We start from the raw sequence: 244,266 nt of genomic DNA, 5'->3' as shown, positions 1-244,266 counted from the left end.
TCAGATATAATAATATACTTTTTATGGTAAACGAATCTCGGTAAGATTTTGTTACATGTCGTGATATAATAATATTTTAGGAGAAGGTGGAATGAGAGAGAGAGAGAGAGAGAGAGAGAGAGAGAGAGAGAGAGAGAGAGAGAGAGAGAGAGAGAGAGAGAGAGAGAGAAAGAGAGAGAGAGAGAGAAAGAGAGAGAGAGAGAGAGCATGGCCAGAGTAAGTAAAATAGAGTGTGAAAAAGAAATTGAAGTAACATCACATCCTTATATTACATTTGTAGCATGAATTTTTACTTATGTCGTATAATTCACGAAAACAATTGAGAAACTGAAATAAAGGAAGGAACATAGAATGTTAATACCAGTTAATATTTCTTTGAAATTGATTAATTTTCTATTTCTATTTGTACAAACACTTCTTTTTAAATATTGAGCACACCGTGCACAAGTTTTTTTATAGTGGTCCGTTCGAATTAGAATAGAACAAAAATATCTACGAAATGTTCTTGTACAGATTTTCATTATCATTTGCGAGGTGCCTAGCAAAATGGATTGTCATGCAATTCAAGATCCGCCTATAAATTTTCCGATCTGAATGACTTGCCTGGGTTTCTATGACTGCCCTTTGCGCTTCCATCCCCAACTTTCAAATACCAATTAATCTTTGTCAATTGTTTCTTTTGCAAATAATAAATTATTGTTTTATTCGAACAAATAACTTTCTGCGACGTTATTTGTTGCTTCTTTTAGAATTGTGTGGTGATAAGTGACCGTTAGTCGATGATTATTCAGAAATCGTGAGAGTGAGTAGAAATACTTTGATTGAATATAAAAGATATATTTTTTGCATTGTATAAATTCACTTTTTTCCACATCCTATATGTATTTGTTAAATTTAAACAATGTTTGTAAATCCCAGGCCCTGAAAATGATCTCAATAAAGATCGAAACGTTGGCACGATAAAGAAAATGTTTTTATAAAACCTACATCATACCAGACCGCGTCTCACGATTTCTGAATAATCTTCCTTTAGAATATAATTTTTTAGAGGCCGTTTAAAACTGCTGTAGCATTTGAAATAGAGTGATATTAATGTTTTGTATTACTGTAGCTGTTAATTTTTTTTTTTTTCGACCGGCATTGCATTGACACTGAACAGCTGTTTTAATGGCGTCACACACTCTAATATATCCAATGTCGCGAATACTTCTGAAGAGTTAATGATGACATTACTTTATTAACTGAACCTTAAGATAAACTGCATTTTTTTTTTTTTGTTATCGTATATTAAGGGGAGAAGGCAGATTCAATTTTATTTACATTTGTATGAGTAAAAATTAATTCAATTTCCGTTTTAAGAATGTTGACATGAGTCACAATCATATTTGATTACATGTACAGGATAATATAGTTGATTGTATTATATAGCTTAATAGTAACTTGGTGGTACTTATCTTCCATAATTAGCAGTCTTCCTGGAAAAACAAGGATCGGTCTTGCAATTAATTTATTACGTTTGGCTTTCCTGCCTTGTGGCCTGTTCCGAATCCTGTTTAAGAATTAAAGATGTTGAAAGTTAAAAAGATAAAAATAAATATGATAAAAAGATATTAATTTTGGTTTTTATGTATAAGACGCTCCAGAATTATTAAAAGAAAATCTGTATAATTAAGATGAGACAGGCTGAGTCGAAATATATACATAAAATACCGGTTATAATAATTGTTCTACATTAAAAAACAAACTACTAAACAGATAGAAATTAGATAAAAAGAACTATGCAAAAAATTGATATAAAAATAAAATAAAATTAGTAATTGTTACCATCAAATAAATATCGTATAAATTAAGTTAACAATTAAACTAATTCATAAAATCCTTTCAAATACTTATTGTTTCTTTGTAAAGTAAATTTAAAACCAGCAGTACAATTTGTGAAAATTTTCAGAAAATTTACGTTAAAGAACACGAACGTTTTAAATGTAAACCATCACTGACAAACGTTTTTTAAAAATCAAATCGAACAAATTTTTAAAAAGCTATTGACATTTTTAAATGTATTGTGTTGAAAAATGTAATGTATCTTTGTTGCCCTTTGTCAGCAGAGAAACGGCATGGCATTTGGCTTCTAATTGAAAATGTTATTCTTAATTTTTGTAATAACAGTATCATTTTTAAACTTTACAAAAAACTCACTTTTAATTTACTGATTCCCAAGCAACAAATTTGCACAAATCATGGTACTTCTTTCCGTTGAAACAGCACTTTTTTCTATTGAACTTACACTTAAAATAGTGTTAACTAACTAGGTATTATTGTACTTACCTTTAAATAAATTGAAATAAAAAATCATTGTCCATATAAAATTGTAAAAATACTGTTATTTCAGGCCTCTTTGATAAAGGAGACAAAGATCCCTGAAACGTTGGTAAACAAACAAGGAAAAAATAGCAAACCGTTGTTTTAAACGACTGTGACCTAATCCCACACCAACAATCACTAAAATATTTCGGTCATATAATTAACAGTAACAAGTTAATATTATTTATTTCGTAAGTAAATATACATTTCTAGTAAACCTTTTGCTATTTTAAAATAGGTTTCATTCTCACAAATAAAAATATATATACCTATATAGCGCTACTAAAAAAAATTCTAATTTGTCCTATGTTTAACCAATTTTTTACGAAGAAATCTCTTTCCAGTGATGTAAAAATCATAGAGGCTTTTCAAAAAGTTTTTACTTATCGTGCGATGGAGATATTTTATGAACTTTACAATTTTTTCAAAAACAGGAGGTTCTGAAGTTCTCATATTCTCATCAAAGGATAGATTAATATATTACAACAACCAAAAAAAGATAACCATTTTTATTCATAAATTTTATGTTGTGTATATGAACGTTTTTTGTCAAAGTACAATTTTGGATGTCGATCAGGGTTGTGATAATAGTAAAGAAATAACAAAATTATGGAATTAAAACCTTTTATTTTGTTATTTTTCAAAAGCCCTTAATTACATTGTCCTTTAGTAAAAACTATAATAATTTCTAATAAATTGTAATGCAATTTTATAACAAAAATGCTAAGGAAAATAATACTACCAATTGGGCAATATACCTATTCATTTTTTGAGCTGTTTATCTTTAACGTTATATTAATTAAAACATACTTATATTAATTGAAACTTAAATTAATAAAAACATTAATTTTTCAAAATCCCTTAATTAAATTTCCCGTCAGTAAAAAACATAATAATTTCTAATACATATTAATGCAATTTATAAAATAAAATAAAATAAAAATACTAAGGGAAGTAAATACTACAAAATTGGCAATATCCGTATTATATATTCGCCTTCTTCAGGGAACTACATACGGTTTTTATTGTTATTTGTTTCCTCGTAATTGTTTAAAATTTTAAAAATAATTCTTCTACCAAAACAGTACTCCGAAAATAATTGGAAATTGTTAATTACTAAAGCGTTTTGTAATAACCTGTTTATAAAAAAACTACTTTTATACAATTAAGATCTTTGAATAGCGAGTCTATGTTGACTGCAGATCTTTTATCTATTTTATTTTTTATTTTCATAATTTTTAAGGGAACAATGTAATAATTGTAGGAGTATATGGTAATCTTGTTCAATAAAAATGGTGTTTATCAAATTTTGTATGCTGAAGACGGCGAAATACATACGCCGAAAGCTTGGCTAACATCATAACAGTTTTTCCATTTGACCACACCCCTTTTCAAAACTGATCAAAAATGAATAGCGATATTGCCAGTTTTGTAGTATTTAATTCCCTTAGTATTTTTATTATATTTTATTTTATAATGTGTAGAGATTAGTGACCGTTAATCGATAGTTATTCAGATATCGTGAGATGCGGTCGGGTGTGATGTGGGTTTAAGAAAAACATTTTCTTTATCGTGCCAACGTTTCGATCTTTTATTGAGATCATCTTCAGGGCCTGGGATTTACAAACAATGTTTACATTTAACATGTTTGAATATAAAATATATTTTGCATTGTATAAATTCACTTTTCCACATCCTAAATGTATTTGTCAAATGTAAACATTGTTTGTAAATCCCAGGCCCTGAAGATGATCTCAATAAAGATCGAAACGTTGGCACGATAAAGAAAATGTTTTTCTAAAACCCACATCACACCCGACCGCATCTCACGATATCTGAATAACTATTTATTTTATAAATTGCATTAAAATATATTAAAAATTGTTATGTTTTTTACTGAAGGAAAATTTAATTAGGGATTTTGAAAAATAACCAATAGAGATAGAATAAATGGTTATTAATATTTGAATCTATTACTAAATTATATTCTGGTTTCAGAGAATTTTCTTTCGTTCCATCATCATTAAAAAAATTTATTAAAACTCATGAATTTCTGATCTCCTCTAATTTGATTTAAATTAATATAAGTATGTGTGGTGATTAGTAACTGTTAGTCGATGATTATTCGGAAATCGTGAGATGCGGTCTGGTGTGATGTAGGTTTCAGAAAAATATTTTCTTTACCGTGCCAACGTTTCGACCTTTATTGAGATCATTTTCAGGGCCAGGGATTTACAAGCATTGTTTAAATTTAACAAATGCGTGTAAGATGTGGAAAAAAGTGAATTTATACAATGCAAAAAATATATTTTTTATATTCAATCAAAGTATTTCTACTCACGCAAAGTGTTTGTTTTCTGCGTAATTGTGCCATTCTTGCGTGTTGTGTTGAGAGTGCCAGTGAAACATAAAAAAACAATATTTCACTGGCAAAATTTATTAGAAATTATTATGTTTTTTTATTAAAGGACAATGTAATTAAAGGCTTTTGAAAAATAACAAAATGGACATAATTTTTTATCGGACACTGTTTTTTAAACAATTAATTCCGTGTATAATGCCCTCTGTTAGCTAAAACCTCTGTGCACTTGTTAAGCTGTTAATAAGGTTGTCACAATCTTACTCCATAGATGTTGCAACGCTTCACTCAGTTGTTGCAGGTCAACTGGCTGTGACTGGTATTCGAAAAGCCTTCTCTGCATCGCATTTCATGTGCTCAATAGCATTGAGGTTTGGTGACTATGGGGGAAGGGGCAGATGAGAAATTACCAGGTTTTCTAAGCAATGATGAACAACTCTGCCTCTATTAGGTCTGGCATTGTCATCCAGAAATCGAAAATCCCTGCCACGAGACCCCTGGTTTGAGTGATATATTCCTCCATAATGTCTGTCACATAACGGACTGCGGTGTGGTTGCCTTATACAATAGGGAGTCCAATTCGTCCTCCAGTGTAAACCCATCTCAGACCATTGCACTGCCTCCTCCATCTACACTAAAGTGAGCACGAACTGGGGCATTGTACGCATCCCCTGTTCTCAGTAGACTCTTCCTGCTATTATTATTATCCTTGCTGATTTTCAAAGGGCAATATTCCACTGCCATTTCAAATTTCCTCTTTCAGCGATTTCCTTCTAATTTCTAATTACCGAGAAAATATTCTAGATTAACGCTATGTATGTCAATCAGATACAATTTTGGATTATATGCAGTGTGTCAAGCCACGCTAGCGGTTCTCGATTCGAATGACAGTATAACCCATGGCTTTTTAATAGAGAATAATAAAAAAAAATTGTTAAGTGGTTTGACCCCTTGTCCGCTACATTTAACAGAAGTTAAGCCTTCTTGTTTGACAGGAATTACATTTTACTTTTTTTACAAGGTCTACTTAGTAGTTTGACCCCCTGAACTATTCAACTTAGAAAAAGGTATAGCCGTATTTTATTAGTGTAAGCTCTTCTTCAAAACATTGCAATAATTACATTTTTTCAACTTATTAAAAGTAATCAAATGAAATTCTAGTTTTTTTTTTTTTTTTTTTTTTTGGAAATTGGTAACCTACATTTTCATTTGCGATTAATTTGATTTTATAAAAAATGGGTTAAACTATTTGAAAAATCGGAAAAAGTTTGAAATTTCCAAAATAACACGTTAAATTTGATACTCCAAAAAATCATTGTTTTTACTACAAAAATGAATTTTTCTTAAGTTTTCTATTTGGATTTTCTTCAAATATATTTTAAAGAATATTTTACGGCCTTAACAAACTTGAAGTAAGTCAAATATCCGATAAGTCCAATAATATGAACATTTATTATTTCAAATAAATGTTTATGGCACAAGAAAACCAGCGGTGAAAATATTAAGTCCCTGTACACTTTTACAAACCTAAAAAAATGCATTTATTTGTATTTGTTTATTTTTATTTAACCCATGCACTTACCAAACTCAACGAAGTGACAATATTGTAAAATTTATGCAAATTTATATTGCCACAAAGGTGGAGATACAATATTATTTCTCGGTAGATGATCGGTACTTCTCGCAGGTTGTCAAGTTGCGTTAGTTCATCTGGAAAATCGAATTTGACCAATATTGAACTTTGAACTTAAACCTGTTTTTTTTTTTAGTTTACTAATTAAACATCATAACAGAACAAATTGGAAGGAAAGGGCGATTAAACAATAGAATCCTTTTCAACCTTGACAGAAAGACGACAAAAACTTTGTTTTTACTTTCACCACTATTAAGAGGTAAAAACAATAATTATTGTTATTTACCAACGGAAGGATATAAACCGATTACGTACATGGGAAAGTTATGTGACCAGAAAAAGCTAAAAAAGCACTTGTTGCGCGTCAGGAAGTTCGTCCGTTTAACTCGACGATATTTCTGGATTGTTTTAAATACGGGAATAAATCGACATGAAGAAATATTCGGTCGTGAATTGTTCTTTTGTTTATGTACGGGTTAAACGTAACAAAGAAGTAATGTGAAAAACAATCAATAAGTTGCGAAAGAGTCGTGACATTCGCCACTCCTCTTTACATAAAATGCATACAGACAAATAATATTTTTACCAGTTTAAAGACAAGAAAATGCGTTTCGACGAAAGGCGATAAGCGATTTAAAAAAATACCTTTTGTGCAATTTAAGTAAACATAATAATCGAAGTGCAAACATAGCTACACTATAGAGGGGCACATTGTGCTAATTGGAAGTGCAAAGAGCATTAAAAAGTATTCAAAACTGTTTTCTTTATTAGCAAAGGTAAAAATGTCGTTATTTTCAGCATATTCATCGTTCAAAACCATTCCCGTTATTTCTTCTTTTAGTATATATATGCATACACTCACAGACAAACAGGCACCTGTATTTTGTTGTATATTTAAAACTACATAAAGTTTCACTGCTTTATTAATAACAACACACTTATTTTAATATGAGCCAAACTAAATGAGATCAGAAATTCACGAGTTATAAAAAGTTAATGTTTTATTTTTTTTAAACTAGAGTTGTGTTAAAATTTAACTTTAACTTTTCTATTAACAAAATCCAAAACAGGTCTGACAGGCCAAAGATAAGCAAACCAAAATGAACTCTAAAGGCATCTTTTTCTTACAGTTCATTGCAATTATTGTTTTTGATATTTATCAATCTGCACTAACATTCCACTATTACTAATAATACTACATTAAGTATAACAAATACAAACAGACAAGCATACATTTCCATACCATTTATTCAAGGCCTATCACATATATTAAACACATTTCTCTCGTCCGATAACTTCAAAATAGCTTTCAAAAATTATAAAACAATCCAAACACTTTTTTCCAAAGTTAAAGATCCCACACCAATAACAAATAAATCTGACGTAATCTACAAGGTCAACTGTTTAAATTGTCCGGCAACTTACATCGATCTTACATCCCAATATCTGGATAAGAGAGTAAAGCTACATATCTATGATTGCAAAAAACCTAAGCAAAATCCTACAGCACTCGCTACCCAACACTTTTTTACCAACACAATTTTGACTTCAAAAATCCAAAAATATTACATACAGAACAAAACAAATATAAACGTAATTTCTTAGAAATGGTTTATATCAACAGAGATAAACACAGCATCAATTACAGAACAGATACATGTAAACTCAGTCGCAGCTACGCCAATATCATTAATCAAATTCAATACAGATAACATACCTATATCATCACATTACATTCCACACATCAAATACTTTTCATATAGTCTAATTTTCCAACAATTTAGCTTTCCTTTTCCTATTTATCCCCTTTCTATATAATCCTGAAAGGATAATCTGGCCGAACTATTACCAACACATTGTTCCCATTTCTCGGCTTTTTTCACTTCAAAGAAGCCGACGCCTTACACAAAATTGTCTTTTATATACCGACTTCCTTCCCCACCCCTTCAAAACCAAACATATATAAACATAAAACAGCAAAATCTCACTGGCACTTCAACACGACACGCAAGGATGGCACAATTACACAGAAGACAAACACTTTGAGTGAGTAGAAATACTTTGTTTAAATATAAAATATATTTTGCATTGTATAAATTCACTTTTCCATATCCTAAATGTATTTGTAAAATGTAAACATTGTTTGTAAATCTCAGGCCCTGAAGATCTCAATAAAAGATCGAAACGTTGGCACGATAAAGAAAATGTTTTTCTGAAACCTACATCACACCCGACCGCAACTCACGATATCTGAGTAACTATCGATTAACGGTCACTAATCTCTACACACAATCTGCACTAAGTTACATTGGGGTGATAAGATCTTTTTTAGAGGTCATATGGAGCAAAAATATCTTTTTGAATGTGGCGAGCTTTTGGTCGTTTATTAATTTTTGTTCAATTTAAATAAACAGGCCTTGATGATGGAATAAACCACCGAAGGCTCGACACAGCCCAAAAATTGTAGATCTTATCACCCAAGCATTACAACTATCTTCAATACGGTAACAAGTAACTATCATCTAGAAATATATATACACTTATTGAAACTAAAATGTAGAAGCTATTTATTGGAAGTACTTTAAAGAGACGACAGTTTTCTCAAATTAATAAGGGCTATTGCCACTGCGCAGTCACTGTTGCTGGACATGAACATGAACACACATGAAATCTCTCGGACACCACGTCTTTAGCAGACGAGAATGGTTTGAGGGATTTCGTCGGGATACGAATTTTCAATTTAATATTTTTCGTAGCTTCACTAGTTTTCGTGGTCCGCTTGACCAATTAATATCTTCCAATTAATTAAGATAAAAAAGTGAGTGTCACGAGCAGGATTTGAACCCACGATCTTCTGCTAGATACGCCGCTACTCTACCACTTGAGCTATCGTGACTTCGAACCGCCCGGGCATTAACTTCTCATCTCAACCCCACCTTCGAACTTTCCCTCCTTTTTGCCATTTTTCAAATGCCGTTGTTGCGATTTTTAACGTTCTTTCTTTGGCATAGCACCTTTAATAGAAGGAATGTATGATTTGTATTCGGGGTGGAAACGGAGGAAAATCCCAGTTTCAATTAAGTCGGCCTAGAATGAGCCGGAAAGGTCGGATGTACTAAAAGTCAACAACCGTGGACAAAGGGCATCTTGTTCGGGCGCAAAATATCATTAAGGAAAGGTCCGGTCTTCCCTTTTCATGACTTCCGTATTCGAAGATAAAATGCTATCGATCGGAATAGACTTTTCTCTCTCTCTCCCTCTCAATCTTTCTCTTTTAAAACACGCTTCACCAGATTTTCTATGCCACGAATTAAAACTTGTTCAGAAGACGGCGATTTAATGAAGTCACAAGGCCTGAAGTTAATCGAAAGTCTTATTGTGAAATTACGCTGGGTGGTCTGCGAGTCGATGAACTGTTGACGGTAGTTTGATCAAAATTGATCGTCTCGGGTCCGTTTATTCTCGCTGTAGGACTAGTTGCTAGTCGGCTTAACGCAATTTTTAAACTGTACACTGCAGTATAGCGGGTCCAGACGAACCAAGGATAATCAATCGAGGTTAATTTACAAATGTCTTTTTTTAAATCAGAATTTATTTTGTTGTTTATTACAGACACTATACCCTGTACACAAAATAAAGCACTAAGATAAGTTTAAAAAAATCTACACTGTTTTGATAATATGTGTAACAAAATCCCAGGATTAATATTTTTTAACTCTAAAAGTTTGTACAATTCAACAAGTTTCTCCCTCGACATATTACAATATGATGATGAACAATTTTGACTTTGTAATAAGTAAGAAGAAGGTGGATATTTTGAATCTTGGCCTAAGTTCATTAGTGCGTATTGAAATTTAAACTAAATATATCTCTAAGTATTTTTTTTAAAGTATAGATTTCAGAAAAAAACATGGTTTTTTGAATATATAATATTTTAAGGGTTTTGCGAGAAATTATCAATTAAAGCTTTAAATGGATATTTTGAATCTTGGCGTAAGTTCATTAGTGCGCATTGAAATTTAAACTAAATAGATGTCTAAGTATTTTTTTTTTAAATTATAGATTTCAGAAAAAAAAACATGGTTTTTTGAATATAATATTTTAAGGGCTTTGCGAGAAATTATCAATTAAAGCTTTAAATTAATTAACCATAAACAAGACATTTAAATAATTATTCATCATTATTGTTAAAGATATTTGCTTTACGGTTGTAATACCGCTGTTGTAAATTACAAATAAAAATAAAAATAATGAATTAATGATGATTTATTTTGATTTATATGAACTGATAATTGCCAATTTATCCGGTTGTCCGTCTTGTTTCATTGTCCTGCCCACAAAGAAAGGCGAAATGAGGAAGCCTACTTCGTAAAAGGATGAAGAAAAGTAAACAAATCGTATCTCACTGCATATTATTGGTTAATAATTTGTTTGCCGTATAAAGCAAACAGAATATAAATTGAGTTCAAATAAGCAAAGTTACAACAGCGTCGACGCCCTTGGCAATAAATCTGCAAGTTAAAAATTCAAACGGGTGTTAGAATTTTAATTAATAACAGCGAGTTGGAAGGCCACCAGAAAAATTGACTCTCAGCACCAAAATGGTTTATATTCGTTGACGATTTATTACCTCGATATCTCGTCGTGACAAGTGGTCATTTGGTTTTAAGGCAAATTGAGACATTTAAAAATGTCAAATAAACGCGAGATGTCGCGCGATGAAAATAAAAGATATACTTCCGAATAAGATTAGTACAGATCCTTTTTTACATACTAAAACACCTATAAACTTTAAACTTCAACACACTCATTGTACATAAATACAAGCAGAAGTCAGAGAGCATAAATGATTTCTTAAAATTCCAGGGGAACACTATTGGTTTTGGAGACACCACAAAAATTTGGTAATTGGCCAAATGAAACGATAAGTGGGCGGAAAAGATGAAGGGTCTCTCCCTCCGCCTCCTCTCAAAATTGACCTCTGAAGATAAAAATAAATGCATATCTCGTAATGAATGAACTAGTGACGTGATATTTGTATATTCAGGAAACAACTTTCTGGATGTTTAACTGACCCTGTTTGAAAAGTGACTTAGTATTGATTTTGTTTATTTCATATTTAAGGATGGCAGTGCCAGAAGATTATTTTCAATACCTATACAACAGAATATATGTTGTGCTGAAAAACCTGTTGCAAAACCATATGACTAAATGTCGAAAGCAGTCTGCTAACAGAATAATATGGGTATGACCATTCAATTTCCCACATGTAAAAAAGTGGCATAAAATGGAAGAACATCAATCATGTTGCCCAGATAGAGTAGAAATTGATACGTTCATATACTCTGCGTCACAGCCTACATCCGCTGGTTCGGAACCAGCAAATGTAAAAATTTCGCCTTCTGGAGGAGTTGAACATTAGGAAACATACCATATAGTAACGTTTGTATTATACAGTATCACAAATTTAGCGCGAGATATACTCGTTCTTATAAAAATAAAAGGAGTTACAAAATCAGAAAGAAAAGCTCACAAGTATCATGGGAGGATTAGGTACAATCAAGAAGAAGTAGTTTTCACCCACTTTATCTATAAAAGATGACAGAAAATAGCTCCTAAATGAGATTACCATTTTGTCACTGTGTTGTTAGTCTTATTGAAATGCTTGTTATTAGACTAAGCTATGACAGTTAGGACTAAGTCCATACCATCTTTATATTAAAAATCATTAAATCATGTATATTGTTACGGTCTTTAGCTTGTGGCCGTTGTTTTGTTTTCAAGGAAGCTTAGCTTTCTTTCTCCGGAGCTTTTCTACGACGTCGCCTCGCCGATCGCTCAGGTCTGAGGGTTGGCACAGCGTTGCCTTTGGTTGGCGCAGCCTACGAATTATCTTGTCCCCTCGTAGTGATTTAAAGAGAAATAACAGAGAGGTCCAATATTCGCGTGGTACTTTACAATTTAACGGAGGTGTGAGACATGCAGCTTACAGATTGTTTTACGAATGAACCTTAACAGAACCTTCATGAACGGACCTTAACGGTTTTAATGGGATTTCTGGCTTAACATATATATTGTCATTACTTAATAGATATTCAGGAAACATCAGACGTAGCAAAATCATCAGTTTTTTTTTAAACGAGACGAGAAATAGATAGGCAAATTTAGTCATAAAAAATGCTCCAAAATAATTACGGTATTAAAACGAGAAAAGCTTCTTAAGGAAGTCCTACAGACCTATAAGCTTCCTCTTGTTAATCTTCAACAATGTTGAGCGATTAATATTGTCTTATCTCTATCTTCCGATCTCTTGATCCGAATCACCCCTTCCAATGGATGTCTACAAGTCCAATGGATGTTTTTTATTCACTCTATTCTTTATCCTATATCTTTTATCCGACTTCGGTCGTTTCCAATCTTTGCGTTTCGGCCAGCCAGGCGAGTATGTGTTTCTCGCTATCTTCATTGGCGACTACATCTACTCATCATACCGCTACAGGGGGAAGTCTCACGATTTTAATTTGTAGCTTGGTTTTCTCATATCAACCTGTCTGGCAGATGACTCTAACAGATAAAACAATCAAGAATGATATGAAACAAGGAAACTACACCCTACACGCCTCAAGAGAAAATTTTATAATATTCTTTAATAGTTGATTATAAACAAACAACAACAAGTCAGTGTGACGAATGGTTTCTTCCAGTAAACTTACGGTGACAATTGGCAATAGGTGAAAAGTAAAGAAATTCCTCTGTTTTCGTTGTCAAAGTTAAATGTTATTGTCCGAAAAAGGGAGCGCGGGCTAAAAGGGCCAGAAAAGGGAGAGTTGTTTGTGTAAATACGTTAACTTAGGGAAAACACTTTCTTCTTCTGGCTCGTCGAAAGCCCCCTATGTGTCATCCCGTCTTGTATCGGTCGTGATTGAAATTGATGTTGATACCCCTTAGATATTCCGGACAGAAAACAAAGTATCCTAAGAATTTTATTGCTCTCCCTGCTCAATGGTGTACACAGATGAAATGACACTTCAAATTTTTCGCCTTTGTGATCACAAAAGTATTGTAAATTTGAAAATCAAATGAGGCGTTACAAGCCATCCTTTCGATTGAAACTGTATTCGCATTAATAAATAATCGTATCAAACTTTGTGTACAAACAATGTTTTACATTTATTTTATATACGTAGAAAAAAACAAAATGACTCATGTATTAACATAATATCAGCTTTTTAGAAAGGTTAAGTCGTGATTTATAATTGTCAGTGATGATACATGCTTCTTTGATGGGTAATTCTTAATTCTTTCCAAGTTAGACAGGATTATAATATATATTACAGAATTAATCAGTATTATATTCAAAACATTATCCCCTTGCGTATTATTTTTAAAACAATTATACGTGGAAAAACAATATTCAAATTATTTTCGTTTAGCGTTGGTTGATTTCATCATTTGTGTGTTTCCTTATTTTATCGCTGATTTTTGTCTGGCGAAAACTGTACCATCTCTAGAGTAAGTGGAAGAATAGAAAAACAGTGCAAGCCAAATTGAATTTAAAATAAAAATCGTTCTGTTAATACGGCAACATAATTCCTTCTCATATTTGCTTGCACCTTAATGATTGCATAATTAACTGACAGTTTTAAGTAATTATACATTTAATTTAATGTCTTAGTTGAGATTAAAAAGCAAGTGTCATGAGCGGGATTCGAACTCAAGACGTTCAGCTTAACAAGCTAGCCTAGACACAACGCATTTTCATATCAACAGTTTAATTTGAACTGACCACAACCCTAACCCACGAGACTATTATTGAGTAATCGCTGGTCGATCGCATAGAAGATACAATTAGATTCAGCAGGGTACAAATATGCACTTCTACAGAGACATCAAAAGTATAATTAAAAGAATTATTACGGTCAATTATGACTACTAAATACGTATATAACTGGCATTTTTGGAGCAGACGGACGGACGTTATGGAAAATATGGTGGATGTGGTAGCACATCCTATTCAAGCTATAGATGGTTTTGACGGGTGACTAAATTGTGTAAGGTCTGGTATTATACCAGTTGAACACGACAACTTTTCGATTGATCAGTTGTCATATTTTCTCACGAAGTAGTCTTCAGAAAAGTTCACAGTACAAAATTATCCTGAAATCCCACAAAACATAGAACTGGTTCATCCCTTAAACTCGATGAAGTATAACGCGATTTAGTATACTTTTAGTGTAAACAATCCATTTTGCATCAAAAGTTATGATTCGTTTAAAAAATGGATGATCTTGATTATAGATGATACAAATAATAGTGTCATTTGAGGAGCGAATCGGAGAAGTTGTGGCTCCAACTTTTTCATCCTCATACCTCTGGAACCCATTTATCTCCAATAATGCAACGAAAAGTCATTTCATGTGTTACATGTTTATGTACGACAATAATTTTTTCCTGGCTTGCAAGGTATTTTTACCTTTTCGGAAATGAAAAATTTAAATGAGCCCAAAATGTGTTTTGCAAAGGAAAAGATAGAAACTAGAAACTAGAAAATAGTCTAACAAAATTTTCGAGAAAACAGCCTTAATATATCAGTCATTGCAACATAAAATGACAATCTAGCTTCAAAAGTGACTTTATGTAATTATTTCTGTTGAAAGAAATTATAATTTTTTTACATTATTTATCGATATTTGTCATCGATGGTTGATCTATTCTAACTCGTTAAGTCTGCCAAAAGTGATCTTAATTACTTTAGCTTAGCTAATCTAAAATAACTTTAACCACAACTGAAGATTAACCTTACCCCCACGATAGCTTTTTACCTTACTATACTAACCCGCTCCTTCTCCCAATATTACCTATACTTTTGCTTAACTACGTAACCATAATCCTACCCCACTTGTCCTAACCCATCCCATGAGAGCCCAAAAGGTGTCCATCTTAATAATAACCTTTCCGTTCCCTTCTACTCTTACTCTACCTATCCAAACACGCTCTTTACACTAATTCTACTCCGAAATTTGCTTAACTTACTAACTTAACTTCCCTAGCCCAAACTAAGTTAACAATACTCTCTCCCAGTTAACGCAAAATCAATGCACCAGTCACGCCAAAATTCCCAAAACATAGCCATGTAATTTTTTTAAATTATTTTACTATTCGGACGCCCCGATACAATATAAATGATAATTTCATGTATAATTTTGACATAGATGTGTGGGGCTGGATATACAAGTACTTTTTGTGTTACCATTTTCACGACATTGTTTTAGTTTATCATTGGTTAGGCAAAGTTCGACTGAGTTAGGGTTGAGGCCAGGTTAAGTTAGATATCTACGATTCAATATTTTTCCGTGAAGCGGAGGATATATGCGAATATTTAAATTGTATTGCGTTCTGTCAAGATGGGTTACATTGATACATTGATGTTATAGCAATGTAAAAATACTGCTGCTTTATTTTGATATTTTTGTAGAATTTAGTCTTTTAGTTTTATAAAATGTTTTACCTTTGTAATGTATAATTCTAAAAGTATTGAGTGTACCTAAACATTTTTAAAATGTTTAAAATATTAACAAATATGTATTCATTTATAATCTATTAATATAATTTTTGTGTAATTGTTTCTGTCTCTCTTTTTTTCCATTTCTCTCTTTCTCTCTCTCTCTCTCTCTCTCTCTCTCTCTCTCTCTCTCTCTCTCTCTCTCTTTCTTTCTTTCTTTCTTTCTTTCGCTCTCTCCCCCTGGAATGTTAACTTTTATTATTTTAACAAATAAATATTCATTAATATTACTAGGAAATTTGTTAAAGGCGTTAAGTTTGTTCTCCAATTTTTCCAATATCGTAATTTACATTTGTAATTACAACTTCGTTTTAATTTTAACATTTATAACAAGTTGCTTGTCGGTCTCGGCGATTGACTCGCTTTTAATCGGCAATTACATCCGCTATAAAACGGCCAAGATCAAAAGCAAAGAATGTACAGACCCAATGATCGATTCTGTCTCTGATTTATAGTGGGCGATGCTCTCTTATTTACATTTCACCGCTATATTAGTTCTTGCATGTAAACCAATCTAAAAAATAATATCTGAAAACTTGAATTTATAAAGATTTTAAAAATTGTATTTGTATTATATTTTATGTAATGTATTATGTTTATAAATTCTGTATGGCTTAGCAATGTTTAAGAAAGCAGCTTTAATTTAAGCAATTAACGTACAGTCTAAAGAGAATATTTTATTCAAATACCTCTTTTGAAAAGATCAACACTAACACGCCGGCCAATGAATGATGACAAATTTATATTAATTAATCCTATTTTCAATAAAACTTCTACCATTTCTTTATGTCTCAATCTATGCATCCCGAAATCTACGCATGGTGACCAATCTGCCTAACACAAGGTTTCTTTCGAGACAATTTTCACTACCTGCGATATAATATCACGCTGAAATTTTAAAGAGCGTCTAGGATTGTTAGACAAAAAGCCTTGGGTATGAATATTCACATCCTCGTAGTTGAAACACCTCCGTTTAAAAATAAATAAATAAAAAACGTGCAGACATACAATCGTTAACTACGCATGGATCAGCGTGCGGAGAGAAGCAATGTCCTGCGATTCTGCGCGATTCACTTTCTAGAAATTTTGGTAGCAGTGTATTCTTCTGTGAATACAATTGTAAAACAAAAATACTACCATAAAAATTTAGAACAATGTGTGATGATTAGTGACCGTTAATCGATAATTATTCAGAAATCGCGAGATGCGGTCTGGTGTGATGTAGGTTTCAGAAAAACATTTTCTTTATCGTGCCAACGTTTCGATCTTTTATTGAGATCTTCAGGGCCTGAGATTTACAAACAATGTTTACATTTTACAAATACATTTAGGATATGGAAAAGTGAATTTATACAATGCAAAATATATTTTATATTTAAACAAAGTATTTCTACTCACTCAAAGTGTTTGTCTTCTGTGTAATTGTGCCATTCATGCGTATCGTGTTGAGAGTGCCCAGTGTTTGTAAATGTCAGGCCCTGTAGATGATCTCAATAAAGATCGAAACGTTGGCACGTTAAAAAAAATGTTTTTCTGAAACCTACATCACACCAGACCGCATCTCACGATTTCTGAATAATTTAAAACAATGATTTTTCATGATGGTTGAAAATTAAATTTTTTTACAATTTTTCACCAAATGTGCGTCAGTGACATGGTCAAGGCATTGACACGGCGACTCATCGGTACAACCCTCAACCCGTAATAACACAACCTTACAAATGGGCACGATGGGGATTCAAATAACCTCGTAATTGAAACCCCCCCTGTTAAAAAATAAATAAATAAAAATGTGCATTCATGCAGACGTTAACTATGCACGGTTCAGCGTGTGGAGACAAGCAATGCCGTACGAATCCTCGATGTGTGCTTCCTGAATCACAGATCACTTTGTTTTTCACGCAATTTGGAAGAGTTTTTTCTTAGTTTTTGTCTATAACTACAAAATGAACTTTAAAACAATTTTAATTAAAAATTTGTGACTACCCAGTTCTCAGCACGCCAAATTCTTTGCATTTTGCGATTACGAAAAAATAAATATAATTTAATAAATAATTTTTTTTTTAATTTAAAATAAAATTAAAGCTTACCAAATTTGCTCCCTTGAAGGAGATCTTCTTCCACTTTTTTGCCCAATTGGCAATTTAATTATTTGTCATTTTAATTTACAATAATTTGAAAGGGCAGAAAAATTCTTAACAATTTCATCTATTACCTCCGACTCACAGGGCGCTCCGGATGTGGTGCATTAAAGAGCAATTCAGCCTCGAGAAAATTTCGTTCCGCTTTTCCCAACAGCAGAATCATCTCCACTTTTCTTGTAATGTACGAGACAATTTTACGATATACTCAGTAAATCGCACAAAATAAAAAATAAACTTCAGTTATTCAGATATCGTGAGATGCGGTCGGGTGTGAGCAGGTACCTACACCACACCCGACCGCATCTCACGATATCGATTAACGGTCACTAATCTCTACACATAAACTTCAGTGTTATTGGTTTCTTAGATAAGTGTTAACTGTGCAATATTTTTTGGGGAGATTCAAAACCTTAAAGTATCAACAAAACATTGTTATGTACATTACACGTTTTAAGTACATCCAGAGAGCCCTGTTAGTCGATATTATCTGGCAAGATTGACGTGAAGTTTTGAAACATGAGACACGATGAATTTACTAACAATTGAAATAATATATAAATAAATAAATTGGGTATTGGTCGCAGAAGTTGGAAATTTTGTTTTTCTGAAACAGTTCGTATTTAGTTGCTTTACCTTGATATTTCATCCAAATTAAAAACCGTTTACACCGATGACTTCGGCATCTTAAATCTTGGTGAGAATCCTGCCATTGAGAGCTAGGCTAATATTTTTCCGCCGTTCACCGTCTGTGAGTCGGTGAACTTACGCTGAACCGGCACTGGGTCTTGACTCGTAGTAGAGTAGTTCAACAAACCCGCGAGCGAAGACGGACCCAGTAAATGACCCAGTGCCGGTTCAGTATGAAAACATATAACGTTTCGTAGCTTGGGTTTTTCTTAAAAACACCACAATAAAAAAAATTATAGGGAAGAAAAATAAGTTAAACACATATGATCATATTTATTACCTTCGGCTAAATACGCCGCTGCTCTACCACTTGATCTTCTTTCATTTTGCTTATTACATCCAAGTATACTTCACCAAATTTCTCCGTGGCCATTTCATTCAATCAATAGATTACACGGCATTTAAAAAATGGCAAAAAAGAGTGAAAATTTAAAAGGTGGGGTTGAGATGGGAAGTCGGTGTCCGAGTGGATCGAAGTCACGATAGCTCAAATGGGTTCGAATCCCGCTCGTGACACTGACTTTTTATCTCAACCAAAATCTTAATTAATTGAAAAGAATTTATTTGGTCAATCGGACCATGAAACCTAATAGATATTTATTAACGTTTTTATTTATTTATTTAAATCTGAAAATCTTCTGGAAGAACAGGGTGTTTTGTTTCTAATTACCTTACACATTATCGATTTTTCATATATAATTATAATATTGAAGGGTGAAGGCTTATTATTTTTATTTATTATTGTATCGAAACTACATTATTTGTATATATGTATGTTTATGTAAAAAATACAAATTTGTACTTTTTAATTTTGCTGTAGTGATTGTAATTTATGCACACTAATTTTAAATATTCCTCGGGAAAGGAATGCAAAGTTTTTTCATTCGTCTTACAATAAAATTTTACAATTTTATAATCTATTATTGTAAGCAGATGAAAAAAGCAAACTTTTTTTCAACTGACTACGCCAGGACCCTAAGGGAATGTTATTTATTGCCTTTTGGCATATATTTTTCCAATATTTTAATTGCGCTGTAAAAAGTTTTTTAGTTTGACGAATCGGCTTTTTAGGACACGGATACGATTTATTCGTCCGATCCCCATTAGACACGGAGATTAAAAGAGAAACAAAAGGGCCGTGGTTTAGGTTCTGCATGAACGGAGCCACGCCTCGACCCAACGGCACACGTGGCCAGCGTCACTCCTCGTTGAACCCTGGTTCAATTGTACATCCAAAAATAAATAAGAACTAATCTCTTAGTCGATATCTAATAGAATCTTTAATAGAAAGAGGGGAAGTTAAGTGCAGAACGTTACTTATTATGGCATGGAGCGCGGTGAACTGACACTCCAGTTAGGCGCGAAAGCATGAAAATCAACATCCCAGATATTTTTTATCGAAACTCAAACGAATTTTGCATTTGGACAACATAACATAAAATCATGAATTATAATTATTCGGAGCTCGTGAAATGCGGTCTGGTTTGACGTAGGTTTTAGAAAAACATTTTCTTTATCATGCGAACGTTTCGATCTTTATTGAGATCATCTTCAGGGCCTGGGATTTATTAACATTGTTTAAATTTTACAATCATATGTAGGATGTGAAAAAAGAAAAAAAAAGGATTTATACAATGCTAGAAAATTTTAGATTAATAGAAAAAGGAAAAAATGAATTTATACAATTCTAGAAAATTTTAGATTAAACGAAAAAGAAAAAAATTGAAATTATACAATGCTAGAAAATTTTAGAATAAAAAAATTGAATTTATATAATACTAGAAAATTTTCGATTTAAAAAAATGATTTTATACAGTGCTAGAAACTTTAGATTAAAAGAAAAAGAAAAAATGAATTCATACAATGCTAGAAAATTTTAGATTAAAAAAAGGATTTATACAATGCTAGAAAATTTTATCTATCTAAAATATTTTTTCTATTTAAAAGTTTCTAGCATTGTATAAATTCAATTTTTTTAATTTAAAATTTTCTAGCATTGTATAAATCCTTTTTGTTCTTTTTTCACATCTTACATATAATTGTATAATTTAAACAATGTTTTTTCAATCCCAGGCCCTGAAGATGATCTCAATAAAGATCGAAACGTTGGTATAATAAAGAAAATGTTTTTCTAAAATCTACGTCACACCAGACCGCATCTCACAATGCTAGAAACTTTTAGATAGAAAAAATATTTTAGATAGATAAAATTTTCTAGCATTGTATAAATACTTTTTTTTAATCTAAAATTTTCTAGCATTGTATAAATTAATTTTTTTCTTTTTCTTTTAATCTAAAGTTTCTAGCACTGTATAAAATCATTTTTTTTTAATCGAAAATTTTCTAGCATTGTATAAATTCAATTTTTTCTTTTTCTTTTAATCTAAAATTTTCTAGAATTGTATAAATTCATTTTTTTCTTTTTCTATTAATCTAAAATTTTCTAGCATTGTATAAGTCCTTTTTTTTCACGTCCTACATATAATTGTATCATTTAAACAATGTTTATAAATCCCAGGCCCTGAAGATGATCTCAATAAAGATCGAAACGTTGGTATAATAAAGAAAATGTTTTTCTAAAATCTACGTCCCACCAGACCGCATCTCACGATCCCCAAATAATCATTGACTAACGCTCACTAAACACCACACATGAATTATAATGTATACCAAAAAATTTAAAAGTAAAATAATTTTCGTTTACCTATTATTAACTTGAACTCTTGGGTAGATCCCGAAGTACATTCAAATTATAGGCAATTTGTGATTGAATAAAATAGTGAATGGAAAAACAAACAAATTAATTGATCGAGAAACATTATGACTGATTGCAATACGAATCAAAAAGTGTTAGAAGGACATAAATAATAGTTGGCTTTCCTTTTATCAACAGCGTTGAGTTCATATAAATCCCCGGTTCTCTTTATGCCTGTAGTCAGATATAATTGTCACTGTTTTACGACAGTTTACGATCGAAACTATTGAAATGACGTGATAAAATATCATCTTAAAAAAAATTTAACATTAAACACGTTCAAAATGCTGCAAATGAACCTCTGGGAAAAACAATAGCATTTATTATATCCCGATAAATAATTTTTTTTAAAGAACTTTAGTCCTATATTAAGTTAAGCGACGGAAATAGGGAGCCATACTTACCCTTTGGTAAATGAGAGACTTAAGGAAATAATTCCATTTATTTATATGTCCATCAATCTACTTATCCATATATATATATATTGCTGTCTCTCACGCTCACTCTCTCTCTCTCTCTCTCTCTCTCTCTCTCTCTCTCTCTCTCTCTTTCTCTTTCTCTCACTCTCTCTTTCTATCTTTATCCTTCTATCTATCTCTCTCTCGTCTCTCAAACACACTCTCTCTCGCTCTCTGTTTTCGGAGTATATTTTCTGTCTAGATGACACTCAGCTAAGACTTCTACACAGAAAACACACACTTTGGGCCTTGAAGATGATCTCAATAAAGATCGAAACATTGGCACGATAAAGAAAATGTTTTTCTAAACCTACATCACACAAGACCGTATCTCACGATCTCCAAATAATCGTATTCTATATTAATAAAGATGTGTCACTAAATACTACATGTTTGTACACGAGGCGTATAGGCTACTATAATAAAATAAAAATTAAGAAATGTAAAGAAAAAGTAGGAAGGTAAAAATGTAAACAAGCGGACAGATTTCAAAACAAGCAACTTACCACCGATAAAGAGGTTAGGCCAGTTAATAAGGACAATTAGATAGGAAAGAGTATATGTGGAGAGAAAATAAATAATAATTGGTTCATATAAGTATTTTTTTACACTCATGGAAATGTAAGTAAGGACAAAAATAAGTTTATATACAACAGGACCTTAGGTGGATAAAGTCAAAATCATATATATAAAGATATGTTAGATGATTAATGGATATTTAGCTAAAACCTAAACACTAACAGTATGGAAAACAAATATATGTAACTGAAATATTCGAAAAAGATTAAACATTGATCATTATTTTTTAGAAAAAAGTTCAAAAAGAAGGCAGGCATGAGATTATTTTTAACAACGTTTTCAAGTGAATTAAGTAATTCATCACGATTAGAACTAATTTTCTTCTGTGTGAACAAATATTTAGAGGGCACCTACTATCATCTAATCGATCGTTCGTAAGGATCTACTTTAAACATTCTTTTATAAAAAATGAGTCACGAAAAATAAGCTAAATGATCCGTAAGTCTAAACGTTCGTTTAGCTAGTGAATTACAGCCACTGCGATTTGTCCCTAAAGTTCTTTTTTCGACAGTTGCAAAGCATTTGACCTAAATTTCTTATTCTTCAATTATTATGACAACCTGAGGATAAAGGTAGGTTTGGACATTTAACCTCTTGAGAAGCCCCTACCGTTTCAAAGGAAAAGTTACCGTTTGGAGTAAACGATCCTCAGTACGTGACTCACGACCCTGAGGTTCATTACAAAAATCCCGGTTAAATCTGTTAAAATATGCACAGTTTAACAATCCTTAGTTAACAGACTTTTAATAAATTTCATCTCCCTGGTCCGTCTGTACTCGTTGTTTCTCTACTGTCAGAAGCATATAATGTAACAAAAACTCGTCTTGTCATTTCATCTATTAAATTTATAAAACTATTTTAAAATGCCTTCAAAAAATTTAAAAACTACTCTTCTAAACGTCAAAAAGTTTCATTGAGTCTTAACTTGACCTTTTACCTGTAGTTGTAGAATTTAATTCCGTATATTTAGAAGAAAAAAATTGAAGATAATTTTTTTAAATAAAAGTTGTAAAGATTGATGTTGTTCATTTTACTAAAAATAGATTATTTTCTATAATACGTAAGATAATTAATATCATTAATTTATAATATAACCACAACTTGACATTACATTTTTTTTAACTTTTATCTTATAATACATTGTTTTGCTTCACAAATAGTAAGCGATTATTCATAAAAGTTTTAGGTACTTATTTTCAAATAATTGATGCTTTAAGATAAAACTGCGTTAATTCATGCACTAAACCAAATCCACAATAAATGGACCGAACGGGACTACAGCTTCCAGAAAACATTCTTCAGTGTACATTACTGAAGTTAGATCCATTCTGTAAATAAGTTCGTAACAAGCATGAACTTTGATTCCACCCCATACATAACTGTCTTTGAAATGACTCACGCATGACACATGAAGCAAAGCGAAGAGAGCGAAAAGCTTCTCATCTGATTGCCACATACCACCCGACACTCATCTGTGAAGAGAACAGCCTCCCATTGTTCAAGTGTCCAAGCTGGTTTGCGAACAGTCGCCTTTCTACTCGATGCCTCTCCAATAATAGAAAACCTGATGCAGAACTTTTAGAGAATAGGCTATTACCACCAACCTTATCATGACTGCTTTGAAACTAACCCTTACCTAGGGACATTTTGGAGTTGACTTCCTAATTAAGCCTTAAATGACAGTGCCGCAGTGAAGTAGAGCAATAAAACGTCTCTTCAACGACCACTACCTTCTCTTCAATCGAAACTAACGGTGTTCCTAAACTGCTGTAGACTATCGTGGATCATACAGCGCGGTCTACCCAGGAGGACTGCGGTTAAGTAACCGTTGCTACACGCTCGCTCAGGGTAGACCGTTTCGACGTAAATCCATGCTTTTAAGAAAAAAAAATTCTTCAAACAAAACAAAATTAAAAATCAATTAACTCACTCGATAATTTGCTCTGAAGAGGATGAAATTGCACGCTTTTCTTTATTTTAATGAAACGAGTGTTAAACGAATAGTAACCTTCTATAAAGGAAAATAAGAAGTTATAAATTTCACTAATTTTCGTAGTCCGTTTGACCAATTAATAACTTTCAATTAATTAAGGTTTTTAGTTGAGATAAAAAGTCAGTGTCACGAACGGGATTCGAACCCACGACCTTCGACTAGGTACGCTGTTACTCTACCACTTGAGCTATCGTGACTTCGATCCACCCAGACACTAACTTCCCATCTCAACCCCACCTTTTGAATTTTTCCTTTTTCCCATTTTTCAAATGTCGTGTAATCTATTTGATTCTCGGTGACAAATGAAATGGCCACGGAGAGCTTTAGTGAAGATATACTTCATTTTAATTCATTAAATTCACTATTTTTCGTGGTCCGCTTGACGAATTATAACTTTCAATTAAATAAGGTTTTTAGTTGAAATACACGGCATTTAAAAAATGGCAAAAAGGAGGAAAAAATCAAACGGTGGGGTTGAGATAGGAAGTTAGTGTCCGAGTGGATCGAGGTCACGATAGCTCAAATGGTAGAGCACCGGCGTATCGGTGCGGTCGTGGGTTCGAATCCCGCTCGTGACACTGACTTTTTTATCTCAACTAAAAACCTTAATTAATTGAAAGAAGTTATTAATGTTGCGTTTACATTTTAAATCAATTATTTATACCTTGTTATTATTGAAAACAAAAAATAAGTAGAAGTGTCCGGGAAAATATATCTATAAATCAAACTGCTTAACAATTAAAATACTTTTCTCTTATACAAATGATGAAAAACTAAAATGTAGTAGTGTGAACAAATTTTGTTGATGATCTACCGTTGTAATGACCCCCTAACAAGGACGACAGTTAGACAGAGGACCTACAAATTCACGCTATCTTTCAGCAAGACGTCAGATTTTTGTCAAATTTTTTTTTTAAGCATTCATAAAGAAACAACACCGGTGTTTTGGAAAACTAGGCAAGAGATAAAATTAAATCAATTAAACACAACAAATCCGCAACAGCAAGATAGATCTGGAGTGTTTCGTTTTGGCCGACGACCACAATGCATCTATCGCCGGACCAATGCGCAACGTTATTATTAAAAATTAGGTTGCTAGTTTTATCTAGAAGCGCAGAACTTCATTCAATTAAATACTAAATTTGACCAATTTAAAAAAATGTAATCAGGTTAATATTTCTCTTAATTTACCAAAACGATAATTTCTTGAAATTAGGGTCTTAAAAGCTAATTAAGGCATATATTGCACAGCACAGGTAGAGAAAAGAAAATTAAAGATTAAAAACTTTAAAGGCTTACCGAAGATGCTTAATATTGTAATTTTATGTTGACTTATAAGAATAGGTATAGTGAAAATTTATAAAATCTAGAGAAAAACCTAACTGTAACTTTAAATTGTTGAACTGTTAAATTTTTTTCCATTGTCTATTTTATAAAAAAATCGTACTAAATTAAACAGTGTCTTTATAATTATTATTTTATTTCCGCTAAACTATAAATATTAAATTGTCATTATAGATCACTACGTTTTACTATTCACTCACATAACTCTATAAAAATAATAGGATTTACAAGAATTAATGATGCAACGATCCTAGATGTCGTCATATCGAATTTTCTATCTTTTCTTTAAAGGCATTAAAACAAATTACTAGTTTTCTTTATTTTATAAATTCCCTTGAAAGGCTTCGAAAAAACCTCTATTTACCGCTAAAGTCAGCAGAAAAGTAGAGAAACACCATAAATATCAGCTAAAGCCTTCATTCATATTCGTTGCAAAATTGACTGTTACGTTAAGGATTTTTTCCAGAATACTAAAATAAAATTCTTATTTAGTCGTAATAGTCGTAAGCATATTTAAAATAGTTCTATTAACGCATTCGGTTAGGATTGTTTCAAAGAAGACGAATGGTTAAACTTATCTGACCTCGTTTAAATCTAGCTTATGCAGTACATTCTTTCTTCTTTTTTTAATTGTACTTATAGAACTGGAACTAACAGATTAAAAGTTAATTACAATATTAATAATAATTATTATAGAAAATATTAACAAGCTAATTTCTTTGGCTAACAATCAATTTATGAATTATGGCTGTCGGAAAGAGCTTTGGCTTACTTCTTTCAATTTATAATTCATTGTTTATACATTTAAATGCAACAATTAACAAAAATTCTAGGTAATTTGTCTATTTCGTAATAATTAGTATGAAAAATAAATTAAATGCTAAAATTTAGAGTAGTTTAGATTTGTTGCTTCACTATACTGCGAATTTATTGCTTTGCAGAAAGAATATATCAAGAAAATATAATGCTAACAATATCTGTTAGGTAGATACTACTGTTGAATAAAATTATTAAAGAAGTTGGGTAAATAATAATATAAGATAAATTAATTAACATCCCAAACATTACCTACTCATATAAATTTGTTCATTAGGTTTCAATTTTTAACAATATTAATTTAAACGCATAATATTACATCATTAAATAGATTTAATTTCCGTACTTTAATTTGTCAGTAATTTAGGAAAATAGAAAATGCATTAATTGAGCCATTAATAAGTTTGACATGAATGATTTTAAAAATTAAATATAGCTGTAGCGGCTTTTGTACAGTTTTTATGTGTGATAAATTGAATAATATAAAAGTAATTGAGTTTAAAAATGGTTCTATTAACGCAAGCAAATTTAGTTGGAGATCCGGAACGGAACTTTTTGGAGTTGGCATTGGCACGGGGAAACGTTATTTGTTGAACAGTGGATCCAACTCTATAAAATTTTATAGCCGTCCATATCCGATTGACCTACAAAGTCCTGGAACACGTTCAGAAGATGGCGTTTTCAATTTTAATTTATAACTAGACAGTAGTTATATTTAAAAATCGAACGAACAAAAACAATTTATACTGATTTTTTTACTTTGTATCTGTTATTTAATTTATTTAGATCCGCCTCAGTATAATAATTATACACAATTAGCAGTTTTAATTTCTATTGTGGGAATGTAATTTATTAGCGTGAATGAAAGGGCTTATTCCCAATTACTACAAGGAATATCGAATACTCTGGGGTAGTATGAATGAATTTTTGAATGTAATTTATTAATCTTTATGAAAGGTATTCGTTGAGATAAAAAAGTCAATGGCACGAGCGGGATTTGAACCCACGAACTTTGGCTAAATACGCCGCTGCTCTACCACTTGAGCTATCGTGAATTCGATCCACTCGGACACCAACCTCCCATCTCAACCACACCTTTTGAATGTTCCCTCCTTTTTCCCATTTTTCAAATGTATAATCATAATGTGTAATCAATTTGATTCTCGGCGACAAATGAAATGGCCACGGAGAGCTTTAGTGAAGTATACTTCATTTTAAACTTATTAAATTCACTAGTTTCGTGGTCCGCTTGACCAATTAATATCTTACAATTAATCTTACATTGAAAAATGGCAAAAAGGAGGGGAGAGCAGTGGCGTATAAAGCCGAAGATCGTGGGTTCGAATCCCGCTCGTGCCATTGACTTTTTTATCTCAACTGAAAACCTTAATTAATTGTAAGATATTAATTGGTCAAGCGGACCACGAAACTAGTGAATTGTGAATATTCATTCGTAGCCATGTTTTTAGCAGATATAGCTAAGAGTAGTGCGTTATGCTTATTGCTTATTTTATCCTGAACTTTTGTAGTATCATCTTTGTCGATCGTCCCCATGGTATATACTCAGTTGTTCGTTTTTTATTAGCTTATTTACATCTACTCCAAGTTCTCAGGGATTAATAGCTTATTTCAGCTTTCAGATCTTAAGCTTAAGAGCATAATTTTAATTGTGTTAAAATAATTTTTCTAATTTCAGATAACCCATAGAGCACTCCTACCATCTCCTTTGACGCCGTGTCTTCAGCGATGAACATATAAGAAGGTACAAATTAATTATTTTTCTGTCGCTTAACTAATGTTATAATATAAATATATAAAATAGTAGCAATTTGTCTAAGCATACTATTATTTTAACAATCTACAGGGTTATGACGGTTAAATGAATGAAGGAGGACTGTTTTCAGGTGAATAATGATAAAACGTTTTGATGTTATTAAATAAAAACTGCGCATAACAGGCCAATTAACCTTGAATTCAGTAATATAAGACCTATCCTATAATTACAAGGATATATATTTCAATATAATTGTGTAATGAAAACAGAAATTTTAAAATTACCAGGAATGCAGCAATTTCGCCCAAGGAGTAAAACTTGATTAACCGATATAGGAAACGTCATTACGAGGGATCGTTTATCTTTTACTGCTCCCTTCTTATAATTAATATAAACAACCGGGGCCTTATTATTTGAATCGTTACAATCCGTAATCAGTATACTTTAGACTTGAATCTATTATGCAGCCGGCCGTCATTCCTGTTTCTTTTTTTTCTTTTTTTCCCAACGGGCCCTTTCCTTTTTGTGAAGACACGTGATTCCTATATAGTTGTTCTTTCTCTTTCCTGGGCACCCACCTATCTGATAATAATATTATAAAAGGCGCTGATGCAATCTCTAAGTGCTGATGTTTAGGCCTCTTTTATCTCGTGATACGCATCTTTAACACTTAAGGATTTTTTTACGGATTTTTTTCTGGATTAAAGAGGTACACGCGTGCTAGCAGTGCATCTAGCTTCTTTTTTTCTTTTTTTTTTACTAAAGACTAAACGAAGGGATTTGATATGTTTATTAGTAGGCTAAGCTATTTTTAATGCGGAAGAAATCTTAATTCCTCACTTCGACACTTTTGTGATTCTTGCTTTCTCAGTCTTCATTTGTTATCTAAAAGATCTTAAGTACATCCGACAGTAGGCCAACCAAACAGAATCCTTAAGTAATTAATGTTTATTTTATCAACAGTCGCTTAGAATAAAAAGAAAACACTGGATTTCTTGTTGAAGGTGGTCTCCCCTTAGTAAAACTAAATAAATATTCCATTTATTTATTTGTTTTTGTTTATTATTTCAAGTATGTTAAGTGCATTGAAATTAAAATTCATTACATTTTTCAATTATTTTACTTACCTGTACGATCAAAAATAACCAAACTTGATCCAGTGCCATTGCTGCAAATCAAATTGTAAACATTTTTATTTATTGTATATTTTATTTGCTTGATATTAATGCCCTCTACTGGGCGACCAATTGATTCGGGACCTTAGGATATTGACACATTTCGTTTTAGGCGAAATTTTATATTTTGGACTTCTGAACCTTATTTGGTTTTCATTGATCAATTTTGCAAGATTTTTATTTAGAAATCGTGAGATGCGGTCTGGTGGTTTCAGGTTTCAGAAAAACATTTTCTTTATCGTGCCAACGTTTCGATCTTTATTCAGATCTTCTTCAGGGCTCAAAGTGTTTGTCTTCTGTGTAATTGTGCCATTCTTGCGTGTCGTGTCGAGAGTTGCAAGATTTCTTCAATTTTATAATTTTTTAGCGAGATTTCCTCCTGTAGTGAGCTGGTTGATAAACCTGTAGCCAATCTTAGGATAGAACTGTATCAATTTATTTTCGGTTAACTAACAATTAAGTTTTTTTATGTCAATATTCATTATGGATTTATTATTTTCTCGGCCGTTTTTTTGTTTTATATTGTATGAGATCATGTTACTGTACCAAACCTGTGACCCACTGAAGATGGCGAAATGCCTCCACGCGCCTGACAGGCCAATCGGCCAATTGAACGTTTCTCTTCTTTTTTTAAAGGACATCCACCTACGAGCCACAATTTTATATAAGCATTATTGAAATATGCAACATCCTACAATTTTATGATGTATTCAAAAAAAGAATTTCTAAAATAATTTTGGACTTTTATTTTATTTTTTTTATTAAAGTTCGCTTTTGTCTAAATGTGGCCGAGTTCTTACTGTACCAAACCTGTGACACACTGAAAATGGCGAAATGCCAATCGGCCAATTGAACGTTTCCCTTCTTTTTAAAGGACATGCACCTACGAGCCACAATTTTATATATTTTTGAAATATGCAACATCCTACAATTTTATGAAGTATTCAAAAAAAAGAATTACAAAAATAATTTTGGACTTTTTATTTTATTTTTTTATTATTATTATTATTTTTTATTAAAGTTCGCGTTTGTCTAAATGTGGCCGAGTTCTTACTGTACCAAACCTGTGACACACTGAAGATGGCGAAATGCCTACGCGCGCCTGACAGGCCAATCGGCCAATTGAACGTTTCCCTTCTTTTTAAAGGACATGCACCTACGAGCCACAATTTTATATATTTTTGAAATAAGCAACATCCTACAATTTTATGAAGTATTTAAAAAAAAAGAATTACTAAAATAATTTTGGGCTCTTTTTATTTTATTTTTTTATTATTACTTTTTTTTATTAAAGTTCGTTTTTGTCCAAATGTGGCCGAGTTTGATTTATTTCGCAACACGATAAAATTAAATTTTTAATTGATGTTTTAACGTTGTATACAAAACGGTCAGGTATGTTTTAGGTTTTTAAAATACACATATTTTTTAAATCAGATCTATGTTTATTACTTATCTAACAGTATGAACTATTTTTTAAGGTCATATCAACCCTCGGGGTTTGGTGCTTTTGCGAAAAAAAAAATTTTAAAGTATGTCCGTAATGTATGTATGAATCAATAACGTGAATTTGAAATAACTTAACTTCATTGATTGTGTCATTGTGGCATAACAAAACATTTAGGTTTTTTTAATTCATTTGTTTTAAGAGCATTTAATGTAACATTCATAAAATATCAGAACGTTTCTAAGTTTTAAAAAGTGGGAGTCGATGAACTGTGAACAGTAGCTAGGTCTCTGAAAGTTAAACGTGTTTCTTCTCGTTGTCTAATGATATGATTTCGCCCTTATTTTTCTAACTGAGTGGCATAAAGTTTGAACATGTTCAAAAATCCCAAAAGCAAAAATATCCTCCTTTTCAACAATTGTAACAACTAATTAAGGTTTTTAGTTGAGATGAAAAAAAGCTAATGGCACGAGAGGGATTCGAACCCACGACCTTCGGCTAGATACGCCGCTGCTCTACCACCTGAGCTATCGTGACCTCGGACATCAACTCCCCATTTCAACCCCACCTTATGAGTTTTCCTCCTTTTGCCATTTTTCAAATGTCGTGTAATCGGCTTGGATTCTCGACGACAATTGAAATGGCGACGGAGAGCTTTAGTGAAGTGTACTTCATTTTAAAACATTAATTCACTACTTTCGTGGTCCGTTTGACCAATTAATACATGTCAATTATGTAAGGTTTTTAGTTGAGATGAAAAAAAGCTAATGGCACGAGAGGGATTCGTACCCACGACCTTCGGCTAGATACGCCGCTGCTCTACCACCTGGTTCGAATCCCTCTCGTGCCATTAGCTTTTTTCATCTCAACTAAAAACCTTAATTAATTGACATGTATTAATTGGTCAAGCGGACCACGAAAGTAGTGAATTAATTGTAACAACATTGAATTTGGAAAAATTCTAGAGGGGTTATGATTTTTTAAGTAGAACATTAAACATCAGAGATCAAAACATTGCCCCCCAGCGGAATCAGCCTAAAAAAAATATTTTTTATCGCGATAAAAATTATTATTTAATGCTTTTACATCGTGTTTTAAACTAATCCGATTTTTTTAAACGACTTTGTTTTTTAGCGTACTAGTAGCGCATTTTGGTTTTTGTAACTTTTCATATACCTTACCTCATTTAGTACAATCCTGAATATTGTTCATTTATCTTTGATTTTAAAAAATCTAATGATATATAATAATCTTGAAATACAAATACAAAAAACAATATTTTAAATAATTATGAATTTACGTAAAAAGATGATCAAGTATGAGGCAAATTAGACAGAAAACACTTAGTACCTTAGTCGAGTTTTCGAGGAATATATTACCTTCATCGGGACTATAAAACTATATATCAATGTGTGGTGATTAGTGACCGTTAATCGATAATTATTCAGAAATCGTGAGATGCGTTCTGGTGTGATGTAGGTTTCAGAAAAACATTTTCCTTTATCGTGCCAACGTTTCGATCTTTATTGAGATCATCTTCAGGGCTCAAAGTTTGTTTTCCGTGTAAATGTCCTTCTTCATGAGTGGCACTCTCAACACGACAGACAAGAATGACACATCTACACGGAAAACACTTTGAGCCCTGAAGATGATCTCAATAAAGATCGAAACGTTGGCACGATAAAGGAAAATGTTTTTCTGAAACCTTCATCACACCAGACCGCATCTCACGATTTCTGAATAACTATATATCAATATTAATTATAAAAGTTATAAAAATATGTTCCATTTACAAGACTAGGTATTATTAAACTATGATTCAATAACCATAAAAAATGATCTAATTATTTTACAACTGCATAAAAAATGCAATAAGCAAAAATTACGTTATTTTCAATAATACACATATACATATGCACATACACAATATTTTATGCACGTTTGCATGTCTGGCGCGACTAATTTGAACGGCCACCATCCAGTGAAAGTGCCTATAATTGGCCATTTTGGCGTGAAGTCAACAGCAGTCCCTAGAGTTGCCGAAGTTACAAAATCAGTTTGTCGCGCTTCAGTCTTCTATGGGGGTTTGAAGGAAGGGTTGATATGGACAGGAAGCAAATTAATTGGTGATCATGAGAGGATAGTTTAGAATGAAATTTATTCTAGTGGATGTTGGCCTGGTTTGGGACGTAGGGTACGTTGAGATCGGACTGGATAGTATAATTGGTGATGTAGAATGAAGCATCAGCTGTTGTATTGAAGGATTTGGGAATATAGGGATTGGATTTGGTTAAGATTGTCAAATAGTCTCTTCCGCATTTTCTATCTAAGGTTACAGTCAATTCGGTTTGGTCGTGTGTGTCATAGGTGCCGATTAAAGTCCAATATATGGTAAACTATTTTCTGGAGGAATTGGGGTGCCGTATAAATAGGAAGGTAGAAGGGTTTTAAGTTTAAATCTGAAACCTATTTACATTGTTGATTGTTTACCTTGATTCTCCACTTTCGAAGCCATGGTTCAAGCATATGAAGAGGGGATTGGAAGTTGTGGAAATAACAGGATCGATGTTTGTGGGAGGATTGCCGTGTCATCAGCGTATGTGAGGGTTACGTTGTAGGAATGTAATAGAAGACCATCTATAAACAAGTAAAGGGAGCAAGGCCAAAATAGGAAAAGTAGAAAAGGAAGAATTGCCTTGTGTTACTTTGAAGTATCGGCTTATAAGGAAGGATTTGAGGATAACGTAGTATGTAAATGGAAGGATTAACTTCCTCAACAAGCCCTCGTCCCATACCCGAAAGACAAAATAATTTTTTTTTTTTTAAATTTGAAATTAATGAACTATAGTTTAACAGTATAGTTTAATTGTCAACTTAGTCATGTTAAATATATTAAAATTTGATTGAATAATTACAAAATAAAATATTTTTTTCAATTTTATTTTGCAATTATTGAACCATAGTTTTTTAGCACAGTTCATTAGTAATCCTAGTCATGTAAATTGAACCTATTTTTATACCTTTTTTAAATATTAATGTATAGTTTCATAGTCTTGATGTTTTCCTCATAAAGCTCAACGATGGAACGGCATTTTTTGGCGATTCTACACTCTAAAATTTCATACATGCATGATAATGAAAATTTTCCGTTTTTTAATATTTTTGTTTCGCCGTTCTACTTGCTTTAATCAACTATGTGAATATTTCATTTTATAGCATTTTTTATTAGGTGGCCATACAAATATAGTAAAAGCTGACAAAATCAATTTATCAATAACCAAAAAATTTCTAAAAATCAAATATTTTTCAAGTAAACTAGGACATGATTTTTTTCGTGAAGCAAATATGAAATTCCGTTTTAGCACCTTTAGAGACCCCTAAATAAAAATTTTTGTTTGAATTTAAATTTATTGCTTTTTTACCCCAATTTTTTGGCGATTTTTGAGAAGTCGTTATCATAATATCTGGTTAAAACGTCTATAATTCAAAATCGATTTAATATTTTTGTTTCGCCGATCTACTTGCTTTAATCAACTATGTGAATATCTCATTTTGCAGCATTTTTTATTTAGGTTTCCATAAAAATATAGTAAAAGCTGTCAAAATCAGTTTATCAATAACCAACAAATTTCTAAAAATCAAATATTTTTCAAGTAAACTAGGGCATGATTTTTTTCGTGAAGTAAATATGAAATTCCGTTTTAGCACCTTCAGAGACCCCTAAATAAAAATTTTTGTTTGAATTTAAATTGATTGCTTTTTTACCCCAAGTTTTTTCGATTTTTGAGAAGTCATTATCATAATATCTGGTTAAAACGTCTATAATTCAAAATTGATTTAATATTTTTGTTTCGCCGATCTACTTGCTTTAATCAACTATGTGAATATCTCATTTTGCAGCATTTTATTTAGGTTGCCATAAGAATATAGTAAAAGCTGTCAAAATCAATTTATCAATAACGAAAAACTTTCTAAACATCATATATTTTTCAAGTAAACTAGGACATAATTTTTTTCGTGCAACTAATATGAAATTCCGTTTTAGCACCTTTAGAGACCCCTAAATATAATTTTTTGTTTCAATTTAAATTTATTGCTTTTTTTACCCCAATTTTTTGGCGATTTTTGAGAAGTTATCACAATATCTGACTAAAACGTCTATAATTCAAAATCGATTTAATATTTTTGTTTCGCCGTTCTACTTGCCTTAATCAACTATGTGAATATCTCATTTTACAGTATTTTTTATTTAGGTTTCCATAAAAATATAGTAAAAGCTGTCAAAATCAGTTTATCAATAACCAACAAATTTCTCAAAATCAAATATTTTTCAAGTAAACTAGGTCATGGTTTTTTTCGTGAAACTAATATGAAATTCCGTTTTAGCACCTTTAGAGACCGCTAAATATAATTTTTTGTTGGAATTTAAATTTACTGCTTTTTTACCCCAATTTTTTCGATTTTTGAGAATTCGAGAAATCGTTATCAGAATATTTGATTAAAACGTTTATAATCAAAAACGACTGTAAGGATTTTCTTACGTCAAATATACCATTTGAAAGAAGAGAAACTTTTTCACAACCTTCCTAAATAAGATTTTTTTAATGCAAATCATAGTCGCATTTTAATGTTTGATACAGTTATAAAATGCTCTTGAATATTTCTTTAAAATGAATTATCAACCGTGAAAATCGGTCTCCTAGGTTTTGAGAAAAATGATATTAGAGCCTGCACTAGGAATGTCAGGAGAAGGTCGGAAGGAAAATTTGAATTAAATTTTTTTTTATCAAACCAGGGCCTATTAACAAGAAGTGGCGAAAGTGTCCGGTATTTTGGCATGTAGAATCACCAAAAAAATTTTGGTTCAAATCCGTGGCACATCAAACCTGGTCGCCCCTTGTGTTTTTTCTGTCTTATTGGCCTCAGCTCTGATCATCTTTTCTATATAAATTCATAGTGTGGAAGATGATAGATAAAAAACTACCATCGGAGATTATTTTAAATAATTATATAAATTTTTTTTATTACTTTAGCTTTTAGGGTTCCTTGTAATTAATGCTCGGGCTCATGTAAAATATTTTCCGACCTAGTTTCATAAGTTTCACTGAAATCTGTGATCCGACGAACGTAGCCTCCCATTGTCGATTGTTTTTCGTCTATAGTAACCGCAACAAAAAGGAAAAAGGTTATCAGGATTGTAAAAAATTTCCATGGTTGAGTTTTATCTCTGAGGAATTCCATGCTATATTTTTACTACTCTTGTGGGTGCGATTGTGAAGGAATGCGCTAGTCATATGTATTTAAAATTCATTCGCATTTTACAGTTAATTGCATCTCAAATAGTTCGCAAGTGCCGTCATTCGCTATAAAAGAAAGTCTTTGGCTTTCGGCCAGGCCGCGTCCTCCGTCCATCCCGGCCTTTTTGGATAAGAATCTAATTTTTTCCCTTATCACAGGACCACCGTGCGCCGTAGCCCCCGAGCTCTCTACTTACGTCAGGAGCTTCGTTTATATCGAGATCGAATTTTTTCTCTTTGGGCACCAGCCCGGTAAAAAAAAGCCGAAATATTTGTTTGTCTAAGTAGGCCGGGATTAACGTTATCTTGTACTGTAGAGGAGTCAACCTATAATTTGGGCGATTATTTCTTGAAGGGAATAAATTCCTATTTGATCTTAACTGGCAATATACACTTTTTTTAAGAAGCTAAATGAGTAGAGCAAATCCTTGAAGAAGTGGTTAACTGGAGGATTATTACTGATCTAAATCGCTTTGGCGATTCTCGCTATGCTAACATATTACAACCACCTGTAATTATGGCGTTGAAATGCAATCAGGTGTAACGTAACTACCTGAATTAACAGTTATAATAGTACCATTTAACTTCATTGCTCATTTTAGAAGCCATAAACATTCACATTTTTCTTATTTAAAACTGAAACGCTTTTGAAAACGATATGTCTCTTTTCGCAGCATCAATAACTTACCTAATCCTCAATATATGTTTTTTAACATTTCTAAATTATAATTAATTAATTTTTCTTCAATATAAGATTTATAGATTATTTGGCGATCGAGAAATGCTGTCTGGTGTGACGCAGGTTTTAGAAAAACATTTTCTTAATCGTGCCAACGTTTCTATCTTTGTTGAGATCATCTTCAGCGCCTAGGATTTTTAAACATTGTTTAAATTTTACAAATACATGAAGGATGTTAAAAAAATATAAAAAAATAAATTAATAAAAAATATAAAAATAAAATAAATTAAAAATAAATAAATTGAATAAATTCATTTTTTTTCACATCCTATATGTATTTGTAAAATTTAAACAATGTTTATAACTTCCAGGCTCTGAAGATGATCTCAATAAAGATCAAAACGTTCGCAAGATAAAGAAAATGTTTTTCTAAAACTACGTCACACCAGACAGCATTTCTCGATCGCCAAATAATCTATAAATCTTATAATAAATAATCATTAATTAAAATCATTAATAACGGTTACTAAACACCACACATAAGCTTTACTACTACTGCTAATAATAATAATAGTAAAAGAAAAAATATATAGTAGAAACGTTGACAATTTATACTCCTTAATCGTAAACTATGATTAGGGAAGTATTTATCAATGGACCACATTAAACACTAAATACTGCTCCATTCAGAATAATTATTTCTTGGTATTTTCCTTTTGGTTTGACTAATTTCAAATAACTTTAAATAATCAGGAATTTCCTGTAAAACTCGATTAGATTCTGCAAGAGGTTCTGTCTGTAGTTGATAAGATTCATTCAATTCAATTTTTTAAACGAAATTATATAAAACAAGGTTATAATACTTTACATCAGTTTCATCATCACTGTTTATCTGCTTATTTTCGCTGTTCTTTGCATTTCACCATCTTTAAATAATACGAGGTGATAAACTGCAAACTGTAAGAATGAAAATGAATGAATGAAATAAAACCCTCGTCACCACTGTTATCATGATGATCGAAATTCGGAGTTGAATAATTCGTATGAAACTTTTAAAATATATATTTAGTGTTTTTCTATCGAATCGAAAATTTGTATTGTAAATACAACTTGTACAGGGTGAATTGGACTTCTCTTACTTTATATATATGTATATTTTTTTTTTGGGGGGGGGGACTTTTCGGAAAATTTTTGTCTAGTTTCTCCTGAGCTAAAATAGATTAAAATTTTTAATCTCCAGGGTACGGACGGAGCGTAACCACTTCAAATAGAAAAAAACTCATCAATTTGAGTTTTGAAAGTTTTTTTGACGCTGAATTCAACGGTGCAAGTGGTTTTTAATTTGGACCAATCGTTCTCAAATTATTCACGAATTTTTTTTTTCGAAAAAACGAAGTCTTCTCCAACTCCTTCAAACAAGAACCAATTTATTTTGTATGCTCTATTGCATTTTGTCAGCCATGTACGTGAACGTACTTAGTACATTATAACATAAGACATGCAGACATTCTCGAAAATTTTACATTTGACAGCTACTAATAGCTTATCACATTCCATTCTATGTTGTTCGACTGGTCATATCGTACTTGATAAATCGAAAATTTCAGGTTCAATTAGAAAAAAAATTACCATCAGATAAAAAAAAGTTACTGGTGTACTCCAGACTCAATCATTGTGCTGGTTCCTGTGGATGAATTTTAGTGGAGCTACGAATTTTTAAGTAAAAAAAGTAGTATATTAACCAATATTTTGACGTACAATTCCACTCAAAAAACTTCTATTTTTTGTTTGTGGTGAAAATTTATATTCAAGGGTGTTAAAGAGTGGTTAAAATCAATCGGAATTGTTTTTATCAAAAAATATGTTTTTTGACCTACTTTACTTATTTTTATGACCCCTTGTATAGTCTAATCCCATTTAACGCATATTTTTTCTTTTCCTAGACTTAAGAAAATCTACTGTTATATAATGATTTTGAAATATAGATACAAGAAAGGCAAAAAACATTTTTTTAATATGTGTAAATTACTTTAAATTATTTTTTTCTAGTCTCCTAAGGTCAATTGGTAAGAATGCACTCTTGTCTACTAATTTTCAACCTACTACACCAAAAAATAGTTTCATTGAAATTGGTGTACCCATGTTCAAGTAACTATTATTTTTGTACTAACCCTCGCGCCGCATTAATTTGCAGAGTTTGCAAAATAAAATCTAAAATTTACTATCCACGGATACTAATATACACTAATACACTAATGACACTAATATGGCCTATAAAAAAGCTATATTAAAACCCTAACATGGTAGCAAACGTTTTGTTTTATTACAATTAATTAAGGTTTTTAGTTGAGATAAAAATGTCAATTGCACGAGCGGGATTCGAACCCACGATCTTCGGCTAGATACGCCGCTGCTCTACCACTTGAGCTATCGTGACCTCGATCCACCCGGACACTAACTTCCCATCTCAACCCCACCTTTTTGAATTTTCCCTCCTTTTTGGTCAAGCGGACCACGAAATTAGTGAATTTAAGTTTTGTTTTATGTTGGATTTATTTTTTTCTGTTTTTACAAACATACATAAACCATTAATTTTATAATTTTAACCTTTATCTGTATATAAGTGAGATATAAAGACTAGCAAACCTATGTATCACTGGGGCAATGAGAACAACCCCTACAAATGTTAAACCCACTTCCACTGGAAATATTTATACAAGGGGAGGCTAGGAAAAGCTCACTTAGGCTCCAGAAACAATTAAATTGGATAGGAACTAAACAATTCGGGCATACAACCTAATTAACAAAATCGGACACCCATTCTTAAAAATAGGCTGAGTATATAATCCCTACAACATTCTGTAAAGTCTCAACGAACTATAAAGCAGAAGAATCCAGAAGAGCATGAGGTTCAATGTTTGGTATACAGATGGCTCCACAACAAACGAAGGGACCGGATCGGGCATTTTCTGTACAAGCCCAAAACATAAGCAATCAAACTCATTAGGGAAGTACACTTCGGTCTTTCAAGCAGAAATGCCCTGGAAAATCTTAAAAATGCCAATATAACCTTTTACACTGGCAAACAATATCCTCGAAAGATCTGATAGCCAAGCAGCCATTAAAGCAATAGCATGTAAAAGAATCACATCAAAATTAGTCAGTGAATGCATCCAAAATCAACAAAACGTGGGTAAACACAACAGCCTGATGATATCTTGGGTGCCAGGGCAAGGGGAATTTTGGGTAACGAGAAAGCAGACAGATTGGCCAGAGGAGGATCTGCATAGGCCCCGAACCTATTCTTGGGATAACAAAAACAAATAAGTATAGAATCCTCCATCGCAGAATGGATCCAAACAAAACAAAAGGAGAAGTGGATAAACTCTAGCACCAAGACTGGCAAAATCACTGCTGCAATTGGAGAGGACTAAACCCAGAGGAGTGGTATTAGTTACTGGTGTCTGAGAAAACATCTACACAACATGGACATATATAATGATGATCTGCAGATTATAATTCAACTTTGAAAAAAAATCAATGTTCTGGCTACTAAAACGCTTATTTCATGAACGTTTACAGGTTTAATATTGATCGCATTTTATTGGAAATTTAACATAGTTTCAATGGTATCAACGGATTTGTCCAAAACCGTTTAGTTTTGGAGTTATCATTGTTTATTTGAAGTAAGGTCGTGAAATCTTAAAAAATCAGAAAAAGTGGAATAACTCCGAAACTGCTGAGATTCGGACCATAGTAAGTTAGGACTTTTTGGCTCCATTTTGAATGTTGAATCTACTGGCAAAGTTTGTACCGCGAGTAAGCCGAACACCCTGTGAAGATTGTTAAGTATTTCAGTTAGTACGTTGGTTTACCTAGTCAAACAATTTGGCATTCGACTAAATAACAAATTCTCTTCTAATTGACGTCAAACTATAAATATTAGCCAGTTCAAAACATTATTTTTGAAGCCCGTTAAAATGAATTGAATGCACGTCCTTGAAAAGTTGGTCATTTCATATTAATGGAAGATTGGAAACTAAATATAATTATTACTAATAATAATGTATATTAATTAGCATTATTTGCTCAGTTATATATGTAATACATATATTCCAATAAGTTACATACATTCCAGTAACGTGCAATAAATGAATGTCACACACATAAAGCGGAAATGCACGTTTAAACAGCGAGAATAAACGGACTGCTGTCAACTCGCAGACATAAAGAAGATCGTTCAACATTCAAAGCAACTCAATTAATTTGTCACTGGTCTAAAAGAACATCAAATGATGTAAAGGGTTTCATGTGGAATACAAGTACAAGAATGTTTCTGTCGAAATTTTATTTTAACTAGCAAATCGTTAAATAATCTCGATGAATTAACTCATTTATTTATTTGTGCTTGCTGCCGGCATGGTTGGGCGTCGGCCAAAGCAATCATTTCAATCTCATCTTTATTAAGCTGGAAGGTGGAAAACCTCATCCATCTTCCCAGAAGATTGTTTGCCCAAAACTCGCCATGACCGCGCTATCTTTCGGTTTCGTCAAATATCTTTTAATCCCGGGATTAATCATTGAACTGGTTAGAAATTGTAAATAACGCGTACTAAATTCAAATTTCATTTTTTTTATTTATAGTGCACGTATAGTACAACCACGTTCAATTAGTTAGCATGTAACATTGAGAAGTAAAATATATAAAATTAATCAAACAAGAGGAGAGAAACTACAAATTGACAGTACTCCAATGAATCTATAACATTTTTTATTTACTTAAGACTATCACTGTCACTGTCATTCCATCAGGACAACGATGTGAACGACGATAGATCGGGTTAATATAAGCCCTTTCATTCAAACTAATAAATTACATTCCCACTATCTCAGAGTACTCAATATTCCTTGGTGTAATTTGGGAGGAAACCTCCCACTCACGCTAATAAATTACATTCACACACCAGACCGTGGCCACCGTCTCGGCGAGAAACGTTCGAATGAATATCTGGATGAATGTTTTTCTATTTGAGAATTTATGTTTGTTGGAACGGTTTTATTAAACTTGCGGTAACTCGAGCGAATATATCGAGTACTCTCTGGTAGTGTAATTGAATGTGTGAACGTAATTTATTAACGCGAATGATAGGATTTATCCCCAATTACCCCGAGGAATATCGAGGTTCAGTGTGGTAGTGTGAACGAAGTCTGGTGTGTGAATGTAATTTATTAGCGTGAATGGCAGGGTTCCTCCCAAATTACACCGAGGAATACCGACTACTCTGAGATGGTGTTTATGTAATTTATTAGTGTGAATGAAAAGGTTTATATTTCCAATTACCCCGAGGAATATGGACGTTCACATGGAGAAACTAGTCTAGCCCTCCATAGTACATCAACACCAAAGAGATACCGACGTCCATTCAGATCAAGTGGTTAGGACTGTACCTAGACAGCAGACTGACATGGAATTTCCCTACAAGACATAAGATACAACAACTCACAAGATTAGGACAACTACGAAGACTTCTAGTACCAAATCTGCCTTGACGTCAAAGCTAGACTAACCTACAACGACCACTTTAGATATACGGAGTAAAAATTGTGGTTTTTCTGCCAAGCCATCCAACATCCAACGTGTCCAATCCTTCCAATCAAGTCCTCAGACAAATGTTCAAAGTTCCTTATTATGTCACTAACCTCTCTATCCACAACGACCTCAACATTCCTTTTGTCAATGAACTGATCCGTCCCGATCTCAAAAGTTTCACACCATTCCATCGATCCTAATCTTAATGCCCGATTCTCTCTACACATTCTCATCCCGAGAACGCGTCACGTCGCATGGTCCTAAGAGCTCCTTGCCCCTTAATCCCTCATTCAGAGTGCCATCATTGGCTGGTTTCTCATGTCATGCGACTTCCAGGTATAGCGCTGGCATTAGTATTAATGTTGTAACCGTGAAAAAACAACAAACATTTGTAATATGTACGAATATGTATAGGGTACCTATAAATTAATTTTAAATGGTTATTCGGAGATCGTGAGATGCGGTCTGGTGTGACGTAGGTTTTAGAAAAACATTTTCTTTATCGTGGCAATGTTTCGATCTTTATTGAGATCATCTTCAGGGCCTGGGATTTATAAACATTGTTTTATTATACAAATACATGTAGGATGTGAAAAAATGAATTTATATAATGCTAAAACATTTTAGATTAAATAAATAAATAAAATGAATTTATACAATGCTAAAAAATTTTGGAATTAAACAAATTCAATTTGTACAATGCTAGAAAATTTTAGATTATAACAAATGGATTTATAGAATGCTAGAAAATTGTTTGATATCAAAAGATTTTCTAGCATTGTATAAATCCATTTTCTAAAATTTTACGTTAAAAAATATGAATTTATACAATGCTAGAAAATTTTAGATTAAAAAAATTGAATTTATACAATGCTAGAAAATTTTAGATTAAAATAAATGGATTTATACAATGCTAGAAAATTGTTTGACATCAAAAGATTTTCTAGCATTGTATAAATCCATTTTCTAAAATTTTAGATTAAAAAAATGAATTTATACAATGCTAGAAAATTTTAGACTTAAAAAATGGAAATAATGGAACAAATGGATCAATTTTTTAAAAATCTAAAATTTTCTAGTATTGTATAAATTCATTTTTTTATCTAAAATTTTCTAGCATTGTATAAATTCATTTTCTTTCCACATACTACATGCATTTGTAAAATTTAAACAATGTTTATAAGTCCCAGGCCCTGAAGATGATCTCAATAAAGATCGAAACGTTGGCACGATAAAGAAAATGTTTTTCTAAAACCTACATCTCACGATCTCCGAATAATCATTGACTGACGGTCACTAAACACGACACATTAATTTTAATTTTTTTTTTTATAAAAAGGCCATAAAAATAAATGAAAATCAGGATTTGCAAGTATTTTACATGGTTTTATATTCTTTCTAAATCTAAACTCGGATTAAAATAGTTATTTTGAATGGTGATGGCATTTTTTTGGATTTTTGTTATTTCATTACTATTTTTGGCTTGTTTATAGGAAGTATATTTATATTCACACTAATAATGGTTTATATTTTTTGACACGTTTTGCCACTACCATTACCATTATTTTATGGAAAATGTGCCAAAACCTTTTCGAAGCAATACAAAATTATAAAAATATAATAAAACTACTGAAAAGAAGGGGAATAAAGAAAATAATTTTCTTGGATGTCTTCCCTTTCTTTCCAATTTTCCTCTTCTTTATTCTATGCATTTCAGTTCTTAACTTTTAACCTCTTTTATGTGAGAATTACAGTTATGAAGACGACTATTGGGCATTTCCCAAGTGGAAGTTACTTAATGGAGATAGCCAGTGTAGAAAAGATTTATATCAAGCTGTAAATAAATTCGTGCGCCGCTATCACCTACTCCTGTGTTTATTTGAGTATTCTTATATGTCACTCGTTTGTATCTTGATAGCGAGAATATCTAAACAGATTGTTGTCGTCGTTTATCGTTAAGTTAATACAACGAACTTGCTTCATGGCAATAAAACGATAAATAACGAGGGTTTTTGTTTTAAATGTTTAGGCCGAAAGAAAGAAAAAATCCTACAGGAAAAGCCAGAAAGCACTGTAAAACTCATCGAAAAAAAATTCAATCGGCTTTGATATGAGCCCTAAACATAGATCCTAATAATTTTTACCTTTAAAGTTTAAAACATTACGACATCGGCCTGAAAATAAATTGTCTACCCAATCACTAAAAATAAAAAAACACAAATTAAATCGAACTTTTAAAAATCGAAATTTCAAAAATTTAACATATGGACAAGCCAAAGAAAACATGCTTTCAAGTCTATAACACGGTAGGACAAAGAGTGACAAGACAAGGACACCAAGGGGAAAAGCTCTTCACACCAAAGCCACTACAGAACGACACAATACAGTAAGACAGATAAACGCCATTTTTACAGAACGGTTTATGACGTGATTGCTTCTTGCTTTTATTTTTGTTTTGTTTTTATTGCAGATGAATGAACTACATTTGAAACCGAGGGAAATAAAGGTGGAAAGTCTTTTAAACCTCTGTGATATTTGTAATGCTAGTACCACAGTTTTAAAACGTTTTCGATCTTTAGAATCACTCTAAGGGTGGTTTGAGCAAAAGTAAAGACATAAATTATTTGTTTTACTCTTGTTCAAATGTCAGGATCAATTCTTCTTAAGTGAAAAATAACTCAACTCAAAAGAATATGTGATGCATTTTCATTATATTATTATTATTTAAAATAATTCGACATTAAGCATATACATTGATAAAATTAACAAGCATTTACTAAACTTCTCAACTAATATTGATGTTAATGATCAAAGATATAGTTACAACCGTTTTTAACTTAAACTAATATAGTATTATGGATATTTGGTATTATGCTTTATCTTTTTTTAAGCTAAATAATCTTTAGTTTGGTCGTTTTTCAACATTTTGAAATGTGTATCCTCACTGGTTTGGTAAGTCAGATACTCGGCTTTGCACCAACTTCAGCAGATCTGTGACACATATGTGTGTTGAACCAAACCAGCAAAGATAGACCAATATGATCAGAAACGACCGAACTACAGCTTCATCCTGCTGGAGACACCATGAAGAATCTCACAATGTAAATAATCTTTTGCAGCCTAAAAAGTCTACTGAGTTTGATTATGATGAACTCAATCGAAAACTTACAAGAAAAAGGGTTCTGGACCAAGTGGCCGACATGATAGAGTCTGAAACATGTCCCACAGAGCGTGATTCCACATCTAATTTGTATCGTGTTCTTGTCAAAAAGTTAAAAGTCAAAATAGCGGAACTGGAAGAAGACCCGAGAGTGTGTGAAATCGCCGCCAAAAAATTGGCAAGATGGGTTGAAGGGATGATGAAAGAAGCCTACGGTGTTCAGAAGTTGAAAAATCTGAGTTGGGCGACCAGATCTGGATTCAGCTCACAGCAGAGTGTCAGAAAATCTGTTTCTGCCCATAGCATCAAAACACTAGATGCAACGGGAGAGGGTCATAAGCCGAAAGAAGTAGTGATTGAGAAAGTGCCGATAGACAGGCCTTTATCGTTTGAAAGAACTGGGCAGATTTACTCGGCTAAGCTTGGTGGAAGGAGAGTCTATGTGGAAGAAGTCAAAGATGGAAACAGACTGAAAGCCTTGGTGAGTAGAGAAAAACCAAATATTAAAAATCCAATGGTGAAAGAATGGTCGACTTGGATGGTTGACCTTGCTTCGAAGACCAAAGATTGGGTGAAAAGGATTGAAGATTCAAAGAACGATGAGGTATCAAGCATAGGCAGTGTTAGCGTTGCAGAAAACTGGAACTATTTAATGGAAGATACAAAAACCGACTCGGTCGCCTGGAGGAAAAGAAAACTCAATCCAACAATAAGTGATTCGTCATCATTAAAATACTTGGGAGGGACATCCACTGAAAGTATTTGGAGTAGAAGAGACAAAATGGATTTATCCACTGGGCACTCGAGAACCAGATCTCCAGTCATATCCACTCATTCGTCTAGCAACGTGCAAAGAAATTCTACAGTTGTGTACTCAAATTCTAGACCTCAATCACCAATGCTAAACCAACACACAAGACCTAAATCACCCATACTATCCTCGCATTCGAAGCCAAGGATACCTAATTTATATTCACACTCTATACCATTCTACATGCAGGAACAGATACATTCACTTACAGAATCATCACACCATGCACTACAAATGTCTCGTACAAACCTTAACTACGACATGCCTAGATCACCACCAGAAACATCACTTGATAGATATAAGTCTACTACTAGGTATTCAAGCGACAGGCAAAAGTCATCTACTGATGCGGCATATGAAAAATCAAAGTCTCGTAGCAGTTTCAGGCTAAGGTCACCTACAGGGTCCATACATGAAAAATCAAGATCACACTCTAAGATTGTGAATGACAGACCTAGGTCACCTTCCTCATACGATACTGCACATAGGAACATAATTTTCAACCTCCCTGCACCACCAAAAATGGATCAGGTCAGAAAACACTATTAAATAAACAACCCTCAACACATAACTTACGCGCTTAAGAAGTCTTTTTCTTTTGGTTTGATTAAAAGATTAAACATTGTCACTGTTAATTGTTGTCATTCATTCTCTAATTGTAAAAAAAAAAAGCAAGAAGCTAGGTGTTATAAAACTAAATAATTCCTTTTTAGTAATAACCGTAAATAAAATACCTTTTTTATTTATTTAATTAGTAGCCTAAACAGATTAGCACATATTACAAATATGACCACAGTACATTCTTTCTACTAACACTGCACTCAGAGAAAACCTGAAAAACCAGCCAGTGGGCACTCAGTGTGAGAGATTAAGAGGCAACAAGGTCTTAAGGCCATAGTTGATAAGGTGATGTGGTGTATTCTAGGGATAGGAATGTATAGACCGGGCTTAAGCTGTAAGGTTAGGATGGATCGAGAAGTTAGTGTGAAACTTTTGGAATTGAGACCGGATTAGTTCATTGACAAAAATGAAAGTTGATATTATTTAATTGGAACTATTGGATGCTTGGCTGTTGGCAGAACCCCACAGTTCCACTTCATACACCCAAAGTGGTCTCATTAAAGTCTTCATTAGATTAGTTTAGTTTTGACCATCAAGATGATAAGTCAATTCTGCTGTCTGGGTATAGTCTAAGTATTTGACTTGAACGGAAGTCTGTATCTCTTTGTTGAAAAACATAATATCTAAGCAAATCTAGATTATTCTTTCTGATAATGATGCTTTTTCTAACTCACGAACATAGGTGATGGTAACCTAAAAAAGTACAAAATATAGATAATTTAAAGTACTCAGTAATTTATTTAAAACATTGTTTCCAACTGTACTTTAAATAAGGCAATAAGAAAAATCTTGAAATAATGGATAGGATGTGGTTTTTTAAAAAGTAAAACAACATAGTTTCTTTTATTTATTTATTTTTATATTAGTTGTGTTGGACAACTATTTTGAAAAGTCTATTATTCTGAATGGCATTTACATCATTTACACTATTAAACTATTTATACTGTAATAAACACATTACTTTTAATACATGGGTTTGGTTAAAATTTGATATATTTTATGGCTAAATATGTTCACCTGATGCAAAGCAAATAAGTTTTTCCAGTGATGTTTTGTGTATGGGCACATAAAACTACATTACATGAAATCTCACTCTTTATATTAATGGTGTCTCAAAACTTAGAACATTTCTGGGTAAAGATTACTGCAATATGACTAATTCTTTTAATAACTATTACAGAAAGTGTAATTTTATCTTTACTGATCATTTTGTTCTGCTTATCCTCACTGGGTTGATCTGTCAAGACACATTTTGGCATTTCACAGTGTTATGATAGAACACTGAAGATGGCGAAATGCTGAAAATGTCTGACCGAACAAACCAAATTACAGTTTCATCACCTCACAGGACAGAAAAATTTCACAACTTTCAAAATAGTAAAGTTGTTTTTTAATTAATTAATTATTTTTTTATTAAAAGAATCATATGTACAAACTAAAATGTGTGATTTTTTAACTGAAATTAATGGGTTTTTTTTAATTAAACAAATAAATTATATTAAAATGTAAGTTAAAATGTTTTCAATTGACACTTACTGAAGGTCGGGTGAAAATATCTGACACATTTTGTACCTTTGGTTCACAATCATTTTCTAATTTTATGCCTAATTCAACATCTTGCCTACTGTTTTGTACTATTTTTTCATCAGTGAGTGACTCTTCATTCTCTTCTTTTACTTCACTTTCAATTTTAGGCTCAGTTTTTATTTTACAGTCTTGTTCTTCTTCTAGGCCATGTAAATTTTTATCATATTTTGACTCCGTTTCAATATGGTCAACTTCCTCTTTCTTGGCATTAATAGATCTCCGCCGCTTTTTTGAGGATTCCCCGTTTTCATTTTTCCTCTTGATGGAGGGAAACTTTTCTTTATAGATTTTCTTCATTTTTGCTAACTCATCCGTTGGTACAGTCCATTCGATGACATCCTCTGATTTTGTCGGGTCTTGACTCAATTTATATTCGGGAATTTCTAAACCAAAATGATCGAGAAGCTTCTCCATTATTTGATCTACATACGTATGAATTATCATATCTGCTTTCTTGTCCTGAAATAAGTTTTTGTGTATTTTATTGTCAACAAAGCTATAAAAGGAAATATATTTTTTGTAACAAAAAAATAACATTTACATGTTTTGTAGGTTGTAAATTACAAATGACTAATTTCCCATTTTGCTTTTTACAACTTAATGGCAAATTCCCACTAGGTACAATCTGAAGAGTTGTCCCAAGACAAATAGACAAATCTGCAACACTGCACTCTGCATTAAATCATTTACTCCCAAAATTTAAAATGGAAACAAAAATCTAAATACCAAGAATGGTAATCTGCCATTTCCAAATCTTTTTCTGGGAGGTTGTGCTCCCAATCAAGAATGGTGTCATACGTTTTCCCTCTACATCGCCTCCCGTTGACCTTTGTGGACAAACAGGGTCGATTTAAATTTTTCTTACCGACTGATGTTGTAGCAGATTTAAGAACAAATTGTCTGAAAATTTTCATTAATTGTTATTAACATTTTTTGCCTTTTTATTTTGCTCATTTTATTAAACTACCTCTTGCATGTACCACACTCTTCGACAAACATGTTACCATGAAGTTCAGCTAAATATTTTCTACTAAGTCCAGATTTTAAATGTAGACCATCTATATTTTGGCTGATTATATAATGTATTTTACCTAAGAAAATTCATTTCATTATACACAAAATTTTGTGTTTATCCTAATATTTACCTTCTTGAAAAAGTTTGAGTAATGCCATGTGAGTCTTTGTTGGTACAGCATCGTCAAAAGAAATATTTAATGTGGGCTTTTCTCCTTTTTCCTCCAGTGTCCAGACACCATTTGGACCTCTAAAATTGGAATTTATTGTAAATAAATAAAAATTTGGAGAAATAATAGCTTACCTAAAATCCGGTATGCCTGCTGATGTGCTGATTCCCGCCCCTGTATGGACGACGACATGTTTAGCATTTTCAATCCAACTTGCCAGCTCCTTCACTTTTTCAGCAACTACATCTTCAGTGTCAAATATCTGCAAATTTCACCATCAAATTGAAATCCCATCAAAATTATTAACAAATATATCATTATTCATTTTTTCTTCATTCATTAAGATTATTTAATGTAAAATAACATAACAGTAATGTCTTTAATGACAAGTAATGCATATTTTTTTTTAAATTTAACCCAGCTTTGTCTTAAATTCTATATATAGATGGCAGATTACAGAATCATCACACTATGCACTGCATAATTTCGATATAAACCTTCTTTTCTACAACAAGCCTAGAGTACCACCAGAAAATTGATACCATTAATTCCTCTACGTGGTATTCAAGCGACAAGCTAAAGTCACCTAGTGCGTGAGCATATGAAAAATCAAAGATTGTAGCGGTTTTAAGCTAAGGTTACCTACACAATACAAAAAAAAAAAATACAAAAAAATTAAGCACACATCATAAGATTAGAACAACATACCTACTGGAATATACTGCATGTAGAAAAATAATTTTCAACCTCCCTACAGTAAGAAAAAAATGAGATAGGTCAGAAAACACCATTAAACAAATAACCACCAACATAAACCAATTTATATGCTTGTAAACACCTCCACCTCATAGCTTGTTCGTAATTAGAATATCCCAGGATGATACCATTCCTGAGTTCCAGAACTCATATCGCATATAAAGCAAGATTTTACCTCAATCACGTATGGTTTAATTAATGTGTTGGTTTTGTGAAATTTTATCCATCCTTGTATCGTTCTAGAACGACATCAGGTCTGACAAGCAATGTGCTGGCTTTTCACCTGTTTTAGTTTTTATGTATCAAAAATTGATTTTTTGAAAATAATAATAATATAGCATTTAATGATGCATTGTGGGAGATAATTAAGAGAAAATTTCAAGACCAATGTTGTCAGTGATAAATCGTTTGGCCTCAGCGCTCTCTGAAAGGCGAAAGCTTAGATTTGACAGGCAGACCAGATGCAGGTCATATCAAGTGTAGGCCAGCTTCGGAAAGTCTGCACCTTTTGACGAAATGTTTCTCCTATGGCCAAAAAACTTTTTTATCAATGCCAAACAAAATAACATACTAATCCCATCCATAGCTTCAGTCAATCTATTATATAAATAAATTTATGAACTTCAGCCACACAAGATATTTTTCTAAATTGAAGGCATTAGAATAATAAAAGTCCTGAAAATAGAATAACTTTTTTTCAATTTGTATAAAATTTAAATAAGCTGTACCAATGTGTTGAATAAATTCAGATATAATTATTACAAGATACACACTTCTTTGAGGCCGAGCTTCCCTTTGTTCTCGTAGGGCGAGAGCCCTTCTGCGTAAGAGCAGGACATCTCTAACAGTATCAAACCAGACTCGAAGAAAATATAAACAAACAAAATAATCAAAACATTTCCTGCAAAGAGATCCTGGAGGTTATTAGAAAATTAAGACCAAAACACAACTAAAATAGATTGAAAATGATCAATAACTTTATGTGCACAAAAGTTGATTTTTTTTAAATAGTATAACATTTAATTATGCATTGTGGGAGATAATTAAGAGAAAATTTGAAGACCAATGCTGTCAGTGATAAATTACTTGGCCTCAGCGCTCTCTGAAAGGCGAAAGCTAAGATTTGACAAGCACGTGTCCTGAACCGCTCTGAGTAACCTTCGTTCCAAAGCATCTATAGCGTATATTTATGATTATGAGGTTTACTGTCAGTTAGCATCTTCACTCGATGAATTGAAAGTTATAATTACAAAAATGACTCATTTTAAAAAGACTAACGTGAAAATCTTCGCCAAACCGTCTCAGAAAGTCACTCCAGATACTGTTTACTGGAAACAACTCGGTGTATGTATAATCTTTACCGTTTAAAATATAAATTACGTGTTTATTTTTTAAATTACAGGTGCCAGTTCATTTGAAAGAATTCGGCCCAATAAACAGCATAGATTTCTCACCTGTAGAGCCGTACTATTTTGCTGTGACCTGTTCTGCTAGGGTAAGTTATAACTAGGGAGATTCAAAAGTCTGGTTTTTATCATTTTATTTTTTAAACATATTTGTGACACACAGACACCTGGTTTTGGGCTAAAGTCTGCGCAGGTACTCCGCAGAGAATGGTTACTCGATATGTCCCACATAATAGAGGCGTGTCATGCCTTGGCTCCATACAGAGAGCATGTAGGTTTAAGAATGGTTCTTGAGCACAGCAGTTGGTTACTGGGCCTCCATTTTTTAGAGGACGTGGGGTATTTTACTGTATGAAGTTATATTCTAAGTGTTTTGTTTTAATACATGTATTTATTAGTGTGAGTGGTGAGGAGTGATGGTGAAATTTAGCGTCACCATCACCCCTCTAACAGAGTATGTACTAGTCTTTATGCGGATGGTGGCATCGGTTCGTTATGTAATGTTAACTCCTGCAGGAGTAATCCTCCAAGCTCGGTTATGGGAAAACATCTCCTGCCACTCCCGGGGTGCTTGGGTGTCTTTGGCCATCCGTCTGCTCTGCATGCCACTTATGATGAAGCTATTAGGGCAATCATGATCCTTGGTTGTGTCCCCAATTTAAAAAAATCTATGGAAATTTGTAAAAACCAATTCAGGAAAATTAATTAATAAATTAGAAGTTAAAAAAAAAAAACCGACAGTGGCAACTATATAACAATTGCCCTATTAACTTCTAACGTAGATAATATTAAAAATCGATCTCTTATTGATACATCTGTTTTTAAAACCAGTAGAGAAACTTTGCCTTTTTTAAGTTTTTCTAATCGTCTATGCTCCTGGCTTAATTTAACAGAAGTAGGGACATAGTTTGTTTTATTATATATTTGTCCTATTTTGGTCGATCTATTATTTCAGCTGTAATTTAATATAAGAGCAAGAATCCACTTAATTTTGTTCAGCTCCATTAAACTGGGAGTAATTCAATTGTGTTCCTGAGGCGATTTTTTATCGGTCTATTTTTAAATTTCTTAGGAAAAAATTGCTTGTGTTCACTTACCTTTAATCTTTTAGGAATAATACAATAAATGTAAACGCCAGAGATATTTGTTTACGAACCTTTACTTATCAATAAACAAACAAAAAATACACAGACTTTTAAATCACTTAGTATTTTTTAGTGGTTGAAAACCTATATAGCTTTGTGAAATATTTTACAGGTTCAAATCTACAATCCGATCACAAAATTGGTGCATAAAAACTTGAGCCGTTTCAGGGAGAATGCTTATGGTGGAAAGTTCAGATCCGATGGGCAGCTTTTGTGTGCAGGAAGTGAAGAACAGCTTGTTAAACTCTTTGATGTCCATTCCAAATCGTTACTAAGGATATTCAGAGGCCATACAGCGTAAGAAATCTTTTAAATTATAATTTTTTTTTTAAATAAGAAGAAAATATCCTTTGTAGAGCTGTGAGAAGGTGTAATTTTACCTCTGATCGGACCCACATTGTAAGTTTCTCCGATGATAAAACTGTCAGGGTTTGGGACATCCCATGTGAGGAGCAGATTTTCCAGTGTGATGCTCACGATGTAATTATCAGCAAATTTAACATAAAAACTGTTAACCTCAACTTTACATTTTGTTACAGGATTATGTCCGTGCCGGTGCGGTTTCGCCCGTATCACCAACTGTCTTATTGTCCGGTTCTTATGATAAAAAATTGAGGATGTTCGACACTAGGACAAAAAGTGAACCAGTTTTTACTGTAGATCACGGGTATCCTGTTGAAAGTGTAATATTCTTGCCTTCTGGTGGAATATTTATTTCTGCTGGTGATTACATTTTTTTTTTTTTTTTTTTTTTTTTTTTTTTTTTTTTTTTTTTTTTTTTTTTTTTTAATATTAATATTGGCTGATTTTGGCTTGCTTTTTAGCTAGCCAGAAACATAATGTTTATTTATTATTTCCAATGAATTGAAAAATGGCAAAAAGGAAGGAAAATTCAAAAAGGTGGGGTTGAGATGGGAAGTTAGTTATCAAGCCGAGGGTCGTGGGTTCGAATCCCGCTCGTGACACTGACTTTTTTATCTCAACTTAAAACCTTAAATAATTGAATGATATTAATTGGTCAAGCGGACCACGAAAAATAGTGAATATAATGAATTATTTCTATTCTTGAAAGTTAATGTTGTTCATAAATAATCTAATTAAAAGATTTATACGGAGGTCGCTGCTTAATCTGTTACTATTGGGCATGGATAAAATTCAATGGAGTAAGGGAAACCTGAGAGATCAAAGGGGAATTTTTCTTTTAACATATGTTATTTCATCACAGGTATCAATTTATATAGTACAGTTGACTCTTGTTAATTGGAAATTTGGTAATTCGAATTTCTTGATAATACGAACTCCTCAGCAGGTGACTTCGGTAAATCGAAAAAAATCTGTGCGTTTTGATACACTCGGTACGAAAAATGTTTTGTAACGGGGAGAAAAAGCATGCCATTAATCGAAATGGTGCCTCTTCCCATCTTCATAATTTGCACTTTTTCTTTGTTATATTCCTCTAAATTTCCATGTATTGTTCACTTCTTTACAGGCTAAAGTTTCTTTGAATTTTCTCTAGTTTGTTTTGTTCTGCAGTCAGTGTTTTGTCAATGCGTTCTCAGCACTGGTCACTTCGGAAAATCATTTAATCAAAGGATGCCGGCCACATTGACATAAAAACCACTTCACTTTTTTTTTCAATGTTCAATTTTACAGTAGATCTATCTCCACTTTTTCATTATCTTTACTTTGTTTTGTACATGTACAATTAAGTAATAACTTGAAAAAATAGATATCAACCCTTAACAATTTTTTTCTTTCCTCGATAATTCCAATTATTTTTGTGGCCCCTTACGTACCCTTAATTATCAAGGGTCGACTGTGGGTACTTGCAGAAGTCAAAATCACTTAATCATTGAAGAAGTCAGTGATATACACTTTTTAAGAAAGCACTCTTATTAAATTAATTTCCTGACCTGAGGAATGGATTCATAATATTGTGCCAACAGTTTTATTATGAGTTATTGATCAATCCTCTCGATCTCTTTTTTACAACAGGCCATCATGAATTAAACACAAATAACTGCTTAATGATCACAGATAGGAATATAAAATAGCTAATTGTTCGAAAAAGAAAAGATGAGCAAGTACGCCTACACACGTCCTACTTCTTCCAAGAATGTGGCATATAAATTAAACTGCATATTGTAAATTAGTAGAAAACAATTCAATTTGTATAAACTATTATACTTTGGAATAGAATTCCAAGGCAAAACCAAGGAGGGGTCGAGCGAGGGTAGGATTACATGAAAATGAGTGCGATGTGCGTATAAATAAAATAAAATTTATAAAATAAAGAAATAGACAGGCTAATTAGCTACATATAAGAAATTATTATAATTTCAAAGCCCCCTTGGAAGGAAATCTCCCTGTTCCTAATTTTCTTGCAATAGATTAAACTAAAGACAACAATGAATATTCCGGTAAAAAACAGACAGCACCCATAATTTTCAATAGAATAGCCAAAAAAAAATAAAGTAACTGGCACATTATATTCAATTAAGAACAATATTTCTCAATTTTAATTTATTTGCTAGGGGGAACTGAGTTAAGAGTTTGGGATGCACTTGCTGGCGGTCGTCTTCTTGCTCGTGTCTCCCAGCATCATAAGACAATCACCAGTTTATGCCTTGCCTCCAACAATACAAGACTTCTCTCCGGCTCGTTGGACAGGCATGTGAAAATATATGATGTTTCAACTTACAAAGTAGTCCACAATCTTGACTATTCTAATGCTATACTCAGTCTCGGAGTCAGCGTAAGTGTTAAAAAAATTAATATCGAGACGAAACATTAATTATATTTCTTTAAGGCGAATGACGAGGTACTTGCTGTTGGGACTGTTGACGGTATCGTTTCTGTTCAAAGAAAAGAAATAAATAACACAGAACCTTTAGAAAGGAGGAAAAAAGAAGGAAGAAAATCGTATCGATATGCTGCTGACAAGAGTACAACTGCAGTCAATGTAGACAGTGTTGTACCTTTAGATAAAAAATACGGACAATCCAAACATGACGCTTTCCTTAGAAAATTTCAGTATAGCAAGGCCCTTGATTCTGTTCTTGTGCCTTTTGTCGTCCACAAAAATCCACATATCACAGTATCTGTCTTTCAAGAATTGATAAGGTACATGGTTAAAAGATATTTTTTATAATAGAGGTTTTGACTTAAAATTTAAAATTTCAGGAGGAAAGGTCTTCACAGTGCTATAGCAGGGAAGGAAGGAAAGTCTCTATTAGTGGTACTTCGCTTCCTTTTGAAATATTTAGGCGATTACAGATTCTTCCGTGTTCTGATTGATGTTTTTAATGTCATCTTAGGTACAAAAATGTTCCACTCTCAATTTAATAAAATTAAAAATAAGAAGAAAAGACAAACGTATATATTTCTGTTTAGATGTATTTGAAGAGAAGCTAGAAAATCTTTCGCCCGAGGTTATAGAATTATTCAAGAGGCTTCACTCCAGAATAAAAGAAGAAGAGGCCCTCACAAGAGAAATGCTCGGCCTTAGCGGTGTCATTAAAATGTTCTTGTCGGCATCTACATCAAACGAAGTTCAACAAACGCCATTACCTGCAATAGCGCCTTCTCAATCTGCACAGCAGAATTTTGTTGTGAATATTGCTTAACATTAACAAATTAGTTTGTTTTGACAGAGCAAACAAAATTTGAAAAATTGGTTATTGATTTTTTAACCAAATATTGTAAAATAACAAACTTGTATATAAAAATTGTAAAATACAGTTTTATTATATGTGATTTCCCTTTTATTTATCCACTTTATCTTTATAGTTACCACTAGTGTACAAATGTATACATATGCACATGCTTTTGGCAATGTAGGGTTCAACCTATCTGACCCACTGCTGAACTTAAGTCCCAGCAGCTGTCAGTAACTAGGTCATTTCAGCTATCAGTTTTTAACTCTAACTCCACTCACTTTTAAATATATTCTTTCCTGTTTACCTACACTTTCACTCAATTATGGTGTTATTCCTCCATCACATATTACAGAACTAATTTAATTGAGGGTCTAAGGGGCATTTAATCTTACATGATGCATTCACACTAATAAGTACATTCACTTTCAATGTACACTAAGAAACACAAGGTGACATATCTATAAAGTAACCACCCATTTATCTCTAAAAATTGGGACAGGAAATCCTAATAAATAATTATATTTCATTCAAGGCCTGGCCAGCAATGCCCTCGTCCAAGGGGGCCGTGGTAGCCGAGTGGTTAAGGCGTCAGACTCTCGGTTAGTAGATCCTGCGGTCGTGGGTTCGATCCCCACCAACACCTCTGCACTTTTTGTTCTGACGCCTAAACTAAGAGGACCAGTAACCGCAATTTAAAGAAATTGACACGGCAGTCATCAATGGAAGGTCTAGAGCGGGATAGAATCTCAGTGACCCTGAATTTGGTCCCAACCCACTTCAAAAATGAGTTTCTTCAATGGAAGAACACCGGGGGCTCAAATTCACACTTGTGTTGTGAGCCCCCAAAAATGGAGCCAGGGATAAAGTACAATAACTGTACAGGTGCAGTGCTCAGGAGGGAACTCCTCCAGTTCCTGGTATCCATTGTTAAAAAAAAAAAAATGCCTTCGTCCACGTTTACACCCAAGGTTCTCTAAGTGAGTTTGCTGAGGTCAGGTACGCGACCAAGTCAGCAAGGACCTGCAATTCATGATCACAGACACTGCCTCGTGAGCAAGGACCCTGATCCCTCCCAAAGTGATACCAATCCTAGTTGAGCCAATGTGTAAGACAGGCAGGCCTCTATTGACAGAGAGGAGACAAAATCTGAAAAGGAGGTTAAGTTTTCATCAGAAGACAGCCTAAAACCCAGTCCAACAATGTTCCTCCTTATAGAAATGAATGGTGGAGTGAGTGCGGTGTTCAATCCTTTTTAAAAAGATAGTTCCTACTCACAGTAAGTTGTTTTGCAACAATCCGGATTTCAACCTGATGATGAGCTAAGGGCTCAAAATCCGGTTTGTTGCAAAACAACTTACTGGGAGTAGGAACTATCTTTTTAAAAAGGATGATCCTCCTTCCCTTGAAGACCAGAGACATCACTTAAACTAGAGCATTTATTCAATTAAGCTCGTTTTAAGACCACTCTACCTCAGATTATACAATATAAATCTTTTTACTATTTTTCATGGTCATATAGGGTAAAGTTTATAATTAACATTGCATTTAGTTTTAGCAAAATATATTTCATTACTTAACAATTAATTATTTTATATTATTTTCATTTCAAAAAGATAAAAATACAGGGTACACTTTACAATTCATGTTATGCTAGAGCATCCAATGATTCCTGAATTTGCTCCAGAGATTTAAAAAGTTCCATGAGACTAGTTTCATTAGCATCGACTGTTATGCTCGACGGGCCTTGAGGATCTTTGAGTTTAAACTGTAAGATTGCTTTCGGTGTAAATTTCTCTTTTTCATTGTGCGAAGCAATTTCTATGTTCACAAGCCAGCTCACATCTTCTAGCTGAAATCAGTCCATCTTTTAGTAACATTTTGATTATACAAAAATAAAAAGATCGACCTTTCTCGAGTATATTGATTTTTGTTTGAGCTTGAGGTACAATTTTTTCGAATTAGTCTTAAGAACGGTAACAAAAACGAGAGCTTTTTCCTCGTCCAGTCTCAACGAGTTTATAAGGCCAGCGTGAAGGATATCAGGTGATGGTAAACTATAAACAGCCTAGAATAAAACCGAGTTTAGTTAAAACTCCTGGATTTTTTTTCTGACATTACCTGATTCAATATAATTATAGAAGTATAAATAAGAAGTTCCAACTCCTTCCTGTCTAATGACAAACTTGCGAGGAGTTTCTCTTCTTCCTCGTCAGTGAACGGTTTGTACGAGTCCTGATTGATCAACATTTCCTGGACAACCCGTTGCAAAAGGAGCTGGTACTTTTTACTGTCTACGTTGTTTATTATTTCTACACCCTGCTGAATACTGACAAAAGGAAAATATATAAATAATAAAATGAAAATATATAATAAAATTGGTTGTATTTTGTACTTGGGAGTTAGGCTGATCCATGATTTGCCCTCATCCATTTTGTATAGTGTATGACTTTATCTAAATCGTTGATATTTTACAAATTGAAAAACAAATTAATTGTAAATTCCTAAGACTACATTTTATAAAAAATACATTTTTTCCTATAGCATTGACATTAGATAATAAATAGTAAATGCTGGTTATTAAAACTGAAGTTTATGCTTTAAAATATAGACATATTCAAGCAGTAGCAGAGCCTCGAGTGGTGGGTGCTGTAAGCATACAAAAAGGTCAGCATTTATTCACATTCAAATTTATTAATGGACAGGCAATCTTTTCACAATATTGAGAAAATAGACTAATAATAATAATAATAACATTAATATTAAAATACTGGTTGATTCGCTACTTGCAGGACAAAGTTGGTTAGATGGCTTCATACTTCAAATGCAACATATAAGTTCATATTCTCAACCTTTTCGCTGATACTCAACATTTTATGTTTTTCCAACTATCTACGGTTTTCGTCATAAATCTACTCGTAGCTCTTGAACTATTCATTTTTGAGGAAATAACAAAAAAGCATTGAAAATAAAAATATAATAGAGAAGTTTTAAAACACAACTTTATCCTAATTCAAAAGCACAATAAAAGAAAAATTCAACGTAAAAATCAAACAAAACACAAAAACATTTATTAATGGATAGGCAACCTTTTTACAATATTGAAAAATAGACTAATAATAATAATAACATTAATAATAAAATACAGGTTGATTCGCTACTTGTAGGACAAAGTTGGTCAAATGGCCTCATACTTCAAATGCAACATATAAGTTCATATTCTCAACCTTTTCGCTGATACTCAACATTTTATGTTTTTTCAACTATCTATGGTTTTCGTCATAAATCTACTCGTAGCTCTTGAACTATTCATTTTTGAGGAAACAAAAAAAAGCATTGAAAATAAAAATATAATAGAGAAGGTGTGGTGATTAGTGACCGTTAATCGGTACTTATTTAGAAATCGTGAGATGCGGTCTGGTGTGATGTAGGTTTCAGAAAAACATTTTGTTTATCGTGCCAACGTTTCGATCTTTATTGAGATCATCTTCAGGGCCTTGTGTTGCCTGCATTTCAGCAAAAAAGTTCTCTGATTGAGAGCCGACGCGAGTGAAGAACATCGCCAACAATGAGAAGAAACTCGCATCGGCTCTCAATCAGAGAACTTTTTTGCTGAAATGCAGGCAACACAAGGCCCTGAAGATGATCTCAATAAAGATCGAAACGTTGGCACGATAAACAAAATGTTTTTCTGAAACCTACATCACACCAGACCGCATCTCACGATTTCTAAATAAATAATAGAGAAGTTTTAAAACACAACTTTGTCTTAATACAAAAGCAAAATGTAAGAAAAATTCAACGTAAAAATCAAACAAACACATGAAAAAATTTATTAATGGACAATCTACTCGTAGCTCTTGAATTATTCATTTTTTAGGAAATAAAAAAAAATGAATATAAAAATATAATAGAGAAGTTTTAAACACAACTTTATCCTAATACAAAAGCACAATAAAAGAAAAATTCAACGTAAAAATCAAACAAACACATAAAAAAATTTATTAATGGACAATCTACTCGTAGCTCTTGAATTATTCATTTTTTATGAAATAAAAAAAAATTGAATATAAAAATATAATAGAGAAGTTTTAAACACAACTTTATCCTAATACAAAAGCACAATAAAAGAAAAATTCAACATAAAAATCAAACAAAACACATAAAGAAGAGACAATAACATGCATAGCCCGTGTTTTATGTGTTTTGTTTGATTTTTTTATGTTGAATTTTTTTGTTCTGCTTTTTATTAGGTTAAAGTTGCGTTTTAAAACTTGTGTATTGTTGTAGGTACTTTTTTTAATTTATTCCATTATTGATCAACTTTGATTATACTCTTGTTTGAGATACACTTACAAAAAATTCCACCCAATTGACTTTTTTCTCGATAAAAGAAAATTCTGCCCTTAATTCGTCTCATTGTTTTTACCAATAAATATTTGTTTATGCTATGTTTTAAATTGGGAATATCAATTAGAGGTAAACTCACTTAATCCTTAATCCAAAACAAGGATGAAGGATTTTTAAACTGTTTATTCAGTCTCATTTGAATTCTGAAGCAATAAAGTGTTTAGTTTTCATTTTTGTTTTCTTAATTTCAATTTTGTATACTTAAAAATGCCACTTAGTGCTGAGGATGTTGCGCGTGGTGTGGCGCTTATTGATGATGGACGTTCCATCAGGTATGCGTCTATTGCCATCGGAATTCCTTACGAAACACTGCGAGACGCAGTTAAACGTTTTCGAGAAACTGAGTCCTATCATAAAAGGCCCGGTTCTAGGGTCCGGACGCCTTAGGGTAACAGAACCACAGGATGACCGTTTTTTGACTTTGAGGATTTTTCAAAACCGGAACCTTACTGTTGTTCAATCAATTCGTCAGCTCCAGGAAGTTCGAGAGTCCAAATTTCTGAACACACTGCTCGAAGAAAATTAAATCAGCATGGACGGGTAGCTTTTCGCCCAGTAAGAGGACCAGAACACACAGAGTTAGTTGCACGCTCGCATTTGCTCGAGAACACAGCCATTAATCTTTGGACGATTGTCTCTGCTGTACTTTTTACTGATGAGTGTAGATTTGCTCTACGATCTCCATATGGGCGTGAAAGAATATGGAGAAGGCGAAATGAAAGGTACGAAGCTTGTAATTTTCCCCAGAGCCAACCTTTTCAACGTTGCTCAGTGATGGTGTGGGCGGGAATTCAATGGAGAATCGCACAGAGTTCGTTGTTTGGGGGGGTCTTTGACGGCCACTCGCTATGTGGATGAAATTTTTGAATCCAAATAATTGAAGGGAAAACACGCGAATACGAATATTACAGTCTGTAGAAATACGTGACGGCAAGTTAACGTTGATTTTTCTGCTCTACTCGACGTGTTAGAATAGGTCAACTATTACGCATTAAATTGAAACTGATTGATGCAATTTAGCTTTGCAACTGCTTTTCTACTTTCTTTAAATTTCAGCCGACAATTTCTTAACTGACAAACGCGGGGGCGGTGCGTCCTTTTTGCATTATTGCACGTTACGAACGTGGACCGTCGGGCCAGTCACTCGTCGTCTTTTGCCTTCAACAGAGCACTTCTCGAGTGTTTCATTCTATTCGTTCTTTCTTACATCTAATATTTTATCTCTTTCATATTGAAAATTAAAGAGATATTCAAATATGTGGAGGAGAAAAGAAGGCTGCGTAGTACTGATTTGGTTGTTGCGGCTCGGGGATTTGGCTGTCATCGCTTCTGAGGAAAAAGGTGATCATTCAATAACCAAATTTGCTTTGCTTTGACTAAGAAAATAACCAGCAGTGGATATTTTGGGCTTTGTATTTAAAAGTACCTTCTCGACAATATTTTCAAATAGTAGGGAATTTTTCAGGTTGGCATTTAAACCAGTCGTCAGAAGCGAGGAAAAACGAAGACGTGTGCATGGATAAAGACTGCGTTATAGCAGGTCAGTTGTCAGAATTTGTCTACTTTGTTGCTAATTTCAATTAATTAATATTTTTATGTAAGTTCACTAATTTCGTGGTCAGCTTGACCAATTAATATAGTACAATTAATTAAGGTTTTTAGTTGAGATAAAAAAGTCAATGGCACGAGCGGGATTCGAACCCACGCTCTTCGACTAGATACGCCGCTGCTCTACCACTTGAGCTATCGTGACCTCGATCTACTCGGACACCAACTTCCTATCTCAACCCCACCTTTTGAGTTTTCCCTCCTTTTTGCCATTATATTAATTGGTCAAGCGGACCACGAAATTAGTGAATTTAATAAGTTTAAAATGAAGTATACTTCACTAAAGCTCTCCGTGGCCATTTCATTTGTCGCCGAGAATCCAATCCGATTACACGACATTTGAAAAATGGCAAAAAGGAAGGAAAACTCAAAAGGTGGGGTTGAGATAGGAAGTTGGCGACCGAGTGGATCGAGGTCACGATAGCTCAAGTGGTAGAGCAGCGGCGTATCTAGCCGAAGATCGTGGGTTCGAATCCCGCTCGTGCCATTGACTTTTTTATCTCAACTAGAAACCTTAATTAGTTGTTTTTATGTAAGGTTTGGTTGAAATGAAAAAGTTAGTGAGCGGGATTCGAACTCACGACCTTCGGCTCAATACGCCGCTGCTCCAACCACTTGAGCTATCATGACTTCGATCCACTTCATATGTCGCCGAGAATCGAATCCTGATTACACGACATTTGAAAAATGACAAAAAGAAGGGAAAATTCGAAAGGTTGTAGGTTGAGATGGGAAGTGGTGTTCGAGTGGATTGAAGTCACGATAGCTCAAGTGGTAGAGCAGCGGCGTACTGAGCCGAAGATCTGGGTCCCGCTCGTGACACTAACTTTTTCATATCAACCGAACCTTTCATAAAAAGATTAATTAATTGAAAGAAGTAATTTGGTCAATCAGACCACTAAATATAATGGATTTGTTGCTAATACTCGATCTTAATAAAAGGTTACCACTTGCTAAGCAGTATTAACAGAAGCGTAGATCCCTGCGATAACTTTTACCAGTACGCCTGCGGCCGGTTTTTGAAAAACGGTAGTCCTAACAACGAACGAGTCGACGTATTCGTCACACTGGACAAGAACGTCGGATTCCAGATAAGAGACATGTTGAAAGAGAGGTCGACCCCAGGTGAGATCGAGCCGGTCCGCCTCGCCAAGCGATATTACAATCTCTGCATGGACGAGAGTAAACGAAACAAGTATGAAACTGTGAAAAAACATAAAATGAATAATTTATTTGTTGAACAGGAAAGATAGAGAGAGACGGCTACGAACCGCTCCTAAAAGTGTTTAAGGAAGTCGGTGGTTGGCCGGTCCTGGAAGACGAGTGGGACGCCAACGGCTCCTGGTCATGGCTGGACACGATTTATAAATTTAGGGAAATAGGCATCGATGTAAACTACCTGATCAACCTGGAATTCCAAACCGTGAACACTAGTTCTACAGTATTTACCATCACAATCAATCCGGCGGTATTGGGACTCAGCCAAGATACCCTGTTAAAAGGACTAAACGATACCACGGTGGAAAAATACTACAACTACATGGTGGACGTCGCCGTCCTCCTCAACGGCAACCGGACACGAGCCCGGCAAGAGCTCCTGCACTCCTTGAATTTCGAGATCGAGCTAGCCAAGGTAATGTAGATTCATCCAAATGTGACAAAATGAGAAAAATTAATTGGATTGTCCAGCTTTCCCACGATATAGAAAAAGTCGAAACTAAGTTCGGCAGTTTAAAGAAGGAATTCCCGTCTATCCCGCTGAAGGCGTACGTTTCGAATATTTTAAAAGAATATGTCTCGGATGAAGACCGCGTTACGGTTTTCGTGCCCAAATATTTGAATGGTCTGGAGAAAATTATGCAGACAACACCAAAGAGGTCGGTGCAAATGTAGCCCACTTACGATTAATCCATGTCATGCATTTTCTTTCTTTTTTTTAAGGGTTGTCGCGAATTATCTAGTTTGGCGAGCGACTCTAATGGCGACCACTTTCCTCCCTAAACAATTTAGGGATCTCCACCATGAATTTTCTGGGGAAAATCTCAAAGGCAGGTGGGCGGAATGTGTCGAATTGGTAAGCAAAAGCGCACGGCTGATCGTCTACTACATGTACGTACAACGGTACGTGGATAACTCGACCAAATGGGAGGTGGTAGATTTGGTCGGCAGGATGAAAAAAGAGATCTATTCAGGCATCAAGGACCTCGAATGGATGGACGATGATACAAAGTAAACTTTTCGTAAAAACCAGTTCAACAAAACTGTGAAACTAAATTTGATTATTATTGTATCGTATATTAGAGATGCAGCTTTGAAAAAAATTGAAGACATCCTGCCCTACATCGGCTATAACGATGATCTGTTCGATGTGAATAAGTTAATCGAATATCATAAACAGGTATTTGAAATTGAAGTAAACTGTTTTTTAATTGTGTGAAATTATCAAGTATTAGGACAGAATTAGAATAACTCCAACCTCATGCCAATATTTCGTTTATTGTACAAACATACAGTAAAAATCGTTTATAAGAACATCAAAGGGAACGTCTGGACTTGTTTCTTAAGCCCGATAGTTGCTATATCCGATAATCAATTTTTTCTGGTTAATTATTGATCAATCTTTTGAAAGTTCAAGGCTCTTTCAGTCATTCCTCTGGAACTACTTTTAAGGGGTTGAAATTAGCAATCCCATTTACTAACAAGTTAAAAAAGTTAAGCTCCCCAATATAGCTTCAATATACACAGCCGAGAGTATGGCTATACTTGAAGCGTTGAGATATATTCAAACACTACCAGACCAAGAAACTGTCATAATCTCCGACAGCCTTAGCGTGCTAACGGCCATAAAATATGCGACTCGCCAACAGAATCCCCTAATAGATGAAATGCTGGATATGATTGAGAAAATAAATAAAAAAGGGTTGACCTCCACTTCATCTGGGTCAAAGCGCATCATGTAAATAGGCACAACAACGAAGTAGACTTACTCGCAAAAGACGCTGCACAGAATGGGGTCCCTTACAACATTATCGTCCCATGTGATATCACGGCTCACCTGAAACAAATTGCAAGGAGGAAATGGCAGAAACAGTATAACGAGTCCAAAACAACGAAAGGCCAGTACTACGCTAATATACAGCCTAGCATCCAACATAAACCCTGGTACCTTAAAGTGAATAGACCAAGAAAGTTCTTCACGACGATATTCAGGTTACGGTCTAATCATAACCAATTACCATACCACCTTGCCAAAATTGGTATTGTGGACAGCGCCGGTTGTGGATGCGAAGCGAGGACCATTGCCGACTCAAACCACGTGATCCTGGCATGCAAAAGAAACACGATCGACAGGGAGGTTTTGTTCTCTGAACTAAAAAAATGGAGTAAAATTCCCAACAAAAATGGATATCGTACTCTCAGACACAAGAAACATCCCGGTTCTCGATGCACTCGTAGCCTTTATAAATAAGAACAATATACATATTTGACAACATGTAGTACATTCGGCGGGAACGAATAAAAAATTAGTTTGACTCGTTCGTGGCGTGGGGTGGCCCGGGGACGGGTAGGTTTGGGTGGTGCTGGACTGTGGGGTCGGGTGGTTTTGCCAAGGATGTGGTCTTTTCCATGGTGTTGTAAATGGTTTTTATCCACATCCCCGAAAATGGAAACCGTATATAGGCCCTAAAAAGAAATAAATAAGTATGAGTGCTGGTCCCCTTAGGCAGGCTTGGGCATTCTCCCGCCTTCCGGCTGCGCCTTGCCTGCCCCTTCGGGCTTCTGCATGCTGCGAAGGAGAGAGAGAAAAAAAGAAAAAAAATGGCGGATGCTCAAACGGCGATGCAAAAAAAAAAACGTTTGCGAATTTCAAGCCCTGGTTAAATATCATTGTTTAGGTTTTAAGATAAAAAACAAAAAGATCACAAAAATTTTATTTACTGCAAAACTGAAAAATAGTCTGTAATATTGGTTTGTTTATTTTTTTATGAATGTAAAAAGCATTTTCTGTAATGGTGACAAGTTCTTTCACTGTCATTTTCATAGATTCCTCTGCAAAATTGTCATTACATGTTAAAAATTTATTTACCACATTTATAGCTGAGAACATTTCCTTCAAAGTGGTGTACGAAAATTCGCTTGAATTATCTGTTATGGCATTGTCTTCTTCTAAATCATTTTCTTCTGCTTTGACCCCTGCAACAATTTCTTCATCTGTGATGATTCCATAAGTAGTAAGACTCAAGTCTACGTCTTCACATCCTTGAAGCAAACTGATTTCAACGGGCAAATCTTGAGCCCAGTTTTGAAGTGTTTATTTTCTGTTGTGTGCTGTTATTTTCTCATGAAGTTCATACAAAAGGTTTGTTTTCTCAGAAATACATAACTTTAGGTTACTAAAAGCGATATGTTCTTACTAACGATGTTCTTATAACCAGATATTTTATACATTAAGTTGCATTAAAGCTGGCCGGAAACTAGAAATTTCGTTCTTACAATCGATTTGTTTTTACAACCGAGTTCATTTAAACGATTTTTACTGTATATACCTGATAGTTAAACACATGAACCCACAAGGTCGATCCATCTTACATCTTACTGTTTCTCAATTGTTAATCAACTGCTTTTTAATTTCAATAGTGGACAATGAAGTCAAATGCTTCTTTTTACGAAGCGTATCTCTCCCTTGAAGTTTTCTGGAAAGGAAAATGGAGCAAAAAATTCAGAACTCCTTTCCAGAGAGGGGCATGGTATGAGGTTGCTTATGAAGTCAGCGCTAATGCATATCACATGAAGAACAGAAATGTTTTCCGTAAGTCTTACCCCAATTTTACCAATTTTCTAATTTTTAAATTTAAAATTGTTCCAGCATAAATGACCCTTATTGGTTGGAGGCAATGATAAATATATATATATTTCAGTGATTTGTCCACCGTTTCTTCAAGGCTTCGTTATGACCAAAAACGTCTTCGCCTACATGAACTACGCCACTATCGGCTATATCGTCGGCCACGAGATTTTCCATGGACTCGACGACGTTGTCAGTATGCGTTTTTATTTATTTTATTTTATTGTTCATTCAGATTTTTCCTATTATTTAGGGAGTTAACATAGACAACGAGGGATTAGTTGTCGATTGGTGGGAGGACAGCACGATGTGCACTTTCACCGACAAAGTTCAGTGTTTCGTCGAACAATACAACAGCTACACCGTCAAGCAGATCAACAAGACCGTAAACATTATGAGCCTAATCATTTCGAATATTAATTCACAAAATTTTGTTTTAAGGTTGACGGAGAGAAAACGAAAAGTGAAAATATCGCGGACAACGCGGGCCTCAACTACGCCTACCGGGCATACCTTTCTTGGGTCGGTGAACACTGCGAAGAACCCAGGCTGCCGGGATTCAAAAATTACACTTCTCGGCAATTGTTCTGGATCAGCTTTGCCAACTTCTACTGTTCGTACAACAGGTGACGATTGAAATTTTTTTAAATATACATAAAATTATATCGTTATTTTCTTTCAGAAAAAGGGAACTGGCATGGGATTTAATGAACGATGACCACTCGCCAGATGAATTCAGGGTCATTGGTGCTTTGTCCAACCAGCCGTATTTCTCAAGGGACTTTGGTTGTCCTCTGGGATCGAACATGAACCCGGAGAAGAAATGTTTCTTGTGGTGACGAACCGAAGAAATTGTTTTAAAACAAAACGTCAAAATCTCTCGTCGTTTTTTATAACCCCCAAGCTTTTTCAATGACTTTGTGTCGGAGTGATTAATTAAAAACCAAGGCTGATAACGACACAATATTTACTCATAACTACCCTGTGCCTTGAACCCCACAGTTGATTGATGCATTGTGAATTTCCCTACGAAAATAAAATGTATTAACCTACAACTATACACATGAAAGCAGAAGGTACCTGACGTATTTGGCAATTCAAGACACAGATCTGTGGACCTGAAGGGACCAGACCAATGAAGTGGTACACATTCACAAGAATATCTATCAGTGAGAAAAGGTATCTATCAGGAGAAAAAACCAAGGGCAGAACAAGGAGGTGAAATCATTGATTTTAATGAAACATTTTTTGGTGATATATAATTAATTATTATCAGCTTTGGTTGATCCAAAGACACGTGGACGACGTTTGAAAATGAACTGAAAATAAACATCCTATAATACCGTTAAATGCGAATTACCATACTTTCAAACAAATTCATTTAATAATTCTTAACTCCTCTGAATTTACAGAGACATTATTACAATTGTTTTTCAAGTGTATTTATGTATAGTGATCTTCAAAGGAGAAAATACAACCATATAATAAAATATATTCACATACAAATTGGGTACAGTCATACTCGTTGAAGCATTTGACAAAACTATGAAGAGAAATCTTCGAAATTATTTCAAAACACAACATACCATACTGCATACTATACAGATACTTGAAACACATCAACAACACAAACCTCCAACGACCGACACATCATACTGACAGACTTAACTCCAGACCATCACGACATAAATAGAAAGTAACAGTATATTTTTCTTTGACCTAACTACCACTGAAACTAACAACAAACTCGACCTATTCAGAAATCGGCGACAGTTTACACCACACAAGGCAACTCGAACCCTACCAGCACAAAATGGCAGCACTAAAATAAATGACATAGAGATTGAACTAAAAACAGTACCAAAGGTGATAAATAAATAAATGCGGCTGACACACGGGCATTTGCTTTTGGGCCAAAGCCCGCGCAGGACCCCCTTAAGCGAGGAACACACTTACCCGATGCTACCCGACGCCTTGCCACGTTTTGGTGGGGTGTGCACATCTATCCGACGCAAGCATACGTCGCGTACAGTCCACGCGTTTATCACAATAATCACTATCACAATCGCAACGTATCTTTTGTTCTTAATGCACTATTTGGTGCAAAGCCTTGTAATAAATTGTTAGTTAAATTTTATGAGCACAACCATGTAATAAATTGTTAGTTAAATTTTATGAGCACAACCATGTAATAAATTGTTAGTTAAATTTTATGAGCACAACCATCTAATAAATTGTTTGTTAAACTTAATTGTTTTAAACGAAGTTACTCCTAACCATCATAATTAAACAATGTTTATAAAAACTTATGCATTTTTTATCTCGTTCAAATTGGTTTACATTAAAATAACATGTTGTAATTAATATTACGACAAAATTACATGTACTTAGTTTGAAATAAGCTGCAAAAAATATGGGTGTCCTGTTCTGGTGCTACCCGACATTACAAAATGGTGCAATTTTACGAGCAAAACTATGAAATAAATTGTTAATTAAATTTTATGTGCAAAACCGTGTAATAAATTGTTCCAATTTTAGTATATGTACTGCCGAAGCGAGTACAATAAATTGTTAGTTAAATTCATTATATCAAAAAATCGTATTCCGCTGTTTTGATTATTTTTCTACCAAACCATTAAAATTAATTTTTTAAATAAAAATTAATTAATTTTTAATCACAGTTAATGTGGTTTATATTAAAATTAGTATGTTGTAATTAATATAACGACAATAATACATGCACTTTGAATAAAAATATGAGTGTCCGGTTCTTTGGTTTTCGACTGTACTCGATGCGACCCGACGAAAATATGGACAGTGGGGATCGCAGAGCGTCGGGTAGGTTAGCGTGGCATAGCATCGGGTAGATGTGCACGGGGGATAATGCAACCTTATGGAAAATCGGAGTTTTGATTTGCGTCGGGTAGCATCGGGTAAGTGTTATGCGTGCGTCTACAATTCTGGCTTTATGCGGAGAAAGGTTGCTCAATGTGTCCCACATAAGAAAGGCCTTGGCTCCATACAGAGAGCGTGTAGGTATGCCACCGGATTTAAGGATGTTTCTCGGACAGCGAGTTTCAGGGTCCTCTGTTCCACTTTTTAGAGGAATTGGGAATTATTTTATTGTATATATATCAAAATATGTGTTTTGTGTTTCTGAGTTTTGTATGAGTAAATGTATTTATTAGAGAGAATGGGGAGGGGCTGAATGGTAATATTCCCATCGCCCCTCAAGCTGTGTACGTGACGTGAGTCGATGGCGTAATATTTATAAAAGTACTCCATTAGTGTGCTATTATACGCAGGTTGATGGAGGAATAGTGACTAGTGTGAATGAATTTATTTGGGTGAATGCGTATTGAATGTGTGCTGTAATATTTTACTTCCGCTCAGGGCTGAAATGACCTAGCTGTCGGATGCCCTGCAAAAAAAATATAAAAAAATTAAAATAATAAAATAAATCACTAAAACCATAACAACCTTTGACGCAGTAACTGGTACAACACATTAACGAGCAATAAAATAATTAACAAAATGACACCACATAAAACAGACACTAAATGACCGAAATTCACATACATATGGGAAAAGCGAACTACCTAACGTGTATGTTTAACAATAACGATTTAAAACCTCACTGAAAACCACGAAAATCAGGAAAATCGTCATAAAACTTCTAACAATATGAACAAAAATGTCAAAGACTATCCACTGTACAAAAATGGTATATACGTCATAACATGAGAATGCTAACACAAATAATCGGACCGAAAAATCGAAACATGAAAGAGATACAAAGAACATATAAGTTCGTTTAGTGATAATGACGAAAAAAGCTTAAAAGAATAACAACCTTTGGACGTAATAACGGCTACAACACAACAACAATCAAGAAAATAATAAGCAAAACAGCAGAAACAAAAAGGGCAACACAAAAACAGACGCTAAATGGACCACATTCACATAAATAGGGTAAAAAGTACAAACGAACGTATCTATTTAACGAATAAACCTTCATGGAAAACCGCGAAAATCATCAGAAAACTTCTAACGATACGACAAAAAATGTCAAAGCCTACCCAATGGACAGATATGGTATATACGTCATAACATGTGAATGCTAAGACAAAAATAGGACTGGCAAGTCGAAACATAAAAGCATAAAAGACAGATACAAAGAACATACAAGATCGTTTATGGTCAATGACGAAAAAAAATTCCGCAGTGTACAAAAAGGATGAAAAATTTACAAACATAATTATTCAGAAATCGTGAGATGCGGTCTGGTGTGATGTAGGTTTAAGAAAAACGTTTTCTTTATCGTGCCAATATTTCGATCTTTATTGAGATCATCTTCAGGGCTCAAAGTGTTTGTCTTCTGTGTAATTGTGCCATTCTTGCGTGTCGTGTTGAGAGTGCCAGTCTATTATAATTTTTTTTTACTTTTACTTTTCTTTATAAAACGAGAATTAAATTCGATTTTAAAATTAATGTTTGTAGATTCTGAAATAGGTTTTATTATAGAATAAAAGATTCTTTAAATTAAAAATAATAATTAATAAAAGAAATTGTAATCTTTTTTTGAAAATAAATTGTAATGAAAGATTTAAATTTAATTAATATTTTGGTCTCGTATTTATTTTGGTTTGAATTGAATATTTGAATGGAACATATTAAAAAAAGGTGCCTGATAAGTAAATTAAATTATTGTAATCAGGTCCGACCATAAAGAACCTCTGGGACTTGTTTTCGGTTCTCCGAATTCAGGGTTGGGCCCAAAACAGAAGAGACGCACTTACAAAATTCTACTGGCACTCTCAACACGACACGCAAGAATGAGAATGGCACAATTACACAGAAGACAAACACTTTGAGCCCTGAAGATGATCTCAATAAAGATCGAAACGTTGGCACGATAAAGAAATTGTTTTTCTGAAACCTACATCACACCAGACCGCATCTCACGATTTCTGAATAATTATCGATTAACGGTCACTAATCACCAGACATTTTACAAACATAACACATTCAGGAAAAAAACACAAACACACATAAGAATTGTTTCTTTTTCACCTTAATCAGTTTTGGTTTCAACTCAAATATGTCCCTCAGAGACATGAATTAACAATAATTACACCTGATAAATTTTAGAAAAAATTAATTCGTTATATCCAGAAGTACTTAGGTGTAAATTAGGGATTAAGGACCGTATTAAGAGATCCCACTCAAGCCGGGGGTTGTATTGGACTTTGTAAATCACTCAGGGCCCGACCGGTACAAAGCCCTTAAGTCAAGCCCGTGCTTCCTGGTGACAAATAATCTAAAGGATACAAAGGATTACCGATCGGTCATTGATTATAGAAACTTGAACCCTAAGATTAATTTCATCATAAGCAAACTACTATTGGGTTGATAAAAAATTAATGCAGGTTTTGAAAATTTGTTTTATTTTCGGAGATGCTTGTCTGTAAACAAAGCTAAATCCTCAGATGATTACAATAAATAGTTGTAACTGTTAGCTTGTACACAAAACCTTTTAGCGTTATATTGAATTTTTTAAGAGTGAGGATCGGTGAAATTAAATATGTGTAAACTAGATTGTCGTCAAATTTATTTGTAAGAATTTAAACTTGGGCGAAGTGCGTCCCAAACCGCGCATAACATCAATACAGTTTCGGGGGTGGGAAGCAATAGCGAATGCACGGTGCAGAGATGCAGAGATTTCATCTTGGAGATGTCGATCTCGAATGTCACAGTGGGCCTTCCGTTGTGGACGACCACTAATTCAAAACGTTGAGTGAAGAAAATTTACAAAGACAACACGAGGAATTGCGAAAGAGTTTAATGTTGACCAGTTAACCGTTGTTCACAATCCGGAGCAAATTCGTAAAATAAAGAAGCTCGACAAGTGGGTGGGTCCAAATAACTCCAAGAACTAACCAAAGCTCAAAGAATCGACGCTTTGAAATTTACACGTCTCTTCTGTTTAGGGATGGTTAGATGGTTATCACTTCTGTTGCACCATCAAAATGATCCATTTCTCCTTCGAACCATCACGTGCGATGAGAAATGGATTATGTACTTCAGGAGGCGTACAGGTTTGGACAAGGATGAAGCGCCAATACACTTCCCGAAACCAAATCTGCATCAAAAAAGGTCATGGTGACAGTTTGGTGGTGTACTGCTTTGTTTATTCTCTATAACTTTCTGAATTATGGCGAAACTAATACAGCAGAGAAATATTGCCATGAAATTGACAAAATGCAGGCGAAACTAATCCAGCATTGATACGTAAGGGGCCGATTTTTCTTCACCAGGCTACATGTCGCAATGCCAATCCTGCGGAAACATTAAGGACCTTACCGCACCCCCCATATTCACCCGACCTATCGCCTACAGACTTCCACTTTTTTAGGTATTTTGATCACTTTTTGAGGGATAAAATTTTTAGAGAACGCGGCGAATTGGGCTTTTATTGGGAGTTGAAATAATGATTTTGATATTAGCGGAATAAAAACTCTTATTTATTACATGTTAGCAAAGAAATATAGATTTTTTTTTTAATAGGCAAACAACTACTAAGTTATCATCGCCTTTTATTTACTTTTTATAACCCTCATAATCAATATACGTAAACATACACATACATTGTTTATTTGCCTGCTATTTCCTGATTCGATTTATAGAGAGAGTGGTGGCTGCACCCCAACGAAGCAGTGCGTAGGGGAGTCCCTAAAACGGTCCAGTAAAAGGGAAAATATTTCGAATAAATTTTCTTTATTTTATAAAAAAAAATTAAAATAGTTGTGACTGCCTTTTCAAAACCTGCGTTATTTCTGCGCCGGCTTAATACAACCGAAGATGAGTTAAACCATTTTCCTTCAGAATGCGTTTTTTCTATATTTGAACTAAATTCTGCGCACCAGCAGATTACACTGTCCGAAAATTTAAAAAACAAATATATATCTGTAGCGGTTCTATATAAGAAATTAATTTGTTGACGTCGTGAAGAGCGGTCAAGAATGAGGTAGTTTAGAAAAATTCCTTTTTCATTTTTTGGCCGATGTTTCGGCCTTTATTCGGGTCATCTTCAGAGCATAAAGTTTGGTGTTATTCTTGTGGTGTCATATTGGTTTGTTCACAACACTTTCACACAAAATCAATTGGAATTGGAAGATTGGGGACGAGTTGTCTTGACAGATGAAGTGAGAGTCGGTCTCAAATCTTCATATGGAGTAGTAATTTCATATGGAGACGCACAAGTGAAGCCCAATGCTGTATAGTTCCTCAGTTGGGTCATTGATGTTTTGGGTGGTATTTCCTTGGACACCCGCACGGAATTGGTTGTTGTGTGAGGATGATCTCTTTACAGAGTTACTTACAAGACATAATTGAAGACATGTAGTGTCTTTAGCCGTACACAACAGTGACGGCTCAGATTTGCATAGTGTGTACGGAACAATGGTGGTGCATCTAATGAAGCAACTGGCCTTGGTCAAGGTTCAGTCTTCTGGCAGTAACATCAAAAGGGTTGACTGCAATTCCACATGGCGGAATCCCTTGGCCCCTGACCCCTTGGTTTGATCAGGATAAGCAAAGTGTTGGCAGCCAACGTTCAGTCCGAAATGATGAAATATATATTGGTTGTCTTTCCTTGGCTGAGATTTGCTTAGTGTGTATTTAAATGGGACAAAAAAGGTTTTTTTTATGTTTGTATTTTCTATTTAATTTTTTTTGTTCTTTAGTCAATATTTTTTTTAGATAAATATTTTCTATTTAAATGTAAAATTTTTACAACCAAACCTATTTTTGGTATGCAAAATATGAATAAACCTAAATACATTAAAATTTCAGGGTTGTGCATTAATTTTGTCCGTCAGTGTAGTATAAATCAAATGTATTTCTTTAGCTCAATAAATGTAGATTTATCTACTCCAGCTACCTCTGTTCATTAAAACATGGTTTTGAACTTTTTAAGGGAATTAAGTGGAATAGTTTTGGAAGTGAATAAGTTGAAATGCCTAAATATTTAACTTGACCCAATTTTATTATTGACAATCACATAAAATATCTTTTAATCCCTATGTTTATATTGTCTAAAACATGGGATATTTGGCTTATTATTATCTCTTCTTGTTATACCCTTGGAATTGGGGTTTATGGCGAGAAATATATATTATATTCGTAGGAGCAATCAAAAAGGAAAAGAATAAATAAAGGTAATTTTTAAAAAGTAAATTTGTACATTTAATAGATTTTGGCACATGTTTTCTTTTTTGCTGACCAATTAAATTCCAACAATAAAAAAATATATATAATATTTACAAAGAATAGCACATACATCTCTTTAAACACAACAAACATTAACAAAATATATTATTACCAATTTGTAAATTATATTTTTAAACAACTAATATTATCTAGGCTGTTAATAGTTTAAAAAAAATCTTTTTACTATTTAACTTAGTAAAGAATTGAAATTAAATTTCAAAAATTGTATAAAACATTTTAGGCCCATAGAGGGTATATTGCTTTGTGATAATTAATTGTTCAATTATTTTCTGGGATTCCATTACATATTTGCTCTTCTTTCAGAAAATCTGTGTTATACATATTAAAAATATTTTTCTCATTTTTATTTGAAATAAATTTTAACATATAACCTTAGGCAATCAAGCCATTTAATTTCTTATATCATTACAGTTAGACACCAAGATGTTCTTTCAAAAATGTTTGGTTGTTTTTATTAAATTGCTACATTATTTATTGTATTAAAATAAATATCTACTAGTTAATAAATAATAATATGCGTTATAATTTTAATATCACACAATACATGACAAAAAATAACATTTTTAAAAATTAATAATTCGATCCAGAAATGGCATTCTAGAAACCAATTTTTATACAATATAATTTATTAATATAATAAACATTTATAGATAAATTTTGTTATTTACAACATTTACACAGTTAATACTCAAATGGTCAGCAAAACATTTAATACAAAATTAAAGTGCATTGATATTTATTTATGTACAAAATCAATACAGACATGTAAAATGGCCAAAGTTTATTTTGGACTGCTGGTAGAAAAAGCGATTCGCTTGAACTGCTACTGCTTGAAGGCAAAGCAGTAGTTTCCGCTGAAACGAAAAGTATAAATTAATTTTAGAAACAAAACAATAAAAATTCATCGTTGGTGTTAAAATATTGCAGACATAAACAAATACATACAATAGCAAAGATAGACTTGGAATTTATTTATCGCTTTTTGTCTTTGAATTTCAGTGTTTTTTTCTCTAGGATTTATCTGCCTAAGCCCTAAAAATAACGGAATGAACCAAAGTGCGCAAAAAGCAATAAATAAATCGAGAATGATTGTATATATATTTTTTTAATGAGTTTTTTAATGACCCCAAGGGGTGTCGGTGGCCGCAACGGTTTAGGCCTGTGTGACTTTAAGGTAAGGGTCCCGGTTCAAATCCAGCATACTTACAAAGGGCTTTTTTTAAATGCCCCAAGGATTCATAAAAAAATGAATAAAACAAAAACAAAAAACAAAGGAATAGTAAAGAGGAAATGCAATTATCCAAAAGGTTCCTTTCCAGGAGCTACAACCAATTCTTAGAGTGTGGAAAGGGCGAAAATATATCATATAAATCTCAAGGCTGATTCTGCCAATTGTATGTAATTTTTGTCATCAATGTTTTTGCTTAGGTGAGGAACACTGCTGGGCATTTCTTCTCAACTAATTTCGAGTAATAGTTAATATTTTCTATACAATCAGAACTGTAATGTGCATGCTTGCCATGCTAGTGGGTTTGATTCTGGGCCCATGGATTTTTATTTGTGAATAACGTGGACGAAGTATTGTAAAGTGATGCTGAACCTTATAAATGCATATTTCGCCATTCAATGAGGAACTACCTTTTTCAAGTAATGTAAACTGAATGGTCGTGTTAGAGTTGATGCTAGATGTTGGTGGGCAAGTCTATTTCTCTCAAATAGTTTCTCACTGAAAATGGCATAATGCTGAAACACATTCGAGTAGTTCAACAAACCCGCAAGTGAAAACGGATACAATATGTGACCCCATGCCGGTTCAGCATGAATTCATCAACATAACTCTATTGTAAAGTAGTTTGACCCCTCGTCCATGATACTCAATGATCGTTAAGTCCCCCTGCATGACTGGGATTACTTTACACCAACGATGAAAATAAATAGAAAAGAAAAAACTAAGGGCGAGGAAGAAGGAATTGTAATAAATAATTCATTTACTCGAATGGGCCACGTGCAGCCTGTAGTCTTGTGCTGGAACCGCTTCCTTCGGTTTCTCCTCTTCTGCACTGTTTTCCGATGTTCTCCAATAAATATTATGAATGCTAGCTGTGCATCTTAACTGAAATTATTAACAAATTCTTATTTTTTCTATAATGTAAATTTCCTCAAAACATCATACTTTTAATCGACCGCTTTCAGAAAAATGATGCCTTTGGAGTTCGATGCTAAGGGTCGAAATGGATGTTTCTAAATTCGTCTTTACTTCATTTCTTACGCTTGTTTTTATTATGTGCTCAGAATCAATCTGGAAAAAAAATGAATAACTTGAAATGGAAATCTTTACTTAATTGACATTTTAGCATACCAAATTGCCATTTAAAGCCCATGTCAAATTGGCTGCAGGCCTCGAATTTTTAGAAACACACGTGGCTTTTAAAACATCACCAACTCGATATCTTGGTTTCATGCCATGTACCTCTGGCAGTGTTTTAGGGACAACTGAAAAAAATTTTTTTTGCAAATCGAAAATCAAAAATTACACTGGTAGTTCAATAGGATGATCCAAATGTTAGTGGATTCTGGTTGGCGAAAGTTCAAATTTTTCAGTTTTTGGCAAAATAAAAGTAAATATATTTACCAACTATATTCATATTGCCAAATGCAAATGCAGTTCTGAAGGAAGGGGCATCGGCGGAAACTTCACAGCTGTATCGGCCAGACAAGTTGATCGTCACTTTCTTGATAAATAAGTGAGTTGCGTTACTTTTTGATTTCTGTAACAGACAAATGAGGTAATTTAAATTATGCAATTAAAAATTGTAAAAATATACAAAATGACATGACATTTGTAGTTTGGGTACTACTGAGTAGTAAACATGGATTTGATTCCCACCAACACTCCTGTAATTTTTAACCTGTTCCAACTACCAAAAAAATAACTGAAACTGTACAATGCTTGGCTAATGTGGTCAAAACAATGTACAAAATTTAACAAAAAATTATGAATGATTTCCATTAAAACAGTCTTTATAAGTTGTTTTCAAGCTAAACATTACAGAAATGAGTTTTGAGTATAAACAAAAATGTGTTGTTAATTTTGAGAAAACTTTTAAGATTTAATCCTGATATAGTAGCATTAAAAGTAAAGAATTCCTGTCATACAAAAGGGCTCCAACCACCCATGGGTTGTCACAGATAAGGGGTCCTATCACTTTGCAATGCTTCTTTCTTTTCATTAAATTATTTGCAAACAAAATTTCAAAGGCTATGTTGGGATTTGAACCTAGAACTGCTAATGTGGTAAATGATGGACAACTCTTGATCCAGAAACGTTTATTCAATCAACACATAACCTCAATTATTGTGTAAATAACACACTTTACTGTTTATATGTACTTTGACTTTCTGTGATCACTGATATCTTATACTTGCTGTCTACTGGCTGTCTTACCATTTTCTTTATTAAGAATTTATGAATTAGGCCAAATTAGACAACACATCTGACCAAAATTTATAGAATGAATAGAATGACACACTGGATTAGCAGTACAACCAAACAACGGAAAAATGTTCTCTAAATCAAATATCATCTGGCTTTAGAATATTTTAAATGGACTTAAAGCTATTCAGTTTTTTATTGATAACAAATAAAATAATAAATTCCAGATAGGAAAATTGTATTTTCTTTGATTATTGTTTATTTGTCAAATGTCGTGTAATCGGATTGGATTCTCGGCGCCAATTGAAATGGCCACGGAGAGCTTTAGTGAAGTATACTTCATTTTAATTCATTAAATTCACTAATTTTGTGGTCCGCTTGACCAATTAATATATTACAATTAATTAAGGTTTTTAGTCGAGATAAAAAAAGTCAATGGCACGAGCGGGATTCGAACCCACGATCTTCGGCTAGATACGCCGCTGCTCTACCACTTGAGCTATCGTGACCTCGATCCACTCGGATACTAACTTCCCATCTCAACCCCACCTTTTGAATTTTCCCTCCTTTTTGCCATTTTTCAAATGTCGTGTAATCGGATTGGATTCTCGGCGACAAATGAAATGGCCACAGAGAGATTTAGTGAAATATACTTCATTAAAAAATGGCAAAAAGGAGGTAAAATTCAAAAGTGGGGTTGAGATGGGAAGTTAGTGTCCGAGTGGATTGAGGTCACGATAGCTCAAGTGGTAAAGAAGTGGTGTATCTAGCCGAAGATCGTGGGTTCGAATCCCGCTCGTGCCTTTGACTTTTTTATCTCAACTAAAAACCTTAATTTATTGCAATGTATTAATTATTTTAATTAATTATGCTTTTAATTTAATGTCTTGGTTGAGGTGAAAAAGCACGTGTCATTCAAATGGGATTCAAACCGACGACCTTCAGCAATGTGACACTTGCTTTTTCATCTCAACCAAGATCTTAGATTAAAAGTATAATTAATTAAAATAATTAATACAGTCAAAAGTTGCCGAGAATCGAATCCTGATTACACGGATATTTGAAAATATGACAAAAATAGGGAAAATTCAAAATGAAGGTTGAGATGGGGGAGGTGGTTTCGACAGAATCAAAGTTAATAGTTTAAATGGTTAGAGCAGCGGTATATTCAGCCAATGGTCATGGGTTTTTATCCCGTCCACAACCCTTGCTTTTTCATCTCAACCAAGACCTTAGATTAAATGTATTTTTAACGTTATATTAATTACAACATGCATATTTTAATTATTAAGAAAATAATTTCGTGATACATTAAAGTAAAACTGACAATTTACTCTTTCACTAAATGATTTTTTTAGGATGTGTTTTGGTGAATTTTCTTTCAAAAACATCATAATTAAATAATTTCTTAAAATTCATGAATTTCTGATATTGTGTACATATTAGCAAAAATACATATATTTTGAAATAAACAAAGTATGGGTGTACAGTTTTTTATATTTGAGTGTATGTCTAAAGAAGATAGAGGACTATCGAGTACTCACCACCATAATTGAATGAATGTATGTAAATAGAAAAAAATGCATTTAAAAGCGCGTGGGTTTATTTTTAAAAACTGCATTGGGTTCTTAAACCTGGTTGTTGAGAGCCCCTAGAGCCTAACTTCAATTGCTGGGTGGATAACACTAAGGTCTGTCCGCAGTGGGTGATTCTTATTGGCTTGCCGCAAGAAGACAGGTTCGTTTGGTATGTATGTACATATGCGTTTGGCCTTGTTTCTTAGAGTCTTGTGTTTATCCATTCAACGCCCATGGGATTTTCATTTCCCTTTACCCAACCTGTAAACTGAGTAAAATGGAAAACCATACGGTCGACTTGTAGACTATTAAAAATTATATTACACACGGATGCGATATTTTAAAGCACTACAAAAATATAGTTTGTATTTCTTATAGTCGATACTGAAAGGAATGTGCTGTAAAAGAAAAATTGTTGGTATATAAAACTATGGAAAATAAGCATGAACCACTTTTAAATATATATATTTTTTTAATTTTAGAGATCATAAAAAAATTATTTACAATGAAAAAAGTAGATTATAAAAACAATATAAATTTAAAAATCTATTATTAAAAGATGACCTTTTCAACTGCAGTATAGTGTTATTATACCTTCTTGATTATAACTTTCAATAAAAATATTTTTCCAGTTTGTAAATTAAAGTTTTTTGAGAATATAACATGTAAAGGCTGACAAAACATGTTATATTTTCTGTTATTAAAAAAAAAAAAAAAAAAAAAAATGTATAATGAAGTCTAAAAGAAGGGTGACAGTTGTTATTTAAGTGAGGATCAGGTATATGGTCATCAGATGAAAACACCAAAAATGTGCTGAGCTTTAGTCATTATAACACCTTCAGAAGAGTAATGGTCATTGTTCACAAGTCCTAGAATGGAAAATACATATTTTAAATACAAAAGTGTGTGGACATTATAAAGGGGTTTTTAAAAATATATTTTGGGGGCCGCGGTAGCCGAGTGGTTAGCATGAGAGACTCTCACGCCGCGGTCGTGGGTTTGATTCCCACCGTCGCCTCTGGCCCTTTTTTCCCGATAACCCCCAATTTGAACACACAAGAATTCGTACCATGGCTAATATGCAAGATCATAAGGCCAATAAAAAATAAAAATAATAATAAAAAAAAAATATATTTATAGATACATAAAAATTCATTTATAATGTCTTCAAACTTTTGTATTTAAAATATGTATTTCTCAATCTAGGGCTTGTAAAGATGATTGTTAACTTCAACCTTATTATTTTTATTTGACGAAAGTTAGGCATGATTTGAGTGTTTTCTTCATCCGATGACCATTTACTTGATCTTCACTCAAATAGTTGTTATTTAGTTTCGTCTGGAGTTAATTCTATCACTGGAGCAGCATTTTCTTGGACAAAATAAATTAAATGATAATTGTTAAGATTTAGAGTTGATCGACTATATCGCACATCATATCGTCCAGTATAGAAGTTGTATCCCCATTCGAGGAGTCGTGATTTGCCGAGTCGAGGTTTTCAAACGCTTCGGTCGGAATCATCAGCTTTGAATCGAAGTCCGACGTGTCCGGAAGATTCTGTAGCGCTTGCTGAAGCATTTCGATGACCTGTTGTACAAATTGTTATCATTAAATTTACGACATAAATAAACCATAAAGACAATTATAACCCAATTGGATACTATACCTTGTCGAGATGTTTCTGAAATCGCTGCGAGATCTCAATGCGCTGCCTTTTCTGCAGGTCCATCATGACGCGAAGTGTCTCACGTGCCTGATGCGGTCGGAATTCGTTGAGCAAATGGTGTATGTGTATGAAGAGAAGGCTGAGGTCTTCTACCTTTTCCGCCCTTCTAGGCGATTCGGGGCATCGTACGAGAAGGTCGATCAAATCGAGAAAATTAACAAGCAACGAGTGATTCAGTTTACGCAATTCTCTCCTTCTATCGAAATGTTGAGGATAGAGCCGTTTAATACCCTGTTGGTACATTCAATTGAAATCAATTCAGTATTGATTTAGAGCACTTTTTTTTTATTGTAATTGGCATTTTTGTGAAAATGAATTACCTGGGCTTCAAGCGGTCTGATTATGGAATCGTCTGCGTTATAGGTGACTCCAAACATGGAATATGAATCGTGGATAGGAGGAGGCGGCCTGGGAGCTCTTCCTCTTTTGATATTTTCATCTGTGTAGTTGTTTATATACTGGGCAGGAGGAAGAGGAAGTGAACAAACCTGAGCCGTTTCGCTATTGGCCATTTGTCGTGTTTTCACTTCGAATCAAACTGAAATAAATCAACGACGGAAAGGCATTTTCTTGGGTTTTCGGACGAAATTCGCAAACCGACAGAACGACAAAGTGAAAGGGGCGACAAAGTAATTAGTAAACGGACCGACAAAGCGAAGGGACTACGGAAGGTAACACGTCAGGTTATATTACTGCGCACCTTTATCAATGTACGTACTCCGAAGTAGACGCTTAAAACAATTGATTTAAACAAAATAAAAAGAAACGTTAAAAATCTTGTCGACTAAAGAAAAAAAAATTATTTGCCTATGCTTAAAATTCAAATCATGTTTGAGAGTACTTTAGTTCAATAACAAGACTTCCCATGATTTTAGTTCCACGTACTCCCGGTAGATGTCATAGCCTTTATCTCTTTGTTGAAATAGAAATACAAAATAATGCAAGGAATAATAATTAATAAACAAAATTGATTTAGAAATCGTGAGATGCGGTCTGGTGTGATGTAGGTTTAAAGAAAAACATTTTCTTTATCGTGCCAACGTTTCAATCTTTTTTGAGATCATCTTCAGGGCCTGGGATTTACAAACATTGTTTACATATAACAATTACATTTTGGATGTGGAAAAGTGAATTTATACAATGCAAAATATATTTTTTTATTTATTCAATCAAAGTATTTCTACTCACTCAAAGTTTTTGTTTTCTGGGTAATTGTGCCATTCTTACATGTCGTGTCGAGAGTGCCAGTGAGATTTTGCTATTTTGTGTTTATATACGTTGGATTTTGAAGGGGTGGGGAAGGATGTCGGTATAGAAAAGACATTTTTGTATAAGGCGTCGGCTTTTTTAAGGTAAAAAGAGCGACGAAGGGAAAAAATGTTTTCGACTTCAAAAATCCAAAAGTATTACACACAGAACAAAACAAACATAAACGTAATTTCTTAGAAATGGTTTATATCAACAGAGATAAACACAGCATCAATTACAGAACAGATACATGTAAACTCAGTCGCAGCTACGCCAATATCATTAATCAAATTCAATACAGATAACTATACCTATATCATCACATTACATTCCACACATCAAATATTTTTTACATAGTCTAAAAATTTAGCTTTCCTTTTCCTATTTATCCCTTTCTATATAATCCTGAAAGGATAATCTGGCCGAACCATTACCGACACATTTTTTCCCTTCGTCGGCTCTTTTCACCTCAAAAAAGCCGACGCCTTATACAAAAATGTCTTTTCTATACTGACTTCCTTCCCCACCCCTTCAAAATCCAACAACACAAAATAGCAAAATCTCACTAGCACTCTCGACACGACACGCAAGAATGACACAATTGCACAGGAAACAAACACTTTGAGTGAATATGTAAAAAAATATATTTTGCATTGTATAAATTCACTTTTCCACATCCAAAATGTAATTGTTATATGTAAACAATGTTTGTAAATCCCAGGCCCTGAAGATGATCTCAATAAAGATCGAAACGTTGGCACGATAAAGGAAATGTTTCCTGAAACCTACATCACACCAGACCGCATCTCACGATTTCTAAATAAATATCGATTAACGGTCACTAATCACCACACAATAAACAAAATTTGTATTTTATTAACATATGATTATTTAGAGATCGTGAGATGCGTTCTGGTGTGATGTGGGTTTAGAAAAAATTTTCTTTGTCGTGCCAACTTTTCAATCTTTATTGAAATTATCTTCAGGAACTGGGATTTATAAACAAAAGTTTAAATTATACAAATACGTACAAAATATGACAAAACAGAAATAAATTTTAGGTTTAATCAAAGTATTTGCCGTCACTCAAAATGTGTATTCTGTGTAGATGCGTCACTGTTTTGTGTCGTGTGGGAGAGTTAGTGTGATATTAATGCTTTTTGTTTATATATGTTGGGTTTTAAAGAAGTAGGGATAGAAATACATTTTTCTATGAGGAGTCGGCTCTTTGAGGTGAAAGAGACCGACAATGGGGAAAAACGAAAATGGTTTGTCGTTCCAGTTTAGTTATCTTTTCAGGATTATTATAGACTTATTAGTCTGGGGGGGGAGGAATGAGAGATAAATTTTTGTAGAATTAGACTATGGAGAATTGTTAGATCTGTGGAGTATAATGAATGTTTTATATGTTGTGTTATATGTTTTGTGTTACTGATATCAAATTTGATTTTTCATATTAACATAGCCGCGGCTGAGTTTACATGTGTCTGTTCTGTAATAAATGCTGTGTTTATCTCTGTAGATGTAAACTATTTATAAAAAGTTATTTCTGTTTTTTTTTCCTGTATTTAATATTTTTAGATTTTGAAATCGAAGTTGTGTTGGTGTTCGAAATGGTGAGTAGCCAGTGCTGTAAGATTTTGTTTGGATTTTTTGCAATCATAGATATGTTGCATTACTCTCTTATCCAGATATTGGGATGTAATTCCGATGTAAATTGTAGGACAGTTTAAACAATTTGTAAATTATGTCAGACTTATTTGTTACTGGTGTGGGATCTTTAATTTTGGAAAAAAAGAGTGTGAATAGTTTTATAATTTTTGAAGGATATTTTAAAATTATCAGAGGAAAGAAATGTGTTTAATTTGTGATAGCCAGTGAACGAATGGATGGATATGTATGTTGGTTTGTCTTTGAATGATTAATGTCTTTGATTAAACCTAAAATTTCTATATTCATTGTATAAATTCATTTTCATATCTTACATGTATTTGTACAATTTAAACAATGTTTATAAATCCCAGGCCCTGAAAATGATCTCAATAAATGCCGAAACATTCGCACGACAAAGAAATGTTTTATCTAATCCTACGTCACACTAGACCACATCTCACAATCTCTACAAAATCATTAACTAACGGTCACTAAAGATATATTTTTTAAAGTTAAATATACTTTTATCTAAGGTCTTGGTTAAGATGAAAAATTTAGTGTCACGAGCGAGATTCGAACCCACGATCTTCGGCCCAATACGCCGCTTCTCTAACCACTTGTCACGATATGTAAACCGATTAGAGCAGTGGAGTATTGAGCCGAAGGTCGAGACCAAAACTGTAGATAAAAAGAAGAATTAATTGAAATAATTAATATGGCCAATTATGACCACTAGGCAAATATGGATTAATTTAATAATTAAAAGAAGTAATTACTTTATTAACAGTTCCCCGTGGCCACTTCATAAGTAGCTGAGAATCAAATCCTGATTACACGACATTTGAAAATGGCAAAGAGAGAGAAAATGCGAACGGTTTTAGGTTGAGATGGAGACTGGAGAGTTAGTGTCCGAGAGGATCGAAGGAAGTCACGATAGCTCGAGTGGTTAGAGCAGCGGCGTTTTGAGCCGAAGGTCGTGGGTTCGAATCCCGCTCTTCACACTAATTTTTTATCTTAACCAAAAATCCTAAATAAAAAGAATAATTAATTGGAGTAATGAACAATAATTTGCCTTGGAAAAAATTATTTGCACCAATTATAATGTGTGGCGATTAGTGACCGTTAATCGATATTTATTTAGAAATCGTGAGATGCGGTCTGGTGTGATGTAGGTTTCAGAAAAACATTTTCTTTATCGTGCCAACGTTTCGATCTTTATTGAGATCATCTTCAGGGCTCAAAGTGTTTGTCTTCTGTGTAATTGTGCCATTCTTGCGTGTCGTGTCGAGAGTGCCCTCAATAAAGATCGAAACGTTGGCACGATAAAGAAAATGTTTTTCTGAAACCTACATCCCACCAGACCGAATCTCACGATTTCTAAATAAAAACCAATTATAATATTTGTAATTGGGGATAGTAATGTCGTTCATGGTAGATCCTTTATCCTTTTAGTTTTCAAAACACTTCCAAAGCGTAATAGTTTTTTGTGGATAAAACAATTTCTTTAGTAATGCCGAAACAACGGACGTCCGAAAAAACATAATGAGAGAATGATTAATCAGATCCTAAATAATCCGAATCTGAATGCCTGGGCTTTGGCCGATAGTGTCCATTCAACTCAGGTATGTAAAAGGACCATACGAAATTATTTAAATTCTGAAGGGCTATTTGGCAGATTTCTCGGAAAAAACCATTTATAAGCAAAGCTAATCGATAAAAGCGCCTTGTTTTTGCTAGAAAGTACTTAACAATAACACTAAGTTTTTGGGAAAATATGGTATTTTCTGATGAAAGCAAATTTAATTTGTTTGGATCCAATGGTAGACAAATAATTTGGCGAAGGCGTAAAGATGAATTAAAAAAAAAATAAAATAAAATAAAAATAAAAATGTGAGTGTTACAGTCAAACACGGTGGTGGACTGTTAATGGTGTCGTAGTGTGTTTCCTACCATGTTATGGGACACCTTGTCAGCATCGAAGGTAACATGAGAAGGGTATGTTACTATATTGGGCATGTCATTCCTTTGTCCCGTAGAAAAATAACGAAGTGACGTTTTTCTATTAAAGAAACGTTGTATTTCTGCACCATTTTTTAAATACAAAGTAATAGCATGGTTGCACGGATAAAGAGAAATATAGGCTGTTGCGATAAATGACAGAAAACTGAACAAAAATCAATATACAAACTTTGATTCTGATTACTTTATTAGATTTTTTATTAGCATTTACCTTTCGGTGATTAATTTATTAACCAGAAACGATCCTCACTAAATTCGCGGATGATACCGCCATACTTCCTCTGATAAAGACCCTGTCATTTCAAGGAGAAACCTGTAAAGCAATATCACATCCCTTCAGCAGTGGTTCAAGCGGTGGAAGATGACAATAAACATACAAAAATGTGAACATGTCACTTTCACCCTTCGGAGAATAACCACTGCTCCCATCTACTACAATAGTGCCCGCCCCTCTTCCATCAGCTAATGTAGTCCGCTACCTTGGGCTATACATTGACAAATGACTTTCACGGAACCCTCAGAGTCGACTCAAAAGACTCAGATTTCTTAAAATATTGCTGCATAAACAATCAAAACTAACTTAACAAATCCAGCCACAAACCTCATGTCAGAAGCCTTTCATCCCGCTCCCTTCCAAATAATCCTCGCGACCTCCTAAGTGACAATGAATAACATCGAAAGTATTAATGCTAATATGTGGCTACTAATGAAAAGTTCCATTGTTCTGTTTTAAGTATATATTTGTGTTCATTTAGTTTTGTTTTATGCTCTAAGATGTTATCATTACAAGGCTCAACAATCGACGCAGGTGTAAATAGAAAAAGAAGAGAGAGAAAACGATNAGAGAGAGAGAGAGAGGGAGGGAGAGAGAGGGAGAGAGAGTGCGAGAGAGTGAGAGAGTGTGAGAGAGATTGAAAGAGTGTGGGAGAGAGTGAGAGAGAGTGAGAGAGAGAGTGTGAGAGAGAGTGAGAGAGTGTGGGAGAGAGTGTGAGAGAGTGAGAGAGAGTGAGAGAGAGTGAGAGAGTGAGAGAGTCTGAGAGAGAGTGAGAGAGTGAGAGAGTCTGAGAGAGAGTGAGAGAGTGTGGGAGAGAGTGAGAGAGAGAGTGAGAGATAGTGAGAGAGAGTGTGAGAGAGAGTGAGAGAAAGCGTGAGAGATTGTGGGAGAGAGAGAAAGAGAGTGAGAGAGGAAGTGAGAGAGTGAGAGAGAGCGTGAGAGATAGTGAGAGAGAGTGAAAGAGAGTGAGAGAAAGTGAGAGAGAGAGTGAGAGAGAGAGTGTGGGAGAGAGAGTGAAAGAGAGTGAGAGAGAGTGTGAGAGAGAGTGAGAGAGAGAGTTAGAGAGAGAGAGAGTGAGAGAGAGAGAGAGGAGAGAGAGAGTGAGAGAGACAGAGAGAGAAAGAGAGATTTAATAATCTTAATTGTTTAAAAAAAATAATTTGCAGAAGTTAAGCTTGCAATAAGGTCACAATTTTAAATATAACATGTATTAAAAAATTAGGTAGCTCTAATAGTGGAATGTAATGTTTTAAAAAAATAGTTCTATTTCCGATTAATTTGGAGACACTGTATAACTGGGTGTTAACCTAACCACGTCCTACAGCATTTTTTTGGAAATTTTTATATTACAAAAAATACACATTTGGATTATCTATTAAAAAATATATAATTTGCGACAAATATGTATTAAGAAATTATCACTTGGCACTTTTAAATCTCAATGCAATTGTTACTTAACATTTTTCCAAAATTAATATCGTTTCATTAAAAAATAAATTGTATTTTTATATTTTTTGGAACTAGACAAAAACAAAGTACAACTTCAAATAACTACAACTAAACTTTTTTAATCTGCTTTTATTGCAATGTCAATTATTAAAAATTTTAATTCTGACTAAACAAGTTGAAACATTACCAAAACATAGTAAAATAATTCTTGTCAACTAAAAACTTTTTACATATTACTGGGTATTAACCTACAGGTGTTCTAGAGCATTTTTTCTTCACCTACGAGAAATTTTGATATTCTATAAAAATAAGAATTTTCAATACCCAATAAAATTAAATAAAATTATAGCTTTCGGCAAATATGTATAACGAAGAAATCACTTCATGGGGCACGTCCTCCAAGCCTTCTCCACACTCTGTCCCGATCATCTGATCGCCAAAAACCAAACTGGCACTCAACTGGGAAAAGAAAGTGCTGGTCAATTCATTGTGGTAATCTGTGCATCCTCCAAGTATTGCATGGAAACTCGAACTAGCAACATTTAACACGAAGTTGTCCCCATAAAATGGAACAAATGGGACCACAGCTTTCAGAAGAACTTCCTCAATGTACGTAGTGCAGTCAAAGATCCGTTCTAGATATCAGTTCGGGACGGGCATAATTCCACCCCCTACCAAAATTGATTGTCTTTGAAATGTTGACTCACCCATGACAAGCAAAGCTTTCCCCACGTCTTCTCCTTGCACGGTCCCGGTCATCTGACTTCCACATACCAAACCGACACTCATCTCTGAAGAGAACAGCCTCCCATTGTTCAACGTTCAAGAGAGATGCTGATATGCCAATCCAAGATGCCTCTCCAGTAGTAGAGAGAACCTGATGCGGGACGACTAGAGATTGGGCTTTTTTCGCAAAGACTTTTGATGACTGTTTATAGTTCACCCTTACATTAAGGAGTTATCTACGTATCAAAAAAGCCGTTAAATGATAGTTCCGTAGTAGGGTATGGGCAATAAGGGGTCGTCTCTAACTGTCGTACATCGCGGTCGACCACTACCTTCGCTTCGTTCGAGCCTTGCGGTGGCCCTAAACCGCTGTTCATCGTGTATGTGGAGCGCGGCACACCCAGGACTTGCGGTAGGTAACGGACGCTATATCTGTCGTTGGACAAATCATCTGGACAAAGATCTTCTCGATTTACTCAAATTTATTAATTCATCAAAGCAAACAATTTAAAAAGCCAGTTAACTCACTTGATTAATTGGCTCTGGAATGAATGAAATTGAAGTGATCTTCTTTAATTATTCTTTTATTTTTAATCTAAGAGGGTAAAAGGATTAGTAACACTCTATAAAGGTAGCCGAAACGTTATTAATGATGTGTTTGCTTTTTTTTAGTTTAGTTTTGTTTCGAGTTTATTTATTCAGATACTTTTACATACATTTTGTAAAAAGTGAATACAAGGGGAAATGTCTAGGACATTATACATCGTTGTGGCAGAGGGCTTATGTATATTTACAATACTTGCTGATTTGGCCTAGAGAAATAAGAACAGTGGTGAAAATTATTAATAAAAACCACTTGCAGAAAGAATACATTAATAAATAGGGAAGTAACAAATAATTACTTATATTGTAAATTATTGACTACATATATACAATAGATAAGCTTGATAAACAACACATTTACTTTATTAATAGCTAATTTCATAAATAAATTAATAAATAAGCAAGTTAATAAATAATTACTAATTATTATAAATTAAAATCATTGAATAGACTTGTACAATACATAGTCAAATATTTATTAATTTGGTAAATAAATAAATAAATACATATATAAAAAGTAAAATTAAACAATTTAATAAATAATTTAGTAAATACTATCACAGTGAATAAATATACAAAGCCGTCATACTAAAATGTGTTTTATCCTCCTGTGTTTCCAATTTTTGTTGAGGTTATAGTTTCCTACATTCTTTTTTGTCATATTTGTACTCTCAGCACTACGTTCATAAAAGAAGCTAGTTATCCTTTTGATATCATCCTTAATGTATGAGATGTTTAAAATTTCGTGCATATAGCTTCTACGAACACTTCTTTTAGAGGATGCTATTAACCTTAAAAATTTATTTTGAGTAGTTTGTGTAGCTACATACGTGACAGGCGTATAACGGCATTGGTCTAAATATGGTTTTATATATAATGAGTTTATTTTGGGGGCTCATCCCAGATTTTCTAAACATTAAAGGGAACAGAACACACTTCCATTTATCAACCTTATTACAAGATTCATTAAATTCACTAATTTCGTGGTCCACTTGACCAATTAATACTATACAATTAATTAAGGTTTTTAGTTGAGATAAAAAAAAGTTAATGGCACGAGAGGGATTCGAACCCACGAAAAATGGCAAAAGGAGGGAAAACTCATAAGGTGGGGTTGAGATGGGGAGTTGATGTCCGAGTGGATCGAGGTCACGATAGCTCACGTGGTAGAGCAGCGGCGTATCAAGCCGAAGGTCGTGGGTTCGAATCCCTCTCGTGCCATTAACTTTTTTTCATCTCAACTAAAAACCTTAATTAATTGTAGCTTATTACAAGAGTTGATACCAAAGTTAAGTTTGCTATCGAGTTGTAAACCAAGGTATTGAACACTATTGCGCCAAGGAACATTTGAGTCACCGATTCTTATAAATTCCCTATGAATAGGTTGTCGTTTTGTGAATAGAATTGCCTCAGTTTTTGTTGAGTTTAACCTGAGTTTCCATCTGTGGCAAAACCTAACGATCCTATGGAGGTTTCGGTTCAATTTGTTAGTAATAGCACTTACCCTCTACGATGAACAGTATATTGCTATGTCAGCATACATTGTTTGCTTTTTAAGTCAATAATCTTTATAGGTTATTGTGGAAAATAAATAATACTAATGTCTCTTTTTGTAGTCTTTAAGTGTATTTTGTTAGTAATATGAGTTCGCCATACCCAATGAATTCAAGTATTTGTAATCAATTTATGAACCCAATTCTCCGCGAAAGCACGTTCACAGTGTAATGTAATAAAGGCCATATTCATAAGTTGTTATGAAGTGTAAATTGGAGGGATGACAGTTCGAAGCAACTGATAATTGATAATCTAACGAGAAACCCCCGAATCAGTTATTATTTTATTTGCCCATTCTTTTGAAAAACACATTTTTTTTGCGTTATGAACTATGCATATTAGCCATGTGACAATTCATATATGTGTGTTCAAATTTGGGGGGTTATTGTGAAAAAAGGGCCAGAGGCAACGGTGGGAATCGAACCCACGACCGCGGCGTGAGAGTCTCTCATGCTAACCACTCGGCTACCGCGGTCACATTCTTTTTTCATGTGTGGTGTTTAGTCCATTACCCATTTTTCCCATTGTCGGCTCCTTCCACCTCACAGAAGCCGACTCCTCATATAAACATGTCTTTCCATCCCGACTTCATTCCCCACCCCTCCAAAATCCAACGAATATAAACATAAAACATCAATATCTCACTGGCACTGTCAGCACGATACACAGTAATGACACATCTACACCGAAAACAAACACTTTGAGTATGTACAAATACTTTGATTGAATCTAAAATTTCTACCATTGTATAAATTCATTTTTTTCGCATCCTACATATATTTATATAATTTAAACAGTGTTTATAAATCCCTGAAGATGATCTCAATAAAGATCAAAACGTTGGCATGATAAAGAAAATGTTTTTCTAAATCCTACGTCACAACAGACCGCATCTCACGATCTCCAAATAATTAAAAAAAATTTTTTTTCATGTTATTACAATCTATATTAAAAAATAGATTATCTTTGAGTATACATTGAGTTAATGATGTTTTTTTTTACAGTTCATCGTAGGTCGACATTAGTGCAGTGAAAAACGTGAAAGACTGGGAGGATGACAGAAGATTAAAAGAGAAAGAATCCAGTCATCCTCGTCTTCCGAGTTTCAAAGGGAATATAAATTATTCTACCGTTCCTCAGTGCCCGGCTTGACAAAAACAAAAATTACAGGTGACCAAAGACTTAAAAGATACATTTATTATTACTCGTTTTCATCTAAAGCAAAAATATTCATTTATTATTACTCGTTTTTAACTGAAGCAAATAAAAAAGGTTGTTAGGTCTTTCCTCAGTGTCTGTGAAAGTGGAAACAAAAAGGGAATTTCTTAAATCATGCTACTGAGGCAATTTATATACTACAATTTTAATAGAAAGTTTCAACTAATGTGAACAAAAGTAATAATAATATCGGCGTTGAAATTCTGTAAGTATATGCATTTGTATTTGACCATCTTTGACTATCCGTGTCATTCTGTCAGATTGGCTTAGACCTTTTATCAATAGATTATCGATGATGATTTCGTAAAATGATAAACCATGATGACCGCTAGGCAATAAATAATATCATCGGTATGTTGGTTGAATTACTTTTTTATCATATATAAAGTATGCTTGTATAATCGAATAACATGATATATTACATTGTAGATATTCTTCTGATAAGCCGAACGCTTTTTTCTTTCTCTAAGATTACATTTTCCTTTAGATACTGCATTTTCCTCGTTTATAAGTCTTAGATGGAAACAAAAAGGAAATAAGCCCTCCGGCTTTTCAACGACCCTGCATAAAATTAACCTCGCACTAAACAAAATAAATATAAAATATCGACACAAAAATTTATTAAAAACATAATTCTTTTGATATTTTTTTAGTTTTACCGTCTAAGATCATCCTGACCGGGTTATCCTCGCTATTTTGGTTATTTTATTGCAAATGTGAGCATATGATATATTCTCGAGGTAGAAAGTTAAATTTAATATAACAATTAAATAATTTAAAAAAAATTAAATCCTCATTTGATATTTTTGTAGTTTGGTCGTCTAGGATCATCCTGACTTGGTTATCCTTGCTATTTTCGTTATTTTATTGCAAAATGTGAGCATATGACATTGAAAGATAGAAAGTTAAATTTAATACTGCAACACTGAGAAGAAATGTCGAATCTAGCGTTTTGATAGTTTTGAGAAATTGATCTTTGAAAGTTTTCATGCTGAATGTCCTTAGTTAAGTCGCCATATTTTCAATGTTTTGCCTAGACTCTAACTTCACTTTTTTATTTATCGATTCACTCTTATTTTATGCGATTTTTTATTTAAAAAAGATTGATCCGTTCAATTTAACTACTCAAGATTTGTGATAATTATTTACAAATAGAACACATCTGAAAAAAAGTATTTTTTTACAAATATTCGTGGTGTTTTCATTATAATTTTTTTTTACAATCCAATAGTAACATAACGCATAATGATTGACAAATTTAAATTGATACAACTGAATTTCCATTTTCTTTGTTCAATACAATCTTCCCCACTAATTGATACGATTTGCGCAGGAAACGAATTTTCTTGGCGTAAAACAAGTGGAAAAATAATGTAAGTGGCACTGCGTTAATTTTACCTAATTAACACAATCACTTTTTATTTAGATATGGTAAAATTTCGGAAGAACTTTTTTTATTACTATTTTCTTCAAAAAGTTGTAAGCCATACACAATATGTTGACATTTTGAACTGATATTTTTTACATTTCTGGACCGATTTACGTTGATTTTATGATATTTTCACTGGGAAACGTACCTACAAATTCAATGATAAAAAAAAATGAAGTCGAAAAGTTTGGAGTATGGCATTTTAATTTAGTAGGGTGGAATATAATAAATAAAAAAAATTAAATTTCCACTTTGATGGTTTCCAATTTCCAATCTAAAATTCTCCGTCTAATTATAATGCTCCTTTTTACGTTTCAAATTACAATATTCATAATGACCTACACATCCCGTCTATACATGAACTCATCAAAACCCGCTAAAAAAATTCATCAATCATTAAACACAATATTATATTAATACGATATTTATCACTTCCAACCCTACCTGAAAATCTCCAAGACGATTGAAACGAACGTGGCTCCGATAATTCTCATTGAGTGAGGCTCAAATGACAAATTCAACATATATGTTCATATTTACTTAATACAATTTTTGTAGTTGTAAATACCAAATAAATGTAATAAAAAAAGATGTTTTTGTAGTTTAGTTATTATCCTGGGATCCTAACTGGATTTATTATTTCATTGAAAAAGAGCACATGATATCTTCACGATGAATAAAGCATAGTATTAGAATTAAATTTTTAAAAAAATCTTACGTCGATAGTTTTACAGTTTGGTCGTATAGGATCATCCTGGTCTGGTTAGTTTCGCTGGTGTAGTCTGTCGGACGAGTTTTTAATTTTATAAATGCCTGGCAGACAAAAAAATACAAGGATATTAACATCACACTACTGTTCAATACTGTGCTGACTCCAACAGGAAATCTCACCAATTCATCGTAAGTTAGTAAGGGTTAAGATTACGGGCAGAAGGTTGAATGATACACGAAGAAATAAAGATAGTTGTGAGGTACCATTTCAATGTCAACAGTTTTGCTTGGTCCCTCCATTCTCACTGCTAACTTCAAATGTTTTCATATTGAACTAATTATAATGAACAGTCGGAATGTTTCTCCCCGAAGATGGCGCAATATTGAAAGCGTTTGAATAATCCCAAAAACCCGCGATTGTTATAATAAGTCCCAAGTTTGGTCTGTCGGGCGGGTTTAAAAGTTTAAAAACGTATAAAAAGAACTGGACAGTCAAAATAAGAGAACAACCAACCACGGAAGGTGGCGAATAAAAATGTAGGCAAAGGCCGACCAAACTATTGGTTCATCCATCACACGACAGAACCCAAGTTGAAATCTCACAATTTCATTACAATTTAAACTTATCAGGGTTCAAATTATGGGCAAAAGGTTTTATGATAAATAAAGAAATAAGTGTGTGGTGTTTAGTGACCGTTACTTGATGATTATTTGGAGGTCATGATATGCGGTCCGGTGTGAAGCAGGTTTTAGGTTACATTATCTTTATCGTGCTAACGTTTCGGTCTTTATTGGGATCATCTTCAGGGCTCAAAGTGTTTGTTTTCCGTGTAAATGTGTCCTTCTTCATGAGTGGCTCTCTCAACATGACAGACAAGAATCACACATCTACACGGAGTCACACCAGACGGCATCTCACGATCTCCAAATAATAATAAAGAAATAAGGTTAGTTATGAGGGGAGTTTAATTTCAACAGTTTCCTGGGTCCGCCTGCCTCGCGTGTAGCTTTCAGTGTTTTGAGCTTGGTCTAATTCAATAAATTCAGCCAAAGTAACAGTTGTTCCAAGTTATTTCTTTAATGGATATCTTCCTCCAAGTAATTAAACAATTCATCGATACGCAAAGCAAAATAACTTTCTTGCAACGGCATGGAAAAAGTTGGGAGGTTAATTTATTCCATTGAGAGGTATACTTTACTTTTTGAAGAATAATATTGAATTTAAATCCCATGAAGTTGGAACTTATCGCTTTTCTTTCTTTGAGCCCGGTTTTAAAGTATAAAAGAACAAACAGCGCATTTTATGATTTTTTTGTAGCTCGCTCACAGAGCGCGGACTTGGCTCAGCATTTTGAACAGTAGCCCGGTCAAAATGTTGTAAGTTTTAATTGGAAGCCGGCTTTACAATTCTGCTTCCGCCGGCTGGGGTTTCTTGTAAAGTCCATTTCGGCTTTATCGTGTTCAGTTTCCGAAACAAAAAAAAAACCTCGCATCCGTCCAACTGGTCTCGCATCACCCCGTTTCAATTATATATTAAATAAGTGCATAAATCACCGGATTCTCTTTTTCAGCGTTACAATTTTGTACATCGTTAAAGATAAATTAACGAGATATACGAGGAGCCGAGGGCATTAAGTCTCCAATTGCATTATAAAATAAATGTAACTTAACCCAACGAAAGTGCAGAAATATTAAACGTACATAATTCAAAACCAGTTCAACCGCTCCATGTGGAGAATTATTTCAGTATCTAACCCACCCAGGCTGGTAATCTAATTGCAGACCCAAAATTAGTAGGCCGTGTTTGTGATTGTGGAGGGTTGAAATAAGTTAAATTTCATTAGCAAACCTAAAAGGTTAACCATTTTAACTCTATGTTTTTGCCTAAAGTTGGTAAAAGTAACTATATATGTTTAATTAATTAAACTTCTTTAAAAAATTTTTTCAGTTGATAAAAACCTTCTATTGAAATCTAAATCACATCAATCGGTCGTCTTTAACCCGTCATGGGAAGGTTATGTAAGTTACTAGCTATGAGTCTAGATAGACTACTCCGAATTTGTTACAATAGACTCGTGGTACTTGGCTCCTCACTATCCAACACCCAGTACAAGAAAAATACAATACAAATATGCCAAAAATTCTAAAAATCGGATTATTATTTTTTTAAGTATTCGGGTGTGTGATGCTACATGTTAAATGACGTCACTGTAAGTGGACTATTAGTTTCTAAGAAGCACTATATAGTCAAATTTGAATTGGCGGGAACTCATTGTCTTCATTCGCGAAAAGTGGCATAGAGTGTAAGAATGCGTCCAGCTTTATAGTGGACATTTTTATCAGGAAAAATGGTAATTTCTAGTTTATTAACTTTTATTATTTTTTATCAAGTTACTCTTAATTATACATATATTCAATTAATTATATACCAACTTTTTCATGTCATTGGCGGGATTCGAACACACGACTTTCGGCTAAATACGCCGCTGCTCTACCACTTGAGCTATCGTGGCTTCGATTGCCCATGCTTTTAATTGAGATATATATAATTAAGAATAACTTGATAAAAATAATAAAAGTTGGTATTAACCAAAATCACACTTGTCGATCGTAGTACAATCATCAATAAAAATGTGTTTCAATATGAAGCCGCGATTTGCTTATAATTGGAATAAACGGGGAGTCGAAATAAGAAGTTTGTGGAATGGGCGATCGAAGACTCGGTAGCACAAGTGGTAGAGCAGCGGCGTATTTAGCCGAAAGTCGTGGGTTCGAATCCCGCCTGTGAACCAATTGAGTATTTTTGGTTAGGTCAGTTTTCTTCTGGTTTAGTGAAGAATTTTATGCTGCTCCGGAATAATTTACTGTTATAATAACCGACATATCTTAATATAATACTCCTGCTTGCCAATGGATTGCACTGAACTTAGAGCATTGAGACATTCATGATTTAGAGTTTATTTGCATATTATATATAATATGTGTACAGAGTGTTTAGGTGGTCCGGCTGAATTTCTTTTGAACCAATGTTGCTGTCAAACAAAAGTGTTTAATATTTTTTAGTCTCGTTTCAAATTTTGCATTTTTGGGAGAAAAAAGTTTATGAGATACGGGGAACGTTACGAAACAAAAAAAAACGTTGGTCAGTTTTAAGTAATCTGAACAGTGAAATATCTCTTACAATTGAGAATCGGACTTTGGACAATAGAGACTTTTTATCCAATTTGATATGTAAGATAAGCACCTAAGTATGGACGTCTGTTGTTTTTTAGATGGCCCGGCTGAATTTCTCTTGAATCAATGACGCTATAAAAAAAAGTGTTTAATATTTTTTAGTCTCGATTCAAATTTTGCATTTTTTGGAGAAAGAAGTTTATGAGATACGGGGAACGTTATGAAAAACAAAAACAAAATACCGTTGGTCAGTTGTAGGTAATCTGCACAGTACAATATCTCTTACAATTGAGAATCGGACTTTGGACAATAGAGACTTTTTATCCAATTTAATATGTAAGATAAGCACCTAAGTATGGACGTCTGTTGTTTTTTAGATGGCCCGGCTGAATTTCTCTTGAATCAATGACGGTAAAAAAAAGTGTTTAATATTTTTTAGTCCAGTTTCAAATTTTTACCTTTTTTTGGACAAAAAATTATACAGGGTACCACAGGCCCAGTTAAACTTTCAACTTTTTTTAAAATTTCACGTAGGACCCTATATATTCTGACACATCATTTGAAAGGATTTTTCACGCCAAAAACCGTGGTGAATCGAATTTTAAATTGGTCAAAGAATAACAAAGTTATGGGAAAGAATTTGAAAAAAAACTAATTTCGTTTGTTTCGTTCTTAATTCCCATAATCTGCTTCTTCACTAAAGTAAACTGCTTTTATTGTTTAGATTCTGTCATTGTTTTAAACTCCCATTATAAGAGAAAATCTTAATTCCTGGGAGTAAATAAATTTTACAATAGTACCTATTTGTTACATTCAGTATTCCAGGCAAAATGAACGAAAAGGAACATTTTCCGATCAACAGCGAGCTGATATGTACGACTTTTTTATTGAGAGTGGTGGTATTGCGCGTCGTGCAGTCGTGTTGTACTCCCAGAAATTTCCGAATCTACCCATAGCAAACCACAAAACGTTTATTCGTGTTGCTTGCAATATGGGGCGATAGGGATCAGTTGCTGCTCCAACACCAAGAAACCGGCAGCGTAATTTCGACGAGGAGCTGAATATTTTATTATATGTACGAAAATCCGAATTCCTAGCTTTGAAATGTTGGAAAGGTTTTAGGTTGTTCAAAAAATAAAAGTAGAGATTTACTCCGGGCTTACAATTTTAAGCCGTATCGGTCTTATCTTGTTTCGGGACTTCGGGATTCTGAACATGACAGGCGTATAACGTTCCTAAATCGTTGGAATTTTCGGACGTGGGCAGAGGAAAATCCGAGAATTTCGTTTTGTCATAACTGGGACTTATTTCTAAGAAAATAATTTAAATGGTGCTCAGTTCCTCAATTTTTTGAGGAAGGATTTACCGACACTATTAGATGATGATGTTCCTCCGCAACAACGACAAAGAACGATTCTCCATCTTTAAGGATGCAGTGCACACAATTCTTTGGAACTGATACGTTATTTGATTCGTCATTTCTAGGATAGGTGGATAGGACCTCATGGCCAGATGGGCCTGCTAGGTCAGCCGACTTAACTCCACTTGACTTTTCTGTGAGGCGATTTAAAAAACAGTGCCTACGCCTTTCATAACCTCCGGTGAAGAACTGCGGCAAAGGATGCTTGTCAATCCATCTCCCGTGATCGCAGTGTAGTTCATCTATCGCTCTGAACACCGGTGAAGTGTGGTTAAAAAGAGCAAAACTTTGCATTACGCAAGGCAGGCAGTTCGAACATGAAATTTGATTAATAAATAGCAAACCAAATTATTGTTTCCTTTTTCAAACTTTTTGACATAACTATGTCAATTTTCGAATCTGATGGCACCACTGTTTTAGCGTAAAAAATCCTTTAATGTATTTATATGTATGATAGAACTGGGGTTGTAGTACCCTGTATCAATTTTCTCTAAAATTAGGTAAAAATTTGAAACTAGACCAAGAAATATTAAAAATGTGTGGTGATTAGTGACCGTTAATCGATATTTATTTAGAAATCGTGAGATGCGGTCTGGTGTGATGTAGGTTTCAGAAAAACATTTTCTTTATCGTGCCAAATTTTCGATCTTTATTGAGATCATCTTCAAGGCCTGGGATTTACAAACATTGTCAAAGAAATACTTTGATTGAATATATAAAAAATATATTTTGCATTGTACAAATTCACTTTTCCACATCCAAAATGTAATTGTTATATGTAAACAATGTTTGTAAATCCCAGGCCCTGAAGATGATCTCAATAAAGATCGAAACGTTGGCACGATAAAGAAAATGTTTTTCTGAAACCTACATCACACCAGACCGCATCTCATGATTTCTAAATAAATATTAAAAACGTATTTTTTGTTTTTTTTGGTAGTGTCGCTGGTTCAAGAGAAAACCGGGCCATCTAAAAAGGACACCATGTATGCATATATATTTTAAATATTTGTAAAAATGACTTTTACATCACGTGGGCAAACTGGTTCTAAATTCGCTGACAACCAAGAAAGAAACTGCCGTCAATAATGGCTATCAAGTTTGTGGGTTTTTAAATTCCACCTTTGGCTTTAGGGCAATTTGTTATGGATATCTTCCCGTTGCACTTTGATAACGGGCAGGGAGAAGAAAAGAATGGCCTGTACTGTTCATAGTTCTGGCTCTTCAGGTTTCACTTACAAATCTGGGAAGCATGAATGCTCAGCTTCAAAGTTGCAGGTCAGAAATGTTACCTAAAATCGAAATATTGTAAATACTGATTTACCACAATTATATTTTATGTGAAAAAAGAAGATTGCATGCCCTTAATTTAATCTAACAGCTAAGAACTAGGTATTTCTATAACTGCATTTTCTCTTTATTGTAGAGCAATCTAGTACTAATTTTACTTTAATTTTCAAATTTATTATAATATTAATAATATTAATTATTTTAGTTTTCAATGTTAGAATTATCCATTTTTCACTCACGAACACTCTGGATCAAGGTTTGAAGAAAATAGCAAATTCAGTTGTTACTGCCAAGCTTTCGACCTATTTAAAGGCCATCATCATGGCCTATATTCATTATTAAAAACAATTGTTAAATCAATTGTACAAATATGTTTTTCGTAACGGATATTTTTGTTTGGTTTTAGGTTTAGGTCACAAATAAATGAATACCCTTACCGTCATTCATTGACCACCATTGTCGTTAGAGCAAACAAACTATACTTAAATTACTGAGAGCCAATGTACATATGTAAGAAAAGTCACAACTCAAAACGCAGTAGTTCTTTAGTGGTAGTACAGCTGGATGTTTAAAGGTTTGTGTTTTGTGTCCCTTAGTTCTGGACAATCGAAAGACAATATTGATTGATAATGACAGTTTTTATTGCCAACAAACGTAATGGCGTGTACTTAATACATAAGTCAAAAAAAGTAAACTTCCATCTGTCTCTCCTGAAAATTTTCTCTTGTTGAGTTGTCACTTTTTTTTTTTTTTTGTGGAACCGACAAGGTGTAAATGAACTGACCCATAGTATAGTTTATCCCACAGTCGAGAAGAAATTGACCGCGATGAATTATCTAATTATAGTTGTTATTATTCACAACTGTTTGAGAATCCCCATTGCGCTAGTCTCTACGTATGAACAGGGCTCCGTTTGAAATACCTAGTCTTTTTCCAGTAAAATTGCCTAAAATTTCTTATTTTCAAGCAAATATACCAGTTTAATTAATTCGTTTTGCTCCCTATGTCGTTTAGGCGAAGAAGAGGATCTTTTCCATATTTTATTTAATTGTTCAATTAGGAACCTTTCCGACTTGCTTACTTGGATTTTGTTGAAGGTATACTCCAACTGATGCCTCGTGAGCCTACTGAAAGAATCTTATCGTAAACGTTTGTGTGTCGTATACCAATTTATGTCACAAGCTATGCGAATTAGGTCATTCATGATGAATGAGTGGAACATCTGTTGAACTTTTTTCGGTAACCCCCGGAAAAAAGGGCGTTTATTGTCATGTACGTTCATGTTCCCTAAGATTACGGGAATTTAACATTTGCATTTTATTTTATTTATTTTTTTACGTTATTCATTTAATTTTTTCCCTTCGTCGGTTCTTTTCACCTCAAAGAAGCCGACACCTTATACAAAAATGTCTTTCTATACCGATTTCCTTCCCAACCCCTTCAAAATCCAACGTATATAAACATAAAACAGCAATATTTCTCTGGCACTCTCAACACAGCACGCAAGAATGGCACAATTACGCAGAAAACAAACACATTGAGTGAGTATGTTTTTTTAATGTTTTTCTGAAACCTACATCACACCAGACCGCATCTTACGATTTCCGAATAATTAATGCTATAATTAAACAAATAGTTGTATTTATTTATTTGTTATATGCATGATTATGAATCACGACGTGCAGGAAGCCCGACATTCTGAATAAGTCGTCCACATATATGAAAAAACATCAAATAAAGTACATATTACCAGAATAGGAATAAATTATCAGAAACTTATAAGATACACAACCATTATAAAAAAAATCTACTAATGCAATCAACAAAATGAACAAGAACATGTTAAATGACAAATAAAATCGTTAAATTTCAATATTGCCAGATGTACAAGTTAAATAGATCTTAGCTACTTTTAATGCGCCACAATGGATCGAAAGTAAGAAGTAAGTTTAACACTGGAGAGCGGAAGACCAATGAAATAGTTGTTCCTTTTTTTTTGTGTTTTATTTTTTCAAACGAGGGTATTTTCACTACGAGGTTATACGAACCCTCGGAGTGCCGGTGTTTAAAAAAAAAAAGCCCATTTGTAAGTATGCGGGGGTTCGAATGCAGGGCCGCTGGATTCGAACCCGGGACCTTTACGTATATATAGAGATGATCTGGATTTATTTTTGAATTCCATGGACTTGGATTTCAATTAGTTCATTTACCACTAATTGAAATCCAAGTCCATGGAATTCAAAAATAAATCCAGATCATCTCTATATATACGTAAAAGTTTACTTTCCTCTGGCGGCCATTCATCTCCGTTGAGGAGGATTTTCCGCAGGGGGTTTGGAATTCAACTCCGCTGTCACGGAGGTCGTGGTCAACTGTGTGTTATCCTTAACTGCATCCTGAAGGGGTTGGGAAGGAAATCGGTATAGAAAGATATTTTTGTATAAGGTGTCGGCTTCTTTGAGGTGAAAAGAGCCGACGAAGGGAAAAAAAGGTTGGTAATGGTTCTGCCAGATTATCCTTTCAGGATTATATAGGCGGGGATAAATAGGAAAACGAAAGCTAAATTGTTCAAAAATTAGACTATGTAAAAATGTTTGATGTGTGGAATGTGATGAATGTTTTATATGTTATAATATGTTTTGTGTGATGTGATGATAAATGTATGTCATTATATTGAATTTGATTAATGATATTGCAATATTTGCATAGCTGGGACTGAGTTTACATGTATCTGTTCTGTAATTGATGCTGTGTTTGTCTCTGTTGATGTAAACCATTTCTAAAAAGTTACGTTTATGTTTGTTTTGTTCTGTGTGTAATATTTTTGGATTGTTGAAGTCGAAATTGTGTTTGTGTTCAAAATGGTGGGTAGCCAGTGCTGTAGGATTTTGCTTGAGTTTTTTGCAATCATAGATATGTTGCTTACTCTCTTAAGAGAGTGAAGTAAAGTTCTACTTTTGGCATATTTGTGAACTGTTTCATCGCACTATATTTTTAAATTGAATTGACTTTTACCTCGGACCGTTACCATACATACACAGTATGGCCGGATAAAATTCCTCTTGTTGAATTTCTCAGCTAATTTCACGGTTATATTCCCGTATTGTTTTCTAAAAAATGCAAGAACTACTATCCATTGAAGAACGCTAGCTTTCCTTGATTATTGAATAGTTTGGAACGGGCCTTCTGCTCAAACGAAAAATCCAAAAATATTTATTTACAAAATACTTTCTTAAAGAATTCATTGGAGTTCGTGGTCCGATTGATCGAACAACGTTTTTTCAATTAATTAATCTTTATATAAGGCATTGATTGAGATAAAGATTAATTAACTGAAAAACTTTCTTAAAGGTTTAGTCATTGTTTTTATTCCATAGGTTGCTTCTTTTTAATCCTGTCGGTTATTTATTTATTGATTTTTTTTTTGCATGAAGCATAGTTAAAATTAGTTGTAAGGATGTTTGACTGCAATTGAGGAAGTTCTTCTAGAAACCGTGCTAAACATGGTTAAGCTAATGCACCAAGGCATGTAGCTCGAATTCTTTCCCATTACATGGAGGATGTAGGAATGACCATCATGAATTGACTAGCATGTTCCACTTACATGAATCCCATAGAACGCTTATGGTCATGATAAAGAGACGGTTAAGACATCGTTCGCAAACTGATCTCTTTGGAGAATGGGATTCAGTTTCACAAGATCAAGAAATCCTTAGGAGACTTAAGGCCGGAGGACTACCCGATCCATGGCAAAAACACTAAAGGGGACTCATGTCAAAGGGGCGAAAACGTTTTGAACAAACAGAATTCTCTCAAAGACCATTCTTGCCCAATGTTCAATAACTTACACCTCATTTTGTTAAAAAGTTATAACCTACTATTACTATTAAAACGTGTATTCCCTCTTCTGTCCTCGTGGAGGGCCTTGAGTCTCCTAAGCAACGAGTAAATAATATATTGGCTTTCATCTTGTGAAACTGAATCCTATTCTTTAAAGAGTTCAGTACCATATACTTCATATACTATTGGGTTGTCCGGAAAATAATGCAGGATTTTAAGTTTTCATTAAAAAAAATCTATATAAAATATTCTGTTTACGTTTACAGGATTACTCATTNAATTATTTTGATTAAAGAACATTGCTTTAAAGTAACTAGTTTCTTTTTTTTTGTTTAATACCAAAATCCTGCATTATTTTCCGGACAACCCAATAAAAAAAGAAGCAAAAATTAATTGTTAGTTAAATGTTAATCTATTATTAAATATTCCGGTGTTCTGATGAATTTTCTTTTGTCATCACAACTATGCAGATGACATTGTTATCCTTGCGGAAAACCCAGAAGATCTTCAAACAAACAATGACAAGCTAGAATCGTACTGCGAACTATGGAGGCTGAACGTCAACTTGGAGAAATCAAAAATTTTGGTAATTCGCAATGGAGGTAGACTTCGTAAGGAAGAACACTGGAAATACCACAACAAAAAGGTCACTAGACTAGAGTACACGTACTTGCGAGTCACTCTAACCTCCTTCATGTCCTTCAAAAACATATAGTTGAAAAAGCAAAAAATGCAAAGTTTGTATTAAGTACCATCTGGAGTGGAGCTACCACACACTCGTCAGTTCCGTAAAGTGTAAATTGCAAGTGTTTAACTCAGTTTCTCGATCGATTCTCCGTAACGCTTCCCATGTTTGGGATTTACATATTCCCTAGAGGTGGAAAAGGCTCAATCGTTTTTTATTCACAAATTATTTTACCTTCCCTGTTTCTCTCCAACTTATATAATGATGTTAAAAACTGAACTGGACCCAATATATGTTTTTATTTTAAATTCGCATTTAAACACATGACTAGATATTTATTTAGAAATCGTGAGATGCGGTCTGGTGTGATGTAGGTTTCAGAAAAACATTTTCTTTATCGTGCCAACGTTTCGATCTTTATTGAGATCATCTTCAGGGCCTTGTGTTGTATGCATTTCAGCAAAAAAGTGCTCTCATTGAGAGCCGATGCGAGTTTCTTCTCGTTGTTGTCGATGTCCTTCAGTATACTTTTAGCTTCGTGTCCAGATGTAGCAATTTGTTCACTACACACATTTCTACACATGACTAGAGTTATAGGTTTACCACCCCACAGACTTCCAAAGATCATAGCTTGTGAAATGTGGGAAAAAGGGCTATTTTGGGCATTTGAATGGAAGGCACTAGCTCGTAAACATGATGATTCCAACGCTAGGCTTGACCCTATTTTTGATTTTTGTGATACTCGTGCACTTAAAACCAACCTCCATTCTTTACTTATATCGGTTAGAGAATCCCTAAGAGAGGAGTTTGTAGCAAGAACCATGAGGTCCCAACATTACACACTATACAGGGAACTAAATCTGAATGTAAAGTGTGCAAGTTTAACTGGAAAAAACAAGCAAAATTTAGATCGTCGATCCGTCAGATGGTTGGTGAAGTAAGGGGCTAGTTGCTTAGCCTGAACTACAAACCGTACCAAGCTTCTGAACGAGAAGATTGCCGTCTTTGTAACTTGAAAGCGAGGGAGGACATTTTCTATTTTACGTTTCTGACAACCTTGCCAAGAATTTTGAGATATCTTGTTAGTTATTTGATTAATCGTACCGAATGCCCTTTGACTTTTTAGTACTTGCGCTTCAGCAGATGGTTTACGTGTAACAATCCTGAGCTAGCAAACTCGACACTGAAATAATGAATATTTTCGTAATGTTTATTAATAAATAACAAACCGCTGATATTACTATACCGAACCTTACGGAAATGTTTTCCTAACATTTATTGTTAATTTTGGCGGTATTTTTCAAGAATAAGTTGAGGTATCGGACAATTTATTAAAGCCTCTGTCATATCTGTTCCTAAAGTCCTCTTCTGCGAACGGATGAAAAGTGAAAATATATTATAACTTCGTGAGTCTCCCTGCAATACTCCAGTATTCACTTCCTTGGTTATTCCATGTCAAGTTAAAAAAAGAACATGAAACCTTTGAAAATAAATCTTTACGTATTTTAGGAAATAAAAGATGACCCAATCTTGAGGCAATTGAACTTAGATTTTACAAACAACCCCAATTGTAATTAAAATACATGGGTAACGGAGATTTTTCTTTGTGAGAGAAGTATTCCGAAAACTAAAAAAATCGGATTTTCTCGAAGGAGTGAGTTAAAGAACTTATTTTTGCGGCATTTTACTTAATTTTTCACATTTATCATCCAATTATTAGTCATCGCAGTGAACCACACTGTATTATATTAATATTAAAAGACAGACCATTATCGTTAATTATTTTACTACTGAAACCGGACATATGGACTTTCAAATTTGAACTCGTCTGTGAAAAACTTAATATGGTCAATTTGTAGACATATTTAAGAATGTATTGCTCTGATGATGAGCTCAAAATAGGTCAAAAGATTGACAATAACAACTGAATTTGCCTTTTCATCAAGATCGTATTGTGATCCGAGAGTATTCCTAATCATAATTACACTTAATTTAATTAAAACATTAGCATAAAAATTTCCGGGGATTAATTAGTATATTCTGAAGGTCCATAACTCAAAAATATATTAAATATTTATTCATTTATATATTATTAAATTTACTAATGGAAGTAATTAAAGGTTATCTTAAATGTAATGAAAATGATGAAATGGATGAAAGAATTCTTAATGAAATCTCTTTGTGAAGGCAATTATTAGATTGCTTACAAATTAACTAATGGCAAAATATGAATCATTTCTTTGTGTAGAGCGAAACTGAATATAGGACAATAATTATAACTATTTTTAGAAGTTTTTTTGTCCAATAGAGATAAATCTGTATCAAAGCCATGCTTAATTATAAAAATTCGTACATTCATATATATATCTTCGTCCTTTATTTTTTTATGATGCGTTTTTTATCGGCCTTCGGATGTCAGAAAGGTTGTACGACGCAAAACCCAAAAAAGAAGCTCAAAAATTAGTTGTTTCATCTCTGAGCACTTCACACGAACGAGAAAAATTTCTTTTGATGTTATTTGGTTTTATTTAAGTTATAGATTGTGTCAATTGTTGTTAATAAGTTAGTGTGTACATTTTATGTAAAAACCTATAGAGGCTTGTTACAAAGTTTTAATGAAGACATTAAGTAGGCCGCACCTTGACGATAAGTTTTTAAGTTTTTTTAAGTCTTTATTTTTGTTTTGTTTTAGGTTGTCACTATTTCAACTACTGCGTGCAGGTTGCTGCATGAAAGCTGCATTTTCTTTATTTCTTTTTAATAAATGATGCCATAGTTAAACTTTAGAGATAAATTGATATTTTGTCACAACCTTTTTATCGAGATTGACCTGCATTACGTGAAACGAACGAAGAGAAATAGAAATTTGAAACGACAGTTTAATTCAATTTCTTTCTCGAAAGAGAGTGCAGAGGAAATTATCCACGATTCTCTCGTCAATGCAAACAAAAATCGACGTTACATATATAATTTAATAAAGGAAAGTTCTCGTTGGGTAAGCCCCGGGAGACAATAAAGTGCGTTTGTGGACACACGGATTGATATGAGACGAATATTTCTCTCAGTACATACAGGAAAAAAAAGGAAAAAAGAGAAAATGATAAAAAGACCTTTATAACAATAAATTGTCATTTAATAAATATTTAACTATTGACAATATAATACAGAAAGGAAAAAATGAAAATGAGTTAAAAATTAAATTTCAACATGGAATTATTCTCGAAAGAATTAATCTATTTTTGTATAATACGGCTTCTTAAATATATTTTAAAGTTAAAACTGATAAAAACCTACAAGTGTATATATTTATTTTCTTCTAAAGGTTTCAAATCAATGCTGAATTCGTAATTTGAGTTTCTTGTGGAGAGTACCACCTTAATCTTCACTCAATGAGGAGATCTCGGCGCCATTTTCGCTTCAATCTTCTTGGAGGATTTTCAGATAGGTTTGAAAGTGATATCTGTCGCACTAATAGATCATTGTGTATGTTTAGTGATTGATGGAATTTTGTATAGCGCGGTTTGATAAATTAACATAGAAACGGGAGTGTAGATCGTTATGAATAGTGTAATTTGAAACAGAAAAGGGAGCATTTATAAATTGACGGAGTATTTTAGTTTGAATTGATTGTAGACGTTGTGAATTTGAATCTCTGGTTGAGCCCCACACTTCACAACGATACGCCCAGAAAAGTTTTATCATTGTCTTGTAAATTAAAGGTTAATTTTCAAATACTTATTTCGACCGTGAATCAGCAGTCTTTTTAATAATTACAATTAATTAAGGTTTTTAGTTGAGATAAAAAAGTCAATGGTACGAGCCGGATTCGAACCCACGATCTTCGGCTAGATACGCCGCTGCTCTACCACTTGAGCTATCGTGATCCCGCTCGTGCCATTGACTTTTTTATCTCAACGAAAAACCTTAATTAATTGTAATATATTAATTGGTCAAGCGGACCACGAAATTAGGGAATTTAATGAATTTAAATGAAGTATACTTTACTAAAGCTCTCCGTGGCCATTTGACGCCGAGAATCCAATCCGATTACACGACTTTCGAACAATGGCAAAAAGGAGGGAAAATTCAAAAGGTTGGGGTTGAGATGGGAAGTTGGTGTCCGAGTGGATCGAGGTCACGATAGCTCAAGTGGTAAAGCAGCGGCGTATCTAGCCGAAGATCGTGGGTTCGAATCCCGCTCGTGCCATTGTCTTTTTTATCTCAACTAAAAACCTTAATTAATTTAATATATTAATTGGTCAAGCGGACCACGAATTAGTGAACTTTTTAATAATCTTAACTGCTCAAAAATGAATAGGTATACTGCAAATTTGGTTATATTTACATTGCCTAGCATTTTTATTTTATTTTTTATTATAAATTGCACTCAAATGTATTAGAAATTATTCTGTATTTTATTGAAGACACTTTAATTAAGGGATTTTGAGAAATAACAAAATAAATAATTTTGTTTATTTGACATAAGATTTTTTTTTAAAAGAATTAATAGTGCGTATAACTATTAAAATGGAGAAAGGATATTGCGGTGAGGTTGCCTTCAACGACACGGAATCCTGTTCATCCTCCAGTGAAACTCCCAGCCAAACAACTGAGCCTCTCCTCTGTTAGCTAAAACCTCTGTACCCCTGTTAGGTATACTGCTAACAAGGGTTTCACTAATTTCATAAGAAATTTCACTCCATAGATGTTGCTACGCTGCACTCAGTTATTGCAGGTCGACTGGTTGTGAATGGCAAAGCCTTCCCGCAACGCATCCCACATGTGCTCAATAGGTTGAGGTTTAGAGACGATGGGGAAAGGGGCAGATGGGAAATTCCCAGGTTTTCTAATTGATGAACAACTCTGCCTCTATGCGGTTTGGCATTGTCATCCAGAAATCGAAAATCTCTACCAATGAGATCCCTAGTTTGAAAGATGTATTCAACAATATGGAGTCCAGTTCATCCTCCAGTGTAAATCCCAGCCCAGACCATTACACCGCTTCTTCCAAACTGCACTGAAAGGAGCACGAACTGGAACATAGAACGCATCCCCTGTTCCCGGCAGACTCTTCGGCGCCTACAATCTCTATATAGACAGAAACGCAAATTATCAGTAAACATAACAGTATTCCAATTTGTCTTCTCGTCTAGGCGCTCGCTATACCATATTCTTCTGAGTTGCTGGTGGTGGACTGTTGCTTCAGGTCATCTCAACAGGGAGTACGATGTGAGGCCAACTTCCCACAAATGATTACGAATCGTTAAAGGCCTTGTCAAAACATCTTGTACTTGTGGACCTGGCGGGCACTATAGAATGAGTTCCGTCTTGCAGCAATGACAATTTTTCTATCCTCCCGTAGTGTCGTAATGCGTTCAGATCCATTACCAGGCCTCCTATTGGTACTTCCAGTCTCTCCGTATCGGGCTATAGCTTGGGAGACGACGCTGTAAGAAACGCCAACTGTCTCTGCGATATCCATTTACCGGTGACCGCGATGACACATCGTCACAATAAGTTTGCAAATTTGTGGTTTTTCCATGGTTAAAGAGAATACCCTGGATTAAAATGAAGAAAGGTTATTGCGGTGAGGTTGCCTTCAACGACACGGAATCCTGTTCATCCTCCAGTGAAACTCCCAGCCAAACAACAGAGCCTCTCCTCCAAACAGCATTGAAGGGAACACGAACTGGGGCTCGGTACTCGGTAGGCTCTTCGGCGCCTGCTACCATTATACAGACAGAAACGTGACAGCATTCCATTTGGTGTTCTCTTCTAGGCGCTCTCCTGATTTGGTGGTGGCGGACGATGAAGCTCCAGCTCGTCCCAAAGAAACATACAATGTGAGGCCAACTTATCACAAACCATTCGTAATCGTTTGTGTTGATAAAGGCCTTGCCAAATCATCTTGTACTTCATTTAGAATCTGATGGGCACTATGGAAAGGGTTCGGTTTTGCAGAAATGATAGGATTTTTGTCCTCCCTTAGTGTAGTAATGCGCTTAAATCCACTACCAAGTCTCTTCTTGGCACTTCCAGGCTCTCGGAATCATGCTAAAGCCCGAAAGATCACGATCTGAGAAACGCCAACTGCCTCTGCGATAATCCACTTGCCGGTGACCTCGATGACTCATCCTAACAATAATATTGCGATCTTCTAGTTCAAGATGATGTCTTTTCATGGTTAAATAGAATAGAATTCGATTAAAATGAAGAAAAGATCAAAGAAGGTGTTTGTTTGCAAAATGAGTAATCTCCATGTTTACTATTCTTAAGTAAATCCGTTATTAACTATTGTTTATTTTTAGTTTGTATTTTCAATTTTTTTTTATCCAATTAACAAAACTATTGGGTTCATTGAATTAAAATTAATAGAATAAGAATAAATTAAAAATATCCCTATCCATTTCTGAGCAGTTTATAACGTCGGTTTGTTTGTCTTTTCAGTCTTGTGGCGATTGCAAATCAGTCCATCAAAAGTCCAAGATAACTCACAAGGTTAGTCGTAGACGTTGGGTTCCATTTATATTCACTGTGGGACAGATACTTTTACGCAGGGTAAAATTTATCTGTTTACACTATTCATTAGGTTTATTTTAATTTTCCACTTTGTGAAACATACTGTTTTCGTTCACGTGTTGTTGTAAGTGTTGAAGGTTAACTTAAGGGTCCGAATTAAGTGTATGGATAGCTGTATCATCAGAGAATGTATGTGTTAATATGTTAACATTTGTAGGAATATCTGCAGTGTATAAAGAAAATAGAAATGGGCCAAGTATGCTACCCTGAGTTCGCTACCCGTGACACTCGACCTAATGCGTATGTAACGTGAGAATTATGTTTTCTGACAGGCTAAATGATTTTCCGATGTTATATAAGTGGGAAGTTATGGGCTGACAAACAGCTGAGGTCATCGCCGGCCCTCTGCGTGTTTTCCTTCTTTTTCTTTTCTTTCGCGCATATTTTGTTTTAAACTGCAGCCATTTGGGCGTCTCGATCTGGTTACTGACTCTCTGATTTCAGATATATACTACGTTGATATTCTAGAATGCTAGTCTCTCGTTTGTACCTCAGGTTGTCAAATACAGAATAAAAACAAAACATACAATACATGTATATACATCACCACAAACATAGATGTCTGGTCACATTCATTCCCCCAGAGGACTCGATATTCCTCGGGGCGGGGTTATAAGCAACCCCTTCCTTTCACGCTAATAAATTACTTTTACTCTCCAGACGTCATAAACTCACCCCAGAGTACTTGATATTCCTCGGGGCGGGGTTATAAACAACCCCTTCGATTTTCCGATGTTTTGTTCAATTTTCTTTCAAGCCGTCGTAATTAAATAATTTTTATTTAGACTCTTGAAATTCCTTCGTTTAATTTAGATGAAATTAAAACAAGTATATTGGAATTTATATAGCAATAAAAAATACTTGTAGTTTGAAATAAACAAAATATAAGTGTCTGGTTTTTTGCCTTTGAATGTAGTTGATATTGGAGATAAAACGGACATATTTCATCACGGCAGAAAATAAAACTCTTATTTATGAAAAGTACAATAGTTGCTGTCACTTATGCAGAATACTTTGATGTCTGTTATAAGACCAATTTTATTATCTCTGTGACATCACTTATACGCATGCATGTCTTTTTGTTTCTTGTATAGCTTCAATTTTTACAATTTTTTTCTTGAAATTGTTATGCTTTTTTGTTTTTAAATTAATTTTTAAAAAATTTCATTTTTTTGTTGCAAAGTTAATAGAATTTAATTTTTAGTGTTAGTTTTTAATATGTACCTACTACATATTAAATATACATTCTCAGGAGACAAATGGGTTAAAAGAAACCATTAGATTAATAATTGCGTGCAAACAATTTGAAGGAATAAGATAATTCCTAGGGCGAACTAAATGGAGGACGTTACCCCGTGATTAGTGCAAGCACAACTTCCATATTTCATTTAAAGTTGACGCCAGGTTGGTAAAATGGTTCTAAATAAGTTGAAACTGCGCTTCTCCTTGGTTGTTTACCTTGGCAAAGTTCTTTCCCATAACGGATGTCATTTCGAGTATATACTGCACTATTAATTATTCAAGGAAGGGGGGCTGGAGGAAAGTCCATTAAAAACGAGATTTATCATTTTGTTTAAAATGTCATTTCCGTCTTTGAACAAAAACGGTACAAATCAAGATTTATGCTTAAAGGGAAAGTTACATTTTTCCTCCGAATTCCCTCGTGGTTAGGGTAAAGTTGGCCATGGTGCTAAGCCGATCGGGCCATTTAAGACACGCGATTGTACATTTGTAAGCTGTTACATAGAAAACCTCTAGAACCGAATAGTCACAATTTATATGTAATTTAAATGTAATTTCGTACTTAAAAATAGAAAAAATGGTGAATATTAAACAAAAAATTAAATATATGGAGTATAATGGCGTACAATAGTCCCTGAATATTAAAGATATCATCTAGTTACATTTCACAATAGTTCAATTTGAACTGAGTATTCTTTTTGTACTTAGTAAGGACTGTTTTAAATAAAACAAATCTAACTACAATGTTTTTATTTTAAAATTTATTAGATAAAACTAACGAAATACTCAAGCGCCACACACAATTCCTTCGGTATAATAATAATGAAACATGTAACAACATTAAATATTAATCACTCTTTAAAATTGAAATTAAGTGATTTAAATAAAATAAAGTTTTACCTCCAAGTTACCGTCTATAGAAAGATGAAGGACAAAAGAAAAACATAATTATTTAACTTTAGTTGCCAAGTAAGCAATTTACAAACTTACAATATTAAGTACATATAAATTGGAAGGGAAGTTAATGTTTACTTATATTAGTTGTAATTGAAGTTATTGATTAATTAATAATACTGTTTGTAGAGAATAAAGTTTCTATAACAATTTACATAATTACTAAAACTATATGAGATATATAAAAGATAACAAAAACCAAAAAAATACAATTCCAATATAGTAAGATGAAATAAAAATTGAATTCGTTGTAAGTGCTATTTAAAGTCTTTAAACAGGAATTTTTGTAGGAAACAAAAACTGGACTTATTAAGATCAGTTCAGGTGCATTTCCTTCTTTTATACGTACAGTGTTCTACATAAAAATTCATAATTTCTGTGGGTTTTATGTGCACTATTACATTTTTCTTTCTGCTCGGGAAAAAAATTAATAAAGCGTAAATAGTGGCGGGACGAACCAAGAAGAGAAGCAGGAAGCAATTCGCGGCCAGCAAGATCCTGATCGGGATGGCACTGGGTACGAGATTGAAAAAAAAGAAAAAAGCAAGGAGAGTCAGTTGGATATAGACATTCCGAGGAAGAGTGTGTGTGTGTGTGTGTGGTTTGTGAACCTAGTCGGGCTGATAGAAGTGTTCCTACGAAGAGGAAGGGGCAAGTGAGGAGTGATCCCGTGAGTTGGTACATTTCCAATTTCTTATCAGGCCTGATAATTCTGGACTAGAGACATTAGCTATAAGTTTCGGCCATTTGTTAGCTTTTAATTTAAAAGGATTTGTCTATGCACTTGTAAATAGAATAGTTGTGATTAGTATTCATTTTTTTTTCAATCGTAGTTTTAAACCCTAAGTAAGATAATATCTTAAGATATCTTGCTTATGTTAACGAATTAACTCGGATAGAAGCAGGAAGAACTTCATCATCTAGCTCCCATCATAACCCATCAGAAAGAAGAGAGCCAGAAGCGCTACATTGCTACCCTTCCTTTTCCCTTTCTTCCTATTGTTCTACTCTTCTTTTCCTTTTTATGTCCTGGTTTCGGTATTTATCCTTCCCCAAAAATACCGTGGCGCTCAACGTAACACCTATAAATAAACTTTCACCTCTTCACCGACCATCACTTGTCTCTCCCTTCAACACATTCCCCCCTTCTCCACTGAGCTACCGCCGACGTACGTGCAGCCGCAGTAAGGAAGCTGTAACAGCACGTTATTACAACTGCAAGCGAATTGTTTCTTCTTTCGGCACTTGTCAGCAATCTTTGGTTTAGATGTTATAAGTAAGATGGTAAAATAAACAAAGACTCCCCAAACGATTTATTTTATATCTCTAGTTCTAACGGATTTACGGAAACCAGGTTTAACTCTAAACGTCTGTTAAGGATCGGTGGAGTTTTTTCAAAGTTATCACTGATTTTTGAGAAAAACAATCGGAAGCAGAAAAAGATAGTTTACCAAAAAGTATGGATATAAAAGTTGAATTAAAACCAGAGATTCCGAGTTCATTAAAGTTCGTGGTCCGATTGACCGAATAACGTTTTTCAATTAATTAATCTTTATATAAGGTATTTGTTGAGATAAAAAAGTCAGTGTCACGAGCGGGATTCGAACCCACGACCCTCGGTTAAATACGCCGATGCTCTGCCATTTGAGCTATCGTGTCTGTGATCCGCTCGGGCAATAAATTCCCATCTCAACACCAACTTTCGAATGAAAAATAGCAAAAAGGAGGGAAAATTCGAAAGGTGGGGTTGAGATGGGAAGTTAGTGTCCCAGTGGACCGAAGTCACCATAGCTCAAGTGGTAGAGCAGCGGCGTATTTAGCCAAGGGTGGGTGGGTTCGAATCCCGCTAGTGACACAGACTTTTTTGTCTCAACAAATACTTTATATAAAGATTAAATAATTAAGAAATAAGGTCTGCACAATCGAGAAAAGTACTCAGTTCAACTTGACTAAATTGTACAAAAGCACTAAGCTAAAACTTCGTTAGTTCAAAGATGGTGTTGAACTGCAAAACCAAATTAAATATATTAGGTACGCTGCTGGGTCCCAGGCATGTGGGAATAGAAGGCAACGAGAAACCCTTGCGAGGAAAGGGGTTGCTATACCGCTGATAGGACCCGAACCCTTCTGTGTCATAGGAACCCACGCTATCAATGAGTACCTCAGAGGTATGGTATGGTAAAAAACGGATACTAGGAAGCGGGGTTTGCGCTCCCCAGGCACTGCAGCCTTTTGGCTTATTGTACGTTCCTAGTTCCTTAGTTCAGTGCAATAGACTCAATCCTTCCCCTTAGAAGTATCAGGCCATTGACTATCACTGCTGCAGTACCTCAGAGGAGATTTCCCAATTTGCAGACAGATATCCCAACAAATTTCGGAATAAAAGAAGGTACAGAATGTGTCAAAGGAAGCAGGAATAAATTGCGAATCCTAAGAGGATTCCTAACAGAACACAGCAAGTTAAATGGACACTCAAAGAAGATTGGAATATTCCAAGACGGCACATGTAGATTTTGCAAAGAGGCATAGGAGACACCAACACATTTACTAACAAACTGCAGAGCTACATTAGCCCGCAGGAGGAAATGTTTTGGGATGTACAATGTGACCATAGAAGAGCTTCAATCACTGAAACCGGGCCTACTAATCAAGTTCCTTGATGAAATAGGACTCACCGGTGTGCTATAGGCACAGAAAGGGCAATACAATAACATTTCAAGGGCAACCTGACTATTACATCTTCATCTACATCTACATATAAAAGTTGAATTAAAATCAGTGGTTCCGTCAGAAACGTGCCCACTTCCGCTTGAATGTTTCTCATTAACTTAAGAAAAAAGATATATTCGAAAAATATATTATTTCTTGAAAAAAGTAAAGCCTTATTGTAAAATATTGTATGCAATGTATGGTACAATAAAATCCTTATACATCCGATAAATAATATGAAATTTTAATAATTTTATTTAACAATTTGATTGCTTATGTTTATTATTTAATTGTCTCTTTAATATCTCAAACAGCTCAAACTTTCAAATTTTCAAACGATCCACGTAGGATAGGTAATATCTTATACATACCTACGTTGCAAAACTTTCCACCAATTAGTTTCAAATGGCTTATTTGATCCGGTTAATTATTTAGCGCAAACCGAGATCTACCGGGATATAAACGTTTATGGTTGGAAAACAGTTTGCGCACTTAAGTATACTAATCAGTACAAAGTTAATCTCCGAGGATCATCGTTCGGTTGCTTCCAAGCATGATTTCATCTGAGTTGTTAAACTCTGGAATATTTAGTTTGGAAGAGTGGTAGGCCTACTAGAGATTACTTGTACCTTTTTTTCTTATAATTATGTTATTTTTCGTTTTTACTTTTCCATCGTATTTTCCAGCGTGGTGTGTTTTTTACATTTCTATGTCCTTCTAAGGTAAAAGATGTTTTTTTAATAATACAGCTCTCACAACTTAACTTTCGCAAGTGTTCGGCATCATTTGTGTTCACATGTTCTCTACATTAATAATAGTGTAAATTAAAAAACGAATAAAGAATAAAAAATAATATATGATGAAACAAAGCAACAATTGTAATAACATACTACGGTGTCGACGACGACTTGCTGAAGATTCTTCTCCAGGTTGGTATGACATTGGCACAAAATATGCCGAAAATTCGAGACAATTACAAATTGTATTATTATTTAAACCTGACTGTATTATTATTTCACCTTCACAACCAAAAATAAATCTGACAAATGCAATAATAAAATATTTATATTAAAAAAATACATTTTGAGGACTGTGAAAGTGAAAAACAACCGCCCAAATTTAATTAAGCATATGCCATGCCATTTGGGTAATTTATTTGTTGAGTTATGTCCTTAAATCGCGTCAACTAATTACTGTATAATAAAATTTTAACAAACCTGGTAGTAGGTCAATATTACTGAAGTCAAACGGCAATTGAATGATTTATCCCGTGAGGGGGATTATTTTTAATTACACCGTGCAAATCCGCAGAGCGTGTTCAACATGTAAATCGCGGGCCCCTCGGCCCACCGCTGCAACTAATTAAAAGGTTTGTATTGGCGAAGTTGTTTTCACGGGGCAATGAATAAATATTGCCTTGACGTATCCTGGACATTTATTTCAGCCGGTCAACTTTCGTTCTATGTCGGTAGAGTGGGATCCAATTCGACCAGATTGAACGAATAGAATAAAATTGGATAAAAGATATTTATAAATATTACAAAATGCAGGTTTTGAAAAGGTAGTTAAAACTATTTTTAATTTTTATAAAATAGAGAAAATTTATTCGAAATATTTTTCATTATAATCTATTCTTTGCACCGTGTAATAAGCTGACATATAAAGCTTTATTTCGACTCACAATCAAGATTTGGAAAGCGTTTTCAACTTCACCGCGTTCTCTAAAAATTTTATTCCTCAAGAAGTGATCAGAATGCTTAAAAATTAGAAGTCTGTAGGCGAGACGTCGGATGAACATGGACGGTGCGGCAAGGTTTCATATCCTAAGTCCTTAAATTTCTGCAGGGTTGGCATTGCGACATGGGTCCGGGCGTTATCGTGAAGAAGAATCGGCTATTTACGGTTTACCAACAATGGACAAACGTCACAGTTTCCCATGCATTTTGTCAATTTCTTGGACATATTTCTCTGCTGAGATAGTTTCACCATAATTTAGGAAATTATAGTGAACAACCAAAGCAGTACACCACCAAACAGTCCCCATGACCTTTTTTGGATGCAGATTTGGTTTTGGGAAGTGTTTTGGCGCTTTATCCAACCACTGCCCTGTACGCCTCTTGAGGTACAAAATCCATTTCTCATTGCACGTGATGATTCGATCGAGAAATTGTGATCATATTGGTGACCCAACAGAAAAGACCTGTAAATTTCAAAGCGTCGATTTCTTTGGGCTTCGGTTGCCCATTTGTCGAGCTTCTTTATTTTTACCAATTTGCTACTTATGGTGAACAACATTTGAGTGGTCAACACTAAGCTCTTTCCCAACTTCCCGTGTTGTCTTATTTGAATTATCTTCAATCATCGTTTTGAGATGGTCGAAGTCTTCAACGGAAAGCTTACCGCGACCTTCTTTAAAGAAAAAGCTAATTTGTACGTATGTCTGGTCAGAAAACAGGGCCAGATGGATTCGAGCCTGAGACCTTCGAGCCTGATGTGCGCTGTGTCAACGTCTAAAACGTTGTGGTCACTGACACCACTATTAGGTTGTTTTACAAAAAATGTACTGTCCATAATTTTAGTTAAAAGTTCCTGACATATCGCCATAATGGTTGTATTTGTAAAAACAACCTACACTTTTTAAACCGGCATAACAAATGACAGGATTTTTTACTTTATACGAATATCTTCAAGAATATAACAATAGCTTAATTTTCCCTTTTAATTCCTTACCATCCTCCATCCTTCCGATTACAAGTAACAATCACTAAATTTTCTTCTATCCCACTGTGAAGAACCTTGGGATTGACGTCGGGATCACACCTTGTCCTGGAAGCCATACATCCCAAATTTCCCGACGATAATTTTCCACGATTTTTTTCCATAAATTTCCAGCAATCCCTTGGTGGCAGCCATCTTCTCACCTTGAGTACCTATAAACTCCTTGTCTCCTCCTTTATTCTCCACCCCTTTGACTACAGATGAATTCAGGCCACTCATTGAAAATTTTGAAGATAGGCTATAAATTGTTTTGTACGTTTTATCTTCGGCTCCACAAGGAGGTCCCATGTGACTTCGAGGACGATACTTTTACTACATTCCTTGACTTGCTGCTACATCTTCTCAGTGTCCTCTCTATACAATATGTACATCTGACCAACCGATCCTTTGTCCTAATTAGATCCCGAATAAATAAATGGTATTTTAATCTATCGAGTTAGATAAGATGGACCAGGGTGATTGGGTAAAAATTTGATCTCAATAAGTACACTTCTCTTAATTTTCACGCATTTTTAAAGATTGATTGTTAATAGCTTTTTATAATAATTATATCATTTTCGAAGAGATTTTTAGTGTATTACACACCTTTACTAGTTTCAAAACTAAATGGAAAAATGAAATAAAATGAGCGAGAATAGAAGGGCCAGCTGTTTAGTTTGGACAAACCAAATTTATTATTGTAATTATGGAATTTTTTATCCGTTTACGAAAACGGCGCTCGGCCATGCTAAACCTTCAACACAGCCAGGTTTGGCAAAACTGTATCGCAAATCTTAAGTCGCGAATGACGAGTCTCGGATCTGAAAATTTATATTAAAATCATGTTAAATTATTTTGAGGGGTATGTAAAATTTTTAAATCACGACCTATTGCCCAGGTTTTTTAAATTTTTGCCATTTGATGAATTTTGGTTTAAAAAAGTCCTTCAGTTCAGTTATTTGTCCCTTTTAATTGTGTAATTTCGCATTAACTTTTCAAATGCCAGGCAGGTTTTGAAGACAGTCTGCCATAAAGATATTCGTGTCATCAACGTGTGCTGATGATAAAAAAGGACGATGTGATTCTGTTAGTGGATCACTTAAATTTGGCATTTCCGGTGTTGAAGTTGAAAAATCTCAAGACTTTCCTATTCTTCCTTTCCACTTTTGATTCAAAACTCTGGAATAAAAAAAATAAAAACAATTACGATCCGTCGTCTGTGTGTGTTTCCAATAATTTTAAAGCAAATTGTATGTTTTATTTTGCCCAAAGTGATGTTTTGTTAATTTTAATGTGATTGACGTCAATATCTTGTTCAAAATAAACCATCTTCTGTGTAGTTTGTGTTCCCGCTTAATCAATTTCTTTATTTTATAAGGTTGCAAAATATTTGCCAATATGTATATTTCGTATTAGAAATCATGAGTTCTGCCATATGGTCCGAAGTTATAATAACTTACTGGATAATAAATAGCTCAACTACCCTTAAGAGTAGGTATTTTGAATTAAATTAAATTTTTCTTGTATATAATTTTCTAAATCAATTAATTATATTTATTTATATAATTTAGCCATTTTATGTAAAACTTGGACGATTAGGCGTCCCAGCCCCCACCTCACCCTTTAAAAAAATCAGCTGACATCACCCTGTCCCAGCTGTTAACCCGCTTTTTGGACATCGAGTACCACAACAATGAAAGATTTATTATAACCGGCCGAAAATTCTCTCTTCTATTCTTTGTGGGATTTTTTTGATTAATGAAGAGGCTGAATTATATGAAGAGATTAATCCAGTTATAATGATAGACCATCGATCCAACCTATTAATCAAATTTTTATATAATAATCCTATTCTGCCTTGTCTTCCGCTGTGCCAAATACGTCATCGATTGTTTCCTAACACGATAAATTAACAAGAAGTATTTACAGAATTTGGAAAAAATGTTTAATGCCATGAGCCCAATCTATTCCTTATTTTAATGCACATAGTTATTTTGTGATTATTTACGAAGAAATAAATTTAGATATAATTTATCAATGTATGTAAATTTGCTGCACAAAAACCCCTTTTTACTTTATCCATTTTTACGGCGAGTACGGATCGTATTTTAGTTCTGGTATTTACTGCGGAATTAATCTTTATGATATTAACGCCAAATACATATATAATATACATATATAATTCAATAAAATTTAGCACTCAAGTTGAGAAAAATTAGATATTTTGATAAGTAACCGATACAAAACAAAGAGATTCGAAGATTTCACAAAACACGATTAGTACACAAAAAAATAAAGAGCACCGAAAAGTGATCTTTTTTCTACTTCTGATCTTTCATAATAAAAACAAAGTATTACCTCATTTCTTCTACTAGAAAACTTAGATCAAGACAATTCTGGTATCAAGTTTAGAATTAGTGTAAAACTGAAAGGATAAAATACTAAGCCAAGCGTACCTCCCAAGGTGCACAAAAACACAAATCTTTGTGCACAAAATTGTACACAAAAAATCTAAATTTAACATAGAAATTAGATTTGATTTTCTAAATAAAAATCTACTTTTTAAGGAAATTATGAATAAAATTAAGAATTTTGTGTGGCATTGAAAAGCTGAATAGGAAATTGACAAACCAAAAGAGATAACAAAGTTATTTATTAAATGACATTGTTAATATTGAATAACCGACCATACACGGTGCGGACAGGGTACATTAAATACTATTCCAAGATTAAAATTTATCTAAAAATAAATATACATAAACCAAGTCAAGAAGAAGCCATCTCCTTATAATGAAAAATCAGAAAACTTTTTCAGCAGTTTTTCATCTTCAAGAGCTCTTAGATCGTTGGTAAAAAATTTAAATCCAGCTATGAATGAGGTTGCATACAGTACCGATACAGTTACCAAATTGTGTAATGTATGAATGTTGTCTGAATTGAAAGCCCCCTTACTTAATATCTAGGTGGATAGACTTTGGTGTATATACACTGCGATAACTTTTTTCTGTACGTTCATCCCCACATTCCATGAGATGACAGGTCATTGTTAATATGTTACAAACCAAAAATGGTTGACAAAATGATACAAAACTAGTGAAGAAATGTACTAACGATTAAAAAAACTAAATCCTTGTAACATTGATATCAAAGAGTAATGGAATAGAGATTCATAAGTCAAGAACCTTTGTAATTAAATGAAATCCATAAAATGGGGTCTAGAAATTATGAGTAAATGATACTCACAAACTTTCTAAATCATTATTTTTACAGAGTAGAAAAGTCAGTTTACTGACAGATTTATTGACAAGAAAAATTCATCTTAATGAAACTTGCATGTAACTAATGTCCAGGGGCACAAACTCGTCTGAAGACCTTGTGTGTAAGAAATCAATTTTTTTTATCAACTATGGACCACACCTAGGTGCAGGAGCTGGACGGCGTACAAAACTCTAATCGATCAGGGACTCTCTGAAAAATAGAAAACGCATTGGAGTGAAAGGACCGACGAATCCAAATTTTAAGACCGAAACGAATCCAAGATTTAAGATACTTTTGCAATCAAAGATAACGCCAACAGATGCACACCACCACTGACGACCTTATACGAGAGACTTGACTTCACAGAAATCACACAGACCCAACGAAATGCCGACACTCGTCTGACCCACCAACCCAGTGAGGATGAACAAACGAAAATGATCAGTAACGACGCTTTTAGAGAAAATTTGCCTCATACACATTTCTAATTGATAGATTTTGTAGGAACTTTTTCCGGAAAAAAACAATGCTCCGAATGTTCATGGCTTATTATTGTTGTTATTTTCTATTTTTTTAAATATTCTTTGCCTCACTGACAAAAGTTTTATTTTCATTATAGCTTAATAAGTGTTTAAGTTTTATATCGCTCATATTTTGCTATATTTCGGCTTGAAGAAATATGTCTATAAAGAATTTAAAATGGTATTAAAATCTTGAAAATTGACTTTTTTGTTCTAACATTGGGACAGTAAGAATAACTTGAAGCAGACACGAAAGACGTTTAAAACTGTCTGCTTGTAAATAAGACATAATAATTTAAAAAAATTACAAATTAACTTATAAATTTTTACGTGGTAGTCAAATTATAGAAAGTTTATTGGGCTTGGATTTTTTTTTATACCAGGGAGAAATAATAAATGAATCCGTAAATATTTACACGATAACATTCATAATGGGACATCTGTGGCATATATACTAAATTCAACACACATTTAGGTAATTAATTTTACTACGAATAAAATGGGAACAAAAACAAACAAAACATAAAAAGAGAAAAATGTTTTGAAAATAAACCTTTACGGTTTGAACACAGAAAATATATAAATATTAATAACCTTCGTTGATTATTTTTTATTGGGAAAATTACTTAGAGATCCTTTAGCAAGATTAATAGCGTTTTTAATAACAAGAGAAGAGCAAAGAATGTTGCTAAGATGATTTAACCCAAGAGGGTACCGAGATTAAAAATATTTAATTTAGGCCCGCTTCCCTCCTTGATCTTTCCTATTTATTATTTAAAAGCTATTAACAGTAAATAAAACCATTAATGGTTGAACAGTTTTGTAAATGTACAAATGAATACACATTTTGTACACAAACAACTTAATTATGGCTGAATTAATTATTAAGAAACACTTAAGAAATATCTTATGATCGTTCTTCTTGGATATAAAATTTGATATGTGGTGTTGTCTGCTTATAAACTTTGTACTTATATTTTGCTTTTAGAGCCAAGATCCAGTTTTGGTCAGATCCAGTCACAGTGACACGATAGCTCAAGTGGTTAGGGCAGCGGCGTATAGAGCCAAAGGTCGTGGGTTCGAATCCCGCTCCTGACACTAACTTTTTCATCTCTTCCAAAACCTTATATAAAAAGAATAATTAATTGAAATAATTAGTATGATCATTTATGACCGCTAAACATACATGGAGTATGTTTAATATTAAAAAGAACTGAAATATGATCGTCTTCAAACATAGTTTGTCCTGAATTTCGGTTATTCTAACCTAAATAATGATGTTGGAACGCTACTAATGTTAGAAAAGTGAAAAACGTTTAAACATATGCTATCGATCAAAGTTTCACGTCATAAATAAAAGAGTGCATTTTTCTCTAAGAAAAGCCGTTTCCTTGAAAGATTACTAAGTACAGCACAAAGTTTTTAACTTCCAGAATCACTATCTATCATTTTTGGCCATATTTCCAATATTTTTCAAACATAATTTCAACATTGAAAAAGTTAAGTCGTTTGGCAGCGTAAATCTTTGCGTCATATATTTCGTCCAGATTATATTTTTAATAGATTTTCTTTTGTAAATTTTATAATTTAAAAAATCAATTAATATGTTCTAATTAACCAGGATGAAAAGCGACGATAAATCCAGGTGTGGGCTAAATGGTGAGATATGTTTCCTCACAAAAGTTTGATAAATTGTCAATTATGCAACAAATAAATAACATCATTTTTGCAGCGTATTCGATATAAACTGTTTTTAATAAAAATATTTAGTTTTGTTACTGCGACCAGTTTGGACATACGGTGTGGAACTGTGGGGTTCCGCCAAACCATCCAATGTCCAGCGTATCCAGTCCTTCCAATCAAAAGTCCTCAGACAAATCGTCAAAGCTCCTTTTTACGTCTCTAACCTCACTATCCACAAAGACCTCAACGTTCCTTTTGTCCACGAACTGATCCCTTTCCGATTCCAAAAATTTCATACCAACCTATCGATCCATCCTAACCCTACCGCTAGAGCCCTCTCCACATATTCCCATCCCGAGAATCCACCACGTCGCCTAAAACGACGATGGCCCCGAGACCTCCTTGCCCCTTAATCTATTAAAATGAGTGCCAGCACTGGCTGGCTTCTCATAGCATGCGTCCTCCGGGTGCAGCGCTGGCATCAGTGTTAGTGCTGTGACCGAGCGGTGAACAATATACATTGTGATCACATTTGTATTATGTACAAGTATGTATAGGCTACAAATAAATAAATTTAAAAAAAGAGTTTTGTTACTCACCTTTACTTTTAATCTTGTCTAGGCCATTCTTCTCTCCTATCCTAACAATTACAATCAATATCCTCCTTACTTTTGCTCATTAACCTTTACTTTTTACAAACGACACAACACAACTATAAAAATGATTAAGAATGTTAATCGTTCATTTAACGATTAAACCCTCTTTTTTAATTAAATCATTAATGTAAATTATTAATACGTTAAAAGCATGTTGGCGTTGTAAACGATTTTTTAAAATATTCCTTTTATCTTATTAAACTGGTATGTAAATGTTTATGCGAGTATACGTTTATCGATAGCGTACACGAAAAATTAATTTGGTTTTTAACATTTATTTTAAAACTGAACAATTCATAATAAAGCTTGTAAAAAAAGTAATAATGAAAACGACGGAACAAAAATCGAATGGTTTAAGATATTTGGCCGATTATATAATATTAATTATTAAAGACAAACCGTATATATTTATATACATTTCCATCTATTGACCCTTTAGCAAAATTTTGAATGGAGATATTATGATTTTATGAGCATACTCATAAACTATGCCGAGTTGATTTTACGGTGCGGTGGTTCTGTCACGTTCTGGTTGGTGGTTATTTAGCGTGAAAAATCTTCTAAAAGCCCTTGTGTCTTATACCTTTGACAAAGCGCTTTGTCAAACCATCGGATCGTTATTTCAAAAGGACGGATATTCGAAAATTAGTAATAATGTATGTACCTATGGTTTGATAGTTACCTGACATGTTGGTGTGCCTATCCGCGTTGATTTTTGTCAGTCAGACGCATTTCGGTATTTCGCCTTTATCTTCAGAGTTTCGGTGATTTCTGTGGAGTTTTAGTTCTGAGGTCGTGGATGGTGAGAGGAGTCTGTGTTGGTATTACCATTGATTGTCGGTGTGTTTGTTGTTTAATGGATTAAGTCGGAGTTTTTTTAAAATACTTTTTAGTTATAGTCGCTATTTTGGATTTTTTACGATTATTTAAACTAGCAGGTTTTATGAACCCTCAGGGTACCGGTATTTTTGAAAAAACGTCCATTTGTAAGTATGTCGGATTCGAATGCAGAACCGCTGGATTCGAACCCCTGACCAGGGGTTACAGGTTACCGTTACAGGGATGAGCGCCGTGTCAACGCCTAAACCGTTGCGGCCACCGACGTCCTTTACGTTCTTTTTTTTTTAAATGATGCAAACGATGTTTGTGAGTTTGGTTAATTTGTATATTTATGGGGTTTTTATTGATGCAATTGTTATGTTTATATAGCACTAATTTTTCGAGCATGTTCATTTTTCGTCCTTTTCGTACGTTGTGTAGTCATATCATACTTCTTTGTATTATCGATGATTCGCGGTTGTTTTCTATTATGTGAGTCGCGTGTTTCCATTTGCCGATTTTAATTTTTTCTTTGCATTCGCATGCTAGTGTGCATATTACGTTTTATTTTCCTATTATGTTCGTGTTTTTTAGCGCTGTTTTTAAGAAGAAGAAAGAAGAAAATTAACTTTATTCTGGAACTGGTGTCCCCTAAGAATAACATACATGAAATACATGAAGGAAGTTCTTTCTATGAAATTAAAATAAAATGAGATAGAAATCTTGGCACAATGTATACCAGTAAGGCAGGCCATAAATAACAAGAATTTTAAACAAAAATATTAAATATTAACGTAAGGTCTCTGCTTGGAGGGAGAGGAGGTGATTATACAGATGGGATTTAAAGGAGGAAAAGGAGGCAGCGTGACGAATAGAAAGGGGAAGGGAGTTCCAGAGTTTAAAGCCTCGGATCAGAAAGGATCTTTCGAAGGTAGGGTAGTAGATTGCTGGAGGATGAGGTCAATTGGGGATGAGCGGGTGTTACGAGTGTGATGTGAGGAGTTGAATTGGAGGGATTGGGTGATGTAAGCAGGACGACGAGTTTGGATGGACTGGAAAAGAAAGCGACATAGAAAATACTGTTCACGGAAGGAGGAGAAGGGCCAGGAAAGTTGGGAATACAACCCCGACACCGGGACCCCCGTGGGGTGCCGAATACGAATCTTACGCAACAATTCATAAGGCCTCACGGGTACCCACCCTCCTCCGAGGGACCACCGTATGCTACACAGCTGTAATAAAGGGAAGTATAAGGGAAGATACAAGGAGTTTGCGGGTGGAGAAAGGAAAGAGAAGCCAGGACCGACGAAACAGGCTGAGGGAGGCAATACAATGGCGGGAAATTTGGGAAATGCGAGGATGCCAGGAAAGGTTTTGGTCATAGACTGTTGTATTCCCAACTTTCCTGGCCTTATTCCACCTTCCGTGCACATTGTTTCCTAGGTTGCTTTCATTCCCAGTCCATCCACACTCGTCATCCTGCTTACATTACCCCCCTGGTCCTAGGTTTTTAACCGAGGTGATTATTTAGCAAGAGAGGTGGCATGCTGGGGAGGGAATTAAGGAGTTGCCTGGCTGTGGATTTGGACGGATTGAGGACTAGGGAATTTTTATGTGCCCATTCGTTGATGGAGTTTAGGTCTTTTTGGTTCTTGAGAATGGCCGAGTGAAGATCGGAAGGGTTAAGAGGCATATTTAGGAGTCATCGGCGTATAGATGGTAGTTACGGGACTGGATGGAGTCGGGCAGGTCGTTGATATAAATGGAAAAATGGATAGAAGAGATGCAAGAGCCTTGGGGTACTCCAGATTTTATTAGGAGGAAGGAGGAGGTAAGGCCATTAGGAAGAGGGGCAATTTTTTTATTTTTATTTAAACATTTTTTTTTAAAGATAGTTCCTACTCACAGTAAGAGTAGGAACTACTAACTAACTACTACTGAAACTACACTTACTGTCAGTAGGAACTATCTTTTTTAAAAAAGGATTGAACACCTCATCATTTCTATTAATTTGGGAGACAGCTTGCTGGCGATTGGTAAGGTAGGAGTGGAACCAACGGATGGTGCTGATGGAGAAGGAAGAAGATTCGAGTTTAGAGAGGAGGGAAGAGTGAGATACAAATCGAAGGCTTTGGAAAAATCAAAGAGGACAAGAATAGTAGCTTTCCGTTGGTCGATTGCTTAGTGGAGGTCACTTGTAATTTTAATTTGTGCCGATTGAATGGAATAGCCTTGGCGGAAGCCAGATCGGAGGGGATTGAGAAGATGGGACTGTTCAAGGTGCCTGGAGACTTGTGCTTGGACTAATCTTTCTAGGGGCTTGGACAGGTTTGAGAGGATAGAAATAGGACGGTAGTCCGTAGGTGGATGGGTTGGGGGTTTTGTTGACAGGGTGGACAAGGGATTTTTGCCAGGCTGTAGGGAAAACAGAGTTTTGGAGTGAGTAGTTATAGATGTGAAGGAGAACGGTAGTAATATAGGGAGGCAGAGTTAGTTTTTATGCATAATTTGTTGAGTCAGTTAGTTTGTACGTTTCTATCCTAAATGTATTTGTCTTAATAATGGCAGAACTTAAAGAAATCAAACCACAGGAATGCGTTTCACAGAAAAACCAACAAAAAAGTATTGACTATTCAAAGATTTATTTACAAAATCCAATCGTAAACCAAAATGCTAAATTTTATGTTTGTTTTATTTACCTATAATTCTTTAAAACGGACCAAGTATTGCTGCAGGATAATCAATGGAGAATTGGCTAAGAGTTGATTAAAAATATTAAGGGTGGCCACTTTTTCTTATTAGTGCAGCTTGTTTTAAGCTGTGCTTTGTCACGTTTGTATGTTGTCATTCGTACATTACACAACTTAACAAGGAAAAGAACCAAAGATCGAAAAGACCAACTAGAACAATCAAACAAATGCCGACTTAATCCATTAAACACACTGACAATCAATACTAACACCAACAACTCCCCTTTCACGGCCTCATAACTAAATCGTCATTCCGCAAAAATCACCCAACACCGAAGAGGAAGAAGAAAAATCAGAGAAGATAGACTGAACAAGATGGTGGTAACTAATAAAACAATAGTTTTATCACCTCGCAGGCCAGAGGAGGAAATCCCACAACATATATGGTTGTTTGTGAAAATGGGAAACAGCGGAACATTTCAAAAAATCGGTGACAAAAGTACTTCCAGTATTATTCTGTGTACAGTAGGGCGGAAGAAAATGTTAATCCCATTAAAAAGAAAGAGGGTTTTCCGATTATCTTTTTACGTGACGCCCAGTAACAATTGCGTACCCCTCACCCCATGAGATTCCATGAAATTTTACGATAGGTTCGCTAAGTGAATCCTCACGTTTTATATTATATGTCGGGCACGCTCAAATACACGAAGAGATAAGCTCCTATCAAAGGCCACGTCCTTTCGACAATAAATTCTTTGGATTTATGATGAAGCGTGATCAGTTTTGAAATCTCAACATGTTGGAATTGCTCTTTAACTATTTAATTTTCAGTAATTTGCAAACTAATTGATTTCTAGTCGCATACATGCACTATTTTAACAATTGTCTTTTCTTTTGGTTTTTTATTATCGATTTAACATTTTGTTTTTATAGCCGAAATTAAAAGAGTGATTACAAGATAAGAAACACGCAGTTATTAAGAGCAGAATATCAAGCACATATAAAGTAACAAATAAATAAACTTATTGTAAAATATTTGTTAGGCATATTTTTCGTACTTAACACTCTTTTTTGTTACTCCACAAAAAATAAATCAGAAGTTATTTTTGAAAAGTTATAAAAATTTACAAATAAACAAGGCCGTTCAATGGAATTTGTTGAAACTGAAAAAAACTACCAGCGATCAATACTTCCTCCATAGAAAATCTTTAAAGGAGTTACACTGATAAACAATTTTTCAAACGATCAATCAGCCCCGTCATCCTAAAAGCATGTAATAAGATTACACCGAAAATAGTCGGTGATGCATCCAAAATCTTTAAAACCTGGTAAAACATAAAAATCTGACATCACCTTATATGCCAGGGGTCAAGGAATTCTGGGTATCGAATAAGTAGGCCAACTGGCCAAAGGAGGTCTGCAAGACCCAGTACCGCTACTTGGGATAACAAGATAAAACAAACGGAATGGTTTCACCTAAAACAAAAAGAGAACAAGAAGAACTCATGACTAAGTAAACACTTGTAAAAGAACCCTCAACAAAACTAGTAAGTACATAGTTCCAGTTAGATAGAGTAAACTAGGGTGTGTGATAGTGATATATAGCGGTCCTTGGCATTTGAAACACTAGAAGGTTTCATGAGAAGTAAATTGCCAACCATAAATCTCACTGGGGTGGACGACCTGTGAAAATAAATTGCAGTAAAGACCATCATTGACTTCTTTGTAAAAGAATCGAGTCGATATAAGTGAACTAAGAATTTGGAAAAGTACGATAAGCCAAAAAGCAGTAGTGCTTGCGGTAAACAAAACTACCGCTTCGAAGTATGTTCTTATCATCATCATCAATGTAGAAACAATATAGTGTCATTAACATTCTTGAATAATTGGAACATGTAGGAAGATGATAATTATCCATGCATACTAACATTCATTTGATGAATGATATTAAATCATATGTTTGTTATTAAATAATGTTAGTACCCATACTCTGCTTAAGTATGTTTTCTTCTAAAATTATATGGATTGGCACGACAGTTCAAGTGGTTAGAAAAAATGAAAAAGGAGACCCTATGTAATACAGTTCAAAGCGTGTTTTGCAGAATTCACTTCATATTATGCTTCAACTTAGGAGATAATTAATCTTTTTATATAAGGTTTTGGTTGAAATGAAAAAGTTAGTGTCACGAGCGGGAATCGAACCCACGACCATCCGCTCAATACGCCGCTGCTATAACCACTTGAGCTATCGTGACTTCTATCCACTCAGACAATAACTTCCTATCTCAACCTACAACCTTTCGAATTTTCCCTCCTTTTTGCCATTTTTCAAATGTCGTGTAATCAGGAACTTCTTAATTCTCAGCGACATATGAAGTGGCTAAGAGAGCTTAGTTATATACTAATACGATTTATAGTTCGTTTTACTTATTAAATCGATTAGATTTAGTGGTCTATTGACCAAATTATTTCTTTCAATTAATTATTCTTTTTATGTAAGGTTTTGATTGAAATGATGGAAAAGGTTTTTCCGAGTTTGTCCGAGTGGATCAAAGTCCCGATAGCTCAAATGGCTAGAGCAGCGGCGTATTGAGCCGAAGGACGTGAGTTCGAATCCCTCTCGTGACACTAGCTTCGTTATTTCAACCAATACCTTACAGCAAAAGATTAATTAATTTAAAGAAGTTATTTGGTCAATCGGACCACGAAATATAATGAATTTTTAATAAATTACGTCATTTGAAAAAACTTTTCGTTGGTTATATCTATTGATAATATATAAATAATTACCATTCTAAAATGAAAATTTGGGGGACCGCGGTAGCCGAGTGGTTAGCATGAGAGACTCTCACGCCGCGGTCGTGGGTTCGATTCCATCGCCTCTGGCCCTTTTTTCCCGTTAACCCCCAATTTGAACAACATATATAAGAATTCGTCATGGCTTATATGCAAAGATCATAAGGCAAAAAAAAATATTAAAGCTGTTTCATGTATACGTATTACTATTACATGTCTTGTTTTAGACTGCGTTATCGATATTAGTACTCCGAAAGAGTGTTTCTCTACAGCTGGAAACTCTGCAAAAGCTTCGAAAGTTTTCCCGCTTGTTCTTTCTAGAACGTTCAAGAAAATTTGCTGTACCCTTAAGTAAGTGTGCTCTTTATTAATTCAGACAACTCTTTGTTAACAACAATTAGAAACTTTCTGGAGATTTCCGCCCTGCGTCTGTGTTTGGAAAACAATCTTTTTATTTATTTATTGGCTTTTTAATTTTAAAAGCCAACTCGATCTATGCGTTTTGGCGTTAAGGAATATTAGGTATAACGCGTAATTTTAGACAAAAAAAAACAGTCGAAATTACTTACCTCTATATGCAGATCCTCTAGGCCGATTATTGGAAAAATCTTAATGGATGGAGTGTCCCTCGGAAGGTACCGGAAGATCTCTCGCCCTCCTTTGTACCATTTGACCGAGTAGAGCGTGTCTTCGCCTAGCTCAAAAAGGCATCGAAGTATCGCAGAATCGCCTACCTTCACAGCAACAGGAACGTGTACTCTCACATGCCGTAGACCCTCTGAAACAGAAGATGAAAACTGTTAAAATGGATTTTCCTGTTATAAGTCATACTCTTATAAATCAGTTTCGTATTTTTTAAGTTCTACTCTGAATCTTGAACACAAGAAGTACAGGGGTAGGAGTATTCGGCCCTGAAACCAAATACTCAGAACCCATGGGAAAACACACCAGTATCTTCCAAGCTGAGTTCTGAAAGTTGAGTCAATTCAACTTGACTATATGGTAAAAAACAAGAACATAGCTATAGCCAAACAGCCTCCAAAACACTAAGCTAAAACATCATTAGTTCGAAGATGGTGTTGAACTCCAAAACCAAATTAAAAATATTAGGTACGCAGAACAAAGTCAGCCTATGCTGGGTCCTAGGCATGGAATTAGGCAATAAAAAAGCGGTCACCCTTGCAAGAAAAGGATCTGCTATACCGCTGATAGGACCCAAAACCTTCTGTGGCTAAAGAACTTACACTATCAATGAGAATCACAGACAGAAGGATAAAAAGAAAATGAGGGAACAATGGAACAATCCAAGAAACTCCTAACAAATTTTGGAAGGAAAAAGTAAGAGAATGTCAAAAAGGAAGCAGGAAAAACTGCAAACTAAAGAGAAATTTAAAGAAGATAGTAAATAAGTATAACCCAAGACGGCACATGCAGATTCTGCAAAGAAGCAGAGGAGATACCAACACACCTATTGACAAAATGTGGTGCTACATTTGCCCGTAGGAGGACAACAATATGACTGTAGAAGAAATTCAAACTCAACCGGGCTACTAATCAAATTCGTTGATGAAATAGGACTCACCGGTGTGAAGGTCTGTAGGTACAGAAAGGCGATACAATAGCACATAAAGGGCACAGTATATTTCACCCCGACTAATACAAGGCTCGACTGGCCTTTTTTCAGTATTTTCAGGATCTTCATGGCACATCTTTACCAAAACTGGGGTACTTTTAATATTTTTACGTTCACAGATTACCAGCCTGGATTGACCTGGTAGGAAAATTTTTAATGTTCGATCCCGTCATGCGTGAGCGTTGGATGGCGCTTTCAGTTATATTTTCCCCTGATGTCTGCAAAGACTCGATGTCAACGGAAGATGGATGGCCCGCGTATAGCTTTATATTCCCCCCTCAAACTCATAATATTTCAAGTTGAACTTTTCACCCTTTCACAGAATATATGTTTTTCACGTTCATTTTAATATAGATTAAAAAAAAATTATCAACTAGCTTCTGTTTTGCATGCTTACTTTTAAAATGATACTTTTATACTGTTCGTTTGCCAAGGTTAAACTTGATAAGAATGAAAAAAAATTGTTAAGAAGAAGAAGAAGAAGAAAAATAACTTTATTCTGGGACTGGTGTCCCCTTAGAATAATTTACATGAGACAAAATGTAATAACCTTCTATGAAGTCACATAATTTAAAAAAAAAAAAGGAAAAAAAAGATAGATAGAAATCGTGGCACAATGTATGCCAGTAAGGCGGGCCAGAAGAGAAAATTACGAGGTATATTAAACAAAGACAAAAATAATAAATGTTATCGTGAGGTCTCTGCTTGGAGGGAGAGGAGGTGATTATAAAGATGGGATTTAAATGAGGAGAAGGAGGCAGCGTGACGAATAGATAGGGGAAGGGAGTTCCAGAGTTTAGGGGCTCGGATCAGAAAGGATCTTTCGAAGGTATGGGTTGTATGTTGCGGAAGGATAAGGTCGATTGGGGATGAGCGGGTTTTACGGGTGTGATGTGAGGAGTTGAATTGGAGGGATTGGATGATATATGTATGATATTAATTTATATTTGTATATTTAAATAAATTTTAAAAATTCCTGGGTAAAAATATCCTCCCAGGATTCATCAGCTTTCTTTCCAGTTCAGAGTACTAAGTGAAGAAGTTGGATTAACAGGTTGTACACGAAAGAGGAAGCACTGGTGAGCCATTTCCTTCCATCATGAAAGAACACAATTAAAAACAAAATAATTAACACATTTCACAAGTTGGCTTTGGGAAAGATGAAATTGAAGTAATTTTCTTTATTTTTAATCTAAAGATTACTAACACTCTATAAAGGTAAATAACAAGTTATTAATGTTGTACGTTAGTCTTTATACTTTTTATGGAAATTATTATAACTTTATTTAATATAAAGAAATATATACAAGCTTTGTGTAAATGATGGGATGGAACTAGACAACAAATCGATGAGTTGAACTATAATTTACAAAACGTCAGAAACATATTTACATATTTACTCCACCTTCATAATTTCTAATATATACAAGTGTCCAGTTTTGGTATTGGAATGTATTTTATTTGTTTGTATTTTATTTATTTATTGTTTATTTCTAGTCCATTATATTTAGTGGTCTATTGACCAAATCACTTCTTTCTTTTAAATAATCTTTTCATGTGAGCTTTTGGTTGAATTGAAAAAGCTTGTGTCACGAGCGTGATTCGCACCCGTGACTTTCGGCTCAACACGCCGCTGCTCTATCCACTTGAGCTATCGTGACTTCGATCCACTCGGACATCAGCTACCCATCTCAACCTAAAACCTTTCGAATTTTCCCTCTTTTTTGCCATTTTTGAAATGTCGTGTAATCAGGATTCGAGTTTGTGTCCGAGTGGATCGAAGTTACGACAGCTCAAGTGGATAGAGCAGCGGCGTGTTGAGCCCGAAAGTCGTGGGTTCGAATCCCGCTCGTGACACTAACTTTTTCATTTCAACCAAAACCTTACATAAAAATTAATCCATTTTACGTTTTATTGATAAATTGACCAAGTTATTTTTTTGAATTAATTATTCTTTTCATGTAAGGCCTTGGTTGAGATAAAAAATCGTGTCACGAGCGGGATTCGAACCCATGACCTTCTAAATACATCGCTACTTTACCACTTGAGCTATCGATCCTTGCATAAAAAGATTAGTTTATTTCTAGTGTTCAATACTGCAGTCTAATGGTAAGTGATTTGACAATCCTTTTCTAACCGTTTTTGGAGTTTTATGTTATTCTACGATCTTTTATTTTTATCAATTTTCCAATTGCCAGTATCATTTTGACTTTAAAATGATTATATTTTTTGCCTATCTTTTATCTATAGATGTGACTACTTTCTATTTAATTATCCTAACTGTTTTGACTTCTTTCAGGCCAGTTTCCTGTCTAAAACAGTACCATTCAATTTTTTTTTCTTTTTCACCTTTCTACACAATGTATTATAAAGGGGAAATTGAAGTCCGTATGAAGTTTTTTTAGGCAGGACAATCATAGATCAGAGCGGGTATCACGGAGGTGTCAAGTACACGGCCTTACTTCTTGAGAATCACTTTAGACTTGAATGACCAATATTTTTCCAAGCAAATTAGATCCTGGAGTTAATTTCGTTTTCATTTCACGCAGAAAAAGTTGACTGATTGACCTACATGTACTATATCTGAACTATTAATTTCTTTACCTTTTTTACTCTAGCTTATCAATTTTGTCAGTTTTGACAGATTTTATATCCTAACCTCGTTTTTGTTTAAGTTTAAATCAAATTCCATCATTTTGAAAATATGAAATTTTATTTTTGAAAAAATCCCAGCCGGTTTGATCAAATCAAGGGATAACGCATTTACACACATCCATAAAAAGTTTGCCATAGAAGAATATATTGTCAATATTCAAACCCTAATCTTCTTCTTTTTAATAATTCAACTTCAGTTTTCTTTATAGTTAGTCAAGATTTTTTTTTAGCTTACTGTCTATGAATTTATCTGGTTGACCCTAAATTATGATTTCATTTTTCTTTTAATGGCTCGTATAAAAATGCCGGCTTAGCTTAGCCTAATTAAAATGGGAGAGAGAAATAAATGTAATTACTCTTTGATTAAGGGAATAAAAATGTTTGTTTAAATCCTAAATTAGCGTTAAATATCGTTAGCATTAATGACAAGTCGAACAAAGTTTGCAGATGTGCCCCTTGACCTTACTTTTTTCCCCAATTAATTAAAGCGACCCATATCATTAATTAATTTTCTTTTAAATGTTGAAATTTATGTAAAGAAAAACGATACGCAATAGTCTGAAAATGTGAATAAACGGTTGACTTTGGCTCTAAACGCAGACAAACTTCCTTAATTGGGAAATAGTGCTTAAGTATTCAGCGCTTTAGGATTGCAAAGTAACTAATGGTTCACAAGGGACTGTTTATTATCCCCCGCACAAACTAAACTAGTTACTTATTCGTTTCTTGCACATCAAGACTTTTGATCAGCATGAATATGATCAAGAAAATTCAAATGTTACTTATTAAGTAGTTAATTCTAAAAATCGCTGACAAATTTAAGTATTTTCAATATGTGTGGTGATTAGTGACCGTTAATCGATAATTATTTAGAAATCGTGAGATGCGGTCTGGTGTGATGTAGGTTTTAGAAAAACATTTTCTTTATCGTGCCAACGTTTCGATCTTTATTGAGATCATCTTCAGGGCCTGGGATTTACAAACATTGTTTACATTTAACAAATACATGTAGGATGTAGAAAAAAGTGAATTTCTACAATGCAATATATGTGTGGTGATAAGTGACCGTTAATCGATATTTATTTAGAAATCGTGAGATGCGGTGTGGTGTGATGTAGGTTTCAGAAAAACATTTTGTCGAGAATGCCCACTTCAACACTACACGCAAGAATGGCACAATTACACAGAAGACAAACACTTTGAGCCCTGAAGATGATCTCAATAAAGATCGAAACGTTGGCACGATAAAGAAAATGTTTTTCTGAAACCTACATCACACCAGACCGCATCTCACGATCTCTAAATAAATATCGATTAACGGTCACTAATCACCACACATATATTGCATTGTAGAAATTCACTTTTTTCTACATCCTACATGTATTTGTATAATATATTTTTTATATATTCAATCAAAGTATTTCTACTCACTCAAAGTGTGTGTTCAAATTTAGAGATCGTTAGATGCGGTCTGATGTGATGTAGGTTTCAGAAAAAAATTTTCTTTATCGTGCCAACGTTTCGATCTTTATTGAGATCATCTTCAGAGCTCAAAGTGTTTGTCTTCTGTGTAATTGTGCCATTTTTGCGTGTCGTGTTGAGAATGCCAGGAGATTTTGCTTGCGTGTTGAGATATACGTTTTTTTGAAGGGGTGGGGATGGATGTCGGTATAGAAAAGGCATTTTTGTATAAGGCGTCGGCTTCTTTGAGGTGAAAAGAGCCGACGAAGGGGAAAATGTGTTGGTAATGGTTCGGCCAGATTATCCTTTCAGGATTATATAGAAAGGGATAAATAGGAAAAGGAATTCTACAAAAACATTACACACGTAAGCTAATAAATTTGTATCTGTAAAAACCTTTGTAAAAGTATGCTTAACTCTTCAAATAAGAGACTGTTGACAGTGAAGAAGAGAAACGTAATGTTTCATGCGATTTTTTTTCCAATGTAAAATACCATTAGTAGAGGCCCGGTTTGAAGGTTTAATGCTACCAAACGACTATAGGGATTTCACTCGTAATCCCTCGTGGAAAATTTATGGGCAATTTTCTGGGGGAGAAGATATACCTTAAACTCTTTGGAATATTGTGTGAGCGATGCCTGCGACGACAAACAATAAGGGAAAAAAAATCAAAAATTTGTTCAACCGAAAATTTATATGAATGAAACTGTGATATTTGGTTAAAGTTGTATAGCTGATTAACTTTTAAATTTATGCAATGAGAAAATGAAATAATCTCCGAAAAGGGAAGGAAAGTCCTACGATGTTCTTCAGTTAAGAATTTGGTTTTACTTTTTTTTCTTATAAACCAATATTTGTAAAAAATGAAGATATATTGTCAACGTAATGATTGCTAAAATACAAAATTAGTTGCTACGATTGGATAATAAAATATATTTTGTAGTTTAAAACAGGTTAGTCAACTATTTTTTTTAAGTCAAAGCTTGTTTTATTTCTATAGGAAAATAAGCGGATCATTGTTCAAACAATAGAATGCTGACAACATTTTAAATCATTATGATTACCTCTGTACAATTAAGCAGATGTAGCAAAAGTCGGACTTAATTAATTACTACATATGTTCAATAGAATATGGACTGCACGATCAATTTTACTCTCATAGCTTGAATGCGATTTTTTTTAAATACTAAGTGTTCGAAGATGATATTGTTTAATGCTTTCCTTTTTATTACAAAAAATATTTTATATAATTTAATGTTAAATAAATAATTCTTAGACTGTTCATTCCGGTGATTTATTTAGGTTACATAAACATTAGGGTTGAGAGTACATTGCATAATTGAAATGTATTTAATCATTCACACATGTTATGATTATTTTTTTATTGTGTTTTTTAAATAAACAAAACCAAACAAATCAAAAATATACAAATGAAAATAAGAAGAGGAATGAAACATGAATATTTGGGATAATTGAAATAAAATATATTTAAAATTGTATATTACTTTTGATCGTCTTACATCAAATTAGCACATTTTCGTATTACTGATTATTCTTAAAAATGCTGATGGTAATCGTAATGGTTACATATATAGATTTTTAACCCATTTATAGATCAAATGGATTTATTTGTTGTTTTTTTTACATGGGAAAATCTCAACCGGAGGGCAATTTTTGTTTCTGTCTAATCCTAGGTTTACCAACTGTCATCTGGTATTTCGAGTGGAAATGTTGCTAGAGCCTGGCAAATTGGGCATGTAGCCCTGGGCGAATCGTTTATACGTGTGTTTGTTCAGAAAATATCTTTTCGAGGTACAGCCGGCTGACAGATGGTATTTCGATAAAAGGGAACCGGAGCACGAAGCAAAACGACACGGACCGCGAGAGACAAATCCGTGATTCCACTGGGACTTAAAGAGTTTGGAAATGTTTACAATGACTTCCTAGGAGTTATGAATTTTTAGCAATGTTATTATTTTATATAAAATAAATAAACAAATAAAATACAATACAATGAAAAATAAATATTTTTTATTTTATTTCATTTTGGAAAACCTCTTATATCAAGGCTAAAAATACCAATACATGAGTTTAAACTACAGACACAAGGAAAATAATATCCCTTAATTGGTAGAAATAGAGGCAAAAGTCTCTGCTAACCATTTTTTGGTGAGCTTGAAATAAACTAAATAAAAAGTTACTAGAGGCATGTTTTTTACTTTTTCAAAATTTGGTTATTTAAGGAATAAGTTATATCACTCAGATCACCCATAAAAGTTAAATGTGTAGTATAATGTGGTTGGTAATGTATCAAATGATAAATTTTAAATAGTGTTCAATTTTGAAAAAGAATAGCTAAAAAAATGAAATATATCTGAAGTAACAAATGGCTAATCATCAAAATTTTAACAAATTCGAAAGTACATTTGACCGATGGAACATTTATTCGCTGTTTCCGGTTGTAGAATATTCCATCATTGCTTGGTCACCAATTTTTTCTAAACGTCCTTTGCCTTCTAGTGTAAAAGTTTAAAAATAAAAGCAAATTTATCAAAACTGTCACATATCCTCACAAAGGCTAAGGGCGAGAAATCACCGATTTCAATGGAACTTTTCTAGTATTTAGCCAAAAAATATCTATTTTTTGTTTGCTATATAACTTCGAATTAAAATCGATTAATAAATTATCTATTGATTATTATTATGATCTTTGAGATATGGTCCTACCAGAGGTCAGTTGGACGATTGTCATGTTATTGAGCTTGTGTGCTAAATTGATTGAGTTTTTTAGACATTTTTTGTTTTTTTCACTTGGATTTTAGAATGACTGCAACTAGCTTGTCTAGCTTGTATGCACTGGCTGGCCTAAGAGTTTGGGACAGTGGTAGAGAATATTTTAGAGAAAGAGAAAACGAGGGAGATAGGGAAAGTATATGTGAGAAAAGAGATAGATATACATATATAGATATACATACATATATATATATATATATATATATATATATATATATATATATAGAGAGAGAGAGAGAGAGAGAGAGGGCGAGAAAGAAGATTTAGTATCGTTATACCTCTTATTAGTTTTTCTTCTAAGTTTGTTCGTAGTAGAGGGATTTCTCCATCAAAGTGTTTTTGTAACTTTTTATAAATCCATCTCCTTTTTTAACTTTAATATGATGTAATACGATCCTGATTAATATGTTCTTATCCTATGTAAAATACGAAATTAGCTTACACACAATAACTTTGAAATACATACTCGCAACAAAAATAGAAAATCATAAAAATTATGTAAATTACTTAACTTTTTCTCGGTTCCTAGGGCCAATTGACATAAACGTTCGGGTTTATTAAAATCGGTGTCCTACGTCCACAGAGTAAATCCATGTTAGTAAAAATAGCTCAATTTCGGACGCATTTAAAATATAAAAACTTAATTAAGCGAGTCATGTAATTCTTTATCTTTAAATTAATTTAAGATTTAAAGATTCAAGCAGAAATGCTTGCAGATCAAATTAGTAGGAAACTCAAAAAGTTTTTAATATTGGACTCTTAGGTTTTATCGGAAATATACCCTTCTCTTTTATATTTGAAAAAGAAGAAATTCAACCATACTTCACTTTATCACATTTATTATTTAACTTAGAAAAGTATCAATGGATATGAAAAACTGGAACTTTTCTCCCTTGGGGTAAAACAAAAGTGTTGTTCTTACCCTGACATTATATTGCGATTCTCCAGTAAGGCTAAGTATATTCGAAAACTCCCGGGAATTTCATGGCACGAATGTTGGATTCGACATATTGTTAAACCTGGGAGTGTACAAACATAAGTGAAAGCAATCATAAAAGCTAGGGGGGCAATTGCTTTTAAAAGCCATTTTTAATTAAGTCGAATAAAAATAATTCATTGTTTTATAAAAGATAATTATAGAAGTTTTTTTTGTAATCAAACATATGTTTAATTTAACAAATTCATAATTTTGTACTTTTGAACCTTTTTGTTTATGATTATTTGGAGATCGTGAGATACGGTCTGGTGTGACGTAGGTTTAGAAAACATTTTCGTTATCTTTCCAACGTTTCGAACTTTTTGAGATCATCTTCAGAGGCCTGGTATTTATAAACCTTGTTTAAATTATACAAATACTTGTAAGATTATACAATGATAAAAATTCATTTTTTCACATCTTACATGTATTTCTATAATTTAAACAATGTTTATAAATCTCAGGCCCTGAAGATGGTCTCAATAAAGATCGAAACGTTGGCACGATAAAGAAAATGTTTTCTAAACCTACGTCAAACCAGACCGCATCTCACGATCTCCATAATCACGGTCATTAAATACTACACGTTTTTGTTTATGTTATTGTGAAAACAGATTTGCTCATAAAATACAAAACTCTGACGGTGTTGCGATATTTTTGAGAGGAGTGTATATTACAAGGAGCACTGTTTTCAAACAGTTTAACCGATTCATTTTCATTTCCTCCCTATTTTCTTTGTTGATTTCTACACAGGGTGCAGTTTTATATGCGCAATTTTGTATATATGCATACGTGCTTATGAATATACAGGATATAATAGAAAATATATTTTGATAATTAATAGGTGAAATGTTCAGGTTTACTATGAAATTGGAAATGCAAAGGATTTTTCGAAAATATAATTCAGTTTGAACATACTTGTTGGAAGTATTGTAATGCAAAACGTTTTTGCTTTGTTAAAAACCAAAAACATACTATATAATTGAATCATTTATTGCTGTATTATCCATTGAAGGCACGGTGAGTTGCAAATAATTTAATACAATTCGACTTAAAAAATAATTAAAAAATTATCATGGCGTTGAAGAACCAAAAAATTCATTTAGATCAATGTGTTTTCCCCTGTAAATGTATCTTCAAAGCCCTTTTAAAACTGGATAAACTATTAATCGTTGTGATACCAGCAGAGAGAGTATTGAAAAATTATGTTCCCATGTGGGAAACCCATTTATTAGAACATCTACTTTTATTAAGGGCTTAAATAACCGTTAGGGTTGATACCAGTAAAAAAAACACCTTTTATTATTACCTGATCTAAAACCATTCTTCCCGCGATTATTATGATTTATATTAAGTATGAATTGCCAAATTAGTATGTAAAAGTATGTAACTTTTTAAAATTAAAATGACAATTTCACAAATATATAGGCAGGTTAGTCATTATTTTGTTATTGGCAAGACAGCCTTTTCCTACACAGTACATAATGCGAACAATTTTTTTTTGGTTTTTAAAGGCCTAAAAACCGGCAGTACCATTTCCCAAAAAACCATACCATACGAGAGCAGTGATTCAAAATTACTTTTGTACACAGTTTTATGAATGTGGCGGCTCGTTGAATTCACCAGTATACGCATTGAAAAAACAAACCTTTTTAATTTTCGTATGAGTGCATTTATATCACCTGATGTGTAAGATATTAAAAATTCATGAAAAGTGGGCTCAGAATATATTTTTTCTTTAGTGGGTACGATAAATTCTCGTTGGAGTTACATTACGTTCTGTAGTCCAAGAGATAATTCATAAACCATACAGGGAGAATGAGATAGAGAAAAAAAGAAACTATGTTATTATTAATGTACCTTTCGAATTATTCTAATGTGAAAACTTTTAAAATGCATGTTGCATAAATCAAAAATCTTATTCATTAATGGATGACTAATTGCCCTTTTTTACAATACTAATAAAAGTGATAGTATAAAGTCAAGTGTTCATTTGCATAGTGGTTCTAACATTGTCTTCATGCCAGTTTTGTAATGATAAAGTCCAGGACAAAAAGATAGCCCACCCAATATTTTTTCTCTTAATCAATTTTAACCATTGTTATAATTTTTTTTATTAATATGTAGTGTATTTTGAACCGATTTTTTTCATTAGGAATTGGAAAAAAATAATTTGTAAGAATTAGTAAATAATACTTGATTTGGGGTGAGACAAAAAGATAGCACAATGAACAATAATAATAAAATTCTTTATTAAAACATAATTAAAATAACACAAATTAAATTTGTATATGCACCATCTTTTTCTAATGCAGTAATTATACGATGTAAAAGTGAGTCAAAATGACGACGAATCATCTCTTGTGGAAGTTTGGCCTACTCCTCCTGAATTGTTTTTTTCAATTCTTCAACGCCCTGAAATTGTCGGCTACCGCTGTAAACACTCCTAGCAAGATGCCCCCATACATTCTCGATGATATTAAAATCCGGGGACCTAGCCGGCCAACCTATAATTCTGCTCCTTTCTTTTCTAAAAAATTCTTTGCCACACAACTTTTGCCATGTGAACTGAGCATTATCTTGCTGAAAAATTACGTTCTCTTTAGAAACAAGTTCAAAATATTTTTTTAATTGGTTTTCTAGCAAATTAACATATTGTTGGCTGTTCATTCGACCAGAAATAAACACAATATCAGTTTTGTGATCATAGCCAATACCACCCCATATCATGACGCTGCCTCCTCCCATTTGCCTCTTGGAAAACACTTTCTCTTCTTTCCGAAGGTCATGGTAATAGTGAGCCCAGCCATCGGGACCGTCGAGATTGAATTTTTTTTCATCGGTGAACAGGACATCCTTCCATTCGTCTTTCCATTGCACATGTTCACGGGCAAACTCTTTTCTTCTTTCTTTATGCGCCGTGCTTAGAGGTGGAATGCCTTTCATTTTCATCCTTTTGGTGTGAGGAGCGGCACGAATGATCCTTTGGACGTTTTTAACATTCGTCACAACACCAGCTCTCGCAGCAATTTGACGGGCCGTTAAAGTTGAGTTGGATGCAACCCTTAAAATTGCCCGTTTTTGCCGTGTTGTTAAGGCTGGTGGTGTTCCAGGAGATTTCTTCGACCCATAGATTTCTGGAGACTTCAAAAATTTAAAATTACTTTCCTACTTCTACCGGTATTTTTTGAAATACTGGAAATACAAAATCCTAATTTTTCATTCGCTGAAAGGTACTTTTTTCATGTTAATGGTTTTGCTCGTCCCATCGCACTAATATACACGAATGCAGAAACTTAACTGAATTAGCCTTGTTTTTCTCAGAGGGATTTGGTTTTGTTTGTAAGTAAATAACAAGTGTGCTATCTTTTTGTCTCACCCTAAATCAAGTATTATTCATTATTTCTTACGAAGTATTTTTTTTCAGTTCCTAATGGAGAAAATCGGTTCAAAATAAATTAAAAAAATTGTATCAATAAAAAAAATTATATCAATGGTTAAAATTGATAAAGAGAAAAAATATTAGGTGGGCTATCTATTTGACCCGGACCTTATTTCGAGACCCAATATAATGGATATTTCAAACGGAGCACCGCAAAAAATTTGCATTTTGATTTTTTTCGTATCTATATTTATATTTCTTTTTTTTTTTAACAAGAGATTCTGAATTTTATGCATAACAGGTTCAAGCCAACCTCATTAATATTGAAACACTGCCCGCAGACATTTTCAACTTAATTACTGATTCATTCATTAATTTTTGTTTCACGTGAGACACAAAAAGAAGAGAGGTCGTGATTTTTTTTTTAAACTTCATGAAAATCTGCAACTCTTTGTACAAATTGTAAATTATAACTTTTACCGTGACTCCCAGTTTATTCTTATATTGTTTGCTATGCAGAATTCTTATTAATTACTATTATTTAACTTCAATTAGGACGAGTGAAATGTATATTCATTGGAGGTTGTTATGAACCTGTAAAATATTAAATATACGTTAAATTCTGGCAATGTTCCGTCAGTATAAAAAATAAGATAACTAAATTATACGAAGCAGAAAGTGAAGATGCCATGTCAACCCTCGCAAGACTGGTTTAAAAAATTCAGGGAGGTAGCCATGATCCCCTGAAAGTAAAGTTAGATCAAGCCGTCCAAGATCTATTGTTTAGATGTTTCAGTATCAGCAGTGGCGTCTGAACCTCAACTGACGAAAATTTTAAGATAAACTAGAATTTTCTCAACAGAACCATTGGGGAAAAATTCTTTGAGAATTACATGTTGTAGCCTAATGAGAATTAATATTGTATCAAGTGACGTAAAATCATACTTCTGAGAAATAAGTACACAATGTACCAGTATATAAATTTTATATAATTATTACTTCATATAAAAATAAATGTTTTGTTGCTTTTTCAAGTGTCGAAGAGTGTTTGTTGAAAAAATAAAACAAAATTTTATCTGCTTTATTTATAGTTAATACATATTTGCTTAGTGGTCATAATAGAGCGTATACTTATTCCAAAAATTTGGAATAATTAATACGGTCATTTATGATCACTAAGGAAATATGGATTAATTTCATAATTAAAAAAGTAATTACTTCACTAACAGCTTCCCGTGGTCAGTTCATAAGTCGCTGATTACACGACATTTGAAAATACGGCAAAAACTGGGAAAATTCGAACGGATGTAGGTTGAGATGAGGAGTTGGGGTCCGAGCGGATCGAAGCCCACCCAAGTGGTTAGAGCAGGGCGTATTGAGGCGAAGGTCGTGGGTTCGAATCCCGCTCGTGACACTAATTTTTCACCTCAACCAAAAATTTTAGATAAAACTAATAATTAATTTATATGTAGGTGTTTCGTTTTTCTATGCTGCCGACTTAACTTTCTCTTTACTCCACATCATTGAATGGGCGACCATCCAGGGTTATTTGAAGTTAATATTCGGTATTTCTTCGTCCAAAACATTTTACTGTTTCAATTGTTATGCATGTTATGAAAAACACGTTAATACCGCTTTAATTCTCTGCAAATTAACAAAAGACAATAGTTTTCTTAATCACACTTTATAAGGCAACACCTGTTACCACTTATTTCCAAAAGCAATGGAGCTTTGAAAAATCCCTACTCACCACTTTACAAATCCCTACGAGAATATCAGTACATACCCATAATTTTGTCAATTTGGATTTCGGTGACACCATTCTACATCGCAACTTTACAACAGTACCATCGATTGTTGTATTTTATCGCTTATTTTATTCTCGCTAGGGGTTTCTCGGCACGTAACATGCTTTCGATCGAGTTTATCAGAGTTTACTCTGAAAACTAAAGTACTTCTCTTTACAAATTCAAATCATAACTAGCTGATAGATTGTTGTAGAGTGTAGGCTGGATCTCTTTTGAATTTGGTTGATGGAGGAGTTCTACAGGGAGGCGTCCTCGGCCCGTTGTTGTTAAGTGTATACACTGCATATATCCTTACTCATTCCGACACTATGATTCTCAATTAAGCTTATGAAATCGACGTATTATCATAAAATCCCGATCCGATCATAGTTCACAGAACCTTACTGACAACCTGTATATCTAGAGAAGTAATTTATAAAATGTCGCGTTAAAATAAACTTTGATTTCAAAACCATAACATTTACCCTCTAGCGCATTACACTTTCTCCAGTTTACTACAATTTTATTATTCTTTAAATCGAAAGAGTAATACGTTATCCTGGAATGTATGTAAACAATCGACCCAGCTGGTACTTAAACGAGCTTTATAAGGGAAAACTGCACTGACGCTACCGATTAATGTAATGATATGGTATAATATTCATTATCTAGAGCTGTTCGTTAAAAATAAGACATTTTATCGGATCTTTTATGAAGGGCTCTTGTGTATTTTTTTTACAGACCTTGTCTTTTACTTCCCCAGGAGGAGGAACCTCAGGCTGGAGAGGACATGTTCATCTGTTTCGTTTTCTTTCTGGTAATGTGTGCACTTGCCTGTTTCTGCTGCCCCTAATCTATACATAACCTCCGGAGTCAGTAGTTCAACTATCATTTCACTCCTAACACGTTCTAGGTCTAGTAGTTCTGTCGTTAGTTTCTGCGATAGGCTTTTGGTGAATTATTCGCATGGCTATAGAAAAATAGCTATAGCAATATATTCCTATTGAACCGTAAAGCTATTTCTAATCTCGTGTCTGATAGATCTAGGGCAATTTGGTATATCGCTGAAAGGTTCAAGGGCGACGAGCCTTATCGAACTTTCCTTGGCCAATTTATCCTCCTCCTAGTTGTTCCTCCGCCCTTTGTTCCCTTGAACCAAAATGAGGGAAATTCTTTTCATCATCGTAATGGATAAACCTCTGGCATAGACAGAATTTGTACGATATTCTGTTGACTATAATCAAGATAAATATATAATTAATTATGTTTTTGTGCCTGATGTGTGGCAGACCCTTGATGCAATCTCAAACAGCTCTGGGCATACTACCAATGAGGTATAGTTAGTACAGCTTTTATTATCTTCTGGCTGTCCAAGTAAGTAACTCTTCTATTATTGGGAATACCTCGCTTTTTAATATCCTTGGCCAAGTGTTCAACAGTTACAGTCTCCGCTTGGAAGACAATGGCATTTTGTCTGGCTGGTATTACAAGGATACCAGCTCCTGATATAGTCGGCATTGCCTGTGATCTCTTTTTATGTATGTTCTATTGTGCATTTAAATCGGTTATTTTTTAATCAAATCTGAATTTTGGAGTAATGGCTTCGAGTTATATCACTGGTTACCTTCTCTAATAGAGTATGTTTATTTCTGATTGATATTTTGCTATTAGTCATTAATGTTACCAATTTCCTTGTGGCGAAATGAGGTTTAAAAATTTTTTACGAGATCACGGTGATTTGAACCACAGTTTTAATTACAAACTAGAAAATTAAACCTTTAATCTAGCTCTACATACAAAGGTAATGTAGAGTACCTACTTTATAAGTAGGCCAACATTTACCATATAAAGTTCAGAGATTTTTTTATAATAAATAATTGTATACTTTGTTTAGCCAAAACATTTAAACGTATAGTACTCCTATCTCGGAGGATTGACGAGAGATCTGATGCAGGTTTCCCTTTATCCCATGTTTGATTCAGCCAAAATTTTATAGCTTTTTAACTCATGTCACCCATTTTTAGAAATATTCAGTTAATTTTCAGCCCCTCCCTACGCCGAGTGATGGCAATAAATATGCATAACATTTTTCTAAAGCACGTTCCTGCCAGACATTGATTCTCAATATCCGATAATCGGATGAGAAAGTACGACGATGGAAGGAAACACGACATTCCCCTTATATGCCCGTTAAATCGAGGAGCATTTCTGACGCAGAAAATTATCATATTTGCCAACAAATGTAATACTTTGGCCTGAAATTAGGTAATTGTTTAGTGCATCCATCAGGATTCATGTTCAATACTCCATGAGGTTTTCTTACAAGTCAAAATGGACTAAAAATCCAAGTATTATTCATAAATTGTACTCGAGATATTTCACGTTTTAGGTTATGTTAACCTTTCACAACTTTATTATTATTATAATACTTGTATTTACTTTTATGTTAAACTTTCTGTAAATTTCATTACACCAATGGAAAGATCTGTAAAAACTGTGATGTTCGTTTGGTGTTTCATAGAAGAAAATCACATAGAAGATAAAGCTTTACGGATTTCCAAAACTCTCGTTTAAATTTAAAGTAAGATTTTCTTCGTTCTGTAACTACTGACATATATGCTTATAGAAAAGTGGCCCCTACTAATGAGCATTAAAAAATGTACCTAATTTCTTAAAGTACAGTTACCATTAATTTACAATTAACGTTTAATTCCTAAAAATTGATTTTTCGGTTCAAAACGGATAAAAAAATAGTCGGTAACATTGAATGAAACATCTATTAAAAATAATTCACTAGTTTTTGTGGTCCGCTTGAAAAATGGCAAAAAGGAGGGAATATTCAAAAGGTGGGGTTAAGATGAGAACTTAGAGACCGAGTAGATCGAAGTCACGATAGGTCAAGTGGTAGTGCAGCGGCGTATCTAGCCGAAGGTCGTGGGTTCGAATCCCGCTTGTGGCACTGACATTTTTATCTCAACTAAAAACCTTAATTAATATTAAAAATAATGATAGTAGCACAGTTAAACAAAAAAGAATCTTTGAAATAAAACAAAACGCTTGAAAGCAGTAAAATATGCCAGGAACCGTGTAAGGCTGGGATTCTTCAAGCAGGTGAACATGTTGAACAAGTATGTATTTGTATGTTGATTCAAGTTTAGTTAAAAAAAGAACACATTTCACTCATAGGTTTTTCAATGCACTTTCCATTGGTACAATTTACTGTAAGCTAAACAGTGTATGAGATACGGGGAACGTTATGAAAATAAAAGTTGGTCAGTTTTAGGTACTCTGAACAGTGAAATATCCCTTACAATTGAGAATCGGACTTTGGACAATAGAGACTTTTTATCCAATTTGATACGTAAGATAAGCACCTAAGTATGGACGTGGTTATTTTTTAGATAGCTCGGCTGAATTTCTCTTGAATCAATGACGCTATAAAAAAAGTGTTTAATATTTTGTACAAAAAATTATACAGGGTATGTTAAGCCCAGTTCAACTTAAAAATTTCAAATACCACGTCATATATCCTGACACACTTTTTAAAAGAATTTTTACACTGAAAACAATGTTGCAATCGAATTTTAAATTGGTCAAAAAAATGACAAAATTATGGTAAAAAGAAACCGGCAGCGTAATTTCTACGAGGAAATTAAATGACTGTTTGCTCTCGAAAATCCGAATTCCTCTCTCCAAAATGTTGGAAGGGTTGTAGGTATTTTTAAAAACAACATTATTTAGGGTTTTATATAAGGTTTTGGTTGAAATGAAAAAGTTAGTGTCACGAGCGGGAATCGAAACCACGACCTTCGGCTAAATACGCCGCTGCTCTAACCACTTGAGCTATCGTGACTTCGATCCACTCGGACACTAACTTCCCATCTCAACCTACAACCTTTCGAATTTTTCCTCTTTTTTGCCATTTTTCAAATGTGTAATCTATCTGATTCAATGATAAATTTGAGATAGGAAGTTAGCGTCCGAGCGGATCGAAGTAACGATGGCTCAAGTGGTTAGAGCAGCGGCGTATTTAGCCGAAGGTCGTGGGTTCGATTCCCGCTCGTGACACTAACTTTTTCATTTCGACCAAAACCTTACATAAAAAAATTAATTAATTGAAAGAAGTAGTTCGGTCAATAAACCACTAAATATAATGGATTTACGAGACAATGATGATCGATAATGTCCTGTTTCTATTAGTTTTGACATATTTAATCAACACGATTAAAATTACCACGGCAATTAATGCCAAAGCTTTTGTTTTTACAGAATTAACATCATGAAAAACGAAATGACACACCTGTCCAAAAATAAAAAAACCATTGCTGTTCATAAGTTCTACAGGCTTGGTTTAGATATAAAAAAACAAGATTGACATTTTTCAATCAACTAAACAGTTCTGAGCGAATGAAATAAACCAGAGAAGCAATGGATGTTGCGCCCTGTAAAAAGTTACATAGACTATCCCTTTCGCCCGGAAAGGAAAAGAGATTGCGGTAACTTTCGGCATATGAATTTTATTCATTATTCTTGGCTAGGAAAGTTAGATGTTGATTTAAATTGTAAACACCCCCAACAATCGGACACACGTGTGGTCTATAATAGCAGCACAAATAAGCATATTTTTCTTTTTAATGTTCTTCTATTGTCTTTTCACTAATTTATTTTATCATTTTAATCGGGGTACGAAGGGGTAATATAGGTCTCTAATAGCCTCTAATACCCAACTCCGACTTTCCACCTTCACGAAGCTTACGCGGGTGTACCCTGTTAATTTAACAAACAGAAAGAGGGGTACGAAGGAACAGGAGCTGGACCTGCCACCTCCTTATCCCAATATCATACAACACCAAACACAACAACCTGATGATATCTTGGGTGGAATTTTGGGTAACGAGAAAGCAGACAAACTGGCTAGACGAGGATTCGCAAGACGATTCATAGGCTCCGAAACTATACTTGGGTTAACAAAAACAAATATAGAATTCTCCATCGCAGAATGAATCCAAATAAAACAAAAAGATAAGTGGATAAACTCTAGCGGTGCTAGACATAGTAAACTTATGATGAAACAACCTTCCCCAAGACTGGCAAAATCACTGGCGCAACTGGAGAGGGCTAAACTCAGAGGAGTGAAAGGACTACTAACCGGTCACTGGTATCTGAGAAAACATTTACACAACATGGTCATATACAACGCTGATCCCATCTGCATATTATGTAACGAGGAAGAGGAAACAGCCAACCAAATCATCTTCGAATGCGAAGCAACAGTTCAACGGAGATTCAACCTAACATACGAAAAAAATTTAGGGAACAAAAGTGTAGCAGCGACAGTCAATGACCTGATAGCTCTAAGGAGAAGGATGGAGTCTATTGCACTAATCTAAGGAACTAGGAAGGTACAATAATCCAGAAGGCTGCAGTGCCTGGGGAGTACAAACCCCGCTTCCTAGTATCCTTATCACCATACCATATCATTTTAATCAGTTTATTTGTAAAAAGAATAGGGACCCAGCATTCCTAGCCATATAGCCACGTAGGGCCGGCATAACCGCAGCCTAGTAGCCTAGTCGTGGGCGTGCTGCGCTCTACCATCTACAGCGGTTTAAGGCCACCGGATTGAAAGGTAGTCGTCGACCGAGGTATACCATATCTAGAAACGATAGTTGTATCAATCTTAAAGAAATGTAAGTGTGAGCTTTAAAGCAGTTATCAGAAGGCTTCGGTGAGCATAACGTAGTCTCTAGACGTCCCTCAGTAGGGTCTCTACTACATGAGAGGCATCGAGTAGAAAGGCAATTCGCCAATCAGCATCTCGCTTGGTCAGTTTAACAATAGGCCTAATGTTATAGTACGTAGGTAGGTATATCGACTAGAAAATTGACATTATAAAAACATGAAATTATGAATTTTAGTTATCCATATACCAATTTATTTCCTACATTTGACGAGTAAAGTTTGACCAAAACACTCCGCTGTCGATCTGATAATTACGATTATAATGTTGCTTGTACATTAATGTCATCTTCTTGAAATCTTGAAGACACATCGTTTTCTTATATTTCCCAATAAATCAGCAGAAACGGGCCTCTTTTCCAAATTTAAAACACTCTCCACAGGTTTAATCATATTTTAAATTTCCAGGAGGCAGTCGAAATCCCAGTATAAATTTGGCCGTCCAACTGAAATGAACTCAGAATGAGCCTGAGGTGGAATAGGGCAACGTAATTCTGACAAATGGCTACATTCACTTGGATTTATTCAACTGTTTACTTCAGCTAATTTAACCTGTCATTGGCCCTGAGGAGGCGTAATATCGTGCGATATTGATCAAATTATTTGTAATGGAATCCGGCCTAACCGAGTATAAATAAAAATTAAATTAATTAAGAACTAACATTTTATTTCTGGTCCGTTTATTGGCAAAAAAAAATATTACACTCCTGTCAAAAAAACATTGGTTCAGTGACAGTCACCCTGGGGGCTCATAACCTCGTAGTTGAAAAACCCTCGTAAAGAATATTAAAATTATTAAAAAACAAAAGAAAAAGCAATTAAAAACAAAAAATCATTTTTCATATTTTCTTAGTTGTACCAATTAATTAATTTTTCATTTTCTTTTTGAAGCTAATAAATTAAAAGTGATATATAAAAGAAGACCAGGGGCGTCGGTGGCCGCAAAAGTTTAGGCGTTGACACGGCGCTCATCACGGTAAGGTAAAGGTCCCGGGTTCAAATCCAGCGGCCTTACATTAGAACGTTACATACTTACAATTTTTTTTTTAAGGGGGGTTTATATGACTTCTGCTGTTGGGCACCCTCGTATAAAAGAAATAGAACACCAAATTAATGTTTGAATGGTTGTCACCTAATTTTCCCAACCATCAAAAAGTTGGTAATATTTTCTAAATTTGGCCACACTTCAAAAAAAGAATGAAAAACGGAGTCAATTTGTTTTGCGCTGTTTTAAGAAAACATTTAATAGACTATTTAATAAAATTATAATGCAATGTCTTTTATTTTAACCATCCACTTTCCGTTAATAAATATTTGTTAAATTTAAAAAATTTAAATGATAAAAAGTCTCATCAACACTAAATTACTTTAGTAATTAATTAGACCATAAATGAGACTACAACAAAGGGTAATCGGCCAATTGAGGAAAAGCGCATTTCAACTTAAATTTCGTGGAAAATTCCCGGCGTTCAAACGCAATATCCAATTTGAGCGTATTTTGGAGACAGTCCCGAATTTCTGAGAAGTGAGGTGATCCAAAATCCTGAGGGAATCATTCTTGAGGTGATGCTTCAATCAGAGTCGGCGCTGGTCCCAGCCAGTGGTGTCCCACCGGGAGGGCATAAATCCTTTCTGAGTTTACCTTACAGTCCCTTAATAACTCCCACGATAAGTCGTTTAATTTTCTCTATTTGTTTAACTACTTAAAACATTTACGTTGATAATCGACAGCTTTCAGCAATTTAGAATAATTGATTCAACGTTGATTAATAAAAACGGCATGCTTTGTTTTATAGGTCTCGTCTTGTGTAAATGCATAACAGAAAATAAAGTTCGAGGCCTTTTGGCCCTTCAGAAGTTTGAAGGTATCAGGCGAAGTTTGCTAAACTTTCACGATACAAACACTGTACACCTGTCATCCAGTTTAGATTTAGAAGCTATCAATTTCTTAAGTCAAGAGAGCAGAACATGGAGTGTTGAAAAGAAGCACATCTATGCTGTTTCTGGATGAGATAATGAGATTTATTAAATACTTGAATGTTTCCTAAACATTTTGAAAATGTATGTTTTCATCCTTGAAGACAGGCAATTTGGTTTGATATTTCTTTAGTTACATCTCTCCGTTTAAGGGCCCCACCACTTGCATTTTCTATTTTTCTTAAAATATTTATGTACATTATCCAATTTAAAATCTCTGGCTTGCTTTAAAACGTTTTTTCGAAAATAAAATTCTGTTTGTTCAGACCAAACGCAACAACAAAACTTAACAATTATCCATACATGTTTAGCGGTCGTAGTTCATAATATTATTATTTTTATCTAAGGCTTTAGTTGAGTTGAAAAAGTTAGTGTCTCGTGCGGGATTCGAACCCACGTCTTAACAAATAAAAAGGATAATTAATTGAAAAACTTAAAATGTTTTTATCTATCTTTAAAGCCAAGAATATAAGCTATAATATTTACATTGATAATACCTCACCTCAGGACTAATTTTTTACCGATATTCAACAAGAATAGTTCAATTGGCATCTGACGGACCATGTTAAATACTTGGAGGCTTAATTAATTATAAGGCTGACATGGGAATATCCTCTCAAATAACAACCTGTCCGAAGCATACTTGGCATTCTATATCCCCGTTTATAATAAATAACAAAACGTCTTTCTGAGAAATGGAGATACTTTGTTATTATATAAAACAATCGTGAAGCTTATATTAACAGGTATTTTAAAGTTGAACTAATCGTTTTAATGTAGGAGGCTTCGGAATTTTCAAAATAAAATGATCCGGTTTGCGGTAAAATTGAACAAACTTCGTAAAGACCTTAATGTATCGTCCATTGAGAAGCTCATAAAGAAAGTATTGGGTTGTCCGGAAAATAATGCAGGATTTTGGTATTAAACAAAAAAAAAGAAACTAGTTACTTTAAAGCAATGTTCTTTAATCAAAATAATTTCCCATACTCTCAATACATTTCTCCCAACGTGTTGGTAACTTATTAATTCCGTCTGAGTAGAATTCAGAATTTTTAGAATTGATAAAGTCAATAAATGCATTTTCCAGTTCCGTTTGATTTTTGAATATTATGTGTTGTAAGTAGTGGTCCAGGTGTCTAAAAAAATGGTAGTCAGTAGGCGAGAGGTCCGGAGAGTAGGGTGGGTGAGGCAAAGTTTCATAGCCAAGCTCCAATAATTTTTGTGACGTTATACGTGACACATGTGGTCGAGCGTTGTCATGCAACAAAATGGGCCCTTTCCGATTGACCAAAGAGGGCTTCATTACTGCCAATTTCTGATGCATGGTATTAATTTGGTTACAGTATGATTCAGCATTGATGGTTTCGCCAGGATTTAAGAAGCTGTAGTGTATTAAACCAAATGAAGCCCACCATACCGTAACCATTACCTTTTTTTGATGAGTTGGGGGCTTTGGAAAATGTATTGGAGCTTCTCCTTTGTCGAGCCACTGTCCAGAATCCACTTTTCGTCACATGTAACAATTCTGGCCAGAAATGGGTCATTTTTGTTTCGACAAAGAAGTGATGCACAAACATCAAAGCGCTGACTTTTTTGGCGATCGTTTAATGAGTGTGGAACCCAATTTTCGAGTTTTTTCACTTTTCCAATCGCCTTGAGGTGGTCAGCGACGGTCGTTTTACTGACGTTGAGTTGCTCTGCAAGTTCTCGAACAGTTGTTTTGGGGTTTTCTTCCACCACTGATCGCAGAACATCATCATTAAGAGAGGAAGGCCTTCCACGACCTTCTTCATCTTCAAGGCTGAAATCTCCCTCCCGAAATTTTTTAAACCACCTTTGCACAGTGCACTCATTAACACAACCCTCGCCCCAGACTTGGTTAATGTTTCTAGCCGTTTGGGCTCCGCTTCGGCCGAGTTTAAACTCGTAAAAGAAAATCGTACGAAATTCTCGCTTTGACATTATAAGGATGACTGAATTATTTCCAAGTAGCGGAATGCTACAGAGGTAAACAAACAATATCATTTGGAAGAGGATTAATAAGTGTTGACATTCATACAAATGAGTAATCCTGTAAACGTAAACAGAATATTTTATATAGATTTTTTTTAATGAAAACTTAAAATCCTGCATTATTTTCCGGACAACCCAATATATATACACTTCAGGAACGGTCTGACACGACTGGTTGAAAGTTCTATGTACAAACCTGACCAAAGAACTGAGATTGTAACTACTGATGGAGTAGTTTTATAGCCAAGTTTGGCGCTTTTTATTGCTCATAAATCCTAGTTTGGTTTACGTTCAGTTCTTGACACGTCATTCTGATAAAATAAGAAAAACAGATCATGATGTTTTCAAAAGTACACATTACAGTTAAAGGAACCCATTTAATAATTTAAAAAATATACTTTAGATAATCTTAATTAAAGAAAAAGAAAATGATAAGAGTTCAATTTCGAGTTTACTGACCAACTAAGACCAAGATTAATTCAATTAGATTTCGTGGTCCGATTGACCAAATAACATTTTTCAATTAATTAATCTCTATGTAAGGTGTGTGGTGATTAGTGACCGTTAGTCGATAATTATTCAGAACTCGTGAGATGCGGTCTGGTGTGATGTAGGTTTCAGAAAAACATTTTCTTTATCGTGCCAACGTTTCGATCTCTATTGAGATCATCTTCAGGGCCTGGGATTTACAAACAGTTTAAATTTAACAAATACATGTAGGATGTGGAAAAAAAAGAATTTATACAATACAAAATATATTTTTATATATTCAATCAAGTATTTCTACTCACTCAAAGTGTTTGTCTTCTGAGTAATTGGGCCATTCTTGCGTGTCGTGTTGAGAGTGCCAATGAGATATTGCTGTTTTATGTTTATATACAAAAATTATACAAAAATGTCTTTTCTATATCGACTTCCTTCCCCACCTCTTCAAAATCCTACGTATATAAACATAAAACAATAATATCTCACTGGCACTCTCAACACGACACGCAGAATGGCACAAATACACAGAAGATAAACACTTTGAGAGAGTAGAAATACTTTGATTGAATAAAAAAAAAAAAAATATATTTTGCATTGTATAAATTCACTTTTTTCCACATCCTATATGTATTTGTTAAATTTAAACAATGTTTATAAATCGCAGGCCCTGAAGATGATCTCAATAAAGATCGAAACGTTGCCACGATAAAGAAAATGTTTTTCTGAAACCTACATCAAACCAGACCGCATCTCACGATTTCTGAAAAATTAATTTATGTGGTTGAGATAAAAAATATAAAATGTATGAAAAATGGCAAAAAGGAGGGAAAATTCGAAATGTTGGGTTGAGATGGGAATGTGTGTTCGAGTGGATCAAAGTCACGATAGCTCAAGTGGTTGAGCAGTCGCATATTTAGCCGAAGGTCGTGGGTTCGAATCCCGCTCGTGACACTGACTTTTTTATCTCAACCATTACCTTATATAAAGATTAATTAATTCATTAGATTAATGAACAATAATAACCTGTGCAGTATTTAGTGACGGTTAATTAATACTACATGTTTTAATTGTGTGTTACACATTTCTACACGAGAAGAACAACATGGGATTCTATGAACAGATTTTAGTTTACACGTTTACAAAAAGCAGGATTTTGAAGGACATCGCTACCACTGATAAGAAACTAGCATCTACAATCAATCAGAGAAACTTTTTGTTAAAATGCAGGCAAAACAAGGTATTTCTTATTCATTTCATATACAACTTTAATCGCACAAATGCCACACTAACACAACCAAACACCAACATAAACGATATAGATAAGACCACAATACAATTCAAAAGAAACATTTTAAACATTTAAATGACTACTAGCATTAAAAACATGAAGACACTAAAAGAAAAATTATACCAATTAAAACTTACTACTGCTAAATGAACAAGACTTAATAACTTTTTTTTGCCAAACACCAAGGACTGACAGATTCAAGCTTAGTGACTTTTCTTCACGATAAATTTTGTAAACTTCTTTTTTTTACAATAAATAAAATTTTATATAATATTTTGTTGAAGTCGTTAGGAGACAACCATTTCTTGACTGATTCAACAAATCATGAAAAAACAGGTCACTAAGAACCACCTATTAATATATTAATGTAATGTAAAATATAATATATATGTGCGATTTGTTTATTTATGATAAAACTATATTATCTTATCTTGATAATATTGTTATTCTATAATATGTTATTAAAATTTTATTTTTTAGCTTCACCCACTCTATTCCACAACCCAAAGCACTCTTTCATAAAATGTAGTCTTTATTTTTGAAAACAAGTATCTCACTAATGTACAAAACCTAATAAAGACTACTTTAGATCAAAGTCAAGATAAAAAATAAAAATAAATTATTTAACATAAACTTTATTTATCTTTTAAAGATTGCTGATTTTTAAGAGATATTTCTTCGTCCCTCATACGACCAATTTTTTGTTAAATAAATAGTAAATGATAATGAAAAGTATAAATAATAAGCATCTATTAGCTATTATTATACAGCTCAGGAGTGATCGTTGAAGAAAGCAAATAACACTTATGAGATTGACATCAACCGAAAGAAAATCCTCCAATCTATTTGTTGGGATTGGATTGAAAACCCTTATCTATGAATTGCTTCCTGAGGATAAATTGATCAATTCTCTTACCAAATAGAATCAACTAAATGCAATTATAAAAAAAAGGGTTTTTTGCCTTATTGCTTATAAACACAACGGTTCCCTACTCTGCGAAAATGGCGTGATGCATATTTCTTCAGAACGCTTCTAAAGTTTTCTGTATTTTTAAACCCGCTTTATTAAACTAGGTATAAAACATTTGCTGTAATTTGCTACAAAGTAATAAACACTATCTGTGTGAATTAGAATGTATATTTGGTTTAAACATTGCTGTATTCGTACAATTTTACGTAGAAACATGCGATACCAGAAAATATTCGATACTAACGAGTACTTACGATATGAGTACTTTTTTGTTTATTCATAAATGATCAACTTACTATTGTGTACATTGGTTAAATACCTCATGGTTAAAATAATCAAGAAATTGCAGTTTTTTTTCATTTTTAAATATTTTTTCATACAGTAGTAACGTAGGTAAGAACGAGAAAAATCTCTCAACACTTTCAACATAATTGATATTTCAAATTTATCGTTAATGAGTTTTGTGAAAATTGATTAAAGGGTGTTTGGTTTTCAAATGTTTAAAAATATAAGACATTCCAACTGTACTCCCCAGAGTTTACAAGATGCCGACGATTCAGTTTTCTTAGTAAAATAACCTCACCCCCTACTTTTGGGAGGATATATGATTATGTATATACATACGAGAAGGAAGGCGAACACTTTTTAGGAACTTGAAGACAAAAACGTTATAAGAAATGACTGAAATTGAAAGTTCGAGGTGCGACGCGGGAAAGAATTATGAGTTACCAAAATTATGATCAGAGTTACCAACCATCAATTGAAAATCTCGATGAACTTTTTTGACACATGCCGCTAGTAGCCGCTTCTAACTGTAACTAGTCAACTCCGAGTTTGATCAGAGTTACGTTTCGAACGGTGAATAACAATTCAATATTACTTGAACACTCGAAGAAAAATATATTTGAATATAATTTGCGATACTATAAAAAGTACTCGTTACAGTACTTGTATCGAATGACAATATTCGATACCAAAAGTACTCGGTATAAAAAGAAAATACTCGATATTTTACTCCTAACGTTTGTGGTGTTTAGTGACTTGATGATTAAAATAATCAAGAAATTGCATTGTTTTTTCATATAGTGGGTACGTAGGTAAGAAGGAGGAAAAGCTGTCAATACACTTCAACATAGTTGATATTTCGATTTTATCGTTATCGAGTTTTGAGAAAAATGATCAACGGGTGTTTGGTTTTCAAATGCTTGAAAAGATAAGACGTATTCCTACTGTATTCCCCAGAGTTTGAAGACCTGACGATTATTTGGAAGTCGTGAGATGCGGTCTGGTGTGATATAGGTTTTAAAAAATCATTTTGGCACTCTCAACACGACAGACAAGAATGACACATTACACTAAAAACAAATATTTTGAGCGCTGAAGATGATCTCAATTAAGATCGAAACGTTGGCACAATAAAGAAAATGTTTTTAAAGATTGGTAACGCACTTCACCAATTTTACACTGGTGATAATGACCTTTGAGAAATCAAATACATGTGTTTACAGATCATTGGTAGAACAACCTTTTGTTATTATAATCTAGGAGTCACGTCTTGTGGTCGAGCATCGGCGTATTTAGCCGAAGTTCGTGGGTTCGAATCCCGATCGTGGCACTAACTTTTTCATTTCAATCAAAACCTTACATAAAAACATTAATTTGGTAATATAACGGTCTGGACGTAATTTGGTCAATAGACCTCTAAATATAATGGATTATAATATATATTATATACACATATTATTATATAAATACACACACACATTTTACTTAAACAAGTTTAATATTTTAATTTTTAAAATTTTTTGTAGTTGACTTATTTTATTTTGTTTCCTTATTTCTTCTTACTCTAAATTTGTTTTCTTATTATCTAAAATACTAATAACGCTCTGTATTTAATTTTATTTTTGAATTTTTCTCAAACACAAACCTCGTGAAGAAGTTTTTTTTTCTTCATTTAATTAATTTTTAATTAAGGGTTTGGTTGAGATAAAAAAGTCAGTGCCACAAGTGGGATTCGAACCCAGACTTCGGCTAAATACACCGCTGCTCTACCAGCTTGAGCTATCGCGACTTCGATCCACTCTGACTCCAACTTCCCATCTCGACCCCTCCTTTCGAATTTTCCCTCCTAATAAATGTAACTCTCATGAAGAAGTGTTCTATGTTTAATATCGTCAAGATATACGTCAATTTCGAAATATACTATAAACAAAAACAGTTAAAAAACTTTAGTTTAGCCGTTTTATCGTAAATTTCAGCTAATATTCCTTGACATAGCTTTTTGACAGGAAGTCTAAACTCTGCTGACATCCTTTTATCAAGATTTTGTTCTTTTACAACACTCTTCAGGCTAACAGGTGTATCGAGTTGATGATAGTTGCAGTGAGTTATTCTGGTGTCTTCTTCTATTAAGCCTCTGATCGGGAGTATTTTTATACATTTCGCTTATTTTTGATCTGTAAAAAATGATTGATTGCTACTGATGTTTTGTCAAAAAGCGGCCCTTTCCTTTTAAACTAGAAAAGTGCCAAATTAACGGATAATTCTTCCGTTTCTGTTTATAATATTCACTGTGACATTAGTTTGAATAATATCCAAAACAACTAATTCCGGTCCTTTCTTGTAACATTCAAATGATTGTGAAAATAGATCACTTTAACCGTACGTAAATTTTCAAACGTATATCTGAATAGAAATCTCCTCGCTTGGATATTGTGCGCTATCTGGGATTATACATGGACGAGGGTCTTACAGAAACCCCTACACAAGAAAGTAAACGATGCTACAAATTTCTACAAATATAAGTTAAACGAAGTTCCGGTTTTTTTACAACGAAGTCACAATCTACAGGATATTAATAAAATGACATGGGTAGAACTGAAGTATGAAAATTAACTGAGAAATCAAACCTCTATATAATAAATCACTCTATAATAATAAAATAGTTTTGGCCCCTAGTGTATTTGAAAAATGGCTTCAATTTAATTTCCAAGTCTGCAAATATATGGAAAATATAAATGTTACATTAATTTTAATCCATTAAATTTAGTGATCTGATTGATCAAATTACTTCTTTTAATTAAATAATCTTTTGTTGTAAGGTTTTGGTTGAAATGAAAATTCGAAGTCACGATAGCTCAAGTGGTTAGAGCAGCGACTTATTGAGCCGAAGGTCGTGAGTTCGAATCCCGCTCACTAGCGAAGCCCGTGACACTAGCTTTTTCGTTGCAATCAACACCTTACATAAAAAGATTAATTAATTGAAGGAATTAATTTTCAACTTTGTCATGATACACTAATCAAAAACCAGCGTTGCTGTCCAACTATTCCGTGAATTCATTAGATTTCGTGGTCCGATTGACCAAATAACATCTTTCAATTAATTAATCTTTATGTAAGGTATTGGTTGAGATCAAAATGTCAGTTCACAAGCGGGATTCGAACCCACGACCTTCGGCTAAATACGCCGCTGCTCTACCACTTGAGCTATCGTGACTTCGATCCACGCGGACACCACTTTTTTATCTCGACCCCCATTTTGAACACTAACACAATTTCAACTTCAAAAATCCAAAAATATTACATACAGAACAAAACAAATATAAACGTAATTTACCTACTCTGTAGCTAAATAAAACCCGTTTGGTAAATGTAGTCAATTAAAAACCGCAGTAAAAGATTGATTGATTGATGATTAATTTTAATTAAATATAACTTTCTTTTCGTGGTCTCCCGTTGCATCGCAACTTTCCTTCAACTGTAGCTACATATAAACCAATTGGCGAATCTAATCAATAAAAATGTTCAATTTTGGTGATGATTGATCAATGATTTATTGGCATATTTGCTAACCGGCCGATGAAAGCTATAGGCTAGGTAGAGGGGAATTAGTATTTCGTCTTACAAAGCCAGGGCCTATTCTCATGCAAATACCACCAAACGGATTATAATACAGATCCCCCGGTAATTAACACCATCTCTCGACCCCTATTTACAAGACAACAAACAAAGTCACGGTCCTTATTTATTTTTGGCTCGGCCCCAAACCTCCATGAAACTGTGTTCAAACAGTGATAAAAGTTATATTTACGACCCCCCTACCCTTGTAATTAATCCTTGTGAGATCCTGTCTTCTTGATCGAATGGGATGGAAGCTGGAGGATTTAATTTGATTACGAAAAAATGAAGTATGTGACTAAATATAAAAATCTGAAGTGTTCCCGCTTATCGTGTTTATTCATTTTTCGTCGTGTTTTATTACACAAGGGTTGGTAAGAATAGAGGTCATATCAACATACGTGGTGCCATTCTTTTTGAAAAAAAGCCCTGTAATGGTTAGAATGCAGGGGTGAATTCGAACCCGAATCCTTTACCTTACAGTGATGAGTGTCATGTCAGCTCCTAAAGCGGGGAACACACTTACCCGATGCAACGCTGCTTGCTGCTACCCGACGCCTTGTCGCATTTTGGTGGGGTGTGGCGTGAGCACATCTATGCAACGTCAAGCTCAGCCACGGACAGTCACTCAGCGTGTATCACAAATCAGTATCACAATCGCAACTCCTCTTTTGATCTAATGCATTATTTTAAGCGAAATCGTGTAATAAATTGTTAGTTAAATTTAATTGTTTTAAATAAATTCACTGATTTCGTGGTCCGCTTGACCAATTAATATATTATAATTAATTAAGGCTTTTAGTTGAGATAAAAAAGTCAATGGCACGAGTGGGATGACTTGTTGACTTTTTTATCTCAACTAAAAACCATAATTAATTATAATATATTAATTGGTCAAGCGGACCACGAAATTAGTGAATTTAATGATTAAAAATGAAGTATATCTTCACTAAAGCTCTCCGTGGCCATTTCATTTGTCGTCGAGAATCCTATCCGATTACACGACATTTGAAAAATGGCAAAAAGGAGGGAAAATTCAAAAAGGTGCGGTTGAGATAGGAAGTTGGAGTCCGAGTGGATCGAGGTCACGATAGCTCAAGTGGTAGACTAGCGGCGAATCAAGCCGAAGATCGTGGGTTCAAATCCCACTCGTGCCATTGACTTTTTTATCTCAACTAAAAAGCTTAATTAGTTTTAAATAAAGTTATTCCGGTGTTTTGATCAATTTTCTGCCTAACCATCAAAAAATAATTTTTATAAAAACTCATGAATTTTTGATCTCTTTAATTTAGTTTATATTAAAATAAGAATGTTGTAATTAAAATAACGACAAAATTACATATACATAGTTTGAAATAGACTACAAAAAATATGAGTGTTCTGTTCTGTCGCTAGCCGTCGAAAATGTTGCAATTGTATGAGCAATATCGTGTAATAAATTGTTAGTTTAATTCATTAAATCGAAAAATGTTATTCCGGTGTTTTGATAAATTTTCTACCAAACCATTATAATTAATTTAAAAAAACTTCTGAATTTTTGATCTCTGTTAATTTGGTTTATATTATAATAAGTATGTTCTAATTAATATAGCGACAATAATACATATAGTTTGAACAAAATTATGAGTATCATGTTCTTTTGTCTTCTGTATGTACTCGATGCGACCCGACGAAAATCTGGACAGTGGGGATTGCAGAGCGTAGTGATAGGGTAGCGTTGCATAGCATCGGGCAGATGTGCACGGGGTAATACAACTTTAAGAATAATTGGAATTTGGATTTGAGTTGAGTAGCATCGGGTAGCGTCGCATAGCGTTCCATCGGGTGTATTCCCGGCTTAAATCATTGCGGCCACCGACGCTCCTCTACGTTATTTGTTTTAATTAATTTTAAGGTTTCTGTCATAATTTACAACCCTGTAGGGATTTGAAGCTGGGAGAGTTTGTTTTACGATTTAGTAAATTTCATTGACAGGTCCCAAACGCTTCAAACATAAATATGTGAGAAATCTAAGAAATTTTATATTTGTAGTAGAACATATAAAATAATGAATATGTAATATATTACTATCCATTTTTTGTAAGCTGTAGATTGTAAGAATCAGAGAAAAGGTGGAGGACCTGTTTCAGTTTTAGCGTGCAGCCTAGTTTATACTAACGAATTAAGTCTATCATATGATAATACTTGGAATTTACTTATATTGCATAACTTCACTAATTTCGTGGTCCGCTTGACCAATTAATGTATTACAATTAATTAAGGTTTTTAGTTGAGATAAAAAAGTCAATGGCACGAGCGGGATTCGAACTTACACGACATTTGAAAAATGGCAAAAAGGAGGGAAAATTCAAGAGGTGCGGTTGAGATGGGAAGTTGGTGTCCGAGTGGATCGAGGTCACGATAGCTCAAGTGGCAGAACAGCCATTGGCTTTTTTATATCAACTAAAAACCATAATTAATTGTAATGTTGCATAACATTGATCTCATAAAGCCCGCTATTTCTCCCCACCATCTGGACTCATAGGAGAACATAGATCTAGTGTGAAGTTAGATAAGGCAGACAGGCTGATTCATGTCGAGATAAAAAGAAGAAGAAATGCGTCTCTTATTACTTTTTACAATTTGTCATTATAAAGAAAGTATTCGGAGTTAATATTTTAATTTTAATTTAGTTAAAGGCAGTGTATCTATTTGTGCATGTACAAGAATTGTGAGTAATTATTGTTTTTATTTTTACAATTCTTTATTGTATGCGTTGATTTTTTTCCGTAATTTGTGATTAAGAATATATTTTGATTAAAAATTAACACTTTCTTTGGGTACAATTTTGTTCATTGAACCATTGAGGTAAGATCCGCCTATTAAAAATTCAATACACAAATAGTGATGAGCCAAGCGTGGTTTCGATCCACGGACCTCTGGGTTATGGGTACAGCACGCTTCCACTAAAAACATGTTCAACTTTCGCTCGCCAAGAATCTCATCCGTCCAACTTAGTCACTGCTGGCAATCATGTCTTCAAATCATCAACTTCATCGGAGAAGGATCACATCTGTTCATGAGAAGCGACCTGACCATTATAACTCTTCTCCCGGATCATCTTTTTCCTGAGACTTCCGATTCCTTGACAAGAATAGAAACTACCCACCTGAATTAAACTTATTATTGTATATGTATATATTTAGTTAGTATTTAAATAGACAAATTTTTTCCTTTTTTTTCTTTTCATGCCTCGAGCGTATTTATAACATTGATTTCATAAAGCCCGCTATTTTTCCACACCACTGGACTAATCGAAAAACATAGGCCTAGTGTGAGTGAGATAGGGCAGATCGGCTGATTCATGTTGAAGTAAAAAGGAGATTAAACCTGCCTCTTATTAAGTTTTAAAATTAGTCTATTTAAAGAGAGAAGTCTATTTAAAGAATAAAATTTTTATTCTGAGTTAATGTTTTCATTTAGCTAATTTAGTTAAAGGCATATTGTGTACGATACAAAAGCGAGTGTATCTGTTTGTGCATGCACAGGAAATATGCATATTTTTTTAATATGTAAAGAAAATTTGTAATTTACCTCCAACCAACCAAATTACATTTGAACTTAGAGATAGTGGAAATTAAAAATCATAATTACAGGACCTCGGGGGTCGTGATGAGGGAGTCCAACTCGAATTGCTACACGAGAGGTTCTGGGTTCGAATCTCGGTATATCCTTTGGAATTTTATGAGAATAATTTTAATACTATAACTATTAATTATAATGAGTATTTCGGTGCTAACTTTTCCTGTATAACATAAATAATTTTACTTACATTTTTTTACAAATCATAACTGAATTTACAAGAACATTAGACTCCCTTGGCGGTCTTTTAAAACGGATTTTGTTTTTAAAGAAGTAATTTGTAATATTTATGGACCGACGAACATCAAGGGATTATCACCGGCACTCTGTACGTTAACGAAAAATCCTTCGTTTTTCCCATTTTTTCCTCCATACCTTTGCCACCGACTCTTTTATATTTTACCTCTGTTTTTTAACCTCTCTTAATTACCACAGGTTGTCAAATTAATATTAAAATAACAAGAAAATACATGTTACACAAACACATAAAGATTTTCACCCTTCCCCCGAAGCACTTCTAGCGATGGAATCCCTGCCCCCACCTGAACACCCGGACAGTGTTTGAAAGAATTCCGCCCCGCAGCAAGCTGGAAGCGGACGTCCGGTGTTGTGGAACTGGATATTCAGTCGACGCCGGCATCCTTTCACCTCTTAAAATAAGACATGTTTGGACACGTTAATTTCTACAGAGTACTCGTGTTTAAACCCTCCATTCACGCTAATATATTATAATGTATATAAAGGAACCGCAGTGGGCGGACTGGTTACGGCATCCGACAGGCTTTTCCACGCTAGCTCTTCTGGGTTCGAATCTCGGCATAGCCCATGGAATGTTATTAATTAAAAATATGAAAAAGGGATTGCTGAGTGGTTTCGTTTCCACTCAACGGAGTAGTTGAACGTTACGTCCTTTTTTATGCGCATCCAATTTTTTATACGCCAGAGGGAAATATTTTATTGGGTTTGATGAATTATGAGAAGTTGCTAATCCAAAAAATTAAAAGACACGCAATAAGCAGTTTGGAAGATTTGAGAGAAATATGAAATACCACACAACAAGCAATATAAAGTACAATTTCGGACTAATTTACAATCATTTTATTTTTGTAAAAAATACCTCCTTTTCGTCAAGCAAATTCGGCCTTAGTTTCAAATTCACACAAAACCTGCAGCAATAAAAAGTGTGTAAATCCTCATTCCTCGTCAGACTTAATAATAGCAATGAGCCCGGCCCGTCTATAAAACCGTCTTGATTGTGGGTGCAGTTTGCAGTTGTAAGACTGTACGCAGGTGTTCAAGAATCCAATAATGTATGGAAAGCAGGCGATCCCTAGAAGGCAGTTTGCATAGGCCACATCCTACGCCACCGGCTGTTTGAATGTCTTCTTGGATGGGGCGGAGCATGCCGAAATGAGGGCCGTGTTATTTCCGCCGGTTCCTCCATTGATGTAAGCTCGGGCCGAATACCCGGAGGGGTTGCCGTCAAATCCAAAATGATGATGAGCACGGGTCTTGCTGAAATAACGCAACATCGCCACCCACAGACAATTTTCTTTTTGCTTATTAAACAAATAACCCGAGAAACTGTACAAACCGCACTTTTACCAAAATTCGCTTACATCGTACTAGTCAATCCTGAAATAAAAGATTAATCTTTAATAAACATTTTTTTTAGTTAAATCAATACTAAACAGCAAAAAAAGTATTATCCATCTAAAAGACGCCACAGGTTAAACCATTTACCAACAGAGTTAATTTAATTACACTGTGTTAATTATTAAACTGTTAATGATGTTAAGAATGAAATACGGTTAATTTAATTAATTAATTTTAACTTATCTAAACCACATCGCAGTTGTCACCACGCTAATTATAACACAGTTAATAGACTGCCAAACAGAGAAACAGTCAGGGTTTTACGCTGTACTAACAACAGAGAATAAGCCACATCGTAATAAAAGTAAATACTAATTATCATAAAAGCCATAGTGTTAATTAGATATGCTAAAAAAGAGTTTTTTTTTCTTCACAATAATGGAAATAGTTGACATTATTAGAACGCCAGAAAGAAGAAGTATAGACATACAAAATCTAAAGATGGTTCAAAGAAAGGCTTATTCTAAAAAAATAAAATAGTTTGTCTAAGTTACTAGTTTTTTTTTTATTAAAAAAAAAAAGTTACTAGTTAGTAATAGTTATTTTATTTTAAAAGCCAAACAAGGCTGAACCTAAGCAATGATACAAAACATCCAACTTACAAATATATCTTCTTAATCTACTAAGAATCTGTAAATACTGCATTAAACCGGTTTTTCATTATTAATCATTGCAATAAATCATAAACCAGTTATGTTACATAAGGTATGAACGAAACTAACCTACTAACCAAATATACCAAAAAAATATCTCAAGTCTTGCTATAACAAACCATAAAAAACATAAAAGCCGAAACACCTCTATAAAATAATAAATACTACATTTGCAATTATAAAACATAATGGAAACCATATTTTATAATTGGAATCAATATGATGCTACCTTAAAACCTAGGCCATATCTTGTGTGATAAATAAATCTGTGTCTGCAGTGAATTTTGGGTTAAGTCCAAAATCGAAACTTTCAAAAAATTGAAATTTTAAACGGTTACATTTTTTCCCAAAATCGAGTCGTGCATAACGTTGATTGGGATTTCAATTAATTAAGGTTTTTAGTTGAGATAAAAAAGTCAATGGCACGAGCGGGATTCGAACCCAAGACCTTCGGCTTGATACGCCGCTACTCTACCAGTTGATACCAATATACCAGTCACGATAGCTCAAGTGGTAGAGTAGCGGCATATCAAGCCTAAGGTCTTAGGTTCGAATCCCGCTCGTGACAGTAACTTTTTTTATCTCAACTTAAAACCTTAATTAAATGATATTAATTGGTCAAGCGGAACACGAAAAATAGTGGACTTGATCACGATGTTCTTTTTTGGTTCTCTCAAAATTAGAATTGTTTCATAAAGGGTTGTATTATTTTTTTTCATGTACTTCCCTCGATTTTTAAATTAATACTGCTCATCAAAGAAATAATACTAATCAAGAGTAAAACATAATTTGTACAGAATTCTTCTCGTTAATGCAATTTATGTTATTAAAGTTTATGCTCAATGTAAAATATTTACACCCTACGGAACTATCACGTGATTTCATTCCACAATAGTTGGAAGTGTCTTAATTAATTCTCAACTAAGTTATATTACTTTATGTAGTTACAGTAGTTGGTACTAAGTTTTATTTATAATTAGTTTAGTTTACGTTTATACTTTCATTGAAGCTGCTTAAAATGTATTAAACATTTATCGAAGTAACAAGACGTTTCACACATAATAAAATATTCATCTCACTAACTAGTTAATATGTCAACGTGTTCAACTAACACAAACAAAAAATAGAACAATATTTTGTTTAAAGATAGAGAGAACATTTTCTCTCACCCTTTATAACTCTTTCTCTCTCTCTCTCTCTCTCTCTCTCTCTCTCTCTCTCTCTCTCTCTCACCCTCTTTTCTTTGTAACTCTATCACTTCCTCTCTTTCTAACTATTTTTCATTCTCCCTCTCTCTCTCTTTTTCTCACGCAAACTCTAACTCAATTTCATATGATTGAAATCGGTGATTCCTCATCCGTAGCCCTTGTGAGGATGTGCGACAGTTTTACTAAATTTGCTTTTATATTTTAGAGTTCTGCACTGGAAGACAAAGCACGTCTAGAAAAGAGTGATGACAAAGCTTTGATGTAATATTTTACAACCGGAAACAGCGAATAAAAGTTCCATCGGTCAAATGTACTTTCGAAGTTGTTAACATTTTGATGGTTAGCCATTTGTCACTTCAGATATATTTTATTTTGCTATTATCCTAGTTTATCATTTGATGCATTACCGACCTCATTATTTTACTACCCATTTAACATTTATGGGTGATGTGAGTGATATTACTTTTACCTTAAATAAACAAATTTTGAAAAAGTGAAAAACATGTCTCTAATAAGTTTTTCTTATTGCCCCGTATAGGCATCGAAATGGAATACCGCCAGATTATAGGAGAATGCTCGAGCATGGCAGCGAGTTTAAGGAAAAACTTTTTTGGTTTCTAAGAGATATTGGGATTATGGGTTGTATATAGTGGAGTATTTATTTCATAGGTTAAAGTTTAGATTGAGTTTATGTTAGAATAGGAGTACGCAGGGCGGCGGTGCAGCATATTACTTCAAGGCTCCACCGCTGCTCCGCTATGCCCGGTCGGGGCGGAATATCGAGTACCCTACGACCCGGATTCTAGACAGAGGGTATGAATGTGTGATTGGGTTTGTATGTAGGAGTATGTATGTATTTATTGTATGAGTGAGTGTGAGAATGACTAGCTTTAGGGAACATAAGAGCGCCAAAATGACCAAAGAAGTCGATGGCGCCCGACTAGAGCCCAACCTCGGAGTCGCTTAGGCACCAAGGTGGGTGACTCCCCCTGATCTATCAGGGAGAGGCCAGAGGAGGTCTGGCAATTCTAATTTCTAATTCTTTACTTTATTTCAAGCTTACCCAAAATGGTTAGCAGGGGCTTTTGCGTCTATTTTCTAATGTACTGGTATTTTAGCCTTGATATAAGCAGTTTTCCAAAATGAAATAAAAAGTATTTGTTTGTGTTTTATTTGTTTATTTATTCTGTGTAACTCTCTCTCTCTCTCTCTCTCTCTCTCTCTCTCTCTCTCTCTCTCTCTCTCTCTCTCTCTCTCTCTCTCTCTCTCTTTTCTCTCTCTCTCTTTCTCTCTCTCTCTTTTTCTCTCTATTTCTCTCACTCTCTCACTCTCTCCCTTCTCTCGCTCACTCTCTCTCTCCCTCTCTCTCTCTATCTATCTATCTATCTATCTATCTATCTATCTATCTATCTATCTATCTATCTCTCACTTAATTTCTCTATGTCTGCCAGCTTTTCTGTCTTACTTGGCTTATCATTACTTCTTTATCTACCTTTCTTTTCCCCCTCACACTATCTCTCTTGCATTGTCACACGTTTTTGTGTAATGTACTCATACTCGTGTAGAAACAAAAATCGATTAAATCAATGAATAGTTAATTTTCTTTAATGAACATTTTTATATTTTTATCTATCTATCTACGTATCTACCTATTTCTCCCACTTTTTTATTCTCTCTCACTATTTTTCTCTGTCTCTGTCTGTCTGTCTCTCCCTGTTTCTATCTATTTATCTAACTGTCTTTATTTATTCTCATTCTATTTAGGTTATGAGTTTATATAGGTTTTAGTTAAGATAAAACACAACGTTGTAGTTAATCACCGAATTTGCAACCCTAATGACTTAGCTAAACGACAACAAAGAGAAGCTAAGTGACAACATCGCTAAGCCTAGAATAATTTGCCAATCCACTCCGCAGCAAGGCTATAATATCAAGTAAGATAATCGTTTAAACAATGTTTATATAGTCTCTTTTTAAGTCTAATTTTTATAATTGAAAATATATTTGTTATTTAAATTTAAATGTTATTTTACAATGCACCGATTAATACTGAGTTATTGTGTTAGTAATATTGCGCTTTTCAAACTGTTAACTTGACAGAAACATTAATTAATGTACAATATGACGACTTACGTAGCGCATCGGTGCTCGCAAAATCGTATTCTTCGTATTCTAAAAACCCCAACTCAGAGATATTAGTAAAAGATTATTAAAAAAAATAATCCAATTTTTTTAAATCTGGAACCCTGCTCACCTTCGGTCGTTGTTTGAACCCCGTCGATTCCTAAAACCCCAAGAAAAATCATAAATTTGACTTCATTATTAGATTTAAAAAATTAACATATATTACATAACACGTTATCAAATCCATCGCACATGTTACCTTTGTAATTAATAAAAGGAGCTCCGATATTAGAAATATGAATTTGAACTGTCACCATAAAATTCTGAAAACTTTTCGTTTGATAAAAAAAGTTTAATTAATAACATCCATACCTGGATTTAATCAAGTCATATATTTAAAATTGAACTAAATTATATTTCTTTCAAATTGATTTTTTTTTCTAAGAGCAACTAGTTACAATAACAAAACAGTTACGTAAAATAATCATTTTTAATGTTAATACAAACACAGAACACAATAGTAAAACGTTAAGATAAGAGGATAAAATGAAAAATTTCACTAAGCCATTGTCCGCTTTACAGGGCAGGCATCCAATAAAATGACGTAACAAACGGGTCAGTATGTAACAAATGTCAGATATTGTTTATGTTACATCCACGCATGGAAGGGTTCAATGTTACCAAATCGTAAGATAAAACGACATACTCACCTTCCAGTGCTTTACAAAAAATTGTCATCCCTGCAGTGTCAAAATTGAAAAAAAGAAGGTTAAATTATATCTTTCCTAAGAAAAAGTTAAATATGAGAAAAGCGTCTACTTTATGGGGGATAGCAAATGCCACGTCGTGATGGAAACGAATGGTAAATGAACATGTCATTTCCAATTTCGAGTTTATATTGATCTACAAGAAAGAATAAATTGATTTTTTAAATTAATTTTAACTTAATTTGGTGGTAAACATATTTTACCTAAATCTATTTCATAAATATATTTTAAATCTAGAATGTTAGTTTTTTCTACCTTAACATACCAATTAATTTTTATGCAATATATTTCTGTTGCTAATGATTTCGGACCTATAATTCGAAGCTACAATATTATATTAAAATAAATAAACGCTTTTATGAAAAACAGTAAGAAAACTTTTTAATTTGTTTTATAATAACCGCAAAAGAGATAGTGGTGAGAAAAAGTATAGTAGTTTTATATTTATTTATGGTTTAACGGACGAAATACCTAAAGTAATAACAAAAGAAAATATTTGTAAGGATATCTGTTTTTATATCTACTTAAATAAAAAAGTAAGTACTTTCCTTCCAACAACCAGAGGCAAAATAAATTTAATGGAACAAAGTAAAATTGCTTACTCATTAAAGTGTGTTTGTAAAATGACTTATGTTTGGAAAAACAATACAATTTCTTAAAAACAGAATGAAAGAACACGAAAAAGTATCAGCAATCAGCAACAAACCTCAGGATTAACTCAGCTTCGAGACAAAACATAAATGTGATTTTCAAAATAAAATTCTTATAAAAAAAAATAAAAATTTACATTTATTAGAAACTATACACATTAACTTAACTGAAAACAATGTGAATGGAAAAACAGACCCATAGAAAATGGATTACGAATATAAAAATATTTTGAATATTTATAAAACTAACCTAGATAGTAAGTAGAATATGATTTACAGTGAGTATACATAATATTTGTTATATTTATTAATGAGTTTTACTTATTTATATAAAGACTTTTTTATGGTTATTGTTAGAATTATTGATTTTATTTAACTTATTTATAGGTTTTACATATATTAACTCTATACATGTATTTATAGTATAAATTTTCTATATCTAACTGTGATCAAAAGTATTTATGGCTGTAAATACTTAACATGTTAACATTTATTTTCACCAAAGGTTAGTATACTTAACGTGTGTGCTGTTTAGTGACCGTTAATCGATAATTATTCAGAAATCGTGAGATGCGGTCTGGTGTGATGTAGGTTTCAGAAAAACATTTTCTTTATCGTGCCAACGTTTCGATCTTTATTGAGATCATCTTCATGGCCTGGGATTTACAAACATTGTTGGCTGGCACTCTCAACACGACACGCAAGAATGGCACAATTACTCAGAAGACAAACACTTTGAGTGAGTAGAAATACTTTGAATATAAAAAATATATTTTGCATTGTATAAATTCACTTTTCCACATCCTAAATGTATTTGTTAAATGTAAACAATGTTTGTAAATCCCAGGCCCTGAAGATGATCTCAATAAAGATCGAAACGTTGGCACGATAAAGAAAATGCTTTTCTGAAACCTACATCACACCTGACCGCATCTCACGATTTCTGAATAAGTATACGTAACTTCTCACTGATATATAATGATAATTAATGGAGTCCTTTTTTTAGTAACCTTTGAAATGTTGCTAACCGGTGAGTTCGATTTAGTTCAATAGCGAGGTATGCACATAAAAAAGTTTTCTTACTGTTTTTCATAAAACAAGAAGTGTTTATTTATTATAATATAATATTTTCGCTCTGAAGAGGGACCAGGAACGTGACTGGAAATGAATCAGCAACTGAAATATATCGCATAAAAATAAATTGGAATGTTTAGTTAAAAAAATAACCAACATTCTAGATTTAGAATGAATTTATATGAAAAACTCCAGATTTAACTAATTCAAACCTTACCTGGAAAAAAAACTGTTAGATTTTTTATGCATAATTTAAAAAATATAATTACGATTGTTTATGTGTGGAAAAATAGTTGAAAATTTCTCATGTGACACTTTTCCTTGAGATTCAATTCTAAATTGGTATCTCTGAGGATACAATGCCAATTCGTCACTTTGTTTGAAAATATACAAATAATGTCGTTCGGTAGAGGCGTGTTGGATCGTGGGTTTTCGTTAATTCCCATCCACAGAGAAAAAATCTTGAGCAAATGTGAAAAAAAGACTCAATTTTTTTCCAACAGTTTTCCGACCCTTCTTCCTTTCTTAGACTAAGAAAAATCAGCCCATCCGTTTCCTTCTTTTCGTGTCAGAGTGTTTGGAGTCCTCAGACCCGCAATAACTTTTAGGTAGGAGAGAGAATTTCTTCTGCGGTCTGTACTACGTTTCTATAGTTCGTATACATCCGGCATACAGGGAAAAAATATTACAAATAAATATATATCTCTCTGAACTTGGTAATGTACCTCAGATGATGAATAAATAAAAACCGTTGTCCAAAAACAACATGAAAAAATATGAATAAATAAACCATCATTCATTCGATAATTTACGCGCTACATGCAAGACAATAAATAATTTTGTGTTGTTAACAATTATTTAGATTTATTTGAAAAACTAAGCTCTGGCAACTTTGTTTTGCTTTAGCGACGATTAAAAAAAGAAAAAATCCTTTAAGACCACGTTCGCAGTGGGAAATAGACAATCGTAGCAAACACCAACTAGCAGTATCGTCGGAAATACGGGAAAAAAGTTAAGCCGGGAACACACTTAACCGATGCAACGCTATGTGTCACTACCCGATGCTACCCGACGCCTTATCAAATTTCGGTAGAGTATGCACATTTATGCGACGTCAAGCGCACGCCACGGACAGTCACACTGTGTGGATCACAAATCAGTATCACAATCGCAACGCCTCTTTTGTTCTTAATGCATTATTGTGAGCAAAACCAAGTAATAAATTGTTCGTTAAATTATATGAGCACAACTATATAACAAATTGTTAGTTAAATTTAATTGTTTAAATAAACTTATTCCAGTGTTTTGATAAATTTTATGCCTAAGCATCAGAATTAAATAATTTTTATCAAAACTCATGAATTTTTTTATCTTGTTTAACTTGGTTTATATTAAAATAAGAATGTTGTAATTAATATAACGACAAATTTATATATACATAGTTTGAAATAAACACTACAAAAATACGAGTGTCTTGTTCTGACACTACTGGACGAAAATGGTGGAATTGTATGTGCAAAACCATGAAATAAATTGTTGGCTAAATTTAATTGTTTTAAATAAACTTATTCCAGTGTTTTGATAAATTTTATGCCTAAGCATCAGAATTAAATAATTTTTATCAAAACTCATGAATTTTTTTATCTTGTTTAACTTGGTTTATATTAAAATAAGAATGGTAATTAATATAACGACAAAATTACATGTACATAGTTTGAAATAAACTACAAAAATACGAGTGTCCTGTTCTGACACTACTCGACGAAAATGGTGGAATTGTATGTGCAAAACCATGAAATAAATTGTTAATTAAATTTTATGACCTAAACCGTGTAATATATTGTTATTTAAATTCATTAAATGAAAAATTGGTATTCCGGTGTCAATTTTCATCAATTTTCCACCAAAACGTTAAAATTAATTTTTTTTTAAATAATGATTTTTTGATCTCGGTTAATTTGGCTTTTATTAAAGTAAGTTTGTTGTAATTAATATAGCGACAATAATACATGTAGTTTTAATAAAAATATGAGTGTCCGGTTCTTTTGTTTTCGACTGTCCTCGATGCTACCCGCCGAAAATCTGGACAGTTGGGATTGCAGAGCGTAGATTAGGGTAGCATCGGGCAGATGTGCACGGCGGTAATACAATCTTATGGAAAATTGGACTTAAGATTTCCGTAGGGTAGCATCGGGTAGCGTCGCATAGCGTTGCATCGGGTAAGTGTGTTCCCGGCTTTAAGGCGCCTATTGACCTGCAGAACGAACAAAGCTGAAGACAGTTTGTCCGACCGGGTTGAAAAGCTATGAGAACCTGTTCGTCATTTCCTTCTTCCTTTTGAACTAATTATTTTCTTTTTTGCAAAATTCCATATTGAATTATACAAAAATTAATAAAGGATTAAAAATTGAAATCACGATATAAACCTTCAGCAGAAAACTTCGAAACTGATTACAAAAATGTCGAATTGACCTGAGATTACACACTGTCAAGGTCCTTCCATCAGCTTCAATTTTAAATTGTGCAGTAAATATAATGAAAAAGTCCCGTGTTGTACTTAGGTTATGATGTGAAAGATAAAGTCGTAAATCACATGAAAGTAAATATTAATTTTTTTACACAGGATTTTTACGTTTTCTTGCGCCAATTTTGCCACGTGAAGAAAAGTATTTCATAAAAAGTCATCACACCCTTAAGGCAAATTCTAATAAAAATAAAACAAAATAGAAGGATGTTTTTTAATTAATTAAAATCGCATACTTTTTATAATGACACTTTTAATTTAATTATGCATTTGGAATAAAACAGAGTCTGTCATTATTTTGTTTTAAAACCTGTATATTTAGTTCTTGGAAATAAAATACTTTTTTTGTAATATTCTATTTATTGAATTAACGAACATTTTTATTCTTTAAGAGCTTATAGATTCATAACAATGATTTGATTACAAGGAGAATTTCATTATATTAAGAATTATTTTACCTTGCAAAAATGAAAGTGTAGATAAAAATTAACAACATACAAAATCAGTTATTCTAAATAATACTAGTCCTATCAGCGGTGTAGCAGCTCCTTTCCTTGCAAGGGTGTCCGCTTTCTTGTTGCCTTCTACACTCATGTGTCCTGGGACCAAGAAGAGGCTGACTTTGTTCTGCGTACCTAATATGTTTAATTTGGTTTTGCAGTTCAACACCATCTTTGAACTAATGATATTTCAACTTAATGCTTTGATGGCTGCTTGCTATCTGACATGAAAGTTTTTTGTTTTTGTACCCTTTATTCAGGTTGAGTTGAGTACATCTCTCGATTGCGTGAATCTCAGCTTGGAAGATACTGGTGTAATTTTACCATGCGTTCTGAGTATTTGGTTCCAGGGCCGAATACTCCTACCTCTGTACCTTCCTGTGTACCAAAGGATGGTGCCATTCTGATGAAGGTACAGAGAGTACTCCACCAATTTAACTGAGTGAAATGATATGTGTATAAATAAAAGAATGTATACATAGTAAGTGAGGGTGAGAATGAGTTTGTATTTTATTGGAATTTATTGCGTTGAAGGCTAGAATGACGCAGCGTTTTCTATCCATTGAAAGGTAAGAGCATACGTTTGTTTCCGAGAAGGTAACTGCACTGCACAAAACATAAACCATACCTAGACGTTTCCCTTATAAGTCGCAGCTAGGCTATGTGCTTAATTTTTTTTTGCTACCGTGCTCGAGAATTCTTCTTAAGGCCGGCGGCATGCCTACACGCTCTTTGTATGGAGCCAAGGCATGACACGCCTCTATTATGTGGGACCCATCGAGCAACCTTTGTCTGCATAAGGGGCACCTGCGCGGGCTTTGGCCCAAAAGCAGGTGCTTATTTGTCAACCGCGTATGGCCAATCCTCAGTCGGGTGAGGACGATCCCTCGTCTCCTGCTCAGATTCTCTGAGGGCCATCTACCGGTCGTGCTCTTGACTCGCAAGAGCCTCTCCGACGACCCCGCCCACTGACGCTGCCATCTTTATTTTATCATATTTTAACTGCGTGTTTAGCGTCAGGGGGCCTGATCACGATGGTCCGTTGTGGAGGGTGGGCGTACCGGCTTTCGCCGTCTCGTCCGCGCGTTCGTTACCCTCCAGGCCGACGTGTCCGGGAATCCAGACAACAACCACCGTTTTTCCGAGAGGCTCTAGCTCCGTGTATTTCTCTAACAAGAGCACGACGAGAGGGTCCACAGAGAACCTGTCGCGTGTAGCCCATACAGCGCTCAGAGAGTCGGTACATACGAGGAAGGCTGAGCCCTCCCCGGTCCGCACCGCATCGAGAGCGTGGCAAATCTCATACACCTCTGCCGTGTATACGCTGTAATGAGGGGGCAACCACCAGGAGGTGGCTCCTCCCTCGCTGTACACAGCACACGCCACACCATCGCCGGTCTTGGACCCGACTATAAAAATCAGTCGAAAATCGGCGTATCTATTTCTAAGTTCAAAGAACTTAGCCTTGTAGAGGTATGGCGGCATACACGATTTGGGCAAGTTCGCCAGATCGTCGCGGACGAGTACGGCTAGAAAGGTCCAGGGGGGTGTCGGCCGGTGGCCCAACCGAAGGACCGTCCACAGCGCCAATCCGGCCCTCCCTAAGGACTCATCGAAGCGAATCCCGAGGGGTCGCGTCCGCGAGCGAAGCCTGTCGTAGACTACTCTGCACAGGCAGTGGAGAATCTTCATCGCAAGGGGGTGCTCCGACAATAGTTTTTTGATTATTATAATTGTGGTGTTTTGTGATCCATGACCAAGTATTAATAAGTGAATGCAGGTGACCTAATAATAAATAAGTAGGCGCGAAGTTCCTACGTCCACGGTTTGTTAAATGAAGTTTTCATGAGACCACGTTTAAAGAAAGCGCCACCAACTCAGCAATTTCAAATTTTTGTATTTTTTCGTGGACTGTACGTTTCTGTTCTTACGTAGTAAGTAATTGGGGTATTAATTCGAATGTGAAGTAATTTTTTTTTAAATAGAAGACTAACTGTCCTCTTTCAGTAGCATCATCATTTGACATTTGAATTTCAGATATGTATACTGCTTTCGGACTTGGTTTGCCTTTGTATACCAAACATAAGATTTATATGTGCCCCCTGTTTTCATAATGGAGAGTTGAACACATTATCAATTAGGTTAATAAAATTACTGGCATTAAAAAATTTCCCAGAGCTAGATAAAAATAAACTCTTAATTATGTGTATGTAACTGAAGAGACTTATTGAAAATTATATTATCTATCCTAAATCTGCTCATCCATAATGAGCCACATAAATGCAACTTAACAAAATCATCACATTAAGTAATTCGATGTTAATTCGGCATCTATCTATGAGTAAAATATTATTAAAAAACACTTTTAGTTGGCATATCCACCATTAATATAAGTTTATAATTAAAGGATGCTATTTTTAAAACAAAAGTAAACCACCATATATAAAATGAATCTCACAGAACTCCATTATGAACTTTATCCTATCCGGACAATTTCCAACAAAGTTTGTACGTCACCACTGTGAAGGATGAAACCGTTAACAAATCAAGTCGTATTACATGGTAAGAAATATGGTATAACCAATCAAAATATAACTGATAAATTGCTAATATTCAATAATAAAGTTGAGCTTATTTTTGTTATTGGGTTGTCCGGAAAATAATGCAGGATTTTGGTATTAAACAAAAAAAAAGAAACTAGTTACTTTAAAGCAATGTTCTTTAATCAAANACAAATGAGTAATCCTGTAAACGTAAACAGAATATTTTATATAGATTTTTTTTAATGAAAACTTAAAATCCTGCATTATTTTCCGGACAACCCGATATATATGTTTTTTTAGCTATTGCCTGATAAAAGTGCTCATATAAAAAGGCTTTTGGGTATGAAATAAGACAGTTTTGTAACAAGTGACAGTTGAAGAGAAACTGGGCCTCTCACGTTATTGAAAAGGAATATTAAATTTCAACTTCTTTTTAAGTAAACGAGATATTCTTTCGATTTATCCTATCGTCTTTTATTAATTTTTTGTGTGTGTGTATAAAATCAGATTTGAACTTCTGTAGCCAAAGTCGTGCAAAGGAAAGTACATTAAAATTAAATACATGTTTGTAAAAAGCATGTCTAATTTAATTATTTTAAATATTTAAAGGTTTTTTTGTTTCACATAAGACATTCTGAGAGCAACTTTGTAATTTATAACTCGTTTCGCATTGAATCCATAAATTCCGGGTAAAGAGAAACGACCTTGTCACCATGGGGAAAGTTCGCAATTAGATTTGATTCCAAGTCTCTTGATGAAAATCCTCGCTCGGGGACGGTCGGACGAGAGATAATAACCAGGATTGGACCTTTCTGCCGCCCCTGGGTTTCCTCCGAGGAAGCCCTCAGCGACTAAACTCACAACTCCTTCCAATTTCCTTTTCGCATTATCCCTTTGTCGACTCTCAGCCGCCCTTCGGCCTTTTTATGAGCACGAAAATGTCGGGGAAAAGAGGGTTGGGTTGTCACTGTGTCGTAACAAAGAGCAAATCGCAGAAGCTTATTCGGGAATTAATTAAATCCAAAGTAAAATCTAAAAAAAAAACGTCCTCATTATTTGGGTATTCACTCTTCCATTTCACCTGATCAATAGTTAAACTGAAGTTGAATGCTCTGGCAACAATTTTTGTTCTCCCAATTTTCCATATTTACTAATCCTTGACAAGCAAGCCGCAATGCCATTATCATTTCAATTTCCTCATAGAGTTAAAGACCACAATCAAAACTGAGAGAAGCTCTTGCGTATCAAAAACAGTGTCGATTGGTGGTCCTCGGAGGATCTATCGGGTTGTCCGGAAAATAATGCAGGATTTTAAGTTTTCATTAAAAAAAATCTATATAAAATATTCTGTTTACGTTTACAGGATTACTCATTTGTATGAATGTCAACACTTATTAATCCTCTTCCAAATGATATTGTTTGTTTACCTCTGTAGCATTCCGCTACTTGGAAATAATTCAGTCATCCTTATAATGTCAAAGCGAGAATTTCGTACGATTTTCTTTTACGAGTTTAAACTCGGCCGAAGCGGAGCCCAAACGGCTAGAAACATTAACCAAGTCTGGGGCGAGGGTTGTGTTAATGAGTGCACTGTGCAAAGGTGGTTTAAAAAATTTCGGGAGGGAGATTTCAGCCTTGAAGATGAAGAAGGTCGTGGAAGGCCTTCCTCTCTTAATGATGATGTTCTGCGATCAGTGGTGGAAGAAAACCCCAAAACAACTGTTCGAGAACTTGCAGAGCAACTCAAAGTCAGTAAAACGACCGTCGCTGACCACCTCAAGGCGATTGGAAAAGTGAAAAAACTCGAAAATTGGGTTCCACACTCATTAAACGATCGCCAAAAAAATCAGCGCTTTGATGTTTGTGCATCACTTCTTTGTCGAAACAAAAATGACCCATTTCTGGCCAGAATTGTTACATGTGACGAAAAGTGGATTCTCTACGATAACACTAGACGTTCTGGACAGTGGCTCGACAAAGGAGAAGTTCCAATACATTTTCCAAAGCCCCCAACTCATCAAAAAAAGGTAATGGTTACGGTATGGTGGGCTTCATTTGGTTTAATACACTACAGCTTCTTAAATCCTGGCGAAACCATCAATGCTGAATCATACTGTAACCAAATTAATACCATGCATCAGAAATTGGCAGTAATGAAGCCCTCTTTGGTCAATCGGAAAGGGCCCATTTTGTTGCATGACAACGCTCGACCACATGTGTCACGTGTAACGTCACAAAAATTATTGGAGCTTGGCTATGAAACTTTGCCTCACCCACCCTACTCTCCGGACCTCTCGCCTACTGACTACCATTTTTTTAGACACCTGGACCACTACTTACAACACATAATATTCAAAAATCAAACGGAACTGGAAAATGCATTTATTGACTTTATCAATTCTAAAAATTCTGAATTCTACTCAGACGGAATTAATAAGTTACCAACACGTTGGGAGAAATGTATTGAGAGTATGGGAAATTATTTTGATTAAAGAACATTGCTTTAAAGTAACTAGTTTCTTTTTTTTTGTTTAATACCAAAATCCTGCATTATTTTCCGGACAACCCAATAACAGAATAAGGGTCATCCTCAGCTGATTAAGAATAGGCCATGCGAGGTTGTCACGGATACTTACTTTTGAGCTAAAACCCGCCTATGTGTCCGGTATGCAGAAAAAGATTGCTCCATGTCTCCCACCTAATTGAAGGGTCCAATTCCTTGGCTCCATACAGAGAGCGCGCAGGAATGCCACATGATTTAAAAATTGTGCTTGAGCACGGCAGGAGTATTTAGGCCCCCTGTTCCGATTTTTGAAGAAAACGGGGCTATTCTATTGTATATAGTAATAACAGTTGTGTTACCTAGCTTGTGCCGAGAGTGAATGTGGAACGATTTGAGAAGATCGAGTTCTGAATGGTATGTAAATAAGTAAGAGTGAATGTATTTAAGAATGAACGTAAGTACGAATGGGTTTGGAGCTGCATGGGCTGGGTGCTGAATTGACCTTGCTGTTGTCCTGTTGACAGCATCACCCCCTGGAGCCCAAACATCGTTGGCTGGATAAGACTGAGTTCTGCCCCCGAACTACCAACAACACCCGGGCTGAGTGATTTTCGAAACCGCCGGCAATTAATCACTGTAAATATCAAAAGCTGGAATTGCCGTTGGCCTAAGAGAAGCTCAACTCGGTATATGTTTGTATGTATGTACGCACATGTGCGGATTTGCGCCTATACACAGCCAAATCCAAAATCAGAACTTAGCATTGCTCCATTAAACTATACACTATTTAGGTCTAAAAAAGCTGAAAAAGGTGAGCAGATCTTCACCTCGAAATCGATACATGTAACAAAACAAAAATTGTACGAAAATCGTCTTGATTGTATTTGTCTAAGGAATATAATAAATAATAAGATAAAAATAAAATAAATAAATAATAATAAGATAAAAAGATATTAAAATAATAATAAGTTAATTCACTACTTTCGTGGTCCGCTTGAAAAAAGTTAATGTCACGAGTGGGATTCGAACCCACGATCTTTGGCTAGATATGCCGCTGCTCTACCACTTGAGCTATCCTGACCTCGAATCCCGCTCGTGCCATTAACTTTTTTTCATCTCAACTAAAAGCCTTAATTAATTGTCATGTATTAATTAGTCAAGCGGACCACGAAAGTAGTGAATTAATGATTTAAAAAAAGGAAGTACACTTCACTAAAGCTCTCCGTCGCCATTTCAATTGTCGTCTAGAATCAAAACCGATTACACGACATTTGAAAAATGGCAAAAGGAGGGAAAACTCATATGGTTGGGTTGAGATAGGAAGTTGATGTCCGAGTGGATCGAGGTCACGATAGCTCAGGTGGTAGAGCTGCGGCGTATCTAGCCGAAGGTCGTGGTTCGAATCCCGCTCGTGCCATTAACTTTTTTTCATCTCAACTAAAAGCCTTAATTAATTGTGAAATAATAATATGATAAAATTAACATTTCACAGCTCATAACCCAGCTAAGCCAAAATAAGGGAAACCCATCTATCTAACAGAACGTTTATGTATCATAGTTCAAACATAAACTGGAATACACATGTCACAGTTGAATTGTCTCACTGATCAAAATGACGACCTAACCATAAATTCAATAGATTAATTCTGTTCGATAAATATTTTTTAACCATTCATTTGATAGACAGAATTACAAAAAAGTATAAACCCTCATTTTGATTTAAATTTGTAGTTACATTAATTAATAATTAATTGTTCGTCGAGCTCATTAAACTAAAAGTAATAGGTACAAAGGAAAATAGAGGTTCTTGGAAACTCGTAATAATTTATTCTAAGAAAATACCTTATTGGTAAAACTAAAATCTCTTTGTTATCCCACCGTGATATTTTTATTCAGTTTAATGAGTTTTGTGCCTTCGTAAACCGGTAGGGTAAAAATAAATAAAATTATTAATTTAGTCAACCTTGACAAACAGAAGAAGAATACAATAAAACATTATTAAATTGAGAGAATGAGCCCCAATTAAAATGAAAGTAAGACTTTACTACAACAAATTGTTTTCTAAATAACTTTTTATTAAATAACTAATTTTATTAATCCACAGTATATTTGAATAAATACCAGTGCAAAACAACCTATTTGGTTTAAGCTTTAACAATACATTCTGCAACGATGATGTCAGCAGAAAAACAACAGTACAACTCATTTAGATTAATTTTAGAGAACATAATATTGCTATACACTTAGAAAGTCAGTCGATTTAAAAGAACGTAGTTTCAGCTGTTCTCTATGGAACATCATACGAAATGTATATTGTTTCGCGAATGTTAGTTGACAATGTGGTTGAATTGGTGAAATGTGGTCAGGATTGATGTGGGTCAGAAAAACACCATCTTTCTTTATTGACGTGTGATTTCATGGTAATGCCGTGTATCGCGATGGCACTAACACCTTCACCACGATACCATGAAACAGAAAGCACCAACTTTTATCCCTGAAGATGATCTAAATAAAGGTAGAAACGTCGGCGAATAAGAAAAATGTTGTTTTTCTGACCGCATCAATCCTGACCACAACCCATCAATTCAACCACCTCATCAGACAGTAAGCCACTTCATAAAACAACAAATTAAGAAAAAAAATTGGCCCAAAACCATGAGCCTTTCTTAAAATGTTTTTTCATTTATAAATTTTTGAACTTTTTAAAAAATGGTTCTAGATATAGGTCCGTTTAGAGTAATGTGATAGAGGAAAATCCAAGGATCACACGAAGATAAGCTTTTACCCTAAATATATTTCAAGTGGTTCTAACTAATTAATTGATTTGAATAAATATAATAGGTCCGATTCGTATTTGCGCTAGTGGTTCTGGGTTCGAATCCCGTCATAGTCATGGGGTTTTACGTGATACTATGTGAACAATTCATTAAATTCTCTAATTTCGTTTTCCGCTTGACCAATTAATACATTACAATTAATTAAGGTTTTTATTTGAGATGAAAAAAAGTTAATGGCACGAGAGGGATTCGAACCCACGACCTTTGGCTAGATACGCCGCTGCTCTACCACCTGAGCTATCGTGACCTCGATCCACTCGGACATCAACTCCCCATCTCAACCCCACCTTATGAGGTTTCAAAAATGGCAAAAGGAGGGAAAACTCATAAGGTGGGGTTGAGATGGGGAGTTGATGTCCGAGTGGATCGAGGTCACGATAGCTCAGGTGGTAGAGCAGCGGCGTATCTAGCCGAAGGTCATGGTTCGAATCCCTCTCGTGCTATTAACTTTTTTTTCATCTCAACTAAAAACCTTAATTAATTGTAATATATGAACAATGTCGGTTGACCCGTTTTCCGCGACACCCAACGGGGTAGTTGGACATTAAGCCATTCCATGTAAAGAATTACTTCACTTTACTATTTTTTTTGCTTTAAATTAGGTATAACTGCATGGAGTGATTATTGACTAATTTATTAAATTCAACTATAAAAAATTGTTGTGACTTATAAAAACTACTAACTGACCAATTAAAATCAAGTACATTAACGATTTTTATGTAACATGTCAATGATGAAATATCACGGTATCAGATTTATTATGTGGTCGTAAATGTTCTAAACACAATCCATTTGTGAACGAATGTCTCTTAAACGCAGTCCAGTACATTTAAGAACAAATGTCTATAAAAAGTAGAGTATTGATTGCGGCCCTGGTGGTGTGAAAAGGACCATTTTTATTGTTATTACCAGGGAAGATACGTCGATATACAAAAAGAGACAATTGAAAGCAGGGACTCCTTCTTTTAAGGCAAAACAATGGGATCTAACTCCAATGAACAATAAAACTATAAAAAAAAAATAAAGTGGTTGAAACTAGAATTATAGTTTACTGTAGTGTGATAATGGCGATGTTCGTTGTCGTATTTTCGTTTTCTAACCATTCATTTTTTCACATACTGTTACCAAAGTATTAATTAATCTATATAAATCAGATCGTATATATGAGTTAACTTTTCAAAATGTAATGATAACGTGATTACAGTTGAAAATCCGAAGTCGTAATCGTATATGATCTTTTCGACGCTTATCAAGAGCTAAATATATTTTTGAATTTGATTAATTTAAATCAAAAACCATGTTGTCTAAAGGTTTCATTATTAAAGTTCCATAACTTAAATTTAAATTCGTCATTACTTAGAACGATTATTCAGAAATCGTAAGATGAGGTCTGGTGTGTTGTAGGTTTCAGAAAAACATTTTTTTTATCGTGCCAACGTTTCGATTTTTATTGAGATCCTCTTCAGGGCCTGGGATTTACAAACATTGCTTAAATTTAACAAATACATGTAGGACGTGGAAAAAAGTTAATTTATACAATGCAAAAAAATATGTTTTATATTCCATCAAATTATTTCTACTCGCTCAAAGTGTTTGATACTTATAATAAATAATAATAGTAAAATAATACTTTGATTGAATATAAAAAATATTTTTTTGCATTGTATAAATTCACTTTTTTCCACATCTTACATGTATTTGTTAAATTTAAACAATGTTTGTAAATCCCAGGCCCTGAAGATGACCACAATAAAGATCGAAGTGTTGGCACGATAAAGAAAATGTTTTTCTGAAACCTACATCTCACCAGACCTCATCTCACAATTTCCGAATAATCATCGACTAACGGTCACTAATCACCACGCATTACTTAGAACGTTTTTGTAAAAATGACTTGTTCATTTAAAATAACTCCATTATATTTAGTACTCTATTGACCAAATTACTTCTTTCAATTAATTAATCTTTTTATGTAAGGCTTTGGTTGAAATGAAAAAGCTAGTGTCACGAGCGGGATTCGAACCCATGACCTTCGGCTGAATGCTCTAACCACTTGAGCTATCGTGACTTAGATCCACTCCTCATCTCAAGCTACAACCTTTGGAATTATCCCGCTCGTAACTAGTACCACTCGTAGCTAGTCGTAACACTAGCTTTTTCATTTCAACCAAAACCTTAGATAAAAAGATTGATTGATTGATTTAAACTAACGTTTTTGAATATATTTAAAAAATAACAATTAAGATTGAATACGAGCCCTTACGTAAATGTAGTGCTGTTTATTTTGTAAAATATTGAAAAATATTTATAAAATTATATTTATTTTGTAAAATACTGAAAAATATTTGTAAAATTAATTAATTTTAAATTTGTAAAATTGTAACATTTAACGACGGTTGAAGGAATTTATTAAAAATTATTCAATTCTGCCAATTTTTTTATATGAATTCAAGTAAAAACAATTAAAAAAAGAAAAACTATAATAATTTTTTATTGATACAGGTATCTACCAAATAGAAATATTTTTAAAAATGAAATATTTGAATATCTTATCTTATAAAGACTATTTACATGAAATAATGTTTAGCTTCTCAAGTCACTTTTAGATTTGCTTTTTAAATAATTTATTTGTGAAAATACACATTGAAAATTCGTGTGTTTTTTTAAATAGTTTAATAACCCTATTATTTTAACTTTGCTAATAAAACGCCTTCGTCATTTTCTTAAAAAAAAAAATTAACTTTCGTTTGAACAGTTGTCATCTTTGTAGACCGAACAACCGATTTATTATTTATCTTTGATGTAGGGTTTACTGTTTTATTTCTGAAAACAAAATCAACAAACACTAAATAAACTGAGTTCACACAGAGCATTCTTCTCAAATTAATAGAACTAGGCAGCATACTGAATTGGAATCTCCATACAAGATTTAAGTAATTGAACATAAGGCTTGGAAAAGAAACCAGGACCAAAATCATATGCGACAAATTCTCTTTGAAACAATATTTCGACCAATTTACACATGCGTAACAAAACTGTTGAGTACCCGAAGTCGTCCAGTATCAAACCCATTCAAAAGCATTTCAATCAAAAGTCCGAGAAGAATTCTCCAGGATCCTTCCTAAATCTCTAACTAACCTTACCCAACGCCCTCAACATTCCGTTCGTGTAGACTTGATTCGTTCCTGCTTTCTGAAGTCTAACCTTTCGTCTCACAATCAAGTTCAAGCCCTCTTTTCCACCCCGGAATCCTCAACTTCGCTTTAAACATCGTTGACCGAGAGACAATAGCCGTCTAATCCCTCATAAGCGAAAGCTAAACAACTCTTAGATAGTTTTCACTGTTTAATAATTTGTGTTTTTGTTATCATTGAAATAAGCCATAAGAATGTTATTGCTCTTTGGAGGAATGACATAATGACCTTAGTTTTTGCATTATTTTAAATCTCTATTCGTAATCAAAACTATTTGGCATTTATGAAACAACGTAGAACATAATGCAAATAGATATTTTTGTCAGCGGCAATAGTACCTTTTAAATTTAGTTTTTATCTTTTAAATGGTTCCTGTCTGAAGCTATCGTTTAATTATCAAATCAACATTAACATTTACTAATTTTTGTTTTCTTGCTTTTCGAGACTTACAAATTAAATTGATAAAATATTTCTGCCTTGAAAATATTGTACTTTACGTTTCAATTAAAATCGTTAAGGCTGGAGACAATATCCGATCGGGTTAATTGACTGAAAAGGGTCAGAAAGAGATATTACTCTTTGTATGATATTATTGGATGGAACGAAAAAACGTATACCATATATATGCCTAATTGTTTTTGACGTTGTCATTTACCGATGGATACAAATTAACGCGTACCCTTTTTTTAGGATTGAGGATTATTTTCAAATTAATTATTCTTTTTACCTAAGGTTTTTAGTTGAGGTGAAAAATTAGTGTCAAGAGTGGGATTCGAACCTACGACCTTCGTCTCAATACGCCGCTGCTCTAACCACTTGAGCTATCGTGACTTCGATCCTCTCGGACAACAACTGCTCATCTCATCTTACGACTGTTCGAATTTTCCTTGGTTTTTTCCGTATTTTTAAATGTCGTGTAATCAGGATTATAGCTCCACGTGGCCACTCTACAAGTCGCTGAAAATCGAATCCTGATTACACGTCATTTGAAAAATGGTAAAACCAAGGAAAATTCGAACAGTCGTAAGATGAGATGAGGAGTTGTTGTCCGAGAGGATCGAAGTCACGATAGCTCAAGTGGTTAGAGCAACGGCGTATCGAGCCGAAGATCGTGAGTTCGAATCCCGCTCATGACACTAATTTTTCATCTCAACCAGAAACCTTAGATAATAATAAAAATAATAATAATAATTAATTGGAATAATTAATATGGTCAATTTTGACCACTAAGCAAATATGGATTAATTTAATTATTAGTAATTTTTATTTCTGCATGGAAATACAGCTACGATTTTTAATTATAAATTTTACAATTATACACAAAAATACGTTTTCCAGGATAAAACAAAAGACACTCAGAAATATACCGTTTGGTGAAACAAAATAAAGTGATAGATTTTAAAAAAATTAAATTTATTTATTAAAACTGGTCTTTTTAGACTAACCATTAATTTTAAAATAATATTATAGAATAAATAAATGTTTACATTCTTATAAACCCTCTGGTACAATAAGATTTACATTTTACCATTAATTTTTAACTACACAAGTTCATATGGCTTTGTCCTTTTTAATCTTCTGACCATGTTTCGGTTATGTAAGAGTTTGGTAGCTTCCATATTCTAGTGCTGGCTGAGGCGAGCCTGGTGTTTGGCGGCAAATCTTTGCATTTCCGCCGTGACTTCAGAGATCTTAAGATCCCTATGTAAGTCCTTTTTCCTTATGTACCAAGGTACATTGACCATGTTACGTAAGATTTTATTTTGGAGTGTTTGTATGATTTTGTTATTGCTGTGTTTGGTACAACCCCATAGTTGAATACCATATGTCTACATAGGCTTTATGACTTGTTTATATAATAATATTTTATTTTTTATAGCAAGATTGGAGCCACGTCCTATCAACCAGTATAGTTGTCTACACCTTAAACCTATTTCTGTCCTTTTTTTCTTCACGTGTTCTTTCCATCTCAGTTGGACATCTAAGGTCATTCCCAGATATTTAGCTGTATTGCTGTATAGTATAGTAGTTCGATCGATTGTGAGCGACGGAACATGGTCCACTTTCTGTTTGTAAAGATTAGATGAACTGATTTACGCTGATTTAGCTTGATTTTCCATTATTTTGTCCATTCGTTTATCTTATTACATGCATTTTGGAGGATTTTGGTTGAATGGGTGATATCGGTGATAGTCGGTCCTAGTGATATCACCGTGTCATCTGCAAACGTTGCAATTTTTACTCCATCTGTTTTCGGAAAATCACTGGTGTATAACAAGTAAAGCAGTGGGCCTAATATGCTACCTTGTGGCACTCCTGCATTTGTTTTTAATTTTGAGTATTGATCTTCTTGTTTGACTCTAAACAGTTTGTCAGTTAGGTAGGAACTGATGATATCGACATACTGCTTTGGTAGCATACCTTTTAGTTTATTGATGTGTCCTTCGTGCCAGACGTTGTCAAAAGCTTGTGAGACATCAAGGAAGATAGCAGAACAAATTTGTTTTTCTTCAAGAAATTTTGCTATTACGACCGTTACTCCGTGAATTTGGTCTATTGTTGAATGTCTTATTCGGAATCCAAATTGGTGGTCAGGAATGATTTTCTTTTTATCTACGATGTGTTTTAAAATAAAGTGATAGATAGCAATTGAAAAATAATATTTTTCGATCATTTATATGTTGCTTGCGTAAATTGTATTGTAAATGAGAATTTTCCTAAACATTTGCATGTTACGATGATGTAAATTTAATGATTTAAGATTAACTATTTTTCTTTACTTCGAGGGAACTATTTTAAATAACAATGAAGACCCCGATATTCATTTTTTATTTTGTGTTGTAACTTTAAGCAAAGACAGCAGAAAATCCCATAAAAGTGAAATTTTAACGAATTTAAATAAGATTTTTTTATAGTTCTTTAAATACTGACATTTCATACTGATTTTTCTCTAAGATCTGCGGGATGATGAACCGGTAATTTGGTTCTTATCATCCTTTATATCATCACTGTGTTGGCCTGTCAGGAGCGTTTCGGCATTTCGCCAACTTCAGCTTGTCTGTGTAATTTCAATGAGCTTAAGTTTTTATAATTTATAAAGTATTTTATAAGGTTATGTATTTTTGAGTTATAAAACAATGTAAGCGATGATATTTATTATTGATTAATAATAAATATCAGTACGTAAAAATAATAAAACAAATTTTAACTTTTTCTCGGCCTACACGACGAATACATGTTCAATAATATTTGGTTAAATTTGTTATCTAATCTTAAATATGGTAAGATTTTTTTAGTCGATCGCGCGGTGATCAACTAGTAATTTGATATCTTGTCTGAACAACATACACTACAGACTCAATTCTGAAGACCAACACAGAGGTTGAACAGACCGATCATCCTCGTAACGACCAAACTACCGGTTCGGGATCCTGCAGACCATAGAGATTAATCTCTATCAGTATTTACAGAACCGAGAAAATTTTCCTTAAACTTTAACGAACTTTGGAAATTCTTAAAAAATTAACTTCTGACAAACAATCTTATAGATCTTTTAATTCTTTTTCCAATGGTGTAATAAAATTTATAATACATAGTTCTATTATTTAATGAAATGCGGGGGGATTTTATAGGATAAAGGTGTAATAAGGTGAAGGAACATGAAAAGTGAAATATCTCGAATAAAATTCAGAATCAGACCTTGTTCAATAGAGACGTTTCAGTTCAATTTAAAATGTAAGATTACTTCCTGAAGTGTTCATGCCTGTTCACAGACTGCATAAAATTGATTTTTCTTATATTTAAGAAGTAATCAACTTGTTCTTAGATATTTATGACAACCATGATTAATAAATTTTTATAAATATACTTGTTTTAGAAGAAAGGAGGGACAATCATTTTTCTCCTTATTGGGAAAACGTAACTTTATTTAATTTTCCTAAATATATAATACGTTTTATAGTTTAAAAACATTTAATTTATCAAAAAGCTAATTTATTAACGTTTCTCGTAAGCTAAATATGAAATATATCGTTTTTCTAAATCCAGATGTTAAGAATGTTTAATTCTAGATAACATGAGGATACGAGAAATTGTAATAAGAAAATGATTTGCAATAGGGTGGCAGTGCGACTCGACGACCTCAACATTACCTTGGATGTGGTTTGATATTCCAGTCAGAGTTGATAAGCTCAAGCATGCATATTAAACTATGTTATGTCAATTATGGTCTGACACAGGCTGAACTCTAATGATTTTATGCATAGGAATGGGAAATCTTCTCGACCCAATAATATATATTTCGCCCTGTTCATTTTTCCAAAAGTTAATCTCGTTACAAAAAATATTAAAAATGACATGAATCTTCTTCAAATTTTAATATCAAGTTTTTGGTCTGGGCTCCTAATTTTAATAATCTTTTGTCGTAAGATATAAGTTAGGCGATATAAGATATAAGTAAACGAAAGAAAATTTTAAGGAGAATTAAAATCTACTTTGACATAAAATATTTATTTTAACGCGTCACGCTTCCACTTTAAAAGTCTTTTCTAGATTATCAAAAAATAGGGAAGAGAAAGAAAGTTATGAGATTTTGATGCTTGACAAAGTTTACAATAGTTGGCTAACTTATGCTACATAGAAAAAAAAGAGTTATCGAATAGACGGATTTAATAAAAACGTGGTCGATCCGCTTATTTTCGCTGTTTTCCTTGTTCTTCTTTCGTCGAACTTATTTCCATCATATTGCTTTCTTTAAATAAAGACTGAAAATTGATATTTTTTATCTTTACATTGCTCATTGTCACTCAGGGAATAAATATAAATATGAATGTCAATTAATTAATCTTTTTATGTAAGACTCTATAGAAATGTTTGACGTGTGGGATGTAATGATTGTTTTATGTTATATTATATCCATAATATTTAGTGATCTATTGACCAAATTACTTCTTTCAATTAATTAATCTTTTTATGTGAGGTTTTGGTTGGAATTAAAAGTTAGTGCGACGAAAATTGATATTTTTTATCTTTACATTGCTCACTGTCACTCAAGGAATAAATATAAATATGAATTTGAATTAATCTTTTTATGTAAGACTATTTAGAAATGTTTGACGTGTAGAATGTAATGATTGTTTTATGTTATATTATATCCATAATATTTAGTGGTTTAATGACCAAATTACTTCTTTCAATTAATTAATCTTTTTATGTGAGGTTTCGGTTGGAATTAAAAAGTTAGTGCGACGAGCGGCACTAACATTTCATTTCAAACAAAACCTCACATAAAAAGATTAATTAATTGAAAAAAGTAATTTGGTCAATAGACCACTAAATATTATAGATAAATATGAATGCAATAATTCAAAAGGGTTAGATTTATATCTATGCATACGTTTTTTTTCGCTTCACATACTATTAAAATATCAAAACTTTAAAAGTAAACGAATATTTGGTAAAATTTTTCAAATTCGTTACAGTATCTAGTATGTTTAACTTTTAAACAATTCATCTCATAGAAAAATGTAAAAAATGTTTTGACGGATATTCGTTTATGACAAATCAATGTGTACGTTGAAAGTGCTTGTAAAACTTAATATAAGGTCTACAACATTTTTTAAGAACAATTGATTAATTTATATTGTAAAATGGCACACTTAACTCAAAAATCATTAAACTATTTAGTTCTTAAGTAGCTTACATTCTAAGTGTTTATAGTTGGATGGAATTTGATAAATCAACGAGGTATATTTAATTGAATTTTGTGTTGTTTAATTGTAATTATAAATGATAATTTGTAGATCGTGAAATGCGGTCTGGTGTGACGTAGGTTTTAGCAAAACGTTTTCTTTATCGTGCCAACGTTTCGATCTTTATTGACATCATCTTCAGGGCTCAAAGTGTTTATTTTCTGTGTAGATGTGCCATTATTAGGGCGTTATCGGCGTGCACTCTCAACAAGACACCCAATAATGACACATAAACACAGAAAACAAGCATTTGAGCCTCGAAGATGATCTCAATAAAGATCGAATCGTTGGCACGATAAAATGTTTTTCTAAAGCCTACGTCACACCAGACCGCATCTCACGATGTACAAATTATCATTAACTAACGGTCACTAAACACCACACGTAATGATAAATATTGTAATAAATGGAAAGACAATAAATTAAACAAAAGTTAAGGTAAAAAAGACTACCAAACTTGAAAGCAAGAGTTTAGTTTTCGGAGACATTAAACTAATTATTAATTCATAAATCTACAAAAATATAGTGATAAATATATAGTATTTAGTGATTAAAAGCTTTAGTTTTATCCTTTTTTTATTACAAAATTTATTAACAAAATTATTTTTATTCAGTACAATCTTAAAACTTTATTTCGTTTTAAAGCTACTTGTTAAAAGCGATTTAGCCATTCTTTTACACCTTTGTTGTTGAAGAAACTTTTATATACAGAAATAAAACAACACTGCTTATTTTTATGTTAAACGGAACTCCTCTTCATGAATTAAACATTCAAGAGGTCAAACGATAATGTTAAAATACCGAACGCCCATTGTAAAAGAAAGGAATTTTAAAGAGCCAACTGCGGTATCTTTCGTCTTTATTTTCTTTTGTCCCTTTCAAACACATGTTTCTTCAAACCAAATTTAATACTTTCGTTAATTTATATTGTAGAAACTCTAAATATGTTTGTCTTTTTCCGAAGAATAATTCGCCAATGAATTGATAAGCAAGAATTGCTACGAAATTTATTAAACGTAAGATACTTCAATGATAAAGTAATAATGATTACATTGAACAATCGATAAATTACAAAAATACTACTGCTAGCAATTCTCTGACTCATAATAATAATAATAATAATAATAATAATAATATCAAAAATATATGACTTATGGTATAAATTTCCTTCCTATTGATAAACGACGATGGATTTAATGTAAAATAAAAAACGTGTTTTTAAAAAAGCATACTTTATGTAATGCCTACCAATGAACTCATAATAATTAGACTAAAGAAATGTTTATCTATAATAGAACTGCCATATTTAATGAATTTTTGAAGAGGATTTGATTGATTGTTCTTAATCTTCTGGAAATTATTATTATAAGTTCATATGTTTTGTCAAGAAAACTGAATGCATTAAAAGAAAATGGAAAAATTCCGATGTCAACAATGCCCAATTCCAAAATCTGTTTAAATTTTATTTTTATTTTTAAAACATTTGATTTATTGTGCTGGATCTTAAAATATAATTCTTTTGTGTAGAGATTAGTGACCGTTAATCGATAGTTATTCAGATATCGTGAGATGCAGTCGAGTGTGATGTAGGTTTCAGAAAAACATTTTCTTTATCGTGCCAACGTTTCGATCTTTTATTCAGATCATCTTCAGGGCTCAAAGTGTTTGTCTTCTGTGTAATTGTGCCATTCTTGCGTGTCGTGTTGAGAGTGCCCTCAAGTACATTTTTCAAACATGTAGACAACTCATTTTTTATTATTATGCCAGTGACTTGCACAAAACTTTTACAAACAGTTAAAGAGAGGGAGTAGGTAAATAGCTCAACCCAAAAATTGGTTATGTAATTCATAATAATTCTTTTGAAATAAAAAAATGTTTTCTGCTGAAATATTCAATCTCAGAATCAATTAGAGCTTTGAAATATGAACATGGTTAGAGAGAAAATAAGAGCTATATAAGAGAAACAAAGAGAGATAGAGATAGAGATAGAAAGAGAGAGAGAGAGAGAGAGAGAGAGTGTGAGAGAGAGAGAGAAAGAGAGAGAAAGAGAGAGAAAGAGAGAGTGAGAGAGAGAAGAGAGGGGATATCGTTTTTCTAATCAATTCAGAAGTTTCAGTTCAAAGTCATTTTTCAGTTCCAAGCACATCTCTCTGATACGGAAAGTACATTTTTCAAACATGTTGACAACTCATTTTTTATTATTATGCCAGTGACTTGCACAAAACTTTTACAAACAGTTGAAGAGAGGGAATTGGTAGGTAGCTCAACCCAAAAATTGGTAATGTAATACAATAAAAAAAGAGTTGAATGTATCTATACATCTATCAAAATGATTTTTCTTCTTAAAGCCATTGTCTGAATGACGTTTAATGTACATATTTTGCAAATAATATGTACATTAAAACATTCTTCGGTACGCTTCATATTTTTTCAAATTTGAAACAAAATAATAATATAAAGACCACCATTAATTTAATTTACTGAAAAGAATTTCATTTACTTTCTTACTAAACACCACGGAACATATTTTTATTGCATACTTTTTGAGAGTTCATTTCATTTAAAAAATGTAAATATCTCCTGAAAAATTAATCATCTTAGTTTATTATTAATTTAAGCACTTGAAATGAACGTGTGATAAAGAGTGTAGCCAGTTTTAAAAAGAGCTAAGGGCCTCGTTAAATCCCTGACCAACCCTTTTCCATGTTATTCTTTCTCAAGGAGTAGTCTACACAAAGAGCCGGGAGGAGGGACACTAGACATTCATTGAACATGGCTTGAAGAAAGAAAAAGAAGAGCAAAAACGTGAATAGGCGGACCACGAATGATCAATTGCAACAATCCCTCAGTGAAAACGTCAGAAATAATTAATTTCTCCTGTATGCCGTAAGTGTTGAACCACTGATGATCGAAGAATATTTAAAAAAGGTATTGATTTATAGGAGATTATTTTAAGATGTTTAATACAACTTTAGTACTGAAATGAAGAAAAATATTTTTATATAACAGGTTTTACGCGTGTGGAAATTGTAACATTCGACCAATTTTACAATTGGTAGATAAAAACGTATTGTCACCATCAGAACTAAAATAGGACGGGGTATAATCACTGAAAGCTTCGGTTCTTTTGTTCATGTGTGGGAGAGATTTGATGATAACCCCGCGGCATGTTGCTTCTCCCATTTTTCCACTCGCGTTATCAGTAACAAAAGAGGATTTTTTTCTATGTAGCCAGTTGTCCAGAGGACGCCGAGAGAGATGCTCCATTTTATCGACCTGCCCAACGAGGAAAGAGCGAGGATCGTGGATGACCACGACTATTTCGTTTTCGATATAGATGGTAAATCATGGAAAAATATCAGCCCGGAAATATTTATGATAATAATGTTAAATTTAATTTTTGTTATAATTTGTTAACTTTAGATAACAAAAATATAAACTCATTATAATTTTACAGGTTGGGCAGTTTTGTTGTTTGGCTTTAACAATAATTATTTAAAGTTAAATATTTTTACTGCAATTGGGCATGTAAGCAGCAAAAATAGGTGCACTTGAAATAATGTTACATAGTAATTTTAAATTTCAAGTTTTTCACTGAAAAAAGTGGATAATTATACGTTTACCTTCTCAATATTGCCAGTTCGACTATAACAAAATATTGTTACTTATTTTATTAAAAACAGAAATAGTTTTTGCCTAAATGTGAGTCAGTTGCGAAAAAAAAGCAAAATAAATATATTTTTTCAATAGAAATGATTGCTGAATAAGAAATAAAGGTTTAATATTACATACTACTAAAATGTTTTTGAGATAAAATTCTTTAGTGATTTTCGTCAAAATGTGCCATTTTAGTGCCCACAAACGTATCACATTTTACTGAATGAACAGACGCAGGTAAATATACCGTTATGTAATTAAAGTGGTTCTGGGTTTTTAAATCGTGAATTTATTAGTTCGCCTGAGAATAGTTGAACGACCTTGCATCATACTTAAAGATCCACGTAATTGTAATTTTGGTGTGATTATGTAAAACTAAAAAAGTTCAATTATCAAATCCCACAGACCAAAAAATACTATCAAACTTCATGATAAATTTCATTCTTCAATGAGTTTAGAAGACTAAAAAAAATAAATTGATAGGTTTTGTTGTAAATTTAAAAACCTACAATTGAATAGTAGGAAATAAGAAACAATTTAGAATGGAACGTTAAAAACTATTTAGGTTTTGGTAGGTGTGCGATGGAAAGTTAGATTGAGTGAAGTAGTTATGAGATGTTGTCAGCCGTTTGGCCATTACTCACCATCTCTTTGTCGGACCATTTGCGGGACAAAAGAGAAAAACCGTGTTCCGGTCTTAAATTCACGTAGACCACATAGATTTCAGATAAAACACAAACAGCGGCGAAATACTCCGATAAATACGATCAAACGATAGTGAAAAACTATACCGTTGTATAACTAAACTGCGCAGAAATGAGTAGGGGGATATTGGAAATTTTGTTGTATTCCCTAGCATTTTTATTCTGTTTTTATTATAAATTGTATTACAATTTATTAGAAATTATTATGTTTTTTATTGAAGGGAAATTTAATTAAGTAATGGTGAAAAATAACAATATAGAAGGTTTTAATTCCATAATTTTGTTTATTAACCACAATAATTTTTTTTAAACAATTAATACCGAGTATAAAGACTTCTGTTAACTAAAACCTCTGTGCACCTGTTAGGGATACTGCTAATAAGGTTGTCACTAATTGCATAAGGAATTTTACTCCATAGCTGTTGCAACGCTACACTCAGTTGTTGCAGGTCAACTGGCTGTGGTGATCGAAAAATTTCCTGTGCACGTATCCCACATGTGCTCAATGGGATTGAGATCTGGAGATAATGGGGGAAGAGGCAGACGGTATCCATAGGTTTTCTAAACATTGGTGAACAATTCTGCCTATATGACGTCTGGCATTACCAACCAGATATCGAAAATCCCTGCCAATTTGTATTCCTCGATAAATTATTGTTCATGACTGCGGTGAGGTTGCCTTCAAAAATATGGAGTACATTTCTCCTCCAGTGTCAATCCCAGCGCAGATCACATCGCCTCCTCCAAACTGCATTGAAAGGAGCACGAACTGGAGCATTGTGCGCATACCCTGTTCTCAGTAGACACTTCCGCGCCTGCTGTCACTAAGCAGATAGAAACTTATCAGTGCACATAACAGCAATCCAATTGGTGTTTTCTTCCAGGCGCTCGATGCACCATATTCTAGCCGTGAGTGCCCGGCAAGCAGTCTAAATCAGTAGACAGTTTGGCGAACCTCTGAAATGATCCTTGCCACAATTAACTGCCGGGTTTGAGTCAGTTACACTTCGCGGACAGCACTATGAGAGTCCTATATGCGAGAATTAAGAAACTATGGCGCAAGCACTTTCCAAGCCTAACTGCACGCATTTGAGGTCGGACTCGTAGTGGTACGTGGTGAGAACATTACCTTGAGATTAGCCCAGGGGGTACCTCTGGACGGTGGTAAGTATTTCACTTAAACAAAAAACCGATCGCGGCCCGTCTGTCGTAAGTACCTACGCTAGGGGTGCGCCTCCACTCGGGGTTTCGATAGAGCTGTCTTCTCCGACCCAGCCGTGCAGAAGGGCCAAGGCTCGATGTGAAAATCTAATGTATGCACCCTCCTCCCGACCCAAGAGTGTCGCCTCCCTTCTTGTGAAAAGATCCCGTGCTCGCATGGGAGACTGATATGGCCCCTAGGGCTAGGGCGGTCTTGAAAGATCCTCATGTCTTTGTTTGGGCGTCGAGCAAGATTGGGAAAGAATGCACCATTTTCACCTGGGTTGCTGGGGGCGGGCTGTTTGCTGAAGGTCGTCTTAAAGGGCATACAATGTGAGTTTAAGAATCGTTTGTGTTGATAGAAGCCTTGCCCAAACATATTGTACTTCATTTAGGATCTGGCGGGCACTGTGGAAAGGGGGGTCTTGTAGCAAGACTATATTTCTGTCCTCCCTTAGCGTCGCAATGCGCTGAGATCCGCTACCAGGCCTCCTATTGGCACTTCAGTCACTCGGAATCGGGCTAAAGCCCGGGAGATCATGCTCTGAGAAATGCCAACTGCCTGTGCGATATCCACTTGCCCGTGACCTCGATGACTTATTCTCACAATAGTTTTGCAAACTTCTGTTTCAAGGTGTTTTTCCATGGTTATAGAAAATTCAACTGGATTAAAATGGACAGACAAATTAATAGACGAGAAAAAGTGTATGTTTACAAAATGAGTAATCTTCAAGTTTACTACGTCTCTTCTTAAGTAAATCCGTTATTAAAACATTTGTACGTTTTGGTTTGTATTTTCTATTTTATTTTATCCAACTAACAAGAATATCGGTTAATTTAATTAAAATTAATAGAATAAGAATAAATTACAATTATCCCTATTCTTTTTTGTGCAGTTTATATAAAATTTTACGTGAATGAGAGATGTATTCAAGCCATCCATTAAATTATATAATAAGTTTTATTATTTTAAGCTAATTCTAATATTTTTGAACTAGTCTAAGAAAGTCATTATTAAGTTAGCGTGACTTGACGTTGATTGCCAGCTTAATATTTAATTCAGGGTTGAAATGATCTAGTGCGTATCAACGGACGTGACGGCGGTTCATCTCATGATTATTTAACGATGTATTCCCAACGCACCAAATTTATGCTGAGAACCATCGACAAATTTCATAGATAAAATGGTATTTCTGCTTTTTTTCAGGTGTGATTTTCAATGGACCCGTGTTGGTCCCTCATGCCGAGGATGTTATGAAAAAACTGCACGCTTCAGGGAAAATAATAAAATTATTCACCAATAATTGCGCCGCTTCCAGAAAGGAAATTCACAGGGTCTTAAGTAGATCGTTTCCATTTCTAAAAAAGGTACTGGTTATATGCAATTTATTTCGAATATCGGTAATTGTGTGAACCATAAAGTCAAAATTTTGAATATTTTTATTAAATTAGAGTATTTATATTAACAATTATTTCTCTGGCTCATAGATTTGCGTCAATGATAAAACCAATACTACTTTTTTAAATTTGATTTTACAGACATGTAATAGTGTAAGGTTATAGGTATTGTATTATTTACCTTATTCCTATTTTGGTTAACTCAATGTCATAAACATTTATTTGAAATTTAAAAATAATTTAGATAAATTCAGGTAAATTTAGATAGCTCATAGAAAAGAACACAATTCAAATATATTAACTCTATTTTAAATTGCTAATCAAAATGTTTGTCCTTCCTTTACGATATAGTAACCCGATTTTCTTAAATATCTACCGCAAATTTAGATAGCTTATAGAAAAAACACAATATAAATAAACTAACTCTATTTAACAATAGTATTAACCAAAATATTCGGTCTTTTTTTACGATACAATAACCAGATTTTCTTCAAAATTCTCCTTGGTTGATCGCAGAATTGTTTGAAGATCAAGGTGAAACCAAGCTTCTGCCAAAGAACATTTCCTCCAGGGTTAAACTTCCTACAGTTTATTTTTTATTTAATAACACACACCAAATATTCCAGTAGGCTTAAGTAGTATGCCAAATGGAAATGGTAAATAAAAGTTCATTTTTGACTTCAAAACAATGGCGGACAATTTTTTAGGTATAATTTGCGATAAAATAGAAAGGATCTGATGAATGAATCTTCAAATCAAAATGTTGGTTACCATTTGAAAAAGTTCGTTTTTATTATTTTAAGTAATTGACAAAAACTTTAATTATTGCCATGTTAGAAAGTAGATCTTTTGCTCAAGAAAAGTTTAAAGTTGCATTTCTAGGTTGAGTAGTTTTTGACAAAACCAGGAGTGTTACTAGTAAATTGTCTACTTGTCAAAACTTTGCACTATTGAACATTTGTTATTATTTATTTATAAAGAAAGTTTTGGACTTTCTGACCTTGCTTCTGGACAGACTAAATAATTCATTTCAACAATAATATCTTTACAAAAATAGTAACTATCTTTTAACTAATCTAACTAAACTTTTAACTTACTTGATTATTAAATTCACTAGTTTTTGTGGTCCGTTTGACCAATTAATATCTTTCAATTAATTATGGTTTTCAGTTGAGATAAAAAAGTCAATGGCACGAGCGGGATTCGAAATGTTTGAAAAATGGCAAAAAGGAGGGAAAATTCAAAAAAGGTGTGGTTGAGATGGGAAGTTGGTGTCCGAGTGGAACGAAGTCACGATAGCTCAAGTGGTAGAGTAGCGGTGAATCTAGCCAAAGGTCGTGGGTTCGAATCCCGCTCCTGACACTGACTTTTTTATCTCAACTAAAAACCTTAATTAATTGAAAGCTTATTATTAGATTATTTTTAAACTTAAGATAAAATGTTGGCACGATAAAGAAAATGTTTTTCTTTACCTACGTCACACCAGACCGCATCTCACGATCTCCAAATAATCTCTAAACTTAAAATTAGTTCTACGACGAGAAGAATAATATTGTACGAAAGGACAAGAAAGAATTATGATTTTATTAATTTTACAAATATTTATCATCAGCAATAAGGATAATTCCTCACGTAGTTGAATATCGTTGATCACTTTAGGTGGGGAGTGGAGAGAAAGACCCTGTTGAGAATATTTGACTCGTGGCTTTCTTCGAGTATCTTCTAAGGATATAGGATCTATGCCTCAGTCCGAAAAACGCACCTCAGAAAGCTTGATAGGCTCTAATATCATTGTCTTAGAAAAATACTCTTGGCCAGCCGGTGCTGCGAGCTGAGGGTATTGCATCCCAAACTTCGGAGAGAGCAACTTACCAGGGGCATGCCCCCGCTAGAATGATCCTCAAGTGCCCGTCGTCTACCTCTCGGGATTTGTTTCGGTGAAGAATTAGGGAGGATGGTGCTCTGGACGGAGTATCGACCGACAGCCACCGGATCTTTCCGGCATTACTCATATACCTGCAAGGCTAAGTTAATTGAACTTAGAAATAAATACTCCGGTTTTCGTTTAGTATTTACAGACAGGTCCAAGACCGGCGATGGTGTTGCGTGTTGATTTCATTTGCCTCCTCAGTGCAACTTATACCCCGCTGAACATATCACTCTTGGCACCCTTTCGGGGCTGCGGATCGAGGAAGGCTCGGCCTCTCGGTGAACCTCTCGTCGAGCTCTTGCTAGAAAAATACGCCGAGGTGGAGCGCCTCGGAAAAACGGACGTTTTGTCTGAATTCCCGGACACGACGACCTGGAGGGTAACGAACGTGCGGAAGAGGCAGCGAAAACCGGGACGTCCTACCCTAGCGAATGTATTGTCGCGATAAGACCTCAGGATCGCTGCAAGAAAGATGAAAGCGTTAGTGGGCGGGGTCGTCCAAGAGGCTCTTGCGTGCCTGAGAACCTGAGTAAAAAACGAGGAATCGTCCTTTGCCGATTGAAAATAGATCATACGCGGTTCACACACGGGCACCTGCTGCTGGGTCAAAGCCTGCGCAGGTGACCCTTATGCAAAGAAAGGTTTCTCGATGTGTTCCCCATTACAAAAGTTTGCCATGTCTTGGCTGCTGACACAGAGCGTGTCAAGCCGCCAAATTTAAGAATGGCTACGGTAGCGAGTTTCCGGTTCCCTGTTCCGCATTTTGGAGGACATAAGAGATTTCTTTATTACATATAGTTAGGTTTTATGTGTTTTGTGATATGTGTTTAGTATGAGTGTGTGTATTCATTAATGTGAGTGAAGTGGAAATATAAACTAACCATCACCCCTCCCATCGATCCTAATTTAGATTTGATTATTAATACTTACGTCTTACCGAATTTAGTTACCGAGTATTATTTAGACTATAGTTTGCATGCGTTTGGGGCTGAATTGACCTTGCTGTCGCCAGCTCTCGTTGAAGCCTCGTTGATTGGGAAGCGACGATCTCCTGGGAATCTGGCTTAAGGGGGACACTAGCGAACCAGCCACATAACGGGGTAAGTGAACTCCCCTGAGATATAGACCCTAGGGTCAGTACATCGGGTAGTGACAACCCTTTGAGTTGAACATTTACATGTGTTGTACATATGGACAATTATGTAAAAGCCATTTAAAACCATTAAAAGCCATAACCAGTTTATATAAAAACTACTTGAATAAATTCCAGAATAAATTGTTAGATAAAAGATAATCAATCACTAAATGATTTTCCTGTGTTTGGTGAATTTTCTTTAAAACCATCATAATTAAATATTTATTAAAACTCATGAAATTCTTATCCCGTTTAATTTGGTATACATTAAAATAAATATGTTGTAATATAACATATAAAAATACATTCATATAGTTTGAAATAAATGACAAAATACATCCAGTTTTTTTGTACTTGTGTGCATAACTGCTTATTAGACATATAAAATTTTTGCTTTAAAAATTGCAAAAAATTGACGATTTGTTTATTCGAAATTTTAATATCAAGATCATGTGGTGATTGAAATCGTCCTACAATTTACGAAATATTCCAATTGTACAACAATAAAATATATCAACATAAAATTATTTCATATCTTTAATCAGTCAACAAATGGGAACCGACTTTAAAATAAATAAGAAAAGTAGTTTGACCTATTTTAATAATTTATTGTTTATTAATAACTAGTTACTAACCAATAGGCTATTTATTTTGCCGTTTATCGTTATCTGTTCTTATTTACTGGCTGTTTGAAGATTGGAGATATTTTTTATGTTCTTAAATTTTTAATGTTGAAGAAAGATGTAGATACTTCGTTTATATGTTATATAAGGTGGTTAAGGCAATAAATTGGATAGAATTAGTTAAGTAGATGACTCTTTATTTAATCAATTAAATGTTGAATTTAAAAGCGATTTCAAATTGATTAAAAATGTATACCAAATATATAAGCTGGATTTGGTGCGACAAGTTCGCTTTGCGAAAAGTATAACAAAAATGTCAACGTAGTGAAATAGGAAACCCATTTTTGCGATAATTTACTAAATTTACAGTTTACTATCATCCAAATTTTTGTGGGCATCTCATGGCAAACCACACTGCACTCTCCTTCCTGGGGTGGTAACAACTAGTAATTAACCTTATGTTTATAATAACTGTTTATTAGTTATTCAGAAATCGTGAGATGCGGTCTGGTGTGATGTAGGATTCAGAAAAACATTTTCTTTATCGTGCCAACGTTTCGACCTTTATTGAGATCATCTTCAGGGCTCAAAGTGTTTGTCTTCTGTGTAATTGTGCCATTCTTGCTTGTCGTGTTGAGAGTGCCACCAGACCGCATCTCGCGATTTCTGAATAATTATCGATTAACGGTCACTAATCACCACGCACTGTTTATTAGATTTAAAAAAAATGAAACTAAATATTTGATAATTTCGATTGTGTTTTAGACGAGTCAATATTAACTTTCGATTGATCAAAGTGTATTAGGCTTTTGTTAGTTTTCCTGCTTTTATTGGTTTTTTCCAGTCTTTATCTTTTATAGCACTAAATAGTTTCATATTTTATATTTACTTCGAATCCAGTTTAATCTCCAGTTTTTTCTTTGGGATATCAACTCTAGCCGTTACTCGAGTTTTTATTCACTGTTTTACAACTTCTTTGCTCCCCCTCCCCTTTTTACAGAATATTTAAGTTTTAAGCTATTTCTTGTAAAATAGTAAGTAGATCTGTAAAAGACAAATAGTGAAATAACGAACCTCCTAATATGTAGCTTTATATTTTTAGAAAATTATTTCACAATAATTTTATAAGGAAAATTATACCGTTATTTTTGTAGAAAATTTATGAAATAAAGAAATAATGACGTTTCTTTCTTCTATAAGAAATTAGTTTTAGCTAAGAGTACTTCATTGAGAACATTAAAAAAAATCTTTTTAGAAATACAGAAAGTATTTTTATATTGTAACAGAGAACCGCCTATTAAATTCAATCAGTTCATACAACATAAAACAATTAATATATGAATTTTCCAAAACTGACGGGTATTGATAATTCAATTGGACATCAGCTAGTTGCTTTATCCGTTGATTGTATAATTAAATGTATGTATTATCGACAAACTAATTTGTAATGAGTCAACATTTCGAAGAATCTTTATGTAAGGTATTGGTTGAGATAAAAAAGTCAGTGTCAGGAGCGGGATTCGACCCCCACGACCTTCGGCTAAATACGCCGCTGCTCTACCACTTGAGCTACCGTGAGTTCGATCCACTCGGACACCAACTTCCCATCTCAACCCACCTTTCGAATATTCCCTCCTTTTTGCCTTTCTTCAAATGTCGTGTAATCTATTCGATTCTCGGCGACAAACGGACCACGGAGAGCATTAGCGAAGATATACTTCATTTTTACTTTTTAAATCCTTAGAGTTCGTGGTCCGATTGACCAAATAACTTTTTTAACTAATTAATCTTTATGTAAGGTATTGGTTGAGATAAAAAAAATCAGTGTCACGAGCGGGATTCAAACCCACGACGGGAAGTTGCCCGAGTGGATCTAAGTCTCGGTAGCTCAAGTGATAGAGCAGCGTCGTATTTAGCCGAAGGTCGTGGGTTCGAATACCGCTCGTGAACTGACTTTTTTATCTCAACCAATACCTTACATAAAGAATAATTAGTTTAAAAAAGTTATTTGGTTAATTGGGCCACGAACTCTAATGGATTTCGAAGAATCGTAAAGTTGCTATAAATAATATTATTATTTGCAATCGTAAATATTCTATGACTATTAATGCTCTGACACGAAGGCGCTAACAAATTTCATTTTAATTTAATTTACGAAGAAAACTTACTTACTTATTTACTTCAGTTTTTTTTATATTTTATCATTTTTTTGTATGTAAATATTATTGAGATTCAGACAAGATAGTGCGATTTTTAATTTCGTTTTCAGAAAATAACGAACTTGTCACACAAAAACACAGATTATCTTCATTAGCTATTCACTTTTCATGCAACTTTAGATAGTGAGAGACCCCATCGTCTCGGATCATCCCAACATATCTGGACAAGATTGTGTTAACGTAGTTATTCCAATTTTAATAATAAATTTATAAACAAAATGGTTGTTTAATAGCGAAAGTAAATTTTTTGTCGTGAGCAAATTGTTGCCATATTTTGAAACATGTAAACAATTAATTTACTATCAACTAAAATGATAAATAAATTGGTTCTTCGTTGAAGAAGTTGGAGAATATACCGTTTTTCCGGAAAACAATGTTCAGAAATACGTTTTTCTTAATAACTTAAGAATGGTTGCTCCAACTTAAACACCGTTTGCACCGATAAATTTAGCGTCAGGAAACCTTTCACAAAATGTACATTGATGCGTATCTTGCCATTTGAAATAGTTCAATTTCAACCCAATCCCTGGAGAGTTAGATCAAAACTGTGGGTATCAAAGCTTTTCCCAAAAACGCCCTAATTAAAGTAAATAAGGGGGACAGACTGTAAACTCACCCTTTGTAGAAAAACGCCGAACGTAATACCTTTGTAAATAGCTGCTTTAGATGAAACATTATGGTTTCATAGTCCAGATTTAGATGTTAGATTTCTCAAATGCCCAACGAAGAAACTGCATGTTTTCCTCAAGGCAAAAATTGTCTTATGATCTACAAACTAAATGAAGAGCAATAATAAATTATTTATTTTTTATTATTTTAATTAATATATTCACAATTTTCTCTTGCTAATTATCTATTTTTGATGTTTTTGAAGGAATTGTTTTTAATAACAATATTTCATTATTTCACACAAACAAGAGTGTGGTCCTGGAGTGACGTCAACATTTCTGAAGAAGTTAAAAGTCGATTTTCTGTAAGCCGGGTTGTATTGTTCCTTGTGTAATGTAATATTGATGGGGGTACGTGATGCGTGAATGGCGGTATTTTGTCTCCGGAACGATATTCCATTTTCTGTCTGATGCAAACGAGGCGAATATTCCAGGGAATCAAACCCAATCCAAATCGGTCTATCTCACTGAGGTGGTTTTATTTAATTCGATCATTGTTCTAACCGCCGACGTTTCTCGACGAATTCTCGAATTATGCTGAACACAATTTGTTATAGGTGGAAATATAGAAATACGATGGAAATCCCACGGGCATGAGTAGAATAAAATCAAGAGTGATATATATAAAGTTTTTTGCCCGGCTCACTCCGATTCTATAGTTTTCCACCAGGGCCCTAAATCTTGTATCCGCTGTGGCCAATCTTGCATCTAAAGTTTAGCCCGAAGGAAAACAAAAGAATGTCGTTTGCTTGAAAACTTAATTGCCCGACAAGGCACTCTACCAATTCGAGGGAATAAAATGGAGCGAGGGCAGGGTATGCCTTATGAAATGTTAAAGCATTGCTTTCCTCCTTGGAAATGAGAGAAGTCGATCCCTAAGATTTTAATGTAGTTTCTATCCGTTTAAGGTTTGGAGTTTTGTAATTCGCAATAATTTATTAACTACAAAATCCTTGTTACCATTCAAAGAAATTAATCCTGAATAACCGATGTAGTTACAATTAATCTTTGTGTTCATAAACCCTTACAATTTGGACAATTCTCAAATATAACTTTTTATTCCATACATGTTTCGCGGGCGTAATTGGTCATGCTAAATATTTTAATTAATTATTATTTTTATCTAAGGTCTTGGCTGAGATGATAAAGCTAGTGTCAAAGTGATGTATTGTGACGTTGAGACATTACACTTTATTTTCCAAAGATTGCTCCACTTTTCAATCGTAAACATTTGGTTGATAGGTAGAGAAACTACTTTAGAAGATAAATCTCTTGTTAATGTAACAGTAAATACATTCTCATAAAAATTGTTTACATGAACAGAGCTAGTATTAACCTCTGGGCACCTGAAACCACATCCTTTATCACCAAAATCTGATTTACGAAAAATCTCCCCTTGAGGTAGTCCGTTATGTCATACTTTGTCGAAGGCCTGATGAACCTCTAAAAACACTCCAGTCGCGTACGGTTTCTCCTCTAGACAATGTAACCGGTAACTTTTATGAAGTTGGTGAGTAGTGGAAAGGTAAGATCGATATTAAAGGTCTGGTAATGTTGTAGAAAGTAATAATAGATTACAATTAATTAAGATTTTCAGTTGACATAAAAAAGTCAATGGCACGAGCGAGATTCGAACCCACGATCTTCGGCTTGATACGCCGCTGCTCTACCACTTGAGCTATCGTGACCGCGATCCACTCGGACATCAACTTCCCATCTCTACCACACCTTTTTGAATTTTTCCTCCTTTTTGCCATTTTTCAGTCATTTCGAATCCTGCTCGTGCCATTGACTTTTTTATCTCAACGGAAAACCTTAATTAATTGTAGTATATTGATTTTTCAAGCGGACCACGAAACTAGTGAATTAGAAAATAATAATAGAGTTCATTCATTTATGAATTTATTTATGGAATAGTTCAGAATGAACTGATCAAGATGAAGGAGAATTTGAATTTTTATTTCACCTCGGAATTCATTTTGATGTAATAGTTTCCAATTCAATGTAAAACAAAAATTAAAAAAAAAGGCAATTCATGTAAGATCTTATTTTTCAAAATTATTAATTATTTAGTTAACATTTCATGCAAATTTAAGTTATGATTAATCTTTTTATGTAAGGTTTTGGTTGAAATGAAAACGTTAGTGTCACGAGCGGCGTATCGAGCCGAATGTCGTGGGTTCGAATCCCGCTCGTGACACTACCTTTTTCATTTCAACCAAAACCTTACATAAAAAGATTAATTAATTGAAAGAAATAATTTGGTCATACACCACTAAAGTTAATTTCCACCAGAAGGATTGTAATCCACGCGTATACCATACATTGCCATTAATCATATAGCATTTTTGTGATAATAAAAAGCGTTATAAATAATAAAATAACTTAAAATTCCTTCAAATTTGAAGTTTTAAATTATTGAAAAGCTTTTTATTTTAAAATAATATATTCCCGTTAAATTTGTTTAATGTTTCTAGGTAATGGTTTTTTTTATCGCTAAGAAAAGGAGGAAAACCCGACCAGAAAAACCATTACATCATCCGTTTTAAAAAGCCATTTTGCATGTAACCGGAGATGGGGTGAAACGCTTTCTTGATCCAATAGGTAATCTCTAATGGAAAGTTTCCGATAAGAATTGAAAATCGGCTTTGTTTCCAACCATCAAGGCTCGTGGGTAATCATCATCGGGATTGTATAATAAAAATACAGAATAGGAAAAGAATTGATTCTACATTTTTAATATAGAATATACTGATCTCTTATCCAGTCTACTAGACTAAACTCATAAATTCATTGTGGTAGATATATAATTTTTCAATATTGTAAATATTTCTCTCTTGCAATTGTTTTGAACAACTATATGGATTACGCACTATATCATATTTGGGTCTTATTGTAAAATTTATGACGTACATTATTATAAGTAAGTACAGGATTCTTATATAATCCATATACGTTTTAGTACAATGTTACTTCTTTCAATAAATTATTATTCCTATGAGATAAAAGGTCCGAGAGGATCGAAGTCACGATAGCTCAAGTGGTCATGGGTTCGAATCCCGCTTTTGACACTGACTTTTTTATCTCAACCAAGACCTTACATAGAAAGAATAATTAATTGAAAGAAGTAACTTGGTCAATTGACCACAAAAACGTAAATGGATTAATATTTAAAAAGTAAAAGAAGTATCACTTCACTAAATACCTCCCCGTGGCCACATCACAAGTCGCTGAGAATCCAATCCTGTTTATTCGACATTTGAAAATGGCAAAAAGAGGGAAAATTCGAACGGTTGTAGGTTGAGATGGAGAGTAGGTGTCCGTGAGAATCGAAGTCACGGTAGCTCAAATGGTAGAGAAGCGGCGTATTTAGCCGATGGTTGTGGGTTCGAATCCAGCTCGTGACACTGACTTTTTTATCTTAACCAAGACCTTACATAGAAAGAACAGTTTATTATATAATTATTTTGGTTATTCAAACTCTCTCTCCTACAATACATTGGTTTCTCACTGTCTCTATCTAACTCTCCTTCTCTCTCTTTTCGTTAATTTTTTCTTATTCTCGTTGGCTGTAAGAATCGGAAACTAAATTAGCGGATTTTTTAAAATAAAACAATATTCATTCAAGATTCATTCATCACTCTCTCTCTCTCCTTCTCTCTCTTTTCGTTAATTTTTTTCTTATTCTCGTTGGCTGTAAGAACCGGAGACTAAATTAGCGGATTTTTTTAAAATAAAACAATATTCATTCAAGATTCATTCATCACTCTCTCTCTCTCTCTCCTTCTCTCTGTTTCGTTAATTCCTTATTCTCGTTGGTTGTAAGAACCGCAACTTAAATTAGCGGATTTTTTCAAATAAAACAATATTCATTCAACATTCATTCAACTCTCTCTCTTTATCTCTCTTTCTCCCAATGTTAACCTTAGCTTGTAGCATAGAAATTGAATAAGTAATCAAATCTTTAATGTTTATATAGGTTTCTACCTAAATCATACCTAATTTTTCATCAATATACGTGGTTTTATGTTTAGTTTATAGAGGAAGATTTGTTTCGAACATAATAAATAAATTCAATAAGTTTGATTTAAAATTAACCAAGTTATGACTGTTTAAAATTTTACACATGGACTGTCACAATTATTCTTCTCAACGTTTTAGTCAGTATATAAATAATTAACTACTTAACTGTGCTGATTTGAAATTGAAATAGAAGTAATTTTAATGCTCTAAACTTACTTTTTGAACACTACTGTTATTTACTGACTATATTTATGTTATAGGAGGATATAATATCATCAAGTTTATTGGCGGCGAAATATTTTAAGGAAACTCTGGGAAATAAGAAATTGTTTGTTCCGGGAGGCAAAGGGATCTTAGAGGAGTTGGACGGCATGAACATAGACTACATAACCTCTCAGAATGTATGGACAAGGCTGGAAACACACAACACGTGGGTCAATAATCTTAATGGGATTTCAGAAGAAAATTACTGGTATGACGGATTTGGTAGAGATGAAATTGAATAAGGACGTCGGCGCAGTTCTTCTCGCCTACGATATAGATTTCAATTTCACCAAACTATTTGAATTAGTGAACTACGTCCAAGACCCGCAAATCTCCTACGTCCAGACGCACATAGATAAATTTGTGAGATTAAAGTGCGATATGGCCCTCCTTCCAGGTAGGCGATTGTTTTTGTAATTTCTGATTTGAACTTTTTTTTTTAATTTTCAATACGACAGGGGTCGGGGCGACGGCTGCTGCGGTGGAGGCCGTGACCGGCAGAATTCCAACTAACATCGGCAAGCCTAGCGAATTCGCGCGGGCCTACCTTCTCTCTCAGATACCCCTGGGGGGAAAAGCCGTCTTCGTCGGAGATACGTAAGGATGACTTCCGAAACCCATCGACCTCCGTAATCATATTTACACTATATACACAACACTGTTAGCTTGGGTGCACAGAAGAAGACCTCTATCCCCGTGAGCCCAACTCAATTTTTTGCGCAAGAAAAAAAATTGAATTGAAATAATTCTACATGATGCGCAATAAATTTAAACATATTACTAAATTATTAATGCGGTTTTTTCTTAATTTAATATTTCAAAGCTGGTAAGGCCTAGTTCTACAATAAACAATGAAGAAGCGATTAAAACAGAATTTAAATATTTTACAAATTCATGAACATTGGGTTTGACGAATTATCACTAAAACAGGATAAATCACGGACAATGAACCATAAAATGTAATACTTAAGAGTAATAATATTCTCATCGATTATCAAAATAATTATATAAGCTAGTAATTAAAATTAAAATAAAACGAAAGTTATGGTAATGACAAACAACATTTTTTAATCCACTAAAACGTGTGAAGGATGGCACTTAATTACCCATGTAAAAAAACAACGTATTCTGACGTTTTATAATTCATCTCAGTTGATTTTATTGATCATTCCTGACTAGCGAGTAATTCCAATTCATCTCTTTAGCACCTCGGAAAAGCACGTCCAAAATGCAATGAAACAAAATGATTTAATGAAAACCGTGCTTATGTTCATTAACAGTAAATCGAACATATTCGTAAATCGGTAGTAAATGTTTAATTAAAAATGCATCGCTCTAATAAGGTATTTATTTTCCCCAACATCTAAAAGGATATATTTATACATTACCTTTTAATTAACAATCTGATATGAAGTAAATATAAAATTCACTGTTGATATTCGAAATTTTTTTAAGAAAGCCGATAATTTATGATTTGGATTATCTAATCCTTACGTCCTGATACATAGAAGTACTGTTGGGTGTACGTAAGAAATTTATTTTCAACATTATGATCAACTACAATTAATTAAGGCTTTTAGTTGAGATAAAAAAGTCAATGGCACGAGCGGGATTCGAACCCACGATCTTCGGCTAGATAAGCCGCTGCTCTACCACTTGAGCTATCGTGACCTCGAAGTTGAAGGTGATCATTTGGAAGTTTATTTAAGTTTCTCATCGATGGCTACAGGACGTCGCTCAAGGGCGATTTCCTAGCTTAATTTGAAGTTTTCGTAAAAAGTGCAAAAATTAAAATCTTCCCGAATTTTTTAAATTACTGATGAATCTGAAGCTAGGAACATTTACAAGAGCCATCTTGTTCACCATAAAGTTTTTAAAAAAAATGGGACGTAGCGCAGGTCTGTGGTTCAAAAGGATGAGAAAATATGCAATTCCAAAGTTGGCCATTTTTCGTGCAAAAACAGGTGGTTTTTTTATGTAAAGTGTATATTATCATATCTTATGATTCTTCCTTCTTGAAGGTGGGATAATAGGTCATCTCAAAAAACTGAACTAGTCAGGTTCAAAATATTAAAACGTTTGTTTCTAGTCTGAATAAGTACCACACTGGCTCTTTTTTTAAAATAAATTGTTATAAAATATTAATGACTGACGACCACTTTTTTAACCATTGCGTTAACTCACCTGAGGAAGGATTCAAATAAATCCGAAACGTTGTGGATAAAAACTGGTTGTGGTTTTTTTGAGATGACCTATTATCCCACCTTCAAGAAGGAAGAATCATAAGATTAACTGTTGAGGTCAATATATTATCATAATTTAATAATATTGTTATTTTCCTTTTTCTTTAATAAATTGTTATTAAAAATTTAATTTTATTAACATCAAGATAATATATAGCAATTAATTAATCTTTTTATGTAAGGTTTTGTTTGAAATGAAAAAGTTCATTTTTTCATTTCAACCAAAACTTAACATAAAAAGATTAATGTAGAGTTCAAATCTTCTTTAAGGTCTTTACTACGTGAAAGAAAGACAAAAGTGTTGGGATCACCAAGCTTTCGGCAACATTATGTTGCCATCATCAGGGCCTATTTATTAAGAAAAATATACAAAATTAATATAAATTCAACAATCAATTATATATATTTTTCTTAATAAATAGGCTCTGATAATGGCAACATAATGTTGCCAAATGCTTGGTGATCCCAACACTTTTGTCTTTCTTTCACCTAGTAAAGACCTTTAAGAAGATTTGAACTCTACATTGATTATCTGCAGGTCGATCTACAAAACATCATAAAAAGATTATTTAATTGAAAGGAGTAATTTGGTCAATAGACCACTAAATATAATGGATTTTTTTTTTTTGCCTTCTGATCTTGCATATTAGCCATAGTACGAATTCTTGTGTGTTCAAATTGGGGGTTATCGGGAAAAAAGGGCCAGAGGCGACGGTGGGAATCGAACCCACGACCGCGGCGTGAGAGTCTCTCATGCTAACCAGTCGGCTACCGCGGTCCCCCTATAATGGATTTAATAAGATATAACTATTGATTTTCTTTAAGTTCCTTCACTGATGAGCTCAAATCGTCCGAAACGATTTTAAATTATATTGACCTCACCAATCAAAATATGAATTGATTTTTCCTAAAAATCCAACATGGCGAGTCAATTCGGTGTAAATTAGACGTGCTACAATGTGTAGCATATGATACGGCTTTTAGTCAACACGAATTTGTACGACCTAGTGTGACCTAGCAGCTCCACACATCAACAGTTATCGTTCAGGTGCAGAACCGAGTTTCAATTATGGAAGTCATTTATCTTCAATGCGATATTTCTGTTATGGCTTTGCCGATTGTCGTGAACAAATTAACACGAAAAAACACATAACATAACGAATGATATTCTTTATAAATTGAGATGCAAAAAGTGGCCACCCTCGTCTTTGTATTTTTTTTTAAAGAAAATAATTGCCATCGTCATAATTTGAACTTTTTGTTGTTTATTGCATATTATTGCATATTTATAAAGAAAAATATAAAATAGCTAAACAAAAAAATTTAAAAAAAATTCAACAGAGAAAGTTAATTTTACCAAAAATATTTTTGTGGAGTATTTCCTCCTTTCACGTTGATCAACGGTGGCATTGGACGTGGTATGAATTTTATGAGGTTTTGAATATAGTGGTCAGTGTATATTAAAATGATCAATAAAATAAATATAATACATACACATCTTTATTTCCCAATATTTAGCTCTGTTTTATATTTGTTTTTGTTACTTTTTAGGTTAGAAGTTGATATTGTTATGGGTAACCAGTGTGGCATGACGACCATTCTTGTGTTGACGGGTGTTTCCAGCCTGGAAGATGCGAAGAAAGCTGAAGAAGAAAACAATTCATTACTTGTCCCTAATTATTACGCCGATTCTATTGCAGATTTGATGAAATAATAATAAGAAAACTTTTAATTTTTTTATGTTTGTTGTAAATGATAATACAAGTTCGCGAAAGTTTAACTTATCACATGACATTCCAATAATCGAATTGCACATTATGAGAAAAATGACAAAAAGACAATTTGTGTAAACTTCTTTGACGCCAACAGATACAGTTTCGTTGATCATTCAAAAATAAATTATTCTAAAAGGGACTGTATGGTATAACACATTGTAATTTTAATCACGTTGATTTTTATTTGTTTTAATTTAGAATGCAAATATATTGTGTTATTCATTATTTCTACTGACATAAAACTCTTTACTAAAATGTAAGCGAAATAATGTTAATTACAAATGCTAATGTTTATTTATTTTTTTACTGTACTTTACCAACTTAGTACTTACTAACGTTTGCATGTCGGGTCGACTAAAAAATTCATAAAACTTTGGATTTTATCCAATGTCCGTGGTATTACAACTGTTTGAAAGTTTTGAAGAATAAATAAANAAAAGTGTTGTGTTCTTTAAACTTAGCAACGCTATTTGACTGTCAGATTTTATAACCTTGAAGTATTAACCGTATATTATATATATTATAATATACGGTTAATACTTCAAGGTTATAAAATCTGACAGTCAAATAGCGTTGCTAAGTTTAAAGAACACAACACTTTTTTTAAAATTCACTAATTTCGTGGTCCGCTTGACCAATTAATACATTACAATTAATTAAGGTTTTTAGTTGAGATGAAAAAAAGTCAATGGCACGAGCGGGATTCGAACCCAAGATCTTCGGCTAGATACGCCGCTCTACCGTGAGCTATCGTGACCTCGATCCCCTCGGACATCAACTACCTATCTCAACCCCACCTTATGCGTTTTCAAAAAAGGCTCACGGTAGAGCAGCGGCGTATCTAGCCGAAGTCGTGGGTTCGAATCCCGCTCGTGCCATTGACTTTTTTTCATCTCAACTAAAAACTTTTTTTAAATTTTTTTATTTTTTATTTTTTTTAATGCATACCAGGAACTGGAGGAGTTCCCTCCTGAGCACTGCAGCTGTTCAGCTTATTGTACTTTATCCCTGGCTCCATTTTTTGTGGGCTCGCAACACAAGTGTGAATTTGAGCCCCCGGTGTGCCGGTGTTCTTCCATCGAAGAAACTCATTTTTGAAGGGGGTTGGGACCAAATTCAGGGTCGCTGAGATCTGATCCCGCTCCTTCCATTGATGAGTGCCGTGTCAATTTCTTTTCAATTGCGGCCACCGGCCCCCTTAGGCGTCAGAAAAAGTCCATAGGCGACGGTGGGGATCGAACCCACGACCGCGGGATCTATTAGGCGAGAGTCTGACGCCTTAACCACTCGGCTACCGCGGCCCCCATGAACACCCTTAACAACTCAGAAATAATGGAAAAATCGAGAGCCTGCATTATAAAGATAGAGAATCTTGGAGGACAAATATAACAAGCATAATTATAGTTTTATATATTATATATATATATATATATAAAACAACTTACTAGGGTACTATCCTGGTTTCTTAGAAACTACTCGAAAGGGTAATCAAACTATTTGTCAATGACGAACAAATAATGACAAAAAAAATTTTCAGAATGGTTGGTATCCAAGAGACATAAAAGGGTACGTCATCATCAGAAGAGAAAACAAGTATGTATAACAGGTACAACATAACTAACAGGAAGAGATTACGGACGTGTGATTAGCGATTTCAATGACATTTTTCTTGGTGATGCTAGTTCGAAACATCTTTCTGCTACAAACTCTTGAATACAATTTTGGAAAAATCAAAACAAAACAAATAGGCTCAAATAGTTTCCCTTTGCGTAAGATTTTTTTTCGAAAATGATAAAAACTATTCTACGTGGATCTAGACAACTTTAATCTATATGTAATGGCGTAAATATGATCTCTGTAAATAAATTAGAATCGCAGAAATAAAATTAAACGTTTGATGAAGCTGTTTCATCCTGTTCTTGGTTGTATGTAGAATTTTTTGGTATGTTCTGAACGCTGAAAAATGCACCATTCGAAAGGTTAAAATAACTTTGAAATTGAATACAATCCAGAGTAGTTATGAATTTTTAAGTGAAACATAGGATATCAGTGTGAAAAAAATTGCCATGGCGAATCAGGCCAAAAATGTATACTTTTTATTGCTATAAATTTGTAATTGTTGGGTATTAAAGGGTCCTCAAACGAATTTGATTGTTTTTACTCAACAAAAATGCTTTTTGGCCTTCTTTATTTGAAGTATTTTGTATGTTTTATATATTTATTCTCATTTGATACTATCCAGCATATTATTTTCATGTCCTTCGTAAAAAAAAGGAAATTCACTGTTATACAATAATCTTGAAATATATGAACAAAGAAAGCAGATAATCATATTAGAATAATATTTAGCTATACTTAAAATATTTATTTCACTGCTCAAAAGTCCATTTGTAACTACTCGGACAGGTATCAAATACATATATTAACTGTTGTAAGAGCGATTCTTTGAGGGTTTCAGGAGAGAAATATGTCTGTAACGCTGTTTATTTAAAATTCCAACAAGAGAACAGGCAGAATCGTTGAATCGGGTCAATTCATCCCCCCAGGGTTTCATAAAACCCAGACCACGTTGCGGTGGTGAAGGATCGCTCGTGGCGATCTTCCAATCAGAAGATAACCCTGCCCGGTGAACCCGACTCTAAATCAAATATCAATAATTTACCTACACATACATTATATTTCCGCAACAGCGCGAGCTGATAACTTTCCGTGGTTAGAAAGCGATTTTCTAAAATGGTTGACCCGGGAAGAAAAAGGTTTTGGAAACAGGCCGTCTCAGTATTATTCAGGAGGTTTAATAGGTTATAAACCAGCCTGGTATCTATGTTTGAATTTGCAATGTCTCATCTGTTCAACATATAATTCAACTGAGAATTGGTGTTAACCTCATTAATTCTAAAGTATTTCTGTTCAGTTCTTGACTGTACATAAATCATCCTTTCAATCGTGCTATCTTTCAACAATTAAATAAAATGTTTCAATGTAATGTTTATTAGATTATTTAGCATTTTAATGCTTTCAAGTTAAATTTTTTTAGCATAAATAAGTTTGGCATTTTCAAAAACCTTTGCACTATAAACATCCATACTTGATTTACCTCCCATTCATTAAAAAACACCTCGTATTCTCTTTCCAGATAATAATAATAATAAAAAACAGTAATGACATGGACGGGATGAATTTCTTTTCGGCGTAAAGTAAATCACCCCAAGAGGTTCGAACAAAGGATGAATGAAAAACCACAGATGTAGAAAAGGTCCATCTCTATGAAAAAGGATGATGGAAGTTGAAAAGTTTTTTTTAATTCGATACTGAAAGTCACAGAGTCGAAATGTTTTCTTTTCAAATAAATTATCCCTCACCCCAAGAGTTGACAATGTTCATAAAAGGTTCTACTTGTACAAAAAGTAAGAAATAATGTTTTAAGATGATTATAACAAATCAATTGCTTCAATTTTTAAAATATAATTTTCTGAGCAAACAGACAGGCAAAAGATAAATAATTATAATTTTTTCACTGTCAAATTTTATGCTTATCTGGTTATTGTTTAATATGTTTATAATCTCTCTCACTTTCTACCCATTTCTTTCTCACTCCCACTCTCTCTCTCTCTCTCTCTCTCTCTCTCTCTCTGTCTATCACTCTCTTCCTTCCTCTGTTACAATACATATACAATTGAAAGATTTTCATCTTCCTCTACCTATTCGCCCACTAACGTAATAATCTACTTTATTAATAAATTAGTAGTTTTTTGTATGAATCTATGTTTATTCTTGGGTTTTCCTTTTTTATATTGCTTTAATTTTATTATATAAATGGATTTTTACATTTTTATTTATAAAGATGGCAAATTCCTTGGCGGATTTTTATTTGATTTAACTGTATTATTTATACTAATTATTGGAAAATTGATTAAATTTACTACCTTCATACGGCCTCAACGGTTATGAGTATGTCTAGCGTATGGAATAAAGAAAGGAATGTATAATGTTGTTCATGCATTTGTTAATAAAAACTTTTTTAAGCGGCATCGAACAGCTTGGCCATTTCAACCCCGAGCGCATGCGAAATTACAACACACATTCAATACGCATTCGCACCAATAAATACATTCACACCCATGTACATTGCATTCATTCTATTTAGTAGATGGAGTACTCAATATTCCTTCATCTACATTCATACAATAACAAACTAACCTAATTGGAGTCGATGGTAAATATTCCGCCATCGACGCCAGCTCGCGGGGCGATGGGGATGCTATTCACCATCAGCCCATCCCCATTCACTCTAATAAATACACTCCCTGATACAAGAAGCACAATACACACATTTTGACTATATACAATAAACCTTCTCAATTTCCCTAAAAAGAGGAACAGAGGACCTACAATTCCACTGGGGTCGCAATGTCAATTAACATTGAGGTTTTTAGCGTGCGCACCTAGCCGTCAGGCCATATCACACGTTTAGATCCGCAAGTTAGGAGCGACTCACCTCAGTGCACCGAAAACCTACTTTTTTCGTGAGGTTCGGGGTAAAAGCCCACATCATCCCGCAGCATGCTGACGACATGTCGACTTCTCCTGCTTCCCCTTCCGAGGGGTTAATGTTGTGCACTTAACCAGTGCCGCGCGTAAAGGGGTACCAAAAAGTGGTCGAAATGCATCGGCCAAGTCTCCCACGCATTCTCTAAATAGAGACGACAATTCTATCTTCTTGGGTGCAACGCTAGCGTTGAAACTTCCGGATCTGATCCGGCCGCGGTTTCGATTTTAGTGGAATCTATAACCACCACCTTGAGGAGATCATGCCTACGGTAAAGGCAGCTCAGACGGCCACCACCGACAAGTACCCGCCCCCGTCCACTATTCCTCACGCATATGAGGGACGCTGTCAGCGTAGTCATAGCTCCTCGCTGGTTATACGCTCCCGGCAATCCGATCCATCCGATTCCCACGAGGTCGGATAGTAATTCGGTGGTCATACGCAAGTACTACGGTCCACGGCCACGAATGAAACCACAGCCTATTCTGTAGGTACCCACCAGGGGTCTCAGCCCCTGCAAGTCCTGCGAATGCGAGTCCAGGAACGAAAATGCGCTGCCCCGCAGTTGAGATGATTATGCACCCTCCCCCGTCCGTATATATTTATATATTTAGACAGCATTGGTACCCTTACCATCCCTAAACAGAGGACCCTAAAACTGGCTACCATTGTTAAATCCGTCGGCATGCCTACACGTTCTCTGTATGGAGTCACCGCATAATACGCCTCTATTATGTGGGACAGGCCTTTGGCCCAAAATCAGGTGACCATGTGTCAATCGCGTATGGCCAACCCTCAATCGGGTAAGGACGTTCCCTCGTTTCCTGCTCAGGTTCTCTGAGGGCCATCTAACGACAAGACGTTGGCCACTCCCTTATACACTGCACTACTAAGATTATTATTGGCCCAAATGTTCTTTTTCCCTGGAGTCAGGACTAATTAGTTATTTAAAATACAAAATTAATTACTGAAATAACTTTCATTATTGTTATACAAGATTATTAATCAAAATTATGACTTATGACCCTTTACGTTAATTGACACGTATCTGTCCCGGAACGATGAGCAAAAGTGACTTGGCCGTTGAAAGTCCGCCGCAGATCCATTTAATACTTACCGTCTCTTAAATAAAAAGCTTTTTTTCCCCATAGGCCAAATCCCCCTTAAAGCCGGCCATTTATAAAATCGGAAATCGCTTTTACGGTGAGTGAAATGACCATCTAAATTATATATAGGGGTCGTTTTGTTTTGTATACACTTAATGTCATTCAGTGACACTTTAAGTGCAGCTAACCGATAACAAAGAAGTATCAGGTCATATTCTCCAAAATGTCAAAGCTTTCGCAAATATCAAATGTTCTTATAAACTTCAGGTGTATACATCCTTGTGAATTAAAATAAAAAAAGTCTTTGTTGATATATTTATTATCATTTGAAAGAATTTGCACCTGAAAAGCTCCAGTGAAATTGGAAATGGTGGAGATGATTGACAGTTTTATTCTTAAAAAAGTCAAACATTTTGAAACAAAACAATTTATTTATTAGAGTAGATTAAATTTGTATTTATTGATACTTTTTACACAATTTTACGATAATTTACGGGGGTCTGGCTAGAACTGAATAATCCTTTTTTTTCTTTTATTTTTTAACGAGGATTCCCAACAGCAAAGTATATATCAACCTCGAGGTGCCGGTGTTTTGGAAAAAAAAAACATTTGTATGTCCGGTTCGAATGCAGGACCGCTGGATTCGAACCCGGGACCTTTACCTTATAGTGATGAGCGCCGTGTCAACGACTAAACCGTTGCGACCACGCCACCGACGTCCACTTTCAATAAGCATTTTACACTCATCAACACACACACACACACACACACACACACACACATATATATATATATATATATATATATGGGTGTGTGTGTGCGCACTTCTTACCATGCTTAAACACGCCACTAATTTAATCAATAAATGATTGCAGTAACTACTGTTTAAAATGATGACTAAACCATTCAGTATTAAAAGAAAGTAATAAAATAAAACAGATTTTTGTTAATTATTGAGTGTGTTACACGAGAACCAATAAAAGAAGTTAATAATAACATTAAAAAATAGGCAGTTTTACAGTTATCTAGATTTACGCAGTAAGGATGTAAGACTTTCAGTACCTTTTTTATACAATTACTATCTGGTGTTCTGGAGTACTGAATTTTTTAGATATGGGGTAAGTGTTTTTTGAAAGCATGGATGAATCTTGAAAATTACATTTACTTATATTCGTCATTTTTATTTTAGTAAATTAATTAATCTGATAAATATAGTTATACCTCGATTCCTTATCTATACAAGAAAACTCCCTTCGGCTAGCTACTAGAAAGGTTACCAAACACTACCAAAAGTCTTCTCCAATTAGATTTTCGGACGGTATAATGGACCAGGTCAAACCCAGAAAATTCCTTTCCGACCATCTTTCCACAGATTTTACTCCCCATCCCGATTTGAATATCACTTCATGCTCAGGTCATATCGCTGAATCCTTCGCTACCTCTTAAGCCAATCCACTCTGGCGTTAGTTTATGCATTCTTGAAAATCAGGAGTGATAGGTTTTTTTCATGAGCACGTAAAAAAACACATTATTTGCTCAAAAATCGCGAATCAAAAATCAAGAAAACGGTTGAGAAATGGGGCAAAGTGGAAGGTGACCAATTGAAAGCTTATTATACTTTCCTATCGATTGCTTTTGGGCGTCGTTCCAGGACGATTTCCTGGCTCCACAGCTCAATTTAAGGTTTTCTTAAAAAGTGCAAATGTTCCAGAATTTTTAAATATAGTTATGAATGATTGACTAGAAAAACATTTTAAAAAACCGTCTTGTTCGGCGTAAAATTTTCTAAAAAACTAGACCCAGCTCGGGTCTGTGACTTAAAAAACAGAAGAAATAAGCATTTCCAAATTTGGATATTTTTTCGAGAAAAACCAGCTGTTTTTTTAATTTTTTTAATGTGCAAAATACAATATTTCGCATAACCTATTTTTTCCAATCAGTGGATCTTTAATAGTTCCTATACCTAAATCACAGAAATCTTTTTGTGCCCCATCCTGTTATTTACCCATAAGCTAACTTCCTATTTTATCCGAAATCTTTGAAAGTGTCCTCCATAAAAGACTAATTTTCATATTCGACTCATAAATTCTTTACAAAAAATTAATTCCTAACCATTAATTTGCATTCCAAACCCTCCACTCTACAGTTTAGTAGCGTTTCAGAGTAGTCAGAGTCAGAGGAGTCACGAAATCCTCGATTCTAGAAAACAAACAATAGTGCTCAGCCAAATTTCTGGAATTTCCGGAAGCATTTAACCGATTGTGGCATCCCGGATTCTATAATAAGTTAAAATGTATTTTCCCTCGTTACTATCTTATCTTGAAGTCTTTTTTCTCGGATCGATAGAGTTAAGTGATCATCGGCACCGATTTTTCACCCATTACGCCAAACAAAGCTGGCGTTTAACAAGGAAGTATCCTAGGCCCAATCCTATACATTCTACACCATCTACCCACACATCCAAAAACACGATCACAACCTACGCGGTCGACAGCGCAATCAAATTAACACACTCCAAACCACTCCTAGCCATAGAATCTATCTGACAACATCTGAACCTTATTACCGAGGTGCACTCGGTGGCGGATGAGGATGAACGAGCAAAATAACCAAGTTACGTTTATGCTCAAACCTGCAAACTAACAACGAGATAAAACCAAGTCCGGTACTCTACCCTTTACTTTGATAGCAGACTTACATATACAAAACTAAAACGACAAGAACTTAAAAGATATGGACTCCTCAGACACCTACTGGGACAAAAACACTCATCAGAAGTATTTAGACTTACGGAGACGAGCTGTGGGTCTAGGCCAAATTATCCTACATCCAAAACCAATTCAATGCTTTCAGTCTATAGTTCTCCGTATCCTCAATGTTCACTTCTACCTCCAATCAAACGATCCATAAAAAGGTTAACATCCCTTTTATAAAAGATTTTATCCGAAAACGCTTCCTCAATTTCCACCAACCCTCTACTTAACCACTTGCCAGACTCTTTCCTTAACGTCCCACCCTTTACAATCCTCCACGTCGTTTAAAACGACGATGGCCTCGTGACCTCCTATCTAATCCACCCAATTCAATCAAAGAGGGTTTCAGCCCTGGTTGGTTTCTCTCCACTACCTCTTGGTCTGTCAGATATGTCTGAATTGTACATAACTATACTATTCGCTCAATGTACATATTAAACAGATAGCGATAAATAAAATAAATTACGTTAAAGAAATAAATATTGATTTTATTACATAATTATTATCCAAACGTCACTACATTTTATTGATTTAAAGATAAATAAGTTTAAAAGAGTTTGCTTTTGGTTAAGAATTTGAATTGAATCTTTTTTAGTTTTTTTAGTTTAGTTCTCTTTCCATTTTCTTTACACAATACATTTTAACGTTTGTATTTTGAAAATAGTACAGTATTCTGATCACACGTGATCTTTGTTTGTCAAATGTCCTGACATTCGTGTGAAGGTAAAAATAGAAACCTTTGTACTTTCGCATCGACTCAGCTGTCATTTGGAATATTTAGAAAGGACCGAGGTATTTCTTTCTTCATTGGCCCCTCAACCCTGTCCGATCTTCTTTTCTATAAAGGGAAGCACCAAAACTGTTTTCTTCTGCTTCTTTTTACCTCCCAAGGCTCGTCCTTTTATTCTTCCTTTATGTAATATTGCAGCACTTACAAAAATCATATTGCCCATGACATCTAACGTCGACACCTTATTTCTGGTCTTCCTATTTATTCTTGTACCGCGATTTATGTGCCTGAGTTCAATGACTAAATTTCCGGACAGTTCTGTACCATTAAAAAAAATTGATAATTGGGAGATTTTATTTTAATATTAGACGTAATTATGCTAATAATCAAAAAGTTTAGGCAGTTAAAATTAGGTGGCGTAGTTGTTTTATATATATTACTTCGTCATTATGCCTGGAGTCAACTTAATAAATGCTGTGCTGATGTAAACTATCTATAAACTATCTACAAGAGCTAGTACTCACTGGGATTCTTTGATTCGACTCTTTGAATCTCCGGAAAGTCTCGGCTGCGTCTAGCCTGAGTCCGGGCTGCCCCGACTCATTGTTGCGATGAATCTGGTGTGTTACGGGCTAGCATTTTCGGACTCTTGAATCCAATCCGATATTGTATTCTTTGACTCAATGTTGCGAAACATTTGCCAGTGCGGACGTGAATCGGAACAAGCGCTCTTGCTTCATTTGTTTAGTTGACGTTGTAGTGAGTGTTTTCTTGAAGATTTTGACAGTGCCTTGTACAAAGGTATGTTGTGGAGTACCAAGTTGACTTTACAGTTTATTGAAGACATGTATTCCCATCGGTGTTGGTGGAATGTATCATTCACGGAATACAGAAATCGGGAATTGAAAAGCAAACATTGAACAGATTAGCCCAAAAATTCAGTGTTTCCGTCGACGAAGTTGAAAAAAAGAAATACGCTCTTTAAAAGGACAGTTCCGTATGTTTTAAAATCCTGAAGGTGTACATGAGGATTGTATACGAGTCTCCACTCCCTAAGAAGAGTTAATATGTTGGCCGGAGAGTTAGTTAAAGTTGGTATCTTTCTTGGAAATTTGACCGCTAACTTTCATTAAAATGGATTCGAAATCGGTCGGGGGACATCCTCAAAAAATTTCTGAACCCTGCGCCATCATTTAATCTGAACGTGTCCAAAAGATTTTACCCGTGCTGATTCCCGCCGTGAAATATTTGTCGAACCCACCATCTTTTTGAGCGTTTTTTAATGCACCTCCGACTGGATTCACTACGTACAATGCAAAAAAGAGCAAGGGAAATTCCTGAGAGAGCTAGTTTCTCCGTCATTTTTGCAGGCACTGATGAATGCGAACTGAATCTTGGTCTGAACACGGTTCTTTGTCGCGGAGCAGAATGGGGACTGCATCGCAACAATGAATCTACGCAGTCCCGACTCTGCCCCACATCATGAATCGATTCAAAGAATCTCAGTGCGTACTAGGCTAAGCATCAGGACCCTTCTTCTACTTCAGATCCACTCTGGACTCCGAACCAGATACATACTTCAATAGAACTCTTGTATTGAATGTGTAAAAGTTTGTAAGATTATATTAAATAAATTTTTTTTAAACTTAGTTTCTCGCATCGAAATGAATATAAGCAACTAATATAACTAAAAATATAGTAATAATCAACCTGAACTCCTGGCTACTACTAAGGCCTTAAAAAGGCTAAGGACAACATCCTTGCAACGACCCCCATCCGAAATATTTATACAGACAGCAGAATAACTCTTCCAAAGCCCGAAGATAGTCAAAATCATTTCACACATTGTCGAATTATAAAAGAAGTAATAATGTTCTTCGAAATAATCACGGATAGACAGTATGAATGGATTGGATCAACAAGGAGACATGCTGTGAAACAAAACGGTTTATACTTGATGAAGCAGCTGGTAGTTAAAATTTATCTATTAAATTTGGCCTGCGCATGAATAAACGTCAAATTGTCGCACAGCTAAATCTCCGTAATAATTTGTCAGATTTTTATGCGATTTTCAGGAATTATGCGGGTTGCTTTCTAGATGATCCATTATGAATTTCACAGCAATTTAATTAGAACCTTCACATGCGCATGCACAAAACGTTGGAAAGTTATAATGCTCATCAGGGGATAGGAATAGGGATAAAAGAGGAGACCACAAGGCCTACTGCACCTCGATCTGAATAGATCTATTGTGCTCCTGTGTTATTTATAACCAGCCTCCACAGCTTTGCCAGCAATTCCTTGGTGTAGGATCTTGCTTGTGGTTTTTCTTGCCGTAGGTGCAAGAACCTGCACCTACATCGACCTTCACAGAAACATAAATGTGTTCTGCGGTCTCCTCCACTTCCTGGCAGTATCTGCACAGTGTTTCTTCTGTCTGTACTCCTATCCGGTGCATGTGCTTTCTTAAGTGGCAGTGCCCTGCCAACAGTCCAACCAGAATCGTGGTTCGGTTGCGGTTGCCATCCAGTAATTCTTTTGTAAGTTTTGCGGATGGTCCTTCTATGAATCTCTTCGCGTGTCTCATACCTGTTTGTTCCACTACGTTTTGCACTCATTAAGGATCCATTTTTAGACGTATTCTCTTTTGTGGCATGCTGCTAGGCCGCAGTAGGGTTTTGGCCCATACAGTCCATGTTGGCTCCCTTATCGCCCAATATGTCAACCTATTCGTTGCCTCTATGCCCCAAATGTCCAGGGTGCCCTGCCAGAGTCAGGTCATTAGTGTCGCTGACTTCCGTCAGGGCCTCCATGCATTTCCAAACACTCTTTGCTTACGCCTCGCATGAGGCTAAGGCCCTGAGAGCTACCTGTCAGAGAAAATGTCAATCTTCTGGGAATATATTCATAGCCGTTTTATTTCTCTGGCACATTGTTCAAACACTATGATTTCAGACTGAAAAACTGTAGCATACTTGCCTAATCTTTTCCACCATCAACTTGGCAGACTTTTTTTACATATCTTCGCTGAAATGTCACTTTTTTGCCACTTTTGCCAAACCACGAATTTTTCCATCCCTTTAACGACATTTCAGTTTGTCTATATGCAGTGTGTCCCTATTCATTCGGAGCAGCTACATTTATTATGTTGGTTAAGGTGTATATTAAAAAACAACAAATAAAGCCGCAGATATACAAGAGACTTCATTTAACTTTTTTTTTTCAAATACAAACCTATGTTTTTTTCTGCATATTCGTGATTTATATAATTAGCTGACATAATAATATAAGTTATATAATTATCTGGTATAATTAACTATTAACTTGACTGCAAAAAAAGGGTCAAAGACAAACAGATTATCCCCTGTACTATTATTTAAAAAAAATTGTATATCTGTATAAAAAAAAATCATAAAAAACTGCGAACTTGAAACATATGTAGCAAGAAACACAGGGTTGTATTAAAACAAAAGTTGATTGAGACATCCTTATATCTGCGGCAGAAAAAAAAGAATATTTTAAATAAAAATATATACATTACAAATAATAAATGGGAATTAGAATTTAATTTTTTTTATATTTTCCTTTGTTTAAAATAAAGTGGCTGGTTTGTATGAAAAGGGGCACGCTGTATATGATAAAAAATATATATTTTTTGCGTTTCAACAACTTTGCGTTACACAAGAATGTACAGGGTGTCCCGTGAGAAATGACAATATTTCCTATTTATTAAATCGGACTAAAAAGTTTCAATTGTTAAATATTTATTTCTCAATTGTATTCGAGATGTTTCACGTGGGAACTCGTAAAAGTTTATCTTATGAGTGATTTGGTACTTTGTTTGATTTACATCAAATATAAATGCTCTGTATGAAAGTCACACAGTCATTTGCTTTCCACATAAAATGCATACTCTGTTGGAGCTAAACAATGTATATTTCAATTCTACTGCAAATTCAATATTCCAAAGCCAATTATATATTATTTCCCGCTAACCTCAACCGCTGCATATACCTTGGGGACATTACTTTGATCTCGCCGAGTCATAATCATAATTGAAAGCGGGTATAATATATAATTAATTTATAAAGTCTTAAACTGTGTTGAAAGTTTAGAATGGTGAGTTGTGTTTTAACATCTACGGTGTTATTTATCTAAATTTGCGAATATTTCTTCCTCGTTTTTAAATGTTAAATTTAAATTTAGATTCACTAATTTCGTAGTCCGTTTGACCAATTAATATATTACAATTAATTACGGTTTTTAGTTGAGATAAAAAAGTCAATGGCACGAGCGGGATTCGAACCCACGATCTTCGGCTTGATACGCCGCTGCTCTACATTTGAGCTATCGTGACCTCGATCCACTCGTACTTCAACTTCCCATCTCAACCGCACCTTTGGATGGCAAAAAGGAGAGAAAATTCAAAAAGGTGCGGTTGAGATGGAAAGTTGGTGTCCGAGTGGATCGCTCAAGTGGTAGAGCAGCGGCGTATCAAGCCGAAGATCGTGGGTTCGAATCCCGCTCGTGCCTTGACTTTTTTATCTCAACTAAAAACCGTAATTAATTGTTTTAAATTTAGACTTTTAATGTAGTGACGTTTTGGATCCTCAATTCTGATTTTTTGAGGAACGGAATATTTTTGTACATAAAGTTTTTCAATTGCAGTTAATCGGAAGGTGTGTATTTATATGCGTGAATTGTAGGTCAAGAGACACGATGCTGGAATATCAAGTAACCTATCGGCCCTCAAAATCACCAAACCACTGGAGTGGGAGATTATCGCAGCTTGCCTTGAGGAGTCATAAGCTTGATTTCACAGATATGTGTATGCATGAGCATTTGTGTGCGAAATGAGCATTAAAAATTAATCGATTTTTCAAATTCAGTTTTATCCTTTTTGAAATGCAGACGTATTATCGATCTTTCATCTCAAAATTAATTGCTATGATGAAATTACGAGTCAGCATTTCTATAACCAATAGCGATAATTTTCTACAATTATTTTTAAAGCGATATTAAATAAATAACCCATTTAATTATTAAATAATTCATCCGCTCAACGTGACGGTAATCAAAGGTCACTAATTATCGCCCGAGACCTGTCGAAGGTGAAAATCGTCTAAATGCCACCACCGAGATTAAAACAAGGCCGAGGTTTCAATACAACTGTGACCCTTGTCAAACGGCGAGTAACTTATAGCCAATAACCTCGAAACTCAGTGATGACATTTGTTTCAGCAGGAGAATAAGTTGGGTAATAAATCATCTAACAGTTCTCTATGGTCAAGAAATCGCTAATTTACAGGGAGGTGGCTAAAAACATTTTCTTCACGATACCATAGGACGCAGGTTGTTGCATAAATGCTTGGATATTTCTCAAGAAGAGCAACATTGGAGTTCGTTGTCCGATTGACGAAATAAATTCTTTTCAATTAATTAATATTTAATTAAGGTTTTGGTTGAGATAAAAAAGTCAGTGTCACGAGCAGGATTCGGACCCACGACCCTCGACTAAATACGTCGCTGCTCTACCACTTGAGCTATTGTGACTTCACGAAGAAAGTCTTCGGGTGTTGAACTAGCGTATGAAATCGCGATATTGTGAAGCAACGAGGAAACCATAACATAAACAAAGTTTTGATGGCTAAACAAAAAATTTACTTTCTTTAAACTTAAGGCTTAAGATTTAATCAGATAATTTAAATGATACGTGGTCATATATCACTTTGAAGGGTCCTCGCGACGTTAGGTTTTATAACCTAAGGGAAGTTCAACAATTTTTGCTGTGTCAACAACGATAAGGACTTGCGTTGCCACTAATGGAGTTGGAAACTTCCAGCTTAAGTGTTTGATGAAAATAACCGTTTCCTTCTCAAGAAGCTCTCAGGGTAGGGGATCTTCTCCAGTACACCCTATAATGTTTGGAGAAAGCTTGTCATTCATACTGGTTAATGATTGTGTATTTGGTTAACACCCACCTCTTTCCTTTTTCATAGAGTGTAATTAACAGCTAATGCCATTAATTGGAACATAATTACAACATAATCGATTGCAAATTGTTTTTTCTTTCTTCTCGTATCATAATGTTCAAACATTTGTTTATCAAAATAACCAAAATTATGTCCACTGGTTTAAATTGATCTAACACCTGACACTGAAGACCTCAGAACTCAGATATAATTCCATTGATTAAATTCTTCTCCGATTATGTTTTTATAAGGTAATATATTTTATTAGACCCAACTTCTTTATACAATTGTCAAGTTCTTATAGATTTTAATTTAAAATTTCTATTGATAGCTTTAACTTATTTTCCTTTTCTCTTTTGAAAAATAAATATTTATAAATTTGTCTAAGTGATTATAAGACTGTTTTAATTTGTCTCAAAGTAAAAACCAGAATCTTTCAAAATATAAATTTTTTTTAAACCTTTATTTCAAAACCAACTGTTAGCTGAGTTTTATCAAATGTGTCCTTATCTCTCTCCGTCTTATTTGCTGACACTATTATTTCCATTCTGGGAAATTTAGGATAATTACGGAATATTTAATAATTACTGAAGCATTGAAAACGTGTATTTTAAGTAAAATATTAAATGAAGAAAAAATATTTTGAATGGTTATCGTTAGAGAGATAATAGTCATTCTTTATCGTAAAAAATATCCAAAAAAAAAGATAAAATATAAAACAAAGTAATGAAACTAGAAATAAAGAACATGAAATGATTTTATTTAAATAACGCAATTGTGACCCGATTTTTCTTCCCGGTTTATACGACGATATACTAACAAGTGCACGTAAATGTCGGACGAAGTTTTAGGGACGTTGGAATCACCAATGTTAATGATATATGTCCCTTCTTGGGCCTGGAGATCGTAAAAATACTATACTAAAAGATAGGCCACACTCCCCTGAAACATGATAACCTCCTCGTTGGAAAGCGACCCCTTGTGTCCCTTGTGCGGTGCGACTGTGACACTGAACACCTGACCGATTAGTACCAGGTAGGATTCGGTGGGACCTGCTCAATGATATGTCGACAAGATTAAAGCACAAAAGTGATCATAAAGATAAACTCCTTGAATATCTAAAATAAATACAAGCATATGGCTATATATAACCCCCAGTGGTTTTAAGTCTCTACTTGGTATGACTGAATTTATTTCCGTGCAGGGGTATGTGTGAACGGATGGTCTGTAGACCATCGGGTACCACACCTGTGGAACTACTTAGGCCTATTAGCACAATGAATGTGTGTACGAGGACATCACCGCCGTAGACATCGCCGTAATGCCAATAACCCGGTGTCTTTCCAATTTTCTAATTGTAGATACTGTTTGAAAGGCTCTATCTGTACGAATGTATTTATTTGCGTGAGTGTTGAAGTCTGAAGGAACGGGTCGGTGTCGCAATATAGTCCTCCATGGACCTGTCAAGCTAGTATAGGCTAGGTATAAAATGGGTTCATTTTTTACTCTCTGTGTGCGTGTATGTATGTGTGCGTGCTGCTGTAATATTAATTGAATTATGGTTCTTAACCACGTGTGAGAGGAGACATGTATTAAGGAAGAAGTTACATTTACGAGTATCTCACATTTTAGCAGACGGTAAATCGCCCATGAATGGGCTACTAGATCCAAAAATAATGCAGACTAGTTAAGGCTATGATCATAGCTGTTTGTTGGATAAAAAATCAAGCCTTCTTTCCAATGAGCCCCAGAAGCCGAAAAAATATATCAAGTCATTATTCAGAAATCGTGAGATGCGGTCTGGTGTGATGTAGGTTTCAGAAAAACATTTTCTTTATCGTGCCAACGTTTCGATCTTTATTGAGATCATCTNGAAGATGATCTCAATAAAGATCGAAACGTTGGCACGATAAAGAAAATGTTTTTCTGAAACCTACATCACACCAGACCGCATCTCAAGATTTCTGAATAATTATCGATTAACGGTCACTAATCACCACATATATCAAGTAATTTAAATATTTTTTATTATATATCATTCAATTTTTTACGTAGGATAACAAAATAATCTGTAAGATCGTATTAAAAGAAAATCAGGTATGTAAAAATTTACAAAAATAAAATATGCATACAGTAAAGAACGTCAAAAAAACATTTTTATTAAAAAACCCACATAAAATCGGATTATTTTTAAGCACTATTTAAAACCATTAAATACGATTTTCATCGCAATAATAAATATATATATATTCTGGCTGGGTTCGCCTGGGCAATCTTTTTCTCTCGACGATGTCAGGTGTTCCACTTAACTCCGATTCGTAACACCTCTGGATTTTATCCAAATCCAACATTTTTGCAACCGCTAGAAAGCTTAATTTCTTGTCCATCTGTCTTGGCCAACAAGGTTTTGATTTTGTCGTCGTATGGTGGAAAAATAAAGATGAATTCAACATAAACTCCTCGAACTTTTCTTTTTGCAACTCAACTATTACGCGTAGTTTATACGGCGCTAAACGTAACATTTCCTGTAGATCCCTAAAGTTGTATTAAATATATCAGTATTTGGAAGCCTAAATATTTGAAGAAAAGGTTTTCGTTTTGATTTTTACAAAAATTTGTATTCAGGCGTATTTTGGTATGCAAAACACGAATAATGCCCACGGCCACAGTGGTAATATTTTTTCTATAAAAATTCATGTTAAACGGTTTTAAATGTTGTTTAAAACGAATCATCAAATATTTTTTAAACTATTTTACTAGAAGGGTCTTTTCGTTATACTATTCCGACGGGAATACCCACATAATAACATGAAACATATGCATACCGGTGATAAGGCATGTAGCATGTTTCGACCTAGTACAAACAAAAAAAAGTTTGATTGAAAACGTTGATTCCATCTCCCTTTAAAATTACAAATGTAAAACGTTAAATCAGGACCCATATTTGTATTCAGCATATTTTTGACAAAGGATAAAAAAATTTCTGTCTCATTTCTTGACATTCAACGTCTGGTTTTGTCCATCATACTGATGCTTTTTTAAATTCATACTTATATACAGTAATTTTGTGTTAACACATGAGTAATAAGGCCAATTTGAAAGAACATAAAACAACACTTAATTCCTTAATAAAGCTATCGAGGACCCTTTCATCAGGACTTTGGAACTAATATGAATAATTCACAAGGTTAAAAATATGAATATCTAATTATTTTGAAATATTGTGATTTTCCGAGTTGATAGAGAAAAGAGATTTATAACCCGTCTATTCTAATATCGGAAACAATTCTCTTATCCTTGAGTTTTTCAATACAAAACTACCATGCAAATATCAAATATATGGAGATATAAAATATAAATATGTTAAACAAACTATATTAATAATTCAAATTCTAAGAAAGGGTTTGCTTTTTAAATTTTCAATGGATTTTATGTTTTTTTAATGTTTTTTTCAATGTCTATTTGTTATTTATTGGAATTAATTTATTAGCCAAAACGGAGGGACCAGATCCTTCGTTCCGCTAGGAATAACAAATACTCGGGCAGGAATGAACGAGATTTGTATTGTAAGGCTGTATACATTGGATTTAATGAAAAAATTGTATTAATGGTCTGCAGAAACATAATTTATTAAAGTACAAGAAGAGATCCCGAGGAATACATAGAGAGTTAGTGAATATCATTTATTAGTGTGAATAAAGGTGCGTCTTCCGTTATAACCACGAGGAATATCGATTAATCTGGGGCAGTGTGAATGCTTTTTTTTAAATTATTTATTATCATCTGTACTAATGTATACATTATGTAATGTGATACAGTATTTATCATTTGAAAATATCCTGAGGGGAGCCTGCAATCATTGTTGCTCTCCCAGCTTTATAGTTATTTATGAACTATTCATCATGAGGTCCCGAGGCCATCTCCGCTCAGAGCGCCCTACTAGTTTGTAGGGATGGATAATGTTGGACACGGATTGGGCTAATGTATTAGGATGTGAGGATAGTTTCATGGAATGTGGACAATTTGGTGCGGATTAATTTATTTGTAGAGGTTTTTTTTGAGGTTTTTGTGGAGCGTGGCATTGGAGACATAGTAGGGTGACTACGATTCTGAGGGCTTTGGATTGGAAGGACTGAATTCGATGGATATTGGTAGGTTTAGCGGTGCCCCACAGTTCTAGTCCGTATGTCCAAAATGGTTTCAATAATGTTTTACAGAGTGTCTGTTGGTTTTTTGTCGGTATGTTTGATTTCCGTCCGTGAAGTTTATAGCGAAGTCCGATGCGTCTGTTCCGTAGGAAGTCTTTTTATTTGCATGTTCCATATTAAACGTGTGTCAAGATAGAACACAAAGTTCACAGTCGGTTTTAGGGATAGAATTTGGTTGAGGAATATTCAGTAAGGGGTTTTCCTTCTGACGGTAAATGTAACATGGGTGCACTTGTTTCAATTGATTTTTGGAATGGTGGATACAGTGTGGTCCTTCGGCTATTCCTTGGACGTGTGCTTGGAGCTCCGTCGAGGCTATTGCAGAATAGGTATCAGAGGAAAACACACATGTGTTGTCTGCAGAGAATGCAAGATTGGTAGAGGGAGTAGTTGCGAGTCTGAGGTGTAGAGAAGAAACCGGAGTGGTCCGAGCACACTGCCCCGTGACCCTCTCGCTCTCACAAAATAGGGCTCGGAGAAGTCCGACCCTTAGCGAACTCGAAGAATCGTCCTGTAAGGTAGGAGCGAAGGATTAAGTATAAGGTGTTTGTAAGGACTTCAGTTTGTATTGAAGACCCTCATGCCTGAAATGTCAAACGCTTGTGACGCGTCTAGAAACGTCCCCATACAGAATTCTTTACGCTCTAAGGATAAGGATATATGGTTTACAACGCGAAGCACCTACTGGATTGTAGAATGTTGAGTGCGAAAACCAAATTGGTGGTCTGGGGGAAGGTTGAAAGTATTAAGTGTAGGAATCTATCGTTTTTTGAGTATCTTCTCAAATATTTTTGAGAAGAGAGCGAACAGGCTAATTGTACAGTAGGAAGATGCATTTTGGGCTGGTTTTCCTGGCTTAGAAAAAAGTATGGTGTTTGAGTATTTACAGAGCCAAGGGAAATGTGAATGCTAACCGGACTATTGTGATTTCATATGTTTTTATTAAGACTTTTGTGTTTATTATATGTATTACCTCGATTGACCAGGCTTTGGTAAGATTGTTAAAAAAAAGGCTGTCAATGGGGCTGGAAAAGCGTTAGAGACTATTGCCTTCAAATAAAAGTCCAATAGAACTTAATATAAGTTGGGTGCTGTGTGTCAAAATGTCTTCGGAGGAACAAAATGCTAGACGGCAAAGAAAAGAACGGCAAATAAAAAAGGGCTGGCAATGACCAATATAGCTTACCCTAAAACTATTGACAATATTTTTATTAAATTTCTAACCATGTTTGATGATTACAGGGCAAAGTTTGCAATTTCAAAAAGTGAATACAGTCTTAAGTCATAGAGACAAACCAGTAAATCGATTTTGATTATCTCTATCTTTGAATAGCAAAATTTAAAAATATTTAAATTTGTTCCATTTACAAAATCGACTTAAATTAAAACTGAGATGTTCCATCTAGAATCGATACCAGTTTTAAAATAGTTACCATCTTAATTTAAAACATTCCAATTAATTAATCTTTCTGTAAGTATTGGTTGAGATAAAAAGTCAGGGTCTCGAGCGAGATTCGAACTCACGACCTTCGGCTTGATACGCCGGTGCTCTACCACTTGAGCTATCGTAAGTTCGATCCATTCGGACACCAACCCCCATCTCAAACCAACCTTTTGAATTTTCCCTCCTTTCTGCCATTTTTCAAATATCGTGTAATCTATTTGATACTCGGCGACAAATGAAATGGCCACGGAGAGCTTTCGTGAATATATACTTCATTTAACTTATTAAATTCATTAGATTTCGTGGCCCAATTGACCAAATAATTAATAATATTAAATAATTATATCAAAATATCAAATACTTACATCAAATAAATAATTAATTAATTAAATTAATTAATCTTTTTGTAAGTATTGGTTGAGATGAAAAGTCAGTGTCACGAGCGAGATTCGAACCCACGACCACTCTGACAACAACCTCCCATCATCATAATTGTATGATGTTATTTGGTCAATCGGACCACGAAATCTAATAAATTTAATTTAAAACGTTTCAATAATACTAACCTTCAATTGTGGGCTATTAACTTAAAAGGCATTTAAGTTTGATTTTTCCAATAAAAATTACTACTTGCCGTATAATTTACCTTTCAAAGTTCATTTAAATTTATGATCGCCAGCAATTTTTAGATTTTTATATTCTTTGCGATATCGATCGTTACTGGATAGATTTTATTGATGTTTTTCTCTTAGATGTTTGCTATTTTATTGTATGGGGTAGTATAATTATCAATTTTTAATGGATACTGGGTAATATAAATAAAAAATTGTTTCGTATAAGATTGCAATGTAATTTTTATTTTTATTATTTATTCTTCAATTACATACCTCAGTGTGTACCTCGTCAAATCCGTTTTGTGTAATGATAAAAAAAAAATTGGAAAAAGAGAAACTGCTTGTTTTGTTAAGTGTAATAGAAGCCAACACTCAGAGTAGATAGGAGTTAATATTGTTTTACGGATGAAGATTGCTCAAGCGTAAGGCTGTACGAAATAAAGTAAATAATAAGGTTATTGTTGCGAATAGCCGTTTTAAACTTTGATTTATATCGAAAGAGGATTGCTCGAAATTGAAAGAAAAAGCAAGGGAAAGTTTGTTTTCTAAGCCATCCTTTCTGACTCATCGCCCCTCTCCGTTGTTCAAATTTACTCTGGCCTCGAAGGATTTTTAATGCGTTTCTTTACTCTGTATTCATGGATACTAGCCGACTTTCTGCGATTATATAAGATTCTAGGGTAATATAAGATAAATCGATGCCGGAGGGTCGATGAGCAGCTTTCGTCCATAAATTAATGACTTACGAAATTTCTGCCTCGTCGGTATTTCGTTGATTCTAGTGTAGCACGCACTCTTCCAGCAGAAACCTAAAATTCAAACAGTACAATTAATTTTCTCAAATGGCAAAATTAACGAATAAAAACAGACTTTTAAAATAAGTGAATACATTTTTATAGACAAGAAAATAGATCATTTTACCAGTTCGGGTTTCAAAAATGAAATGCAAGAATGATATGAAAAATTCACTTCAAGAACTTCTAATGAATAATCGACTGAAGCACTTAAGAGAAAACTTGTGTTTTTAGCAGTTGTTCAATCAAGTGAATCACGTGAAAGTTTCGAACTACTTAAAAAGTTTGGAAAAGTTAAAACTCAACGGTATATTTTTCTCAAATTTACCATTTACTCATAACATTGGGTCTAATACATATTTTTGATAGGTTTATGACTCTCTTTCCCGTGAAACGTACGTACATGAATAAACATGATTTTCAGCAATTGTTTTATTATACTTTTTCATACAGCAGCGCAGTTGGTAATATGTTAATGAACATTTATTGCAAATGGAATATACATATATATGGAATATATATTCCATATATATGTATATTCCATTTGCAGTAAATGTTGATTAACATATTACCAAGTGCGCTATTTTATGAATATGTTGTTAATGAGATTTAAAAAAGTTTTATGACATTAAATTTATGCTTAAACTTTAGCGTAAATTAATACCGTTTACATAGTAAAATGCAATATTCATTTTAGTTTCACCCCGGTTGAAGGAATTATCCAATTTTGAAAAATAACCCTTAGATGTATCGAAATAACGATATTTTTTAATAAAACGTCCCTTTATTTGTTTTAAACATGAAACGCAAATCACGCCAACTAATTATTTTACAGTTCTTTTTTTATACCGACCATCTAGCGGCAATGGTTAATTGATTGTGCACGCATGGATATTATCTTATTATGTAAATTGATGAATAGTCAAATTATTCGAAACCAAATTAAGTAAAACTGACGTGAATTCGTTAATTTCATGTGATTACTTTGTTCAGTTTACGGATTTGCACAACGTAAAAACTGCACATGTTCATACACAAGTACGTGTATAGAGTTGAGCCAATCACTTCTCGTCGTCCACTGTCATTTCCAGCTTTGGTAATGTACAAGTTACCATTAATTAACATATAACAATAATTATAAGAAATGGGTAATGCACGCATTAAGAATCACTCACCCCTTGTGTTGGCAACTCGGTCTTACCCGTTCAGACGCCGAAGTTGGGTTCCAAGGGCTATCAACCGCCAGGTCGTTTTGCCACATAACACATTACGCATTCTCGCCAATAAATACATTCACTCTCAACACTCACTAGGAGACACAAAACTATTTGTACGATATACAATGAAATCACCTTGTTTTTGGAAAAGTGAATTGCCATACTCATCCCACCTGAAATCATTTCTATATAACAACCTGTTTTATCCAAGAATAGGAATATGGAACCGAGGATTGGCACCCTTCAATTAATAAACCTTGGAATAGTTACAAAAATAATTTACGATGCAAAATTAATAGTATTATAGTTTTACTTAAGGATTGGAGTAGTTATCTACGTATATAGATGAGCTATAAGAAAAATACTTAATTATTGGATATAATAGTAACTAAAAAAATATTTTTTAAATTTGTTATTATAACGTCCCCCGTTCGGATTTTTGGGGAAAACAGGGCTATTTTATTTTATATAGTACATGATAGACAATCTCGTCTTTCATTATTTATTTATTTTATTTTATTTTGGGCTGGTGCAAAAAGAATGCAGGTTTTGGAATAAATAAAATAAAGAAAATTTATTCGAAATAAAATTCAAAATCTATGCTTCTTTGCCAAGTGTAATAAGCGCTTTTATTCCGCAGATATAAAAATCTTTATTTGACTCACAATCATGTAATGAAGGAGTTTTCGGCTTCACCGCATTCTCTAAAAATTTTATCCCTTAAGAAGTGATAAAATGCCTAAACAGTGGAAGCCTGTAGGCGAGAGGTCGGGTGAATATTGAGGGTGCGGTAAGGCTTCATTTCCTAAGTACTGAGGTTTCCGCAGGATTGGCATTGTGACATGTGGCCTGGTGAAGGAAAATCGGCGCTTTACTGTTCACCAATGCTGAACTAACGTTGCAGTTTCCCGTGCACTTTGTCTATTTCAAGGCAATATTTCTCTGATGTGATAGTTTCACCATAATTCAGGAAATTATAATGAACAACCAAAGCAGTACATCATCAGTCACCATGACCTTTTGTCGGGCGAAGATTTGGTTTCTGCAAATGTTTTGGCGCTTCATCATTTTCCAATCACTGGCTGTACTGCAGGTTCCACTGTTATCGTAAAGAATCCATTTCTCATCCCTCGTGATGATTCGATCGCGAAATGGATCATTTCGACGGCGCAACAGAAGAGACGTGTATATTTCAAAGCGTCGATTTCTTTGGTCGAGCTTCTTTACTTTACCAATTTGCTCATGATGTCGAACAAAGGTTGAGTGGTCAACACTAAGCTCTTCCACAATTTCCCGTGTTGTCATACGTGAATTTTCTACAATCAACTTTTTTTAGTTGGCCGACGTCACAACGGGGGTATACCGCGACCTTCCCTGCCTTCGAGATTGAAATCTCCAAGAAAAACTCTTTGAAACCATCGCTGCACCTTGCAGTCTCTAATGCTTCCCCCCGAACTGTATTGATGTTACGTTCGGTTTGGGCTGCACTTCGGCCAATTTTAACTTGTACAAATAAATTTGACGAAAATTTAGGTTGTACATATTTAATTCCGCAAGTCCTAATTCTTATAAAATGCAATATAAAGTAAAATGTTTTGTATGGAAGAAAACAGTTAAAAAAATTTATTATAATCCATAAATTATATTTGATTATTTAGCTTTGTTTATATGACAAGCACATGCAAAAATTAAAACAAATTTTCAAAACCTGCGTTAATTTGGCACCAACTCAATACAAAATGAAGTTGTTTTCTATAATATTTGAACGTACGTATAATATAAAAATAATTATCTTTTGTAGAAATGTGTGATGATTAGTAACCGTTAATCGATATTTATTTAGAAATCGTGAGATGCGGTCTGGTGTGATGTAGGTTTCAGAAAAACATTTTCTTTATCGTGCCAACGTTTCCATCTTTATTGAGATCATCTTTAGGGCCTGGGATTTACAAGCATTGTTTACATATAACAATTACATTTTGGATGTGGAAAAGTGAATTTATACAATGCAAAATATATTTTTTATATATTCAATCAAAGTATTTCTACTCACAGAAGACAAACACTTTGAGTGAGTAGAAATACTTTGATTGTATATATAAAAAATATATTTTGCATTGTATAAATTCACTTTTCCACTTCCAAAATGTAATTGTTATATATAAACAATGTTTGTAAATCCCAGGCCCTGAAGATGATCTCAATAAAGATCGAAACGTTGGCACGATAAAGAAAATGTTTTTCGGAAACCTACATCACACCAGACCGCATCTCACGGTTTCTAAATAAATAATTATCTTTAGTCAAATAAAACTTCATATATTTTCATATTCTATATACAGTTTATATTAAAATATATTTTTCATCGATACGATCTCTCTTTTGCATGTAATTATGTAAATTTTTCAATGAAAATCCAATTAAATTTTGAACAAATCAAATTTATTCAATTATTTGACTCAGCCTTAATATTATAATTCTGAATATAACGATCAGGGATAAGGCGTTGTCTTGTTTGAAACAATGAAAAATACACAATTCCTTCAAAACTTTCTCTCCTTTCAATCATTCAAAGTATACATGCCTCTCAAAAGAACTACAAACTATTTCTAATGATTTACACGGTCAATAAAACATAAATTTCTACTAACAAGATTAAAAATTATGGCTTGATTATAACGAACTAATAATGAAACTTACCAGAATGGACAAGAGTTACTTGCAATTAAAATTGAATTACAGTTATTGTTACTGCAATTCGGTTATCTTATCTCATGTAGTCAACATAATAAAACAAATCGTACTGGTAATCTTGTATATTTATTCGTTCATAAGGATACAACCTTTTAACATCCTACATTATTTATAACGTATTCTCGATACGAAACATCCCTTGAGAGATTCGGATTGTTATTTATGCTACATTTAGGACCATTAAACAATATTTTATAAATGAACAATGTTATACATTCAGTGTCAGACTTAAAATAAAGAAAAAATCAAAATACAACGTTAGTTTTAACAATATTGTCGCCAAGTAAAAATCATCTGAAGATATAAGATTGTGAAATTCAGAAAATTTAAGTTGGATGTTTTTACGGGGCTATTTCAACTATGAGGTTATATGAAAACTAGGGATGCCGGTGTTTTTGATTAAAAAATCGGATTTAATAGGTCACTTTTAAACAAAACTATCTTCCAATTTATCTTAAATTGTAAAAATAATTCAACTTCTAAATTCGTTATGGTTAAAACAACAAATTGTAAGGAGATATTTATATTTATGAACCGTGTAAATCATTAAAAAGTTTTTCATGAAATTGAAGAAGTGGATATATTCTTCGAAAGCTTGACGAAAAAATTGTGCTTTTTTTTGTAAAGTTGGCTTATGCCTAATTTTTTCTACATAATATAGTATTACGAAAGTCTTATTTTCCATTTATAATTAATATTACATAGATATATATTGTGTGTGCTTCTCTCTCTCTATCTCTCTCTCTCTCCCTCTCTCTCTCTCTCTCTCTCTCTCTCTCTCTCTCTCTCTCTCTCTC

At 34.0% G+C, this 244,266-nt stretch overlaps 8 protein-coding genes across 9 annotated transcripts; 4 read left to right on the top strand and 4 right to left on the bottom strand.

The window, feature by feature from the left end:
• Window positions 1–44,887: 44,887 nt before the first annotated feature.
• On the top strand, window positions 44,888–47,256 carry LOC106663837. Its single transcript, XM_014388935.1, has 3 exons — window positions 44,888–45,036; window positions 45,121–45,156; window positions 45,770–47,256. The coding sequence occupies exons 2-3, from the start codon at window positions 45,121–45,123 to the stop codon at window positions 47,168–47,170; spliced, it is 1,437 nt and encodes a 478-aa protein (XP_014244421.1). The 5' UTR covers window positions 44,888–45,036; the 3' UTR covers window positions 47,171–47,256.
• An 823-nt stretch (window positions 47,257–48,079) lies between these two features.
• LOC106663838 (NAD-dependent protein deacetylase Sirt6) lies at window positions 48,080–51,710 on the bottom strand. The gene is made up of 7 exons (XM_014388936.2): window positions 51,543–51,710; window positions 50,148–50,275; window positions 49,975–50,093; window positions 49,797–49,920; window positions 49,556–49,729; window positions 49,371–49,494; window positions 48,080–49,288 (listed from the first exon to the last, which is right to left on the bottom strand). Exons 1-7 carry the CDS (start codon window positions 51,606–51,608, stop codon window positions 48,764–48,766), a joined length of 1,260 nt encoding a protein of 419 aa, XP_014244422.1. The 5' UTR covers window positions 51,609–51,710; the 3' UTR covers window positions 48,080–48,763.
• Window positions 51,711–51,913: 203 nt separating this feature from the next.
• LOC106663836 (U3 small nucleolar RNA-associated protein 15 homolog) lies at window positions 51,914–57,072 on the top strand. The gene is made up of 9 exons (XM_014388934.2): window positions 51,914–52,113; window positions 52,172–52,264; window positions 53,433–53,617; window positions 53,677–53,800; window positions 53,860–54,043; window positions 55,855–56,075; window positions 56,130–56,443; window positions 56,504–56,637; window positions 56,714–57,072. Exons 1-9 carry the CDS (start codon window positions 52,024–52,026, stop codon window positions 56,944–56,946), a joined length of 1,578 nt encoding a protein of 525 aa, XP_014244420.1. The 5' UTR covers window positions 51,914–52,023; the 3' UTR covers window positions 56,947–57,072.
• A 1,455-nt stretch (window positions 57,073–58,527) lies between these two features.
• LOC106663814 (COMM domain-containing protein 10) lies at window positions 58,528–59,564 on the bottom strand. The gene is made up of 4 exons (XM_014388904.2): window positions 59,372–59,564; window positions 59,098–59,305; window positions 58,886–59,044; window positions 58,528–58,828 (listed from the first exon to the last, which is right to left on the bottom strand). Exons 1-4 carry the CDS (start codon window positions 59,407–59,409, stop codon window positions 58,625–58,627), a joined length of 609 nt encoding a protein of 202 aa, XP_014244390.1. The 5' UTR covers window positions 59,410–59,564; the 3' UTR covers window positions 58,528–58,624.
• Window positions 59,565–62,238: 2,674 nt separating this feature from the next.
• Window positions 62,239–68,895, top strand: LOC106663954 (neprilysin-2-like). Its single transcript, XM_014389216.2, has 13 exons — window positions 62,239–62,362; window positions 62,443–62,727; window positions 62,852–62,926; window positions 63,937–64,176; window positions 64,239–64,627; window positions 64,684–64,871; window positions 64,936–65,223; window positions 65,296–65,392; window positions 67,633–67,804; window positions 67,914–68,032; window positions 68,094–68,225; window positions 68,282–68,466; window positions 68,523–68,895. The coding sequence occupies exons 2-13, from the start codon at window positions 62,643–62,645 to the stop codon at window positions 68,677–68,679; spliced, it is 2,127 nt and encodes a 708-aa protein (XP_014244702.1). The 5' UTR covers window positions 62,239–62,362; window positions 62,443–62,642; the 3' UTR covers window positions 68,680–68,895.
• A 7,910-nt stretch (window positions 68,896–76,805) lies between these two features.
• Window positions 76,806–239,509, bottom strand: LOC106663799. The gene is made up of 10 exons (XM_014388889.2): window positions 239,451–239,509; window positions 173,858–173,887; window positions 173,278–173,307; window positions 173,157–173,195; window positions 133,395–133,603; window positions 78,765–78,900; window positions 78,492–78,625; window positions 78,306–78,431; window positions 78,125–78,245; window positions 76,806–76,986 (listed from the first exon to the last, which is right to left on the bottom strand). The coding sequence occupies exons 2-10, from the start codon at window positions 173,883–173,885 to the stop codon at window positions 76,841–76,843; spliced, it is 969 nt and encodes a 322-aa protein (XP_014244375.2). The 5' UTR covers window positions 173,886–173,887; window positions 239,451–239,509; the 3' UTR covers window positions 76,806–76,840.
• LOC106663907 (mediator of RNA polymerase II transcription subunit 7) lies at window positions 82,265–83,664 on the bottom strand. Its single transcript, XM_014389142.2, has 3 exons — window positions 83,189–83,664; window positions 82,809–83,099; window positions 82,265–82,729 (listed from the first exon to the last, which is right to left on the bottom strand). The coding sequence occupies exons 1-3, from the start codon at window positions 83,378–83,380 to the stop codon at window positions 82,550–82,552; spliced, it is 663 nt and encodes a 220-aa protein (XP_014244628.1). The 5' UTR covers window positions 83,381–83,664; the 3' UTR covers window positions 82,265–82,549.
• On the top strand, window positions 198,640–217,622 carry LOC106663906 (pyridoxal phosphate phosphatase-like). Of its 2 annotated transcripts, none has more exons than XM_024226838.1 (6): window positions 198,640–198,829; window positions 202,258–202,418; window positions 213,307–213,447; window positions 213,506–213,707; window positions 213,769–213,939; window positions 217,105–217,186. In XM_024226838.1, the coding sequence occupies exons 1-5, from the start codon at window positions 198,748–198,750 to the stop codon at window positions 213,909–213,911; spliced, it is 729 nt and encodes a 242-aa protein (XP_024082606.1). In that variant the 5' UTR covers window positions 198,640–198,747; the 3' UTR covers window positions 213,912–213,939; window positions 217,105–217,186. The 2 variants fall into 2 exon arrangements, with proteins under 2 accessions (XP_024082606.1, XP_014244627.1); XM_014389141.2 differs by having other exon boundaries at window positions 198,643–198,829; window positions 213,769–213,907; window positions 217,105–217,622.
• Window positions 239,510–244,266: the final 4,757 nt, after the last annotated feature.

The sequence above is a fragment of the Cimex lectularius genome, unplaced genomic scaffold (genome assembly GCF_000648675.2).
Source record: "Cimex lectularius strain Harlan isolate CLEC.00 unplaced genomic scaffold, Clec_2.1 scaffold7, whole genome shotgun sequence".
Classification (NCBI taxonomy): domain Eukaryota; kingdom Metazoa; phylum Arthropoda; class Insecta; order Hemiptera; family Cimicidae; genus Cimex; species Cimex lectularius.
The sequence above is the reverse complement of the archived record's forward strand: the minus strand, read 5'-3'. Positions and strand labels throughout refer to the sequence as shown.

What these genes read in the sequence shown, in the direction of transcription:
- LOC106663836 (XM_014388934.2), top strand. Translation starts at nt 52,024, where the DNA reads ATGACTCATTTTAAAAAGACTAACGTGAAAATCTTCGCCAAACCGTCT. An exon ending in TACTCAGTCTCGGAGTCAGC is followed by an intron (nt 56,076 to 56,129) that starts GTAAGTGTTAAA and finishes TATTTCTTTAAG; the next exon opens with GCGAATGACGAGGTACTTGC. An exon ending in TGTTTTTAATGTCATCTTAG is followed by an intron (nt 56,638 to 56,713) that starts GTACAAAAATGT and finishes ATTTCTGTTTAG; the next exon opens with ATGTATTTGAAGAGAAGCTA.
- LOC106663837 (XM_014388935.1), top strand. Translation starts at nt 45,121, where the DNA reads ATGAATGAACTACATTTGAAACCGAGGGAAATAAAG. An exon ending in TGAAACCGAGGGAAATAAAG is followed by an intron (nt 45,157 to 45,769) that starts GTGGAAAGTCTT and finishes AATCTTTTGCAG; the next exon opens with CCTAAAAAGTCTACTGAGTT.
- LOC106663906 (XM_014389141.2), top strand. Translation starts at nt 198,748, where the DNA reads ATGCTCCATTTTATCGACCTGCCCAACGAGGAAAGAGCGAGGATCGTG. An exon ending in CGATATGGCCCTCCTTCCAG is followed by an intron (nt 213,708 to 213,768) that starts GTAGGCGATTGT and finishes TCAATACGACAG; the next exon opens with GGGTCGGGGCGACGGCTGCT. An exon ending in GCCGTCTTCGTCGGAGATAC is followed by an intron (nt 213,908 to 217,104) that starts GTAAGGATGACT and finishes GTTACTTTTTAG; the next exon opens with GTTAGAAGTTGATATTGTTA.
- LOC106663907 (XM_014389142.2), bottom strand. Translation starts at nt 83,380, where the DNA reads ATGGCCAATAGCGAAACGGCTCAGGTTTGTTCACTTCCTCTTCCTCCT. An exon ending in TCAGACCGCTTGAAGCCCAG is followed by an intron (nt 83,100 to 83,188) that starts GTAATTCATTTT and finishes ATGTACCAACAG; the next exon opens with GGTATTAAACGGCTCTATCC. An exon ending in TTCAGAAACATCTCGACAAG is followed by an intron (nt 82,730 to 82,808) that starts GTATAGTATCCA and finishes TTTGTACAACAG; the next exon opens with GTCATCGAAATGCTTCAGCA.
- LOC106663799 (XM_014388889.2), bottom strand. Translation starts at nt 173,885, where the DNA reads ATGACAATTTTTTGTAAAGCACTGGAAG. An exon ending in TTTTTGTAAAGCACTGGAAG is followed by an intron (nt 173,308 to 173,857) that starts GTGAGTATGTCG and finishes TTGGGGTTTTAG; the next exon opens with GAATCGACGGGGTTCAAACA. An exon ending in TGCGAGCACCGATGCGCTAC is followed by an intron (nt 133,604 to 173,156) that starts GTAAGTCGTCAT and finishes CTTCTGTTTCAG; the next exon opens with AGGGTCTACGGCATGTGAGA.
- LOC106663838 (XM_014388936.2), bottom strand. Translation starts at nt 51,608, where the DNA reads ATGTCCTGCTCTTACGCAGAAGGGCTCTCGCCCTACGAGAACAAAGGG. An exon ending in GAGTGTGGTACATGCAAGAG is followed by an intron (nt 49,730 to 49,796) that starts GTAGTTTAATAA and finishes GAAAATTTTCAG; the next exon opens with ACAATTTGTTCTTAAATCTG. An exon ending in ATTTACAACCTACAAAACAT is followed by an intron (nt 49,289 to 49,370) that starts GTAAATGTTATT and finishes AACTTATTTCAG; the next exon opens with GACAAGAAAGCAGATATGAT.
- LOC106663814 (XM_014388904.2), bottom strand. Translation starts at nt 59,409, where the DNA reads ATGGATGAGGGCAAATCATGGATCAGCCTAACTCCCAA. An exon ending in TGGATCAGCCTAACTCCCAA is followed by an intron (nt 59,306 to 59,371) that starts GTACAAAATACA and finishes TCCTTTTGTCAG; the next exon opens with TATTCAGCAGGGTGTAGAAA. An exon ending in AATCAATATACTCGAGAAAG is followed by an intron (nt 58,829 to 58,885) that starts GTCGATCTTTTT and finishes GACTGATTTCAG; the next exon opens with CTAGAAGATGTGAGCTGGCT.
- LOC106663954 (XM_014389216.2), top strand. Translation starts at nt 62,643, where the DNA reads ATGTGGAGGAGAAAAGAAGGCTGCGTAGTACTGATTTGGTTGTTGCGG. An exon ending in ATGCAGACAACACCAAAGAG is followed by an intron (nt 64,872 to 64,935) that starts GTCGGTGCAAAT and finishes CTTTTTTTTAAG; the next exon opens with GGTTGTCGCGAATTATCTAG. An exon ending in TTCTACTGTTCGTACAACAG is followed by an intron (nt 68,467 to 68,522) that starts GTGACGATTGAA and finishes ATTTTCTTTCAG; the next exon opens with AAAAAGGGAACTGGCATGGG.